This window comes from Mytilus galloprovincialis, chromosome 11 (assembly GCF_965363235.1).
Source record: "Mytilus galloprovincialis chromosome 11, xbMytGall1.hap1.1, whole genome shotgun sequence".
Classification (NCBI taxonomy): Eukaryota; Metazoa; Mollusca; class Bivalvia; order Mytilida; family Mytilidae; genus Mytilus; species Mytilus galloprovincialis.
Genome location: NC_134848.1, coordinates 51,285,577 through 51,541,079, shown reverse-complemented (window position 1 = coordinate 51,541,079; position 255,503 = coordinate 51,285,577). Strand labels below are relative to the sequence as shown.

Sequence of the window (255,503 nt, the reverse complement as noted above, 5' to 3'; positions counted from 1 at the left end):
CTAACCGATGAACAAAGTTCGAGGATACTTGAACATGTTGTACTAATTACTAATTATGAATATTTTTGAATTTTATTTAAAATGTATTAAAATTTCATGTAATGTGAAATCTGTGTACATTACAATAAACCAATTGTAAACATGTTTACTGTACATGGAGTTTGATGTGAACACGGCCTAACTCGCATGGCCGATTTTTTCGAAATATTAAAGGTTTTCTATCCCAGAAATATATTGCCTGATCTGTTTTTTTGTAAAAAAAAAACCTTTGGAATTTTAGTTCCTCAAGTTGCTCTTCAACTTCGTACTTTTTTCTTCCCTTTTTTACATTAAATGTGTACTTCGAGCGTCACAGATATGATGAGTCTTTTGTAGACGAAACGCGTGTCTTGCGTACAAAATTTTAATTAGGTACGTCATTTTATTTAGTATTATGCCGAGTTTATTATCTACACTATGCTGTTGCTTTCAGAAATATCTGATCCTTGTAAAATTTTTCAAATTCGGCGTTTAAAACTTAAAGGACTATGTGCAATTTCATTCATCGTACCTTCAAATGACGTCACATCATGATTGGTGGAATTTCTATTGTTATGGACGTTGTTTGCCAATCAAACAGTTTCTGTTAATGCTTTATTCTTTTCGTATTGTTTGGCAAATTAAAAGTCATTGAAGAGACACAATTCTTGATCTTTTTTAAACACATGTATCGATGTTGAATTCGTTTAAAAGAGTAAATATTTAAGTTATCCCATTCTCAGCTGGTTTCCGTTTAAAAGTACTCCTGGCAAATATAAAAAATCGAAAAAGTTGTCTAAAATGTAAATTTAATTGCAATATGTAAATATTGACTATGTTTATCATAATATTTTACAAAATCAAATATACAATACCAGAAATTCAGATAGACAGGTTCTGCTGACTTAAATCCTTAAAATAAAACAAAACAATGTGTGACTTTAATAATATATATATTTAATATGGTATTATTCTAGTCTAAAGATACAAGTGTTAATTAAAATAAACACTGATGTTAAAAGATATTAAAGGACAATGAAACACGTGTCAGTTCAATTCACAAGGCCACATAAGCAAACTCGACATTTGAAATCCGTTAATATAAGACATAAGAGAGCCCAGTAATGTAATTGTTCTATGCATACTTAGTTGGACGTTAAGTATCCTGGTTCCCGGTACTACGTTCCAGGTATTAGCTTTTAGCCATACTCTCTCACGTATTGTTGGTATATGTGTAACATACTTAATATTGCGATCGGAAGCCAGTCTAGACGATAAGCAACCAACATTTTTGATATCCTATTTAAAAAAAAATATATACTTCTAAACACAACTATATATATATATGACAATTGCGGTTTTAATCCAACTCAATCATATGTTTTAACGTTTTCAATATAGACTTGTTCATATTTTTTTCGTTTGGGCTTGTATTATATTTGCATTTTGGTTTATATGATCTGTTCATCCTATTTCGATTCTTTCAATGTATTCAAGAGTCTATCCTACTTTTAGGTAAATTATATGGCCCTCCAAAAACCCATATATTGTTATTCAGTCTCCCACCAGACACTACCCATACAAGTTAGTATGACTCTATGCAGAGAAGACACTACCAATACAAAGTAGTCTGACTTTAAACAGATACTACCTTCAGGTATATTGTTATTCAGATTCCAACCAGCATACACTACCCATATTGTTATTCAGCCTCCGACCAGACACTACCCATACAATTTAGTCTGACTTTAAGCAGATACTACACATATTGTTATTCAAACTCCGAGCCGAGCAGACACTACCCATACAAGTTAGTCTGACTTTAAGCAGACACTACCCATATTATTTTTCAGACTCCGATCATACACTACCCATACAAGTTGGTCTGACTCTAAACGGACACTACCCATATTGTTAGTCAGACTCTGACCAGACACTGCCCATACAAGTAAGTCTGACTTTTATCAGACGCTTTCTATATTGTTATTCAAACTCCGACCAGAAACTGCCCATATAAGTAAGTCTGACTTTCAGCAGACACTATCCATATATAGTTATCCAGACTGTCCGTATGTCAACAGTAGTAAACCAGCAATCCAAACCAGGCCCCAGTGAATTTTTCAAAGATGAGTATTTTAATTATCTTGAACTTTCACAAGACATTTTAGTAGATAATCATATTGATGGCAATTTGACCAATAATTATTTTGAATATTATTGCTAGATCAGTCTGATATTATTGTTAAAGGTAGCAAAAACATTCAATTTTGGATAGATATTGGTTCGCCTAAATTAATTATAGATACTATAAGAAATGGTTATATTTTACCTTTCTATTCAAATCCTATATCATTTTTTTTTTGTCTAATAATTTGTCAGCTTTGAATAATGCAGATTTTGTTAGATCGGTTATTACTGAATTTACTAGCTAGAGGTTTGATTGTGGAGACGTTAGATATTCCATTTGTTGTGAATCCTTTAACGGTTGCTGTTCAGCCAAACAACAATAAAGTATAAAATTTGAATGTATGCGTATTGCAAAACATTATATAAATGCACATTCATATATGTTTAAGTACGACGTACATTGTACATTATGCATATCACCACGTCGATATTTTCCCGGCTCACACTAAATATCTAGGATTTGCTTGGGAGTTTAACGGTGTTAAACAATGTTTTAAATTTCTAGTATTACCGTTTGGTCTCAGTACGGCTTGTTACATATTTAACAAACTAACTAGACGACTTATTAAAAAGGGGAAAGGAGAAGGTAAGCAGATTATTATGTACTTAGATGATGGACTTGGTGTACATGATGATAAGGAATTGTGTACTCAAATGGCCATACAGGTTTTAAAAGACATAATAAGTAGCTGACAAGTCTTTGTGGACACTTATTAAAAATCCCACTTTTTTAGGCACTACCATTTATACAGATAAAGGAGGTTTTACAATTCCTGACAATCGTATTGATAAGATTATGAGTACCATTTCAGACATTGATTTGTGTTTAACCAAAAATGGTAACGTATTTGTAAGGAAGGTACAGTGGAGATCACTTCTAACCTCTCATTAGAACTGTCAGAATATTCTGTCCTAGAACTGTTCTAACCTGTCCTAGAACAGTTCTACCTAGAACAGTTCTACCCTAGTAGAACTGTTCTAAGTAGAACTGTCAGAATCAGTTCTAGCTAGAACTGTCTAAAACTGTTCTAGGGTAGAACTGTCAGGATCAGTTCTAGCTAGAACTGTCCAAATCAGTTCTAGGTAGAACTGACCAAATCAGTTCTAGCTAGAACAGTTCTAACCTAGAACTGACTAAAAGGTGTCAGGCTGACAGTTCTACATACTGTTCTAGAACAGTTCTCCTGACAGATTCTGACAGAATTTATGGAAGGTTAGAACTGATCTCCACTGTAGCTTCCTTGGTACGACAGATTATATCTACGTCTCCCGTTATAGGCAATATATTATTTTTAATGATCAAACATTTGTCTATTGACATTAATAGTGTTCATTCATGGAACAGTTATATACATTTATCTGTAGACAGTATTGATCAAATTATTTTTTGGAGGTTTAATTTACATGAAGCAAATGTTAAACCTTTTAAGACTGATGTATCTTGGCAGACTATTGTATATAGTGATGCAAGTAATACGGGTTACGGGGGCTATATTGTGGAAAACCCATATAATATTGCTCATGGTACGTGGTTACAATCTGAAGTTTCTACTAGTTCCACATGGAAGGAGTTGACTGCTGTGAAAAATGTATTTTTGTCGCTGATAAACTTTTTAAGTGGCAAGAATGTAAAATGGTTTACTGACAACCAAACTGTTGTTAGCATTGTAAGCAAAGGGAGCACTAAATCACCACTGCAAAAGTTGGCTTTAGACATTTTTAGCACATGTATCACACACAATGTTAATATAGATATGGTATGGATCCCGCGTACTGAGAATGAAAGAGCAGATTATCTAAGTAGGATTATCGATTTAGATGATTGGGCTATTTTTGAATTTGTATTTCAGATAATTGAAACCCTCTGGGGACCCTATGAGGTTGATAGGTTTGCCTCTGACTACAATTTTAAATTGCAGACTATTGTGTATAGTGATGCAAGTAATACGGGTTACGGGGGCTATATTGTGGAAAACCCATATAATATTGCATGGTATAAGATTGGAATAAAAAATCATCAGGTGTTGATGCTTTCACGGTTGACTGGCGAGGGATCAACGGGTTGTTTGTTCCACCTGTTTCTTTGATCCCACGTGTATTGATGTATATGCGGCAGTGTAAAGCTGCTGGTACTTTAATTTTACCTTACAGTTATTGGTCAATGCTTTTTCTTTTTATTGATGGTTTCATTCTGAGGCGTTAAATTTTATAGATCTTCCTACTAACAAAATGCTACATGTATATAGCTGGCAAGAGTAAGAAGGCCATATTTGGCAATGTTGATTTAACTTTTCGTATGTAAGCATTAAGGTTGGATTTTTCATCCAGTTAGCTCATTTTGATGTGAGCTTGTATTATAAATCTCTCTTGATCTCTTCGTATAAAATGGTAGTTTTACAAGGATGTCTTGTGATTTTGTGTTGACAGTGGCGAATATTACAGTGACTATTGGATTCGTAGTATTTAGATGATTGTAATGATTTTAGATAAGTTTCATTATTAATGTTTCCTTTCAATTACACATATATTTTTGCAGGTATTCGCTGGAGAAATGCAGAATCTACCTGTCTCATTAGTTAGTAAAGTTAATTCACTTCCAGAATTACTTTCGGAATCTCGAGCAGTTTCTACAACAAAGGATATTATCAAAGATTTTTACGATGGAAAAAATAGGCTACATTGAACGGAATTGAAAACTGTGACATTCTACCAGCTAAAGCCTTTCACGTTACTATATAGTTAGCTTCTTTGACATAGTCGAGCAATACTGTTAGTCCAGTTGTTCAGGCGTTTTACTCTTTAAGGAGGTAGACCTAGGTTAAGGGAAATAACTCAAAAAATCATCAGTACGTTTGTGTCAACCATTTTCAAAAATATATTCTAAGCTTCTAGGTTACATAGATTATTTTCAATCTGTTTCAGGTAAATGCTTAAAATACATTGATGAACTTGACTTTTTACAAACGCTTAACTGATTTAAAGAGTTATCTCCCTGAACCAAGGTCTACCCCCTTAAAGTGGATACATTCTCTTATTGGATCGTCATGTTCACGGTCTGATTTGTCTTAAGAAATTAATGTGTTAGAAGGTGCGAAACGTAGCTTGGCTACTCCTACGAATAAAAAGGAACCTATTTCGGTAGAATTGCTGCATGAAATGTATGATGCCATGTTTTCTTTTCGGAACATGTATAATCAACGTATAATTTGTGCGTGTTTCACTGCATTTACTATTTTTTTAAGAGTTTCTGAGATGCTTAATATTAGAAGAAGTGATATAGTTATTTTAGAGTGTTAAATGTCAATTCTCATTCAACATAGTAACACAGATGTATATAGAGATGGCAATTCAAATAAGTGTCCAGTTAAAAACATAGAATTATATTTGCAGTGGGCTGATATTTCTTGCGATTCTGATGAGTTTATTTTTGAGTTTGACCAAATGTAAAAATGTTTATGTTTTACGTAAAGAGAATGTACCTTTGTCGTATTCAAGGATGCGTAAGCTCTTTATTGAATTTCAAGCATTAAGCGATATGGTTTGCATAGTTTGAAATTTGGGGGTGCTAGTGTTTGTGCTAATTTGGGTTTACCAGACCGCCTTTTTAAGAGAAACGGTAGATGGCGTTCCGAAACGACCAAAAATGGTTACGTTAAGGACTCCTTAGATGATTTGCTTAAAGTCTCCTAAAATTTAGGGTTATAGATTTATTGCTTTAAATTTAGATTCTTTTATTGCATGATATAAAACTCTCTTTTTAACAATTTTCCCGTTCTTTGTGTTTCGGCCATCGGCTCTGTCGTGTGGTAATGTACTATACTATTTCTTGTTATTATTATTATGAGAATAATATGAAGTTCTGATGTATGGGTATTAACGGAAGAAGAAGTAAAGTTGTTATTGCTTTTTAGATAAGTAATGTCTTAATATTACAGTCTTTACCAAAGAAATATAACTCAACATACTAAAAAAACAAATTTTGTAAGAAAATTGTTAAAAGAAATGCAGTTGTCCCGCTTTGATATAATGTCGTAAAAAAACCTACAAAATAAAGTTTTAATTCAGATTATTCTGAGATGTAATATGTATACGGTAATGCAATAGATGCATAATCATATATTAATGACAAACAGACACACAAATAAACAAACCTTTATTTGTCAATCACGGGACACAAAATGGTTAGAATAATTATACTTCAATGAAAGTAAAATGAAATAGGATAAACAAAGTATAGGAATATCAGCAGTCTTTTTCACTGACATTACAAAACTTAACAGAAATTGCTAAGAGTAGTCAGGGGCATCCTTATCTCTCTCTTAAAACTAAAATGGCGCTTGTATGTGCGTTCAAGAGAACAAACTAGGATATCATCAGTGGCGGATCCAGAACTTTTCCTAAGGGGGGGGCGCTGACTGACCTAAAAGGGGGGGGGGCCGCTCCAGTCATGCTTCAATGATTCCCTATATAATCAACCAAATTTTTCCCACGAAAGGGGGGGGGGGCCCTGGATCCGCCTATGATCATAAACGATCGTGATAAATAATGTGAAGTTTGTCAAGATATACTTGGGTCTGGATGGGAAATCCTTCATTTCTTTTTTCTTTTAATTTTGTCCTTTTTTTTCTGCACTTTTGTTCATTTTCTCTAAACTCTCGGAACTATAAACCTCCATGATAGCAACTTTTTTAAGTGTTAAGGGACGGAACTGTAAATCTCCATGATAGCAACTTTTTTTAAGTGTAAAAGGACGGAACTTTAAACCTCCATGAGAGTAGCTTTTTTTTAGTTCAAAGGGATGGAATTGTAAATATCCGTAACTGATACTGTTCAATTGGGTGTAAAGGGACGGAACTAAATATCCGTGACTGCAACTATTTATTTGCATATTTGGGCGTAAAGGGACGGAACTGCAACCCTCCTTGACTTCGACTAATCTATTTGGTGTAAAGGGATGGAACTGCAACCCTCCTTGACTTCGACTAATCTATTATGTGTAAAGGGACGGAACTGCAACCCTCCTTTACTTCGACTTATCTATTAGGTGTAAGGGGACGGAACTGCAACCCTCCTTGACTTCGACTAATCTATTGGGTGTAAAGGGACGGAACTGCAACCCTCCTTGATTTCGACTAATCTATTGGGTGTAAAGGGACGGAACTGTAAACCTCCGCGATAGCAACTTTTCATTGGGAGCAAAGGGACGGAACTGCAACCCTCCGTTACTGCAACTATTCTATTGAATTTACAGGGACTAAACTTCAACCCTCCGTAACAAAGACTTTTCCATATGATGTAAAAATACGGAACTGTATCCCTCTGTGTCTACGACTGTTGCATTGTGTGTAAAGGGATTGAACTGTTACCCTCCGTGTCTTCGACTGTTCCGTCTTATATGAGGGATTGAACTGTTACCCTGTCTGGAGAGTAACGGCATTGTAACTTCTGAATATCATCTCACAATTCAGCTCGGATCATTTGACACATTTGTAAAGTTTGTTTTTGTATTCTAAATGTGTATTGTCTTAATTTTTCAGTTTTTACCAAAGAAAAATAAATCCAACATACTCAAGAAACAAACTTTGTGTAAGAAAACTGTTATTGGAAATGCAGTTGTCCCGCTTTAATTTGATGTTGAAGAATCTACAAAATAAAGTTTTAATTCAGATTATTCTGAGATGTGATATACATGTATATGCGGAAATGCAATAGATGCATAATTATATATTAATGACAAACAAATACACAAATAAACAAATCTTTATTTGCCAGTCACGGCGCACAAAATGGTCAGAATGAATAAACTATAATTTTCCCAACATAATATATTAAAAGTTAAGTAAAATAGGATAAACAGGGTATAATATAATCAGTTTCGATTAAATTAATTTACATCTAATATTAGGTTAAATGAAATACTTAATGTGTTCAATAAAAAAATACAAAACCAAAACCTCCAACAGACTTCGGAAGTTCTACGAGTTGAATGTGAAGTCGTTATCAATTGGTATCTAATCTGCTTAAGGTTTCTGGTAACAAAAACATCTTTAGATGGGGCTTCTAAGCCTTCCGTTTTATTATAAAGCAGTCAAAAATAAGACATTAAAAAATTCATACTAAAAGCTTTTAAACAAAAACAAAACTTTTATATATATATATATATATATATATCAGCTGGAAAAGCTTTATGTTGGATGTAACATTATAATACAAAAGTTTTATTCTACAGACGTAAAAATCTAAATGAAGATAAAAGGGAACCACAATTCCGAATTATTGTGACAGAATAGTTAACATTATGACGGTGGTCACTAATCGGTAAAAGTAGAAAATTAGTTCAGCTCTACTTATACCACTGATTCCGGATAAAAGAAGCGAACAACCTGCACCAGCGTTACAGAAGCTAATAAAAATTAATGTTAAAGAAATAAAAATTTACAATATCATTGTGCAGGACACCGTGTTATTTTCAAAACATAAAAACATTAACCTAAACAATGTTTTTAGTCAAGAGATAAGTATCATATTTAAACCATACATTTAAAAATTTGAAAAAAGTACATATTGTCGTCAATTCAATTCAAATCAATGTTTTATTAAAGTCTCGTCTCTCAAAAAGTACAATCAATCTTTATACATGTACATTGTAAAATAACACTAGATAAAATGAGAGCCATTCTATACAGAATTATAAGAGACTATTAAAATGCATAGATATAATACACAATATGAAATAAAATACTATTTACAATATTTAAAATTTCTACGTCTTTTTAAAATCAAATGTCAGGTTTTGGCACACACACGTATCATATTTAGAATTGAATTGTGATAGTCAAACTATACGTATGTTAACAGCTCTTGAAAGTATGAACCAGGTAAAACTACGTCTGATCATTTTTCTCAATTCTAAAACATTATTAGTTTCATAGTGTGCTAGTGACCTAATACGGTATATATGGGGTCAGTAAATTCCATATGGGGTGAGAGCGAAGCTCGAATCCACATATGGAATTTACTGACCGCATATATACCGTATTACGTCACTAGCACACTATGTAACGAATTTATCTTACCGACTATCTTAACGTGTGAAATTAAGACTAGTGATTCTCAAAATGAGCAAGTCTGCTGTTAGCATTAAGAAAATACTTCCATTGATCCTACAAAAACAGATGCCAACAATAACGACTTGTAAGGTTCAAATGTGTTTTATGAATTTATTTCAATCTTAATCATCAACTTCGTCGTCTGTTGGAACTTTTAAGTTTTTTTTCTCAGTACGAGAATGAGATAAGCCCCGCCTCCCTACTAACCTAATATCAAATATACACGGTTTGCACGCGGACGCTTTTAACCAATCATATTCCTGGAAATGTATAGGAGGTAAGATAAAAAAAAACCTTTACATGAATAATATAAACAGATACCAATTACCATTTCTCCTATTTATAAAACCCTAGCAATCGGATATATTCATATATATATATATAATATATATTATAATAATGGTGGGAATAATTAGTTTGGATATATGAGGGTGTGGATTATGTGGATGGGACTTACAGAATAAAGGATAAAGCGGGGGAAAGTAATAAAATAAAAAGAGAATAACGGGGCTCAAGAATATAATAATATAATGATTAACTGCAACAACAAAACAAACAACAAAAAAATGGATACAAAATACCGATTACAAAAACAGAACAATGTCCCAAACACAGTTATGAAGTAATTACAGTGTAGCCATTATTTTAAAAGATAAGAACAATGAGCGAAAAATGTTTTAAAATAAAGAAACCTCATATTATTATATAAATATAATAGTGGAATTGATCAGTTTGGATATACCACTGTTCATAAAACTCTCTTTTTAACAATTTTCCCGTTCTTTGTGTTTCGGCCATCGGCTCTGTCGTGTGGTATTGTACTATACTATTTCTTGTTATTATTATTATGAGAATAATATGAAGTTCTGATGTATGGGTATTAATGGAAGAAGAAGTAAAGTTTTTATTGCTTTTTAGATAAGTAATGTCTTAATATTACAGTCTTTACCAAAGAAATATAACTCAACATACTAAAAAAACAAATTTTGTAAGAAAATTGTTAAAAGAAATGCAGTTGTCCCGCTTTGATATAATGTCGTATAAAACCCTACAAAATAAAGTGTTTTTATTTAGATTATTCTGAGATGTGACAGTATGTATGCGGTAATGCAATAGATGCAGAATCATATATTAATGACAAACAAATACACAAATAAACAAACCTTTATTTGTCAATCACGGGGCACAAAATGATTAGAATAATTATACTTCAATTTTCAATATGATATGAAAGTAAAATGAAATAGGATAAACAAAGTATAGGAATGTCAGCAGTCTTTTTCACTGACATTACAAAACTTAACAGAAATTTCTAAGAGTGGTCAAGGGCATCCTTATCTCTCTCTTAAAACTAAAATGGCGCTTGTATGTGCGTTCAAGAGAACAAACTAGGATATCATAAACGATCGTGATAAATAATGTGAAGTTTGTCAAGATAGACTAGGGTCTGGATGGGAAATCCTTCATTTCTTTTTTCTTTTAATTTTGTCCTTTTTTCTGCACTTTTGTTCATTTTCTCTAAACTCTCGGAACTATAAACCTCCATGATAGCAACTTTTTCAAGTGTTAAGGGACGGAACTGTAAATCTCCATGATAGCAACTTTTTTTAAGTGTAAAAGGACGGAACTTTAAACCTCCATGAGAGTAGCTTTTTTTTAGTTTAAAGGGATGGAATTGTAAATATCCGTAACTGATACTGTTCAATTGGGTGTAAAGGGACGGAACTGTAAATATCCGTGACTGCAACTATTTATTTGCATATTTGGGCGTAAAGGGACGGAACTGCAACCCTCCTTGACTTCGACTATAATCTATTTGGTGTAAAGGGATGGAACTGAAACCCTCCTTGACTTCGACTAATCTATTATGTGTAAAGGGACGGAACTGCAACCCTCCTTGATTTCGACTAATCTATTGGGTGTAAAGGGACGGAACTGTAAACCTCCGCGATGGCAACTTTTCATTGGGAGCAAAGGAACGGAACTGCAACCCTCCGTTACTGCAACTATTCTATTGAATTTACAGGGACTAAACTTCAACCCTCCGTAACAAAGACTTTTCCATATGTTGTAAAAATACGGAACTGTATCCCTCTGTGTCTACGACTATTGCATTGTGTGTAAAGGGACTGAACTGTTACCCTCCGTGTCTTCGACTGTTCCGTCTTATATCATCTCACAATTCAGCTCGGATCATTTGACACATTTGTAAAGTTTGTTTTTGTATTCTAAATGTGTATTGCCTTAATTTTTCAGTCTTTACCAAAGAAAAATAAATCCAACATACTCAAGAAACAAATTTTGTGTAAGAAAACTGTTATTGGAAATGCAGTTGTCCCGCTTTAATTTGATGTTGAAGTATCTACAAAATAAAGTTTTAATTCAGATTATTCTGAGATGTGATATACATGTATATGCGGAAATGCAATAGATGCATAATTATATATTAATGACAAACAAATACACAAATAAACAAATCTTTATTTGCCAGTCACGGCGCACAAAATGGTCAGAATGAATAAACTATAATTTTCCCAACATAATATATTAAAAGTTAAGTAAAATAGGATAAACAGGGTATAATATAATCAGTTTCGATTAAATTAATTTACATCTAATATTAGGTTAAATGAAATACTCAATGTGTTCAATAAAAAAATACAAAACCAAAACCTCCAACAGACTTCGGAAGTTCTACGAGTTTGAATGTGAAGTCGTTATCAATTGGTATCTAATCTGCTTAAGGTTTCTGGTAAAAAAAAAACATCTCTAAATGGGGCTTCTAAGCCTTCCATATTATTATAAAGCAGACAAAAATAAGACATTAAAAAAATTCATACTAAAATCTTTTAAACAATTTTTTTTTATATATATATATATATCAGCTGGAAAAGCTTTATGTTGGATGTAACATATAATACAAAAGTGTCATTCTACAGACGTACAAATCTAAATGAAGATAAAAGGGAATCACAATTCGCCGTTTCAGAATCTAATGCATTATTGGTAATATGTGACCAGCCACGACATATCCAGGCTTATGGAGGTAGAACGTCATTGTGAGAAAATCGCCGTTAACTATATGCCATTTCCAGGCTTAGGAGGGTACATTGTCTAAAATTTGATTTTTGTATATTTATCTAGAATATTCCGAAACAAAACTCTCTGTCATGTTAATATTATGACATATTTGAAACGAGTCAGTACTACGGAAGCGTATTAGCGTCACACATTTTTTTTTTATTTTTCTTCCTATGTTTGCGTTATATAACGCAAATCTTTGCGTTATAACGCAAACCTTTGCGTTATAACGCAAATATCTTGATTTCAATTATTCATTCAGTTTTGTATATATGTCCGTCTGTCATTCATTTCGGATGTGATTTACTAGTAGATAAAAAAAAGAAAAATAAATACAAGGCCAAATCATTATAATAAATATGCATAGGAATAATGGAATACTTGAAGTGCAATTATACATAAATTAAGACTGATTTGTGCATCAGAAAAGTATATAATTTAACAAGAAAATAGATATAGTTTAGAATATAGTCATATTTAAATTAAAAGATCAAAAATAATGTCATACAATTCTGAAACCTCCAAGTCAAATAGACAAAATGATCTTTCTGCTTTAAAATGAATTATTAATAAGGAAACATTTTTTTTAAATCTCAGAATATGATCAAGATTCTTTGATAGAAAGTCATTGAATTTTCTTTTCAATATAATGCAGTATTTTTAAGATGCTTGGGTAGCAATTTGAATAGAGATAACATAATTTTATTAATAAAACATCTTCATGCTATACATTTATTGCCAAAGGGTAGCTTGTTTGAATCTAACCTACTTTACACAGTTCTCAAACGAGAGCTTACTTTGGAAGTATATTTATATTCGGTGATAGCTATATTAGCAGGGTTGATTTTTTTCTTAGGTATATTAACCTCAATTTACTCAATTTTCTTTGTAATATATATACTAGTAGTAACATGGATATCGTTTTTGGGGACCTTTATAGTTTGTTGTTCAGTGTGAGCCAATGCTCCGTGTTGAAGACCGTAATTCGGCCTATGATGGTTTACTTTTACGAATAGTGACTTAGATGGAGAGATTTCTTATTGGCACTCATACCACATCTTCTTATATTGGACAAATGTTTGCGTTATAACGCGTTCATGGTAAACAAACTGATAGAGAAGATTGATATGGATTTATTGGTACAAGACACTACGCTATCTACAAAATTAGTGATGAAAATTGCAAATGAAAAACTCTCAGAATTGGACAATCAAGAGTGGCAAAAAGATTTATTCAATGACAAAGCCAACGAGATAAACGGCAATAAACTGCGCACATACAGACTTTTAAAAAAAAATGTGTCTGTGGAACCATATGTTCGGCAAAATTTAACTAGTTCGCAAAGAAGACTTATGGCTATGTTCCGCGCGGGTTCGTTACCGTTAGCGCTTGAAACAGGACGTTACTCCAGGCCGCCAGTACCGGTTCAAAACAGACTTTGTCAATTCTGTAATTTAAGCGAAGTTGAAACCGAAAAACATTTTCTAATGACATGTGACTTGTACAGTGATTTAAGATTTGAAACTTTTTATAAAGCTTCAAAACATATTGCTTACTTTCAAAATATTTGTATGGACGAAAAATTTATTGAAATTATGAATTGTGATACGATCCAACAACTATTATGTAAACAACTGCATAAATTTTTCACTCGAAGGAAACTGTATCTAGATATTTGATCTAAAACTTTTGTAAACAACCTTTTATCAAAGAATTAATATTTAAAAGTAAACAGCATATTTTTATTAACTAATTTATCTTGTTTAGTATTTTAAATGACAAGTCTATAAATTTAATTATGGAAATGCTCTGTCAATCACATGATTTTTAATATTTCTTTTCTCTTTTTAAATTTTTATTTTAAATCTGCAAATTTGATTTTTTTAGCCAGTATTTTAAAAAGAATATTGATGAAACATTTCAATGCAATTTTTAAATGGTTATTAGTATACATGTTTATAACTTTGTAATATATTTTTACAGTGTCTCATAAGTCAATTTGTTTGGCTGGGTGTTGATTATTTTAAATATTGTATATGTTTTACTGTACATTGTTCAGCTGTTAATCAATACGTGACACTTTAATAAAATAATTTATTATATATAACGCAAAATGCGTTATAACGCAAAGGTTTGCGTAATATCGCAATGGTTTGCGTTATATCGCAAAGGTTTGCGTTATAACGCAAAGGTTTGCGTTTAACGCAAAAGGTTTGCGTTATTTAGCAAAGGTTTGCGTTACAACGCAAACATAGGAAGAAAAAAAAATGTGTGGCGCTAATATGCTTCCGTACATTTCAAATACCGGTATGAAAATGAGACTGTTCTATGACGACTTTTATTTATTGAAGCCACTAATTTATAAAACACAAAATTATTGTATTTATTGGCTTTTAGTGATGTTCAATAGCGTATTTGAATAAAATTTCAAAGACTTAAATTTACTACAATGCAAACAATTCTTAGCTCTATTTTAGAACATGTAATTTAAACTAGTTGAAATGAAGTTAGTTTGAAATTTGTCAAAGTAAGCTTTAAGAATTCTTTTTTTTTTTAATTTAGATTTATTATGCATGTCTCTAAACATAGTATGCGACGCGTAACAGTTTATAAGTAGGTGTTCTCATATATTAATTTGATACGGTGCATTTATTTATATGGATATATTCCAGACTTCATTTATGAAAGAAAAACTTGAGGGCAGAGAATTATTTGTTTTTTTGTAGCTCTATTTTAGAACATTTAATTTAAACTTGTTGAAATGAAGTTAGTTTAAAATTTATCAAAGTAAGCTTTAGAATTCCTTTTTTTTTTAATTTAGATTTATTATGCATGTCTCTATACATAGTAAGCGACGCGTAACAGTTTATAAGTACATGTGGGTGTTCTCTTATATGCATTTGATACGGTGCATTTATTATGGATATATTTCAGACTTCATTTATGAAAGGAAATCTATAAAGCAGAAATTTGATTTTTTTTTGTATCAATTTAAAATGTAGATTCAAATATTTTTCACTTCAAACGATAAAGTAAAACTTCTTCAAAACTTGTAAAAATGTATAGTTCGGCGTCCGCAAAAAAGAAGCCAACGAAAGTGTTTATCTCTTCTTCACAAATACGTATTTCATTGAATCTCGATATTTATCATGTTTATAATTTTTCTAACAATGACGTTCTACCTCCATAAGCCTGCAAATGTCATGGCGGGTCACATATATGGAAAAGCGTACACCAAAACGTTGTGATTGGTTAAAAACGTTCTAAACAATTGAAATTCAACCAATGACGTAACATTATTTTCATTTTAGTGTACAAACAATGAGATTACCAATAGTCTTCTAGTTTCTGAAAAGGCGAATTCCGAATTATTGTGACAGAATAGTTAACATGATGACGGTGGTCACTAACCGGTAGAAGTAGAAATATTATTTCAGCCCTACTTCCACCACCACTGATTTTGGATAAAAGAAGCGAACAACCTGCACCAGCGTTACAGAAGCTAATAAAAATTAATGGTAAAGAAATAAAAATTTACAATATCATTGTGCAGGACACCGTGTTATTTTCAAAACATAAAAAAATTAACCTAAACAATGTTTTTAGTCAAGGGATAAGTAACATATTTAAACCATACATTTAAAAACTTGAAAAAAAAGTATTCATGCACTGTTAATCAAAATTTTCCGTTTTCGAACGGTTGCATCGATAATGTTCAGCAAGACAAATTCTATGTAAATTACTATTTATGGCTATGGTCAATTTTAATCCATCAGTTTTGGAAAAGTACGCTAATCATCAGAATCAGATTCATTTTTGTCACATTTAAAATCGTCTTGTTGGTATCACTTGTTAAATTTTATTATGACTTGAATCTTCAATTAAGGTGGTACCTAACACTATGGGGACATAACTCTGTAAATCAGCTAAACGTTTTAATTACGTTGTATAGTTTAAGAAATATAAAGCTTCTCGATGATCAATAAAATCAACGGTACCAATTTTGTTGCACCAGATGCGCATTTCGACAATACATGTCTCTTCAGTGATGCTCGTGGCCAAAATATTTGAAATCCAAAGCTTATATAAAAGATGAAGAGCTATAATCCAAAAGGTCCAAAAAGTATAGCCAAATTCGTGAAAGGAATCAGAGCTTTGCATGAGGGAGATACATTCCTTAATTTATAATAATTTTTAATATTGTGTAACAGCAAATTTTAATAACACAAAAAATCCGTATTTTCATGCCAGTACCGAAGTACTGGCTACTGGGCTGGTGATACCCTCGGGGACTAATAGTCCACCAGCAGAGGCATCGACCCAGTGGTAGTAATAAAATCAACGGTACCAATTTTGTTGCACCAGATGCGCATTTCGACAATACATGTCTCTTCAGTGATGCTCGTGGCCAAAATATTTGAAATCCAAAGCTTATATAAAAGATGAAGAGCTATAATCCAAAAGGTCCAAAAAGTATAGCCAAATTCGTGAAAGGAATCAGAGCTTTGCATGAGGGAGATACATTCCTTAATTTATAATAATTTTTAATATTGTGTAACAGCAAATTTTAATAACACAAAAAATCCGTATTTTCATGCCAGTACCGAAGTACTGGCTACTGGGCTGGTGATACCCTCGGGGACTAATAGTCCACCAGCAGAGGCATCGACCCAGTGGTAGTAATAAAATCAACGGTACCAATTTTGTTGCACCAGATGCGCATTTCGACAATACATGTCTCTTCAGTGATGCTCGTGTTTGTCAAACTGTTATATATCCTATTAAATTTTTCCGAGAAAGTGTGTGGTTCAAGTTTTTATATTTTTGTTCTAGGGTCAAGATAAATATTTTTTCAAAATTTTATGAAAATTAAACTTAGTAAAGACTTTAGGTACTACCTTAATAACCAGAAAATATTCTGATTATATCTTTTATTATAATTTATCATTTTAAAAGTCAACTTTTTGATTAGATATATTTCTAATGGCCCTAGTTTGGAATATAACCCATTAAAAATGCATCACCAAAACGATGTGATAGTCAAACTACACGTAATAACAGCTCTTGAAAGTATGAACCAGGTAAAACTACGTCTGATCATTTTTCTCCATTATAAAACATAAACCTTTACATGAATAATATCAACAGATACCAATTACAATTTCTCCTATTTATAAAATCCTAGCAATCGGATATATCTATATATTAATTATAATAATGGTGGGAATAATAAGTTCGGATATATGAGGTGTGGATCATGTGGATGGGGCGTACAGAATAAAGAATAATGAGGGGAAAAGTAATATAAAAAATTGAGAATCACGGGGCTCTAGAATATAATGATTATAACTGCAACAACAACAAAAATGGATACAAAATACCGATTACAAAAACAGAACAATGTCCCAAACACAATTATGAAGTAATTACAGTCTAGCCATTATTTTAAAAGATAAAGAACAATGAGCAAAAATGTTTTAAAATAAAGAAACCTCATAATATTATATAAATATAATAATGGAATTGATCAGTTTGGATATACCACTGTTCATTTGATTAAAGACAATGGACATTTGTATCCTGTTAGTTTTGCCATAACTGGATTTGGATCAAAGAAAACCTGAATGTATTTTATTTTCATATCTGACGTCACTTCCGCTACACATGACCCAACCATTTCAATGTTTTCTCCTGTTAGTTTCTGGTCTTTATATGGACCAGTCCATTTTGTCCAATGTCGCCATGTAAAGCTTACTATCGGTGGACCTACAACACATTGATTACTTATTAAAAAAAGACAGACTTGTCTAGCAACAAAGAATAATAAAATATGGCAGCTTTGAGTTGGTTGACCGTTATGGAATATCCGTTGCACAGATGGCATGAGGCCAAAATTAAAAATATGTTTGTTTCCCCTCCCCCCATCCGGGTAAAAATAAGCCCGGGTCAAAAAATTATTTTCCACAAAAAAATCAAAATTATTTTTTTCCTGAAAATAATTTGTTTCCATTTTTGGAAAGTGCTTGAAAGCAGAAGGATTGATAATCTAAATAAATACACTCAAATTGAGCACACACAACTGATAAGTGCCCTGGACTGGACAAGTCAAACCATTCATGTGACCATGCTATGACAATCACATCCAGTTAAAAAAAAAACCAGAACCTGCCTTCCTGGTCTGTTTACAAAGGGTAGACCCGGGGGAAGGGAAGCAGACATTCTTTTAAATGTGGTCTGATAAATGTTCCTTATGTGATAGCTACAATCCCGTTATCTTTTCACGAATGTGACCTACCGAATTAGCCTATTTGTAATAACATGAACATGAACATAAGACAACACGACGGGTGTCATATATGAAGCAGGTTCTGCTTACCCTTCCGGAGCACATGAGATCACACGACAAATTTTGGTGGGTTTTGTGTTGCTTAGTCTTTTTTTGTTGTTGTTGTGTTTTGTGTACTATCATTTGTCTTTAATTTGTTATTTTTTAGCCATGGCGTTGTCAGTTTTTCTTTTCGATCTATCAGTTTGACTGTCCCTCTGGTATCTTTCGCCCCTCCGTTTTATGGCATATAATACGGATAAAAAGAAAGAAACATAAAAAAAAAAACACTTCTAAGTTAAGGCAATCAGAAATTCAGAAATAAAAATTGAAAAAAAATCCAAATTAACAATGTCGACGTGTCATGATTATTGTCATCTCTAGGGGAACGATCATTTAACTATCAGATAGGGGAAAAGGGGGTTAAGCAGACGACAACAACAAAATTTGAATTAAAAGTTAAACACGTAATATAAGAACAAACGCGTGTACTAATTTCCGAATAGAGACATTGGTACACGGAAACAGGACATGGAATGTCCAGAGTAAACTATCAGTTTGCTTAAATAAATACCCGATAAAACGTCGAGAACTTCCCACGGAAACCCTTCCGGAAATGCCTTTTTAAAGAGGTCGTGTGATGAATCGTGTGTTTCCTTGGATACATCTATAAACGGCGAGTCCAACAACATCATGTTGTAATTGCCTAACTCTACATTGTCATCTCCTGTGAACTTTTTACCGCCATTTACTTGGAAATAAAAATCACCATCTTTTGATATCGTTATCCAGTCCTGTAAAATTAAGATACTTGTAAACACATGATCACTTTCAAAAAGTAAAATCACTTTGAGTTTCTTGACTCAGAAGCATAACACTGAATATCAGTACACGTGCATTTGCGAAAATGTTTACAAAAAAAAACAATCTTTCATTGGAGCCAAAAAAATAAATGAAAAGTACATTTGCGCCATTCTACTGTAATTTATATTTTCGCGTCCAGAATATTCAAGAAATGTTTGCAACTGGACTTTAAGCAACCAACAATCAATGAATCAATTAACAAATATTGATAACTATATTGATAATATCTATAATTATATTCAACTGTATAGCTTCTTTTAATAGAACGCGTACAGTTTAATTTAACATATTATCTATGATTTTGTTGTTTTTTGTTATATAAAGTTTTTTCGTGGCATTGTCAAGTTTGTTTACACTGGTATCTTTCGCCTCTCTTTTGTTTTAACTCCGCGAGTCTAGATCTGTCTAAGAAATAATTCAATTAAGAATGATCACTCCTCTGTTTACAAAAAGTAGCCTTTTAGAAGACTTATATATTTAGATAGTAATACTTTATAAAAAATGGAACATAAAGATTAGAAAAAATTACAGGTCGATGTTGGTTTTTTTTTAGACATAATCAATTGAAATTTAGGCGGGAGATTACTCTCTTTTAATTATACAATTTACATACATTTAACATTGGCAACTTTTTTACTCATAATTTTCGAAATAATAACATCTTTTTAGAAATGCTTTAAACAAAATGTAATTAAGTCATTAAGAAAATTAAGGTTTAGTGGGCACAATATTTATTGGCTTTGCATGGATAAAACTAAAGGAATCCGAATATTCGACAAAAAGTAAACATGTTTACATGAAACGAACATCCTAAATTTAGGCCGTGTTCACGTTGCATGACCTAAACTCGGTGTTGTGTTAGTGTAAGGGGACGACCATTTGATATTATGGGGGGGGGGGGGCAGGAGGATTTGTTTTTGATCAGTTATTTATTTTTGTAAACTAAGAGGACAGATTATCATTTTCTGCACTATTGAAGCGAGATTTTTCAGTTTTATTTAAGCAAGGGACTGATTATTTGTTTTCACAACTTTATTTATGATATTTGAAAACATACAATTTTTAAATGATTTGTTTATTATAAATAATACATGTATAGTCAAGTCATTATGTACCATTTAATTAGAGTTAATCCTCCTCCTCTGCAGAAATGAATCTTTTATATTCCCAACTGCATATACATGTATTGCATACATACTTAGTAATGAAGTTGGGTTGTAACTAGCCTTTTTTAAAAGTATTGGCAGACATATTTGGCCGAGCTGAGCGAGGCAAATTTTTTTTTGAAGGGTTTTGGAGCCATTGAAGGCCCAAGAAGCTATAGAACAAATGATGCAAAATCATACTTTCATACTTTCTGTGTGTTCCCAAGACCCTTTTAAAATCTGAAAATGCAAGTTTTGTTTTAATAATTTTTTGACAATATTTTGGTCTCAAAGCAAAATGTATAAATTCAGTGTAAGACTAAGTTTCTAGGGACAACATTAAAAGACCAATGAGCATGATAAAGCAAAAAATGGAATTCACATAGTTAAGTCTTTGGCTGCTGTTTTTTTTTTAAACTCATGATCAAGTTCATAACAAAATTATTAGATTACAAAAGGAATGCAACTCTTATTGAGCAGAATACAGATGGGCAATCAATGAACAAAAGACAAATAAATAATAAACATTGACCCCGAAAAAATCAGGACTACGTCTGAGGGAAAACAGAACTTTCTTCTTGCAAGGCACTCGCCATGAACACAATTTGATATGGAGACAAACGTTTGGTTTTGAAAATTTGCCTCAATGTAGTTACGGCCCTGTTAAAATAAAAGTGAGGTAAGGTTTCCTGAGACAATATATCTCTCGAGTTAAATGAAACCAATTTTCATACATTTCAAGTATTTATTTAAATAATATTTGTAATTTTATTATTAAAAAAATTGGGAAGTGTTTTCCGATTAAATTTTTTTGGGGGGATAATAGATGAATTTATGAAGAATATGGTGCCATCTCATACTTTCGATTAGACCTGCTGAGTTTTTTATTTTCAATACATTGCCAGTCAGGTAATTTATTTTCAATACATTGCAAGTCAGGTAATTTATTTTCAAACTACCACAGAACAAACCATTTATTTTTGTGATTATCAAGGCTGAGCCATTTATTTTTAAAATCCTCCTGGCCCCTCGCCCCCCCCCCCCCCCCCCCCGAATATCAAATGGTCGTCACCTAACTCACACATAAACTAAACATACCGGTATTATACTTACGATCCCATTGGTAAAACTCAATGTTTACATGTAGTTTAAATCATGTTTTGTCTACATGCAGTCGATGTAGGCCTTGTGTAGGTTAAGTGTACACAAAACTAGACATTCAGAACTTTAATTTTCCCATGTATATTTAAAAAAAGAAACGATTTTTATATAAAATTGATACATATAACACTGATTAATAAAGTTCTTTACGGAAATATTTGTCTAAACTTGATATATTTATTTGTTATAAAACACTTAACGTAGCCATAATAACCCCTTATCAAGACTCATCCATCATCATTTCCGAACACATAATTCATTTGAAAAGGTCTTCCCAAATCGACTGGACGTACACACTGATAGAAATATTTGCCACTGGTCTTTACTCAAACAACGATTCACTCATAAATGCCTTACTGAAAAATAGTGAGGTTAATTGTTTGTGTAGTATCTCAGATCCGTTAAGAGATAATTAGAAAAAAAAAACATTACCCCCTCCCTTTGCCAAAAACTCCTTGAAGAAAAAAATACCATTTGAAAAAAAACAGAAAAGATAGAAATGTAGTGATCCTTAACATCGCAATTCTTTTTCTTCGTCTGTAAGCACGCTGATGCAACCTACGTTTTTAATGCGTAATCGAGGCATCTTTTAACTACTGCAAATCATCAAAAATGACTTTCTTAAAGGAGCAACCACTTTACTTCAAAAAAGGGGGTTGTGTTCTGAGTCAGAAATTTTTCTCGCGCGAAAGTTTATATTTAGTTAATGTTTTTTTTCGATGGTACCAATTCAATATTTAACACTATAATGTATGGGGAAACTTTGGATTCAGAATATTTGTTCATTCTAATCATCTGTATGACTCGATTTTTGTTTTAATCAAATTGTGAAAAAATCTGTCCCCCCCTTTTTTTTTAATTCAAATGGTTGTTCCCTAACTGCTAGAAAAGTTGTTCGAAAATTTGAATTCGGTTCTACGTAATGAACATTTAAATGACATATAGTTTACAAGTGTGAACAAATCTTATGTACAGGTAGCTAAACAAGGTGTATAGATGTGAAGAAATGTATTGTGAAACTAGTGTACATTACATTAAACCAAATGTAAACATGTTTACTGTACACGGCGTTTGGTGTGAACACGGCCTTAGATAAAGACTATCAAATGATAAAGTAGTTTAGTCTAATGAATACAAAAAACCGTTACGTCAATATTCCATACCTACATTTGCACTTTTAAAACTAATATATTATATTAAGAACATTTATCGATGCATCATATCTTTCTAAATTAACACTTAAAAGATTGATGTATGCGACAGATATTGTTTTTTAATTGATTTCATTTTTTTAATATATGAATACTTCAATGCATTTCACATACTTAGACAAGTATAAATAAGTATTGTTGACTGGTGTTTATTACCAAGCTTACGCGTTTCAAGGCGAAAACATTTCTAACTTTGAATGAGTTATTTTAATAAAAAAAAAACAGGGAACAGTTCTTTCAAAAACCTAAAAAAAAAGTCAAATTAAACTCCCCAGAAAAATGTGAAATAGTTGCCAATAACCTCAACAGACCCTTGCACGTAGATGTTAGCCACCTAAAGTGAAGGTCACATTACAACCCTCAACAATGGTAAAAACTCATATCGTATAGTAAGATATACAAGGATCCGACATAACAATATGTAAAAGAATGCAAATAAGTAAACGGTACCCATGAATAAATAAAAGAATTAAAAAAACAATTAATAATAGACAGCAATCAATAACCACCACCGAGTTACAGACCCATGAATTGTGACAAAATACCATTCTCAGTTTTGTTTCTTCTTGTTGTAGAGATGAAAAAACCGTCAATGTTCAATCTGTTGTTTTGTTAGATGTATTTCTATTTGTATGCATCCCGATTATTTTATTTGTTCTCGAGATGTACAGTTACACCATGGCAAAGGTAGGAGGAGGTTTGACCGCACCTTAACATGTTTAACCCTGTCACAATCTGTATGAGCCTGTTGTATAGCGGTTGTCGCTTTGTTCAAATCTGTCATATTTGCTTTCGTCAACTGTTTTGGTATAAATTAGGCCGTTAGTTTTCCACAACCAACAACTGAGGACACACAGTCACAGTCTTAGAGAACTATAAGTCAAAATATCTTTCCAATCACTGTACTTTTTTGTCCAAAAATGTTTTAGTACACGATCAATTTAAAAAACGCCTTATAAAACTATAGGCTCTAAAGAGCCTGTGTCGCTCACCTTGGTCTATGTGCATATTAAAGAGGTCACAGATGGATTCATGACAAAATTGTGTTTTGGTTATGGTGATGTTTGTAGATCATACTTTACTGAACATTCTTGCTACTTACAATTTTCTCTATCTATAATAAACTTGGCCCTTTAGATACAGAGGAAAATATTTTGTAAAAATTTACAAAAATTTACTAAATTAATGAAAATTGTTAAAAATTGACTATAAAGGGCAATAACTCCATAAGAGGTCAACTGACCATTTTAATCATGTTGACTTATTTTTAGATCTTACTTTGCTGACAGAACATTATTGCTGTTTACAGTTTAGTTTATCTCTATCTATAATAATATTCAAGATAATAACCAAAAACGGCAAAAATGTTCTTAAAATTACCAATTCAGGGGCAGCAAACCAACAACCGGTTGTCCGATTCATCTGAAAATTTCAGGGCTGATAGATCTTGACCTGATAAACAATTTTACACGTGTCAGATTTGCTCTAAATGCTTTGGTTTCAGAGTTATAAGCCAAAATGTACATTTTACCCCCTATGTTCTATTTTTAGCCATGGCGGCCATCTTGGTTGGTTGGCCGGGTCACCGGACACATTTTTTAAACTAGATACCCTAGTGATGGTTGTGGTCAAGTTTGGTTAAATTTGACCTAGTAGTTTCAGAGGAGAAGATTTTTGTAAAAGTTAACGACGACGGACGACGGACGCCAAGTGTTGGGAAAAGCTCACTTGGCCCTTTGTACAACTGAAATTATAAATTCGACATTTTTTTTTCTGAATTCTGTACAGAAATAAAAATAATCTGATTATTGAAAAATTTCAGTAGTAAAACAATCATCATGCGAATTTTACAGAATGATAATTTTTTCAAAGATACAGAGAAATTAAGAACCGCAAAACAACGAATCTATGGATTTACAAAGATAAAGGAACGATTATTTAACTTTAAAAATGTGGGGATTTGAGTGGGTGGGTATGGTTGTTTTCCTTAAAATATATTCTGGTCCCCAATTTGATGAAGGAAAAGAAATTGTGGTCAAGCAGATGACAAAAAAAAAAAGATTCTGACTCCAGATTTTACCCATACTTTCTTGTGTTAAATTTTGAAAAAATAATTTGATTGAAAGCATAGAATTACTAAACAAAATGTTAGCGCTTTGTGCGAAAAACAAACTTTGTGACTTAGACCCCAACACCCCCCCCCCCTTTTTTTGAAGTTACATGGTTGCTCCCTCACTAGTAGGACATCCTACCTTAAGATCAGATTTGTGTGAACTTTCCATCTCCCAGGATTTCACTAAGTCTTCCACTGTTTTCTCCAAAGATCCAGTTTGGTGATTCTTACTTTTCTCGCGCATGAATTTGTTGTTGACCACAGTGTAGTCCGGTTTTCCATGTCGCCATTTTGTATTTGGGTCATCCATCCCAGACCTTACTGGAAATTCGTTTTGTTCCATTTCAAAAGTTTTTAACAGTCTTACTATAATAGAAAATTAGAAATTAATTAAATTGTTAACAGTGTTCTTATACTAGAGCCCTTTCCGATCTCGAGTAAACATGCACTGAAGTTTACAAGTGAACAAACGCACGTATTAGGCATCATATATAATTTTGACATATTGTTTTAAAAGTAGACAAAATTACGTAATTAAAATCTTATGTGGTTACATCATGAATAAATATGATTTAGAAACTAGTACAAAACTTTCTCATGTTCCAACTTTTCAAATTCTAGAACACCCTTTATTTAGGTAGTAAATAAAAAAACAAAACTCCTGTCATTTACTGCATCTGCGTCTTATTAAGAGGGTCTGGATGATATATTAATGGAATAGAGAATAGTACACAATACAGTTAAGAATTTTTAAAACAAATATAAAAAAAGAAAATGTGGTATGATTGCCAATGAGAAAACTCTCAACAAGAGACCAAATGACACAGAAATTAACAACTATAGGTCACCGTACGGCCTTCAACAATGCGCAAAGCCCATACCGCATAGTCAGCTACAAAATGCCCCGAAATGACAAATGTAAAATAATTTAAACGAGAAAACTAACGGTCTTATTCATGTACAAAAAAAAGAACAAAAAACAAACATGTAACACAAAGTACTTTCGATCAATGAAATAGAAGTATTTGGTGTTTCTTACTTGTGAACAATGAATGTAAATCATTATATAAGTAAGGAATTGTCTTAATATTTTAGACCTACTAACAATTCACAACGGCTCATAGAATTTCTAAAAATTAGTTACAACTGCCCGACACCATTGATCAACTTGAACAGAGCGACAACAGATTGCTTTATTTTAGAGGTAACAAGATGCTCTATCCCGCTCTCAGATATAAGGTATTTATTAAGTGATCCGCTATGACATTTCCAGGCTAATAGAGATATAACGTCACTTTGAGAAAAAAAACACCCTAAATATAAACATTATATAAATTTTCGTATGCCGGTATGGGGACATACGTTCATTTCTATACTGGATTTACGTTTTAGATGCTATTAAAATTGCATATCGAATTTATATAGTGTAAAGCTGAAAGCTGGTGTGAGCGAACTAATCATTAGATTAACACCAAAGAAAAGACTGGGCATTCTGTATATTTTACCATTCTTATAATCAATACTATCTCAACATTCATTCAATGTATCAATAATATACCATGTATATGTACGTGTAACTTAGGACAGCAAATAATAATAGCAAGGTTATACAAATTCCACACAATAAGTCATATAGTCTTACGATTTTTAAGGAATACCAGTATTGTATTTGAATATAAGATTAATTCTTTTTTCCCGAGTAGTTTATTTTAAATGGTGATATCAGTTAGACATCAGACGGGGAGTATTCTGTTTCACTTTCAATGTATACTATATGTTTTCATTATTACCCGGAATAAATCGCACTGGACCAATTTCTTACATCACCGTAGTTATTGACGGCTTTAATTCCTGTGACACTGTCCGCTTCAGTATTTCAACACATGTTAAATGAACGACACTTAACCTTCTGAGGAAAGCGAGACATACCACTGTCAAGTACGTTTGATTCATTCATAAACTGTGTTATGTTATTTATATCCGAGAAATGAACTGTAAATTCTACTTTCGTTTTTGACTCGATTAATATCTTGTATTTAACGTTCATATATCTTCGTACACGTTGTAAAATATTGTATTTTTATTTCTTTCAGTTTACCAATCTACTGACTACTATGTATACCTTTCTGGTGAAATATTATAATTACAATTTTCAAAACAAGTTGTGTTCGTTATATATTCATCGAGATTGTGGTTAAACTAGTTGAGTCCGGCTCAGCATAGTACACTTTAATTCTTTTTTATAAGTTTTTCAAATTAACTTGGATATTCATCAAAGTATGCAAGTATATTTGTAATATATTGATCTTACTGAATCCCAGGTTGTTATAAAGATTGGTGTATTGCTGTCAAATTTAAGAATTTAATTAATCTAGGTAAAAATTAACTTTGCAGTTAGGACTATATTCAGATAGTACAGTTTAAATTTTTTTATAACTGTTTCAAATCAACTTTTTGTTGTCTGTTCTATGGTCGGGTTGTTGTCTCTTTGACACATTCCCCATTTCCATTCTCAATTTTATTTGATTTTCAGCAAACTATGGAGCTATTTTAGTAAAATATTGATCTTACCGAATCATAGGTCATTATGTAGTTTAATGTATTGCTGTCAAATTTAAGAATTTAAAAAAAAACTTTTTCAAATCAAGTTGGATTTTCATCAAACTATACAGCTATCTAAGTAATACATTGATCTTACTGAATCCCATGTCAGTATGTAGTTTGGTGTATTGCTGTCAGATTATTAATGTAGGTGAAACAAGCTAGGATTTGCAATTTCGGACAAAATTAGATAGAAAGCACACTTTAATTTTTTTCTAACCTTTTCAAATCAACTTGGATTTTCATCAAACTATGCTGCTATCTTAGTAACAGAAAATATTTTTAGATTTGATTAAAAAAAAAAATACCGTCACTTTGGAACATGTTTCCCTTTTCGAAAGGTTATCAAGGATTGTTATGAAAGTTCATGATATTTAATTCTTGTTTTAACAAAAAAAAGTTTTTTTTTTTTAATTTCATAACTTTTTTCAAATCAGCTTGTTTTTTATCAAACTTTTCAGCTATCTTTATGATATATTGATCATACAATAGAAACCAGGTTGTTTTGTATATTGGTGTATTGCTGTCAAATTTAATGACCTATTAAATAGGATAAAAAAAGACTTAAATTTTTGTTTTGACAAAATTAAGATAAGCCCCAGTCCCACTAGACCACGATCGCACCACGCTCACCGCGATCTAAAATAAATTTAGATTGTGGTGAGGTCGCGGTATGAGCGGCATGAAATGTTAATTTTCGTTGCTTTCACGATGCTACTACGTCCTAATTACGCTTCTACAACGATCCCGCTACGATTAAACCACGTTCTCACGCGCTTATTCTGCGACCTCACTACGCTTATAAAGATCTTTCTATGCTCTTCACGTTCTCACTACGACCATGCCACGAGTTATCCGATTGCAACACGATCTTACTACGATTATAGCACGTTCTTACCACGATTATACTACGTTCATACCGCGATCTTACTACGTTCTCAGCAATACCGTCAATATCGTGTTTCATATCAATATAGTTCCATTACTTCTATTTCTGATTAAAACGGAGATTTCTCGGAAACTATACAGTCATGCCACCAAAATCTACTAGAACACGTGGGCGTGGTGGTAGGGGTTGATGTAGAGGCAGAGGGAGAAAAGTATGAACGCCATACTAAACTCAAAATAGTACACAAGAAACTAAAATTAAAAATAGTACAAGACTAACAAAGGCCAGAGGCTCCTGACTTGGGACAGGCGCAAAAATAGTGGGGTTAAACATGTTTGTGAGATCTCAACCCTCCCCCTATACCTCTAGCCAATGAAGAAAAGTAAACGCATAACAATACGCACATTAAAATTCAGTTCAAGACAAGTCCGAGTCTGATGTCAAAAGATGTGACTAAAGAAAAAAAAGAAAATGACAATAATACATAAATAACAACAAACTACTAGCAGTTAACTGACATGCCAGCTCCAGACTTCAATTAAACTGATACTATACACATAAGTAGTATAATACTTGCCATCAAGAGATGTCGGAGCGACCAATCAAACCTAAATTACAACCTATTGCTGGTCCATAAAGCTCAAATGACGATATTTTAGTGAACGATAGCAGAGATGACACAGATGTGTCAATATACATAGGAAGATGTGGTATGAGTGCCAATGAGACAACTCTCCATCAACGTAAAAATCTATAAAAGTAAACCATTATAGGCCAAGGTACGGCCTTCAATACGGAGCCTTAGCTCACACTGAACAGCACGCTATAACGGACCCCAAAAAATACTAATGTTTAACCATTTAAACAGGAAAACCCAACGGTATTATCTATATAAAAACGAGAAGCATGGTTGAGCCGTTAGAGCAAATGAATAAATACATTCAGACAAACAAAATCTAGGGAGTTTTTTTATATATTTTATGTGAAAATGACAATAAAAATGATGGTCGTAGTGTGAACGTAGTAAGTTCGTGAGAAGAGCTTGATGAGGACGGCAAGGGCGTGCTAGAATCGTACTATGGTCGTGAACAGCGTGGTAAAGTCGTAGTGGAAGCGTAGTTGGGTCGCGGTGAAAACGTGATGGTCGTAGTAAGGTCGTGATAACGTCGCTGTGAGATCGTAGCGTAATATCTCCGAATAGAATCACGCTTTCGCTACGCTCTCGCTACGCTCTCGCTACGATTGTACAGCGACCTTTGCGATCTTACTACGATCTTAGTGCGCTCTCACTACGCTTCTACTACGACATAATTTCGCCACGACCGCACCACGATTGTTTTGAACATGTTAAAAGTTGGCCACGCTCTTCACGATCTTGAAGACCTCACCACGACCGTGGTACGACCTTACTGCGACCTACACGATCGTACCACGATCATCAAAATTTGCATTTTTTTCACAGATCGTAGTGCGATCGTGGCCTAGTGGGACTGGGGTATTAGATGCCTACAATTTGAATATTTAAATTTGACACAATACACCAAATTACCAAATAACCTGTTTTTTGTAAGAATAATATATAATAAAGATAGCTTTAGATTTGGATGAAAATCCAAGTTGCTTTGAAATAATCTAAAGTGTACTATCTGTCTGAACTGCAAATTTTAGCTTTATTTTACCTAGATTAAATTAATTCTTAAATTTGACAGCAATACATTAAACTACATAATGACCTATGATTCGGTAAGATCAATATTTTACTAAAATAGCTCCATAGTTTGCTGAAAATCAAATAAAATTGAGAATGGAAATGGAGAATGTGTCAAAGAGACAACAACCCGACCATAGAACAGACAACAAAAAGTTGATTTGAAACAGTTATAAAAAAATTTAAAGTGTACTATCTGAATTTGTCCGAAATTGCAAATCCTAGCTTTGTTTTAACCTACATTAATTTAATTTCTTAAATTTGACAGCAATACACCAAACTACATAATGACCTGGGATTCAGTAAGGTCAATATATTACTTAGATAGCTGCATAGTTTTATGAAAATCCAAGTTGATTTAAAAAAATTAAAGATGCCTATCTGAATTTAATTTTTTTTTTACCTCTTAATTTATTTCTTTCATTTTAAAGCAATGAATCCAACTACCAAATAAACTGGAATGTAAAGACACGATCTATATTTAATTTAGTTACATGGGATGATTTACACCAGTCAAGACTAAATTTGAAGGTCCAGACTAGTCGAGACTGGTTGAGATTGAGTCGAGACAGGTCGAGACTTATTGAGACTGAGTCGAGACAAGTCGAGACAGGTCGAGACTGGTTGAGGCTTGGTCGAGACCAATTCAGACTATATCAAGATCATTTAGTACTGAATCCGACTAATTAAGTAAAGTCGAGTACAATTAAGTACAGTTAAGTATTGTAGAGACCTAGTCGACACTGGTCGAGTAAAATGTGTGCTCGACTTTACTGGTCGAGCACAAAAACTGGTCTTTTCAGACTCTTCGCAGTTTGTAGTGACAATCCTTAGTATAATGGAATAGAGAAATAAGACTTCTAAATTCAAGTGAACAACATACATACTAAATGATATACTTACGTCTATTCCAAGTTCCAGAAATTTATACAATCAGACTAACGACTAAGACGATAGAAAGCTTAATTTTCCTTAAATTTCTACCTTGAGAGAGGAGCACATATGTTTTATTGTCTTGCCGAAGACATACATGAAAGTTTGAAGTATAATGTAATCATAGTTTAGTTGCACTTGTCCAGATAAATGACCATGTATAAAATTTTATTGACCTTGTACAAATTTAGCCAGTGGGGTTTATGACGTGAATAAACACTACATTCAGATAACTGAATGACCATGTTACATAAACACCATAACACATGTTACTTTTAAGTGTATTGGGGGAGTTAAGACTTTTAATAAGGGTAATTCATCGGTCACTTCAAAGTTGCATAAGTTAAGTACCGACATTTATGACTTTATTTTAATAATGGGATAATTTCTCCGGGTACTATATAAACAAGTTTGTTCAGTTGGTGTACTATCTGTAAATACCAACTGAACAGAACTTTGTGTTTTTATTTTAAGGTTAGTAAACTTTACACATGTTTGGTAACGACTTAATCAATTTAATTGAGATATAATCTGTGGTTAAAAGTAAATTTTTAAACTGTAATCCGAAAATAGAAACAATGTACTCGTTTAACTTTATCAATTTAACGGAAAACTTAAATTATTCAATGTCATTTGATTTATTTACAACTTTATTGTATTTATTAATTATCACTATTTTTAATTTGTATTTTAATTTGATGTTTTGTATTGTATTATCAGAATTAAAACAAATCTGTTAATTCCAACCGAACAGAACTTTGTGTTTTTATTTAAAGGTACTATTTCTGAAACCCTTGTGGTATGATCAAGTCCTAAACACGAACAGCATAAAAAGTACTGGTTATCTAAATATACAAAGTTTCATCCAACCTCTTGCTAAACCAAGTTGAGTTAGTCCAACCCCAAAACAACACCAAAACCAAATATAAAAAGTGGTGGAGTCCAAATATAAAAAGTGGTGGAGGACCCGGGCAAATATAAAGTAAGTAAGACAACGTGATATGTTTTAATTTATATAAATAGTGTATGTCCGTTATGGGCAGATTTCCGATACGTGACCACAATGATTGTTTTATAGGTTGAACAATAAGACAAAATTAACCCGGAATAGGTATAACCTTCTTTTATATTTTGTAACGTAAATGGAAATAGTAAGATAAACAGAAAGGAAATTCATAATTGGCCGTTTCAGAATCTAAAGCATCATGGGTAATTTCATTGTTCGTACCCCAAAATGAAAATAACGTCACGACATTGGTTAAATTACCATTGTTTATGACATTTTTAACCAATCAGGACGTTTTGTTGTTCACTTTTGAAAATATTACCCAGGATGCATTAGATTCTGAAACGGCGAATTGGCAAGGGTTTGGGAGTCACTTATAGCTTTATTAATGTATACCTGACAACCTATAAGGAAACAAAATCAACATAGCTACCAGGTTTATAATGTTGTGCATCAGACTTTCCTTAAGTTGAATAAACTCATGCTGACTCCACACAATCATTGTTTAATCAGGAGGTTGTACCCTCAATCATTCACTGGCCACCTTTGAACTTTTCCCAAACATATAAACTAGGGATGTTAAAAGATCTGACATTGAATACTCGGATACTCGGTCATGATACTCGAGTACTCGCGAGTACTCGGATAAATCTAAAACGTCTATTGAAAAGTTTGGATTTTAGGTGGGATGCAATGTTGTTGTTATTACCTTTTATTAACATATAAACGAAAGAAAAATATCCATATATAGTGCGACAAAAGTAGACATTATACTTATCATTTGTTCCTGAGGAGTTGGTATTGTTTTTATAAAACGACTTGTCCATTAATTTGTCAACAACATAATGGACATCAAATTACTTGCGCTTTTTCGTGTAGCTCAGTCTTACTTTTTCTGGGTTTTGATGGGTTTTTTTTGCACTATCGTTTGTCTAATTTCCTATTTTTTGGACATGACGTTGTCAGTTTATTTTGACTTTTGGGTTTGAACGTCGCTCTCGTACTTTCGCCTATGTTTAGATTGTAAGTTAAACAATTATAGTCAAGTTTCAAATACAGAGTAATTAAATTAATTTACATCTCAAACCAATCACGTTTACGAAGTCTTGATTAACAAAGAAGGTACGTTTTTACGGCTTGTCATGTCAGAGTTTAGAATTCTTAATCCATGAAAGTGTTCATCCGTGTACAAACACCGTAAACATGTCTCTAATCAGTTGCGTATGGTTCACCGCAGGTCACTTTGATGTTGTTCTTGTTTAGAATTATGATCTGGTTAACAATTTCAGACGAAAGACTGTTTGACTTTCTATTTTTTGTTTTAAGTAGTGCGCATGAAAACATTCTCTCGGTAGTATATGACGTTGCTGGTACTACTCTGACAAATAGTAGCACCAGGATAAACATATTTATGTTGTTAATTGATTTTATTTAGTATTACGAAGGAGATATTTCAACGGAACTAAAGTTAGTGGAAATGTGAAGAGAAATATCTCAAGATGTATAACAGGCATACGACTATCGGAGTACTAAAACTGTACTCGAGTACTCGGCCATCCGAGCGAGTACCTGAGTACTCGATCGCGAGTACTCCTTGACATCCCTAATAGAAACCCATTGTCATATGAACAATTTATCCAATATGTGATGCTGACCATCTGACCACTACAGAGATAACATAAATTAATATCTAAAAAGTCCCCTCTTTAAAAAAATCTTAACAATATACAAAACCGAACTAATCGTCCCTGCTGTCTCAAATAAATTTATTCAGTTTTTCGTTTGCAAATACAACAGATTCAAACAAGTTTATGTTATGTAGTTTTTTCTTCAAGAATACTATTTTCCTTCTACACCATATTCTTTCATGTACAGATATATATGTGGAATATTCGACTTGTACCAAAAACCTTTTTTGAGATTATAGTAAAGAGTGAGCTTTCCAAATGCTCATTTTCAATGAACATACGTATATGAAATATAACATCACAAATTCTAATGTGACGTCGAACTAACATCACAAATACTAATGTGACGTCGAACTAACTAGATCTAGTGTAATCATTACAAAGATCCTTTAAAATAAACGGTATATCAAAGTTCAACAGGAAAACAACACGATTGCGTATCCTGTAACAATCATGTAAAGTTTGCAAAAGAGGGACAAAAGATATCAAAGGGACAGTCAAACTCATAAATCTAAAACAAACTGACAACGCCATGGCTAAAAATGAAAAGACAAACAAACAACAGCACACATGACACAACATAGAAAACTAAAGAATAAACAACACGAACCCACCAAAAATTAGGGTTGATCTCAGGTGCTCCGGAAGGGTAAGCAGATCCTGCTCCACATGTGGCACCCGTCATGTTGCTTATGTGATAACAAATCCGGTAAATAGTCTAATTCAGTAGGTCACATTCATTAAAGGGAAGGGGATTGTAGTTACGACGTAAGCAACATATTCGATATCATTTGTGAAACGGTTATTCCATAACGGTCAACCAACTCGTGATGGCGTCCGTAAAATCTACGATGATTTCAACTTCACCATTTGGAACTCTTGGTTTAATAGCTTCCTTGTGAGCAGCAACCCTCTATCAAGAAAATCATGATAGGAAACGTAAGCACGGGAATATCGTATCAATTGGGAGATATATACCCCGTATGCAGGTGCTGCCGGAATGTTGCTACTTAGAAATGGAAAGTTCACAATCTGAAAGCTGAAATCATCTTTTTTGTCGTAAAGGTTTGTTTTCAACCGACCCTCATTGTCAATTTCTAGATGTAAGTCAAGATATGAGGCCGACTAAACTGTATCTGTAGTATCTTTTATCTCTAGCTCGATGGGATAGATGCGTTCCACATAGTCACCAAATTTTGAATTATTTAGTGAAAGAACATCATGTATATAGCGGAAATTAGAGTTAACGCATATTGCTAACTTCTTATCTTTCTTCCTAAGAAGTTCCTGCATGAAGTCAGCCTCTTAATAATAAAGAAACAAGTCGGGAAGTAGAGGGGCACAGTTTCTTCCCATTGGAATGCCCACAGTCTGTTGAAAAACACGTCCTCCGAACGTAACAGATATGTTGTCAATCAAGAAATCAAGCATCTTGATAGTATCAGTTTCAGAGATTTTTTGTTTGAATCAGAGTTATCCTTTACAAAGTAAGATTTGATCCTCCCTAAGACAAGATACTTGTATTTACGTTGGTCATTCTTTTTTATGAAGCAAAGCAATACCAACTCTTTCAATTTGTCTCTTAGTTTGGAATGTGGAATACTTGTGTAAAGAGTAGAAAAGTCAAATGTTTTAATACTGTTACAAGATTAAAGAGAGTTAGATTGTATGTACTCTAAAAGATCTTAGGAATTTTTAAGTATCCACATCTGATTCACTCCCCCTCTAGAATAGACAGTTTCACAATAACTTTTAAGCCCGTCTTTGATTGCTGATAAAATAGATGTTAATCATTCAGAAAGAGGTTTCGTGGAGCACTTGGAAGACCCAGCAATATATCGTTGTTTGTAAGGACACTCATGTTGTTTAGGTATCCAATACAGTGATGGAAGATCCAGTTCTTCATCTTTTGTTAAAATTCCAAAGGAACACAGAACAGACCTATGATTATCCAAGATTTCTTCTTTGGTAAATGTCGTGAGGGTATATGTTGATTTTTCAAGTGAATTGTCAATACCTAATTCGTTTATCAAGCAGGTAATGTAATGAGTTTTACACACAAAAACGATGTTGTTTGGGGCTTTATCTGCGGTGACAACAACATATTTGTCATGGAGGTAGGATAGGTGTTTTCTCAACATTTGGGTCTTTAAAATTGACGTAGCATTGGCATTGATAAACCCATTCAGTTTCTTAATTCTGATTTGTATCAACGACCTCACTGCCTTAATCCATTCGGAAAGAGTGTCTACGTCTTCCCTCTCGCGCTTAGCCCACTGCCTGGCATAATCCTCAACTGAATCCATCAACATTTTAGAGTTGTATGTCACCAGTAATATCGTGGCCAGCAGGCTTATATGGGAATTGGGAACTAGCACAAGTGCAATCAGGAGGTTTAGACTTGAAGTCGTCAATATCGAGATCCTGCAAAACGTGTTTGTAATTGAAATTTTTAGTTGCAATAGGTTTGGTATAGGTATAAGAAATGATTGGTACAGACTGGTCATGTAAACAAGGAGGTATTTTCGATTTAACTAATTTATGATGAAGGATATTGCCTATGTTGACGCCATCGAGACCTTTGTTGGCAAAGGAAAGATTAAGGAAAGATCTTTTCTCTTGTTCATCTTTGCCAATGCGGACTGGCTTGAAGAGTGTGTGACTCGCAATATCCGAAATTATAGCTGAAATTTTGTATTGGTTTGAATGAGGGTTTGTAACAGTGGATTCCAAACATAAATTGAACAGAGAATAAAGGTTTGAAAGGGGTAATGAATAAAGTATCGTGCGAATGTGATGAATACCTAAAGGCTTTTGTATAAATGGCAGCAAGTCATTAATAGATACATCATGCAGAGAAGGTGATGTATAATAACGATGACCATAACTGCGTCTACGTCGAGGAGTCGAGTTGAAAATATTCATCACATTCACCGAGTTACACGAAGGACTAGATAGAATAACTTTACCATCAATTTTGTCATTGCAAGCATAAGGTGTCGCAGTTCCCAATAATCTAATCCAGTAGTCCTCTTTTTGTCTACGGAGAGTCGTTGAAAGATTAAGATTGTTAGAGCTATGGTATATCGTTTCGATACTGCGAACTGTCATAGAAACGATGGAATGATCGGGCTGATTGAAATGCTGGTATAGAATGCCGTTACCATTGAGGTTAATGTCTGATCTATGACCGCACATACGTGTTTTAGCCTTCCTTTCGTTTCACCGACGTATACCAATCCGCAAAGGTTGCACTCTAATCCGTAGACGACATTTATCGATTTACAATTCAGATCACCGTAACTTCTGGTAAAATATGACTTCTTGGTCAAATTGCTAGTGAATTCAACATCTGTAATTAAAATTGCACAAGTTTTGCAGCTTTTGATCTCACATTTAGAAATTTCGAAATGGGACAGTGTTGTACTGTGTCATCAAAAACCAAAATGTCTTTAAGGAGAATTGAACATGGCTGTATATGTGTAATATTGCTGTTGCCACTAGGACGATGATCTGAATGAGTGTTCATACAAAAATATTTTAATTCTGTAAACAGCCACATTAACGACACTGTAGAGACAGGAGTTGTCTCAATGCACACCTGGTGGAATAAAATTGGTATCGTAATATTATTGTTAACATCAGATGGATATGTTAAGGTACTACATTTTTATTCTATGCTGTATTTACAAATATCAAACCATTTTGTTTTGTGTTTTACAACTGCTTTAAAGGGAGACATATATTACTGGATAATGTTCGCTCTCAATTCCAACTGTTACATAAACATGTTTTACAGGTAAAATAACAAAATTATCACACTTTAAGGAAGATTCAAAATGGATAATCTTTTATCAAATGACAAAATAAAAAGCTCAAACACATCAAACGAATAGAAACAAATAGTAAACAACTGTCATATTCCTGGCCTGGTATTTACTTGTATAGAAAATGGTGGATTACACTTGTTTTTATAGCTAGGTAAACCTCTCACTTGTGTGTAAGTCCTATAATGAATTCGATTCTGTTAAATTGAATACGATATGTGATCGAAACAAACAGATATCATGGGTAAAAATGTAAAAAAAATGGGTTCAGCAGTCAACTCAGTAAAAAAATGATCAGAGTCCGATGCCAGAATAAGTAACAAAAGAAAATAAAGAAAATGACAATTATACATAAATTAACAAAGATGTCAGCTCCAGATTTCAATTAAACGAATTAAAAAATTATAACTTCATCATATGAATATGATCCCTCCCTTTAGGAGTTATCATACTATCATCCAACATATGAAAATGTAACCAACAACTGGTTTTGGGGTATGTGTGTATGTCGGATGCAAAGACCTTATAAGTGAATCAATATCAAAGCCAAAACTTGTAAACTTGTATTACGTTGGTTTTAATCATTAATTGAAATTAAGATTTCCAACTATGGGTATTTCAAATTACATTTTAAAAAAAATATAAGAATATGGTAGATAATATTGTTAAATACACGGTTGATAAAACTAATAAAATTGCATCCGAATAATTTTTAAATCACACTTTTAAATGAATAAGCTATAAATTAACATTTTTTTCGCACGTGAAAATAAGTCTTTCAGAGCATACGATGTCATTCCAACCACCGTCATAATAAATGACTACACAATGTTCCTCCCTATTAAAGTTGTCCGGTTGTTCAGGATTCCAGCGAGCATACTGGAGGGTCGTATTATCTGATGTCCATATCCACTGACCTTCGTTCTCAATATCATTAGCACCAGTCCACATTTTAAAGCCTGCCATAAAGAAGTATACACTTTTGATAATAGATATAATTACAAAGAAGTATATTCATCGACATCTTTTAGCAAAATATAAGTAAATTTAAAGTAGATGCGGCATTAGCACCAATGAAACAACTTTTCTCGAGATATCAATGGACGATTATTTAGGCAACAGCTATTGCTGTACAATTTAATAAGAGTGTCATAGAATTAAATAAAAAGTATAGAATGTAATAAGAATGTTCGATACTCTTGTTCCTGACTTTTTGATAGACGTTCTTTTTTAATCATGTTTAAAGAAAAAAGGGGGCCTATGCTAAATATGTGAGTCATTTCACGGAAATTTTTCAATTAATTATATCTAACAAAACAAGGAAAAGGACATTTCATGTTTTTTATCTGCTTTTAATCTTATTTAAAACATAGTAGCGCATGTCCTCAACATGCAGAGGAAATAAGCCATTAATGCATAAAACGTGTGCAAATGATTCTTGGCATATGCGTATGTAATTCCCTCAGTTATAGTTGGAACATTTATTCATATCAACAACATGAGTATAAAACCATAATATTACATACGTAAAAACTTGCAGAACACTTCATATTTGGTCTAGAGCTTTCTCTCCGGACGCATGGAATTTGATAACGTTTTGTTTCCACTTTTTGTAATCTTCACTTTTACAGTTCACTTTAGACAAGCTGTTGTAAATTGGTTTAATGAAATATTTGAAATGTAATGTGATTAATTCCCATTGGATTGTACCATTATGTACTGTCAGCATAAACTGCTAAAAACTATCTAAAATTAGGAATAAGGAATTTGAGCACTTTATCTGAGGTGCTTGTTGTGTGTTAGTGTTGCCGAAATTATTTGGGGAATCAGATATTAGAACTGACAATATTTGGTCATCTATTCAAAATAAGGAATCAACATCTGTTTAATTAAATTCTTTGAAGACAAAAAACAGAAAACTATTTAGCCAGTTACGAGATTATTAACTACAAGCAGATTGTATAAAACCAGACTAGAATATAGGATTTCGGTGATTCTAGTTATAGACAAGTCTGTTACTAACAGTCAAGAAATAGGTGATGGCGATGGTATTTAGTAAACATGCGTTATGCACAAACATATTATTGATACACATTAATAAAATAAGGTTAATTGTTGAACGTCAATAATACTGCACATCAACGACACAAGATATCTTAACATAGACTATCATATGGTTTGTGTTACACACTGCTTAAAGTATGTCGTACCTTTTAAAATAAATAACGATTCTTACATTGATCTCGAGATAGGTAAATCATAGCTTTGAAAATTCAGGCCTTGGCTACCGATATTATATAAATCGGGTATAAAACGAAAATCACTTTGGAGTGCAGTCCACATTCCACAAAGTTGTCAACTGTGTGCATATTTTAATATATTAATTAATGCAATGAACTGCTAAAGGTTATGACCCTAAAACTCATCCAGTCATCTTCTGAAACCACCGGCAACCACACGTTTATTTTTAGTTTTGTTTACAATGGGTTCGGAAAGGGTGAAATTGCCATATAATTAGGGGAAAGGTTAAGTTCTATAAATGATTATTCATATTTGTTTTAAGGAATAAAACAGCATTATATAACACCATGAATACAGCCAGTATATGTTTTTGACCATGGTAGTGTAAAATTACACTGCAAGTTTTTACTGTTACCTATTACAGTGTTGGATTATATCGCAATCGTTTCTTTTTACTAGCACAGCATTTCATTACACCAGAATAAAATTGAAAATGGGAATGGGAAATGTGTCAAAGAGACAACAAACCGACGAAAGAGCAAAGCACAGCCGAAGTCTACCAGTTCTTCAACACATCGAGAAAATATTTATTTGACTTTATTGTGGAATGGAACAGTTTTGAGGTCTTTTTTTTTTTAAACAAAGAGAGTAATAAAGGTACATTTGTACTGACCATTGCTTACTTCGAAGTATTTTGACTTACCAGGCATAGTTCCCATTAGCCATAATTCTTCATTCTCATCTTCAATTTTCACTAATTCACTATTTCTCTCTTTACAATTATCCTGAAATGTAAGGCAATTCAAAATTGAATGACGCAGTGATTCGTGAAATGTTCTTTGATGAAAGTTCAACTATGTCATGACTTTAAGATACAGGGTCATTATTTGTTAAGTGTAGCGCCTCTTTCAACACTATAGGCAATCATAGCACTCGTCACAGACGGACAGACGGACGCATAAAAACACATTCAGTCATAATTTATTCATATCCAAAAACCTCACTGCACTAGATGCATATTGCGACAATAAATATCTCTTCAGTGATGCTTTGATATTTGAAAATCTAAATCTTATTAAACTTTAAAAGAGTTTATAAATAAAATAGGAAAAAGTGAAGCCAATGTCACAGAGGGAATCGCTCTTTTGTATAGACGAATGAATTTCCAATTTAGGATATTTCAAAATAATTTTATTAAATTTTATTATAAAAGTAAAAGACTATTCTGATCTATGAAGGCAGCAACAAACTATTTCAGAACCTGAACAGTTAAGAGTCAAAACAATAACAACATGACGAATGATATCTCGAGAATAACTTATTTAGAAGCAGCGGTGAAATAAAAGTATTGTAAACATATTCAGTACCAGGTTACGTATGCATGATTGCTGCTGTTTCCTAAGCAAAGACTTTTAAATACAAGCATCTATTACATGTATATTTAACAGCAATTTAATAGCAGAAATCGATCAATTTAGCACACACACACATACACAAACATATATATGTATATATCACATATATATATACATAATGGTTTACTTTTTAAATTGTTATTTGTATGGAGAGTTGTCTCATTGGCACTCACACCACATCTTCCTATATCTATAAAAAGTCTCTCAAGTGTCTTTACAATATGTAAATCAACAGCTGTCTATTTTAAATGTGAATTGTATTTTGATAAAGTTAATTAACCTTTGCCTGGCTCCATGTTAACTCTTCCAATGTAAAGAAGTAACAGTGTTGGTTGTATAATATCCAGCCATCTCGACAGGAACCAGTCTCTGGTGTATAAGAATTATTTAAATATATGAGCATGTTTAGTAATTACAGTAAATTTGTATACATGATACGCAGGAAATAATATTGAGAATGGAAATTGGGAATATGTCAAAGAGACAACAACCCGACCATAGAGCAGACAACAGCCAAAACCCGACCATAGAGCAGACAACAGCCGAAGGCCACCAATGGGTCTTCAATGCAGCGAAAAACTCCCGCACCCACAGGCCTTCAGCTGGCCCCTAAACACATATGTATACTAGTTCCGTGACAATGGACGCCATACTAAACTACAAATTATATGTTTTGATACGATTTACTGTGGATTCTTTATTATTCGATGGATTTCATTGGTAGAGGTCAACCACGAATTTAAATGTTCAACGAATTACAAATAGGCAAAACCACGAAATTATACTTTCACGAAAATATAAGTTTCCATCAACAGAAATAAATGAATCCACAGTAGATAATAGAGGAGAAATTTACAATATAAAATGAATGTAAGTTGAGAAAATAAGCCTTAGTTTCGTATTTGGTACATGATTTTTTTATTCGTTGTTACTGGTTTTGAATTAGCTGCCAGAATTTCAAAACCAACAAAAACAGCAAACTCCGCGGAAAATTTTAAACGAAAAGTCTGTAATCTAATGGCAAAATTCAAAGCTCAAACACATCAAACGAATAAATAACAACTGTCATATTCCTGACATGGTGCAGGGATTTTCTTCAACCTGGTTTTTAAGCTAGCTAAATCTCTTACTTGAATGGCAGTTGCATACATTTCATCATGTTGACAACGATGTGTTAACAAAACAAACATACATAAAAGTTATCTGCCATTATTCTCAGATATGTACTTAGTCTCGTTGTGTTGGTAGGATGTAGAAGTACCCATCCTCGTCCACGCTGTGTTTTTGTTATATGTATTTCTGTTTGTAGCAATCTGATGAGTTAAGGGCATACGATACAGTTTTGAACCTGTATTTACAAGTTGATGAAAATTTGCATATAGGTTATTTTTTACCTCATTAAATCAAATATGTAATAAAAAATATACCTTCATGTGCTACTTTTTGAGTAAAATGAGTTCGAAATTTTGTATATTTGCTCAAAATTCAGATTTGTGTCCGTATTTTCTTTTTCGAAAGAAAGACATAACTTTTTGGTTTTAAACGATAAACACAAAATGTTTTTTGTTAAATAATCGGTAATTTCTGTATTTTATAAGTATCATTAAAAATTATGCAATTTTTATTCCGAAATAACTCTATATTTATCAAATGTTCATGAATAGAGGAAAAAACGTCATTTTTTGCTGCATGTTTATCAAAATTGAAAAAATTGCGCTAATTACAGTTTTATCAAATTTGGGTCACATAATCTCATTGCAAAATGAAACAAATTGCTGTTTTAAAAAATAGGGGTCCATGCACTCGTTTTCAAATTAAATCAGTTTGAATGATAAAAATCAGTCGAAAAATGCATCTTTTCCCGATATGTCAGAGTTTGACGTCGCGAAAATAACGTTTTACGTTAGCAACGTCATTACCTTCCCTGTAACTGTATCGTATGCCCTTAAGCCTTTACATACCTAATTATTATATTTTGTTCTTACGTTATTCTGTAACACCAATGTCCAAAGTAATTGGAGAGTTCGGCGACCACTAACATATTTAAGTTCGCCACATTTTGTATAAGTTTGTCCCAAGTCAGGAGCCTTTAATTCAGTGAATGTCGTTTGTTGCTGTTTTACATATTTGATTTTCATTCATTATTTTGCACATAAATTAGGACGTTAGTTTTCTCGTTTAATTTGTTTTATATTTGTCATTTATGGGTCATTTGACGCTGACTATGTGGTATTGACTTTGATCATTGTTGAAGGCCTATAGTTGTTAATTTATGTGTCATGTTGTCTCTTGTGAAGAGTTGTCTCATTGGCAATTATACCACATTTCCTTTCTTATACCAATAGAAAATATATCTCGCGTTAACAAACATGTATATACATCTTTCTTAACCGTTTACTGCAGTAGGTCGAGTAACTTTTAACAACAGCAAAGAAAAGTGCAAAAACATATTTTAGATGAAAAAAGAATAAAATAGAATCTTCTTTCCTTGTAAACACAATACATTAACATATCTTTAAACAATTGACCTTATATAAAGTTTGTATCATGGGCACTGTTATATTGACTACTATAAATCACACCTTCAGCTTCACAGAAAAAGTGAATTTCCCATTCACCCGAAGGTAGACAAATTGAATAGGGCCATCCACTGATTGTATATCCATCTTCACATTTAAATTTAACACCGGCACCAATATTCCTATGTACACCAAACCTTTCAGTACTAACTGCTTTATTTACAACTGGAACCTCTGCACAGTCTACAAGGTAAACATTTAAAAAAAAAAAAAAAAATTCGTGTAAAATATAAAAAAAAAAAACCAACACGTTATACATTTGATACGTCCAACACGCTTTTCTGGAATTTACGTTCATCGAGAACTCTCATAGCCGAAAATTTGAAAGCGAATTATATGTATAAACTGTTTGGCAATTTTGTATACTTGACTCTCGTTTTTGATAATGTGCCTTCTCTATATGTCTTTGTGTTTTTTTTTGGTTAACATATTTGCTTGTTTTATAATGATTAAGATTATCTTGATTACAGCACAATGCTGTAAATCTATTTCTGATAATTTTACCTACTATGTCTGTTTGTTTTGTTCATACACCGTTGTCAATATAATGCAGTATTCTGCGAGTGTCCTACAGTAAGACATTTATCTAGCTTTAAAACCAGGTTTTCTCCACCCTTTTATTCTTATGAAAATACCTTTACCAAGTCAGGAATATGACAATTGTTATCCATTTGTGTTAATCGTGTGTTTGAGTTCCCCATTGAGCTTTTAATTTTGCCATTTGCATAGGGGCTTTCCGTTCAGAAGTTTCCTCTGAGTTTGGAATGATTTATTTTACTTTTTGAAATTTGAGCTTGATAGACAAATGTAATAATACTACACAGCGATCACTCCAGAACAATCACAATTGCAGAGTTATTTTTCATGATACATGACTGAAAACTACGTAAAATACTCATATTCTTTTTGTAACACTGTATAATTTTTTACTAAACATGGTGCTGATCATTTAACATGTTAGTGAATATTTAACATGTTTGAATTCATATGAAAAACAAACTTGTTGGAAAACGTATGATCCTTGCTAACACTTAGAATTGGAAATCTTAAATATTTTGTACGTTTTCAATGAGGAGGTTTATAATCAGCTTTTTAAAGAAAATGATATTGTATAAAATATTATTGAACAAAAATTACATTTTCATTATAATTGTCATTTTAAGTCATCATATTCTCCGTAAAACAAAGGAAGATCAGAATAGCCGAATTCAAGAGTTATATATTACTGACGACACTATACCAATTGAAACAAACAGTATTGGTCTCTGATACATGATTTTATTTATTATTAATTGTTTTTGGCTTTTAACTACCTGTCAGTAATTGCGAGTACTCTCAAATCGTATTTTCTTGTTAATTCGACTTTATAATGCTTTTTGTTATTTTATATTTATATGGATCTTGTCTATATACCAGCTTTGATTATTTGGAATATCACTTCTTCTTACTACATTTGTATAGACTTCAAGATTTACGCGTATTTTTTTTTAAACCGTTTTTTTTTTCTTTCTAAAGTGAATATTTTTAAAGGGTTGAATATTTCGCAGTGGTGTCTTGACATGGCTTTGTTTGGACTTGTTTGTTTGCCTTTTGGCCTTGAATGTTTGTCCCTAATATTTTATTAACTGTGCATTTACATTCAGATATCGCAGATCAAATTTATTAGTTTATAGTGTATTAATGTACATGTACGTTTTTGATTGCGTTAAGCCTGCCAATTGATATTTTATCGTGTGCTTTTCTATGTTGTGATGTTATGCTATTGTTTCAGAAAAAAAGGAGAAGGTTTGGATCCATTTAAACGTTTTATCTCGCTGCAAATGTTTGCACCTGTCCTAAGTCAGGAATCTGATGTACAGCAGTTGTCGTTTGTTTATGTAATTTATACGTGTTTCTCGTTTCACGTTTTTTTTATTTTATATAGATTAGACCGTTGGTTTTCCCGTTTCAATGGTTTTACACTAGTAATTTAGGGGCCCTTTATAGCTTGTTGTTCGGTGTGAGCCAAGGCTCTGTGTTGAAGGCCGTACATTGACCTATAATGGTTTACTTTTTTTAAATTGTTATTTGGATGGAAAGTTGTCTCATTGGCACTCTTACCACATCTTCATATATCTAATTATTGTTATTTCGATATTAACAACTAATTCGATTACGTGGAGAAGACCCCACATGTATATACAAAAGAAGAAAGACCTATCTTGTCGAAGTACTCGATTTTTTTCCCTATTAGTTGAAGATATAAAGCTATTTTCTTATAATTATACTCTACTATACATATGGTTATTTACACGATTTTTCACAAAGCCGATATTGACCATTGAAGATACATCTTTCGCCGTTCTTGCAACTGTGTTGTTGGCATTCCCCCGCCATAACCTATAATATCAGAAAATGTTTTCGAATTGTAACATGGGTGACCTTTACCTTGTAGTTGGTTGTGTACATCATTGACGTATTTCATTTAAAACAAAATAAAGAAACTACTGTGAAGTACACGTTAACCGACTTCAATATCACATAACGAAAAAAATATTTAAACTACTGATATAAAAATAGAACTTAATGTTTAATAAACCCATCAAAGATATAAGTATAAAAATTGTACATCAGAAGCGAGTGTAGTCTTCTCAAGCCTCATCGTTGACGTTAAAAAAAAAGGCCAATATGAGTCCTTATTTTTACTAGATACATTGTATCTAATACGAAAAATTGATGTACTTTTTATTATATGATTAAGCCTCGATATGATTTGAAAATATTTCGATCCATATTCATTTAATTTCTTTTTTCAAAATATGTTTAATATAAAACAAGTGAGAAAAAAGTGTCTCTTATTTTGTTTATGCTTTTCCAAATTTCTAAATGGGTGTGAACAAATATTTCTCCCCGATATGGAAATATCTTTTCTTTTCTTAAATGATGACGTTACATTTTCATGATTTCTCCTGAATTTTCTGTAGTAACTTAATGAAAAATGCGACAATGTCCTATTTCGTCACATACAAAGAACACACATTTCTGGAAATCTTTGAAAATAAAGTATTAAAATCATTTGAAAAACAGATTCCACGACTATCGTCGTGTCATATGTTTTCGTATCATCTATATTTAATCAGTTTCGATTGCACATGCGTATGTTGTGACTTGTTTTCGGTTCTATATCTGGAACAACAACCACACTGCAACTTAAAAATTTTAAAACATATTTAAAATCTCTTTAAAAGACGTTGGAACAAATTTAATAAATTGACTGTTTCAACCATTTTTATTTAATGTCAAAAATATGCATCACTAGAATAGTCGTTGAGAAAAATTCAGAAGGGAAACATGAAGTACAACGATGTCGTTTGTCTGTCAAACACAGTATCTTCAAGACATGGGACTGTCATATGGTTATTTTTCTAGTTTTTATTACAAACTAGCCAGTTAAAATTAACTGAGTTTTTACATAAAATGATTGTTCAAGCTCCATTCATTCAACATTCTATTGACAATTCTTTGCATACAACCTTGATCCATAAAGAGAAATCATTCTTAGCTTTTTACATTTAATCACAAATTTTGAAAACTGCATTTTAAACCCAGTGCCAATCTAAAAATAAATCTGAAGGTTAGAATTTCAGCGCATGAAACATAAAACCAAAAACTATTTACTAGTTAGTATTAGTAATGAAAAAAATTAAATAACTTTTTTATGATTCAGGGAATAACAAAAACCACCACTTTAAAACAATACTCATTTCTGGATTTTAAAGTCATTTCCTGTCCGTGTACTAATTCAGTTTTTACTTCATACGAGAACATATGACACCATTTTTTGACATACGAAAATCGCAAAATAATCGGAAACAGTAAAAAATTGCAGTAAGCCTTGACAAAAAAATCTACATACATAAAAACATTCTACAGAACATCCGTTTTAACATTTGAGTACACACGTGAATAAAAAACTGAACAGTGAAAACCGTAGGAAAGGAAAATAAGTACGAAAAACACATCACACGATGATATAACTCATGTATTTTTCCACGCTCACAATATAAGTTTTACTTAATATATAAAAAGCTCGGCATGGTTCGCGCTTTATATATTATAGTTTAACTGTCTCTGAGTGTAGATATATGGTAACTCACTTGTTGCAGTGGTGTAATCTATATCTACAAACATAAAAGTTTGCAATATTTACTTACCTTAGGCAATGTAGCAATATTCGGTTACCTTAGGACATGTCGTTATATTTGTTTACCTTAGGCCATGTCGCAATATTTACTGACCTTAGGCCATGTCGTAATATTTTCTTACCTTAGGCAATGCAGCAATATTCGCTTATCTTAGGCCATGTCAAAATATTTACTTACCTTAGGCTATGTCAAAGTATTTACTTACCATAGGCCATGTCGAAATATTTAATTGCTTTTGCCCATGTCGTAATATTTTCTTACCTTAGGCAATGTCGCAATGTTCGCTTACCTTAGGTCATGTTGCAATATGTGCTTACCTAGGGCCATGTCGCAATATTTACTTACCTTAGGCCATGTCGCGATATCACTGAAAATACAACCAGTTTCAGATATTATATGTTTTGTATCTCTGAGAAGGTCACACATTAACCAATCATATCTATAATTAAAACCTATGCATTGGGATGTCATAATGCATTCTTTCACGCAATTAAGCATGCTAATCTGAATTAATCGCCGACGAACATTGCCCCATTTACATCTTTCAAAATGTAAACGTCCATAATGGTCAAAGTTCGGTTGCTGGCAATTATAATCATTGTTGTGACACACATCTACTAAACTGAATTCACTTGAAAAGTTTATGATGCATACAAAAAATGCGAAACGCAAATGTCTCATATTGACTGAGAACGGTGTAGAACAAATTGTTACAACAAATGAAAAACGAAGGGAACAGTTATCCGGCTTCAAAATTCTCCGGGGTTTAAATATTTATATTATACCAACATGATCAATATTGGTGACCTCTTTGATAATCAATGATAAAGGTCCTTGCATGAAATTTAAATATACACGAAAAGAAATATATATTACACATATCATTAGATTAAACATGATATTGTAAATCAATACAATATTACTAGCTGTCAAATAAGATGGATGATAACATGCTTATGAATATTTAATACACAAAACTATTTTCGATTGCTTATTTGTTTACGAAAAAGAAACGATAGCTAACAAAGGGGATATTCAAACTCATCAGACGAAACAAACTGGCTATACCATAACATGTAAAACGAATATCGATGGAAAGACCAGAAACAGTATACAAAACTCGATATAGGAAACTAAGACTGTGTAACAGGAAATTCTTCAAAACCCGTCTGAATACGCCGGGGCAAAATGATATGGGATTAATATTGACAACCGACCTATTTCGTCAACAAGAATAGATTTGAAAGCAATATTGTCAACCAGGTTTATTCGCGGATACCTTTATTTTACGATTTTTTCAGCCAATTTCACGGTTATTTATTTTATCGATTTTCTAATTTTCTTGGTGTAATTATATAAGGGGAGTTCCAATTTTTAAATGTTTGCAACCGCTTATATTTTTGTTACTATACTATTCTCTAAAGTTAAGAACATCACAAACAAATGTTGATATACAGTATCGTACATTTGGATTAATTCCTGCAAACTATATCATTTGAAATATAAAAGCCCATTACCATGTACTTATTGATCGAGGTATTTATATTGAAATTTTGATATTATGCTGATGTTGAACAAATAACTTAATCTTTGCTGCATCTTTGAAATAAAATTTTAAAACATTAGGTCATTTGTCCAAATACCGCTATTGGAAATATGCATAAGACGACGGAAAGAAAAACAAGTTCGTTTCACACATATTGTGTTATTACATTACGGTTGTATTGATTTATTTTATTGGTATGTTTCTCATTAAGATCTATTGTCAAGCTGTTGATATGTGATTAAAATTAGCTTGATCGAGTAACGTATACAGCCAACAGAAAATAAAACAACGTTTTACATGTTGGAGTGTTTTCTCTTTCTCTCAAAGTTTACTGTCAAGACATTGTTACAAAACACTTTGCCAACCTTGCTTTCAATATTACGGACACGTTTTATGACATTTCTAAATGGGTCAGATTGCTTTGCATAATCACAAACACATTAGTTTCGGTGTTGAAATTTTGAAGCCGAAATAATTTTATACATACAGGCGTTCGCCTGGTTTTTAACACCCACCCCTTTGCAAGCTAATAAATCTAATTGCAAATCCCTACCAATATATATACTTTATAGGCAAAATAAAAGACCAGCATTTAGATATTGCCTAGCTTTCAGGTCATGCAGATATACAACACACTCATCATATTCCGCGAATACACTTTTGTACGCAAGACGTGCGTTTTGTCTACGTTTGAATACAACAAAAATGACAAGGTCAAAGGCAAAATTAAGGAGCAGATAAATGTAAAGAGCTTTGAACAACTGATATCTTTTGAAATAGAATAATTACATAGTTGTCACAGACAACTTATGGTGGTACCTAACACTACAAGGAGATAACTCTGTAAAGTCAGCTAAACGTTTTAACTACGTTTAGTTGTAAAAGGAATATTAAGCTTCTCAATGATCAAAATTGGTTGTTGTCAAATTGCTATATAACCAGTGTAACTTTTCTGACAAAACGGTTGGTTAAAAAAAAAATTTATATTATGAAAATTAAACGAGCGAAATTAATTTCAGTGAAATTGTTGGGTACCACCTTAATCAAAGCTGAATATTTATTTTGATAAACCAGTGACATATGTATTTTCAACCATTAATGTTATATCTCAGGTAAATTGACCGCATTGATATATGTAATTGATGTGATTATTCTAATAATAAAAACATTTAGTCAACTTCACTGTAATTTGTATCCAACAGCAAAAATTGCGTACAACTTCACTGTAAATATACAACCTATGTAAATAAATCAGCCAACCAAAATGTAGCTGATAGTAAATATAAAATAGTATATTATGTAAACACATAATAACACATAAACACTCTTCCGATAAAGCACACATTAAATTGAATATAAATACGTGGGTACACAAAATGAAAATAGCTCTACAGAACATGCAAAAGTTCAATTCAACAACTTAGATAAGCACTAGAGGGCAATTTCATTTGCCCTAAAAACCCAAATAAAACTACATAGATTGTAGTTTTGATATATATGTAAGAAACTGTGTACAAATTCGAAGTTGTTGTAAATTGTTTATATGTCATTCTTATTACAAAAGGTTTTGATAAGACATTGAAATAAGAGACTTGAAATATAATGCTGTTGATTTTCCGTTCAAAAGTATCATTTTATATTCCTTTAATACTGATTTTGCTGCTCTCAGGTAGGTCATTATATTAACTTTACAAAATAAATGTTAACACTGTATAATACAAACATATAATTTGTGCGTTGTATCAGATCTTTTCATAGCTTATGTGTTCTGAATATATATCTGGTTGTGTATATCATTTCCAACCCCCATTGGAACATCATGTACATGTTGTGGTAGTTTAAAGCAGTAGCTCGTCCTAGTTGGTGTAATGTTGGAGAGAAAACAAATGAAAATTAAAAACCAATTGTTCAGAGAACAATTGTAGGTCTTTCCACTAGTAAAGATCTATTTTGATATTGAAATATTAAAAATCAGTTTAAAATGTTAGTTCCTATGGCTTTATGATGTATTTATATGAATTTAAAGCAAAGGTCAAAATCTAGAACGTCATATCAACCTATGACCTTGACCTCAATTTCAAGTTCACAAACCAAGGACCTTAAATCAAAAGACCCAAGGTCTTTAATATGTTTGGTTTATTAGTAATATCACTTTACGCGTAATTCTAAATGTAAGATGGGCAAAAACTCCCATTTATTGTCTGCGCAACCTTTCAATCAAAATATACAAGTAAGGACATGTCGCAACTAACAATTTATGAAAAATTATTTGTCGATATGTCATAAGGTATTTGAAAATAAATGAAAATAAGCCAAAACCAAAATTTAGAATATGACCTTGACCTTTGACCTTGACCTCATTTTTATTATTTTCGACCAAGGACCCCAAATCTAAAGACCCTATGTCTTTATCCCTTATGGTTTACCATTTAGAAATGCATATCACTTAATTAAATGGAAAAGGGGGAATAACTCTCATATGGAGTCTCCGTAAAGCTTCGGTCCAAATGAATATCCTAATCCTGAAGATGTAACGAGCAATTTGGTAAAATAAATTTGTCGTAATCTTTAACGGTTGCGAAGGAGTAGTGGCCACAAGAAAAACAGTGTTTGGGGAGATAACTCTTACAACGTAAAGTATTTTGTTACACAGTTGTAAAGTTTTAAAGCGTATAAACTATACGATACCATATTCCAAATATCTAAGCGACATCTTTTGAAACATCAATAATACGCAAGAAAAAAAATTAGGCGGAAGAAAAAAAAAAAAAAAATAATAATAATTAAAAACCAATTGTTCAAAGAACAATTGAAGGTCTTTCCACTAGTAAAGATCTATTTTGATATTGAAATATAAAAAATCAGTTTAAAATGTAAGCTCATATGGCGTTATGATACATTAATATGAATTTAAAGCAAAGGTCAAAATCTAGAACGTCCTATTTACCTATGACCTTGACCTCAATTTCAAGGTCACAAACCAAGGACCTTAAATCAAAAGACTCTAGGTCTTTAATATGTTTAGTTAATGAGTAATATCACTTTATGCGTAATTCTAAATGTAAGATGGGCAAAAACTCTTATTTATTGTCTGCGCACCCTTTCAACCAAAATATACAAGTAAGGATATGTCGCAACTAACAATTTATGAAAAATTATTTGTCGATATGTCATACCGTATTTGAAAATTAGTGAAAATAAGCCAAAATCAAAATTTAGAAGATGACCTTGACCTTTGACCTTGACCTCATTTTCGTTTTTTTGGACCAAGGACCTCAAATCTGAAGACCCTAGGTCTCTATCACTTATGGTTTACTAGTTAGAAATGCATATCACTTGAATCAAATGAAAAAGGGGGAATAACTATCATATGGGGTCACCATATAGCTTCAGTCCAAATGAATATCCTTATCCTTAAGATGTAACGAGCAATTAGGCAAAATAAATTTGTCGTAATCTTTTACGGTTGCGAAGGATTAGTGGCCACAAGAAAAACAGTGTTTGGGGAGATAACTCTTACAACGTAAAGTATTTTGTTACGCGGTTGTAAATTTTTAAAGCGTATCAACTATACAATATCATATTCAAAATATCTAAGCGACATCTTTAGAAACATCAATACTACGCAAGAAAAAAATTAGGCGGAAGAAAAAAAAAAATAATAATAATAATAATAATAATAATAATAATAATCAGAACAAAACCTATAGGTCTTTCCACGGAAAAGTGGAAAGACCTAATAATAATAATAATCAGAACAAATTCAATAGGTCTTTCCACGGAAAGGTGGAAAGACCTAATAATTTACATGTCTTGTTGTTGCTTTGTCTTTTGGCATGTCAATACTATTGTATTTATCCTTAGCAGATTTTTTTATTTTTTTTTGTGAACCTATTAAAAACAACGTTACTTAATGATATTCGTTTTTGCGATTTTGCAAATCACTTATCGTCACTTGCAAAAGATAGTAAAAATGTAAATAAACAAAGATACCAAACTCAGAGGAAAATCAAAACGTAAAGTCCTTAATTACATGGCAAAATCAAATTTTCAAAACACATAAAAAACGAATGGACAACAACATGAACAACTGTCATATTCCTGACTTTTTAAAAGTATTCTAAAATTACATTTTACATTAACGCAAGGAATTCACGTCATGAATTGGTTGGTACACAAGTTTCAGTCACTTTGCTTGCTACACAAGTATCGTATTTAATTTTTTGAGAAACTTCTCAAAATAACTCTTCAAACATATCAAACTTATAATATCGATCTCAAGATCAATATTTTATATACACATCAGTTTCTCTATTATTTACTTTTACTCAATAAGATTGGGACCAGGCCTTGTGGTCATAAAACTTTCTAGCACGTTTTTTGAACTCAGACTCGAGAATCAACAAATCAAAATGCTTGCTTTCATGTTGATCACGATTTTTGTACTCGGACTCGAGCATGATTTTTGTGCTCCGAGCACTGAGCAAAGTTTTATGACTTCAACCCCTGGGCTCAATCGTCGCTATTCTGTTTGTTCTGTGCACTTTCTTTTGTTGAATCTTAAATATGAACACATAATCTTGTAAAAAAAACCGGCATATTACTGTTAATTAGAGACGTTTTGTGTTGAACAGTTCTTAATAAATTTTAGTTTACGGTATATAAAATATCAACACACAAAAGCATACGAATATAACTTAAATTTAAAAAAAAACATGGCTATTAGAAAAGCAACTTAAACATAATGGCATTCAGATGTGTTAAAAAGAAAACTTTTATAAGTACAAATTATTTTAAATAATAAAATTCCTTTTTTAACGGATTTTTTTTTACTGCACTTTCTTTAAACAAAGCTAGCTTTGTTTACATAAATTGTCTGTTTGTAGTCTTTACAGCAACCGTGATAGCAGAGTGTCCTATGACATGGCATCATTATGAAGATTCGTGTTATCTTTTTAGTCACGAGAAACTCAACTGGTTTAATGCCCAGGTATGTATCAGCCTACCTTCTACCGGAATCTACATGCTTTCGTTGATTTGTTCAAAGGTGTGTTTAAATAAGCAAATATATAATAATTGAAAGGAAGCAAGTCGCACAGAGACATTACTTTATGAACTTAATTAATATATATTATAATTTTTAATATTAAAATCAGATGTGTTATGATTGTCAAAGCGAAGACTATCCGCAGAAGTATGACTTGAGGGTAAACAATAATAGGTTGTCGGACGGGCCAATATAAAAGGTCCCGACTAAAGATTGTTCTATGCTCAATAAAAGTTTCTCCTGCAAATCTAACAAGTTTTGGTCTCGACTTTTTATTCAACACCTGTGAGTATTAACTGTAACACGTTTGGTTTTTGAGGTTTTGAAAACAAAACCCTAATCCATTATGTATGAAAATATTTTACGAAATATACAAAACTAAAATAAGAAACGATGCTATTGTTGATGATTGATATTGTTTGGGATTAAGGGTTCATGTAGAGCACATGACGCTAGACTTGCAGAGGTGATGTCATCAAAACAACAAGAATTTCTGCGTTACACAGCAAGCTTATATGGAAATTCTTCGGGTATGTTATTACTTGTACAATAGCTTCCTTGTGAGCAGCAACACTCTATCGAGGAAATCATGATAGGAAATTCAAGCCCGGAAATATAGTATCAATTGGGAGATATGTACTCTGTATGCAGGCGCTGCTGAAATGTTGCTACATAGAACTGTAAAATTGGGACGCTGAAATCATCTCCTTTGTCGTAAAGTTTAGTTTTTTTAACCGACCCTCATTGTCAATTTCAAGATGTAAGTCAAGATATGAGGCAGACTTAATTGTATATGCCGTATCCTCTATCTCTAGTCAATGGAATAGATGCGTTCCACATAGTCACCAAATTTGAGTTATTTGGTGAAAAACATCATCTATATATCAGAAAGTAAAGTAAACAGATATTGCTAACTTCTTGTCTTTCTTCATAAGAAGTTTCTGTATGAGGTCAGCCTCATTATAATAAAGAAACAAGTCAAAAGATGATTTAATTGTTTCAACAACAAAAAAAGAAACAAGTCAACAAGAAGTGGTTCCCATTGGAATGCCGACAGTCTGTTGAAAAAAACACGTCCTCCAAACGTAACAAATATGTTGCCAATAAATCAATAGATCAATAAATCAAGCATTTTGATAATAGATATAGAAAGATGTGGTATGTCAGTTATGGAGAATTTTTCGTTTGCATCAGAGTGATTCTTTACAAAGTAGGATGTATCCCTCCCCAAGACAAGATACTTTTAACATGTATCTACGTTCGCCATTCTTTTTTTATGAAACAAAGCAATATTAACTCTTTCAATTTATCTTTTAGTTTGGAATGTGGAATACTTGTGTAAAGTGTAGAAAATTCAAATGTTTTAATATTATTACAAGATGACAGAGAGTTAGATTGTATGTACTCGAAAAGATTTGTGGTTTTTTTTTTAGTATACACATCTGATTCACTCCACCTCTAGAATAGGCAGTTTCACAATAACTATGAAGCCCGGCTTTAATTGCTGATAAAACGATGTTATTAGAAAGAGGTTTTATGGAGCACTTGGAAGACCTTGCAATAAACCGTTGTTTGTAAGGACACTTATGCAGTTTAGGTATTCAATACAAGATGAGAGTCTTAGATTGTATGTCCTCTAAAAGATTTTTGGAAAGTTTAAGTATCCACATAAAAACACATCAAAATCAAATGAATACCTCCAAAAACAGACAAAACAGTAAAATGACTATTCATAAAGACAAATAAAGGGATACTATAAAACGTTATTAAGATTGAACAATGTCAGTAGCCTGAATCTATATGTTAAACCATCGTGTCTTATTTGTGAAGTTGATACGGAATAGTTATCAACAAGGTATTGGTATCTATAATCACTGTACCACGAACAATTACTTATGACAGTAGAATAAACTAAGTGACTCGGTTAAATTTATATAAAATAAACACTTTATTAATTAAAAATACCATTTTATGAATTGAAAAAAAAACCAATATTATGAATTGAAAAAAATCAACTTAAGGAATTGAAAATAACACTTTACATGCTTTACGAGTGTAAAATGTTAGAGAGAGCTCAATTCTAACATGAGACAGTGAGAAAACAATACAAGAACAAGCCTTACTCATCAAATTTTCTATAGGTGACATCAAAAATATTCAAATTATAAAAGACGCAAAGTGTAGATATAAGGGAACATATAGTGAATGGAAGCGTGCTCAACGACTTATTTTAAATACAACATACAACATATTCCAGACTTAAACGTATATCAGTATATGTATAGATGTATATTACTATTGAAAATAAAATTAATCCGAAACCAATGATAAAAATATTAATATCTAAGATAAGAAAATGATGCAAAATCCATACCACACGTTTTTGTTTTGAAAGTATACTGTTAAGGTCTTGAGTAATAAAACGTACTATAAAAATCAACTAAAATTGAAATACATTTTATAAGGTTTTTGGCTTGGTGGTAGAGATGATATAGTAGAAGGAAAATGGCAGTGGTCATTCACGAAAACCTTTTTTGTATACACCGATTGGGCGCCACTTGAACCAGCTAACGGTTTATTCGGAAACTGCCTTCAGATGTGGAGTGCACATAATTGGCAATGGGATGATACCGATTGCTTAGCAGAAATGAGATATGTATGTGAATCTAAGTAAGTATTGCATACTAGATATCGTTGATTTTGGAAGCACTTCTTATAATTTTTATCTTCAATAATCAGTTAAGCCTATGTGTTATACAAGGATTGATGAAACTAACGTTGACTATTGGTTTACAATCCGTCTATTCTTTAATCCGTCTTATTTGTTTTAATCTTCTTTTTTTGTGATATCTGATTTAATTGAAAACGTGTTTCTTTTTGTAAGAGTACAGTCAATATTAAGAGAAATGTAATTCTTATCAGTTGTCAACATAGCTGTACTTCAGTTTGCGGATGGAAATTATTGGTTAGTTCTTGTTAAATGTATTACCATGATCATGTTAAGACATTCTGCAATTATTGGTTAGTTATTGTTTAATGTATATTACCATTATGTTAAGACATGCTGCAATTATTGGTGAGTCCTTGTTTAATGTATTGCTATCTTGTTTAAGACATGCTGCAATTATTGAAGTTTTTTTAGTAATAATACAATTTATTTCGATAATTCTACGATCCCACAAAATTGTTTTGATTGTCTATTTTCAGAATTCCAGAAACTGTTGTTGGTTAGAACAGATAGTTGATTTTATAATAACTTATAAATATCATAGATACACATGTAAGATTAAGCTGCAATATTTTGATAAAAGTATGAAGTAGACTTGTATTATCTTTATTTTTAGTCATTAATAAGTAAATAGATTTACAACTATAGATGTTTTAGTAACATTAAAAGAAAAATATGATAAAATATGATAAAAATACTGTAAACTACACGATTGACAAAAATAATAAAACTTTACCCGATTTATATATTTTATTCATACTTTTACGTGGATAAACTATAAGATGCATTTTTTTCGCATGTGAAGAAAATTTTATTAGAGCAGTGCATGTCATTCCAACCACCTTCTTTGTCAGAAAAAAATGTGTGCACAATGTTCTTCACTGTAATAGTTGTCTGGCTGTTCGGATCTCCAAGGAAAATACTGTAGGGTTGTGTTATCGGATGACCATATCCACCGACCTTCATTCTCAATGTCATTTGCACCAATCCAGATTTTTGAGTCTACCATAAAAATGATAAAATTACAAAGAAACAGATTCATCAAAATCTTTTAGCTATAAATAAGTAGGTGCTGTATTATACCTTTTCTCCAAAGATCTATGAACGACTATTCAGGCAACAAGTATATATAGTATCGTATCGTCAAGCTATATAATCTATTAAGGATGTTTTTTTGATAGATACTCGAAATCTTGAAGTTGTATCCATGTAGTGGCAATAATAATTTTCTCCTAACTTCTACTTTTCTTTTCATAATTTTATAACATATAGTTTAAAAAGCCATTTCTTAACATCTAATGAAATCTTAGTTACTTTTTTATTTTATAGGTTTTTGATAGAAAAAATGAACCAATGTTAAATATATGAAACATCTAGAGTGAATCAAATCCCTCCAAATTTTCAATTGGTTATACCTTCAATACAAGGACAATAACCTTTCATTTTTGTTCTGCTTTTAAGTTCAGTTACTCATATACTCTCAAGCCAGAACAGTCTTATGATAAGCTTGTCAATTTAAAACGGATCAGCGAACGTCCTTAACATGCGCAACATCTCCGCCATTAATACAAAACACATGTGTACAAATGCATTTTGGCAGATGCACATGTAACTCTTTCAGTTAGAGAGGGTACATTTATTTTAAACACAACAATATATTAATACAATAATAACATTCTCTACATTATAAAGGAACAGAACACTTTATGTTTGCTGTTTCAGTTCACTTTAGAAAAACTGTCATACATTGTTTTCATGAAGCGTGTGAAATATTATGTAATAAATTTCCATTGGAGGTAAAGAACTCTGTACTGTCAGCAAACTTTAGCTGTGCTTAACTGATGTAAACTGTCCGTTATAAGAAATATTGAATATTAGCACTTTATTTCAAACGCATGTTGTGTGTAAAATTTGCCTAAATAATTTGGGAATAACGTATTAGAGTTAACACTATAAGGTCATCTATTCAAAATAAGAAATTATCCACTGTTGAGTTAAGTTCTCTGAAAGACAACTAAAACTGATATGTAAATGCGAGATAATAAAACCCTAACAGAATGTCTTCACGAAAATAAACTATAATATTATATTTCGATGATAATAAATATTTTTCAATCTTCGACTTTTGAGCATAGTTTCAATTGACAAGAGTAAAACAATAGGTGCTAAATGGCGATATTCAGTAAACAATTATCGTGCACAAACATATCAGGACTAATCATATGCGAGGGGTTTTTATTTCCCCGAGGGTATCACCAGCCCAATAGTCAGCACTTCCGTGTTGACATGAATTATCATTGACATGGTCATTATCATAAATTAACTGTTTACAAAACTTAGAATTTTTGAAATAATAAGGCTTTTCTACCTCAGGAATAGATTACATTAGCTTAGTTGTATTTGGCAAAACGTTTCGGATTTGTTTGTCCTCAATGCTCTTCAAGTTCGTACTTTATTTAACCTTTTTAACTGTTTTGATTCGTGCGTCACTGATGAGTCTTTTGTAGACGAAACGCGCGTCTGAGATAAATACAAAAATTTTATCTTGGTATCTTTGATAAGTTTATTGAATGAGATGCTGGATATACGTCAATAAGATTGCTTATACACAACACAATCAACTGCAATGTAGGAAAGATCACATTAAACACACAACGCAATAAACAAGGAGAGATCAAAACAAATGCACAACAGGTATAGAACCACAATGTCAGGCCCGGTCGGAAAGAACATACAAGAAAGTAGTTCATATTTTAAACAAAATAGTTCCTACACATAGCTGTATCTTTGTCAACAGTGGGAATATTTTGGTTTTTGTATCAAATGAAAGCTTGGGGACTTGGAATCACTGTAGATCCCTTGTGGAAAGTTTTACTTGAATAATAAAGAAGTATATGAAAGTTAATTAGGAGTGCACATTTGGCCTGATATTCAGAATAGAATTTCTTGTTTTTGTACTATCAAACTTCCGGGAACCAATACGCTCTAATGTGCAATTAAAGGTATGATGATTCTTTCAGCACAAGTCAGAATAAGGTATAGTTTTGAGACTTGAAACAACTGCCACCATATTTGAATTTAAGACAAAGTACCCATAAATGATTGAAATTGAAGAATTAAACATAGAAAGCAAAGAAATAGTGGTTTTATACCAAAACAAACAACTACAATGTAGGAGAAGTCAAATCAAACACACAACACAATCAACTACAATGTAGGAGAGATCAAATCAAATACTCAACTTAATAAGCAAGAAGAGATAAAAACAAATAAACATCACAATAAACAAGGAGAGATAAAAACAAATGCACATCACAATAAACAAGGAGAGATCAAAACAAATACACATCACAATAAACAAGGAGAGATCAAAACAAATACACATCACAATAAACATGGAGAGATCAAAACAAATACACATCACAATAAACAAGGAGAGATCAAAACAAATACACATCACAATAAACAAGGAGAGATCAAAACATATACACATCACAATAAACAAGAAGAGTCAAAACGAATACACATCATAATAAACAAGGAGAGATCAAAACAAATACATATCACAATAAACAAGGAGAGATCAAAACAAATACACATCACAATAAACAAGGAGAGATCAAAACAAATACACATCACAATAAACAAGGAGAGATCAAAACAAATACACATCACAATAAACAAGGAGAGATCAAAACAAATACACATCACAATAAACAAAGAGAGATCAAAACAAATACACATCACAATAAACAAGGAGAGATCAAAACATATACACATCACAATAAACAAGGAGAGTCAAAACGAATACACATCACAATAAACAAGGAGAGATCAAATCAAATACACATCACAATAAACAAGGAGAGATCAAAACAAATACACATCACAATAAACAAGGAGAGATCAAAACAAAGTCAAAGAAAAGACCCGTGCCTATACAACATTTGTTTGTACAACATGTCAAATAAGTTTATGGAATTTCTTATCAAAGACTATAATAGGTTTATGTTGTTTGTCTGTTGGCTAAAGCTGTTACAGTGTAAAATAACCCTGCAAATATATCAGTGTATATTGTATAGTGTACAATTATGCTGCAATTATTTACTGTTGAAATACAGAGTTAAATCTTATAAGTATTTTGTTAACATGTAAGGTGTTAGATTACATCGCAAGTATTAACTGTTGACTAAAATATGTTTTTAAGTCATTTCGCAAGTAAATAGTGTTGACCAGTACACTGTTAAATTACATCGCAAGTATTAATTGTTGACTAGAACAGTTTTAAAAGAGGGACAACAGACAACAGAGGGGCAGTCAAACTCATAAATTCATTTTCATCTTCAATTTTCACTAAATCACTATTTCTCTCTTTACAATTATCCTGAAAAGTAATGCAAATCAAATTTGAAAGAATGTGCGCATACAGTCGAGAGATGTTCTTTGGAGTCTAACAAAATGACACGAAATCGAATCAAGTTATACGAATCAGATCTTCATTGCAAATGTTTGATAATCAGTTGGTACTTAAAACATAATACTGATGATTTTTAGTTAAGCGGCATTTTTAACACGCAAGGCGAAACAAATTAAAAGACTATTGGTCAATTGTTGTGATACTCTGACCAATGAAAACAATTACAAATTGATTAAGTACCTAAAAAAATTGGAATCGAAACAATCGATAACACAGATATAGTCCTACAATTGCTTATACATATGTAAATCACTATTCAACTGATGCCTTTTTGAATATGTAGTGTATTTTGAATATGTAGTGTATTTTGAATATGTAGTGTATTTTGAATATGTAGTGTATTTTGAATATGTAGTGTATTTTGAATGTGTATTGTATTTTGGTAAAGTAACTTAACCTTTGCTTGGTTCCATGTTAACTCTTCCCATGAAAAGAAGTAACAATGTTCGTTGTGAAATATCCAATATTCTGGACAGGAACCAGTCTCTGCTGTATAAGAATTATTAAAAAGTTTTAGCAATTGAGGTTAATTTGTATACAGATTATGCAGTGCATGTACAATCGATATAGAAAATGCAGGAAGAACTTCGATTAAACTGATATGTGTCCGTAGTACACTAATGCCCCAATCGCACTATCTTTTTCTATGTTCAGTGGCCGTTGAATTAGGGTACAAACAATAAGTTTATATTAAAATTAGACATATCATAGCATAGAGAACATGTGTACAAAGTTTCAAGTTGATTGGGCTTCAACTCTACCAATAAACAGCTGTGCCATTAGCGCATTTAACACCCGTCGTTTTTTTTTTTTTGCTTAAAGCACTTTTAACAAATTGTCCGAAAAAGGGCCCCTTTTTCGGAATTAAATCCCATAAACTCACAAAAATAAAATTTTAATTTTATAGAAATCGGAAGAGAGCTAACGTCAATACATTTAGATATTTCAAAAAAAATTATGAAAATTGCTGAAGACTGGATTATACCCATTTTTAAATGATAAAAACTCGGAACTCGAAAACGTAAAATATACAATTTACAAAAATCAAAAAGGAGCTCATATCACTGGTACTTAAACTTGGCCGTAATTTTTCTCGTTTGAATTATTTTACATTGATATTTCGGGATCTTTTATAGCTGACTATGCAGTACGGGCTTTGCCTTATTGTTAAAGGTCATACGGTGATCTATAATTATCAATTTCTCTGTCATTTTGATCTGTTGTGGAGAGTTGTCTAAAAATTTGTATTAAGAATTGACAAAAGATTCTTGCAGAAATAAAATAACTCCGAGACAAATTAAAAATGATAGTCCATAATCAAATGGCAATATCAAAAGCTCGAATACATCAAACGAATGGATAACAACAGTTACTGTTATATTCCTGACTTGCTACTTATGTAGGAAATTGGTGAAAGTGTTTTGGGGTTAATGACCGAACAATCTCTCTTTTTTAATTGATAAAACCCCATAACGCGGGATTTTAACCTCCAAAAGTTTTTTTCCTGAAGCAGAACAGACGAACAAACGGACGAACGAACATTCGGGTGCACAAGACCGACAAACATAATGAAAATGAATGCAATTGAGAAAGCTTTAGTTTTGTCTTAGATGCATGATTTTTCTTTATTTGATGTTATTGGCTTTGAACTAGCTGACTGTAACTACGAGAACTCTCAGATCGGTACGTGGTCTCAGTATATTGTCGGGATGTTTAAGTACACAGCCACGTCCACTCTGTGTTTTTGTTAGATATATTTCTATTTGAACCCAGCTGACGAGTTAAACCTTTTCCAACTGATAGTAATAGTGTTCTTATGTTGTACTGTTACACTACTGTCCTAGGTTAGGGGAGGGTTGAGTACCCGCTAACATGTTTACCACCCCCCCCCCCTTTTCTACATATTGTATGTGCTTGTCCCAATTCAGTGGTTGTCGTTTAAAATTGTTATACATATTTGTTTTTCGTTCATTATGTTTTATAGTTTGAATTGTTTTACATTTGTCATTTCGGGGACTTTAATAGCTGACTTTGCTCAGTGTTAAAAGCTGTTGATGATATAGATGTTGAGGTCTTTGTCAATTGGTCTCCTGTAAGGAGATGTTTCATTGGCAATCATCTTATTTTTTCTTTTCTATGCTTATAGAAAATATATCCAGCAAGATTGAAATATCTCAAATAAAAAAAAAAAGATGAATAAAAAATAAGGCATTATTCTAAGAAGCTTTAACTGTTTTTTCTTACGTAAACAAACATGTGTATACATCTTTCTTTACTGAAGTAGATTGAATAATGTGTTCATTACAGCAAAGAAAAGTACAATAAAGATATTTTTTGATGCAAAAAAGAATAAATAAAATCATCTCCCTTTATAAAAACGTTTCATTAGCCAATTTCAAACAGTTGATTTTACTTAAAGTTTGTGTAATGGACATTCGTTGACTAATTTAGAATAAAAGTCTGTTTTTATTGTATAAATCGCACCTTCATCCACACACGAAAAGTAATTTTCCCATTCACCCGAAGGTAGACAAACTGAATAGGGCCATCCTTCGAGTTTATATCCATCTTCACATTTAAATTTAACACCGGCACCAATATTCCTATGTACACCAAACCTTTCAGTACTAACTGACTTCTTTACAACTGCAACACCTATACAGTCTACAAGGTGAACATTTAGAAAAATAAATTTCAATACGAAACAAAAAACACGTTATAAACTTCATACATCCAAAACGCTTTTCTGAAAGAAGTAGGTTCAGGAAGACCCCTTTTTGGCCCCAAAATATAGCAGTTTTAGAAAATTGTGAAAATGTAATCTTTAAGCTATATTTTGGAAAGTAGAATGCTTCTGCTACATAAATATGAGCTGTTTTTTGACAATACAATGCACACATATCGCGTTCTAGCATCATTAAGTCATGCTAAATTACTGAAATCTTCAAAATTTTAGCATTTTGGTTAACTTTTAGACGGTTTCTGTCTAAAATGAAAGTCGCTGCATTCGTGTTCATTCATAATATTGAAATGTAAGTTGTATTTGATGAAAATACAAAACATATATAAAGGTTCAGGATGAACACGGATGCCACGGCCACTTTCATTTTTGACAAAAACCATCTGAAAAGTGACGTTTTTTCGCATATTTGATCGAGTTTTAATATTTAAGCTTGAATCAGAGCGTTTTTAATGACTAAATTAGTTAAAACCTTTCACATACACTAATCGAATCAATTGAAATAGACACTTAAGTGTTTAAAAAGTGTCCAAAAACTTTCGTTTGATGAACCTAAAATTTGAGGCCAAAATCGGCCCTTACCGGACCTACTCCTTTACGTTAATCGGGAAATGCTCAAAACCGAATATTTGAAAGCAAATTATTTATACTGTGGATTCATTAATATTCGTTGGATACCAATTTCGTTGATTTCGTGGGTGCAGGTTAACTACAAATTTAAATGTTCAACGAATTGTATATTTTCAATTCGCTTGTATGCAGATTTTGGGAAAACCACGAAATTAAATATCCACGAAAGTGTCAGTTTACCATAATCCACGAAAATTGGTACCCACAAAAATAAATGAATCCACAGTAAATATAATCTATATCGCATTTTTGTTCACAATTGCCGAGCTATTTATTTTGATTCATGACTTTAAACTACGTAAAACATCTATTTTTATTGGTAACACTAACCAATATTATTCAATTTATCATAGCGCTGAACATTAAACACGTTTGAATTAATCTGAAAACGTATGACTTTGCTAGATTTAATCAGAATAGACATGTTAAGTCATCATATTCTCCGTAATACAGAGGAGGATCATTATAGCCATATTAAGTCATCATATTCTACGTAATACAGAGGAGGATCATTGTAACCATGTTAAGTCATCATATTCTCAGTAATACAGAGGAGGATCATTATAGCCATATTAAGTCATCATATTCTCCGTAATACAGAGGAGGATCATTATAGCCATATTAAGTCATCATATTCTCCGTTATACAGAGGAGGATCATTATAGCCATATTAAGTCATCATATTCTCCGTTATACAGATGAAGATCATTATAACCATGTTAAGTCATCATATTCTCAGTAATACAGAGGAGGATCATTATAGGCATATTAAGTCATAATATTCTCCGTAATACAGAGGAGGATCATTATAGCCATATTAAGTCATCATATTCTCCGTAATACAGAGGAGGATCATTATAGCCATATTAAGTCAACATATTCTCCGCAATACAGAGGAGGATCATTATAGCCATATTAAGTCATCATATTCTCCGTAATACAGAGGACGATCATTATAGCCATATTAAGTCATCATATTCTCCGTAATACAGAGGACGATCATTATAGTCATATTAAGTCATCATATTCTCCGTAATACAGAGGAGGATCATTATAGCCATATTAAGTCATCATATTCTCCGTAATACAGAGGACGATCATTATAGCCATATTAAGTCATCATATTCTCCGTAATACAGAGGAGGATCATTATTGCCAAATTTAAAAGTTTTATGTATTACTAAAGACAAATTAAAACAAAAGTTATTGTTATTTCGATCTTGACAACCAATTACAATACATAGAGAAGGGTCCCGTATGTATATACAAAGGAAAAAGACCTATCTTGTCGAAGCTATCGGTCTAATTTATTTCAATGAAATTAAGACATAAGCTGCCTCTTGCTAGTTACTGACAATTATAAAAAGTAAATATCACAAAAATCACAAAAATACTGAACATCGAGGAAAATTCAACACTGAAAGTTACCAATCAAATGGCAAATTTCAATGAAAAAACACATCAAACGAATGGACAACAACTGCCTTATACCTGACTTGGTGCAGGCATTTTTAAATGTAGAAAATGGTGGATTGAACCTGGTTTTATAGCGCTAAACCTCTAACTTGTATGACAGCCGCATCAAATGCCATTATATTTACAACAATGCGCGAACAAAACAAACATAATAGGTTAAATTGTTAAAATATGAGGTACAGCTATTATCCAATTTATATAATGTATACAAGTTTTTACATGATTTTTCACAAAGCTGATTTTGACCATTGAAGATACATCTTTCGCCGTTCTTGCATCTGTGTTGTCGGCATTCACCAGCCATAACCTGTCATTTCACAAATTGTTTTCGAATTATTCCATGTGTGACCTTTACCTTGTCGTTTTTTGTATAATTCATTGACGCGTTTCATACACCGTTTTTGATTACAAATAAAAAAAAAATACTGCGAATTAACCTACTTCATTATCACATAAAGAAAAACATTCTTTTTGTAAGTTTAATATAAAACAATAGTGAAACAAAGCTTCTCTAATTTTTGTGCTATTTTCACATTTCTTGATCGTTGTGAGAAAAATATTTCTTCTCACTAGTGACACATCTGTTCTCGGCAAATGATTAGTTTTTAAATTTGATTATTACGTTAAAATGTGTTGTTTCCTTTTTAATTTTCCTATTGTAACGTCATAAAAAAGGCGACCATGCCTGATAACGTCGCATATAAAGAAATCAAGATTCTAAAAATCTTTAAAAAAGAAGGATAAAAATCATGAGAGAAACAGATTTCGACAATATAACTCGTGTATTACGATATTTCTCCACTCTCGATAACTAAATTTTAATTATTTGAAAATCTCGACAAACCTCGCGCTTTAAATAATAAAATTCAACTGTCTTGAGTGGAGAAATATTGTAATACACTGTTTGTAGTGTAGGAATCTATATTTCTCTGATTTTTGTTCTATTTTTTACTTCTTGATGTTTCTCCTCACTATTGAAGTTTCTTTTCTCAGCAAATGATTGGTCGAAATTTTATTATGGCGTCAAATTTTCGTGGTTTCTTCTGAATTTTATATTGTGACATCATGGAAAAATACCATGACCAGTGACGTGACATACAAAAACACAACTTCCTGGAAATCTTAAGAAAGAAAATATAAAAAATCATTACACAAACAGATTCCACCACTATAACTCGTGTATAAGGACATTTCTTCACTCTCGGCAAGCCTCGTGCTGTAAATAAGTAACATTTAACTGTCTCAAGAGGGAAAATATCGTAACACACTACTTGCAGTGGTGGAATCTATATCTACAAACATGACAGTTTACACTATTTACCCACATTAGGCCATGCCGTAATATTTTTTACCTCCGGTCATGTCGAAATATTTACTCACCTTAGGCCATGTAGCAATATCACTGAAAATACAACCCGTCTCAGATATTATGTGTTTTGTATCTCCTAGAAGTTCACACATTAACCAATCATATCTGTAATTAAAACTTATGCATTGTGATGTCATAATGCATTCTTTCACGCAATTAAGCATGCTTATCTGAATTAATCGCCGAAGGATATTGCCCAATTTACATCTTTCAAAGTGTAAACGTCCCGAATTTTCAAAATTCTTGTTCTGGCAATTAAAATCATTTTTGTGACACACATCTACTAAACTGGATCCACTTGAAAAGTGTATGATGCATGCAAAACATGAGAAACACAAATGTTTCATATTGACTTCAAACGTATGGAACAGTTATCCTATTTCAAGCTTCATCGAGGAATGGAATAATCAGTAGTTTACCGATATTGTTGATAATCAATAATGAAGGAATTTAGATATACATGAACAGAAATGTAGTTGACACAAAACATTTTTGAATTAACATGATATGGCAAATCGATGCAATATTTTTTAATGTCAAATAAAATGAAAGATGAAATGTTTATGAATATTTTATACACAACATTATTGTTTATATCATATTTGTTTACGACGATAGAAAACAAAGGGATATTCAAACTCACCTGTCAAAACAAACTGGCATGACAAGTGAAACGAATATCGATGGAAAAACCAGTAACATATAAAAAAGAAGATGTGATATGATTGCTAATGAGACAACTGTCCACAGGAGACCAAAATGACACAGACATTAACAACTATAGGTCACCGTACAGCCTTCAACAATGAGCAAAGCCCTTACCGTATAATCAACTAAAAAAGGCCCCGATAGGACAACAGTATACAAAACTCAATATAGAAGACTAAGACTGTGTAACACGAAATTCATCAAAGACCCATGGGAATATTTAGGGGCAAATGATATGGGATTAATATTGACAACCGAATTAATTCGTCAACAAGAATAGATTTAAAAGCAATAGTGTAATCCAGCTATTTGTCGTGGCTACTTTATTTTACTTTATTTTACGATTAACCGACTTTATGACTGCTAATTTTAACGACTTTCTAATGTTTTTGGTGTAATTATATAAGTGGAGATTGAGATTTTGAGATTGCTCTCGACTGCGTATATTCGCGTTTTTTTCCTATTCTCTATAAAGTCGAGAAAATCAAGTCCTCGCGAAAAGTGGTTGGTATACAGTATCGTACATTTTGATAATTTCCAGCTAAACTATGTTATTTGAAAAGTACAGACGTCAGACACACAAATCAATGAATGTGGTTGTAGATAGATGTTTTTGTGTTCTGTTACATTGTTCCTTTTAAAATTGTTATACGATGATGACTGATGTACCCATATTTTGACAATTTTATTTATTGTGTCTGTTTAGTTAACACATCAATGTAAATATAACGGAATTTGATGAGACTGTCATCAAAGTGAGAGGGTTAGCGCTATAAAACCAGGTTTAATACACCATTTTCTGCATTTGAAAATGCCTGTACCAAATCAGGAATATGACAGTTCTTGTCCATTTGTTTTTGATGCGTTTTTTTATTTGATTTTGTCATGTGATTATGGATTTTCCGAATTGATTTTCGTCTAAGTTCAGTATTTTCGTGATTTTACTTTTTTTTCTATATTTCCTTGTCCTTATTGATCGAGGTAATTTCATTCAAGTATGGATAAGCTGGTATAAAACCAAACTATTCAAAATTTGTCAGATCTAAGCGTCTTTCAATACACAAATTTTCAACGTGCTTGGTAGTCTGGGACTTAATATAGTTCCCGAAGAATACATATGTTCTACAACAGTGTTCGAGGACGCAAGTCTGAACAATGTCTCACTAAATAATAAAATATTTAAAGACAAACAAATTTACAAAACACAAATACATTTGTAACACTAAAGTGTTCTTGATTTGCCTACCTACTCTTCTTCAATTGTTGGCAATGGCTGCATACTCATATATTTTATTGATATGTTTCTCTTTTAAATCTCTGGTTACGCTGTGTGTATATGATTGAAATTGGCTCGAGTAACGTATACAGACAACTGTAAAATTAATCAATGTTTTACATTTGGGAGTATATTCCCATAGCTGAATGACAAGACATTGTTACAAAATACTTTGGCAACCTTGCTTTCTATATTATGGACACAGTTTTGACATTTATAGAAAGGGACAGATTGCTACGCAGTATCAAAATACATCAGTTAATTGTGTGTTTGGTGCGATTTTGAGGGAGATTTAGTCGTCCAGCTGCCGACTGGGATTTAACAAACAAACCAAAATTTATAGAATATATTGATTTATTCGGCAATCGATATCCGTACATTAACTTCATGGAAAAATCATCAGCCCAGCATTTACATATTTCCTAGCTATCAGATAAACAATAAATCCGTCATAAATACCACGATTTGAACTCCCTACGTGAGACTCGCGTTTCGGCTGCTAAAGACCTATCAGTGACGATACAAAAAAGTGTAAAAGGCCAAAAAGTTCCAAGTTGAACTTCATTAGATTAGGGGATTGAGAAATTGCAATTAACATCTTAATAAGATAATTACATAGTTTTAATCGACAACTTCACAGTATGAATGGGTTTTTATTATTAATGACACACTGACATATATATATTTATATCAATTGTTATTATATTTTGATGAAGTTGCCCGCATTTATATATGAGATACTTCAACAGAACACAATTAGTCAACATGACAGTAATCATGGTAATGTGGACCAAGCAACCAAAAGTGTGTACTTCTACATCATAAACATACAACATTGATAAATCAAATCAACCAAACAAACATGCAATTAAATCTAACAAGAAAGCTAACAAAATCATAACTGATAAGTAAAGATAAACTAACATAGTATGGTAGAACATAACCAAATATACATGTAACTCACAATAAAGTTTTAATTAAATTAAGTAAATGTATAAATTCGAGGCTACGAATGTGTACTTATTATAGAAAATGAAGAGAAACACAAATCAGGGACCGTTTTGATAGACAAATTCATACATAAGTTTGAAGTTCAGATAGATATGTAAGAAACAATGTCATAATTTAGAGTTGTTGGAAATGTTTAAATAGGTCAATCTTACTGTAGTATACAGTGATAAGATAATGTAATCATTTGAAATAAGACTTGCAGGAACCTTCTGTTGATTTTTGTTTGTTTCAAAAGAATCGCTTTTTATTTCAAATATGCTTATTTTGCTGCTCTCAGGTAGGTCATTATAATTTCGAAAATAAAGCTTAATACAGTAAAATATCAACATGTAACGCGTGCATTGCATAAAATCTCTTTTTAGTGTGTTTGTTTCAATATCACTTTTTAATTTCTGGTATGGCTTTAGTTCGTTATTTCGAATCAGCAGTGGTACTGTCTCTTGAACAAAAACACACGGATCATCTTAATATCAGACAGATTTACATTGGAATAACCAAACTAGTTTATAATACTTAAGAATTTGAGATGTATATAGCAATAATCATAAGTGTTTGAAATGCACGCATGGAATTCTCGAACACATTTTTAGCTCACCTGGCCCCAAGGGCCAAGTGAGTTTTTCTCATCACTTTGCGTCAGTCGTCCGTCGTCGTCGTTGTCGTCGTCGTCTGTTAACTTTTACAAAAATCTTCTCCTCTGAAACTCCTGTGTCAAATTTAACTAAACTTGGCCACAATCATCATTTGGGTATCTAGTTTAAAAAATGTGTCCGGTGTCTTCTACAAAAATCTTCCCCTCTAAAACTACTATGCCAAATTTGATCAAACTTAGCCACAATCAATATTAGGGTATCTTGTTCAAAAGAATAAAAGGAGTTATTGCCCTTTATAGTCAATTTTTACCAATTTTCATTAATTTGGTAAATTTTTACAAAATATTTTCCTCTGTAACGAAAGGGCCTAGTTAATTATAGATAGAGAAAATTGTAAGGAGCAAGAATTTCAGTACATAAAGATCTACAAACACATCACCATCACCAAAACACAATTCCAGTGGAAGTATCAACCAGCAGTAGCGGATAACTCGCTAAAGAAGAGAGAAGCCATAGTTTTAATCAGCGAAGTTAAAATTAGTTAAACACAATGGAGTCCACAATTCAATAAACTTTTAAGATATAAAGACTTTTCAATAACACTTACCTTCGTTTAAACAGGCACAAAGGTATGTGTTTATTCACGAACATGAGTAAAACAAGCAACGTTTATGGAACGCCAAAACTGTCTTGTTATGACCATTTTCATTATATGATGTGTATTTACCTTTATATGATGTGCACTTGTCATTGTATTATGTGCATTTACCTTTACATGATGTGCACTTGTCATTATATGATGTGCAAACACCTTTATATGACCTGCAAATATGCATATATTATGTGCAAGTATCTATATATGATGTCCAAACAACCCTATATGATGTGCAAATATACTTATATGATGTTCATTAATACTTATATGATGTTCATAAATACTTAAATGATGTGCAAATGTTCTTATATGATGTGCAAACATACTTATATGAAGTGCAAACATTCTTATATGATGTGCAAATATCCTTATATGATGTGCACATATACTTAGTTATATTATGTGCAAATGTACTTATATGATGTGCAAACATCCTTATATGATGTGCATTTTCCCTTATATTATGTGCAAACATCTTGATATGATGTGGTTGTGTCATTATATTATGTGCTTGTAATCTTATATCATGTGGTTCGGTTAACTTCATTATATTATGTCGAAACGTCATTATATGATGTGCTTTCATCGTCGTTATGGTCAATGAACATGATTACGATTAGAATGATTACTGTCTACGTCATAACTGATTCCGATCTGCTTCTGCAGAATTAATATAAACCCGGATCAAATCTGTAGCTATCGTTTGGAAAATGGTTGAGATGTCAAAAATAAAAAAAAAACCTTGATATGTTTGTTCTTCGATTTAAGATGAAAAAATCACACCAGATATTATTGGAAAATTGTGAATTGCAAAGTTTAGACAATGGGTCTACAATAATGAATATACCAGGTCTGCAATAACGGGCATACAGTTAACTAAAGTTATTAAATTAAAGAAATGATTCTTTTATGCCATGCTCTATGCTCATTGTACTAGGCTTATATTTGACAATATCTTTATATCTTGCGTTAGCGTTGTTTTTTTTTAAGAACTACATGAATTTCCAGTATGTTCATTGTTTTGTAAAGTTTGCTTTGCTGATCATTTTAGCTGTGGAAGTTTGTCTTTATATATCACTTTTCTGAAGAAAGACACAAAAATGGGTAATGACCAATATAATGGACCGATCATTTGCAACCCCCAGAAAGAGGGGATAGGAAGAAATTAAGGGAGCCTTTAATTTTGATTTTTTTTTAAAATAAAATGGTGGTATTCAATTGTTTATATTTATAGATTTGACGCAGTATAATGTTTTTGCGATGTGTTCGTTGTCCGTAAATACTTTGTTGCCAGACGAAAACTTTTTAGAAATAAGGGGCCAAAACGGCACTTAAAACAAGCAATCCTTAGGGTTCTTTGATATGTTGAATCTAGCAATATATTTAGATTTCGGATATTGGACAATATAAAAGGTAATGTGTCACAAACCTATGATGCGTCAGATATTGAATAATGAATAAATTAAAATTCAGACCTGTTTAAAGCTGGAGTGGTTATGTCCATACTTGCCTCAACTGTTTAGGGTTCGACCCTCATCGTGAAAATTAATAGTTTTGACTCGAAAGACGTCAATTTTACGCCTAGCTCCGCTAGCTTCGTCTGTTAAAATCTAAATCCTTATTTTTTCAACAAATAATTTCTTCCAGCAGAGTATGTTTAATCTGAAGCTAGTAATATTAAATGAAGGTGTGATAAATATCAATGAGACCATAACCGGCATATCCAAATTAAATTACAAGTCGCAAACAACTTCCACACTTGAAGTTTTAGATCCACTATTGACGTGCTATTTCAAACTTATATAATGCAAAAGGAATTTAATGCGTTTTTTTTTGTTATTACGAACAAATGTATTGAAAAAGGTGTGTGTAATTGTTCTCTGGGTTTTTTTTAGGGGGGAGGGGAGTGTAAAGTATGTGTCTTTGGAATTATTGTGTTTTCCCCCTATTTCACGTTAAAAAATTATTAGAGGAATTCCCATCTTTCCTATCCCGTCCCCACCACCAATGGTGAAAATTGAAAATGACAATAATTATAATTTACTTATTTTTAAATCTGTTTTTATAATATAAAAAAAGAAGATGTGATATGATTGCCAATGAGACAACTCTCCACAAGAGACCAAAATGACACAGAAATTATCTACTAGGTAACCGTAAGTCCCTCAACAATGAGCAAAGCCCATACCGCATAGTCAGTATAAAAGGCCCCATGATGACAATGTAAAACAATTCAAACGAGAAAACTATTTTGCTAAGACAAGGTTTCTCGATAAATAAGTATCAAGATAATATGCAATAAAACAATAAAACTCATAAGAGCCAAAATGGCCCAAAATTATACTTAGAAAAATTAAAAACACAACTCTCTATCTGCCAGGGACCACCAGGCCTCAGTAAACAAAAAAATAAATACAGTGTGTTTATGTTCATTCAGACACAAATCTAATTAAATTACAGATATTGTGTGTCCAAGCTATGCTTACGCGGATCTGAAAACGCTCCATTCTATTTTCTGTTTAAAGACCATTGGGATTCTCGGTTTTGTCGGATTTATGTACACCTTCAAAAATGTGAAGGCCGAATTTCATTGGCTGATGTAATATTTACTAGAACAAACTGTATCAAAGGACTGAAGTACTGAACATCAGATGACCGCAAGTTCTCGTGGATGGTCAGAAGCGCTTGTCATAAAGAAAATCACATCTCAATACCTGAAAGTGAGGTTAACTTACAGAGATATATTTTTTTTTGAGACAAGTTCGTGCTTGGATGATGAATAAACAACAGGGAATTTAACCTCACCGTATTCACAATTATATTGTAGTGATACAAATCAGTATACTCTGGTTTGTTGTTATATATTAAATTAATATTTGTATATAACAGTTACATGTATACATAATTTTGATCCAAATGCTATTCTACTATTCTAATAATAGTGCATTGCAAGTGCATAGTGAAAACTCTTCTGTAATAATTCGGATTTTCTAATAGTTTGGATTTATGTAGGCATTCATTTTCCCAGCATAAACGTTCTGGAGATATTATTTCCGCATGCGATAACACAATTGTTCTGTACGTGTGCATATATATTACTTACAAATGTATAAATACATTTCTAACGACACAACATTTTCATATTATTATATGTTCTAAAAAAAATGTTTTTATGAGTATTACTTGAAGCGACAAATAATGTTATTTTGCACTCGATTATGTCTGCGTTTTTATACGATCAATTACATGTACCAGTCAAAATCGAAAGTCAAATCTCTGTTGCGACAATACATCGGAATGCCCTCACGGTCAACGTGATGTAAACATGAAGAGTGGGCATGAGGACGTGTACTTCCTTGTTCCAGGACAAACATATTTTTAGACTTTAATGAAAAAACTCTTTTTTTAAAATAATATAGTTTTTTTCTTAATTTCATTATTGTTTTATTTTTTCTCTCATTTTCAATGGAAACAATTATTTTGATTCACCCCTGAAAAAGATAAAATATCTTTCAAGAAACTTGGAATCAAACATTTACCAAAAAAAATATGCCCCTATTTCCCCTGCAATCACCCAAAAAAAATCAATGGTCAGTATGTTAGCCCTGTTTACGCAGTTGTATATCTGAACAGCTTTCCTTTTATTTTACGGGTAACTGTCTAGTGGCGGTGCTTTCATGGTAGCATGTTAGCCTCTAGTTTTGCTGGTCGTAGGTTCGAATTCCGGCCGGTTCAAAACCAAAGAATTTAAAATTGGTATTTGCTGCTTCCCTGCTAAATCAAGGAGTAAAATCAAAGACTTGTTCGGCTCGGAATCAGAATAATCTGTCCGGGTAACACCGTAAGGTGAAATGGATTTCTGCGAAGTAGCATGTTAAAAATCCGACTCAGGGTGCCGGTCTAATACAAAACAGGGTTAATATTCATTTCACATTAATATGTTCTCGTACAAATATGCACCTGTCCCGAGTCAGGAGCCTGTAATTCAGTGGTCGTCTGTTGATGTGTTACATACCGGTAATTTCGTTCATTTTTTGTACATAAATTATGCCGTTAGTTTTCTCGTTTGAATTGTTTAACATTTGTCATTTCGGGGCCTTTTATAGCTGATTATGCGGTATGGGCTTTGCTCATTGTTGAAGGCCGTACGGGGACCTATAGTTGTTAATTTCTGTGTCATTTGGTGTCTTGTCGAGAGTTGTCTCATAGGCAATCATACCACATAGTCTTTTATTTATCAATTTTCCGCTGGACGTCAAGCATACATTCATAATCATGTAAGTGTCCAATAAATGCATGAATAAAAATAAAAAGATGCAAGCAAATGTCATGCAACGAGTTGAAGGTCATCCCATATCTCCTTTCATTCCTTTTTTTTTTTTGGGGGGGGGGGGGCTCGGTGGCCGAGGGGTCCAAGTGTCTAGCATGTCAACACTTAAATGTAGGTTGTGAGTTCGAATCCCACACGTGGCAGGTAAGCTCGACTCCAATCACAATTGAATAGAATTATTAGTTTTTCGTACCGAAAGTCGGTGTTTCTTTCCGGGGACTTCGCCTTCCTCTATCAATATAAACTCACCACCACGAATTAGCATGATAGTGTTAAAAGTGGCGTTAAAAAGCAATCAATCAACAAATTAATCAACCAATCATCCATACCGGTATAATTCTATATGCAAGAGAGGATAATATTGTAGCTCTCGTTATAAAATATTTTTGAAATTGACTTTGAGTTCATTGGTGTCTTTTGAAATGAATAGAAATAGGAAGATATGATATGAGTGCCAATGAGACAACTCTACATCTAAGTCATAATGTGTAAAAACGGTAAACAATTATAGGTTTAACTACGGCCTTCAACACGGAGCTTTTACTCAAACCGAACAGCAAGCTATAAACAAGAGCCACACAGTTTGTTTTATTTTATTTTCGCCGCTGCCGGTAAATACTTCAACTAGTTCCTGCATTAATTGATCTTTATCTTCCGCCGAAATGTTTGAAACTTTATTTTTTGTTAAAATGCACTTTGTTTAGGGGCCAGCTGAAGAACGCCTCCGGGTGCGAGAATTCTCGTTGCATTGAAGACCTGTTGGTGACCTTCTGCTGTTGTCTGCTCTATGGTCGGGTTGTAGACCCATCGATAAAAGTTCATAATTTGACAATTTTCAATCAATATTTGGTGTGATTTTTTTCATCTTGAAAATCGAGGAACAAACATGTCAAGGTTTTCCTCTTTTTAAATAACCTCAGATTTGATCCGGGTTTATATCAATTCTGCAGAAGCAGATCGGAATCAGTTATGACGTAGACAGTTATCATTCTAATCGTAATCATGTTCATTGACCATAACGACGATGAAAGCACATCATATAATGACGTTTCGACATCATATAATGAAGTTAACCGAATCACATGATATAAGATTACAAGTACATAATATAATGACACAACCACATCATATGAAGATGTTTGCACATAATATAAGGGAAAATGCACATCGTATAAGGATATTTGCACATCATATAAGGACATTTGCACATCATATAAGTACATTTGCACATCATATAAGTACATTTGCACATCGTATAAGTGCATTAGCACATCATATAAGTATGTATGCACATCATATAAGCATGTATGCACATCATATAAGTATGTATGCACATCATATAAGTGTAGTTGCACATCATATAAAGATGTTTGGACATCATATAAAGATACTTGCACATAATATAAGCATATTTGCACGTCATATAAAGGTGTTTGCACAACATATAAGTCCAAGTGCACATCATATAAAGGTAAGTGCGCATCATATAATGACAAGTGCACATCATATAAAGGTAAATGTACATCATATAATGAAAAATGGTCATAACAAGACAGTTTTGGCGTTCCATAAACGTTGCATATAAAAACAATGCAATAGTACAAAACATATTCAGAGTCAAACCTAAAAATATCAGAGGGATCTTTTTAAACGACAAAAAAAAAGCAAGTTTGAACAGTAAACACGAAATTTGATAAGAGCAGAAAATGTATACAAGTATTCTTTGTCTTTTTATATAGTGTATGCAGCGACTGTTTCAGCACAGTGTCCGTCATCATGGCGTCAATATGCAGATTCTTGTTACTTTTTCAGTCACGAGACACTTAATTGGTATAATGCGCAAGTATGTTTTTAACCTATCTAAAGTAACATGCTTTCGTTGATTTGTTTATACATATGTATCAATAAGCAAATGTATACTATACTTTTAAACACAATTAACCAACAACATCTTACCAAATATACTAGCATTAGCTTTGTTGGAGATACAAAGATTTTCTTTGGTTAAGTGGTGACCGATGGAATTTAAATCAAAAGTCTGAGACAATTCTATTTTGAAAGGGGCATTATAATTCCATTAAGCAACTGGAACCCGATGTCCCTTTTTGTTGGAAAGGTTCACACGTCTTTAGTTCACATGTTAGTTTTTATCCATTAGTTTGATGTGTTTGAGCTTTTGGTTTTGCCATTTGATTATTGAATTTCCTTTTTAAATTTTCATCAGAGTTAATATCTTTTGTTATTTGACGTTTCACACAAATTTGGCTCTATTCTTTTGAAAACATTTTGTGTTAAAAAAGAAGTTTGAGATATGTCAAACATCAAAATAGCGAGAATTCTAGTTTTCACGGAATATGATGTTTAAAGACTTGAAAAACATTGAGTCAAAATTCTGAATCATTTCAATGATTTTATTTTACATCATTTAAGGAATGACTGTATTTGATCTGTCTATTCAGAATACATGTGAAGCACAATGAATAACCAGCCTAGCATTTTATCTAAAAGTGTGCACCACATTTTTTAGGTAATTTCGAATAGACAGAAACAAATACTAGTTATTCTTTATAATTTAATGAAAGAATAAATTATGAAAAAAACTTTGATTACGTCACAGTCACATGACAAAACTATATATATATACTGATAGACTAAACCAATTTCAGTCAACCAGAAGATGTTATATCAAAAATTAAATCATACATTAAGAACAGTGGTAGTCTTTCGATAACGCATGTGTAACTATCAAAAAGAAGTCACACAGACACATGACTTAAGTATGAAAACCAATCTGCTTATCGTCAATTCCATTCGTGCGAATCGGCCCTCCTACGACTCGTTAATGACATACTCGATGGGATGGAGCATAAAGAAGTCACCGCTATGATCGCCGTTGATTTAAGTGCAGCATTCGATACTGTAGATCATAGTATTTTGATAAAAGTACTCGAATATCAGTACGGTGTAAATGGAACCGCACTTAAATGGATCGATTCCTATTTGAGACCTCGAAGCTGTCGTGTAAATGTCAGCTCTACAACATCATCAGTGCGACAACTTGAGTGTAGCGTACCACAGGGAAGTTGCTTAGGTCCCTGGCTTTATTTAGTCTACGCCGGAACTCTATTCGACATCATTCCACCATCTATTACTGTGTACGGATTTGCCGACGACCATACTGCTAATAAACGTTTCGTGCCAACATTAACGAATGAGATGGATGCAATTCGTGACTTACAGGACTGCGCTGTTCATATAAACACCTGGATGAACAGTAACAAACTAAAAATGAACAATGCGAAAACAGAGTTTATTCTCTTTGGCAGTCGACACCAACTCTCTAAATGTCAGACAAAAGAAATAATCATTTGTGGAGATGCTATAAAATCAAAAGCATGTATACGGTACTTAGGAGCTTTTCTGGATGAGACTCTCAACTTCAAAGACCATATTACTAAAAAATGTAAAACAGCAATGATGAACTACTACAAAATAAAGTGCACAAGATCTTATCTATCGAAAGAAGCAACTGAAACTTTGGTCTTATCTTTGGTTATATCACATTTAGATTATTGCAATGTTATACTTTTTGGAATTTCACAAACTGATTTATATAAATTGCAACGTATACAGAATATGTGTGCCAAACTTGTGTTAAACCGTTCTAAGTATGATAGTGCCAAGCAGGCATTGTTTGACTTACACTGGCTTCCGATCAAAGCCAGAATTACATTCAAAATCTTAACATATATGTACAACTGTCATGTAGGTAATGCACCGTCATATTTGATCAATTTGTTAAATCCTCAAGTGTCGAAACGTTCATTAAGGTCGTCAGAGTCATCTATTGGTTGTTATGCAGTCCCATATAACAAAAAGAAAACTTTTTCAGATAGAAGCTTTAGTACTATTGGGCCAAAATTGTGGAATGAACTAGGTACAAATATAAGAAACTCTGAATCTTTGGATACTTTTAAATGTCGGTTGAAAACATTGTATTTCGAAAATTATTTTGAACTTTTCTGACTTTTTTTGTGTGCATCACAGTGTATATTTTCAATTTTTGGTATAGTACATACATATTGTATTTTTGTATAGTATTTTTGTATTTTATATGTCATTTATGTACAACGCCATTGAATACATATTGTATATGTAGAAATAGGCGTTTAATTAAGTTTTCATGTTTCATGTTTCATGTTTCAAAACAGAAAGTGTGTAAAAGCGAATACAATCCGACATTAGAACAGAACACAGCCAAGGCCACCAATTGGTCTTCAATGAAGCAAATTGCAAAGTGGAAAGGGATTAATATAAGTTGCAAAACTTGTTTCCCAATCCACTATAAATAAATAAGTTTAAACTAATGAAGCAAATCATTCTCGCACCCAAAGTCGGACTTCAACTGTCTCTAAACAATAATGTATACAAATTCAACGAAATTATCGCCACACTACCCCAAACTATACAATTAAACACAAATTGTTAATAAATAATAGACTAACAAAGGCTCGAGGTTTATGATCTTGGACATATGCAAAATATTAGCGGGGTAAATCATGTTGCTTTACGATCAAAATTCTATATATAAAATAGAAGATGTGGTATGATTGCCAATGAGACAACTATCCACTAAAGACTAGTTCCCTAGTGTTGCCTTTAACAAGAATCGAAACTCATACCCCATAAATAAAGGCAACAGTAGTATACCAATGTTCAAATAATAGTCAGCTAAAAGAGACCTCGGAATATCTAATGGAAAACAATTCAAACGAGAAAATAAGTGGACTGAAGTGAACGAAAAACAGATATGGAATACAGCAGAATACGACAACCACTAAAATTTGGGTTTCTGACTTAGGACAGGCCCATATAGAATGCGGCGAGTTTAAAATAGTTTGCTAGTGCCAAACCCTTGTTATAAATATGGACGGGTGTGTAACAGTACAATATAGGAACAAGTTTTACAACAACAAAAGTTAAATAACAACATCACCCATGCATGTATTAATAATACATTTCCTAATTGATGCGATATTCATAAGCTTGATGCAGACTTTGAAACATTTATCGGTATATAAACGAAACATTAATAAGTCAGGGTTTTGTTCTTTTTTTTTCTGTAAAAGTGCATCGTAAAGTAACAAGACATTATAGTTAAATATTCAGTGTTTACTTCACATATACTAGTAATACAAAATGGTCTTGAGATATAAATCATGTGTGCTAAAGTTGTGTATCTATATTTTGTCTCTTTAGTTTTCCCTTAATTTGTGTTCCTATTGTTATCTTTCTTTCGACCGTATGACTTTTGGCGTGACTCAATATGAATGTGTTTCACTATAACGTGGATAGGGCTTTTAACTTAGGGCTTTCTTGTGCAGATTGACCATGAAGTGCGATTTGGACGATTTTTGTTTTACAGTGTTGTTTCCATTTACCATTGTATTTATATTCTTATTAGTTTGTACGTTATCCAGAAATTATAAACTACAATATGTAGTGTTGAATACAAAAAAAAATGTAGTAAAGTCTTTGTAAATTTAAGGAAGTTCGCTTCACAGTTTCAGAATAATTAGCTTTTCAAAACACTAGTTTCTATTGATAGGGGATTAATAAAGGAATCAAAAAGAGCCAAAAACATATTTATGTCAATGTGCTTGTTTTTAAGATATTAGCCAGTGACATTTTGGCGGGAAAATATTCTCTCTTGACTTTTCGTAGCTTTATCATTAAAGTTCTCAAAAAGTATTTAAAATAGTTAAAATTTTATTAGACTTTTACAGATGGTTTTTCATCATAAATGTAAAGGATTTATAAAAATAAAAATGTGGGCAATGGGTATTTTTTTAAGGGCAATAATGGATCAAACCAGAGGATTCCGAAAATCTGACAAATATCCCAAAACATTACAAGCAAACTCCCTTAATATTAACTTCAAAAATTGGTGACTTTGCCAATTTTACTAGAACAACTTTTTTAGTTGACGTCTTAAAAGATTTATTTGTATGTTTGTTTGAATGTGTCTTTACGCAAATTTGGCTCTTTGGTTCCAATAATTGTCACACTATCCTTTTGCACTGGTGTCTTTTTTTTTGGGCTGCTAATCAAGTTATGTCAATATAACGTGAATGGAACTATGCATAACTGTCATAATAATGTAAGGTTTAGGTAGCTATAACACCGGTTTCAACCTTTCTTCGGAAAATGGTTTGTACAATTCAACTATATGACAGTTTATTTTTACTTCGGTCTTGTCGCTGACAACACTTAATTTAGTCAAATTCAGGAATTTCCCTTATTGAATTTATCTTGAGATTTCGGTATTTTTTATATAATATTTAATGTTTTATCTAATAAAAGTAAACCAATTAACGAAATTTCAAATGTTTCGTGCAAAAAGTAAAATCACAAAAATACTGAACTTAGAGGAAAATCAATTCGGAAAGTCCATAATCACATGGCAAAATCAAATAACAAAACGCATCAAAAACGAATGGACAAGAACTGTCATATTGCTGACTTGTTACAGGCATTTTCAAATGTAGAAAATGGTGGATTAAACCTGGTTTTATAGCGCTAACCCTCTCATTTTGATGACAGTCTCATCAAATTCCGTTATATTTACATTGATGCGTTAACTAAACAGACAAAATAAATAAAATAGTCAAAATATGGGTAAAACTTATTATTCAATACTAATTGTGGCCACAAAACTCCGCATGCTTACTCTTGTCGTCACAAAGATAGACCATGAAGTTGTAAAGGAATACACTTTAATCTATTATCAATGATTATGGATAGAAATATTTTAAGAGATATACACATATAAGAAGCATTATAAAAGATAATTTTATTTATTATGCTTAATACTATTTATAAAAAACTTAATATTGCATTTGTAATTGGTCTGTGAATAAGGGTTCCTGCAGAGCACATGACGCCAGACTTGCAGAAGTGATGTCATCAGACCAGCAAGAATTTTTGCGTCAAACGGCCCGCTTATATGGACCTTCAACAGGTATTCCTTTACATGATTGTACAAATATATGGCATAAAATTGAAGTTTGTATAAGTAACATTTCAAAAAGCGACGTCCTGGTCTTTTTGTTAAATCATCTCGTGTTTCCATCTCTTAATATGTATGTCAATTCTTTTATCTTCGGCAGTAGTATTATGTGCGTACATGTATGCAACAAAGTTGTCGGGGCCATATAGTTGTACCCTTGTCCCACATTCCTTCATTCTGTCATTCCGTCATTCCGTCATTCCGGAAAAACCATTATACGCAATAGTTTTTCTAAATTGTTGAAAAGCAGAGTTACACGGATTTTTTTCTGCACGACTTCAGGTATTGATTTATTTATGTATGTAAGTTAACCTTTATTAGTTACGGATAAATTCATTTCTCGTTTTCGCGTTTTTGCTTTTTTGCTTTTTCGATTTCTCGATTTCCCGATTTCCCGATTTCCTGATTTCTCAATTTCTCGAGTTCTTTTTCTCGGTTTCTCGATTTCGTGTTTGTAAAGTGAAAGGAGAACACGAAAACGCGAGAACACGAAATGGCCGCATCAGGCCACCATACTATGCAGACATTTGAATGATTAATTCTTCTCTTCGAAATTATGTGCTGACTTTTGTTGAGGTTTTCTGCAAAATTAATTTGACTTTTATCTTAAATAACTTGGAATTTTCTAACTCTCGCTTTCTGTTGTTGACTAGTATATTTTTATAAAGTATTTTAGATATACATGTTACAATGTGGTAACACAGTGTATTCATTAAATTAAATCGAATGAAATACATTTTATTAGATTTTTGGCTTGGTGGTAGGGATGATGTAGAAGAGGGAAAATGGCAGTGGTCTTTCACGAAAACTTATTTTTCATACACCGATTGGGCGCAAAATGAACCAAGTGACGGGGTTGGCGGAAACTGTCTTCAAATGTGGAGTTCACATAACTGGCAATGGGATGATTTAAGTTGCTTAACAGAAAGAAGATTTGTTTGTGAATCTAAGTAAGTATTTCACACTTTGTCACGTTAAATTCGAAAGCATTTCCTATAAGGCAATTACCAGTTTAAATTATTTGTTATACAGGATCGATGAAACTACATGTAATGCAGACTATTGATTTTTACTCGATCTGTCTTTTAATCCGTCTTATAGTATTAAAAAAAGACTTTATTATCTGAATTGTACATGTTGACGGTATCGCCATCATGTTTATACATGATTGACACATTGTAAAGGGGCCTGTTTATTATTTACTACACTATGGTCAACTTGCAAAAATTTACCAAATTAATGTAAATTGTTAGAAATTGACTATAAAGGGCAATAACTCCTTAAGGGGTCAACTGACCATTTTGATCGTGTTGAATGATTTGTAGATCTTATTTTTCTGAAAATTATTGTTGTTTACAGTTTATCTCTATCTATAATAGTATCCAAGATAATAACCAAAAACGGCAAAATTTCCCTAAAAATTACCTATTGGGGGACAGCAACCCAACAACCAGTTGTCCAATTCATCATTTCAGGATAGATAGATATTGACTAGATAAACAATTTAACCCCTTGTAAGATTTGCTCTAAATGCTTTGGTTTCAGAGTGATAAGCCAAAATCTACATTTTACCCCTATGTTCTATTTTTAGACATTGTGGCCATCATGGTTGGTTTGGCAGGTCACCGCACACATTATTTTAAACTACACACCCCATTGCTGATTGTGGCCAAGTATGGTTAAATTTGGCCCAGTAGTTTCAGAGAAGAAGATTTTCGAAAAAGATTACAAAATTTATGAAAAATTGGTAAAAAATGACTATAAACGGCAATAACTCCTTAAGCAGTCAACTGACCATTTTGGTCATTGAACTTATTTGTAGATCCCACATTGCTGAACATTATTGCTGTTTACAGTTTATCTCTATCTATAATAATATTCAAGATAACAACAGAAAACGGCAAAATTTCCTTAAAATTACCAATTCAAGGGCAGCAACCAAAAAACCGGTTGCCAGATTCATCTGAAAATTTCAGATCAGATAGATTTAGACTTGATAAACAATTTTATCCCGTGTCAGATTTGCTCTAAATGCTTTGGTTTCAGAGTTATAAGCCAAAATATACATTTTACCCCTATGTTCTATTTTTAGCCATGGCGGCCATCTTGGTTGGTTTGGCGAGTCACCGGACAAATTTTTAGAACTAGATACCCCAATGATGATTGTGGCCAAGTATTGTTATATTTGGCCCAGTAGTTGCAGAAGAGAATATTTTTGTAAAAGTTAACGACGACGGACGACGACGGACGACGGACGCCAAGTGATGAGAAAAGCTCACCTGGCCTTTTGGGCCAGGTGAGCTAAAAAACGACCAATAAATATCAAAGGTACAATCAATATGGTTTATTCGAACGACCATCACAACCCTACCAACGAATAGAAAAAAAACAAATCTAGAGAAAATCATGAAATCACAAAGTACACATACAATGACTAAAAACGGCATGCACATGATAAAATATCAGCATCCTCGGTTTGATAACCTTTAAGGATTCCACCATAAATTATGCCTCGATTAAGCAGTTAATCGATCATTTTCAAAATCTGTCCATGTTTTGTATGGCTGACTTGAGAGGCAATTTCTGCTTTATCATAATTTGAATTTATGTGTCCGTCATCGTGCAACTATAGTTCTACTACTCGCAGAAGAAGAAAAAAAGAAATAGGTCCGTTGGTTTTCTTCTAGATCGTTCTCAAAAATGAACCAATTGCATGTCCAAGAATCCAAAATATCTTTTCAAAATAGACATATATCTTCAATGTTCTGTTTTAAGGTAGAAATATAAATGCAGATTGAAATCATAAAGCCTTAAGTTTATATAGTCGTTGGTGATGGTTTCAGATTTATCTTAATGTGTTATGGTGTACTTAACGAAAACGCCTTTGCTTGCTATGATATAATTTCTGACATTTCTTTTATCTAGAAAGTGCCTAAGCTTTAACTCTACATATCATTATAATAATGGAAGCATAAAAAGATAACTCAGTAAAAAGTATCAACACTTTTTGTCATTTAAATCAGAAGAAGTAGCCCTGTAGTCGTTACCTTGTCCACTTGGTAAAGGGATTTTTCAATCAAGATCACAATAGAACATTAGTCGTCAATATATATATTTATAATCAATGTTCTGTGCAGTTTTATAGAGAGAAAGGACAGAGTGTGTGATGTCGAATTATCAGTGGTATTCATAAATACCGCAAAGTGTGAATACGTCCACTACATAACGGTCAACTACATAACAATTGGCCTAATTTTGTTATGTAGTGGACATTTTTGCTATCTTGTTAACTATTTCCTTATGTAGGTGACAAAAATGAAAAAGTTAAATCGTACGTTGAACACTGTAATAAATGAAGTAAAAAGAAAGACAGTTAAATAATCTTATAATAGTTAGGAACTCATTTTGCATTTAAAATTATCATCCAAGTTTCACTTAGACTGTATATTTTGAATTGTGTTCAAGAAAATTACTATTATTTACTACCCTATGTTCAGCGTTGTTCTATTCTTAATCTTACTGGTTGATGGTCTCATTGAGCTATATCTGTTCCATATTGATTTGACGTAGTAAAATAACGACGAAAAGATACAAGTATCAAAGGTACAATCAAGATGGGAATTCGACTAATGTTTTTAAAAACCCTCAACAAAACGAAAAAAGAAGATGTAGAAACAAACAATCAAAAAAGTGAACAGAAAAACAATAATATAAAAATAGTTTGCTGTGACGCTCATAGTATAGTCTCAGATATTACAGATGCATAAAGTGTGCTCCGAAGTCTATCTAAACTCCCTCAAACAAACTTGACATTTTTGTATGTTGGAATCATACCTTTTTAATTTTCATACTATCGAACGTTTTATTATGCATAATTTCAAAAGTTTTAATCATGCACTTACTTGATGAAGATTTAACTCTGAAATCATACAATTGTTTTCCTTGATCGTATAAGTACAAATAAAAGGCATATAACGGCCCGAATTTAACAAGTTATCAGCATCCTCGGTATGATTACTTTAATGTATTCCACCATAATGTATGATTGTGTTAAGAATTCAACATGCCATTATTTTTCAATATTGAAGTACACTTGTACTATAATCGTTTGATTTGATCATACACATAAAAAAAAAATTGTCATGCATATTGCTATTATTTTGGTATACCAAGTCAAAACTAAGAACACTATTCTTTTCAGATCTGAGTCACACTTCTTACTAGCGGATTTCTACTCCATAGCAGTGTTGTAATGCAAGTGCTCACTATTGATGATCTACTTGCACCACTATATCACTGATTTTTTTTATGATCTTTTACAAAGGAAAGATCAAATAGAAGTCAGACCCTTAAAGAAATAATATCGAAAAGTGCATTGGTCCTCTTTTTGAAAACACCCAAAGGGAGACGGACGGATTAATAATTCTCTAAGATCTTATGCTTCATTTACCATATAAAAGTGATTTCTACATTTGCTATGAATTACAAGTTTTTACATGAGTCAATCCAAAAGATTATTACACATGTCTACAAGGATCTGCATACCCTTCCGGAGCACACGAGATCACCCCAAGGTTTTTGGTGGGGTTCGTGTTGTTTATTCTTTAGTTTTCTATGTTGTTTCATGTGTGCTGTTGTTTGTTTGTCTTTTTCATTTTAAGCCATGGCGTTGTCAGTTTGTTATAGATTTATGAGTTTGACTGTCCCTTTGGTATCTGTCGTCCCTCTGTTTCAATACTTTTGGAGTTGTCTTCATATTATTCATGTCAATAGAATGTAGTAAGTGTAGCGGTTATGACAAATCTTAAACATGCACAAATGTCAATAACGGTCAATGAGAAAATGGGGATATCTTTTAAAGGAAAGACATAAATGCCCCCTTTTCTACGATGGCTACATTGTGATCAATCAGTTAAAAATATGGTGGAATTAAACTCTATAACATTAGGTTATTATAATACAATTTTGTTTTGATTATTTCAAAGTATTAACACTAAGATTTTTTTTTTTGGTCTGTTTATTTTTCAGAATTCCAGAAACTGTTGTTGGATAAAACAGATTGATTATTTCATAACTTATTAAATCCATCTAAAGATTTAGCTTTTCTAGTTCTGTAAGTTACATGTTTATCGCCTTATGAGGTTTACTTCATTACAAATTTTTGTATAGTTATTGAATCGGCCTACAAAATAACACGACAAAAAAGAGCCACAGTTGTGAAATAGTTGATCCTGCAAATTGCATATTAAATAGTTATCAAAGGTACCAGGATTATAATTTAGTACACCAGATGCGCGTTTCGTCTTCATAAGACTCATCAGTGACGCTCATATATTTATAATATATTTATAAAGCCAAGCAAGTACAAAGTTGAAGAGCTTAAGTTATGTTGTGGTTTTTCTTGGGCAAATTGTTTTCCCCAATCACTAGAAAGATATTTCAAAAATTACAAACCCTTCAATTGGCAATTATGCAATGATATAAAAGTCAGTGAATTTGACACAGGTAGGCATGCATTTTTACAGTCAACATAAACAACATCAACAAAATTAGACATAGTCGGTCGTAATTCTGAAAAATGATATGGTTCTTAGGTATGCCTAACATGGACGAGTACATACCTTTCTTCGACAGGTATTATTCAATTAAGTTTCACTAGAGATTACAAATAGCATAGTTTTCTTCTTACTTAAATAAAGATAACAGTTGTGCCGCTTGTACTTGACTGCTTCATTGGTTTACATGCAAAACAGTTGATCTTTGAATTTTTCAAAAATGAAATGCTACATAGGAATCTGCATTATACATGTTATATGTAGTAAATTGAAATTGTTATTGAATCGAAAAAAATGGATCTTGCCATGAAGAATATAAAGTAAAGTAACCCTGAAAATAGAAACGGACTATTGGATAACAACTGCCATATTCCTTACATGACAGGACATTTTAAGAAAAATGAGGAGGGTGGTGGTCACCGTTTACCAACCATATCGGAAATTCAGAATTGTCTTGGGTAATAGCAATTTAATGTATTAAACAACTATAGTGGATTTTTTGTTTTATCTAATTAATATTAATTAATAATTTAATTGTTTTATATGGTGTCATCCTGGCTTGCCCACTTTAATTACATGCATTTGTAAACATTAGGGAATTGTTGTTTTAACAATTATAGTTTATTTTTTAATTATAGTCATATATTTTATCCTTTATTTTACCTGAATTTTTTTATAAAAGATACTATATTCTGCTATTACATCAAGGAAAATACTCCAAAATATTTTATATTTCATATATGAGGGGGAGGACAGGGGTAAGGGAGACAGGGAGAAAGGGGGTAGGAGAAAGGAAAGGAAGGCTGGGAGAAAGGAGAAAAAGTTGTAGAAAGGAGAAAAAATAAAATATTTCTCCTTTTAAAAAATGATCTAATATTTCAAGAAAAAATATCTCAAAAGGAGATGTTTTATTCTAATGGGAGAAAGGAGAATGGGGGTAGGAGAAAGGAGAAGAGGGGTGGGAGAAGGGAGAGGGGTACCCCCCTGTCCTCCCCCTCATATATAGTTTTTTGCAGGAAAATGTTTTGAATTTTAAAAAAAATAAACAAATATATGTACGAAAATGTTAATATCATTTTTATCAAAAAATAGTTTAAATTGTTGGTACATTCTGACAAAAAGTAAACAGTAAAATAGTGAAACAAAAATAAAAATAAATATCATTTAAATTTCTTTTCGTTTATTAAACTTACAATGTATCTTCTTTTTTTTTAAATATACTATTTCTTAAATTCAATATAAAAAATTTCCAATTAGTTCTTTCAAATAGAATATAAATGCAACTGTTCAGTGCACAGTCTATACATTTGGTACAATAAAAAGTGGGCAAACCATCTAGGTAAACCATTTTACAAATGTATATATATGTATGTTTGAAACATTGTCATCTCAATATTTCTTATTTCATCACTTCTGGAACTACGCTTGTCAACGAGGACGTATACATTCTTTCTTTTTCACTATTTAATGCGGTTGATGTAATTTGAAAAAAAAATATTAGATGCAGTCCCGTTTGTCAGTCGTACCAACTTAAAGGTAATTATTTTCACTTGCATGATCTAGTATTGCCTTCCATTCATAGTGTTTTGTTTTTCAGTAGGTTGTGATAATTCAGATATCTTAGACTTACTGAACTTTAAATAAAAAATAACTAAAAATATACTTGCAAATTTTTGTGTTGTCATTTTTGGTGTCGGAGTATATTATCTAAAGGTAGCGGAATATACATGCAGGCATTTATTTTTCTCATATCAACCAAGCATTAGACTTCAAAAATTGGCCTTATGTTGCATTTTTTTTTATCTTTCTCAAGTATATGTAACTATAGCGGAGCTGCTATACCCCTGACAAGTCTGGTCAGATATGCTTGTGACCCGTATATGATACGCTTATGACGCAATTAACTTGTTTTATCCTCCATTAACCTTTCTGCTCAACTAAAACAAGTTTACAGATCACACGATGCTATACATGTATACTATATGATTACAGCCTTCTTGTATCCTGCTTCTGCTGCGAGCAAACGGTTATTTGCAAACCACTGTGTACCCTACAGTTCAATTTCAAGTCATCGTTGCCGTCAGCTTTTATGTATTGTCGATTACATTAATGCAACGATTGTTATTGGAAACAAGTCACAAATTCAGATGTAAAATTGCAGGATGAAAACGATTTCGTACAGTATACAAACATATTAAACTTATTTAAACGCTCTTCAAAATAGGAGAAAGACTCGGCGAGCCTCGCTTTTTCAATGTTTATAAAGCCCTTTATAATAATCCTTTCGTGTACGGTTTTGTTTATATATAATTATGTGTATGGTCATAATCTGCTCTTCACAGTTCCAATGTTAAGCTGTGTAGAAGTCGAATTATACTTCCTGAAAAAGAATACAGCCAAGTTCTTAGTATATAACGATTCATCAACTGATAATTCAGCTAGAGATGAAACACGTCTTCTGATTGGTAGAAAGGTTTTTTTGTATATTAGCTCAAAGTAATAATTTTGTCAATTGCCCGTGCAACATCGACGTTTTTTCACGATTTGCGTTCTTCTCTTTCTGTCAGCCGTGCGAAATATCTTATTTCTTGCATTTTACTTACAAACATAATATGTGATCTTGAACTGGTTAAAGACAAATATCGTTGGTTTGCTCGAACTTTTTTTCAATTTTCAAATTGCGATTTTAACTCGAATTCCGAGTCAAATTCATTTCAATTCAATACATTTTCGTTACATATGATGTACACATTGTACGTGTATAATTGAGAAATATTAAGCGCAATTCTGAAATTTGGTGTCTTTTTACATACCTGATTGTTATTCCTGCTTTATCAAACATATACTGTGACGCCTTAGCCTCGTCTTTATGTCTATTTTTATCATCATAGTAAACCACGTGTTTAATACCAGATTGTATGATGATTTTTGCACAATTATTACAAGGATACAGCGTGACGTACATCTTACATCCCCGGATGTCTGCAGATATCTTGTTAACAATGGCGTTCATCTCCGCATGACACACTGTAGGCAGAAAAAAACACTTTATTATATTTAATTTAGCTAATAATCATATTTCACCAAATTGAATGATGTTCAGCACTCAAACATTAGTGCAACATCAATGTGCATTGCTGAGGCTGAGCGTATATCATGTTTAAAATATTGTATGTAAACAAAATCAATTCAATTTTGATACTGAAAAGAACGATTTTATAGTTTTGTGATTCTGCCTCAACATTGACGACATAAATTAAACTTTACGGACACAACACAAAGATTGGCAATTTATGTCAGTTACTGAATATCACAAATGAATATACGGTGAATGCAATTTGAATGCGGAAATAGAGAGTTGGCATTATCAGAAATAGCCATCCAAATTGGTGGAAACTGTCTGTGTATATAAATAGTAGTACATTTGTATTATAATTAATTAGGGAACGACCATTTAATTTAAAAAAAAAAGGTGGGGTATGGGTTTTTTTTTCTGAATAAATATTCTGATACCCAAAACGAATTTTGTGGTGAAGCAGATGACAAACAAAAATTATTCAGAATCCAAATTTTACCCATGCCTCATAATGTTAAATTTGAATAAATATAATAATGAATTGATTGATGGCGTCGAAAAACTGAAATAAAATGTTTGACTCGACAAAAACCATATCCCCGTATTTTTAGCTCACCTGGCCCAAAGGGCCAAGTGAGCTTTTCCCATCACTTTGCGTCCGTCGTCCGTCGTCTTCGTCCGTCGTCGTTAGCTTTTACAAAAATCTTCTCCTCTGAAACTACTGGGCCAAATTAAACCAAACTTGGCCACAATCATCATTGGGGTATCTAAATTAAAAAATGTGTGGCGTGACCCGGCCAACCAACCAAGATGGCCGCCATGGCTAAAAATAGAACATAGGGGTAAAATGTAGTTTTTGGCTTATAACTCTGAAACCAAAGCATTTAGAGCAAATCTGACATGGGGTAAAATTATTTATCAGGTCAAGATCTATCTGCCCTGAAATTTTCAGACTAATCGGACAACCCGTTGTTGGGTTGCTGTCCTGGAATTGGCAATTTTAAGGAAATTTTACCGTTTTTGGGTTATTATCTTGAATATTATTATAGATAGAAATAAACTGTAAACGGCAATAATGTTCAGCAAAATAAGATGTACAAATAAGTCAACATGACCGAAATGGTCAGTTGGCCCGTTTAGGAGTTATTGCCCTTTATAGTCAATTTTTAACCATTTTTCGTAAATCTTAGTAATCTATTACAAAACTCTTCTCATCTGAAACTACTGGACCAAATTAATCCAAACTTGGCCACAATCATCTTTGGGGTATCTAGTTTAAAAAATGTGTGGCGTGACCCGGCCAACCAACCAAGATGGCCGCCATGGCTAAAAATAGAACATAGGGGTGAAATGTAGATTTTGGCTTATATCTCTGAAACCAAAGCATTTAGAGCAAATCTGACAAGGGGTAAAATTGTTCATCAAGTAAAAATCTATCTGCCCTGAAACCTTCAAATGAATCGGACAACCGGTTGTTAGGTTGCTGCCCCGAAATAAGTAATTTGAAGGAAATTTTGCAGATTTTGGTTATTATCTTGAATATTATTATAGAAAGAGATAAACTGTAAACAGCAATAATGTTCAGCAAAGTGAGATCAACAAATAAGTCAATACGACCAAAATTATCAGTTGATCCCTTAAGGAGTTATTGCCCTTTATAGTCATTTTTGACCAATTTTTTTGTAAATTTTTATAATCTTTTACAAAAATCTTCTCCTCTGAAACTACTGGGCCAAATTTAACCAAACTTGGCCACAATCATTATTGGGGTATCTAGTTTAAAAAATGTGTAGCGTGACCTGGCCAACCAACCAAGATGGCCGCCATGGCTTAAAATGGAACATAGGGGTGAAATGTAGATTTTTGCTTATATCTCTGAAACCAAAGCATTTAGAGCAAATTTGACATGGGGTAAAATTGTTTATCAGGTCAAAATCTATCTGCCCTGAAATTTTCAGACAAATCAGACAACCAGTTGTTGGGTTGTTTCCCCCAAATTAGTAATTTTAAGGAAATTTTGCAGATTTTGGTTATTATCTTGAATATTATTATAGATAGAGATAAACTGTAAACAGCAATAATTTTCAGCAAAATAAGATCTACAAATAAGTCTTGCTCCCTTAGATCTACTTGTACAATTAGTATACACAAACCTGATAACATTGTAGTTTTTTTTGGTTAACTCTCGTTTTTTGTTCTCTTACCGTATAATTTTTTCGTATTAAGAATGTCTTTTGAATTTTTTCCCCAAGGCATATCATCATCACTACAACCATTAGGCATACCATTATATCCTATGCCAACTATTCTATTGTCTGCATTAACAATACAAGCACCAACCTGAAACAAACTGCATGTATAAAACACAATACCATTATATCCTATACCTACAATCCTGTTGTCTGTATTAACAATACAAGCACCAACCTGAAACAAACTGCATGTATAAAACACAATACCATTATATCCTATACCTACAATCCTGTTGTCTGCATTAACAATACAAGCACCAACCTGAAACAAACTGCATGTATAAAACACAATACCATTATATCCTATACCGACTATCCTATTTTCTGTATTAACAATACAAGCACCAACCTGAAACAAACTACATGTATAAAACACAATACCATTATATCCTATACCTACAATCCTGTTGTCTGTATTAACAATACAAGCACCAACCTGAAACAAACTACATGTATAAAACACAATACCATTATATCCTATACCTACAATCCTGTTGTCTGTATTAATAATACAAGCACCAACCTGAAACAAACTACATGTATAAAACACAATACCATTATATCCTATACCTACAATCCTGTTGTCTGTATTAATAATACAAGCACCAACCTGAAACAAACAACAAGTATAAACCACTGCAACCATCAGACATACCATTATACCCGATACCAACAATTCTATTATCTGGTTTTATAAAACAACCTCCAACCTGAAACAAACTACATGTATAAAACACTATACCATTATACCCTATACTTACAATTATATGTTCTGCATTAACAATACAAGCTCTAACCTGAAACAAACTTCAAGTATAAAACACCATACCATTATATCCTAAGGCAGCAACCATTTGATTTTCGGGGGAGGGGGTGAGGGCTATGGATTTTTTTCCGGACAAACTTGTTCTTTCGCCTGTGGCGAAAAACAATCTATTTTTTGGCGACAAGTCGAAAACAATTTTTTTCTTTCAATTTTAGCATTACATATAGTGGCAGCTGAAGGTAAAACAAACATATTTGTTTTTCTCAGGGTCAAAAACAAATTATTTTTTTCTCCAAAAACTGGAAACAAACTTTTTTTTCCAAACAAAATCCCCCCTCCCCATTATGTAAACCATCATACTCTATACCTACAATTATATTGTCTAAATTATCAAAACAGGCACCAACCTGAAACAAGCTATAGGTATAAAACACTGCATCCATTATGATCATTATGTAAACCATCATACCCTATATCTACAATTATATTGTCTGTATTACCAATACAGGCACCAACCTGAAACAAGTATAAAACACTGCGTTCATTAGACATACCATTATACCCTATACCTACAATTATAGTGTCTGTATTAACAATACAGACACCAACCTGAAATAAACTACAAGTATAAAACACTGCAACCATTAGGCATACCATTCTACCCTATACCTACAATTATATTGTCTGTATTAACAATACAGGCCTAGGCTCCAACCTGACACAAGCTATAGGTATAAAACACTGCATTTATTAGGCATACCATTATTCTCACATACCAACAATTATATTGTCTGTATTAACAATAAAAGCACCAACCTGAAAATAACTACAAGTATAAACCACTGCATCCATTAAGCATACCATTATAACCTATACCTACAATTCTATTGTTTGTATAAACAATACATGCTTCAACCTGAAAGAAAATACAGGTATAGAACACTGCATCCAATAAAGAACCTCAGTGAGCACACTCACATAACCCCACGTCCCCACATTGTCATTGGAGAAGTTAAATAAGTGTAAGAAAAAAAAATTGTATAAGAAAAAATATTGAATAATAACTTCCTGTCAATATGCATATCTACGTAGTATGTCCTTATTATCTACAAAGTTTCATAAAACTCTGTTGTGTGGTTTCAGAGGAGTTGAGATGACAAACTGTCGAAGTAATACCTTAAAGTACAGAACACTGCATTCATTAGGCATACCATTATTCTCATATACCAACAATTATATTCTCTGTATTAATGATACAGACACCAACCGGAAATACACTACAAGTATCAACCTGAAATACACTACAAGTATTAACAGTCAAATGAAAAACGATACAAAGACAAATACGTACCACACAATTTTATGAAAAAACAGCCAAACCAAATATTTCCTAAAGGGTAAGAATGTAGTTCTTACTCCACATGTGTGTTGAAAAGGTGTTATATATGAAAGTGTATATATTTGTTTTTGTCTTTTTATATATTTTGTTTTGTACGAAAAAAACAAACCGTTTGAGTTCTTGTTTGAAATGTTCTTCCTTTTTGTCAGATCGGGTTTTTTTTATACCTTAATGTTTGTAAAAAAAAATGGGATTCGATCGTTGATGAAGGTCATACAGTGACATATATTTGCTTAGATCAACGTCCTTTGCTCTCAGGTAGATAGTTATTTCCTAGGGGATTATACATTATTCTTTTTCTTCAGTTCTTTGCATTAATTTTAAGAGTGATATGATACTGGATAAATTTCAGATACCAACCTGCGTTACAGGATCTTTGCTTCTTTCTGCTGAAACCAAGGCAACAGCCATAAAATACTGGTCCCATGTTAAATATCGTTGTCTTTTTCTGTTGATATCTGAAATTAAGTGTAGATACCAGTGTATTCTACATTATCTTACCTCCAATACATTTCCAGGAATATGATTGGTTAAAAGCATCCGCGTGCAAACCGTGTATATTTGATATTAGATTAGTAGGGAGGCGGGGCTTATCTCATACACGGTTAGTAGTGGAGTTACGTCTCTTTATATTCCTTATTAGGTAAGAAGGGGCGGGGCTTATTTCATACACGGTTAGTAATGGTGTTATGTCCCTTTGTAAAAAACAAAACGGTACTGAGAAAAAATCTTAAAAGTTCCAACAGACGAAGAAAATGATGATTAAGATTGAAACAAATTCATAAAACACATTTAAACCTTACAAGTCGTTATTGTTGGCATCTGTTTTTGTATGATCAATGGAAGTATTTACTTAGCGCTAACAGTATTGAAGACTTGCTCGTTTTGAGAATCACTAGTCTTAATTTCACACGTTTAGATAGTCGGTAAGATTAATTCGTTACATAGTGTGCAAGAGACGTAATACGGTATATATGGGGTCAGTAAATTCCATATGGGGATTCGAGCTTCGCTCTCACCCCATATGGAATTTACTGACCCAATATATACCGTATTAGGTCACTAGCACACTATGTAACTAATAATATGCTTACTTCGTGATACATATAATATAAGTTTCAAATAGATGAGGGGTATACATCAATCATAAAGCAAGCAAACGAAAACACAAACAAATGTATGGAGAGGTCGACATATACACGGTGGGTATGGTTGTCCTGCGAGAGAACGTACTGTGCTGGTGATTCGGTCCTGACGGGTGCTGGTGATCAATGAAAAAATGTAAACAAAGACGAAAATGATGATTTTTGACGTTTTCACTCATAAAAAATGGTAGAAAACAGTTGAGATTTTTCAATTTCGTTTCTTATGGGTTCATATATAAACCATAACAAAAATGACCCTGTAAACTGTTTCAGAAAGCGTAACACAAAAATGCTCATTTTCAGAAAATCTCGAACTGAAAAAATAAAACAAAAATGCTCATAGAGTCCGCTTTCTATACCGCAATCTACACGACAAAACAATTTTGTGAAAAAACATTGCAATTTATTAAAATTTTGCATTTTCTCAATTTATTCATGTCCTGATACTGTGCTGGTGGGTCCTGTCATTGTGCTGGTGGGTCCTGATACGGTGCTGGTGATTTTGGATAAGAAGTTGGTCATATTTGAAACAAATGTTACAAAATCAATAAAATTAGCCAGATAATTGTTGCCAACAGGATCTATGACTCCTATTTTAGCTCTTGTGCATCCATTTGGCTGTTTAATATGTGTTTTCAAATGATCTGAACTTGTATAACATAATAACATAAAAGGGCAACATCTTTCGTCCAATATCAGATAACAATATATAGTATCTAAAATAAGTTAAAAATTCCACAATACTATATAATTCATTTTATGTGTCAATTTGTTCGAAAAAAGTCGAAAAGAAGAGACTTTTTTTAATGTCATGATTATATGTCGCTTTCTAGATCTATGCTTAGCATTTATTTCAGATGACATGGACTCCTCACCCTGATGACCCTGCTGCCTTTCATAACTTTATCCGTATACATATATTAATAGATAAACAAAAGGCTGCATGCAACACGTATTTTTGTATTTAAAATGATTCGTTGTAACGAGAATATTTGTGGTGAATGGAAACTGTGAGGGTCAAAATCTTAAACTGCTTATAAATGTTGCTGGAACCAGTTTCGTTATCTGATCTGAATTTTCTGAAATGTGCAAGGTAGATAGACATTTTGATTTTTTTACTCGGTAATGAACCATTGTGTTGATCCCATGCTAAACATAACAAAAATCTCTGTACAAAGTTCTGTGAATTTTCTACAAAAATAGTGATTTTGTTTTCACTAAAGTCTCTTTTTCTACTAAATACAATAATGAACTATAATAAATAATAATGCTTTGCAAGAAGTTTCCCCTTGATATATGTACAAAATTATATCTCTATTATTCATTTTCTGTGCTGTTTTGATACTATTGCAGTTTGCACATTTCGGAATTGACAGGCCACAGGAGGGGTCATAAACCGTACACGAAAAGATAAAATATTGATATAAGTACTTAATTTGCATCTTTGAACCACCACCCCGGCTTGCTTTTTTAGGAGCCTGGGGTGTCTAAAAATGGTCGATTACAGACAGCCGAGTACGCATTTTACTTTCCAGGCGTGTTATTGTTGATTGTTAAAGTCCTGAAAACGGATAGATGGAAACAAAAATGTTTGATATATCTGACTTTAGATTCATTTTTTTTAATATAAATTAAGGCTACATTTTAATATAATAATTCTATGAATTCACAATATAAAAAAAAGCAGAAAAAATGAATGAAGTGAAATATCTTAGTAAGGAGTAATTACTACAGATATGGTGTGTTTGACAACAAAACTTAAAAGCTTAGTGATATTACCAATATTAAAATATAAGTGTATTTTATTTGGGTATTTTTTTCATTTACTCATTTTCAATTATAATCAAGGCACATTTTATTTTTATTCATGAAAAATATTTATATATAGAAAAGAAAAGAAAGAATTCTTTATCAAAAATATTTATTTTGAAATGAAAAAAGCTAAGAAATCTTAATTTTATTAGTGTTCTCTAGGTTATCTCGTCTTTATTCTCTGACATATTCTAGCCTGCCCTTTCATAAAATAGTGATTTTTTTTAGTGTTCTACCGAACTTTCGAAAAAAAATACATGATAACCGTTTAGACAAAAAAAAAATTGTTGGAAAAATCTTACAGCAAGTGATTCTAAATAGCCATAAGATACATTTTTCTTTTACAATACAACTTTTAAATCTTACGGGAAACTATTCCAAGCTTTCACTGTAACCTCGCTCTAACTTATCCCCATCCCCCCCCCCCCAAAAAAAAACCAAACAACACCAAACAAACAAACCCGCAATACTATTGTCATTCTTATAGTCAGCACTCAATTGTTCACAAACAAATGTGTTTTAAGCTGCTAAAGACATGATTCAAACGCTCAGAAAGTCCTTTAATTGTTCTATATTTTTGCTCTCCATTTTTATGCAAAACCTTTTACATTTTTTATTTTATGGGTTATTGTTGAAGGTCGTACGATGGCGTATGGTTGTTAACACATACTTCCTTTGGTTTCTTATGGAAATTTGTCCATTTACAACAAATATACCACATCATCTACTATATATAAGTATTGTATAAATTACAACGTATTTTGGTGATCTTGCAAAATGATCGTAATCCCGAAAATCGTAAACATATTTTCTTATCTTAAAAGGGGACAAGAAGGGTTCCATTAATAGGCCAATAGATAAGATTACAGTTTATAGTTTAAAAAATAAATTAAAAAATAGGGGTATTTTTTCTCTCATAATAACAGTTAACATATTCACAACAATGTCAATTTCAAGAAAGCAGACAACAGCTAATAAGTCAATAACAGTACAGCATCAATGATCATAGGCGGATCCAGGGGGGGGCCCTGGGGGGCCCGGGCCCCCCCCTTTCGTGGGAAAAATTTGGTTGATTATATAGGGAATCACTGAAGCATGACTGGAGCGGGCCCCCCCTTAGGTCAGTCAGCGGGCCCCCCCCCCTTAGGCAAAGTTCTGGATCCGCCACTGATGATTTTGAATATATGTCACTTTTAACTAAAATATAAAAGCACAGAACCAGGACATAGGAGCACAGAACCAGGACCGTTTTTCTTATCACCAGCACAGCGTCAGGACAATTCCGTTTAACGAACTTGCACGACTTTTGCAATATAATATTGTTGTAATATACTTTGCATGGTACTTATGACACATCAGAGAAAAATTAAGCAACAAAACAGTCGTTTTATTGCTGTTTTGATACAATGTAAACAAACCCACCAGCACAGAATCAGGACCCACCAGCACCCGTCAGGACCAAATCACCAGCACAGTACGTTCTCTCGCAGGACAACCATACCCACCGTGATATAGGTTTTGATCATAAAAGGAACTTTTTATTCAATAGTATACAAATCTAAGATAAAATTTTATAGCTTGAATGTTTCTTCATCAGTTAACTAAAATTAGGTGGAGATATGTTCTTATTTCCAACAGAGGGACACTAAAACTATATCAATTAACCGGTATTTATACTTAAAACTAGAACACACCCGTGATATCGCGGGTCCGTGACTGAATTAAAGTATATAACTATGCGCAAGCCTTATTTTAGTATTATTTTTTATCTGATAAAGTCATGCCGATAATAAGATACACAGTTTTCTCTGCTTTCAAATCTTTCTGTTTGAACCCGTCGAACTGGAACTTATCAATTATTGGTAATATTAATTATTTGGATAACAAAAGGTCCTGGAATGGAGTAATTTTTAATCAACAGCATTGTCCTATGTTAGTTATAAATAAAGTTGAATTATTTGATTCACTGTTTTATGTCATGCCCGCTAACAAATTGAAAACGGTTCCTATATACACCTTATTTTTAGTCCAGATTTTTAGTATTCGTAATATTGTTATCTTAGAAAGTCTTACTGATTAAAATACTACAATAGGTAAAAATTTGACAATGATTGAATTTAGTAGTGTCAACCCTGTGATTATGAACCGTGTATATAGCATAATCCTAAATACACCGTTTGGTGGTGCACCTGTCAGATGCGGATCCGGAACGTACAGATAAGGTAATAGGTAACATGTGAATATACTGTTGGTATCGGTATCGGACTCGACCCGGAACTTCTTAATTATTGGCAATATTAATTACGTGGAAAACAAAAGGGCCTGGAGTGGTGCAATTTTTAATCTACACCTTTGTACTATATTAGTTATATATAAAGCTGAATTCTTTGATTCGTCGTTTTTACGTGATGACGGCTGACAAATTTGACCTCGTAATTTTAGTATTATAGATACAATAATAAAATTCATGTCTTTCATTTCTGGACTTCTGATCCAACCATGTATATGAAGTATGGCATGTTATTGAGATATGGTTTTGGTCGATGGATGTTTATGAAGGACCTGTATATACGTAGTACAAAGTATATCACTGGATTGAGCTCTTTGTCCAAGTGTATTATTAAAGTGCTTTGCTTTGAGCTCAGTTCATTGTTATGCAATACATTCATTGAGAAATCAAGATTTGACAGACAACTCTCATGTACAAGTAATTATCAAAGTTGTATCAATTTTATGTACAATGTAAGTAATAGGGAGATAATAGCATTTTATTTAGATTTGAATCAAACATTTTTGTCCATTAGCCAAATTTATAAAAAAAAAAAACACACAAATTTACCAAACAACGCTACTCTAGCTTCTAGCAATATGATGCCTGATTGTTATGTTACACTTTATTTTATACATCTATACTGCCTACATGACACCTTAGTCCTGAGTGTAAATGGTCATCCAGTATGTTAAAAAAATTATAAGGCCGGCCTATGTGGCCTAATTGTATTCTAAAACTATATTTCATTGTACATTTGTCATTCATTTGTTTATTTCTTAATTTTTGCAAATTAACAGAAATTAGTAATTACTACAATACACTTTCATACCACAACAAAACTGCCTTACTGTATTGGTATTACCTACAACTGTATCCATATCACAAAATGAATTGAAAAGAGAATATTTTTGCAATACCTTTTTCATATTGAATACTTTAACTTTTTAGATCTTAAGACATATTAAGTAGATGTTCATATCCACTTGAAATTTTATCAGATGACTTCTGTAGCATGAGTCTTTGAAGCATGCTTACAAAGGTTTTTTTGATGATATCATTTTCATACTGGCCATTTTTTTTTGTTTTTTTGTTTTTACCTGCTTTGGAGAAAATATTTTCAAATAATTAATATAAAATAACACAGAAGTTTACTCTCTAGCTCATCTAGCCCCAAGCAATGGCAAGCATCATGTCAGGCATTGTCATTACTAATGTCTTCTAAACTGAGTAAATTAATTCCTAAAACAATTAAATGTCTTCCAATCTGAGAAACAATTTCGACATTAAAACGAAATCGTTTACTTATGATCATGATGATCCTGTACAAAATAATATAAATAGAACCATACAAACAGTTAGCAAATACATGTTCTGAGATACCATCTCCCATATATATAAAAAAAAATCACATCATGAAAAAATGAACCTGTTATGTGTTCCTCTACTAGCTTCAAAATGTATCCAAAATCAAAGATGTGGAACATATTCTATCATAATCATATGGCAATTAATGCAATAAATGTCTTTTCCATGCCAGTTTTGAACATAAAAAACTAAATATTTAATAAACAACTCTTCTAGTGCTCAGGTTGGTTGTCATATTGTGCAACACAGTTGATAATATGGGAAAATCATACAAAACACTGTCAAACATCCAAATATACTATCCACACTGATCTGTGTCCACACTTGTATTATCTTAAATATATGGTTATAGCGAAGAACCTCATCGAAATCACGTGTACAGTTGTTTTCATCATTAAATATTCGAAACGATATACATGATTATATATATATCAAACCGCTTGAGTTTTTTATTTATTGATAATAAATTGTGTACGTACACTACATGTATTATACGATGTAGACTGACAAATAAATTATATTTAGAAGTTGGTCGATCTTATCAGATACTATTATTTTAACTTAAGTATCAGATACTATTCATGCTATTATTAAATATTATATATCATGTGACGTAGTGACGACCTTGTGTGAACCGTTACTTCAAATTTACAAATTTAGCGTCCCTGTGTTATGATCAATGTAATATAGATTATTGTATCTACATTATTATTAGACAGCAGTAAGTAAAATACATTTTACACATACAAATGTATATGTTTCGCATAATTATAACTCATAAGCTTTGATTAATCGGAGCAATAAACAGACTCTATTTTAAAAGAGTAAAATCCATTTTATTCCTTTTTATAATCTTTTTCAATGTTTACTATAAATGAATGCAGATTTCATAAAGAAATACACATTTTTTACAACATTCCATGTTTTTATTCTTATAATTGATAAAACTTACATTAAATGTTTGGGAAATTTCCCAAAATATATGAAAGTTTTAAAATATTTGTGGTAAAAATGTATATATGACAACTATTTATTCGGGAAATGTCCCGAAATCATTTTCAACATTAAATTTTATGACATATATATTGGCAAAGTGTTTGAACAAACAGATCTGAAACACATTTCGGGAAATATCCCGACAAAAATAAACTAATTACAAAATGTATAACACAGATGTCTTTAAATATTTTCGGGATTTATCCCGAAAAATCATATGTATATGCTAGGTCTCATGACTAATAATTTCTTTCAACATTTCGGGAAAAATCCCGAAATCATTTTCAACATTAAATTTTATGACATATATGTTGGCAAAGCGTTTGAACAAACAGATCTGAAACACATTTCAGGAAATATCCTGACAAAAATAAACTAATTACAAAATGCATTACACAGATGTTTTCAAATATTTTCGGGATTTATCCCGAAAAATCAAATGTATATGCTAGACCTCATGACTAATAATTTCTTTTCACATTTCGGGAAAAATCCCGAAATATAAATCTAATGTCAGGCACACACTTGGTGCATAGATTTTTTTACCCATTTCGGGAAAAATCCCGAAATAAAATCTCCAAGCAAAAATTACGCATTTTGATTTATTAAACATATTGAGAAAAATCCCGAAAAGAAAATCTTTGAGATTTTACAACACAGAATTTTGATACATAAGAAATTTTTTATGTAAACTTGTTTCTAACATTTATTGAAATATTCATAAAACATATGTCTCACTTAAAAAAATTTTTTTGGATATTATGTATAACCATACTTTTCATTACAGTTCAGAAAAAGCATTTTCTAAGAAATATAAAGGTTGCTCTATATTGCATCACATTTGCAACATGCTAAATTTGACAAAGTGCATATAACAGGTTAAACATACATAATAAAATTCCATTAGTCTGATTAGAATAACTTGTTTTAAAAATTATTTCTGAATTAAAAAGACTAAGATTGCATATATATGAAATTACTATGCTCTAGTTAACTAATAAGCTCACATATAGAACAACAATCATGACAATGTTTACTAAATAGTGGTTGCATTTAAGGAGCTAAAAGGCACCAACAAGATTTACAGGATGTATACCTATACAAATAAAATGATATTGCAATATTACATTTATACCATGTATACCAAAAGAAAAGTTTGAAAGATATCAGGAAGTCTGCAGTCCTTTAAACTATGTTTGTCATTCTTTTTCTTTCATTTATCTTCAAATCTGTGTCTTTTAAGACTCGCACCAATTTGTCCTCCAAGATTTCTTTGTATCCTACAAAGAAAAGTCAATTCAAGTTCAATATTCAAAAGACCTTCAGGCATATTAATATTCATGATTCCCCCCCCCTCCCGACATATTTTGTTCTGTCTTATAATCATGATAATAAATGAATTTGTTATCACAGGTCCTTTCATAGCTTACTGTATGTCATTTGTTTTCTTCAATAATTGAAGCCTTAATACTCTGATGATGTTTAAATTTTGTTCTTATAATTATTATGGCAGTTGTTTCCTTAGCAATCATACTGCATCTTTTTTTTCTAATCTGGTGTTTTCATTTTTTGATATATATATATGTGTGTGTGTTACTTTACCAATTCTTACCTACAAACAAATGGGGCATTAATCGGCTCTGACAACCAAAAAATTAAAAAATTGATGTTTAACAAAAAATTAAATGGGGAATGTATCAATGGATCACAGATGATGCCCACGCTTGCATATCATATAAAGTTATAAAAGGACATAACTGAAGAACAGTAAAAGTGACTCTACCGAAAACACTTAATCTGATTTAGTGGTAATAGGTATTGTGTACAAGTTTCATAAAATTTAGTTTATGCAAACTTAATTTAGAGAAAGGAAACACAAATCCAGCAATTTTTCCATTTTCAAAGGGACATAACTCTAAAAAAATTAATGACCCCCTTAACATTCAAACTTGATCTGTATTTTGTGGTAACAAGCATTGTGTGTAAGTTTAATTGCATTTAGTTGAGGCAAATCAAAGTTAGAGAACGGAAACTATAAATATAAGCATATTTTTCATTTGTAAAGGGGCATAACTACAGAACAGTTAAGTGACACCACCCCCTTAATACATACTTGATCTGTATTTTGTGGTAATAAGCATTGCTGTGTATTGATTTAATAGCATTTGGTTCAGAGGCAAACTTATAAAAGTTAGAAAATGGAAACAAAATTCAGCACTTTTGTTTGTTTGTAAAGGGGCATTACTCTAGAACAGTTAAAGTACATGGTGCCACAAAATCATCCCATTATTGCACAACTGTAGTTATTTGTGAACATGGATGCTAATAAACAATTGGCCAGCTAATGAGTGATTGCAATATGTATATAATATATATATATAAATGCAACATTCAAATGTCATATAAAAAAGATGTGGTATAATTCATTATTGCCAATGAGACATTTACTCTCCACAAGAGCCCAAATGACACATAAATTAACAACTAAGCCTGCTTTACTTATGATTGAAAATTTGTCGCTTTTTTTTTTAATAATATCACATAAACTTGATCCATGAAAATGAAGGCATGGTCAGTTTAACCAGTCAGGCAAATACAGCTTACAATCATTTCATATACCAATAAAGTGGCCTTATTGCTACATTTATAAGTGTCTAAGAGACACAGGATTTTATTTGTGAAACAGCACATTTTGTTAAAAATAACATATTTTTGCACAATTACAAACTTTCAAACTTACCGTTCACATCTTCCCATTATAATTTAGACTAAAAAAGACCTTGAACTTCACAGAGAATTCAGAATCAAAGAACTTTCTCTTCCTATTTGTCTAGGCTAACTGCATGTCCTACAGATATGTCAATCTGAAATAAGAACAGAATGGCATAAACCTTCATGCTGAAAATGTTCAATGTGGATTCATTATTATTCATGGGATACCAATTTTCGTGGTTTTCATTGATACAGCTGAGTCACGAATTTAAATGTTAAACAAATTATAAATTTGCCATCGGGTTGTATACAGACTATGAAAAAACCAAACAAAACAAATACAAAATTTCTTTAATCCACAAAAATTGATACATGTGACCACAAAATTTAAATGAATCCACAGCATTATCCTTAGCATTTTTTTTTTACACATGAACTACTTGAAGGCACATTTATTTAATTTAAAATTGTGATATGCACTAATGGATAGATAGATATTAGATTAATTTCTATGAAATTCTGTCTATGAAATCAGGACAGAGTTAGGATTTTCACCTAAATAGGTGGATATTGGATCAATTTCTTTGAATTTATGTCTAGAAAAAGAACAAAGTTGAAAATAGATAAAATATATCATTCATTACGAATAATCAATCGAATTCTTAAGCAGAAAACTTCAAACAATATTCAGGAAATACTGGAATCTTATCAAAATAGATTCTACAATAGGTGACAAATTCAATAAAAACCTATCAATAGGATTCAAAAGAAATAGAAACATTGGTGAATTAGTTAAACAGCTATAAAAGAATTTATGTGAACTAAAGAGTTCCTTCTAACATTTAACTGTGCAGAACTAATTAATGACATTAATGTAAACAACACATGTAAACTGTAATTCTGATGAAGACACTTCTTTACTATGAAAAACTTAAATTAGCAGGGGCCCAATCGCCAATGGCCCCTATAACTGGTGTGGGCTACTTAAATTTCTGCTTTTCTATATTCGACCATTGGAAGAAAAATGAAATATAATACTTCCATAAAAAAAAAAAAAAAAAAAAAAACCCGAAGAAAAAAGTATTTGGTAATATATTCTTTCAAGGGCAATAACAGCTTTGAAGGATCAATTGGCAATTTAAATAATACAAGTCTTACTTTGCTGAACATATTTATCACTTAAAAAAAAAATTAAAATTCCTTCTTTCTATTATTATCTGCAAAAAAACATAACTTTAATTTGGTAAAATAATTTCTTAAGGACAAAAAATCCTATAAAGGATCAATTAACTATTTTGGTCATGATGTAAGCTTATCTTTCAGTCAGTTTAATTGAAGTCTGGAGCTGGCATGTCAGTTAACTGCTAGTAGTCTGTTGTTATTTATGTATTATTGTCATTTTGTTTATTTTCTTTGGTTACATCTTCTGACATCAGACTCGGATTTCTCTTGAACTGAATTTTAATGTGCGTATTGTTATGCGTTTACTTTACTACATTGGTTAGAGGTATAGGGGGAGGGTTGAGATCTCACAAACATGTTTAACCCCGCCGCATTTTTGCGCCTGTCCCAAGTCAGGAGCCTCTGGCCTTTTTTAGTCTTGTATTATTTTAATTTTAGTTTCTTGTGTACAATTTGGAAATTAGTATGGCGTTCATTATCACTGGACTAGTATATATTTGTTTAGGGGCCAGCTGAAGGACGCCTCCGGGTGCGGGAATTTCTCGCTACATTGAAGACCTGTTGGTGACCCTCTGCTGTTGTTTTTTATTTGGTTGGGTTGTTGTCTCTTTGACACATTCCCCATTTCCATTCTCAATTTTATTATTCGCAGATCTTTAACTTAGCTGAACATAAATAAATGTCTCTACATCTATCATACTTCCTGCATGAAACTTGAAATTCTGCTAAAATTTTGTCTTTTAAGGGCAATAACTCATATAAGGATCCACACTAGTAGTCACTACTATTTTGTTGTTTTAAATTTATCTTTATGATATCTATAATTGTTTTCAATATGACAATCATTGTTAACAAGAACATTTATATAACATGTATAAATTGTGGGAACTTGCTATTGCAGGAGCAATAACTTCAAATAGCCAAGGGTTTTCAAGATTGGTCTTAATTTTAAAGGCAGATTAATCTTGAAATGCTACGTTAAATATTAAAGAGCCTGAATCGCTCATCTGTATTTCAGAGAAGATTTTTAAATGTTATATATAATTAGCAAACTTGATCAACAAATTGTGTAAAATTGACTTTAAAGGGCAGTAACTCCTTAAGGGGCCAATTAACAAAACTGCATTTGACCAGTATGTTCTATTTTTAGCCATGGCGTCCATGTTTGTCAATGGATCAAAACTTCGGATACAATTTATAAACTAGATACCTTTAGGAACATTTAGGTAAAGTTTGAAGGTACATGTATTTGGCCCAGTAGTTTCAGAGGAGAAGATTTTTTAAATAGTTTAAGACGACAGACGACATAGGACGCCAAGTGATGGCGTAAGCTCACATCGGGCCCTTCGGGCCTCACTGAGCTAAAAATTACAAAATATATACTAGATACCCTAAGGATCATTTAGCCAAAGTTTGGTTAAAACTAATTAATTACAGTAGTTTCAGAAGAGAAGATCTATGAAAAAGTGTACACCAGACATTAATGGATGATTCAACAATTAATGCCAAGGGATGGCAAAAGCTCACATGGCCTCTTAGGTCAGGTGAGCTAAATAGAAAATAAAACTTTTGACAAGCAAACAAAAAATCATAAGTCAGGGGCATTATTTAAACAAGTAACATTTAAAACTGCCTATATAAGTTATGTTGAAAACCAGGCTATTTTCAATACTACTTATATATATTAGGTAACTTTTCTAAATATTATTTTTATAGGTGTCCAAAAATGCAGATTTTACTAGCTTTAACAAATTTTCACAGTCATCTGGTTATTTTCCCCATGAAATATAAATTTCTTCTGAAACACTAATTAACTTGCTGATGCACTTAATTATCACTTATCTTTCATATGGATACTTCTGGGTAAATTTAGATTGGTCTCTTCAGGGACTATTAAATTATCATTTTCCTCCAAAATCTTGAAGGTAGACTGGTATAAATAGAAAGTTAACATACTTGTGAATTAATTAAGCTTTCAAGTTATTTACAACTGCTAACCCAAATCAACTACATGTGTTTCTTAAATAAGTGTTATTACTAAAAAAAAAATTAAAATGTATAAAATAACTTATTCAAGTAATGTTTTTGTCATTATAAACCTTTATCTCCATACTCCTCTCCAATCTAATAAATTCTTTATTTTATCATATAAAATTATATAAAAACTCATTCAAACTACATTTAATCTATGCTTCTATTCAAATTTAAAATAACTCTATTAACATGATTATATATATAAGTAATCTTATTATTTTCAAAAACAAAAATTACTTAATATATATATAAGTAATGTGAAAAAACTACTTGTTTAGGTAACGCCCCTGACTGTTTATAATTTTTCAATTTCAGGTTCTAAGTTTTGTATTTTATGTATGAATCATAGATATATGTCTTTCTCAGTTTTTCTCTTGATTATCAAAGTTTTTTAATTTTGTAAATTATTTGGCCTTTCATTTTTTTTTATTGGAGATCGAGTTACTTATGAGTCTTTTGCAGACAAACTCCTGTCTGACCTAATCACAATTATCAGAGTATTTGTCATTTATGTGTTTATATGGCTTGATTTATTAAGGTCTAGATAGGGGTTCTGTATACATGTATCTTTATTCTTTAAGACATGTATATTAAATTGTTTTTCTTTAATCTCTATTTTTATATTTCATTTCAGCACCCTGTTAAATTTTCTAATATTTATTTAGTTTTAGTTTTCTTTCTTTTCCCTATTATTTTTTTTTTACCTTTATTCTGTACATTTTGCCTGTTATTCTCTAATTTGTAAACCCCATCTAAACTCTCATCCATGTCAAATATACTTTCAAGTGGTACATACTTGTACAAAATTCTTGAATTTTAAATTGTAGGGAATTATCAACTGGTGAAATTCAGAAACTTATTCTTAATACTTTGCATTTAATTAAATCAATAACAATAATGTGTCCATAGTGAACAGATGGACCACTAGCACTATCATTTTTATATGTTTAGAGGACCATGAAATTGGGGCAAAACTCTAATTGGATAATAAAATAAGAAAGATCATATCATAGGGAACATGTACTAAGTTTCAAGTTGATTGGACTTCAACTTCATCAAAAACTTGAAGCCGGACAGACAGATGGAGGAACAGACTCATACTCATGACTCATTAGAAAGCATAATGCCCACAGGTGGGACATAAAACATCTATAGGCAAATATCCTTAGGTGACATGATTATTAAATTTATCACTAATGCATATATATATATATATATTTTTTAATTGATATATATTAGAATTTCTTAAAATTATAAAACATCCTTAATTTCTGTATGCCTGTGGCAAATCCAGATTTTTTTTAAAGGGACCCGTACAAATCATGCTTCAGTGATTTGATCCCTAAATAGATTAATCAAACAAAATTTTATCAAAAAGGGAATGCCCAGGCCCATTTTCCCCATCCCCCTTAATCCTCCTCAAAATAAAACTTTAAGGAGACCATACACCAAACAAAAAAAATATACAATTACATGTATCATAATTATAATTCGCAATTAAGTATGAAATTATTACTTACAATAAAATTTTCAAAATTATATTCCTGTATGTCATCATGGTCATTGTGAAATACAATACTAACATCCTTCTAATTATTTCACTTTTATTTACACTAATTATAAGACCTATTCCCATTATACTTAATTAAGTCCATTGAATCAATGACATTGAATGCGGTGAGAGTATATATATACATGATATATATGTATAACATTTACTGGTGTTTTTATATTTAAGTACAATACACCAAGGATTTGTATAGTCTTACTATACAAATCCTTGAATACACACAACATGTACAAGTAAATGTGGCCTGTTTTTATCCAAAGATCTAGGAAGACATAAAATGAATTTCTCTTTTATTTCATTGGTTACTATATGGATTCATATTGATGTCATGACCTCATTACTTGGACATCATAAAATGTGTAGAGCAAAATAAAATGTAGTTTGAAATTCATCAAGAATACACATCTTATACATGTTATAACTATCTTCAATTTATTACAATATTGTTTTTGTGGTGATTTTGTGAAGAACCATGCAGTGAAAGAAAACAGTTCAAAGAAGAAAATGGCAAGTTATTTTAAAAATTACACTTTGAAGTTTAGATACAGTAATATAATATAAAAAGATAATGTCAACAATTCTCTATCAAAAATTTCTTTAAAAGTTCAACAACAGTGGGTTTGAAGTTTAATAGTAACACATCATTCCCTAATTAATGCACATTATGACTAGTATATATACAAATGTATTTAATGTCTTGAAATAACTGGCTCAGGATAGTTTGAAGTGAATATTTTGACATATATATATATAATTGTACATGTACAAATCTAAATTAAAAACTACTTTCAAACCTATGATTGCGTTGGATTAAAACAGCAATTTATACGTGTGCATGTAAAACAAATTTCGTTGAAGAAGGGTCTAAATACAGCACAAACAACGTTTTCCAAATGCCCAAAAAAGTGAAAAAGTATATTTTAACAAAACGCATTTGACTAATAGGTCGTATATATATATATACATTCCATGTTCATGCCTTATATATCATGTACTGTATTACAACGTTAAATAAAAACTCAGGAGGAAAGGTAACAGGGAGACCCGGTCACCGAAAGCTCTATTTTTGTGAAGCCCAGGTGGTCAAGTGATGTAACCCGTCCGATAAAGTGCAGGCGATATGGTGTTACAATATCTCAGTAGCATGAGTTTGAATTTCTCTGAGAGCTAAAAAAAAACAATTTGCGAAAGCAAATTAACAGATTTAACATTGTTGGGTTGATGTTTAGAAAAGTTTATATATATACATGTGCTTGATTTATATATATATTATTAGTTACATAGTGTGCTAGTGACCTAATATAATACCTATATGGGGTCAGTAAATTCCATATGGGGTGAGAGCGAAGTTCGAATCCCCATATGAAATTTACTGACCCCATATATACCGTATTACGTCACTAGCACACTATGTAACGAATTTATCTTACCGACTATCTTAACGTGCAAAATTAAGACTAGTGATTCTCAAAACGAGCAAGTCTTCAATACTGTTAGCGCTAAGAAAATACTTCCATTGATCCTACAAAAACAGATGCCAACAATAACGACTTGAAAGGTTTAAATGTGTTTTATGAATTTGTTTCAATCTTAATCATCAATTTCTTCGTCTGTTGGAACTTTTAAGATTTTTTCTCAGTACCGTTTTGTTTTTTACAAAGGGACATAACACCACTACTAACCGTGTATGAAATAAGCCCCGCCCCCTTCTTACCTAATAAGGAATATAAAGGGACGTAACTCCACTACTAACCGTGTATGAGATAAGCCCCGCCTCCCTACTAACCTAATATCAAATATACACGGTTTGCACGCGGACGCTTTTAACCAATCATATTCCTGGAAATGTATAGGAGGTAAGATAAATACATGTGCATGATTTAAATTATATTGTGTATGTTTTTTTAATACATCGTGTTCTTTACTAAAAAAAAAATTGTATCGTACGTAACTATATTGCTGATCAATGAAGTCTGTTTAGTTTCTCTCTATCTTTATGATCTTATTTAGCTCTTGCTTCAAGTTCACACACAAAAGAGTATTTTTCTGATCATTTTTGCATTTCAAAGTTTCTCTCTATCTATTATTATAGTTTTCAAGATAATAAGCAAAATTGGACGAAAAAAAATGACCTTTATTGCCCCATGCTACTCCTTTAAATCTATTTCATATATATATTCCATGTACATGTATTTGGACCAGTAGTTTCAGATTACAAAAATTTACGAAAAATTCTTTAAATAAAATATAACTCCTTCAGGGGTCAATTGACCATTTTGGTCATGTTGCCCTACTTGTAGATCTTACTTTGCTGAACCTTATTGCTGTTTATAATTTATCTCTATCCATAATAATATTCAAGGTAATCAATGTTATTTTAGTAAATCAGCTGATTATGTGCTTACCAGCTGCACATGGTCAATCAATTAAAAGCAATAAATTTCTTCAGTTTAAGTGACCACAAATAATTACTCCCAATCACGCATTAAATTTCTCTGACCCTAAAATGTTGTGGAACAGTATCATTATATTAATCACAGCTTTATTCTGTTAAGCTCCTGTACATTTAGCATGTCAGTTAATACATCAGATTGAATTATCATCTGGCTGAAATTGAAGTTATCAGAATAAACATAATGTTGGAAGAAAATATTTTAGAATACTTAGGAACTTTTCTACAAAATCTCCACAGATTGATACATGACAAAAACTATAAAAAAAATCCCTTGAAAACCCATAGAGAAAATATAATAAAAATGTGTCAAAAACTAGTGCAAAGAATAAATAAGGTAGCTTTGTTACTCTAATAATAGTTGTTTCCAGATTATTAGGGTTGGTGATATGATATATATATATATTTCACTCCATTCATCTAATTTTCATAATATTAATTTTTATGTTTGTATATTCAATAACAGATTTTGATATATGTTTGTCAAAAATTAAACCCTAGGGTCGAAATACATATAGGGGCCAGTTAGTCCTAACTAGACTGTATTAGTATACTCATATATATATATTGGTCTGACCGTACTCATATGGTCCCACCACACGAATATAGGTGTACGGTTCAAATACTCATATGGTCTGGAACATATACAAGAGGGTTTAGATGGGGTTAAATGATTGAAAAATAATGCCCTTAAAAAATGAAGATTAGAGAATAAAGGGCAAAAAAAATGAAGATTAGAGAAAAAAGGGGTTAATTTTTTGAAGATTAGAGAAAAAAGGGGTGAAAATTAAATGTTTACAGAATAACAGACCCCCCCCCCCCCCCCCCATCCAGACCCTCATACAATATGAAGTTTTTGATATAGACTGAGGTTTTAGTAATAATAACATTATGCAACTACATGTAGACTATAATATGAAAAAATCAGGATGAAATTTGAAAAAGGCCAGGACAGGAGTTTGGAGAATTAACAAAAATGATTAAAATAGGGGATGAGACACTTTGCCAAAAAATTATATTTATATGTATGTAAAAAAGGGCAGGATAAACTAATGAACTAGACAGTTCACTAGTACACTCTTTTGGTAGGGTTGCTGTCTTTTTTACACATTCCCCATTTCCATTCTCAATTTTAATACAAAAAAGGCAGAGTGAAAAATACATAACAACTAATAGAATGCAGGACAAAATTTTTCATCCTACCCCCCCTTCCCCCCCTTAAAAACCAAATGGTAGGTCCGTTATCTATATCTTTCACCTTGCAACCAGTGTTTTTATTTTACTTTCAACATGTTTTAACTTTTTAATTTGACGTTCAGCGGTGGCGAATCACGAAATTTTCATAAGAGGGGCCCACTGTCTGCCTAAGAGGGGGGGGGGGGGTGCAATTCCGTCACGCTTTAGTGATTCCCTATATAACCAACCAAATATTTTCTGGAAAAGGGGGCACCCTGCCCACCCCTCTAAATCCGCCTCTGTTTAGTCTTACAAGACTCAGGTGCCTCGTGCAATGTATTCTACTAATTTAAATTTATGTGCATCGTGATTTTCAAATGCTTATTTTGCGTGCTCAGTATTTTTCAAATAAAATTCAAACACTTAAATTGGCAGGGATCGTCAAGAAATACTTTTTTAAAAGCTGTAAACCAATTATATCATAAATGTGTATACTAAATAGGGAATATCAAGTACACAATGTAAAACATAAAGTTAATATATACAAGAAGCAGGGGCGGATCCAGCCATTTTGTAAAGGGGGGGGGGGGGGTCCCAACCAAGGACATAGGTGGGAGGATGTTCCAACTATATGTCCCCATTCAAATGCATTGATCGGCAAACAAAAATAGGGGTTCCAACCCCTGGAATAGGATCCGCCAAAGAGAAGACTGTGACTCAGTCAGAAAAAGGTTCACAACAAAGCATTTATTTTTGTGCAACGTTCATGAAATAATGTCTTATTTCACGTTTTTTACGTGCAAGCACCCCCCTTACCACCCACTGCACACTTAGTGACCTACCCTTAGTAATAGTAAGGCGTCAAAGAAAAAAAATTATTTAGCCTTTCAAGACATCATAATTATTTGGACTAGGATAAGGGTAGGTCACTAAGTGTGCAGTGGATGGTAAGGGGGGTGCTTGCACGTAAAAAAACGTGAAGTAAGGCATTATTTACCTGAAAGGCTATCATAATTTTTTTCTTTGACGCCTTACTTAGTAAGCTAAGGCGTCAAAGAAAAAAAAAATATTTAGCCTTTCAAGACGTCATAATTATTTGGACTATCCTTATCTTATCCCATCCCATCCCATTCCCCCCCCCCCCCCCCCCAAAAAAAAAGGAAGGACAAAATGAAACACCCAGTCCTTCTTTAAACGTAAATAATGCTCTCACACTTGTTTTAACTAAATGTTTACCATATAGGACCATATATATTGAAATCACTTCAACAACAGGCTGCTGTCGTACCGACAATCAAAGCTCTGCATCTTCAAGTTCAAGGTCTTACCTGAACTGGTTCCCAGATTGCATAGCTACATTGGATAACAGACGTTCTTCTGTCTGAACTGTTGTAGAAGTTGAACCAGTTTGAAGGTGAGGATGTTTGTTCTATCCACAGACCTGTCACCCGTCACCTATTCTGTAAATTCCACCTTTTTCAGACGAACCACTTCGGTTTTGGGAATCCACAGGTTACCTGACAGTGACCGGTATGGGGAAAATCTGGATTCATCATTCAGAATATTTTTTTGTCATTTGTTTGACCACAATAATGTCAACTGGTCAATGCTTATTAGATAGAGCAATTATTTATCTTACACGGTTTAAAAAAAAAACAATTTAAAATTCAGAAATAAAGAAGAAGAAGAAGAAGAAATATATAGACCCATTCAAGTGCACCTTTGGCTTTGGGTCCAGGGTGTTCTTGACTTTTGATTGTATTCAAATTAAAGTTGTGTAGGACTCTTTGTAAACAACAAATGATTATGCTGGCATGCACATATCATACTTGTATTAGTGACTTAATCACAATGAAAATCTGTAATAGATCAAACTAAGTAAAATTCTCTATTTTTTTTTACATAAATCTAAGCTTTATACTTGCATACAATCCCTATTTTCTATTCGTCCAGATCAGGCCATGCAAAAATGATTGTTGGTTTCCCCTATCCCTGCCTGGAATGAAGATGTAAAAAAAGGAAGAATTGTTATAGGACTAAATTTAAAGAAGACATTATCTGATTATTGTTTAATAAACTGAATGTGATTTTTTTCCTTTGTAATACTGGTTATTTCAAGCATTTCTGTTAAGTTTTGTCATAACCAGAGTTCAATAGTTTGAGAAAAATCTAGCATAATGAAAGACGACATCTACAGCGATTCAAGCAAAATTTCTTCGACAAATCCAAACCAAGCTGCATCAAGATAAAATATAGTGTGGACCAATAAATGATCAAATATTTATCTTATCTGCCTACAAACAGTTGAATATGATACTTAAGATGATTTTAGGAAGATAAATACCACTTATGGACCGCATTGTCTCCTTTATAAGGTCTCTTTTGGTCAATTTATACCTCTAATTTCCTTAAAATTTTAACTTTTCAGGTCAATAAGTAAAAATAATGGGGTAACTTTCACTCATTTATGATAGAAATGTTATCAGAAATGAGTAACTGAAGTATTTAAGCAGAATGAACAATCCATATATAAGTTAACTGTCTCCAAGGAGGTTTCAATAAGTCCTTACGTCAAAATTAAATTTACGCAGCATTCCAGAGAGGGACATAAAAGGCTTCTCTTTTAAAGAATAATTTGTTGTTACAGCATTAAAAATAATTTCATTAACTTATAAACATATATTTATTTAAGTATTTCCTAGGAAAATTTTCTATTTTAGCAGAATATAAGAAATAAGGAGAAAAAGCACCCCCCTCCAGCCCCCCCCCCCCCCCCCAAAAAAAAAAAACAAACAAACAAAAAACAAAATAAATTTCAAGTAAAATAATTCTCATAAAATGTGTTTTGGAGACTCAATCCACTCAGATGTTTCATTTTTTGTTATGCTGATATCTATAATACTAAAATAATGAGGTCCAATAGACCACTTTCGAGTTCATCCGTCACCGGAAAAAAACTCGTCAATTATACACGCCTTTATGACGTCATTTACCAGATAAAGGGGATCGCCTGTATCCCTGCACTATTTACGTTCATCAAGCGTCTTAGTGATCGTCATTGTGCAGGATAAACAAGAAATAATGGTTGTTCTGTAGGTACTTAATGAAAATTCCCTTATGGCAGCAATGCTGATTGTCAATTTTGAGAATTCAATTTGCCGAATAATTCGTACAATATAGAATTATAGTTTTCCAACCACTCGCTCAACGTTGGAACAGAAGTGACGACGCCCCTAAACGCACAAACGACGTTCACTAAAACCAGAGTTTTTGACGGAAATGCACCGAACTCGAAAGTTGTCTATTTGTCAGCCGGCATGGGATAAAAACGACAAATCAAAGAATTCAACTTTATATATATAGCTAATATAGGACAATGATGTTGAAAAAAAGTTACACCACTCCAGACCTTGTTTTCCACATAATTAATATTGTAAATAATTAACAAGTTCCAATACCAATACCAATAATATATATTCACCTTTTACCTATACCTTATCTGTACGTTCTGCATCTGACAGGCACACCACCAAACGGTGTATTTAGGATTTGCTATATATACAAGGGTCACATGCATAATCACAAGGTTGACAATACTAAATTCTATCACATTGTTTCCTATTGTAGTATTTTAATCAGTATGACTCTAAAAGATGATAATATGAATACTAAAAATCTAGACTTAAAATAAGGCGTATAGGTTCAGTTTACAATTTGTTAGCCACGCATGACGCAAAACAGCAAAACCAAGAATTCGACTTTATTTATAAATAATATTGGACAATGCTGTTGATAAAAAATTACTCCATTCCAGGCTCTTTTGTTTTTCAAATAGTTAATATTACCAATAATTGATAAGTTCCAGGTCGACGGTTTCTAACAAAGATTTTGAAAGTAGAGAAAACTGTGCATCTTATAATCAGCATGACTTTATCAGATAACTAAATATCCAGGCTAAAATAACGCTTACAAATAGTTACATACTTTATTTTAGTCAGGGACCAGCGATTTCACGGGTGTGTTCTAGTCTTATGTAAAATTTAACACAAATGGACACAAAAGATACTACACTATATATTTGACCTTTGTTCTAATAAAAATAATCAAATATAAATTTTGATCTCGACTTTCTGCATTTTCGCCGATCTGCATATATCATTTTTTTTATTATTTCACATGCGTATTTGTCTTGTATTTGTGCCAATCGGCATTTCTTTTTTTATCTTTCACTTGCGTAGATTTTGTCTTTCATTTTCTCCAATTGTGTACATGTTAATTAGATAGGTGAAAGTTCTTTTTCAGCACCATTTATGAACATTATGTTTTCTGGTCTGTGCGTCCGTTCCTCCGTCTGTCCCGCTTTAGGTTGAAGTTTTTGGTCAAGGCAGTTTTTTATGAAATTGAAGTCCTATCAACTTAAAACTTAATACACAATGTTCCTTATGATATGATCCTTCTAATTTAATGTCACAATTTTCAAAAAATGAGTATTCAGATAAACAATTATTCCTAGATGTTTTGACATACTGGCAACGTATGCATGGAACTATTGTCTTGATAATTCTCGTAAAATAATGTCCGATCTTGCAATGAAGTTAAAATTTAGTTATACTGCTTATTTCACAAAATCTTGTAGTAAAAAAAAATTATGACAAAGGGTCATTGTCATTTGTCATTTGTTTCATTTCAAATTGTCTAAAGGAGAAATGACAAATATTTCCCCTGATCTCACTGAAGATAATTACCTAAGTTTTGTATATTAACACTTTGGTTAGCTTGCTTTCTTTGTTTGTATATTTTGTTTAATTATTTTTTGATAATGTCCAATTGAATTTAAATATCATATATATACAGGTTTACATACCTATATATGAAGATGTCAATCTTAATTACAAAGCTTGAATAAACATTTAAACAAACAAAGCAAGGAGGCCAACCAAAGTTTTACCCTACATGCATTAGGAAATTAGCTGTAAGGCAAAACATAATAATAATATTAATACTCAGCGACTGTGAAATAAAATCAAAATTGTCGGTGGTAAAAACTAAATATAGTTATAAATTTAACTTAAGACAAAAAGAATTACTCCAAGAATAATATCCAACATTAAATCTCTCCCTTTCATTTAGCTTCAACTATGACCGGAAAGATTGAAAACAAATTTTGATTTTTAATACCGGCAACAACCTTTGTTTAAATTTCCAAAATGAGCAATTTAGATTTATAATATTTTATCCTGTTGGAGAAATCTTACTTTGTAGTTTTCAACGGAAAATTATTTCTAAAATAATTTTTGAATTAAAAACTTTTTTGTATTTTATATTTACTGTCTCGTTTATTCAAAACACTTGAGATAGTAATAACAGGGATTGTATTTTATGATAGATTTATAACATTTTAGAATAAAAAACTTTAATTTATATATATTATACTATAATTTTAATTTCCTTATATCTTAAACAGTCAGGGGACTAAATACTGAAATAAGTGATTTTTAAATCACTTATTTGAGTAGCAAATTTGAAGTTTTGTCACAAATTGTGATTTTGAAGTTTTACCAAAATTTTAAACTGTGACATATAGGTTAAAATAATATCTTTTCATTAATAAACTTGGAAAAAATGAACTTTTTGCTTCTTTTATGTAGCAAGGTTTATGCCTTTGATGCTATCATTTATCTGCAAATTCTATTTTAGTTGAAAAAATGCTATAATAATGGCTTTACATAATGAACTGATACTTTCTTAACAGATTTTTCCCAGCAGTGGGAGTATTTTTCCTGTGAAGTTCACGGTTTCATCTTTCAGATTATGTACTAAATTCTACTGTTCGTGATAAAAATTTCACTGTTAGGGGACAGTTGAAATTAGTGGGGGTTATTAAAATAATGATACTTAACTAAGTGATTTTTGGGAAGGAAATTGAGGTATGATGATACTTAAACAAGTGATCTTAATGTCATTATCCTAGATTCAGTACAAGGTCATCACCTGAAATGACCTGGTCATCCTAGACAAAACAGATGTTGGTTCTGATAATTTTAGAAACATAATTAGTCCCTGGATCATTAGTATTCTATATTTAAAGCTATAATAAAATTAAATCACTTCTTTTAGTGATTAATTTGTACTACTTAAATAGGTGATTATTAAAGAAAGACAACTCTTACTTCCAATCTTTATGGAAATAATGTTACTTTAATCAGTGATTTAGAAAATCACTCATTTAAGTAAGTCCCCTGACTGTTAAATATTCAGAAATAATGAATCACAAACTTGATGCAATAATTAAGTTTGTCTGAGTCAGAAAAAATAATGGTATAAAGACGTTCGTTCATGATTTTGTTTGTCCGTTTGTCAACAGTAGCGAATAAGTTCATTATGGCAGACTTCTAAAATTGACACGAAAAAAAAACACACTTCTAGTCTGATATATAGTCAAATACTCTGTAAGTTAGCCAGTGCCATCTTTCATTTTTTGTATTTTCAATAATTATTCTAATGAGGGACAGAGGACAAAAACAGATTTTCATAACAAAAGCGGCGTGAAAGGTTATTTCAAACAATTTTTCATTCCAACGGATGGTGTTTCTGAAGGTAAATATTATGCGGCAACAGCATCATTAAATCTGATACTGATATATGCATTTAATCTCTTGTATTACCGGATGATAAAGTAGGTGAATATATTTGCTATTCTTGGAAATTTAAATGTGAGTTTCAAAAGTCCAATTTGCGATTTTTTTCAAATATTGGGCCAGCAAGAAAAGTTTGTACTATGACGTCAGATGCAATGTTTTAAAGAAAGACAACTCTTTTCTTCAAAACAAACGAGAAAAAAAAACATGAAAATTACTCATAACTTTTTTGAAAGGTCGGTGACACACACTTTTTTTTGCTTTATTTTGAAGATTACATACACATGGCACTTTCCTTCTTGAAATTTTGTATGGATAAATCACTGGCAGAAATTTTTTAATACTGGAAACGTTTTTCATTTTTCATTTTTATTTTTGGCGGGGATGAAATAAATCATATTTTTAAAGATCAAAACAATACGAGTTTTAAATTTTTGAACCTGTTTTGATAGATACAAATCTACTGTTTAACGTGAAACAAGAACTATGCTTGTAGGTTTGATATAAAGGATTTTTTTGAGAGTTTAGATAACAAGGAAATATTATGTTAATATTCAGGAAACGCGAAACTGAGGTTGCTATAGTGACAAAAATAAGTCGGTGACCCCCCATTTGTTTCATCACATTTTGCTCCTCAAATCATGAAATACCTTCACACAAAATTTTAAGGAAAAATCACTGGTAGAAATGAATAGGTTGTTTGGTCTTTAAGTAACAGACCTAATTTGTTTGAACTTATCAACCACCTTGACACTTTTTTTACAGAAAATGTAAATATTTTAATTTGTCAGATGCTGTGAAAAAGTGTCCTTCAATTGGACATTCTTTTATGATAAAGTTACTATTAAATTCTGTCCTACAAGGTTGACATTCAATAAGAGGACTTTTTCACAGTGAAAGCTAAGTGTCCTTTAAAGGGAGATAATAAAAAAGTCACTGATCTTTAATTCTGCTAAGTTTTTTTTTACCTATTCTGCATCAAGCAAATGAAAGATCTAGTCGATGAATCATGACTTATTGTCAACAAGCACCAAATCTAAAGAAACTTCTGACACAAGCAAAATTCAGTACACAGAACGAAGGTGGCAGAAATACAAAAATGGGGGGATCCCAGATGTGGAACATGCTAAATGCTAGAAGTAAAACTCTGAAATCAGGCACAGCAATTACACCGAAAAATATTATTTATTTTGCAACCTGTCCCACTTGTAATCAAAACTACATACAGGTCAAACCATTTGATAGAGGAAGAGTTCACAAACAGCTGTCTGGACAAAGGTCCCTTCAATTAGAAACTCTCCATGTTCTGAACACTTTGACCAATGTGGAAAGGGAAAATTTAAACTATATATCCCTTTCAGGTCAGGTGAGCTTTTCTTATCACTTGGCGTCCATCGTCCATTGTCGTGCTGCCCCTGAATTGGAAATTTTAGCGAAATTTTGCCGTTTTTGGTTATTATCTTCAATAAAAAAACAGCAATGTTCAGCAAAGTAGGATCTACAAAAAAGTCAACATGACCAAAATAGTCAGTTGACCCCTTAATGAGTTATTGCCCTTTATAGTCAATTTTTGTCAATTTCTTTTTTACAAAAATCTTCTCTAAAACTACTAAGACAAATTTAACCAAACTTGTCCTCAATTATCATTAGGGTATCTAGTTTTAAAAATGTGTTAAATGATGCCATCTGGCGAACCAAGATGGCCAACATGGCAAAAAATTGTAACTAGTGTAAAATGCAGTTTTTTGCTAAAATCTCAGAAACCAAAGCATTTTAAGCAAATCTGACGCAGTTAAATTTGTTTCGTTAGGTCTACGTCTATCTGCCCTGAAATTTCCGTAACAAACATGCAAAATGTTGTTGGGTTGCTGCCCCTGAATTGGTAATTTTAAGGAAATGTTACAGCTTTTGGTTATTATCTTGAATATTATTATAAATAGAGATAAACTGTTAACAGCAATAATGTAGAGCTAATTAGTTAGACCTACAAATAAGTCAACGTGATGAAAATGGTCAATCGACCCCCTTAAGGAGTTATTGCCCTTTATAGTCAATTTTTAACAATTTTCATAAATTTTGTAAGTCTTGTAAAATTTTACAAAATAGTTTAACTACTGGGATAGATTCATAGGTTCATTAGATAGAGATAATTGTAAGCACTAAGAATGTTCAGTAAAGTAAGATCTACAAACACATCACCAGCATCAAAACACAATTTTGTCATGAATCCATCACTCTGCTGTGTCCTTCGTTTATGATATGCACATAGACCAAGGTGAGCAACACAGGCTCTTTAGAGCCTCTAGTTTCAGATGTGGACCTAAGATAAAATTCCACTTGAAGCCAAGGAACGCTATTTTATTTAACTGTATAAGCCGACTTTTAATAGGAAGTGAAATTCGGTGTGTGAATAAGATTCCGTAATATATACAAACTACCACATGACGTTACTATTAGGTAACATCACAAGTTGTTACTAGTAACGATAACAATTCTGTCTGATGAACTGTAAGGGATGCAGTGAAAGCACTAACAGAAACAGTGTTAGATTTATAATGTGATTTTTTTTGTGTTTTTTATTTTTATGTTCTTTGAAAATTTCTTCATACATTGTTGGTCATCAAACATGTGTGTTATTAATATTTACATGTACTTGGGACCTTTTAAATGTTCAAAACTGTTCTATTTGCGTAAAAGTAATCTGAAACAATTTCTAGACAAGCTTCGATCATCAGGGTAAAAAGCCTTGTGACCTAAATATTGATTAATCAGTTAAGCTAATTCTTTTTTTTTTCATTAATAAAAAAATTCTACAGATGATTAAGTATATATAACTTATATTTATTTCAAGCAAACTATAAGAATGTTTATAAAATTTAAAAAAATCACAGAATCTTAATAAAAAAAAAATTTGCATTATTTGTTAAACATGCTAAAGGGACAGTATGGACTCAGTTCATCATTATGATTGGAGCACATGTCATGTGCATGCTGTGTATATTGTATAATAGATTTATTATGTCTTGTCTATCTTAAGTTTGGTTAAACTGCCTACTGGGAAAACATTATTACATGTTTACATTCCCAATTACTACTATAAGTCAATTAGGTGTGAAAAATTTCAATTTCATGGGTTTTAATCTGGGTTTTAATCCCCCAGGATGTGAAACATTAGAATTTGTGTATATAAATGAAGAGATATGAAAATTTTATCCTCAGTACTGTAGGTCCCAGTTACTTAATTAAAGACAACAGAAATATTAAATTAGGGTAATAAATATCCCCCCCCCCCCCAAAAAAAAAAAAATGAACATTGAGAAGTTCTCACTCTGATACATATTTCAATGATCAATTTAATCATATTTTATAAATTAGATGTGAGGACATGCATGGATAGTTTTAAAACTCTTTCTTAACTTGGAAAAAGCACCTGGTTTCCTTAAGAACACAACATTTCAGGGGGAGGATGCAGAGCCTCTATATATTTACTCTTCTCCTGGATACTGATTTGTGAACATGTAAAAATAAGGCAGATAATGCACTTATGTAACCTCAACAGCGAAAATGACAAATGTATAATTTTATTTACTTTTTTCAATTTCTCATTGATGTGTTGTAAATTTTCTGTTAAAAACTCACACAACTCTCTATCTAAACTAGTGTGACAGTAACACAAGACTGTTTTATCTTAATTTTGCATATTTTTTTTCTAGGTGTACAACTGTGCAAGTATTGAACATCAGCTTGAAATGCAATGTGACCTAAATGACAGTATAATAATGGACAGATGTAAGTAATGATAAAATAGTCAATGATATGGGAAATGTATAAAATGTAAGAAAAAGTTGACAGGCATATTGTTTTACACCTGTCCCTCCGTCGGTCAGTTAACTATATATATATATATAGGTCAAAGTACAGCCTTCAGCAATGATCATACTGCATAGTCATATATAAAAAAGGCCCTGAAATTACAATTGTAAAATAATTTCAAACTAATGACCTTAATATTAATATACAAATAAAATAACTAAAAACAAATATGCAACACAACAACAAACAACAACCACTGATTGTCCAGGTTCCTGACTTGGGACAGGCACAGAAGATAGCAGGATTAAACATGTTAGTGGGATCCAAGCCCTAATAAAATCATAGTTTAGTTATTTTCCTCAAGAAATTCTAATATAATGTAATTAACATCAACCATTGTCAACACTTTTAAATGTTGTACTTAACTTTATATATAAAGAAGATGTGGTATGATTGTCAATGAGACAACTTTCCACAAGAGACCAAATGACACAGAAATTAAAAACTAAAGGTCACTGTACCCTCTTCAACAATGAACAAAGCCCATACTGCATAGTCAGCTATAAAAGGCCCCAAAATGACAAATGTAAAACAAGAAAACTAACGGCCTAATTTATGTACATTAAAAATGAAGAAAAAAAAAATATGTAACACTTCAACAATTGACAACCACTGCATTACAGGCTCCTGACTTGGAACAGGCACATACATTACATTGTACCTTAATGTTTTAATTCGCATATTGGTATACAATCTATTGTATGTTTTTTTCTTTTTTTCTTTAAAAAGTTATATGCAAGTGGGGGCATAATCTGTGTCCAATGGACCCAATCATGACATTTATTTATTCAGGGAATTTTGAAAGGAATAAATAATGAATAATTTTTCATAATTTTTTTTCATCTTTTAGAAAAGTCATCTCTTGAAACAACTGAGACAAATCTACCTAAATTTGGCCACACTCATCATTAGGGTATGTATATATAGTTTTAAATGTGTTTGATGACCCTGCCAACCTACATGGCAGACATGGCTAAAAATAGAAAATAGGAGGAAAATGCAGTGTTTACTTATATCTCTGAAACTAAAGCAAAAGTATAACAGTTGCATTATTTCATGCATCAATTGTAAATGAGAATATCAGGTGAGCGATAAAGGCCCATTGGAGCCTCAACTTTCTATAGCCATTATTGTTATAGCTGGTCAGTGGTCATAAACCTATGAAAATAAGTCAATTATTTAACCTCAGAGCACTACCAACAGATTTTTAGCCAGTGTATTTGATCATGTTGATGTATAAATTTTATTACAACTCGTTAACAGGGCAAGATATGGAAATTTATTTTTCTTCTGGTTTTATAATATTAAGAAAAACCAAAGGAAAATGATATTTTGATAAACATTAAACATGTTGTTGTGGTTTTGTACTCTCTTGAACCATCAGATTATTACTGTGCTGCAATAAAAAAAAAACCATTAAAGAATATCAGGGATTTACGGGAATTTGAAGTAATTGAAAACTTGTTCAAATCTCAAACTGCACTTTAACTTTACTTTGCATCAACCATTAATTGTTGTGAAATGTTTACACAATGCTTGTTAACACCAAACACTGATCAAGTCACTTTTGTCATTCTCATATTATCATGAATATGTTACTTTTTTAATAGGAAAAAGGATATATATTAGAGATATATTTACAAGCAGGGACATCTGTGTCCAATGGACACATTCTTGTTTTATTTATTACATATTTTAGTGTATTAAAGTAGTTATACTGCTTCCACCTTTCAATATTCTAACAAAGCTCTATTTCATTAATGGATAAATAAATGATACTAGTCATGACCTCAACAGATAATTTTTTTTCAGGTTCTCTGGTCGTAAGAACCTGTTGGCCACACACATGAAGATTTTCATTGGTCCTGCTTTCAGCTAAATATCAGAAAAATTAAGAACAAAGGAAAATATGCTGAAACTGTACAGTCACCGGTCAGGATTATTTCAGAAGTGAAATTATAATACAATTTATTTTACTGGTTAATTCCTTTGATTTGTAATTTTAAACAACACACAAAGGCTTTGCATTATTGTTTTACAAGAGAGACACCAAAAGATGCAGTCAACATTTATCATTTTTATCAAAATACGTCCAGGACAAACCATGGATACACTTAACTTGAAATATGGTGCTTTCATACCAAAATTGCCTGGAAGTAAAAGAAATAAAGAACCATTCATGTCAGCAATCAGGGGATAAGATGAAAGAATGCAGAATAAGGTACTGTAATATTCAGTCTTAATAAGAGTCCTTCTTCTCTATATATACATATGCTTTTTGTTATGCCCCGTCGTAGCGGAGGGGGCATTAAGTTTTATCCTTGTATGTTTGTACATAATATTAGATATAAGAAGAAGTGGTATGACTTCCAATGAGACAACTCTCCATCCAAGTCACAATTTGTAAAAGAAAAACAATTATAGTACAGTCCTCAACACAGAGCCTTGGATCACACCAAACAGTAAGCTATTAATAATTTAAGGACCCAAAACATTACTATTGTGAAACCAGCTGTCAAACATGAAAACCAACGGTCTAATTTATATAAAAAAAAAGAGAAAAGACAAACACTTATAGTGCATGATTTTCTCACTGTGTTGAAGACCCATCGGTGGACTTCGGTTGTTGTCTGCACTTTGGTCAGGTTGTTGACATATTTCCCCCAATTCCATTCTCAATTTTATGAAGAAGTTATTGAACTTTATTCTTGAAAAAGAGACGGAGGTATCATGTTCACATGGCACATCTGTTTATTTGTTTTAGTTCACTATAAACTTAAGTTTGCTTAACCAAATGTACTGAAACTTAAACACAATGCTTATTACCACAAAAATCAGATCAAGTACTCATTTGGGTACTGTGTGTCACTTTTACCATTCTTGATTTATGACCCTTTAAAATGTTATATGCAAGCAGGGGCATAATCTGTGTCCCATGGACCCATTCATCATTTATTTATTCAGAAAACTCTAAAAGGAATAAATAATCCATAATGTTCATACAGATAAAACATATTGTTTTAAGGATTTTAATCTGTTTATTAAGTCACATGCAAACTCAATATTGCTCCCCTTTTAAATCTCGATCAGTGTTTGTAAAAAGAAAAAAGTAACATAAAAGAATGCAGGTTGCCAGGAACATTCAAATTGGAGAAAGGGAAAAGAACACAACTCTACGCTAAATAATTTTGAAAACTTATTGGCTATACTATCTTTATTTATAAAAATGTCAAAAACGTTATGTACATTATGATCATGTTGATTGTGTGAAACGTCACACAAGGCAATTAAAATGGTCAGGGGGGAAAAGAAGTTTTATTATAAATGTCAAATGGTTATAGTCTCAACCTATCAACATAATCAAAATTGTTGATTTCACAGTTAATATTTACTTTTAGCATGTTCAGCAGAATAGAACGTTTTTGTTATATTTTATTAGATGTAAATTTACTTTGCTCTTATAGGCAGGAGTGAAAGGAAAAGAAAGCTAGGCATCAGTAAAGAAACAGATCAATTTATAATATGTAATAATTCCATCTGAATATAACAAACATTGCACATGCTATGAAGATTTATTCACATGTATACTATGATTTGTAGTTATATTTTATTGTATGTATTTGTAATATTAAAAGTACATGTATTTTACTTTAGAACAGTATTTTAATTTTTATATTTTGCTGTGGAGAATATCAAAGAAATTTAGAAAAAACATAATTAAAGATAGTTTCTTCCATGTTTTCTGTGACAAAAAAAATGTGCAAATTAGGAAAATTAAATGAGGCTACATTATTGAATATTTTTGAGTTTGAGTTTTTTTTTCATTCCTATTTTAAAATTTCATTGGCATTTGAAATAATGAGTTGAAACTAGTTTTTATCAATTATTTTGTTTTCAAGATGTACAACAGTAGAGAAGGTTAAGGTTTTGTGTACAATAGTTTACTATGATGTAATGGTCAAATAAACTTGAAACTTTGTACTTTCAAGTGTTCATTTAAGTCAGTGTTTTTTAAACAATTACAAATAAGTTCCTGAACATGGAAATCTGATTGTGGAAGCAGAGTATAATGTGTTATGGACACATATATATATATCTCAATCCCATAGAGCATCGCCCTCCTCACCAGCCTCTCAGTAATGGCATATTGACTTTGAAAATTTCCTTTGTTTACACTGAAATATTTGTGATAAGTCCAGTTTTAGGAGAACCACTAAAAGTAGGTCAGGGATAATTTATATGCAGTTGAATAAGCTTTTGGACAATGCACGTGCTTAGGGATTTTAATAATCCTGAACGCTAAATCATGGTTTTATAACTTACAATCTTTTGCAGTTTTCTGTTTATATGTTAAAGTTTATGCTTAGGCCAGTTTAATATCGACCACTTATAAATAGGATTTAGAGGATGCATAGGCCCCCCTTTTTGTGGGACAAATTGGTTGATATTATATTTAGGAAATTACTGAAGCATGACAAAAGGGATGCAGTATAGAGTAACCTTATTATTTCTAAGAAATTACTTTTTTTTTTTTAAAGAAATGAAAAGTATGGTTATAAACATATTTTTTATGAATTAAAATTTTAACAAATGTTGGAAAATTTTTTATGTAAAAACTTTTTTTAATGCATCAAAATTATGTGTTGTAAAATCTGAATGATTTTTTTTTCTTGATTTTCCCCAATATGTTTAAAAAACCAAAATGCATAATTTTTTCTTGTAGATTTTATTTCGGGATTTTTCCCGAAATGGGTAAAAAAAATCTATGTAACAAGTGTGTGTCTGATATTAGATTTATATTTTCGGGATTTTTCCCGAAATGTGAAAAGAAATTATTAGTCATGAGGTCTAGCATATACATTTGAATTTTCGGGATAAATCCCGAAATATTTGAAGACATCTGTGTTATACATGTTGTACTTAGTTTATTTTTGTCGGGATATTTCCCGAAATGCGTTTCAGATCTGTTTGTTAAAATGCTCTGCCAACATATATGTAATAAATAATAATGTTGAGAATGATTTCGGGACATTTCCCGAATAATTTGTTGTCACATACATCTTTACTACAAAAATTTTGAAACTTTCATATATTTTGGGAAATTTCCCAAACAATAAATGTAAATTTTATCAATTATAAGAATAAAAACATGGAATGTTGTAAAAAATGTGTATTTCTTTATGAAATCTTCATTCAATTTATGGTAAACATTGAAAAAGATTATAAAAAGGAATAAAATGGATTTTACTCTTTTAAAATAGAGTCTGTTAATATTGATTTCACTTTCGAATCGTTTTTGTAAACAACATTTTGCAACCAAATCGATGTGAAAATGTAAACACTGATGTAAAAATAGAAATTGAAAACACGACATACCTGTATCCATTGCTTGTTGATCGCAAGATCGATTTTAGTCTGACATTTATTGATTGAAAATTGTACACAATAAATTAAACGTGCATAAACAAGAAGTATTGTAAATACGGCAAATACACAAAATGTATAATCGTCATGCTCAACAGGATCTGAAAGACAAATCTATGTTAATGTATTTTAAAGTTAATTCATGCATACATTTATTATATGATTTAATTTATCCGTGAGCCAATATGCAATTTGTGTGTTTGATGAAATGAATTTAGTTTAATATAATAAACTCAAATCCTGATGTTAAAAGAAATTGTTGCAAATTAACCCGGCTCTATTATTGTATAGACACTGCAATTAATAAATATAATCTTGAATTATTTTTAATAATTTAATTGTAAAAATGTTGAAAGTAAAATACTATAAGTTATTATATATCCGGCTGATTTACTGTTAAACGTCCAGTGGCAAGTACTACAAGCTTGTCAGGACGAATATGTGTATATGATATTTGAATGTGCTTCACAACGAATAAATCCACAGATTGAAGGACATATCACCATACCATAACATATCATTCTTACTCAAAGGCGACTACTTCAGAATGACGCGTGGTTAGCGCAGACACAGCTTATATCAGATTTCGAATCATTTGAACCAACATTAATTAAGCTTGTATCGAACCTATCACCTCTCGCACTCGAAGCCGAACATACGGTCTTCTTCCTATAACACTATTGCATTGAATTGTTTTGAATATCCTGAAAAAAGTTAAATGATTATGATAATTATTTCTTTATTATAGTCGCTGAGAAGATGAACATTTGGACATGCAACGTACATCAAACGTGTGACATGTAGATAGGTATGAACATGTCGTCTCCACTCAAAAAGAGTGTCGAACTTTTCTATGACGTGGTATCGCCATATTCTTGGGTAGCTTTTGAAGTACTTATTCGATACAAAACAATTTGGACTAACATGGATTTAAAACTCAAACCAGTATACCTCGGAGGTCTTATTCATGAATCGGGAAATAGATCACCGGTATATGTAGTGAATAAGGGTAAATATAATTTTAGAAAAGATATCCCACGATTAGCGAGGTACTACCAGATTCCTATCAGAATACCGAAGAATCCCTCTATTGTCATGTTTGAAAAGACCTCCCTGACCGCAATGAGGTTTTTAACAGCTATTAGCACTGAGCATCCAGAATACACAGAAAAACTTTCTAGAGAACTATGGATGAGAGCGTGGAGTCGTGATGAAGGTATCTTTGACAAAAATGATCTGATGACAGCCGCTAAAATGGCTGGCGTTGATGATGTGATATCAGAAAGCGCCTTTGCAAAAGTTACAGATGACGGTATCAAAAAGACACTTAGAGCAGTGACAACTGACGCTTTGAATCATGGTGCATTTGGTGTTCCGACTATTGTGATATACATTAACAATAAACCGGAAATAGTATTCGGTTCTGGCCGATTTCCAATACTCGCAACGTTGCTAGAGGAAGAATGGAAAGGACCACAGAACCACATGTCATTTTTTTTTAAACCAGATGAAAATTTAAATGTGTAGTATTTAACTAACACTATTGTTGATCTATCCACAAACTAATTTACACAATAACCTTTAAACTTGCAGATTGGTTAGATACTCTTCATCTAAAATCTAAAACAAGAGATATTCAAAAACCGAAAAATTGACCGGATCTCAGATGATTTAAAAAAGCAATGAGAGGCATTACTGGTTATTGATACCAGTATGATAACGACATGTACCCATTTTATCTCGTTTGAAACGTTGTCCAGTGTTTAAGATTATTTTGCATAGTAAGCTAGTATTCTTCTTTTTTTGTTTTTTGGTTAGTTGGTTCAAGTTTTCATGCGCAGTCTTGCCTTTGTTATAAGGCCCAATGCTCTCGGTTTTGTCGCAGTAGTTGCGTGTATTACAGGGAAACTGTGGGTCAAGAGATAAATTGTTTTGGCGAGTCATTCGTCGCATTTTAAAAAAGCATTGCAAATTTTTTTCACATAAAAAAAAACAAGAAACGTACATATATATAAGTTGTATAATATCAATGCGTTACTATTATAATTCCTGTTCATACAAGCAGCATAACAATCCTTTGAAAATTAAACTTTCCTACATATTTTTTCATTGATTTTGTGATGCACCTGATTGTTTGTCTTGCATTTTAACGAGACACTCTTGTCGTGTTCTAAGCTGCAATATGTAAGACAAACCATTTATCAGTCAATGGTATATTGCATGAACACTCATTCTTACATGTACGTCTAAATTTAGAAAAGAATAGTGTGACTCTCGGTTATATTTATTCAAATAGCACTGGTAATTCCATACGGTTTGTTAAGTTTATGATTAAATTTTGTTTTCTTAAGATTTTGTTTAGTTGAGTTTATTTTAAAGACAAGCCATTCCATTGGTGACTCAGTGGTATGTGTGTGTGTGTGTTTAATGTGTTTAAATTGTTGGCTAACTTTTGGGAAAACTCCTGATACTAAAGTAATCAACAATCAAAAGTTTGGTGCTTAAATGTACATTTCTTATAGACAATCTGTAGATTCTTTGAGCAATTTTGGGGTTTCACCATTTGACGAGCAGGAGATAAATTTGAATACTAAATTTAATATCTAAAATGGAGATCGATTATAGGGCTGCATATGCATTCAATGGTATTTTTAAGCACGTTGTAATAAACGATAACTCTCCTTTTTATTTCACAGCATTGGTTTTATTTCTTAAAATTATTTCTTATATGTTATTTACATTGTTTTAATGATATTATGTCGTACTTATAACTATATGTGTTGTTTTATTGTGAAAAATACACAAACTGAAATACATTGTTCTGTTTTAATTCATTCTCTTTCATAAAATAATTCGGATTACACATTTAGTTGTCTGCAGTTTTGACGTTATATAATAACGCAAATTCGTCAATTCCACTGCAAACTAACAACGTGTTATTTGTAGGATTAAAACTTGTCCACATATCTTTATTTATATAATTTTCTACTCCGTCCACTTTAACATTTTGCCTAATTCTTTGGTCAAAATTGAGAACAGCTAGATTGTTTTGACCAGTCAACAGAACATATCCATTGCCTATTGCTACGACTGAAGTAATACATAAGTTGCTATCAAATTTATACGGATGTTTTAAGGTGCCTTCTTTTCTAAAGCAATTCAAGATGTTTCGCTTTTTATCAATCAAATAAATGTTCGACTTGTCTGAACACATTTCAGTGAATAATCTATCCTTTCCTACCGGAAATGACGTAATAATTTCACCAGAAGGACGATAAACATCCACGAAAGAATTATCGGATGAACTGAACCTGAAATCGTTTTTGAAGGACATTTGTCGTAATATCCTTGATTGGACACGATCAGGCTTGGAAAAGTCCAGCACCTCGAACCAATTCCAATCAATATAACGAACGATAATCTTGTCAATACCAACAGGTATTACATCCCAAATTCTTCCATATATGGGGATAGATTGAATATAAGAACCATATTCATCGTGAATAATCAGAGACTTACTACTAGTAGATACAAAGGTTACAAGAAATACCATTTTACTATCTGGCATGAACCAACACGAAGTTATCAAAAAATAGCTGTCTCCTTTTGGTAAAATAACTTTCAATTTGAGTTCGAGCACCCATTTACCCGAGTAATTGCTTACGGGTTGAATTTTACTATAACTGCTGGAATTCACCAAACATGTGTTCTCTCTCGTCTGTATATGAAGATGGAAGTTTGTAATGAGATGTTGGCAAGTTTTCAAAAGCGATATACAACATTCGTTCTTATGAAAACACTTTTTTACATTTTGTAAAATATTGCTTAAAGTGAAAAGAAATCGGAACGTTGTAACAACGAAACAGAACTGTTCATTTGTCATTTCGCAGCCTTTTAACTCGTTCATTCTAGAGACTATTGAAATGTTAACCGAATCATATTGTTTACTACATTCCATCATGTGAGATTTGGTTTCCGAATTGTCACTTCTGGTTATGTAATTGGTTCCCGAATTGTCACTTCCGATATTGTGATTAGTTTCCGTATAGACCTTTCCAGCATTGTGATTCGTTTCCAAATTGCCCTTTCCAGCATTCTGAATGTTCTCTGAAATGATACTCATGGTATTGTGATTGACACTTTCGGTATTGTGGTTGACACTTTCGGTATTGTGAATGACACTTTCGGTATTGTGATTGACACTTTCGGTATTGTGATTTTGATTCATGTCATGAACTTTTTGTCGGATATTCTCTATGCTGGCAGTGACTGATTCTAGGCTGGCAGTGACTGATTGATGCGCCTGTTTGACAAGTGGGTTAAAGTAAGTGTTCGACAAGAGCTCATCTATATAATACAAATGACATGATCTGTGAAGGTAGTTTACTGTACACTGTGAACACAGTATATCTGTGTGTCTTGGGCAATAAAACTTGTATGACTTTAGATGTTTAGTGCACATAGTACTTGTTTCCATATTGAACCTGAAAAAAAAACAAAATAATCGTTTTAGATATAGAAAGATGTGGTGTTAGTGCCAATGAGACAACTCTCCATCTAAATATATATTTATAAAAGTAAACCATTATAGGTCAATGTACGGCCTAGGTCTGTTATAATAATTTACGAAAACATATATACTTCGAGTAACTGACCTATGACATTGGAAAAATCAGCTGGCATAGTTCCAAACACTCCTCACAAAATGGTAAGAGATACATCAACTCAGATTACTAGATACTTGTAAGAATGTTCTTAAACCCAAAGTACCCACATTCCAAACACATATACAAATATTTTATTTTAAAAACCTAATTTCTATAAAATGAAGACACGCATTTTAGAACAAATACATTGCGTTATATAATTTGCATTATATAAGTGATATAGATGACTTATATCAATAAATGTTCTTACTGCTAGTCTCTTTTACTCGAAATATTTCAGATTCGATGCCCATTGCTTTCGTGGAAAAACATAAAAGTGAGATAGTTCTTGTAAGTCACGGAAGATGTTTTTTTTCTAAAGTTGAAGCGGTTAGTGTTTTAGTTCTTTGGTCCCTTGATGACTAAACAGATCCACTTTTATTTAATTAACTACATTAATTGTTACCCGTGCAACGCGTTGCAGGGGACATGATAATACAGTACATCCGTCCATCCAACTAGTGTGGATCTAGCCGTCGATAGCAGCCGGCGTTAATATTCATGAGGCCAGCCTTCAATAATATTCATGAGCCGTCAATAATATTCATGAGATGACTTGCGTTCGAAGAAGTGTTGTTAGAAACTATGAACGATAATTATAATTAAATAACGTTCCTATTTATATTTGATATTACTTCAAATAGGCATGTCAATGGGTGTCTTCTTCGAGGTCCGCGTTTATTGAATCAACTTTGGGTCTTCTTCAAGGTCTGCGTCTTTAAACAACATTGTAAATGTAATAAAAACAATGTAAATGCCTCCATAAATATAAAACAAAGAAATGGTCTTTTAACATTCTGTGATTAGAGAAGTAATGTAAACTAAAGCAATAACAAGTTTTAAAAAAATATAATTAAATATAGAAATTAATTACAACAAACAAATAAAGTAAAGAACAGTTCTTATTAAAATTTTGTGATAATTAAATCAATGTAAGCTACAATAAATTTAAAAAATTGATTAAATATAGAAATTTAGGAATGACAGAGAATTGATGGTAATTTGTTCGTTGTCTACAAATATAGTCCAATCATGAAACTAAAACATACAATATTACGACAGTATTTTCTATTTAAACATATCAGAAAAATAGAAACATAGTTAATTGCAGAAATAAAAATAACAGAAAAATAACAACTGTCAATTACTATTTCAATGACATATGATTCTTCAAAATTATGGAGACCAATCTGAGTCATTATTAACAATTCATATTAAAATGTATTGCCTCTAAAATGGCCCATAGCACTTATGCCCTAGACCCGTACGAGTTAGTCAGGAGAGAATAAGGGGGTACCCTGGTATATCACAAATTCGAAAATGAACTATTGCCAGCTGGCCAAACGAAGAGATTCTCCACGTGGGCAATGGTATCAGACGAAGAGGTACTTATTGCCTTTAAAAAGGCCCATAGCACTTATACTCTAGACCCGTACGGGTTTGTTAGTAGAGGGTTCAAAGGGGGGACATGGTATCCGGTTTACAACGAATTCTTACTGAACTATTGCCGGCTGGCCAAACTAAGAGATTCTCCACATTGACCATCATACCAGAGGTAGAAGTTGGTATTGCCTCTAACATGGCCTATAGCACTTATGCCCTAGACCCGTACGAGTTTGTCAGTAGAGGGTTCAAAGGGGGAAGATATGGAATCCAAGATACAACGAATTCGATCTGAAATATTGCCGGCTGGCCAAACTAAGAGATTCTCCACACCGACCATTATACCAGAGGTAGAGGTTGGTATTGCCTCTAAAATGGTCCATAGCACTTATGCCCTAGACCCGTACGAGTTAGTCAGAAAAGGATAAGGGGGGGGGGGTACCCTGGTATATCACAAATTCGAAAATGAACTATTGCCGGCTGGCCAAAACGAAGAGATTCTCCACGTGGGCAATGATACCAGAGGAAGAGGTACTTATTGCCTTTAAAATGGCCCATAGCACTTATACCCTAGACCCGTACGAGTTTGTAAGTAGAGAGTTCAAAGGGGGGATATGGAATCCGAGATACAACGAATTCGAACTGAACTATTGCCGGCTGGCCAAACTAAGAGATTCTCCACACCGACCATTATACCAGAGGTAGAGGTTGGTATTGCCTCTAAAATGGTCCAAAGCACTTATGCCCTAGACCCGTACGAGTTAGTCAGAAAAGGATAAGGGGGGGTACCCTGGTATATCACAAATTCGAAAATGAACTATTGCCGGCTGGCCAAACGAAGAGATTCTCCACGTGGGCAATGATACCAGAGGAAGAGGTACTTATTGCCTTTAAAATGGCCCATAGCACTTATACTCTAGACCCGTACGGGTTTGTTAGTAGAGGGTTCAAAGGGGGGACATGGTATCCGGTTTACAACGAATTCTTACTGAACTATTGCCGGCTGGCCAAACTAAGAGATTCTCCACATTGACCATCATACCAGAGGTAGAAGTTGGTATTGCCTCTAACATGGCCTATAGCACTTATGCCCTAGACCCGTACGAGTTTGTCAGTAGAGGGTTCAAAGGGGGGGGATATGGAATCCAAGATACAACGAATTCGATCTGAAATATTGCCGGCTGGCCAAACTAAGAGATTCTCCACACCGACCATTATACCAGAGGTAGAGGTTGGTATTGTCTCTAAAATGGCCCATAGCACTTATGCCCTAGACCCGTACGAGTTAGTCAGAAAAGGATAAGGGGGGGGGGGGGTACCCTGGTATATCACAAATTCGAAAATGAACTATTGCCGGCTGGCCAAAACGAAGAGATTCTCCACACCGACCATTATACCAGAGGTAGAGGTTGGTATTGCCTCTAAAATGGCCCAAGGCACTTATGCCCTAGACCCGTACGAGTTAGTCAGAAAAGGATGAGGGGGGGTACCCTGGTATATCACAAATTCGAAAATGAACTATTGCCGGCTGGCCAAACGAAGAGATTCTCCACGTGGGCAATGATACCAGAGGAAGAGGTACTTATTGCCTTTAAAATGGCTCATAGCACTTATACCCTAGACCCGTACGAGTTTGTCAGTAGAGGGTTCAAAGGGGGGATATGGAATCCAAGATACAACAAATTCGAACTGAACTATTGCCGGCTGGCCAAACTTAGAGATTCTCCACACCGACCATTATACCAGAGGTAGAGGTTGGTATTGCCTCTAAAATGGCCCATAAAACTTATGCCCTAGACCCGTAAGAGATAGTATGAAAAGGATAAGGGGGTTACCCTGGTATATCACAAATTCGAAAATGAACTATTGCCGGCTGGCCAAACGAAGAGATTCTCCACGTGGGCAATGATACCAGCGGAAGAGGTACTTATTGCCTTTAAAATGGCCGATAGCACTTATACCCTAGACCCGTACGAGTTTGTCAGTAGAGGGTTCAAAGGGGCGATATGGAATCCAAGATACAACGAATTCGAACTGAACTATATCCGGCTGGCCAAACTAAGAGATTCTCCACACCGACCATTATACCAGAGGTAGAGGTTGGTATTGCCTCTAAAATGGCCTATAGCACTTATGCCCTAGACCCGTACGAGTTAGTCAGAAAAGGATAAGGGGGGGTACCCTGGTATATCACAAATTAGAAAATGAACTATTGCCGGCTGGCCAAACGAAGAGATTCTCCACGTGGGCAATGATACCAGCGGAAGAGGTACTTATTGCCTTTAAAATGGCCCATAGCACTTATACCCTAGACCCGTACGAGTTTGTCAGTAGAGGGTTCAAAGGGGGGATATGGAATCCAAGATACAACAAATTCGAACTGAACTATTGCCGGCTGGCCAAACTTAGAGATTCTCCACAACGACCATTATACCAGAGGTAGAGGTTGGTATTGCCTTTAAAATGGCCCATAACACTTATGCCCTAGACCCGTAAGAGATAGTCAGAAAAGGATAAGGTGGTACCCTGGTATATCACAAATTCGAAAATGAACTATTGCCGGCTGGCCAAACGAAGAGAGATTCTCCACGTGGGCAATGACACCAGAGGAAGAGGTATGTTTTGCCTTTTAAAATGGCCTATAGCACTTACACCCTAGACCCGTACGAGTTTGTCAGTAGAGGGTTCAAAGGGGGGATATGGAATCCAAGATACAACGAATTCGAACTTAACTATTGCTGGCTGGCCAAACTAAGAGATTCTTCACACCGAACATTATACCAGAGGTAGAGGTTGGTATTGCCTCTAAAATGGCCCATAGCACTTATGCCCTAGACCCGTACGAGTTAGTCAGAAAAGGATAAAGGGGGGGGTACCCTGGTATATCACAAATTCGAAAATGAACTATTGCCGGCTGGCCAAACGAAGAGATTCTCCACGTGGGCAATGATACCAGCGGAAGACGTACTTATTGCCTTTAAAATGGCCCATAGCACTAATACCCTAGACCCGTACGAGTTTGTCAGTAGAGGGTTCAAAAGGGGGATATGGAATCCAAGATACAACAAATTCGAACTGAACTATTGCCGGCTGGCCAAACTTAGAGATTCTCCACAACGACCATTATACCAGAGGTAGAGGTTGGTATTGCCTTTAAAATGGCCCATAACACTTATGCCCTAGACCCGTAAGAGATAGTCAGAAAAGGATAAGGTGGTACCCTGGTATATCACAAATTCGAAAATGAACTATTGCCGGCTGGCCAAACGAAGAGATTCTCCACGTGGGCAATGACACCAGAGGAAGAGGTATGTTTTGCCTTTTAAAATGGCCCATAGCACTTATACCTTAGACCCGTACGAGTTTGTCAGTAGAGGGTTCAAAGGGGGATATGGAATCCAAGATACAACGAATTCGAACTTAACTATTGCCGGCTGGCCAAACTAAGAGATTCTTCACACCGAACATTATACCAGAGGTAGAGGTTGGTATTGCCTCTAAAATGGCCTATAGCACTTATGCCCTAGACCCGTACGAGTTAGTCAGAAAAGGATAAGGGGGGGGAGGGGGGGGGGGTACCCTGGTATATCACAAATTCGAAAATGAACTATTGCCGGCTGGCCAAACGAAGAGATTCTCCACACCGACCATTATACCAGAGGTAGAGGTTGGTATTGCCTCTAAAATGGCCCATAACACTTATGCCCTAGACCCGTAAGAGATAGTATGAAAAGGATAAGGGGGTTACCCTAGTATATCACAAATTCGAAAATGAACTATTGCCGGCTGGACAAACGAAGAGATTCTCCACGTGGGCAATGATACCAGCGGAAGAGGTACTTATTGCCTTTAAAATGGCCTATAGCACTTATACCCTAGACCCGTACGAGTTTGTCAGTGGAGGGTTCAAAGGGGGGATATGGAATCCAAGATATAACGAATTCGAACTGAACTATTGCCGGCTGGCCAAACTAAGAGATTCTCCACACCGACCATTCTACCAGAGGTAGAGGTTGGTATTGCCTCTAAAATGGCCTATAGCACTTATGCCCTAGACCCGTACGAGCTAGTCAGAAAAGGATAAGGGGGGGTACACTGGTATATCACAAATTCGAAAATGAACTATTGCCGGCTGGCCAAACGAAGAGATTCTCCACGTGGGCAATGATACCAGCGGAAGAGGTACTTATTGCCTTTAAAATGGCCCATACAAATTATACCCTAGACCCGTACGAGTTTGTCAGTAGAGGGTTCAAAGGGGGGATATGGTATCCCGGATACAACGAATTCGAACTGAACTATTGCCGGCTGGCCAAACTAAGAGATTCTCCACATCGACCATTATACCAGAGGTAGAGGTTGGTATTGCCTTTAAAATGGCCCATAACACTTATGCCCTAGACCCGTAAGAGATAGTCAGAAAAGGATAAGGTGGTACCCTGGTATATCACAAATTTGAAAATGAACTATTGCCGGCTGGCCAAACGAAGAGATTCTCCACGTGGGCAATGATGCCAGCGGAAGACGTACTTATTGCCTTTAAAATGGCCCATAGCACTTATACCCTAGACCCGTACGAGTTTGTCAGTAGAGGGTTCAAAGGGGGATATGGAATCCAAGATACAACAAATTCGAACTGAACTATTGCCGGCTGGCCAAACTTAGAGATTCTCCACAACGACCATTATACCAGAGGTAGAGGTTGGTATTGCCTTTAAAATGGCCCATAACACTTATGCCCTAGACCCGTAAGAGATAGTCAGAAAAGGATAAGGTGGTACCCTGGTATATCACAAATTCGAAAATGAACTATTGCCGGCTGGCCAAACGAAGAGATTCTCCACGTGGGCAATGACACCAGAGGAAGAGGTATGTTTTGCCTTTTAAAATGGTCATAGCACTTATACCCTAGACCCGTAAGAGTTTGTCAGTAGAGGGTTCAAAGGGGGGATATGGAATCCAAGATACAACGAATTCGAACTTAACTATTGCCGGCTGGCCAAACTAAGAGATTCTTCACACCGAACATTATACCAGAGGTAGAGGTTGGTATTGCCTCTAAAATGGCCTATAGCACTTATGCCCTAGACCCGTACGAGTTAGTCAGAAAAGGATAAGGGGGGGAGGGGGGTACCCTGGTATATCACAAATTCGAAAATGAACTATTGCCGGCTGGCCAAACGAACAGATTCTCTACACTGACCATTATACCAGAGGTAGAGGTTGGTATTGCCTCTAAAATGGCCCATAACACTTATGCCCTAGACCCGTAAGAGATAGTATGAAAAGGATAAGGGGGTTACCCTAGTATATCACAAATTCGAAAATGAACTATTGCCGGCTGGACAAACGAAGAGATTCTCCACGTGGGCAATGATACCAGCGGAAGAGGTACTTATTGCCTTTAAAATGGCCTATAGCACTTATACCCTAGACCCGTACGAGTTTGTCAGTAGAGGGTTCAAAGGGGGGATATGGAATCCAAGATATAACGAATTCGAACTGAACTATTGCCGGCTGGCCAAACTAAGAGATTCTCCACACCGACCATTCTACCAGAGGTAGAGGTTGGTATTGCCTCTAAAATGGCCTATAGCACTTATGCCCTAGACCCGTACGAGCTAGTCAGAAAAGGATAAGGGGGGGTACACTGGTATATCACAAATTCGAAAATGAACTATTGCCGGCTGGCCAAACGAAGAGATTCTCCACGTGGGCAATGATACCAGAGGAAGAGGTATTTATTGCCTTTAAAATGGCCCATACAAATTATACCCTAGACCCGTACGAGTTTGTCAGTAGAGGGTTCAAAGGGGGGATATGGTATCCCGGATACAACGAATTCGAACTGAACTATTGCCGGCTGGCCAAACTAAGAGATTCTCCACATCGACCATTATACCAGAGGTAGAGGTTGGTACTGGCCCTAAAATGGCCCATAGCACTTATGCCCTAGACCCGTACGAGTTAGTCAGAAAAGGATAAGGGGGGGGGGGGTACCCTGGTATATCACAAATTCGAAAATGAACTATTGCCGGCTGGCCAAACGAAGAGATTCTCCACGTGGGCAATGATACCAGAGGAAGAGGTACTTATTGCCTTTAAAATGGCCCATAGCACTTATACCCTAGACCCGTACGAGTTTGTCAGTAGAGGGTTCAAAGGGGGGATATGGTATCCCGGATACAACGAATTCGAATTGAACTATTGCCGGCTGGCCAAACTAAGAGATTCTCCACATCGACCATTATACCAGAGGTAGAGGTTGGTATTGCCTCTAAAATGGCCCATAGCACTTATGCCCTAGACCCGTACGAGTTAGTCAGAAAAGGATAAGGGGGGTACCCTGGTATATCACAAATTCGAAAATGAACTATTGCCGGCTGGCCAAACGAAGAGATTCTCCACCTGGGCAATGATACCAGAGGAAGAGGTACTTATTGCCTTTAAAATGGCCCATAGCACTTATATTCTAGACCCGTACGAGTTTGTCAGTAGAGGGTTCAAAGGGGGGATATGGTATCCCGGATACAACGAATTCGAATTGAACTATTGCCGGCTGGCCAAACAAAGAGATTCTCCACATCGACCATTATACCAGAGGTAGAGGTTGGTATTGCCTCTAAAATGGCCCATAGCACTTATGCCCTAGACCCGTACGAGTTAGTCAGAAAAGGATAAGGGGGGGGGGGGGTACCCTGGTATATCACAAATTCGAAAATGAACTATTGCCGGCTGGCCAAACGAAGAGATTCTCCACGTGGGCAATGATACTAGAGGAAGAGGTACTTATTGCCTTTAAAATGGCCCATAGCACTTATACCCTAGACCCGTACGAGTTTGTCAGTAGAGAGTTCAAAGGGGGGATATGGAATCCAAGATATAACGAATTCGAACTGAACTATTGCCGGCTGGCCAAACTAAGAGATTCTCCACATCGACCATTATACCAGAGGTAGAGGTTGGTATTGCCTCTAAAATGGCCCATAGCACTTATGCCCTAGACCGGTACGAGTTAGTCAGAAAAGGATAAGGGGGGGGGGGGTACCCTGGTATATCACAAATTCGAAAATGAACTATTGCCGGCTGGCCAAACGAAGAGATTCTCCACGTGGGCAATGATACTAGAGGAAGAGGTACTTATTGCCTTTAAAATGGCCCATAGCACTTATATTCTAGACCCGTACGAGTTTGTCAGTAGAGGGTTCAAAGGGGGGATATGGTATCCCGGATACAACGAATTCGAATTGAACTATTGCCGGCTGGCCAAACAAAGAGATTCTCCACATCGACCATTATACCAGAGGTAGAGGTTGGTATTGCCTCTAAAATGGCCCATAGCACTTATGCCCTAGACCCGTACGAGTTAGTCAGAAAAGGATAAGGGGGGGGGTACCCTGGTATATCACAAATTCGAAAATGAACTATTGCCGGCTGGCCAAACGAAGAGATTCTCCACGTGGGCAATGATACTAGAGGAAGAGGTACTTATTGCCTTTAAAATGGCCCATAGCACTTATACCCTAGACCCGTACGAGTTTGTCAGTAGAGAGTTCAAAGGGGGGATATGGAATCCAAGATATAACGAATTCGAACTGAACTATTGCCGGCTGGCCAAACTAAGAGATTCTCCACATCGACCATTATACCAGAGGTAGAGGTTGGTATTGCCTCTAAAATGGCCCATAGCACTTATGCCCTAGACCGGTACGAGTTAGTCAGAAAAGGATAAGGGGGGGGGGGGGTACCCTGGTATATCACAAATTCGAAAATGAACTATTGCCGGCTGGCCAAACGAAGAGATTCTCTACGTGGGCAATGATACTAGAGGAAGAGGTACTTATTGCCTTTAAAATGGCCCATAGCACTTATACCCTAGACCTGTACGAGTTTGTCAGTAGAGGGTTCAAAGGGGGGATATGGAATCCAAGATATAACGAATTCGAACTGAACTATTGCCGGCTGGCCAAACTAAGAGATTCTCCACATCGACCATTATACCAGAGGTAGAGGTTGGTATTGCCTCTAAAATGGCCCATAGCACTTATGCCCTAGACCCGTACGAGTTAGTCAGAAAAGGATAAGGGGGGGGGGGTACCCTGGTATATCACAAATTCGAAAATGAACTATTGCCGGCTGGCCAAACGAAGAGATTCTCCACGTGGGCAATGATACTAGAGGAAGAGGTACTTATTGCCTTTAAAATGGCCTATAGCACTTATACCCTAGACCCGTACGAGTTTGTCAGTAGAGAGTTCAAAGGGGGGATATGGAATCCGAGATACAACGAATTCGAACTGAACTATTGCCGGCTGGCCAAACTAAGAGATTCTCCACATCGACCATTATACCAGAGGTAGAGGTTGGTATTGCCTCTAAAATGGCCCATAGCACTTATGCCCTAGACCCGTACGAGTTAGTCAGAAAAGGATAAAGGGGGGGGGGGGTACCCTGGTATATCACAAATTCGAAAATGAACTATTGCCGGCTGGCCAAACGAAGAGATTCTCCACGTGGGCAATCATACTAGAGGAAGAGGTACTTATTGCCTTTAAAATGGCCTATAGCACTTATACCCTAGACCCGTACGAGTTTGTCAGTAGAGAGTTCAAAGGGGGGATATGGAATCCGAGATACAACGAATTCGAACTGAACTATTGCCGGCTGGCCAAACTAAGAGATTCTCCACATCGACCATTATACCAGAGGTAGAGGTTGGTATTGCCTTTAAAATGGCCCATAACACTTATGCCCTAGACCCGTAAGAGATAGTCAGAAAAGGATAAGGTGGTACCCTGGTATATCACAAATTTGAAAATGAACTATTGCCGGCTGGCCAAACGAAGAGATTCTCCACGTGGGCAATGATACCAGCGGAAGACGTACTTATTGCCTTTAAAATGGCCCATAGCACTTATACCCTAGACCCGTACGAGTTTGTCAGTAGAGGGTTCAAAGGGGGGATATGGAATCCAAGATACAACAAATTCGAACTGAACTATTGCCGGCTGGCCAAACTTAGAGATTCTCCACAACGACCATTATACCAGAGGTAGAGGTTGGTATTGCCTTTAAAATGGCCCATAACACTTATGCCCTAGACCCGTAAGAGATAGTCAGAAAAGGATAAGGTGGTACCCTGGTATATCACAAATTCGAAAATGAACTATTGCCGGCTGGCCAAACGAAGAGATTCTCCACGTGGGCAATGACACCAGAGGAAGAGGTATGTTTTGCCTTTTAAAATGGTCATAGCACTTATACCCTAGACCCGTACGAGTTTGTCAGTAGAGGGTTCAAAGGGGGGATATGGAATCCAAGATACAACGAATTCGAACTTAACTATTGCCGGCTGGCCAAACTAAGAGATTCTTCACACCGAACATTATACCAGAGGTAGAGGTTGGTATTGCCTCTAAAATGGCCTATAGCACTTATGCCCTAGACCCGTACGAGTTAGTCAGAAAAGGATAAGGGGGGGAGGGGGGTACCCTGGTATATCACAAATTCGAAAATGAACTATTGCCGGCTGGCCAAACGAACAGATTCTCCACACCGACCATTATACCAGAGGTAGAGGTTGGTATTGCCTCTAAAATGGCCCATAACACTTATGCCCTAGACCCGTAAGAGATAGTATGAAAAGGATAAGGGGGTTACCCTAGTATATCACAAATTCGAAAATGAACTATTGCCGGCTGGACAAACGAAGAGATTCTCCACGTGGGCAATGATACCAGCGGAAGAGGTACTTATTGCCTTTAAAATGGCCTATAGCACTTATACCCTAGACCCGTACGAGTTTGTCAGTAGAGGGTTCAAAGGGGGGATATGGAATCCAAGATATAACGAATTCGAACTGAACTATTGCCGGCTGGCCAAACTAAGAGATTCTCCACACCGACCATTCTACCAGAGGTAGAGGTTGGTATTGCCTCTAAAATGGCCTATAGCACTTATGCCCTAGACCCGTACGAGCTAGTCAGAAAAGGATAAGGGGGGGTACACTGGTATATCACAAATTCGAAAATGAACTATTGCCGGCTGGCCAAACGAAGAGATTCTCCACGTGGGCAATGATACCAGAGGAAGAGGTATTTATTGCCTTTAAAATGGCCCATACAAATTATACCCTAGACCCGTACGAGTTTGTCAGTAGAGGGTTCAAAGGGGGGATATGGTATCCCGGATACAACGAATTCGAACTGAACTATTGCCGGCTGGCCAAACTAAGAGATTCTCCACATCGACCATTATACCAGAGGTAGAGGTTGGTACTGGCCCTAAAATGGCCCATAGCACTTATGCCCTAGACCCGTACGAGTTAGTCAGAAAAGGATAAGGGGGGGGGGTACCCTGGTATATCACAAATTCGAAAATGAACTATTGCCGGCTGGCCAAACGGAGAGATTCTCCACGTGGGCAATGATACCAGAGGAAGAGGTACTTATTGCCTTTAAAATGGCCCATAGCACTTATACCCTAGACCCGTACGAGTTTGTCAGTAGAGGGTTCAAAGGGGGGATATGGTATCCCGGATACAACGAATTCGAATTGAACTATTGCCGGCTGGCCAAACTAAGAGATTCTCCACATCGACCATTATACCAGAGGTAGAGGTTGGTATTGCCTCTAAAATGGCCCATAGCACTTATGCCCTAGACCCGTACGAGTTAGTCAGAAAAGGATAAGGGGGGTACCCTGGTATATCACAAATTCGAAAATGAACTATTGCCGGCTGGCCAAACGAAGAGATTCTCCACGTGGGCAATGATACCAGAGGAAGAGGTACTTATTGCCTTTAAAATGGCCCATAGCACTTATATTCTAGACCCGTACGAGTTTGTCAGTAGAGGGTTCAAAGGGGGGATATGGTATCCCGGATACAACGAATTCGAATTGAACTATTGCCGGCTGGCCAAACAAAGAGATTCTCCACATCGACCATTATACAAGAGGTAGAGGTTGGTATTGCCTCTAAAATGGCCCATAGCACTTATGCCCTAGACCCGTACGAGTTAGTCAGAAAAGGATAAGGGGGGGGGGTACCCTGGTATATCACAAATTCGAAAATGAACTATTGCCGGCTGGCCAAACGAAGAGATTCTCCACGTGGGCAATGATACTAGAGGAAGAGGTACTTATTGCCTTTAAAATGGCCCATAGCACTTATACCCTAGACCCGTACGAGTTTGTCAGTAGAGAGTTCAAAGGGGGGATATGGAATCCAAGATATAACGAATTCGAACTGAACTATTGCCGGCTGGCCAAACTAAGAGATTCTCCACATCGACCATTATACCAGAGGTAGAGGTTGGTATTGCCTCTAAAATGGCCCATAGCACTTATGCCCTAGACCGGTACGAGTTAGTCAGAAAAGGATAAGGGGGGGGGGGGTACCCTGGTATATCACAAATTCGAAAATGAACTATTGCCGGCTGGCCAAACGAAGAGATTCTCCACGTGGGCAATGATACTAGAGGAAGAGGTACTTATTGCCTTTAAAATTTGCCCATAGCACTTATACCCTAGACCTGTACGAGTTTGTCAGTAGAGGGTTCAAAGGGGGGATATGGAATCCAAGATATAACGAATTCGAACTGAACTATTGCCGGCTGGCCAAACTAAGAGATTCTCCACATCGACCATTATACCAGAGGTAGAGGTTGGTATTGCCTCTAAAATGGCCCATAGCACTTATGCCCTAGACCCGTACGAGTTAGTCAGAAAAGGATAAGGGGGGGGGTACCCTGGTATATCACAAATTCGAAAATGAACTATTGCCGGCTGGCCAAACGAAGAGATTCTCCACGTGGGCAATGATACTAGAGGAAGAGGTACTTATTGCCTTTAAAATGGCCTATAGCACTTATACCCTAGACCCGTACGAGTTTGTCAGTAGAGAGTTCAAAGGGGGGATATGGAATCCGAGATACAACGAATTCGAACTGAACTATTGCCGGCTGGCCAAACTAAGAGATTCTCCACATCGACCATTATACCAGAGGTAGAGGTTGGTATTGCCTCTAAAATGGCCCATAGCACTTATGCCCTAGACCCGTACGAGTTAGTCAGAAAAGGATAAAGGGGGGGGGGTACCCTGGTATATCACAAATTCGAAAATGAACTATTGCCGGCTGGCCAAACGAAGAGATTCTCCACGTGGGCAATCATACTAGAGGAAGAGGTACTTATTGCCTTTAAAATGGCCTATAGCACTTATACCCTAGACCCGTACGAGTTTGTCAGTAGAGAGTTCAAAGGGGGGATATGGAATCCGAGATACAACGAATTCGAACTGAACTATTGCCGGCTGGCCAAACTAAGAGACTCTCCACACCGACCATTATACCAGAGGTAGAGGTTGGTATTGCCTCTAAAATGGCCCATAATACTTATGCCCTAGACCCGTAAGAGATAGTATGAAAAGGATAAGGGGGTTACCCTGGTATATCACAAATTCGAAAATGAACTATTGCCGGCTGGCCAAACGAAGATATTCTCCACGTGGGCAATGATACCAGCGGAAGAGGTACTTATTGCCTTTAAAATGGCCTATAGCACTTATACCCTAGACCCGTACGAGTTTGTCAGTAGAGGGTTCACAGGGGGAAATGGAATCCAAGATACAACGAATTCGAACTGAACTATATCCGGCTGGCCAAACTAAGAGATTCTCCACACCGACCATTATACCAGAGGTAGAGGTTGGTATTGCCTCTAAAATGGCCTATAGCACTTATGCCCTAGACCCGTACGAGTTAGTCAGAAAAGGATAAGGGGGGGGGGGGGTAACCTGGTATATCACAAATTCGAAAATGAACTATTGCCGGCTGGCCAAACGAAGAGATTCTCCACGTGGGCAATGATACCAGCGGAAGAGGTACTTATTGCATTTAAAATGGCCCATAGCACTTATACCCTAGACCCGTACGAGTTTGTCAGTAGAGGGTTCAAAGGGGGGATATGGAATCCAAGATACAACGAATTCGAACTTAACTATTGCCGGCTGGCCAAACTAAGAGATTCTTCACACCGAACATTATACCAGAGGTAGAGGTTGGTATTGCCTCTAAAATGGCCCATAGCACTTATGCCCTAGACCCGTACGAGTTAGTCAGAAAAGGATAAGGGGGGGGGGTACCCTGGTATATCACAAATTCGAAAATGAACTATTGCCGGCTGGCCAAACGAAGAGATTCTCCACGTGGGCAATGATACCAGCGGAAGACGTACTTATTGCCTTTAAAATGGCCCATAGCACTTATACCCTAGACCCGTACGAGTTTGTCAGTAGAGGGTTCAAAGGGGGGATATGGAATCCAAGATACAACAAATTCGAACTGAACTATTGCCGGCTGGCCAAACTTAGAAATTCTCCACAACGACCATTATACCAGAGGTAGAGGTTGGTATTGCCTTTAAAATGGCACAGAACACTTATGCCCTAGACCCGTAAGAGATAGTCAGAAAAGGATAAGGTGGTACCCTGGTATATCACAAATTCGAAAATGAACTATTGCCGGCTGGCCAAACGAAGAGATTCTCCACGTGGGCAATGACACCAGAGGAAGAGGTATGTTTTGCCTTTTAAAATGGCCCATAGCACTTATACCCTAGACCCGTACGAGTTTGTCAGTAGAGGGTTCAAAGGGGGGATATGGAATCCAAGATACAACGAATTCGAACTTAACTATTGCCGGCTGGCCAAAGTAAGAGATTCTTCACACCGAACATTATACCAGAGGTAGAGGTTGGTATTGCCTCTAAAATGGCCTATAGCACTTATGCCCTAGACCCGTACGAGTTAGTCAGAAAAGGATAAGGGGGGGGGGGTACCCTGGTATATCACAAATTCGAAAATGAACTATTGCCGGCTGGCCAAACGAAGAGATTCTCCACACCGACCATTATACCAGAGGTAGAGGTTGGTATTGCCTCTAAAATGGCCCATAACACTTATGCCCTAGACCCGTAAGAGATAGTATGAAAAGGATAAGGGGGTTACCCTAGTATATCACAAATTCGAAAATGAACTATTGCCGGCTGGACAAACGAAGAGATTCTCCACGTGGGCAATGATACCAGCGGAAGAGGTACTTATTGCCTTTAAAATGGCCTATAGCACTTATACCCTAGACCCGTACGAGTTTGTCAGTAGAGGGTTCAAAGGGGGGATATGGAATCCAAGATACAACGAATTCGAACTGAACTATTGCCGGCTGGCCAAACTAAGATATTCTCCACACCGACCATTCTACCAGAGGTAGAGGTTGGTATTGCCTCTAAAATGGCCTATAGCACTTATGCCCTAGACCCGTACGAGTTAGTCAGAAAAGGATAAGGGGGGGTACACTGGTATATCACAAATTCGAAAATGAACTATTGCCGGCTGGCCAAACGAAGAGATTCTCCACGTGGGCAATGATACCAGAGGAAGAGGTACTTATTGCCTTTAAAATGGCCCATACAAATTATACCCTAGACCCGTACGAGTTTGTCAGTAGAGGGTTCAAAGGGGGGATATGGTATCCCGGATACAACGAATTCGAACTGAACTATTGCCGGCTGGCCAAACTAAGAGATTCTCCACATCGACCATTATACCAGAGGTAGAGGTTGGTATTGGCCCTAAAATGGCCCATAGCACTTATGCCCTAGACCCGTACGAGTTAGTCAGAAAAGGATAAAGGGTGTACCCTGGTATATCACAAATTCGAAAATAAACTATTGCCGGCTGGCCAAACGAAGAGATTCTCCACATCGACCATTATACCAGAGGTAGAGGTTGGTATTGCCTCTAAAATGGCCCATAGCACTTATGCCCTAGACCCGTCCGAGTTAGTCAGAAAAGGATAAGGGGGGGGGGTACCCTGGTATATCACAAATTCGAAAATGAACTATTGCCGGCTGGCCAAACGAAAAGATTCTCCACGTGGGCAATGATACCAGAGGAAGAGGTACTTATTGCCTTTAAAATGGCTCATAGCATTTATACCCTAGACCCGTACGATTTTGTCAGTAAAGGGTTAATAGGGGGAATATGGTGTCACGGTATACAACGAATTCAATCTGAATTATTGCCGGCTGGCCAAACTATGAGATTCTCCACGTAGGCCATTATACCAGTGGTAGAGGTAGAAATTTCCTCTAAAATGGCCCATAACAATCATGCCCTAGACTTGTGCAAATTTGTCAGCAGACGGTTTAAAGGGGGATATAGTATCCCGGTGTACAACGAAGTCAAAATGAAATATTGCCAGCTGACCGACTAAGATAATCTAAACGTGGACCATATTAGCAGAGGTAGAGGTAGCCATTGCCTTTAAGATGGGCCATAGCACTAACCCTGATTGCGTTGTCAAACATATCAGATGTATGGAATAATGTTGCCTCGAAAATTACCCATGGTTCTTATGTCCTAGACCCGTACCTGTTGAACAGCAAAGGGAAGTACTCTTGTATATCACAAAGACCAAACTAAGAGTTTCTCCTTGTGGGCTAACAAAAAGATTAGCGTAGGTGTTTTCTCTAAAAAGGCCCATGTATCGTATATCATAGATCCGTACGTATTGGTAGGAAAAGGGTAAGGGAAGTACTCTTGTATATCAAAATATTCAAACATACTTTTACTTGCTGGTCATTTTAAAGGTAATTAGTACCTTAACCTCTGTATCATGGTCCACGAGGAGAATCTTTTGGTTTGACAAGTCGTCAATAGTTCAATTCGACTTTGAGATATATAAAGGTGCCCATCTTTCTCTTTGCTGACTAGATCGTCCGGTCTAGGGTATAGTAGTATGGGTCATTTTAGAGGCAATTCCTATTTCTTCCTCTGATATAATGACCCACGTGGAGAATTTCTTAATTTGGCCATCCGGCAATAGTTTTTTTCGACTTCGTGATGAATCGGAGTACCACAACCCTTGTTATCCCCTCCTGACAAACTCGTACGGGTCTAGGACATACGTACTATGGGCCATTATACAACTACTACATATACCTCTTGTGTCATGACCCATGTGGAAAATGTCTTGGTTTGGCCAGCTGGCAATAGTTCATTTCGACTTTGTGATATATAAAGGTACCAACCTTATCCTTTCCTGGCTAAGTCGTACGAGTCTAGGGCATTAAAGATTTTTGTCATTTTTGAGGCAATGGATACCTCTCCCTCTGATATAATGACTCGTGTAAATAATTCTTTCTATTCAAGCTCTAATGTCAACATGTCACACATGTTGCAATGAATATGGGCAGCGAGAACGTTGCGTTTGTGATTTTGCTCTTAACATACTTGGGCCGCACATGAATTACTTTAAAATAAATGAAAGTGATCACAACATTAATTATTAAAGTTCTAATAAAATAAATTACTAGTAAAATTTTAAAGTTTATATGTAAAATATTTAACAGCCCACGGTTTAAATTAATTTTAATGTCCATATGCTAATCACACGTTATCATTTTACTTTTCACGATTTATATTTAACACATGTTAGTCTATGTTTTTATTTTCGTCTTTTCCTCACTCTGAGCTGCTATATTTTCAAGTTCCAAAGAATTCAAGTTTGATGATTGATCTAGATACCAAACCAGTTTTTGTTCGAATTATGGCTGATCGTGTAAGTCCATCTTTGCCGTAAAATAATTTGTCAATGATCGCCAAAGTCCAATTTACTCTAGATACATAGTCCTGAATCTATACTACATATTTCCGACGTTAATGTTCTATGTGTTTCGATCTGTGTATCGGTAATATTTCCTAAGCGAATTTATGTATTCCTGCTTCCATCTTTTTATGTAGTGTTTAAGAATTAATGAAAGAAACTTCGATTGTCTAGCCAGTTACTGGTTCATGCGTAGTGTCTTTGGTTCCTGGTTGTAAACTACAGTCTTTAAGGCCGTTAGACGGTAGCGTCTTGGTCCGTTTTCAATATAATAAATGTGACGGAGTAAGGGGTTCGTCGTCCGCGTTTGATCCGATGAAACGTATGTTAGTGGGCGATCACTGAGTAAACGTTCTACTTCAGTCCTTCAGTCATTATCGTGTTGAATGTTTTATTGTCCATATGTGCTCGTTTAATGCAGTTTTTCGTTATTCCTCTCAATCTCTCCCACCATCCACCGAACAAAATTGTTCCATAAGGATTAAGCTTCTCGGTTACATGATGATTTTGATAAATGTTCAATTTCTTATGCTCTCGCATCATACAAATAATAAACGTGATGCATGGAAGAAGTCTAACAAAGCTCTTTGTTAATTAAAGCTCGATATAATATTGTCAACATAAAAGTATTTCTTTAACATTGCTGTCCAGTCTTTTGAATTGCAGTCAAATGTTTACGTATAACAGCATTTAGGATAAACGGAGAGAAAGTTGCTCCAAATTATACTGACTTGAATCTGTTTGCGGTTAGTTGATTATTTGGGTCATCCGGGTTACTACGCATAAGAGAATCTGGTAACATCACGATCCTCTTCCTCCGGCCCATAATAAGCAAGGCTTTTTTTCTATACCTGTCGAGACGGCGTATTTGTGCATTCTAAATCGGAGAAAAATTCCGGTTAAATCATTAAAGTTTGGCCAAAGATCCATCAAACAATCATTTAAGCTTAGATTAATAGGTGAAGGTTTGCAGCTACAGTCAAATACAATTCTGATTGGCGTGGTTGACGACTTTTTACGGAAATGATGGTGCGGTATGGAATGAACAATTGTTTTGGCTGATCGTTCATCAACTCTCTCGATAAATCTACGTTTTTCTTGTTCATTAATAATTTTTCCGTTTTTCTGTAAAAGTGTAAGTTCACGATTAAGACGATTAATGACATTTTCTGTTCTCCGTTATTCAATACTTCTGTTTTCTAGTAAGGTGTGGTGTTCCTCCTTACAAGGTAACTTATCAACATATCTTTATGTTTCCATATGGTAACCTCTACCACTTGATTTATATAAATCTTGGAATTGTCTGTTTTCAGATTTGTTGTCACTATTATTTATACTAGCAGCTACAACTTCCATAAATTTCTCCATTATAAAAGTTCTACTCTTCAACTTTGTGACCTACTAATATGTTCATCATTGACGTAAGTGTGTGATCTGGATTTGCAGGTATTCAATTGATTGTGCCGGACAGAAGGTTACGGATTTCCGACTTGACGGTAGTAGGTCCTGTTCCTCATACTATTCTATCATCGACAATTGACCAGTAATAATCGAATTAGATATAATTCAATAGAGAATCTTCAACCATTGGGTCATGTGAGACCGGATGGTCTAATTTCAAGCCAAACAAATACTTTAAATTTGTTATATTACGTACATAAGTCTTCATTGGTACAGCTATTTCTGGTACAATCAAAACGTTGATAGGTAATTTGCCGTTGTCTGTGCCATCACTTGTGTCACAAAATCCTGACAAGTTTATGGTCTTCTGTCTGGTAATTGTCAAATCAAGCTCTGTAGCTTATTTTTCTGTGATGAGGGCATCTGTGCGCCCTTGTCAAGTAATGTGTTTGTGTAAGTACATTGAATGCCCGAACTTACTTGCGCTACGACAGTTTTTAGTCTGTGTCTGTGAGTGAAGAACTGTACCCGTTTTCTTCGCGTTGTGTTGTGTTTACTGAATTGTGTTACTAGTAATATATTCATTAGTGTTACTCTGTTTTTCATCTTTTTAACCTCGTCTTTGCATAAACTAGTATGCTGCTTTATTTTACATTTCCTGCAACTTTTGTGTGATTTGCAATCAGCTATATTGGGGGTCAAAGACAGTTAAAACATAAACGATGCTGTTTAACAACAGAAATATTTGCTGTTTGATCAATTATCTTAGTGCAATTAACGGGAACATGTGATTCGTTACAAAAGTACACATGATTTTACGTTTATTTGTGTTGATTTATTTTGTACGTACCTTTGCATTGGTGTGAAATGCTGCTGTAGTGGTTTAAGTTTCCGTATGATCAGAGGAATTGCCTCTCCCCATAATGTTGAGTTCTTGAGATAGTATATGTAGTAGTTCATTTAATTGCCAACTATTTGATTCATGGTGTCTTGTAAGATTTATGCGTACGTCCCCGGTAACTTTTTCAATATGATAGGGACCAATAATGGGTCATATGTATTCTCTGTCTGACCAAGGGATTCTAAACCACGTACATATGTTTCAATTTTGTCGTACAAAATAACGCAAGCTCTTGTATGAAGGTATGTAAAATTATGCATTCATGTACGTTTGCGTGATGTTGCGAACTTGTGGCATGTGTGTTTAGCGTTGATGTTTGTACTTAGATAAATTTTGCTATTGGCTGTATTTTTTTTCTAAATTAAATAAATAATCATCAGAGTTAACGATTTCTGTTTCGAAGGTTATTGGAATCAACAAGTTTTGTGCCGCTCTCCCCATTTTTCGTCGAATTTCTGGAATATTCCGGAGACGGCACTACTATGTCCTGCTAGTATCGATTTCAGCTGTAAATTCATCCTGGTCACTTGACACCAATATCGTTAAGAGGTTAACTTGACACCAATATCGTTAAGAGGTTACATCGGACAACTATATAGCTAACAATAGCAAAAGCGAATAGAATGTATGTATATCTATTTTGACTATAATGTCAACACGTGACACTTACGTAACATTACAATGATTAACAACAGCGAAAACTTGATCAATTACTCCTTAACATAGTGTCTAAGTATCGGTACCCAATACGATTGTAATACGTAAGTAAGCGTAGCATTGAGTCCGAATTAAGTGAACGCTCGTGTGCGTCTGTCACTATCAGTTTGGTAAGTAAATGATTCGCAGGTAATAAATACGGAAATTTGGTATTCTCTAAAATGATTCCGCTGTGAATCCTTCCATTGCATCTCAAAAAGCTACCGTCATCTATGAAGAGTCACAATTGTCTAGTGCTAGGATATTGCCTTGTGTTTTTATCTCAGATGTTTGGTATATCGGTATATTGGTAGTTAAATATGAACCGCTGAACGTAAGCAGTTACTCAAATCACTTTCCTGAAAATTTCAATATTTCCAATTGTCTATAACGTTACTGATATCATAGTGATCAGTATGAACTTCATTGTTTAGAAATTCCTCGTCTTCGTTTTTTTTCTGTAATTGTCAATACTGTTAACTAATTCTGTCTTTTTTTAAAGGACACTATCGATGTATTGATCGACGTCAATTCCTCGTGTTAAGAGATTGGTTGGGTTGCATTCTTTTGGGCAATATCTCCATTAATGTTGATTTTGTAGATTTTGTTATTCCTCGCGCTCGATTCACAATAAATCGTTTAAACAGTTTCGATGATTTAACCAGTGCAATACTATACAGCTATCCGACCAGAAAGCCACGTTTTTACATTAGAAGGTCGATTTTACATGAAAAGCTAGTCTAGTTCCAATAACTGCGGCCATAAGTTCTAGTTGCGGTTATGTAAGGGTTTTCACTTGCGCTAATCTGCTTTTCGCAATCACTAACGTAATTTCGGTTCTGTTGTTCAGATAGTCAGTCGCAAAATACGTGTAGTTCAAGGTATACCGAAGATTAGATGAAACAAAGGAGAATACAAAATACGATCAAGTAGAAGTCATTACAACACTAGGAAAACTTGTGCAAACACAAACATTGTTTTAGGACTTGAATGAACAAATTCTAAAGTTAACGGAACCGGAAGATGTGGTAAATTAGATTATTTCATTCAGATGAATTTTCGGTTAATATGATAACCTTGATTTGACACGTACGCAAGTTCATACAAATGTCCAAAATCCTGCAGTCCCGTCACATTGAATCAAATACTAAAGTACTAGAACGCACACTTTAAATCCAAAAACTATACCGTTTGTTTCAACGCAAAACATAGCAAACCTACACAACGCACTGTCGTTTGAAAACCAGTTTGCCCAAGCCATTCTCATAATCAACACGCAATAAAGTACATTTCCTGCAACTTTTAATCAGAGTAACGGACCAAAACTTACGCTTCCAACTTTCGAAGGCACGATTTCAGAATGGCAAACCTTCTGGGACTCATGTGAGTCGTCCGTACATCTTAACTAGTTACTTACAAATATACAAAAGTGTAACTGCTTGAAAGCTCATGAAGTAGAACACGAAGCACTAGATTTAGAAATTCCTTCGCCTATAAATCAGTAAACAAGCTTACGAAGTTTTTTACGATCAAATTGGAGGTAGCGTCAAGGTCTAGAAACTTTGGGTAAGACACATGAAACATACGGCACACTACTTCTTCCCATTATTGTCTACAAATTACCCGTTGAAGTCAGAAAATATCTCGCGCGAGGACATAGAACAAAAACGTTGGTATAACGGACCTCCCTGAAAGCATATTAGATGATATCGTTATACCGGACACAGGACAAAAGAGTCGACATCCGAAATTGGTGAAATCTAAATCTTACAAGAATATTGAGACTAGACCTAGCGTTTAATGTCACGAAATACATCCACCAACTCATTGCAGTAAAACAGCCGACACATAATGCCGTATGAACAAATTTGTTATCTTTAACTACCTTGGTATACACAGACTAAACGAATGTAAATCTAAACGCACATTGTAATGAGAAACACCACACAAACTAATGTAATGCACGTTAAACCCACTATCTTCGAATTCGCCCAACGTTCAACTCGTGAATGACATTGATGATACGGAACATAATACTACTATTTTGTATTCTCAACGGACAGAATTGCAATCGAATGTACTTTTGAAAACTGCCGTGGCACAAATAGGCTCAAATCAGTTCTTTATCGATACGGATATTCTTTTTGACGAAGGAGGGCAAACATCTTTTGAAACGCAAAACTTAACTAAATTTACAGATAGCGGGAACATAAATAATATATTAATTGGCATTTGAAGGTGCAGAGAAAAACGTGAGACACATAGAAAAGTCAACAATCTATCTGAAAACCGATGTAGGACACGTATTGTCAATCAAAGTACTGATAGTACAGATGATCGGCATGCCTATACAGAATCACATATGTAATATTGATACACAGAACGGTTATTTGCGTGGTTTAAAGATAGCGAACACGGTGACAAAGCACGATTCATTCGAGATATCGTTGCTGGTAGGCTCATATCACTACGGAGACATTGTTAAAGATTATATAGTCCGTGTAAACGATCCGACCGCCGTGAAATCCAATATCGGATAAATGCTTTCGGTACTTACATACGGTAAGAAAACAAACACGTCGAAGACTAGTATGTGTAATGTTCTAGTATCACACAAAGTTAAAGAATTCAATCTGGAGAGATTTTTGAATTTAGATTCAATAGGAATAAATAGTAGGGAGGTAGACGAAGACGACAATGCATATATTTAAGTCTATCAGGACAGATGAATTGAGTTCTGAGAAAACAAATATTCCGCCATGTTACCTTGAAAACGTGATGAATTGCCTATAAATTAAGCAGTCACGAACAGAAGGACAGAAAACGTCCTTCAAAGACTTACTCAAAACTCAGATATGTTAAAGAAGTACGGGAGCATTATACAAGAACAGGAACGAAGAGGATTCATAGAGAAGGTAGATGAAACAGATGAACTTAAGAAAAGTATCACTACATTCCTTATCATCCTGTACAGAAGGAATCAAGCACTATGCCTATCAAAATTGTTTACGACTGCATTTGTCGACATCGCATAATTCGCAAAGTTTGAATGACTGATTTGTATGTGGACAACATTCTGTTAAGTTTACAGAACGAGGGTGGGCTGACTATAAGGAAGGGAGATCAATGATGGAGGAAACTGGATTCTATCTACGATCCTGGACTTCAAACCGTGTGGATATACGTAAGCTAGCTAAAACGGAAAAAGTACTACTATATGCGGACAAAACACAAAAGTACTTGGTATGTTATGGAATAGCTGATTCGATGATCTGATGTACCAGAAATTAATACGGCCGCTTTGTGAAAAATTGTGCAAATCATGCTACAGGAATGAAATTTGGCATAGACTCAGCTCAGCTGTTACTCTTTTATTCAAGATAAGGAGGCATTTGAAAAAAATGTCTCACATCCGGTAAAAATCTTAAATGGCCGACATCATACTTAAATCATCCAAATATCAGAGGCTAGTGTAAGTGTGTGAAAAGCGGTTTTTATCATGCTGATATAATAATATTTGGAACAAACCTTTGTTATGTACTACTTTTGGATATTTTATATAGATTAGATGTCTTTTAAAACCCTACTTTCGGTAAAATCCGACATGGCGGACATTGTACTAAAATAAGCTTATTTTTAAAGGAGGGTATTGCTACTATCATTAAATTGTTCAGGAACCTTTCTTTGATGCTGCTAATGGATACAATACATAAGACATATGTCTTTAAAAGCATTACTTCCGGTTATAGTCAAACTGGCGGACATGAAACATCATTATTTTACTTCAATATTCAACTTTATTTCAAAATGTAAAGAAACTGTTTTTTTTTGTGCTGGTCAGTTACCATTTGGTTTTGGCTTTAAGTTATCTTCTAAACCACCTATTGTATTCTATAGATAATGATTAAATACAAAGCTAACACTTCCGGTATATAAAACCAATTTGGAGTAAATTTCAAAGATGAGTCCTCAGTCCATATCTTCGAAATAGAGCTTTTATTTGGATAGATTGATGAAAATAAGATAAAAACACTGTAGTACTAAAACATCTTTAAAAGTACAGATCATTTATGGCCGCAAATATTCACAATCGGAAAGCTGATTTTCCTCATTTACTAAGACAGCGGCGGTATTGGTTTTTACATCAATAATGTACAAGCTCCTGAAAAGGTGAAGAGGCCTCACAAAGAGTTGTCCAAAGGGGTTCCAATGTTTCATATTTTCCCCGCCATTATAAGCGTCTGGAATAGTAAGCATAGAAACCAAATCTCAAGCTTGTTACTCATCCACACCCGCCATGGTATATTGCACGTTTTACATGATGAAAAACATTAGACCGAGTCGTTCAAATATCATCAATAAGTCTTTCCACTTTCAAAAACATGTTTTCTTGCTTCGTAAACCCCATCTGATAAGTTTGTTCGATCTTACTACAAAACCACGTATCGTTTTATCAATGGCATTATCAAATCCATATCTGGTGATGTGGGCTGATCAATCATCATTCTAAATCATTTAGTCACATCTTCAAACGCCATCCATGTCAACAACGAAGTTCCCTTTCAAGTAAACGTGCACTTGAAAGGTCACGGATAGATTATATCTAAGGCTTTTTCCACTTCCAAATACAAGCCAAAGTTCATCTGCCCCCATGTCACTGAATAATGACACAGCAATGACAGCAGCATCAGTATCGACTGTTCAAGTCATGAGTCAGTTAAGTCTGTGAATCAATGCATCAGACACATGTTTTTTTTGTATATTGATTCTATAGTATAAGCCTATTCATTTTAACATGGGGCTAAACTTGAAACACCATCATGTGGTGAATAACACAAAACATCCTGAGCATTTGTTGCTACAACTAACTCTTCCTCAAAATCTATTGAGCAAGCGCCTGTGAATAAAAACTAAAAAATTCTTTCTTAATGTCGCCATCTCTCAGAAAACTTTACCAATTTTGAGATTTGTTTCGACTCTGGATTCCCTAAGTGTATTTCTTTTTTCTTGTGGCAGCATTCAAACTACCGGTATTGTCTATATATGCATTCATCCACTGTTACAGTTTCAAGTTGTTTCATAACGAGTATGCTGATAGGGTATTATGCCCTTATCTTAAAAAGCATGAAACTATTATGATAAAGTCTTGGATGCATATGACAGTTGTAGCAACACATGTTCAGGATATTCTATCTTTACCGCCGTGACGCGGTTCAAGTTAAACACCATATTAATACATATGTATTAAAAGGCTGACACTAGAATCATGGTGCATGTGTCTGATGCAGTGAAACACGAAATTAAACAAGTCATTATTCGAACAGTCGTTACTGATGATGCTGTCATTACTGTTTCGCTATTCCGTGACATAGGGGTAGACGAACTATGGATTGTGTTTAAGAGGAAAAGCTTTGGATAAATATATATAAATGACCTTCCAACTGCATTCGCGATTAGGGATCACACCCAAATATTATGATCCATTTTCCGGTTGTTATACGGTTCTCTGTTTTCTTGAAAAGGGGGAAAAAGACTGTTTTGGAGACATTGATAGCATTTGAAGATGTGACTTTAACTTAAAGAATGATAATTGATCCGCCTAAATCACCGGTGTTTACTGTAAGATAGCAAAAAATAATCATATGGGGTTAGCATGGTTAACAAAGCAAGAAATATCTATTTACGTAAAAGAGTAGGTTAATTGAGGTTATCAACTTAGTCTAGTCTTTTCCAGCATGCAAAATGTACAATATACTAAGACACGTGTTTAGGGGACGAGCCTGAAATTGGCTCGTATGCTACCAAGTCCAGGTGCTAATGGATGACGACGGGACAAAGAGGATCACTTTTAAAAAACTCTTTCTGAGGGCTCATCATGTTGTCAGAAGCTTGCACATTGTGGATGTAAGAAAGGTTGTCGCGGTTGTTTTTATGAGGAAAATCAAGTCTCCCGTGCCCTGCGTCGTGTGCATGTGGTGGTGACTGGGAATTTACAAGTTTTTTTTGCCAAATAGGGGTAATTTTTAAAAGGTTTAGTACTTAAGTGATTTTATTTTGATTAAATCAATCTATCCAAAGCTCTACATCGAACATATGGAGTGATGACTCATCTTTGACATTTACGCCATATTGGGTTTTTTTTACCGGAAGTTTTAACTTTGTATTTAAATATTAACTACAGAATATGATAAGTGGTTTAGAGGATAAATTAAAGCCTAAAGTTGATGACCACCACAAAAAAAACCCCACTTTCTTCACATTTTGAAAAAAAGATAAATATCAAAATAAAAAAATGACATATTTATGTCCTCCATTTTGAATATTACCGGAAGAAAGGATTTTTAAGACATATATCTTATACATTGTATCCCTTGGAAGCATCAAAGAAATGTTCCTGTACAATTTAATGATAGTAACAATACGTTAAAACACATTTCAATCCCCCTCCCTAAAAAATAAGCTTATTTTAGTCAATGTCCGCCATATTGGATTCTACCGAAAGTAGGGTTTTTAGAGACATTTTATCTATATAATATATCCAAAAGTATTACATAACAAAGGTTTGTACCAAATATTATTATAGCAGCATGCTGATAGATCCTTTTCACATACTGTGGATTCATTATTATTCGTGGGATACCAATTTTTCGTGGATTTCATTGGTACAGGCAAACCACGAAATTTGATGTTCAACGAATGACAAATTTTACAAAGGCTTGTACTAGTATGCAGACTTCGATAAAACCACGAAATTAAATATCCACGAATATGTAAGTTTCCCTGAATCCACGAAAATTGGTATCCACGAAAATAAATGAATCCACAGTACTAGCCTTCTATATTGGGCCGATTAAAGTATGATGTCCGCCCTTTTTTATTTAACCGGCAGTGAGACATTTTTTTCAAATGCCTTCTTATCTGAAATAAAAGAGCAATATTTCAGGAAGGTCTATGCCAATGTTCATGCTTATATCAGGATGTGCACAACTCGTCTGAAATATACTTGTGGCCGCCGGACTAAATGTGATATTCCAATACTAGACATTGTAACAAAAAGTGAGATTTTGAAAATTCTTCGAAAAAATACGATCCACTTAGAATACTTAGCCCGGTCACAATACGAACAAAGAAGCTCATACAGGATCTATGGAAAAGTGGATTGAATTGGGATAAACACGTTTCGGAAAACTCTAAGGATTACTGTAGCAAGCGACTTTGAGAAAGCGACACACAACGTATTTCCGAGATACTATTTCTCCGGTAATTCTATTTCGGAATAGTCTGGTAACAGCGCTTTTGTCTTCTGTTCTCCGATCTGACTGATTTCATTTTTTCGAGATCCGGGTCACGGTATCATAAATAAAGATGATAGTTAAGGCAATATGTACTACAACAACTGTTCAGCCAGTACATTAAATATACATATTCGTATTCCAAGGCGAAGTCACTGACAGTACGACGTCGACAATGGACAAGTACAATAAATCGGACGTTATGCTCCCGCGATAGGTTAACCAATAATGGCTAACGTGGAGAATCTCTTAGTATGGCCAGTCAACAATAGTTAATTTCCATTTTTAACCCTCTTCTGAAAAATCTTACGGGTCTAAGGCATCAGTGCTTTTATCCATTTTAAAGGTAATCACTACCTTTGTACCTGTTATCGTGACCCTAGTGGAGCATCTTTTAGTTTTGCTAGTCGGCAACAGTTCAATAAACCCCTTTCCCTTTGCTGACTGACTCGTACGGGTCTAAAGCATAAGTGTTATGGGTCATTTTAGAGTCAATATCAACTTCTACCTCTGGAATAATTGTCGATGTGGAGAATCTCTTAGCTTGGCCAGCCGGCAATAGTTCAGTTCTAATTTGTTGTAAACCGGTATCCCATATCCCCACTTTTAACCCTCTACTTACTTACTCATACGGGTCTAGGGTATAAGTGCTATGGGTCATTTTAAAGTCAATAAGTACCTCTTCCTCTGGTATCATTGCCTACGGGTACAATCTCTTCGTTTGGCCAGCCGGCAATAATTCATTACGAATTTGTGATATACTTGGGTACCCCCTCCTTATCCTTTCCTGACTAACTCGTACGGGTCTAGGGCATAAGTGTTATCGGCCATTTTAGAGGCAGTACCAACCTCTACCTCTGGTATAATGGTCGATGTGGATAATCTTTTAGTTTGGCCAGCCGGCAATAGTTCAGTTCGAATTCGTTGTTAACCGGAATACCATATCCCCCCTTTTAACCTTCTACTAACAAACTCGTACGGGTCTAAGGTACAAGTGCTATGGGCCATTTTAAAGGCAATAAGTACCTCTTCCTCTGGTATCATTGCCCACGTGGAGAATCTCTTCGTTTGGCCAGCCGGCAATAGTTCATTTTAGAATTTGTGATATACCAGGGTACCTCCCTTATCCTTTCCAGACTAACTCGTACGGGTCTAGGGCATAAGTGCTATGAGCCATTTTATAGGCAATACCAACTTCTACCTCTGGTATGATGGTTGATTTGGAGAATCTCTTAGTTTGGCCAGCCGGCAATAGTTCAGTTCGAATTCGTGGTAAACCGGAATACCATATCCCCCCTTTTAACCCTCTACTGACAAACTCGTACGGGTCTAGGGTACAAGTGGTATGAGCCATTTTAAAGGCAATAAGTACTTCTTCCTCTGGTATCATTGCCCACGTGGAGAATCTCTTCGTTTGGCCAGCCGGCAATAGTTCATTTTAGAATTTGTGATATACCAGGGTACCCCCCTTATCCTTTCCAGACTAACTCGTACGGGTCTGGGGCATAAGTGCTCTGGGCCATTTTATAGGCCATACCAACCTCTACCTCTGGTATGATGATCGATGTGGAGAATCTCTTAGTTTGGCCAGCCGGCAATAGTTCAGTTCGAATTCGTTGTAAACCGGAATACCATATTGCCCCTTTTAACCCTCTACTGACAGACTCATACGGGTCTAGGGTACAAGTGCTAAGAGCCATTTTAAAGGCAATAAGTACATCTTCCTCTGGTATCATTGCCCACGTGGAGAATCTCTTCGTTTGGCCAGCCGGCAATAGTTTAGTTCGAATTCGTTGTATCCGGGATACCATATCCCCCCTTTGAACCCTCTACTGACAAACTCGTACGGGTCTAGGGTATAAGTGCTATGGGCCATTTTAAAGGCAATAAGTACCTCTTCCTGTGGTATCATTGCCCACGTGGAGAATCTCTTCGTTTGGCCAGCCGGCAATAGTTCATTTTCGAATTTGTGGTATACCAGGGTACCCCCCACCCCCTTATCCTTTTCTGACTAACTCGTACGGGTCTAGGGCATAAGTGCTATGGGCCATTTTAGAGGCAATACCAACTTCTACCTCTGGTATAATGGTCGATGTGGAGAATCTCTTAGTTTGGCCAGCCGGCAATAGTTCAATTCGAATTCGTTGTATCCGGAATACCATATCCCCCCTTTGAACCCTCTACTGACAAACTCGTACGGGTCTAGGGTATAAGTGCTATGGGCCATTTTAAAGGCAATAAGTACCTCTTCCTCTGGTATCATTGCCCACGTGGAGAATCTCTTCGTTTGGCCAGCCGGCAATAGTTCATTTTCGAATTTGTGATATACCAGGGTACCCCCCACCCCCTTATCCTTTTCTGACTAACTCGTACGGGTCTAGGGCATAAGTGCTATGGGCCATTTTAGAGGCAATACCAACCTCTACCTCTGGTATAATGGTCGATGTGGAGAATCTCTTAGTTTGGCCAGCCGGCAATAGTTCAATTCGAATTCGTTGTATCCGGAAAACCATATCCCCCCTTTGAACCCTCTACTGACAAACTCGTACGGGTCTAGGGTATAAGTGCTATGGGCCATTTTAAAGGCAATTAGTACCTCTTCCTCTGGTATCATTGCCCACGTGGAGAATCTCTTCGTTTGGCCAGCCGGCAATAGTTCATTTTCGAATTTGTGATATACCAGGGTACCCCCCCTTATCCTTTTCTGACTAACTCGTACGGGTCTAGGGCATAAGTGCTATGGGCCATTTTAGAGGCAATACCAACCTCTACCTCTGGTATAATGGTCGATGTGGAGAATCTCTTAGTTTGGCCAGCCGGCAATAGTTCAATTCGAATTCGTTGTATCCGGAATACCATATCCCCCCTTTGAACCCTCTACTGACAAACTCGTACGGGTCTAGGGTATAAGTGCTATGGGCCATTTTAAAGGCAATAAGTACCTCTTCCTCTGGTATCATTGCCCACGTGGAGAATCTCTTCGTTTGGCCAGCCGGCAATAGTTCATTTTCGAATTTGTGATATACCAGGGTACCCCCCACCCCCTTATCCTTTTCTGACTAACTCGTACGGGTCTAGGGCATAAGTGCTATGGGCCATTTTAGAGGCAATACCAACCTCTACCTCTGGTATAATGGTCGATGTGGAGAATCTCTTAGTTTGGCCAGCCGGCAATAGTTCAATTCGAATTCGTTGTATCCGGAAAACCATATCCCCCCTTTGAACCCTCTACTGACAAACTCGTACGGGTCTAGGGTATAAGTGCTATGGGCCATTTTAAAGGCAATTAGTACCTCTTCCTCTGGTATCATTGCCCACGTGGAGAATCTCTTCGTTTGGCCAGCCGGCAATAGTTCATTTTCGAATTTGTGATATACCAGGGTACCCCCCCTTATCCTTTTCTGACTAACTCGTACGGGTCTAGGGCATAAGTGCTATGGGCCATTTTAGAGGCAATACCAACCTCTACCTCTGGTATAATGGTCGATGTGGAGAATCTCTTAGTTTGGCCAGCCGGCAATAGTTCAATTCGAATTCGTTGTATCCGGAATACCATATCCCCCCTTTGAACCCTCTACTGACAAACTCGTACGGGTCTAGGGTATAAGTGCTATGGGCCATTTTAAAGGCAATAAGTACCTCTTCCTCTGGTATCATTGCCCACGTGGAGAATCTCTTCGTTTGGCCAGCCGGCAATAGTTCATTTTCGAATTTGTGATATACCAGGGTACCCCCCCCCCCCTTATCCTTTTCTGACTAACTCGTACGGGTCTAGGGCATAAGTGCTATGGGCCATTTTAGAGGCAATACCAACCTCTACCTCTGGTATAATGGTCGATGTGGAGAATCTCTTAGTTTGGCCAGCCGGCAATAGTTCAATTCGAATTCGTTGTATCCGGGATACCATATCCCCCCTTTGAACCCTCTACTGACAAACTCGTACGGGTCTAGGGTATAAGTGCTATGGGCCATTTTAAAGGCAATAAGTACCTCTTCCTCTGGTATCATTGCCCACGTGGAGAATCTCTTCGTTTGGCCAGCCGGCAATAGTTTATTTTCGAATTTGTGATATACCAGGGTACCCCCCCCCCCCTTATCCTTTTCTGACTAACTCGTACGGGTCTAGGGCATAAGTGCTATGGGCCATTTTAGAGGCAATACCAACCTCTACCTCTGGTATAATGGTCGATGTGGAGAATCTCTTAGTTTGGCCAGCCGGCAATAGTTCAATTCGAATTCGTTGTATCCGGGATACCATATCCCCCCTTTGAACCCTCTACTGACAAACTCGTACGGGTCTAGGGTATAAGTGCTATAGGCCATTTTAAAGGCAATAAGTACCTCTTCCTCTGGTATCATTGCCCACGTGGAGAATCTCTTCGTTTGGCCAGCCGGCAATAGTTCATTTTCGAATTTGTGATATACCAGGGTACCCCCCCTTATCCTTTTCTGACTAACTCGTACGGGTCTAGGGCATAAGTGCTATGAGCCATTTTAGAGGCAATACCAACCTCTACCTCTGGTATAATGGTCGATGTGGAGAATCTCTAAGTTTGGCCAGCCGGCAATAGTTCAGTTCGAATTCGTTGTATCCGGGATACCATATCCCCCCTTTGAACCCTCTACTGACAAACTTGTACGGGTCTAGGGTATAAGTGCTATGGGCCATTTTAAAGGCAATAAGTACCTCTTCCTCTGGTATCATTGCCCACGTGGAGAATCTCTTCGTTTGGCCAGCCGGCAATAGTTCATTTTCGAATTTGTGATATACCAGGGTACCCCCCTTATCCTTTTCTGACTAACTCGTACGGGTCTAGGGCATAAGTGCTATGGGCCATTTTAGAGGCAATACCAACCTCTACCTCTGGTATAATGGTCGATGTGGAGAATCTCTTAGTTTGGCCAGCCGGCAATAGTTCAGTTCGAATTCGTTGTATCCGGGATACCATATCCCCCCTTTGAACCCTCTACTGACAAACTCGTACGGGTCTAGGGTATAAGTGCTATGGGCCATTTTAAAGGCAATAAGTACCTCTTCCTCTGGTATCATTGCCCACGTGGAGAATCTCTTCGTTTGGCCAGCCGGCAATAGTTCATTTTCGAATTTGTGATATACCAGGGTACCCCCCCTTATCCTTTTCTGACTAACTCGTACGGGTCTAGGGCATAAGTGCTATGGGCCATTTTAGAGGCAATACCAACCTCTACCTCTGGTATAATGGTCGATGTGGAGAATCTCTTAGTTTGGCCAGCCGGCAATAGTTCAATTCGAATTCGTTGTATCCGGAAAACCATATCCCCCCTTTGAACCCTCTACTGACAAACTCGTACGGGTCTAGGGTATAAGTGCTATGGGCCATTTTAAAGGCAATAAGTACCTCTTCCTCTGGTATCATTGCCCACGTGGAGAATCTCTTCGTTTGGCCAGCCGGCAATAGTTCATTTTCGAATTTGTGATATACCAGGGTACCCCCCCCCCTTATCCTTTTCTGACTAACTCGTACGGGTCTAGGGCATAAGTGCTATGGGCCATTTTAGAGGCAATACCAACCTCTACCTCTGGTATAATGGTCGATGTGGAGAATCTCTTAGTTTGGCCAGCCGGCAATAGTTCAATTCGAATTCGTTGTATCCGGGATACCATATCCCCCCTTTGAACCCTCTACTGACAAACTCGTACGGGTCTAGGGTATAAGTGCTATGGGCCATTTTAAAGGCAATAAGTACCTCTTCCTCTGGTATCATTGCCCACGTGGAGAATCTCTTCGTTTGGCCAGCCGGCAATAGTTTATTTTCGAATTTGTGATATACCAGGGTACCCCCCCCCCCCCCCTTATCCTTTTCTGACTAACTCGTACGGGTCTAGGGCATAAGTGCTATGGGCCATTTTAGAGGCAATACCAACCTCTACCTCTGGTATAATGGTCGATGTGGAGAATCTCTTAGTTTGGCCAGCCGGCAATAGTTCAATTCGAATTCGTTGTATCCGGGATACCATATCCCCCCTTTGAACCCTCTACTGACAAACTGGTACGGGTCTAGGGTATAAGTGATATAGGCCATTTTAAAGGCAATAAGTACCTCTTCCTCTGGTATCATTGCCCACGTGGAGAATCTCTTTGTTTGGCCAGCCGACAATAGTTCATTTTCGAATTTGTGATATACCAGGGTACCCCCCCTTATCCTTTTCTGACTAACTCGTACGGGTCTAGGGCATAAGTGCTATGAGTCATTTTAGAGGCAATACCAACCTCTACCTCTGGTATAATGGTCGATGTGGAGAATCTCTTAGTTTGGCCAGCCGGCAATAGTTCAGTTCGAATTCGTTGTATCCGGGATACCATATCCCCCCTTTGAACCCTCTACTGACAAACTCGTACGGGTCTAGGGTATAAGTGCTATGGGCCATTTTAAAGGCAATAAGTACCTCTTCCTCTGGTATCATTGCCTACGTGGAGAATCTCTTCGTTTGGCCAGCCGGCAATAGTTCATTTTCGAATTTGTGATATACCAGGGTACCCCCCCCCCCTTTATCCTTTTCTGACTAACTCGTACGGGTCTAGGGCATAAGTGTTATGGGCCATTTTAGAGGCAATACCAACCTCTACCTCTGGTATAATGGTCGATGTGGAGAATCTCTTAGTTTGGCCAGCCGGCAATAGTTCAATTCGAATTCGTTGTATCCGGGATACCATATCCCCCCTTTGAACCCTCTACTGACAAACTCGTACGGGTCTAGGGTATAAGTGCTATGGGCCATTTTAAAGGCAATAAGTACCTCTTCCTCTGGTATCATTGCCCACGTGGAGAATCTCTTCGTTTGGCCAGCCGGCAATAGTTCATTTTCGAATTTGTGATATACCAGGGTACCCCCCCTTATCCTTTTCTGACTAACTCATACGGGTCTAGGGCATAAGTGCTATGGGCCATTTTAGAGGCAATACCAACCTCTACCTCTGGTATAATGGTCGATGTGGAGAATCTCTTAGTTTGGCCAGCCGGCAATAGTTTAGTTCGAATTCGTTGTATCCGGGATACCATATCCCCCCTTTGAACCCTCTACTGACAAACTCGTACGGGTCTAGGGTATAAGTGCTATGGGCCATTTTAAAGGCAATAAGTACCTCTTCCTCTGGTATGATTGCCCACGTGGAGAATCTCTTCGTTTGGCCAGCCGGCAATAGTTCATTTTCGAATTTGTGATATACCAGGGTACCCCCCCCCCCCTTATCCTTTTCTGACTAACTCGTACGGGTCTAGGGCATAAGTGCTATGGGCCATTTTAGAGGCAATACCAACCTCTACCTCTGGTATAATGGTCGATGTGGAGAATCTCTTAGTTTGGCCAGCCGGCAATAGTTCAATTCGAATTCGTTGTATCCGGGATACCATATCCCCCCTTTGAACCCTCTACTGACAAACTCGTACGGGTCTAGGGTATAAGTGCTATGGGCCATTTTAAAGGCAATAAGTACCTCTTCCTCTGGTATCATTGCCCACGTGGAGAATCTCTTCGTTTGGCCAGCCGGCAATAGTTCATTTTCGAATTTGTGATATACCAGGGTACCCCCCCTTATCCTTTTCTGACTAACTCGTACGGGTCTAGGGCATAAGTGCTATGGGCCATTTTAGAGGCAATACCAACCTCTACCTCTGGTATAATGGTCGATGTGGAGAATCTCTTAGTTTGGCCAGCCGGCAATAGTTCAGTTCGAATTCGTTGTATCCGGGATACCATATCCCCCCTTTGAACCCTCTACTGACAAACTCGTACGGGTCTAGGGTATAAGTGCTATGGGCCATTTTAAAGGCAATAAGTACCTCTTCCTCTGGTATCATTGCCTACGTGGAGAATCTCTTCGTTTGGCCAGCCGGCAATAGTTCATTTTCGAATTTGTGATATACCAGGGTACCCCCCCCCCTTTATCCTTTTCTGACTAACTCGTACGGGTCTAGGGCATAAGTGCTATGGGCCATTTTAGAGGCAATACCAACCTCTACCTCTGGTATAATGGTCGATGTGGAGAATCTCTTAGTTTGGCCAGCCGGCAATAGTTCAATTCGAATTCGTTGTATCCGGGATACCATATCCCCCCTTTGAACCCTCTACTGACAAACTCGTACGGGTCTAGGGTATAAGTGCTATGGGCCATTTTAAAGGCAATAAGTACCTCTTCCTCTGGTATCATTGCCCACGTGGAGAATCTCTTCGTTTGGCAAGCCGGCAATAGTTCATTTTCGAATTTGTGATATACCAGGGTACCCCCCCTTATCCTTTTCTGACTAACTCGTACGGGTCTAGGGCATAAGTGCTATGGACCATTTTAGAGGCAATACCAACCTCTACCTCTGGTATAATGGTCGATGTGGAGAATCTCTTAGTTTGGCCAGCCGGCAATAGTTTAGTTCGAATTCGTTGTATCCGGGATACCATATCCCCCCTTTGAACCCTCTACTGACAAACTCGTACGGGTCTAGGGTATAAGTGCTATGGGCCATTTTAAAGGCAATAAGTACCTCTTCCTCTGGTATGATTGCCCACGTGGAGAATCTCTTCGTTTGGCCAGCCGGCAATAGTTCACTTTCTAATTTGTGATATACCAGGGTACCCCCCCCTTATCCTTTTCTGACTAACTCGTACGGGTCTAGGGCATAAGTGCTATGGGCCATTTTAGAGGCAATACCAACCTCTACCTCTGGTATAATGGTCGATGTGGAGAATCTCTTAGTTTGGCCAGCCGGCAATAGTTCAATTCGAATTCGTTGTATCCGGGATACCATATCCCCCCTTTGAACCCTCTACTGACAAACTCGTACGGGTCTAGGGTATAAGTGCTATGGGCCATTTTAAAGGCAATAAGTACCTCTTCCTCTGGTATCATTGCCCACGTGGAGAATCTCTTCGTTTGGCCAGCCGGCAATAGTTCATTTTCGAATTTGTGATATACCAGGGTACCCCCCCTTATCCTTTTCTGACTAACTCGTACGGGTCTAGGGCATAAGTGCTATGGGCCATTTTAGAGGCAATACCAACCTCTACCTCTGGTATAATGGTCGATGTGGAGAATCTCTTAGTTTGGCCAGCCGGCAATAGTTTAGTTCGAATTCGTTGTATCCGGGATACCATATCCCCCCTTTGAACCCTCTACTGACAAACTCGTACGGGTCTAGGGTATAAGTGCTATGGGCCATTTTAAAGGCAATAAGTACCTCTTCCTCTGGCATGATTGCCCACGTGGAGAATCTCTTTGTTTGGCCAGCCGGCAATAGTTCACTTTCGAATTTGTGATATACCAGGGTACCCCCCCCCCCTTATCCTTTTCTGACTAACTCGTACGGGTCTAGGGCATAAGTGCTATGGGCCATTTTAGAGGCAATACCAACCTCTACCTCTGGTATAATGGTCGATGTGGAGAATCTCTTAGTTTGGCCAGCCGGCAATAGTTCAATTCGAATTCGTTGTATCCGGGATACCATATCCCCCCCTTTGAACCCTCTACTGACAAACTCGTACGGGTCTAGGGTATAAGTGCTATGGGCCATTTTAAAGGTAATAAGTACCTCTTCCTCTGGTATCATTGCCCACGTGGAGAATCTCTTCGTTTGGCCAGCCGGCAATAGTTCATTTTCGAATTTGTGATATACCAGGGTACCCCCCTTATCCTTTTCTGACTAACTCGTACGGGTCTAGGGCATAAGTGCTATGGACCATTTTAGAGGCAATACCAACCTCTACCTCTGGTATAATGGTCGATGTGGAGAATCTCTTAGTTTGGCCAGCCGGCAATAGTTTAGTTCGAATTCGTTGTATCCGGGATACCATATCCCCCCTTTGAACCCTCTACTGACAAACTCGTACGGGTCTAGGGTATAAGTGCTATGGGCCATTTTAAAGGCAATAAGTACCTCTTCCTCTGGTATGATTGCCCACGTGGAGAATCTCTTCGTTTGGCCAGCCGGCAATAGTTCACTTTCTAATTTGTGATATACCAGGGTACCCCCCCCTTATCCTTTTCTGACTAACTCGTACGGGTCTAGGGCATAAGTGCTATGGGCCATTTTAGAGGCAATACCAACCTCTACCTCTGGTATAATGGTCGATGTGGAGAATCTCTTAGTTTGGCCAGCCGGCAATAGTTCAATTCGAATTCGTTGTATCCGGGATACCATATCCCCCCTTTGAACCCTCTACTGACAAACTCGTACGGGTCTAGGGTATAAGTGCTATGGGCCATTTTAAAGGCAATAAGTACCTCTTCCTCTGGTATCATTGCCCACGTGGAGAATCTCTTCGTTTGGCCAGCCGGCAATAGTTCATTTTCGAATTTGTGATATACCAGGGTACCCCCCCTTATCCTTTTCTGACTAACTCGTACGGGTCTAGGGCATAAGTGCTATGGGCCATTTTAGAGGCAATACCAACCTCTACCTCTGGTATAATGGTCGATGTGGAGAATCTCTTAGTTTGGCCAGCCGGCAATAGTTTAGTTCGAATTCGTTGTATCCGGGATACCATATCCCCCCTTTGAACCCTCTACTGACAAACTCGTACGGGTCTAGGGTATAAGTGCTATGGGCCATTTTAAAGGCAATAAGTACCTCTTCCTCTGGTATGATTGCCCACGTGGAGAATCTCTTTGTTTGGCCAGCCGGCAATAGTTCACTTTCGAATTTGTGATATACCAGGGTACCCCCCCCCCCCTTATCCTTTTCTGACTAACTCGTACGGGTCTAGGGCATAAGTGCTATGGGCCATTTTAGAGGCAATACCAACCTCTACCTCTGGTATAATGGTCGATGTGGAGAATCTCTTAGTTTGGCCAGCCGGCAATAGTTCAATTCGAATTCGTTGTATCCGGGATACCATATCCCCCCCTTTGAACCCTCTACTGACAAACTCGTACGGGTCTAGGGTATAAGTGCTATGGGCCATTTTAAAGGTAATAAGTACCTCTTCCTCTGGTATCATTGCCCACGTGGAGAATCTCTTCGTTTGGCCAGCCGGCAATAGTTCATTTTCGAATTTGTGATATACCAGGGTACCCCCCCTTATCCTTTTCTGACTAACTCGTACGGGTCTAGGGCATAAGTGCTATGGGCCATTTTAGAGGCAATACCAACCTCTACCTCTGGTATAATGGTCGATGTGGAGAATCTCTTAGTTTGGCCAGCCGGCAATAGTTTAGTTCGAATTCGTTGTATCCGGGATACCATATCCCCCCTTTGAACCCTCTACTGACAAACTCGTACGGGTCTAGGGTATAAGTGCTATGGGCCATTTTAAAGGCAATAAGTACCTCTTCCTCTGGTATGATTGCCCACGTGGAGAATCTCTTCGTTTGGCCAGCCGGCAATAGTTCACTTTCGAATTTGTGATATACCAGGGTACCCCCCCCCCTTATCCTTTTCTGACTAACTCGTACGGGTCTAGGGCATAAGTGCTATGGGCCATTTTAGAGGCAATATCAACCTCTACCTCTGGTATAATGGTCGATGTGGAGAATCTCTTAGTTTGGCCAGCCGGCAATAGTTCAATTCGAATTCGTTGTATCCGGGATACCATATCCCCCCCTTTGAACCCTCTACTGACAAACTCGTACGGGTCTAGGGTATAAGTGCTATGGGCCATTTTAAAGGTAATAAGTACCTCTTCCTCTGGTATCATTGCCCACGTGGAGAATCTCTTCGTTTGGCCAGCCGGCAATAGTTCATTTTCGAATTTGTGATATACCAGGGTACCCCCCCTTATCCTTTTCTGACTAACTCGTACGGGTCTAGGGCATAAGTGCTATGGGCCATTTTAGAGGCAATACCAACCTCTACCTCTGGTATAATGGTCGATGTGGAGAATCTCTTAGTTTGGCCAGCCGGCAATAGTTTAGTTCGAATTCGTTGTATCCGGGATACCATATCCCCCCTTTGAACCCTCTACTGACAAACTCGTACGGGTCTAGGGTATAAGTGCTATGGGCCATTTTAAAGGCAATAAGTACCTCTTCCTCTGGTATGATTGCCCACGTGGAGAATCTCTTCGTTTGGCCAGCCGGCAATAGTTCACTTTCGAATTTGTGATATACCAGGGTACCCCCCCCCCCTTATCCTTTTCTGACTAACTCGTACGGGTCTAGGGCATAAGTGCTATGGGCCATTTTAGAGGCAATACCAACCTCTACCTCTGGTATAATGGTCGATGTGGAGAATCTCTTAGTTTGGCCAGCCGGCAATAGTTCAATTCGAATTCGTTGTATCCGGGATACCATATCCCCCCCTTTGAACCCTCTACTGACAAACTCGTACGGGTCTAGGGTATAAGTGCTATGGGCCATTTTAAAGGTAATAAGTACCTCTTCCTCTGGTATCATTGCCCACGTGGAGAATCTCTTCGTTTGGCCAGCCGGCAATAGTTCATTTTCGAATTTGTGATATACCAGGGTACCCCCCCTTATCCTTTTCTGACTAACTCGTACGGGTCTAGGGCATAAGTGCTATGGGCCATTTTAGAGGCAATACCAACCTCTACCTCTGGTATAATGGTCGATGTGGAGAATCTCTTAGTTTGGCCAGCCGGCAATAGTTTAGTTCGAATTCGTTGTATCCGGGATACCATATCATCCCTTTGAACCCTCTACTGACAAACTCGTACGGGTCTAGGGTATAAGTGCTATGGGCCATTTTAAAGGCAATAAGTACCTCTTCCTCTGGTATGATTGCCCACGTGGAGAATCTCTTCGTTTGGCCAGCCGGCAATAGTTCACTTTCGAATTTGTGATATACCAGGGTACCCCCCCCCCCTTATCCTTTTCTGACTAACTCGTACGGGTCTAGGGCATAAGTGCTATGGGCCATTTTAGAGGCAATACCAACCTCTACCTCTGGTATAATGGTCGATGTGGAGAATCTCTTAGTTTGGCCAGCCGGCAATAGTTCAATTCGAATTCGTTGTATCCGGGATACCATATCCCCCCCTTTGAACCCTCTACTGACAAACTCGTACGGGTCTAGGGTATAAGTGCTATGGGCCATTTTAAAGGTAATAAGTACCTCTTCCTCTGGTATCATTGCCCACGTGGAGAATCTCTTCGTTTGGCCAGCCGGCAATAGTTCATTTTCGAATTTGTGATATACCAGGGTACCCCCCCTTATCCTTTTCTGACTAACTCGTACGGGTCTAGGGCATAAGTGCTATGGGCCATTTTAGAGGCAATACCAACCTCTACCTCTGGTATAATGGTCGATGTGGAGAATCTCTTAGTTTGGCCAGCCGGCAATAGTTTAGTTCGAATTCGTTGTATCCGGGATACCATATCCCCCCTTTGAACCCTCTACTGACAAACTCGTACGGGTCTAGGGTATAAGTGCTATGGGCCATTTTAAAGGCAATAAGTACCTCTTCCTCTGGTATGATTGCCCACGTGGAGAATCTCTTCGTTTGGCCAGCCGGCAATAGTTCACTTTCGAATTTGTGATATACCAGGGTACCCCCCCCCCCTTATCCTTTTCTGACTAACTCGTACGGGTCTAGGGCATAAGTGATATGGGCCATTTTAGAGGCAATACCAACCTCTACCTCTGGTATAATGGTCGATGTGGAGAATCTCTTAGTTTGGCCAGCCGGCAATAGTTCAATTCGAATTCGTTGTATCCGGGATACCATATCCCCCCCTTTGAACCCTCTACTGACAAACTCGTACGGGTCTAGGGTATAAGTGCTATGGGCCATTTTAAAGGTAATAAGTACCTCTTCCTCTGGTATCATTGCCCACGTGGAGAATCTCTTCGTTTGGCCAGCCGGCAATAGTTCATTTTCGAATTTGTGATATACCAGGGTACCCCCCCTTATCCTTTTCTGACTAACTCGTACGGGTCTAGGGCATAAGTGCTATGGGCCATTTTAGAGGCAATACCAACCTCTACCTCTGGTATAATGGTCGATGTGGAGAATCTCTTAGTTTGGCCAGCCGGCAATAGTTTAGTTCGAATTCGTTGTATCCGGGATACCATATCCCCCCTTTGAACCCTCTACTGACAAACTCGTACGGGTCTAGGGTATAAGTGCTATGGGCCATTTTAAAGGCAATAAGTACCTCTTCCTCTGGTATGATTGCCCACGTGGAGAATCTCTTCGTTTGGCCAGCCGGCAATAGTTCACTTTCGAATTTGTGATATACCAGGGTACCCCCCCCCCTTATCCTTTTCTGACTAACTCGTACGGGTCTAGGGCATAAGTGCTATGGGCCATTTTAGAGGCAATACCAACCTCTACCTCTGGTATAATGGTCGATGTGGAGAATCTCTTAGTTTGGCCAGCCGGCAATAGTTCAATTCGAATTCGTTGTATCCGGGATACCATATCCCCCCCTTTGAACCCTCTACTGACAAACTCGTACGGGTCTAGGGTATAAGTGCTATGGGCCATTTTAAAGGTAATAAGTACCTCTTCCTCTGGTATCATTGCCCACGTGGAGAATCTCTTCGTTTGGCCAGCCGGCAATAGTTCATTTTCGAATTTGTGATATACCAGGGTACCCCCCCTTATCCTTTTCTGACTAACTCGTACGGGTCTAGGGCATAAGTGCTATGGGCCATTTTAGAGGCAATACCAACCTCTACCTCTGGTATAATGGTCGATGTGGAGAATCTCTTAGTTTGGCCAGCCGGCAATAGTTTAGTTCGAATTCGTTGTATCCGGGATACCATATCCCCCCTTTGAACCCTCTACTGACAAACTCGTACGGGTCTAGGGTATAAGTGCTATGGGCCATTTTAAAGGCAATAAGTACCTCTTCCTCTGGTATGATTGCCCACGTGGAGAATCTCTTCGTTTGGCCAGCCGGCAATAGTTCACTTTCGAATTTGTGATATACCAGGGTACCCCCCCCCCCCCTTATCCTTTTCTGACTAACTCGTACGGGTCTAGGGCATAAGTGCTATGGGCCATTTTAGAGGCAATACCAACCTCTACCTCTGGTATAATGGTCGATGTGGAGAATCTCTTAGTTTGGCCAGCCGGCAATAGTTCAATTCGAATTCGTTGTATCCGGGATACCATATCCCCCCCTTTGAACCCTCTACTGACAAACTCGTACGGGTCTAGGGTATAAGTGCTATGGGCCATTTTAAAGGTAATAAGTACCTCTTCCTCTGGTATCATTGCCCACGTGGAGAATCTCTTCGTTTGGCCAGCCGGCAATAGTTCATTTTCGAATTTGTGATATACCAGGGTACCCCCCCCCTTATCCTTTTCTGACTAACTCGTACGGGTCTAGGGCATAAGTGCTATGGGCCATTTTAGAGGCAATACCAACCTCTACCTCTGGTATAATGGTCGATGTGGAGAATCTCTTAGTTTGGCCAGCCGGCAATAGTTTAGTTCGAATTCGTTGTATCCGGGATACCATATCCCCCCTTTGAACCCTCTACTGACAAACTCGTACGGGTCTAGGGTATAAGTGCTATGGGCCATTTTAAAGGCAATAAGTACCTCTTCCTCTGGTATGATTGCCCACGTGGAGAATCTCTTCGTTTGGCCAGCCGGCAATAGTTCACTTTCGAATTTGTGATATACCAGGGTACCCCCCCCCCTTATCCTTTTCTGACTAACTCGTACGGGTCTAGGGCATAAGTGCTATGGGCCATTTTAGAGGCAATACCAACCTCTACCTCTGGTATAATGGTCGATGTGGAGAATCTCTTAGTTTGGCCAGCCGGCAATAGTTCAATTCGAATTCGTTGTATCCGGGATACCATATCCCCCCCTTTGAACCCTCTACTGACAAACTCGTACGGGTCTAGGGTATAAGTGCTATGGGCCATTTTAAAGGTAATAAGTACCTCTTCCTCTGGTATCATTGCCCACGTGGAGAATCTCTTCGTTTGGCCAGCCGGCAATAGTTCATTTTCGAATTTGTGATATACCAGGGTACCCCCCCTTATCCTTTTCTGACTAACTCGTACGGGTCTAGGGCATAAGTGCTATGAGCCATTTTAGAGGCAATACCAACCTCTACCTCTGGTATAATGGTCGATGTGGAGAATCTCTTAGTTTGGCCAGCCGGCAATAGTTTAGTTCGAATTCGTTGTATCCGGGATACCATATCCCCCCTTTGAACCCTCTACTGACAAACTCGTACGGGTCTAGGGTATAAGTGCTATGGGCCATTTTAAAGGCAATAAGTACCTCTTCCTCTGGTATGATTGCCCACGTGGAGAATCTCTTCGTTTGGCCAGCCGGCAATAGTTCACTTTCGAATTTGTGATATACCAGGGTACCCCCCCCCCTTATCCTTTTCTGACTAACTCGTACGGGTCTAGGGCATAAGTGCTATGGGCCATTTTAGAGGCAATACCAACCTCTACCTCTGGTATAATGGTCGATGTGGAGAATCTCTTAGTTTGGCCAGCCGGCAATAGTTCAATTCGAATTCGTTGTATCCGGGATACCATATCCCCCCCTTTGAACCCTCTACTGACAAACTCGTACGGGTCTAGGGTATAAGTGCTATGGGCCATTTTAAAGGTAATAAGTACCTCTTCCTCTGGTATCATTGCCCACGTGGAGAATCTCTTCGTTTGGCCAGCCGGCAATAGTTCATTTTCGAATTTGTGATATACCAGGGTACCCCCCCTTATCCTTTTCTGACTAACTCGTACGGGTCTAGGGCATAAGTGCTATGGGCCATTTTAGAGGCAATACCAACCTCTACCTCTGGTATAATGGTCGATGTGGAGAATCTCTTAGTTTGGCCAGCCGGCAATAGTTTAGTTCGAATTCGTTGTATCCGGGATACCATATCCCCCCTTTGAACCCTCTACTGACAAACTCGTACGGGTCTAGGGTATAAGTGCTATGGGCCATTTTAAAGGCAATAAGTACCTCTTCCTCTGGTATGATTGCCCACGTGGAGAATCTCTTCGTTTGGCCAGCCGGCAATAGTTCACTTTCGAATTTGTGATATACCAGGGTACCCCCCCCCTTATCCTTTTCTGACTAACTCGTACGGGTCTAGGGCATAAGTGCTATGGGCCATTTTAGAGGCAATACCAACCTCTACCTCTGGTATAATGGTCGATGTGGAGAATCTCTTAGTTTGGCCAGCCGGCAATAGTTCAATTCGAATTCGTTGTATCCGGGATACCATATCCCCCCCTTTGAACCCTCTACTGACAAACTCGTACGGGTCTAGGGTATAAGTGCTATGGGCCATTTTAAAGGTAATAAGTACCTCTTCCTCTGGTATCATTGCCCACGTGGAGAATCTCTTCGTTTGGCCAGCCGGCAATAGTTCATTTTCGAATTTGTGATATACCAGGGTACCCCCCCTTATCCTTTTCTGACTAACTCGTACGGGTCTAGGGCATAAGTGCTATGGGCCATTTTAGAGGCAATACCAACCTCTACCTCTGGTATAATGGTCGATGTGGAGAATCTCTTAGTTTGGCCAGCCGGCAATAGTTTAGTTCGAATTCGTTGTATCCGGGATACCATATCCCCCCTTTGAACCCTCTACTGACAAACTCGTACGGGTCTAGGGTATAAGTGCTATGGGCCATTTTAAAGGCAATAAGTACCTCTTCCTCTGGTATGATTGCCCACGTGGAGAATCTCTTCGTTTGGCCAGCCGGCAATAGTTCACTTTCGAATTTGTGATATACCAGGGTACCCCCCCCCCCCCCCCCTTATCCTTTTCTGACTAACTCGTACGGGTCTAGGGCATAAGTGCTATGGGCCATTTTAGAGGCAATACCAACCTCTACCTCTGGTATAATGGTCGATGTGGAGAATCTCTTAGTTTGGCCAGCCGGCAATAGTTCAATTCGAATTCGTTGTATCCGGGATACCATATCCCCCCTTTGAACCCTCTACTGACAAACTCGTACGGGTCTAGGGTATAAGTGCTATGGGCCATTTTAAAGGTAATAAGTACCTCTTCCTCTGGTATCATTGCCCACGTGGAGAATCTCTTCGTTTGGCCAGCCGGCAATAGTTCATTTTCGAATTTGTGATATACCAGGGTACCCCCCCCCCTTATCCTTTTCTGACTAACTCGTACGGGTCTAGGGCATAAGTGCTATGGGCCATTTTAGAGGCAATACCAACCTCTACCTCTGGTATAATGGTCGATGTGGAGAATCTCTTAGTTTGGCCAGCCGGCAATAGTTTAGTTCGAATTCGTTGTATCCGGGATACCATATCCCCCCTTTGAACCCTCTACTGACAAACTCGTACGGGTCTAGGGTATAAGTGCTATGGGCCATTTTAAAGGCAATAAGTACCTCTTCCTCTGGTATGATTGCCCACGTGGAGAATCTCTTCGTTTGGCCAGCCGGCAATAGTTCACTTTCGAATTTGTGATATACCAGGGTACCCCCCCCCCCTTATCCTTTTCTGACTAACTCGTACGGGTCTAGGGCATAAGTGCTATGGGCCATTTTAGAGGCAATACCAACCTCTACCTCTGGTATAATGGTCGATGTGGAGAATCTCTTAGTTTGGCCAGCCGGCAATAGTTCAATTCGAATTCGTTGTATCCGGGATACCATATCCCCCCCTTTGAACCCTCTACTGACAAACTCGTACGGGTCTAGGGTATAAGTGCTATGGGCCATTTTAAAGGTAATAAGTACCTCTTCCTCTGGTATCATTGCCCACGTGGAGAATCTCTTCGTTTGGCCAGCCGGCAATAGTTCATTTTCGAATTTGTGATATACCAGGGTACCCCCCCTTATCCTTTTCTGACTAACTCGTACGGGTCTAGGGCATAAGTGCTATGGGCCATTTTAGAGGCAATACCAACCTCTACCTCTGGTATAATGGTCGATGTGGAGAATCTCTTAGTTTGGCCAGCCGGCAATAGTTTAGTTCGAATTCGTTGTATCCGGGATACCATATCCCCCCTTTGAACCCTCTACTGACAAACTCGTACGGGTCTAGGGTATAAGTGCTATGGGCCATTTTAAAGGCAATAAGTACCTCTTCCTCTGGTATGATTGCCCACGTGGAGAATCTCTTCGTTTGGCCAGCCGGCAATAGTTCACTTTCGAATTTGTGATATACCAGGGTACCCCCCCCCCCCTTATCCTTTTCTGACTAACTCGTACGGGTCTAGGGCATAAGTGCTATGGGCCATTTTAGAGGCAATACCAACCTCTACCTCTGGTATAATGGTCGATGTGGAGAATCTCTTAGTTTGGCCAGCCGGCAATAGTTCAATTCGAATTCGTTGTATCCGGGATACCATATCCCCCCTTTTGAACCCTCTACTGACAAACTCGTACGGGTCTAGGGTATAAGTGCTATGGGCCATTTTAAAGGTAATAAGTACCTCTTCCTCTGGTATCATTGCCCACGTGGAGAATCTCTTCGTTTGGCCAGCCGGCAATAGTTCATTTTCGAATTTGTGATATACCAGGGTACCCCCCCCCTTATCCTTTTCTGACTAACTCGTACGGGTCTAGGGCATAAGTGCTATGGGCCATTTTAGAGGCAATACCAACCTCTACCTCTGGTATAATGGTCGATGTGGAGAATCTCTTAGTTTGGCCAGCCGGCAATAGTTTAGTTCGAATTCGTTGTATCCGGGATACCATATCCCCCCTTTGAACCCTCTACTGACAAACTCGTACGGGTCTAGGGTATAAGTGCTATGGGCCATTTTAAAGGCAATAAGTACCTCTTCCTCTGGTATGATTGCCCACGTGGAGAATCTCTTCGTTTGGCCAGCCGGCAATAGTTCACTTTCGAATTTGTGATATACCAGGGTACCCCCCCCCCCTTATCCTTTTCTGACTAACTCGTACGGGTCTAGGGCATAAGTGCTATGGGCCATTTTAGAGGCAATACCAACCTCTACCTCTGGTATAATGGTCGATGTGGAGAATCTCTTAGTTTGGCCAGCCGGCAATAGTTCAATTCGAATTCGTTGTATCCGGGATACCATATCCCCCCCTTTGAACCCTCTACTGACAAACTCGTACGGGTCTAGGGTATAAGTGCTATGGGCCATTTTAAAGGTAATAAGTACCTCTTCCTCTGGTATCATTGCCCACGTGGAGAATCTCTTCGTTTGGCCAGCCGGCAATAGTTCATTTTCGAATTTGTGATATACCAGGGTACCCCCCCTTATCCTTTTCTGACTAACTCGTACGGGTCTAGGGCATAAGTGCTATGGGCCATTTTAGAGGCAATTAAATGGACTGGTAATGTTGAGATTAAAGACACTGATTGATTTCCGTAATTTTGAAGAATTATGTCATTGAAATAGTAATTGACAGTTTCTATTTTTCTGTTTATTATATTCCTTCAATAAACTATGTTTCTTGTTTTTCTGATCTTTTTAATTGTGTGATACTATCGTATGTATTGTATATTTTAGTTTTAGAATTGGATTATATTTGTAGACAACGAACAGATTATGGAATGCCCATATGACAATTAATTCCATTTAATTAATTCCATTTAATTACCCTATATTTAATCATCTTGTTTTAATTACTATAGTTTACATTGATTCAATAATAACAACATTTTAATGTTCATAATTGTTTTGTGTTGTGTGAGGCAATGCAATTAAACTTTTCATTTACTTTCATTTTAAATGACGCGGACCTTGCAGAAGACACCTATTGGCTTACTATTTCCTAATTACTTTATATTGCTATAAATAGCATAACCATAATGGATATTAACAGCAAAAGTTATTCTATTGTCACAATCTAATAACTACCCAAAACATTTCATCGAACGCGGTTTTGATCTCATGAATATTATTGACGGCTAGCCTCATGAATATTAACGCCGGCTAGATCCACACTAGTGTCCATCCATCGTGATAACAATCTCACGTGTATATAGTGTTGGCCATATTTTTATAAAACTTGTGTTTATATTATCAGTAATGTCTAGGACGAGCCCAACATTCACCCCGGTACTGTTCGATTATTTCAAAGTAGTTATGCCCATAGGAAACATTAGTTATTTAGGAAATAGCACCGTTAGCGCTCTCATTGATGCACGATTATTACCAGATTTGTTTTTATAAAACTTATACTTTGGTTATATCAGCAGTTTCTTTGACACTTTCGAAAAATTAATACAAACCACTGTATTGATATATTGAATTCGAATTAAGTGCTGATCAAATATATTAAACAGTTAAATACTGTAAGCTCCTTGGAAAAATCAATAATAACAGATACATGTACTACATTGATTTTGAAGACTTCATTTCTCTAATTAATATATATATTGATTTGTTTTAAAGAACACAAAGTTGTAGCCCTTGAACCTCAGATGTATAAAATATATGAACCGCGGAGAACATTGGAACTCTATTTCTTTTTTTTTTCACATTAATTTTTTAATAGTTTGCCAAATTACATGTATTGGGCGGTAAAGCCATTTTATTCTTTTTTCGTTAACATATGCGAATTTCGCTCATTACAGCAGATTTCAGTGAGTATGTAGCTAAATGTAATATCTTTGGTTAGCTTGCTTGTTACCTAAACCGTGAAGTCATTGTCCGGTAAGGTATACTACCCTCCTTTAGAAGTAGCCTAGTCCTACATACAGATACATTGGTAATCTGTCGATCGGACTAGTCAGCTATTCTTAAAGGAGGGTAGTTTACCTTACCTAACAATGACTTCACAGTTCAGCTAGCAAGCAATCTAACCAAAGATATTATCTTTAGCTACATACTCATTGAAATCCGCTGTAATAAACAAAATTCGCATACGTTAACGAAAAGTGAATAAAATGGCTTTACCGCCCAATATACAGCTACATGCTCACTGAAATCCACTGTAATTGTTTACGAGGATTTCATTTATATATGAAAGAGATAGTTCTAATATTTTCAAAGGATTGGTCAACTAGAAGTAATTAAACCATTTAACGACATCAAAGTCATACCATGATATTATGATATGACTTTAATTCATTTGGTGTCGACATAATACTCGAACCCCAATGTATTCAATCGGCAATCCTCGGATGACTCCGCTACTCTCCGTAGATGAGGTACGGAATCGGCCGAGTTGTGACGAATGCCAATGTATTCAGACAGACACTAGCGAGATAGTAGAAGGATTCCCTAGAATAAATGAGAACCTTGTCTTAAAAAAAAACCGAAATAAATACCATTCTAGTGAGTGGCAGATCCAGTGGAGGGTTCCGGGGGTTGGAACCCCCTTTTACGATCAATACATTTGAATGGGGACATATTATATATGGTTGGCACGGCCTCCCCCTTTTTATTCTTTGTTTGGAAACCCCTTTAAAAAATTATGACTGAATTCGCCCCTGCCTTTAATCTTACCTGCATGCAAATTGTAAAAAAAAAAGCAAATGATCATGGAAATAAAAATTATAACTAGATAATCAAGCTGAACTGCTTTACGTGTTAATTTAACTGTCACAATTACATACATCTATCTCAACCCTACCTCTCAAACAAACCTGAAACAAACAAACAAAATGATCCCAGGGATATTCAAAGACTTGTGTATTTTTTTCTTTTAGTTCATTTATTCATTTCTACATCTAAACAAAAATGAAGTTCACCCAGTGTTAAGCTTTAAACATGTTAAATACATAGTTAATAATAGTAGTCATGCCATATAGTCATGCCATACAATTATGTAGTTAAGTAAATAATAGACAAACTTAGTGTGCGAATTTTTAGTTATATTTACCTGAATAACATCAGAAGTTCCAACAAAATACGTACAATATCTTAATGTAACATTATATATCTAGCTATTTACAAATATTGCACAATCTCCTGATCATGTGTATATGTCGTTTCTACTAGTTGCATCATATATTCTTCTAGAGTTGTCTTTCTTGTATTGATTGAAGTATTTAAAGCTCGATATTTATTAATAACTATTTCAATATATCAATACAGTGTTTTGTATTAATCAATCATGCGTAAACCAAGGAACAGATATATACTGAATTTAAACCTAGATATATGAATGAAACAATTATATGCTACGTACGTATGTTCTATGTAAAAAAGAGGACAATAAATATTTTTTATTGGGAATTGGTTTTACAATGTATTCAAGAACGTGGATAAGAAAAAAAGTCTATCGATCTTTTACGAGGGCCCTCATGGGGTTTTTGATTATGTGATTACTAGGACCCCCCCCCCCCATGAGGGGCCTCTTTTACGCAAAGGGTCGTTTTTAAATCATTTGTTTATTTTTCAACTTATGTAAAAAGTTGTTATTTTCTCGAAATTATGTGGGGTTTTTTTTTCTCAAAAAGTAATATAGTAAACTAGTTTAATTATCATTAATACAATAACACGGAGTTTGACGAGTCAAATGTTTGTTACCTTTGGAAAGGAATGAAAGGCGACAAGGAAACTTTGTAGAACAGTTGCATCCAGTGGCGGATCCAGAAATTTTCATAAGTGGGAGCCCACTGACTGACCTAAGAGGGGGCCCGCTCCAGTCACGCTTCAGGGATTCCCTATATAAGCAACCAAATTTTTTCCCAAAAAGGGGGAGGGCCGGGCCCCCTGCCCCCCCCCCCCACCCCCACCCTAAATCCGCCTCTGGCATCTTATTTATGTATGTGTAATACCTAAAGGAAATAACAATAATATTGTGTTATTTATTAAGCAGTTACAGAAAAGTATGATATATCAACCTTAAAATGAAGTCGCACACACAACAAACAGCCTATCAAATAAAATAAACAATAAACCAAGCGTAATACAGAAAAATCAAGGCTGATAACCATACACTATACTGAAATATATGAAGCTCTGGATGGGTAATCAGATCCTGCTCCGTGATTGGCACCTTGACTTTTGCATTTCCTTAAATGATTTATAGGTAATGTTGATAATTCAATTATGAATAAGAGGATCAACAAATTATGCCTTTAATAAATCGTCACATGTTTAAATCGATGAAAAGTAGGGTTGTTCAAAGATTTGCAAAGTAGTGAAACGTAGCCGTGTTCGTGGGGGATACAAATATTCCAAAAAATATCAATCATTCCTTGTAAAATCTCGAATATTTGACCTCTACGCAAGCTCCGGAATATCATGTCAACTTTCAGATATCAATCCCTTAAAATGTGTACGCAGCAATGTAGGAGTATATTTACAGATACGTTGACTTTAGACCTGTATCTTATCAATTTCAAATTCATTTCACCTGTTGTTGACCTGAAATAACTTTTCGTCTTTCTGTGTAGATGGAACTGAGATCGACCTTATTCTAATATAATAGGATAAACAGCAATCGTCTCACTAAATATGTTGGTTTTTCGATGTTTCGTTTTATATTGTATCACTGTTGTCGGTGAGTATAATTTTTATAAAAAAAAATATTTTTATTTTATTAGAGAAAAGGGTCAAACAGGTTAACTTTCGGAAAAAATTGGCTTGACTTTTAGGTGTTTTCCTTGACGCCATAGGTCTCTCGTATCCTATCCTATTTTTGTATGAAGTTGTGATATCTGCATATATCGTAATGTAAGTTTTATATCATTTCCCCTTTTTCTTTTGCTGTTTCTTTTTTATAACATTGTCAAGCTTCATATGGCCTAGACATAAAGGAATACAGGATGAATGAACCCTTTGCTCTTTTATGATTTATGTCAATTTATAACTTGAAGTTGTTTATTTCGGGAGGAAAGCAAATCACGTAGGGAAATTGTATACTAGCATATATAGTTATAAGTTAACTTGTAAGGTATTACACAGTCATATATATCGGGAGGAAACTATGATAGATTGTTCTAATAAGATTTTCGTTCATATTCACGACAACACTGAGAAATAGATCGTCACGGTAGAAATAGAGATGACCCTACAAACATGAATGAGGTATAAAGAAAAGTTCAAGGTGAATAATTATGTGTTCTTGCTTAATGTCCAGTGACAAATATTTAATACGAATTCAGGGAATTTTTATTGTGTATTTCATAATAACATATTAAATTGGCATACACCCCATATCTCCATTTTATTTTGGATAAAAACAAAACTGAATGCACTTTAAAATGATAGTTGTTACCCTTCGTTTTTATTCAAGGGTTGTTATTAAACCTCTTCTGCTAGGATGGACGCGATTGTAGAAAATGTTCTTGTCTTTATATATATTCAATAGTGATTTGATAATTTACTTATTTTCTGATGAATTTTAAATTAAAAATGATGACCAATTTAAATAACAAAAATAAGTTGTTAGGTGTGAATTAAATGCACCGAGGTTCTGAACTATTGATAAGAGTGCAAGATTGTTTGTATCAATCTAATCAAAAACAGTATTTCAGGTGCACAAACGAATAGTTTCGGCAGTTTCCATCCAGGTGGTTTCGTTGGAAATATGGAATATCTAAATCATAATCTAATTCCTCAGTCTGGATCTCAACAATCATCCGGGACACAGCAATCTAGAACACAGTCTCCAAGTGCGTCACAACAGTCAGGTATTTAATTACAGCCGATTTCATTGAGTGTGTCGGGAAAGGTAGAATCTTTGGGTAGCTTGCTTGTTAGCTGAACCGTGAAGTCATTATTAGGTAAGGTAATCTATCCTTCTTTAAGAATAGACTAATCCGACAGATAACCAATTCATTTGTCTGTAAGACTAGACTACTTCAAAATAAGGTTAGTATACCTTACCTTATAATGACTTCATGGTTCAGCTAACAAGCAAGCAAACAAAGGATTTCACCTTTCCCTACACTTTCAATAAAATCGGCTGTAATACTGAATTCATATACATCAAGCAAAATCAAATGCACATAATGCCAGGCTCAATTAAGTAACTGGTAGTTTTGATATTTATAGTATTCATTCATTTACCGATAAAGTCCAATCGAAACCATTCAGCTTTATTATGTAAAGATTCAAAGAAGCTGTCAGGCGTAAATTTCGAACACTGTGGATAATTCTGTCCTTTTGAAATGTAAGTAATAATAAGATAGAAACTTATATTTAAGTCTTAAATTGATCAGAACAAAATGCAAACCATAATAATATTTCAGGTGGACAGATGCAACCGAATAGTTTCGTCCCTGGTGGTTTCGTTGGAAATATGGAATATCTAAATCAGAATAAAATTCCTCAGACTGGTCCCCAACAACCATCAGGAACACAGTCACCAATAGCTACACAACAGCCAGGTACACAGTCCCAAAGTGCTACACAACAGCCTGGAACACAGTCACCAAGTGCTACGCAGCAAGCAGTCACACCAAAAACATCAGGTTCCAAAACCAGTGTGCCTCAACCATCTTCTTCAGGGGAACGTATGTTTTTATTTTATTGGTCATGACATTAAATACTAATTGTCAATGATATTATTCAGAATACTAGTACATGGCTGTAATATTGAATTAAAAGTATTAAAAATGCACTAATTAAAGACAAATAACAGCGATACTTGTATTAATATTTGTAAAAATGTTATTTACCATAGAGTTACACATTGTTACTAACAGACTTTTCAACAATATAATTTGAAAAATACCTCAATATTTTGATAATAATAAGAGGAGTAAAAAATATAGTAATACGAATGTCCACCAATACGTATTAATGAATTCAATCTGTATTTTGCTTCAACAGTATGTAATCCAGCTCCTGTCAACTGTATGACCGGAATAAAAATTGATTCCCAGGGATGTCCTGTGTGCAATCCGAACGGAAATGGTCAAAACGCTCGTAAGTTTAGTTGAAATTGTTTTGTCTTCAACGAAACGTTGGACTTACGTCAATGCAAAAAAACCTCAACCACACACTAAACAAAACAAACTCTATGGTCGAGTTGTTGTCGCTTTGACACATTTTAAACTTGTTAGCACGAAGTTTTATCGAACTCTGATGAAAATCAAAACAGAAAGGTCATAATCAAATCGGCGTTTTGCATTTGCGCCGATTTTTTCTTTCATTTGCGCCGATTTTTCTTTTTATTTGCGCCGATTTTTTTTACAGGTAAATTATAGGTGAATGTTATTTTTCATTTATCATTATTGACCTTTTCCGTTAGCCAGTTGTATAAATGATATGAATTGTAAATCATGATATTTATATGACTGTTGTCCTCTGCTCACCACGAGGAGGTGGAAGTAGGATGTCGAGCAGGTTAAGTCAATTTAAATGCACTATGTTCAGACACCTTAAAAATCAAGAAGTAAAAACCCAAGATAAATACACTCTTTTAATACTAAAATCACGATGTAAAAATCTATTTACAACATTAAAATCCATAAAAACGGAATACATTAAAATCATAAATCTGTTCTTGCCGAGTACTTATGGGCAACACATGTAATACATTTCTTTTTTGTGATAACGTCTCTTGTATATATATTTGTCGTTATTGTCAATAACGAAGTCCATCTGTTCTTTCTCTGGCTTACGTATTGATGTGGGCATTTCTAGAGTTCGCATTTTAACATACGTAACTTAAACATAAGTAAACAAAGTTTATAACCAAATTTTACCGATATACCTTCCGAGGTATAGTACATGTAGAAGCATTTACTCACCTGTGTTAAACTGAAAATACAATTAGGAACAAATATCAAATCGGCGCAAATGCAAAAATGAAATCGGCGCAAATGAAAGAATTACAATTTTAAAAATCGGCGCAAATGTCATACGCCAAATCAAATGGCACAATGAAAAGCTCATTAAACACATTTAATGAAAGGATAACAACTGTCATATTCCCGACTTGGCATACCATATGACACGCTCTCAGTTGCCTCTATTATCATGATAATAGAAAGGGAAACCACTGTAGATGCGTATTTTCATCTCTCGACTTTTTATGTGACAGTGTGACTTAATATAGCATGATATTCACTGAATGGTGAAGTCCTTAATTGTCTTGTCTATAATAGTTAAAATGATATAGATTCTACGACTGCATAAAGTGTGTTACGATATTTCTCAACTTGAGATAGTTTGATATTTAAAGCGCGAGACTTGTCGAGGTTTTTAAATAACTAAAATTTAACTGTTGAGATTGGAGTAGTGACGAAATATTGTTAAACACGAGTTATGCTTAAAGTGATGGATTCTGTTTCTATAAATGAATTTTTGAAAATATTTAAACGAGGTCTTTCATTTCCTATCAAAGATTTGCAGAAATTAGTTCTTTATATGTTTGCGAATTCTTTATTGCTCATTCTATAATGCATATCCAATTAATAGTATGGGTTTTGTTACTTAAAGGCTAACGATGTTTCTGTTTTAATTAAAAGCTTATACAGGAACTGGTCAAGGTGGAACTAACTGTCCCAAGCTTGATATGTCGAAGTGTCCAAATAATATGTGTGTGGATCCAACCAGTGGCTGTCTAACATGTGACTGTAATAAAGGTAAACATCAAGTAAAATACTAGTTGTTTGTGTATAGTCTTTTGTGCTTTCAAAAATGCTTGATGATTTCAGTTTGAGTGTTTTGGTCGCACGGCATCTATAATTTATCATTTTCATCATAATTGCTGATTATTCTAATACACTGTATTTGCTGTATAGTAAAATTAAAAACGCATTTGTTTTAACTTCCTTCGTGTCAAAGGTAAAACAACATCTTAAGCACTACATCTAAGTTTTCATCTCTTCTTTTTTTGTAGCTAAGGTCCCATCCACACAGGCTCCAACTACTACGACAAAGGCTCCAACTACTACAACAAAATCTCCAACTACTACCTCACAGATTCCAACAACTACAACAAAAGCTCCAACTACTACCTCACAGATTCCAACTACTACCTCAAAGATTTCAACTACTACAACAAGAGTTCCAACTACTACCTCACAGATTCCAACTACTACGACAACAAGAGCTCCAACTACTACCTCACAGATTCCAACTACTACAACACAAGCTCCAACTACTACAACACAAGTTCCAACTACAACAACACAAGCTCTGACTACTACAGTACAAGCTTCAACTACTACAACACAAGCTCCGACTACTACAACACAAGCTCCAACTACTACAACACGAGCTCCAACTACTACAACGCAAGCTCTGACTACTACAACACAAGCTCCAACTACTTCAACAGAAGCTTCAACTACTACAACACAAGCTCCGACTACAACAACACAAGCTCCAACTACTACAACACAAGCTCAGACTACTACAACACAAGCTCCAACTACTACAACACAAGCTCTAACCACTACAACAAAGGCTCAAACTACTACAACAAAGGCTCCAACTACTACGACAAAAGCACCAACTACTACAACACAAGCTCCAACTACTACAACAAAAGCTTCAACTACTACAACACAAGCTCCGACTACAACAACACAAGCTCTAACTACTACAACACAAGCTCCAACTACTACAACACAAGTAACTACTACAACAAAGGCTCCAACTACTACGACGAAAGCACCAACTACAATCACACAAGCTCCAACTACAACCACACAGATTACAACAGCAAAGATTATAGTATCAACTCCTAGTACTGTAGTACCGACTCAAAAGAAAACTACAATTATGCAAAAGAAAGTCACCAGTATTAAGCCAATAACAAAAGGGGCATCCTTACCTTCGTCTACTACTACAATCACTACACAAAATGTTACATCCACTACACCATTAAGTGTCGAAACAACAATAGAAAATGCAACAACAAGTTCAATGACTGCAACTACTATTACAACAACAACACCAACTACAATAGTGACAACTACAACAGCTCTAGGTGGTAAGATTACAGTATGAAATACTGTGGATTCATTTATCATCGTTGATACCAATTTTCGTGAATGAAGGAAAACTTGCATGTTCTTGGACATCTAATTTCGTGATTTTGTCGACGTCATTATACAATTTTTTAGAAATTTGTCATTCGTTGAACAATTAATTTCGTGGTTCACCTGTACCCACAAAATCCACTAAAATTGGTGTCCAACGAATAATAATGAGTCCACAGTACTGTACTACTATTAACAACACAAGATTTTGGTCACTTCTAACTTGTATATATTGGTTTTATGCTAAAACACTAATCTTGCAAAGACTCTTTTTAACACCAGGCTATATAAAAAAAAAACTCACCAGTGACACTTATTCAAAAGGAAGAACTGCTATATTCATGATATAAAAAAATCCCCTTATATACATGACATAGGTGGATCCAAGGGGGGGGGGGCTGGGGCGGTTGGGAAAAATTGATTATATAGGGAATCATTGAAGCATGACTGGAGCCCCCCCCCCCCCTTAGGTCTGTCAGCAGGCCCCCACTTTGGAAAAGTCTGGATCCGCCACTGATGGATTAAAATTGTGTACTCCAAACGTCCGTTTCGTCTACGAAACATATATCAGCGACGCTCGAATTAAAATTTTAAAAAAGGCCAAAATAATGTTAGAATTTGAAGAGCAAAAAGTTCGGCCAGTTACAGCTAAGTTTATCATATTTCAATGGAAGGAAATAATAAGTATTTCAAAATCAAATGTTTTGTCGAACATTGACTAATAATCAAGACCATATCCAAGACTTTTTACTTTTATTTTAGGCTGTCCACCATACCCAGCTGATTGTCCTAACGAGTGTAGTACATATGATTTTAATTTCTGTTTGGTTTGTGATTATTCTACTTGTTCTGGTAAGTCATTCTCATAGGTTAAAGTTGAAAGGTGTATTATCTGGTACATTCTTCACATCTGAAACAAATGTCTTGAAAATGGTAAGCCAATCAAACGAAATAAAGTTTCCAAAAGCTGTCATATTAATATATTTCAAGTTTGACATATACACTTTATTACCATGCGGTGACTCATAGCTGTTAATGTCTTTGTCATTTGGTCATCTCATTGGCAATCATACCATATGTTTTAATTTTATATCCATTTCGGGATAGTAAGTGTTTGTTCAGTGTTCCCGTTCGTCAGTCTGTCCCGCTTCAGGTTAAAAATGTTGGTTAAAGTTTTTGGTCAAGGTATTCTAATGATGAAATTGAAGTTGAATCAACTTGAAACTTAGTACACATGTTCCCTAATATATAATTTTTCTAAGTGTTATGCCGAATTAGATTTTTGTTCTCAATTTCACGATCCACTGAACATAGAAAATGATAGTGCAAGTATGTCTTGTTATATGATATTTTAATTTATCCATTCCGGTGAAAAAGTTACTTAGCCTTTATAAGCTATAAACAAAGTCTTGCATTCGAAAATAAAAAAGTTTACATTTGGGAACACGTCAAACTGTTGAACCTGGTCATATTAAATTGGGTTTCCACGTCACTTCCTTTGCGAAATGTTAATGCTGCCGAATCTTAGTTATAACTTTAAAAATAAAATTGAAAAAAAAATCTACATTTATTGCGTCTAAATCTCTTTTCTTGCTCTAAACCAAATGTATAAAAGCTAAGGATGTATACAAGTACTGAAACAAATGAGAAGCCCTATGACCAAAAGAGACCTAAAATAATGATCAATTCCATCTTAGGGAGCTACCATTTGATTTTTATGGGGGGCTAGGATGAAATTTGAAAAAAATAGGCAGGACAGGAGTTTTGAGTAAAAAAAAAAGGCAGGATGAGACACTTACAAAAAAAAGTCAGGACGACAATTTAGGTAAAAAAAGTCAGGATAAACTAAAAAAAACAAAAAGGCAGGACCGAACAGAGTGAAAAATAAAAAGGCAGGACAGAGATTACAGGTAAAAAAAATGCAGGACAAAATTTTGCATCCTAACCCCCCATAAAAATCAAATGGTAGCTCCCTTAGGTCAACTTTGCCCGAGGGAGTCATTCGTCATCCATTTTATCCATATTTTGGTCGGAAGTGCTGGAAATCATTTAAAATCGAAAAACATATCATTTGTAATCAATTCATATATAAAGGCGTCACATGACTGCAATGAGGTGTATACAGAACGAATCACACTTATTCACTCATCCATATATATTCGCTAGCCAAGGGTTACGATCCACTCCCCTCCTCGCAAGTGGATTGTAACCCTTGGCTAGTGGAGAGGAGGGGAGTGGATCGTAACCCTAAGCTAGCAAAGATGACTCAGTTCGTTAGTTCCCATAGCTACACGACCAACACGTCCTAATATGATCTGTTTATTTCAGCAACAGCTCCGGAAGCTACAGGGCCGACATGCCCTAATATGTTTTGTATACTATTTTTTAGTAACACCACCTCCTAGAGCTATAGGACCAACATGTCCTATATGTTTTGTATGTTTGTGCAACACCACCTCCTAGAGCTACAGGATCAACATGTCCTATATGTTTTGTTTGTTTGTGCAACACCACCTCCTAGAGCTACAGGGTCGACATGTCCTAATAAGTGTTGTACATATCAGCGACACCAGCTCAGAGGGCTACAGGGCCAACATGTTCTAATATGTTTTGTATACTATTTTTCAGTTACACCACCTCCTAGAGCTACCGGACCGACATGTCCTAATATGTTTTGTATATTACCCTGTGGTGGACATTATAAGAAAGATGCAAATGGATGCGATCGATGTGAATGTGCTAGTTAAAATATGATTGAAAATAAAATTTTATTCCCAAAGATAATTTTTATTGCGATGAGGATGCCATGTGGGGAGCAGGATCTGCTTCCCTTCTGGAGCAAAGATCCCCCATGCAGTTTGTAATGGAACTCGTGTTGCTCATTGTTTGGTTTTCCACACAACTAATTATACAACATCTGCAAATAGTACAGTAATATAATTTACTTTTGCGGACCCTGAAAATATCTTCATTTTTTCTGTTCTCAGGAAAATGCACACGGTAAATTACACCGCCATGTGATACTTGCATATGCTTTTTTTTTAATTCCCAAGAGGTTTAGCTACAAAGTAACAGCACTTGGTCAGCACCTCAAAAGAAACATTTGTACCATGTTTGATTTCAATCCATTCAGTTATTCTCTAAAAGTATCCATTTGTATGTATTGTCCTTATAGATTTCTTGTATTAAACTAAGTCCGCCGCTGGCGGCCATCTTGGATGAGAGTCACATCAAATTCCATTATATTGACAACAAAGTGTGAACAATACAAACAGACATAATTAGTAAAAATGACAAAAATAGGGGTACAGCAGTCAACATTGTGTTATAATCTTAATCTCTATAAAAACAAGACAAATATATGTAACAAAGGTACAAAATGGCATATAAACGAAGCATATAAGCAAAAATTAAAGACAAGAATACACATATTTAGTATTATTTGCCATAGTACAATAACACAATGAAGGGGTGTATAAGTACAGAGCTACGTCATATATGTACCAAAGAAACATACAAAGACATATAGACAAAGCACATTAGCAAAAATGAAAGACAAGAATACGAGAATTATCATAGATCACTAACATAATGACGGAATATACACAAACCAGACTTAACAGTAAAAGTAATATTAAAAAAGGCAAATAAAAAAAGATGATAAACAATGTCAGTACCCAGAATCTAAATTTCAAGACAATCTTGTATTATTTGTGATCATTTGTGAAGTTGACACGGAAAATTTATCATTAAGGTGTTAGTACCTTTTGATGAACTGTTTTTGTAGAAAATGACGAGAGGTTCTTTGACATACCCCTGACCCATCAACTTTCTGCTCAGACACTGGTGGCATTTTACAAAGTCTGATTAGGAGCCGCAAGCTCTCGTTTACCAAATAAGTTGTGAAATGTATACTCTATATGCAGGTGAAGTTGGTATATTGCTACTGAGGTGGGGGAAATTGATAATTTTAAAAGTAAAATCGTCTCGTTTGTCATAGATACCGGTACTGAAATTTCAAATTCGACATAAGGTCTAAAAATAAGGCGGAGAAAGCCGTGTCTGTTTTTTCTTTAATTTCAAGTTCTGGGTATATAACAATTGAATCCAATCAGAAAAGTTTGGATTGTTAATGGAAAGAACATTATTAATATATCTGAAAGAGAAATCAAATTACCTGGCTTCTTTGATCATCTTGTTTTTGGCAAGTGACTAAAGAAACTCCGATTCGTATTAAAATAAGAAGAGGTCGGCAAGGAGAGGCGCACCATTCGTTCCCATAGCACGTACTAGTATTTTACTAAAAGTAATTGCTGACATTGTTTTCAAAGTAGAAAACCGTCTTTTTTTCCCTTTTATGCTGTAATCAGCTGTTGATGTATAAAAACAAGATGTGGAATGATTGCATATGATACAACTCTCCACAAGAGACCCAATGACACAGAAATAACTAGTCAATACATTTTGTAGGTCAATGTACATCCGTCAACAATTAGTAAATATTATACCGCCTAGTCAGGCTATAAAAGTCCCCAAAATGAAAAATGATAAACAATTCAATCGAGAAAACTAATGGCCTGATTTATAGGCATATTTGAAAATATCTACACGTTTTACCAACTTATGCACTAACAATACTAGGGTGGTAAACACCCAATCTTATCAAAATTCGATGTCTCATTGCTAGCGTTTCCCCACGAGATATTTCAGAAATCGGGAGTGATGAGATATCGGTGTTTAATTAGATTGATAAAGATCATACTTTTACACTAGTAATTTTGGGGCCCTTTATAGCTTGTTGTTCGGTGTGAGCCAAGGCTCCGTGTTGAAGGCCGTACTTTAACCTATAATGGTTTACTTTTTAAATTGTTATTTGTATGGAGAGTTGTCTCATTGGCACTCACACCACATCTTCCTATATCTAATTAATCAGTTAATATAAATGTGCATTAATTTCAATGTCTATACATATACCAGTTAGCCCAGTTCTACAAGTGAACAAATATAAATGTTTAGGTGATTATACATGTACCTCGGAAGATTATATATAACTATTTATATTTAGTAAATTACAATATCCTTGTCCTAATATACTATGATTCAAATTAACTAACATTTATCCATCAATTGCTATCCATAATAATATGTATCCGCATGCGTAATATATGTATCCGAGTTAAAAAAACAAAATGAAGCAAGATCAATTTCATTAAAAACGTTTTCCTGTTAGAAACTAAGTATCGTGCCCTACATCACAACCGATCCCTATTACAAGACCTTCCTAATGTTTTAATTGATAATGTATTCTTGTCCTAAACATGCTTGAAGTATTTGCCACTGGACGTAATATAAATAGACATGAATCCCAATGCTTGGTAACGAAGCAATTTCAAATGTTAGGTAGAAGTTATCTATGTTTAATAGTTCAAATTGAAATAGATGATAGGTAAAAATATAATAAATGTTTGATAAAAAGATGATTTTACTAAGAAAAAACATTTTTATACATAAAAATATCATTAGCAGTAATTGCACGCATATTAGTTTACTAAAAGGTAATATTGATTTATTCTGAGTTGGATTTCTCGTTACCATTAACATATTCTAATGTTCCTCGTTCACATCCAGAACATGTAGTCAGTGGCAGATCCAGGGGGGTTCCGGGGTTGGAACCCTCTTTTTTGGCCGATCAATGCATTTGAATGGGAGCATATATTTGGACCCCCCCCCCTTTTACTCTGGGTTGGAAACCCCCCTTTTTAATATGGCTGGATCCGAGCATGTGTAGTAGTGATTACAAACTTAACAGTGGAGTAGGATTTAACTGAAGGGAGGGGACAAACGTGCGAAATTGAAAAGCCAATCAAAACTAAATCTTGTCTGTAGTCTCATAGTTGAGGAAAAGGTAAGTGTCCTTTATCGTTTATTTTTCAAAATTTAGAGACACCTTTTCTTCCAGTCAAATTGTTCTCTCGGCTGCTTCTAAATAGGAAAATTTTACCAGGTTCATACTTTCCGCTTCGTGAATTTATAATGCAATGTGTATGATAGCTACTATCGAACTAACCGGACGTCATACCTGGATATCTATTCTCTACTATCAGAGCTAACTGAACATGACATCCTTGTGATAAAACAACAGGTGATTTTAAATGTTTGTCTTATTCCGTTATTCAATATGTTGCAATTTCATGTTTGTAAAAAAAAGTAAACAACATTTACGCTCTATTACACCAAGGGTCTGAGTTTCGCATTTTTATCATCTTTTTAAGAATTGTGATTAAATGGAATATTTTCTTTTATCGGTTTTACCTTTTGTGACGGGAACTGTTGGTAAGTTTTATATTTGCTTTGAAACATATCATTTGTTGCGCAATTACAAAAACGTATGCAGTGATAAGAATATACGTTAAAGGAAGCGAAATAGTCCCTCCCCGGCTGACAGTTAATATATATTGTATGTACAAAGCTAAACATCACGTCTCCTGTTTGTTTTTTCTTTAAAAAAATGCGATGTTACAATGGCCATCCATCGATCTCGAAAACCGTTATTTACCAAGAAATGTTTTATAGTTTTACATTTATTAAAAGATAGGGACATTGAGTTAAAATATTCGGCTTTTGTCATTTATATTTTTTCTTGTAAGAATATTTATATTATTCGTGTTCTTGCCGCAGGTAAATAAAGACAAGTCCTTTTGACGCACCAAATTTATAGATTGTTATCCGTTTCATTTAAGCGACTTTGTAGAGTATTGGATACTACATTCACTTAAACAATTTCACAGAATAAGCAATACTATAGCTACCAGACATAGAAAAATGAATGCAGTAATACGCAAAATCAAAGATAGCATTTCCCCTATCAAGACCTTTCTGTTCTTTTGCAATTTCATACATTTATCTGATATTCTTCTTATTTCAGGTTATTATCACGAGAGTTCATTTTCCACGAGAGATATCTCCAAATGTAAAACTATTTACATGTGTCCAACCTTTTGCTATAAACTAGTAAAGGGTTGTTTCACATGTAAATGTGATGGTAAGGAATTGTATGTCTCTTTGATTTAAATTTACATTACATTACAAATTGTGTTGTTTTTACGTTACGTTACATACAAAAGGGATTTTTTCGCCTTTTCAGACAGATTCCTGCAATATTTTAGCTGATTTCATTAAGATTTTGAAGGAACAAAAGGTTATTTGACTACCAATGCTTCATTTCCTAGTGGTACTAAACTAATAGTGTGATAATATTTCGTCCGCCTATCGGCACACAATGAAAAGCGTTTGTTATATTTACAGTGCACTAAAAACCGGAGTGAACGTATATGATCCGGGAGGCTTAGCAGACCCGTCGTGTTGCCCTTTAAAGTAAAACCTAGTGATAATTCTAATTCAGGAAGATTTAAGGAGCTGTGGTATGAGTGCCAATGAGACAACCCTCCATACATGTCACTATTTGTAAAAGTAAATCATTGTAGGTCAAAGAACGGTCTTCAACACGGAATCTTGGTTCACATCGAACAGCAAGATATAAAAGGCCCCAAAAATGACTAGCGTAAAGCCATTCAAACGGGAGAACCAACGGTCTAATTTATATATAAAAAAAACTAGAAATGAGAAACACTTATGAACTAAATCAACAAATGACAACAACTGAAATATATATCGTATAGAGGGTTATTTTCGTGAGTGTAAAATTTCGCGGTTTTTCATTGAATAAAGTATACGAAATATTTTGGCGATTATTATTTTGGCGTATTCAAAACTTTTCTCAAGACCTTTGCATGATCACTTTGTAATTGGCGGTATTCATTTTGGCGATTTTGTTCTATCCGCGTAAATAGGCGTAAATTTACAACCCACGAAAATAACCCGCTATACGGTAGTATGTATAAATGAAAAATTACAATATGTTTAAATAGAATCGACAACCGAGTACATGGTAGGGGCTATGGCTAAGATGAAGGATGATTACAAACCCATAAAGCAGACCGGAGGTGAATACTCACTGAAACCGATGACCAATGGCGGGACAGCATCAGGCACGTGGTCTTCTATGTCTAACAATAATATGATTACTGGAATGGGAAGCTTATCGGGGTTTTATTCTTTTGGTGGCAGAGGTGGCATGAAATCGCCCTCTCCAATGCTTCAAAACGGTGGTATGAACAATGCGAAGACGATGTCAAGTTTTAACGGCATCAGCCAACCTCAGCATTCTTGTAAGTAGCCAAGAAAAAGTCGACTCGTACCAGCATCTCCTCCCCCCAAAAAAAAGGTTTTATATTAAATTTCAAGGAAGGTAACAATCAATGGGTTCAAATAAATTGCAACCCTGCCACTAGAAAAGAAACGAAAAGAGGCATTTTTAAAATTTATTTAGATAATTTGCTTTGAATACACGTTGTGAATGAGTTTATATTAAATTTATAATTGTCTTGCTTAAACCTCCCTAGCTTTTCAAACGCAAAAAATTCCAGCAAATAATTGGGTAATACATTCTACATAAGCATACTCTATGACATTCTTAACTTTCTATATGGGTTATTACTAAGATGGAACACGGGTAGAGAATCAGCACTGTGTGTTGAGCACATTTTCATATATTTTTTCTTTTTTTAAAGCCTTTTTCCAGCCATCACAGCAAATGTTGCCCGGTCAGTGCCCACTGATGGACTATTCGTGCCCGTCGGTGTGTTGGTTCACAGACACATCGTCTGGATGCATTACATGTGCATGCAAAGGTAAAATATAAGTCAGAAATGATCACAAATGACTACTTAATTGCTTAATACATATATACCCAGTGCATTAAGTTTGTGCGAATTATCATTTCATTTGCGCAAAATCATTACTTTTGTGCGCAGCTTTTGATTACAATTGCGCGCATTTATTTTGACAGGTAAACGCAGGTAAAATACAGGTAACAATATTAACATTTGCGCACAGTTTTTTGACAGGTAAACTCTGGTAAAAATACAGGTAATAATACTAATTTATTTATCCATTTGTTCAATTTTTTTTTCCATGGTCGGGTTGTTGTCTCTGACACATGCCCCATTTCCATTCTCAATATTATATAAGTACCCCATCCGTTAATATAGGTCCCCTGCTAACCAACGAGGAGGTGAAAGTGTGATTTCGAGCAGGATGCACATGATTACAGGAAAAGTCTAATACTTGATGTTAACATTCGTTTTACATACAATATCGCGTGCATATTAACTTTAAGAAAATACGTGTGTGTAATAGACAAGAATAAGGGGCTGTTATTACTACTAGAAAAGACGGTTATACGAAATAGGAATAGACATTTATCCTTGCAACCGGCCACATATGGGTCCCTCGATGTTGTTGTAAGTGCTTTAACGTATAGAGAGCGTGACATTGACTCACCATACACATGGCTTCGGATTAAACATCCCTAACTAAATATAACTGAATGCATGCTATACAAATTAGTACACAATCGTGATAATTATTTTAAAAAATCGTTGTTTAAAATTGTTCTGATTAAACACATACTCTTCATTCAAAGTTGGACCACTGAAAGTTACAGAAAAACTAAAAAGTTTACCAACGACAAATGAACCAACAACGTTACCAACGACAAATGAACTAACAACGTTACCAACGACAAATTTAAATGGCAACCATGCCAACAAACAACATCAACAAACACCCAATAAATGGCTACTACCTACTGCTACTCAACAGACATCGATAGAGACAACAGAACACCATACAACGTTAGCTGTGAACAGTAAAGCTACAGAACAAAATGGAATAATATCAAAAGGTCAAAATCGGAGAGGTATGTATCAAAATAAACCAGTCATTTTCAAGGCCTTTGCTGTTCGTTGTGAGCCAAGGCTAAGTGTTGAAGGCAGTACTTTGACCTCTAATTAAATATAATGGTTTACTTTTACATATATTGTAACTTGGATGGTGAGTTGTCTCATTGGCACTACACATCTTATATCTATCGATACTTATACGATATTCTGAATTCATAAGTTTACATACTGACAACACAATGACAGACAACAAACATCGACTAAAAGACAGAAAACAAAAGACGGAGGAACATATAACCACGAAGCAAAGACGATTCTTGGCAAAGTGTCCTCTGAATTTCCATTTTAAAATATCAAAATATTAACCTAAAATGTAGTCATATGCTGGACAGTGTTTTAAGTTTGTGTTTGGTTTTATTTTCATTATATCAGTATTGATCTTGAGGAGCTTATTTTAATAACTTGGTGTACTGAGAAAACATTACACTGTTCTATGATATTCGTTGGTGTCAATGAAAAACGTCAGGGGTGGTTTGAGTCTCTGCAAGCTGTTAATATAGAAAATTGTTTCTTAATAAGAAGAAAAAAAACGATATTTAATCACACGTATCACTTACTAGTTTTACACATCTCATGATTATTTTCATTTCAAATATGGGTGACACAGTGACACTGACATTGAAATGTATGCCGACGAATCTTCGTCTTGAAAGTGGAACGAGCTAGATTGATAACTTCTCTATATTTATCATTTTATCTTGAATAGTGTGTCTACCAATCGAAGATAGCTGTCCCCTACATTGTCTGAACTTTGACCGTCAAACATTTTGTGCTTTGTGTGAATGTCCACAGACAACAACACCAACAACAACAGTAGCAACAACATCGGCAACAACAGCAGAAACAATACAATTGACAACAATATCGACAACAACTCATCCATCAACAACTGATTCGTCACAAAATAAGGCTCCCAGTAAGGAACTAGTTTATGATTTGTTTTAAGAGTGAATAGTTATTAATGAAACAACCGATTGAAACACATTGAAACACAAAGCCTTCATTTCTGGAATTTAATATCTTCTGGGTTTTTAGTTTATGATTATTGTTTCGACAAGTTGTTAATTATGCATTTTATGCAATTATTTAAATCTTGATAATATTGACAATTTGTCAATTTGATCAACATTTTAATCGTTTTCAAAGACACGCATCCGTGTCATTTTTTCACTAACCTGTTACCGCCAAGAAGATAAAGGATAATTTTTCAGCAAACTTACATTTATAAGCATTCAGATAATATTACAAAATACTGATCTTCATCCATGCTTGTTCCAAAACTATTAATTTTAGAGAAAAAATACGTACTGCAGTTCATTCAGTGCGTCACTGACAAAGATCTTTGCTAGTGCCGATTATTGCAGAAAAAGAAAAAAAAGACATAACACCGCAGTATTCTCAGAAAAGTGAAATGCGTATGAAAGAACAGTACAAATAACTATTGTTATAACCATCAAAATGTGTTTTATCTTATTTTTCAGCATGTCAACCACTGCACAAGTCTTGTCCCACCGAGTGTAGAACATACGATACACAAACGTACTGTCCAGTCTGTAGATGTCAGATGACAACACCACCACCGGTACCAACAACTGACAGTAGGTACATATAATTCTTTGCATATGCATGACGGGTGATACATGCAAAGCAACAGACGCTTACCATGTCGACGAACTCCGTTTCGATGCGTTTGGACTTCATGTCATGCCCTCGTTATTTGTTTGTTTGATCTAAACATCGGTGACATATTGTTGCTATTTTTTGGTACTTTTGTTCTGTCGTCATTAACTATTATATATTATCTATAAGTAAATAAGATAAGAGGTCCTTGAATATGCAGTCATGAATATGTCACGTATCTCTAAGTGTGATACAAAGATATATGTTACACAAATGTAGCAGCAACCAAAAGACAGAAATAACCAAAACTTAAACACAGCTATCACAGTTGTCCCTATTAAGCTGACATTTTCTGCAATGAATTTAATAAAAAATCCAAGGTATTGAAGTGTCAAGAAATATTGCTGGACGTGATCTTCCGAACAGAAAATTTAGGGAATGATATTAAGTTTGGTATATGATAATAATTGTTGGTCACCTCAACGTGGGTGATTTTCTCGCTAGTACAGCGAAAGTGAGAGAAGCAATCGAATTGAGATGACCAATGATAATCTGTTTATCGCTGTTTTACCTATGACAACGTTGTCAATTTCATGTCAATTTCATTAGCAACGCCACGTGCCACATTAGTTTCTAGCGATAATGTTCATATCACTCGACTAACTGAGAAAGAAAATTATCTGTCAGCAAGATCAAAAGAAAATTTCGTAAAATAGCGATAATTATAAACTAAGTCTCTGAAAACATTTCTGTGTAGTTCAATGATTATAGATTATCGTTGAGATGACCAATGATAATCTGTTTACCGCCATTTTACCTATGACGACGTTGTCAATTTCCTTAGCAACGCCACGCGCCTCCTTAGTTTCTAGCGATAATTTTTCCATCTCACGCGAGAAGCATTATATGAAAATTATCACAAAAAAAGATCAAAAGAAAAATGCGCAAAATAACGATAATTATAGATTATCGTTGAGATGACCAATGATAATCTGTTTATCGCCATTTTACCAATGACGACGATGTCAATGTCATATCAATTTCCTTAGCAACGCCACGTGCCTCTTCAGTTTCTAGCGATAATTTTCCATTGCAAGCGAGTAGCATGATATGGAAAATTATCACCAAAAAGATCAAAGTAAAAATGCACAAAAAAGCGATAATTTTTTATATCACTCAACAGTCATGCTGAGAAAGGAAATCATCAGTCAGTAAGATAAAAGAAAAATTTTGTAAACTAGCGAAACCATAATCTATACTACAAAACAGTAGTAGTTTTGTTTAACCATATTTATTTATAGTGGATTAGGAAACAAGTTTTTCAACTTATATTAATCCCTTTCCACAAAACAGAAGTAGTCTTAAGGAGGCTCGAGGGTATAAAAATTTCCGAAAAAAATAAACATTTGTTTTTCATTACAAATTTTATTTATTACCTTTTGTAGTTGTTACTTTATCATATGGTACAAAAATCATTCAAAACAATTAATTTGTGTTGCCCCCAGATGACTTTTAAAATGTAAACATCATTGAAAAAGTTCCAAATTATCTCCCTTTGGTGGAAAAAATGCCATTTTTTGGCTATAAAATTGAAATATCTCTTTTAACTCATCGGTGACCTATATTTTTAAATATAATTTCGATATATGCTGTACTTAAACTAAATAATTGTAAAATTTGAGCGATTTCTGTAATAAATTTCTTTTTTTATTTCGATGTTACCTTTATTTCTCCTATTAGTTCAACAGAAAAAAAAACACTTATACAAAGATGTATGCCTCTTTCGAAGGCAGATTGTGAGCGCAAATGAACGGTGACCCCATTTTTTTATTTTATTTTTCTATTAACTATAAGATAAAGTTCATTTATAGAAAAATATAGAGAAATCCTTAATAAATGATTTAGACCCGCGAACCCCCTTAAATATAAGATTTTTAATACTATAACAATTACTATCAAATTTACAGGATGTGTTTCTCTGCCAGTTGATTGTAGAACACAATGTGTGAAGCTAGGAGTAAATGGTTGTCCTGTTTGTCAGTGTCCTAACGTTACGGTAGACTCAAACACTTCTGATATTAACACAACAGGTATGAGTGTATCACAAACTTGATTTCTCATATTGTTAGATTTTCAATCATCCGGCAAAATTCAAGATTTAAAAAAGAAATTACCGCAACTTTCTACACTATTTGTTGTTTCGTGACTGCTAGTGTTTATCTTGCGGATTAAACCCGAGTGTGCAAATTTACAAGACTTTTATGGAATTAGTAGTTACAGTTTGTGTTTTTGTAAAATGGTTTAGTGTTATTAAAGGAAAATAATTGCCCTTAGATCAGCATCCTTAGTATCAATGTGTACTTTAATGACCATAGTAATGTGATGAATTGTTTTTTTTTTTTTACAGATTTGACTTGTCCACCTATAAACCGTAATTGTCATAAGGAATGCATTACGTATGACCCGAATTCGTTCTGTCCATTTTGCCAATGCAACACTGAAGAGGTAAAGTTAATATAGTTCAAAAAACGTTTTATTGTTTGTATTGTGGTGTGTTCACTTTTTATTATACCGTGTTAGGCATAGTGTGAAATGAGTAATGGTTTTCAAAAAGAACTCGCGGGATGCAAATCCAGAGACCAATTTAGTATAGTTTAAATTGATTTATGTGTGTGTACGTTTCGATGTTCTACTGATCTAGGTTAGAAGGGGCGGGTTGTTATATAAAAGCTTGTTTAACGTTATGACATATATGATTACACATTTATCTGTCCTTATTATTCAGTAGCTGCTTATGACAAATAAATGTTGTTATACCCCACCTACAAATGTACGATAGTAGAGGGGCATTCTCTTTTCTGGTCTGTGCGTCCGTTCGTCCGTTCGTTCGTCTGTTCACCCGTTCGTCCCATTTCAACCTGGTTTTAGAGCTAGCTTAACCTCCCTCACCTCTCACTCAATATATTTTCTAGTATTTTTTTCTCTCTATATGCTTTCAGGAGGACAAAACGCAGAACTGAATGTTTTGATCTAGTACAACCATATACTTCAAGAACTAGATATCTCTGGTTATGTCAAATTGTACGGACACTGTAGAGAGAAAACAGAAAAACAATAATATCATCAAATCTCCGTATACAGTGAAATATAGTAATAATAAAAGATATAGAATTGATAGTTTTATTTTCAATAAAATAAATATGGGTTAATAGTTATTATGTGTATACACATGTATGTGCAACATATGCAATAAATGACAGTCCTTATATGGATGCTGTTTAAAGAATAAATATAATACAGTTGGTTTCTGTGTATCTTATTTTGTTTATCGATCATTATTTTGTGCATAAATTAAGCCGTTAGTTTTCTCGTTTTGATTGTTTTACATTTGTCATATCTTAGCCTTTCATAACTGACTATGGGATATGGGTGTTGCTCATTGTTGAAGGCCATACGGTAACATATAGTTGCTAATTTTTGTGTCATTTAGTCTTATCTCTTGTGGAGAGTTTTATTGGCAATTATACTATATCGTCTCACTTTTATATTATTCTTCCTATTGTCTCTGTTGTTATCTGATATTGCTTCTTAAACCAGCTTAAAATAATTTTTTTAAACTTTCGCATAAGATTGATTTAAAGATTGATACTTGAGGAATTCCAAATCTATGGTATGAAATAAATTGTTCTGTTTTCGAACTTCAGCAGATATTTATTATGTATTGCTACCGGAAAAGGAGCAGGTTTAGAAAAGACATTATTCATTCATGTAAGAAATTTAGTTTGCTCAATTTCGAACGAATGCATGGAAACGATAACCCTGTCGAGAGAATAGTTCTTTCATCGTATCCAACTCGATGTGACTTGAACAGAAATTCCTATCACCTGATCATTACTGATTTTTTTTAAAAGAGATGCGAAAGATCTAAAAGAGGCACTCAATCATATTAGTTGAAAATAAACTGACAAAGCCATGGCAAAAAAAAATAGTATGCAACAACATAGAATAACGAAAGACCGAGCAACACGAGCCCTACTAAAAACCGGCCGGGGTGATTTTGTGTGCTCCATACCGTGATGTCGTCCGTAAACATTTTTAAGGATGATTTCAACTTCCCAATTCTTGGTTAAATATCTTTCTATTGAGTAGCAATCCGAACGGATGAGAGAAAATGCAATCTCTGGTATGTCGAAGAAACTAGGGCTGGACATATACTCCATATGCTGGTGCTGCTGGAATGTTGCTTCATAGAAATGGAAAGTTCACGTTAATGAAACCGAAATCATCTCTTTTGTCACAATGCTCTCAACCGACCCTCATTGTCAATTTCTATTTCTCAAGTTATTTCTATATTTTAAGTTCCGCGTTGGATATATATTTTTCAATATACTGAATATAGCAATACTATACAAATCCTTGAATATAGTCACCAAACTTGGATTTATTTATTGATAGAACACCATCGATATATCTGTATAGCTGAAAGTAAAGTTAAAGGATAATAATAGCTTCTTTTCATTCGTGTGACTTACTATGAAGCTCCTGTAGCAAATCAGACTCGATGATATGAATAAAGGAACAATGAAGTCGACAAAGAGAGAGATATCTTTTCTTTCTTTTATTTTAGATATTTTCTCCAAACGTAACAACTATGTTGTCTCTCAAAAAAATCAAGCTTCTTTATAAAGTCAGTTTCGGGATTTGTTTGTTTGAATTTATACGAAGTGTGAGTTATTCATCCTTAAGATAAAAAGTTTTGATCTAGGTTGACCATTCTTTTTTTTATCCTAGGAACTTAGCAGAACCAAAAGTCATATATATTTTAATGCTATTGCATGATAATAAAGTCTTAGATTTTATGTACTCTTACATATATTTGAAATTTGTTGGTCAATCTCACCTTCTCTACAATGGATAGTTTCACAATTACTTTATAAACTCTATCTTTAGAACATTTACTTTCCAATCATATGCAAAATAAATCATTAAAATAATATGCATCAAAAAGAAGATGTGAAAAACGATGCATCTTTTAAATTAATTTCCCCCAAAAAAACAATACTAGAAAATGATCATTCATCATCTTTGTGAAGCAACTTTGGTAAAACAGAGTGGGGTGAGAAGGTGGAAAGTGGGGCGAGTTGGTGATAAAGTGGGGCGATTTGTTTAGGGCGAATTGGTATTTTGGCGAGAAAATACTATATTATTCACTTTGTAATACTATTCCGTGAAGGAAAGCAAGTTTTGCACATGAGCTGTTATTTTCTTTGTTTTACGATTCAACTCTTTCAATCGCATTCTGTTTTGCTGAGTTTTGTAACTGTAAATTAATTACAGTTAAATTATACGCAGACGGATCCGCTCTCTTTATTTTAGGGCTTTGGGTTTTTATTACATACAAAATTTTGAGAATTATGAAATTTTACGTGGACGTTCTGGTTTTAATAGGAAATTATCATTTGAAAAAAGAGTTTAGTAGAGCATTTATTCCACCATCAGATGTTATTTTTCCAAAAAGAATTGTAAGTCCTGATGAAGTTATTGAATATTTAAAAAACGACAGGCCACTTTTTCAGTCTAATTCTTTCCAATCTGACACTGATCCTTTAGGCAATTTAAATTCACAGGAAATCATAAAACAAACAAACTCTGATGAGAACAGTAGTATTAATCAGGTCAAATTAGAAAATAATGAGGTAATAGTTAATCAACAACCTGTCATACAATACGCGACTGATAGCAGTCAACAAAGTTTGGCACGGTTTATTGTTGACAATCATTTAATTACTTTGGTTCCACAACAAGGTGCGTTTATTGTAAATGGCAGGAAAGGAAAATACTGTGTAACTCTTTTTCCAAAAGAAACATGTCAATGTGAATCATCATCTACTTGTTTTCATATTTTGGCTGCAAAAATGAGTATAGGGTTACAGTCAACACAAACAAATAACGTCGTTAGTTTAAGGGCACTTTCAAAAAATAGCAAGAAAAAAATTGACAAAAAATCAGGAAGAAAACAACCAAGAACAAATGATTCTGAAATTGAATTCGAACCTGCGCCAGATTCACAATTTTCTATAAATACTCCTTTAAAGCAAAAATTGATGACAACACCTTCAACGAATGGTAGCATAAAACCTAATAAAACGCCTAAAATATCAACCGAATTTTCAACTCCTAAATCGAAAAAAAAAACTTGGTTCCAGGAAACAACTTTATCGCCTGTTAAGGTAAATGGGTAAGTGAAACAGGTTTTCAATCACAAGAGTCACCAAGTGTACAAATACACCATAATGGTAATGCTCATTGGGTTTTGTCTCTTCAAACTAGAGATGGAAACATATATCTTCTAGACAGCTTATCATTAAATTTAACAACTTCATTAGAATATCAGTTAACGCAAATCTACGGTAAAGACAAGAAAAAATTAATAATAAGAATACCCGATGTCCAAAAACAACAAAACAGCATAGATTGTGGACTTTTTGCAATTGCAAAGGATATGGTAGGATGTAAAGGAAAAACCGGGCGTAAAATGTGTGATGTCTGGACACATCGGTCTTGTGCTAAAAAAAATATGAGAGGAAACAGCTGGTTCTGCGAAGTACATAGATAGTTTAACTGAAATTTTATAGCAATTTAAAACCCCGATTTACAGTTTTGATAAATCTGAAATAAATCTTAAAAATGTTAACAATACCTATTCTTTAAATTAATTTAAAAAATATTTATCCTACATAAATAGATAATAAATAATGCCACTGAGTGTAGTGTATCAATAAATAATTAAGCAAAATAAGGAGAGAAAAAAACAAAAACAAAAACAAAACAGTAACTCTGCCAACGCCGGTCCCAAGCCCGGGTGAAAAAGGAGATGGGTTGTTAATATCTAAATGGAGCATATGAAATATCAGAAATGATAAGTATGTTGATACTATTGAAATAAAATTAAATGTAATAGAAATAGCAAGTTCAAAGTTGAAAATTTCACTTCAATATTTGTATACAAGGATGAGTTCCGGTCAACTTTTTGCCCTTTTATAGTAAAATATTTATTTTTGTCTTTATATCATATTATTTGCCATTTAAATGTCTTTAAGAGTCAATTGACAGACTTTGACCGGGCTTTTTATATTTTTGTGAATTTTAATTCAAAGTTGAAAATTTCACTTCAATATTTGTGTACAAGGGGTTCTTCCGGTCAACTTTTTGCCCTTTTATAGTAATACATTTATTTTTTTCTTTATATCATATTATTTGTCATTAAAATGTCTATAATAGTCAATTGACAGACTTTGACCGGGCTTTTTATATTTTTGTGAATTTTAATTCAAAGTTGAAAATTTCATTTCAATATTTGTGTACAAGGGGTTCTTCCGGTCAACTTTTTGTCCTTTTATAGTAATATGTTTTTTTTTCTTTATATCATATTATTTGTCATTTAAATATCTTTAAGGGTCAATTTACAGACTTTGACCGGGTTATATGGTTTTTCGTGAATTTAAGTTTTAATGTTCAAAAATGGGTTGCCAGAGTCGCACTAAGAAAGCCTTCCGGTCAACTTTTCGGTAAAAAAGCATATTCAAATATATATTTTTCTAATTTTATCTTATAGACTATTATATTAGCTTTCAAAATCAGTTTTATTTATTAATTTAGCTTTAGCGGTTCCAAAGATATTAGTTATAATATACTCATTTTTCATTTCCGCGTTTTCCATTTCCGCGTTTTAGACCTTCCCTGAATAACCATTATCTCCCCTTAAATTGCCGCCAAAGTCAAGATCGGTGACAAGTCAAAACTGAAAACAAGAATGGTTTTGGTTTGTTTTTCTGTTAATGTGATGCTTATCTTTTAAAATTGAAACTTTTTTCCATCTATATTTTGTTTTTAAGTTGTAGGTGGTCCCCGTTTCAGTACCAAAATGAAATGAGCGTCCGTGGCAACCAAATTGTCCACATTTTGAAATACCTGTTTAAAGTCATATTTAAAGTTGGAACAGGGTATTTCCACAGGCGCTTGGGTATATGATACAATTTTTTTTATTTTTTGTTGTTGATTAAAATATTTCAATTTTCTATATTTATAATGCATATCTATCACTTCTGAGCATGTCTCACCTAGTTTCGAGTGATTTATTAAAACGACTTAGTGAAAATACCAAATTTTACTATCCATACTAAGAAACAAAAAGGCAACTAACTCAATATGCGCTATAGGCGCAGGGCGCACGTCCTTCCCGATCACTGTAGCAGAAAAATGGCATCGAGTTAGTTGCCTTTTTGTTTCTTAGTATGGATAGTAAAATTTGGTATTTTCACTAAGTCGTTTAAATCACTCGAAACTAGGTGAGACATGTACAGAAGTGATAGATATGCATTATGACAGTGATCGGGAAGGACGTGCGCCCTGCGCCTATAGCGCATATTGACAAGAAATGGCACATACAGTGACAAATGTTAGCGCCCACATGGCGCACGATATTTTTCACTTCGTTTCGAAACGTTTAGATATCGTCAAATGAATTTCCGATCATGTTCCGTGCTGCCATGTGTGTGTACAAAACTGTGTATTGTTCCTCCAATAATAGGAGCTCCTATATATTTTGGACATCTCGGGTGTTTCCTTATTATAATGGAACCATGCGATTTAACGTCTCAGTGTTTTCCTATTGTAATGATAGAACCTTGCGGTCTAACTGATAACCCGAAAAATGTAATTAACCATCATTCATGATATATTTGTTTATAAACAACTTTAAATTTGTGAAATTTGGCTAGTTCAGACGAGATTTAACTCTAATAATGATCTCATTTAGTTTAGCTTGCTATTAATTCAATTGAAGAACCCCAAGACTTTTTAGGAATATAGTTTTTGTCTCAATAAAAGACGCTTAACTGTCCTTCTCATTTTTTTGGTCTTTGGCTTGTTTTCACATTTTATAAACATGACTTCAGCGATTTGTTGTTATGTTCTATGAATTAATGGTACTCTATACTGTTATTCTTGTCACCGTGATGAAGTTATAATAATACAAGAAGTGCAGAGAAAATGCCTGAAATGTCCTCTGATACGGAACGTCTAGAATAAGTATGGTATCGACGAAAGGTGTTCGATAGGTGTAGCCTTGCATCCTAGCTCACTGCTTGACAGTTGAGCCAGGCAGAATACACAACAACATGGTTTTGTCTAGTCCAAATAATTATGACAAGGCTATTTTAATTTTTTTTCTGGGACGCCTTCCTACAACATCATAACACTGAAGCTATTTTTTACATCTGGAGTTTGAGAGCAGATTTTGGGGGGAACTTTGACACCTAATTTTGACATGAAATTTTCATTGCGGGTTAGAAATTTTTACGTAGTTACTAAGTCCTACCTTTTTGTTGAGCCTTTGACTTTAGTCGAAAAAGCGAGACTAAGCGATCCTACATTCCGTCGTCGGCGGCGTCGTCCACAAATATTCACTCTGTGGTTAAAGGTTTTGAGATTTTAATAACTTTCTTAAAATATCCTCGGTTGGTACCAAACTTGGACAGAAGCTTGTTTATGATCATAAGATAGTCATGATAGTATCCAGAAGTAAATTTTGTAAAAATAAAATTCCATTTTTTCCGTATTTTACTTATAAATGGACTTAGTTTTTCTACCAGAAAATATTACATTCACTCTGTGGTTAAGGTTTTTAAAATTTTAATAACTTTCTTAAACTATCCTCGGTTGGTACCAAACTTGGACAAAAGCTTGTTTATGATCATAAGATAGTATCCAGAAGTAAATTTTGTAAAACAAATAAATCCATTTTTCCGAATTTAACTTTTAAATGGACTTAGATTTTCTGCCAGGAAACAACACACTCACTCTGTGGTTTAAGTTTTTAAAATTTTAATAACTTTCTTATACTATTCTGGATTTGTACCAAACTTGGACAGAAGCTTGTTTATGATCAAAAGCTAGTATCAGGAAGGAAATTTTGTAGATGACTAAATCTATATTTTCATATTTTACTTTTAAATGGACTTAGATTTGCTGCCAGGAAACAACACACTCACTCTGTGGTTTAACTTTTTAAAATTTTAATAACTTTCTTATACTATTTTGGATTTGTACCAAACTTGGACAGAAGCTTGTTTATGATCAAAAGCTAGTATCAGGAAGGAAATTTTGTAGATGACTAAATCTATATTTTCATATTTTACTTTTAAATGGACTTGGATTTGCTGCCAGGAAACAACACATTCACTCTGTGGTTAAACTTTTTAAAATTTTAATAACTTTCTTATACTATTTTGGATTTGTTCTTAACTTGGACAGACAGAAGCTTGTTTATGATCAAAAGCTAGTATCTAGAAGGAAATTTTGTTTTCTTCCAGTTAACATTACATTCAGTCTGCAGTTAAAGTTTTTAAACATTTATTAGAAAAAAAAAGATTAATTATATATGCAATCAATTATTTAATAAATAAATATAGATATACATCAATAAGTCTTTATTATTTTTTACGTAACCTATGACTCAATTTAGTATTATATATTGATATAAGTTTACAAAACGTCTGAGGTTCATAACGACCTAGTAAGTTATGAATCGACCAGGTTACGAAACGACCCGCACCCAGAAAAGATAAAATAAAGTACGATTCTATTTGAGGTGGGCAAATATTTATTTTGTTCCAAAATGTTTTCCCACAATTGCCAAAGAAACGTCACTTCCGATGAATATAAAATTTTTAAATCGGTAATATTTGACAGACCCAAATTTCTGGATAATGTAAATCGAACATTCCGGAAATTCGGGTCCATTAAATTTTACAGTTTTTAATATTTTAAATTGAAAGGCCTGGTCACCACCTCATTTAATATAATATAATTGATTGATTCATGTTTAAGAAAATAAATAAATAATCTTTATAATCTTTAGTTCAAGTGGATTTTTATCCCATTAGTTAAAAATCATGTGAGAGTCATCGAAATATGATAATGACATTTTCATAAAGAACATGAAATGATTTAAACACAATATACCTACACTGGAAAAAAACCAGTTAGAGATATAACTCTATAGGGTTATTCCAGAAAATAACTTGCGTGTGTTATTACAGATACTTTCATGAGTTGTCTACTCTTTATTCCTTAAATTTTCTAAATCTGTAATAACATATGCTTGTTATTTGTAAAATTATTTCATTTATAGTGGGCTCTAGGGAACTCTTGAGACTTTGCGCAGAAACTAAATGCATAGCCTTGATAAATAATTTTTTAATTAAACTAATACATTTCTGATTTACCATGGTAAATCAATGAGTCGAGGCTATTAGGGATAAACTTAGCTGTGATAACAGGGCTCAGTTATTAAAGAAATGTAACTTATTATATAAGACACTTGGGAATTACTGAGAAACTTGCACAGAACCTCATTACATGCTCTGGTCATTATATCTTACAATAAATCAAACTACATTGTAATTAAGCATGATGTATGTCTGAGCAAATGCTTTGAAGTGATATAGAGAAGCTGTGATAACACCCTTTAGTTATTACAGGCATATTTTTTCTGTAATAACATATAGGTGTACTATGCAAAATTGGCAAACTATGAACTGTAATATCTTTAAATAGTTAAGTATACATATAGAAAAAAGTAATATCAATAGAACTTTTATACATTTTAACTAAACTAATGATGTATATTGTCCCTTTGAAATATGTAACATACATATGTTATCACAGTTCTTTGATTTTTTAGTCCACAATAACAATTGTATGTTGTTTTCCTGTAATAACCCTATAGAGTTATATCCCTGTCTGAAGACAGGGGTAACCCTTAATATATATGCATAATTCAGGTCTCAAACAGGGTACATGCAGGCATGATTCCACTATATAGTTTAGGGCCGCTTAGCGGCCCTTAAATCGGCCAGCGGCCCCCAAAAAATGTACATTAAAATGAATTCCCAATTCAGGAAAATAAAATAAAAATCGATATTTCCCGAAAAATTTCTGTCACCGATTAAGGCAACTATAATTTTTCATAGTTTGTTGTCAAAATGTTTTAAAATCCGGATAAGAATGCTGTTTACGATTGCATTTTATTAACAATTCAATTCAAATCTTTATTGTCATAAAACTACATATTTATAGTTGTGACATAAACAACGATTTTATTATGTCAAAATGTGGCAAACAATTTTATCAGCCGAATTCAATTGATTAATATGTTATAGGAGTATTCGATCTTGTAAAAGCAAATCGCCCAGCAGGTTGATAAAAATGGGTGTCAAAGCAGACCTCAAATTTTGATATAACATTGATGAATAAAGTTTAAAGGGCGCGGATCTCGTAAAAGCAGATTGCCCAGCAGAGCCGGTTATATAATATGATGAAAACTTGTTTTGTAAAAGAAATTATTTCCTCAAAAGACAAAAGTTTGAGCGTTTTTTGAAAATAATATTGATGATAGACTATTCATGAAATACGATGTCATCATATATATGGGACTATTTCAAAAGTTTTGAAGATGATTCAAATAATGTTAAAGAACACTGGTTTAATTCTTTAAATATCATATCAATTAAGTCTATGAACTATAGCTGAGATGATAGACTAGTGCATCATGTTCAATGATATTCATGTCATAACAGTAGCCCATCCAGAATTATTCAAAATGTTACAACTTACATGAACATCACTGTACAGGTTAAACTTAATAATATACTTTTGCCGTTTTTACAGGAAAATAATGTTATTTCGTCTTAGATTTTATGCTTAAAAAATTCCCAATTTGATGTTCAAGGGACCCATTTGAAAACACCTGGAATCATCCCTGACATGTACATGCATAAACTGACATTCCCCTTCGGCTCAGGAGGTACAAACTCTAAGCTGGGAATGTCACAGTATATACCTTGTCTGAGAACGGAATAACAAATAACGTGTATAATATTCCTTTAAAATATTTTCATGAAATTCAGTTGTAGGGCACAAAACACAATAAATTGTATACGAAATGAAATTATAATTTTATTTTAGTTATAGACATAAGTTTACTTCATGGGTTCCAGTGGAAGTAAGACTAAACCTGGACCAAATTCAAGTAACAATGCTGGCCCCGAGTCCACCAATAAAGAAAATAAATCTGAAGGTTCCACAAGTTTGCCACCTCTAAATCCACCACAGAGTACTGAGGATAAAAAGATGACCACTCCGTCCAGTAGTGTTACAAAACTGCCTGAAGTTTCAAGCTCAACAAGTCAAAATCAGAATGAACAAAGTAAAAACAAGGGAAGTAACTCATCAAATTCTAAGGAGGAACCAAAGGGAGATAAGTCTCAAACAGAAGATGATTTTATTGAACCAGAGGACCAAAGGAAGTTTGATGAAGCACTGGGTTGTGCATGTGTTCTTGTTAAACCGGAAAGTTTAATGAAAAAAGTGACAAAAAATATAACAAAACTACAAATGTTCAGAGCTTTACCAATGAATTATAATTTTTACGATTTTTTATCCAAGTTGGCAAATTTACAGGTAAGAATTCAATTGATTACAAAAGGGGTACTTTTTTATCATTTGAATTTACCCAACCCATTGGAATTGCCTATAAGAACTGCTCTCTAATGTCTGTGTCTTAAAACATGTAAACTGTTAATTAAAACATGTAAACTGTTAATGAAATAAACAGATCTAAACACATCAAAGATTTACCTGTTAGGCTGTTACACCTGTCCAATTTATCAAAATTACAGAAAACACTACATTGTAATATATTTTACAATATGACAGATAAGTTAAAGTCAAAGACACAGAAACATACAGTTTATGAGTTATAAAAAAATGTTAATTTTTACAACACAGAATCAATTGAAAAACTTGAAAATCTGCATACAATGCAGCTCTTACAGTTATCAGAACATGTACATTTTTACTGCACAATTTTACACAGCATCAATTGAACGACAGGAAAATCTGTCGATGTAAGAGAATCAGAAATGATAAATTTAAATTACTTTCCATATAATTGCACTCATCGCACATATACAAAATGTTTGTAATTCAAAGTAATTATTTTATGCAGAAAGATTTTATTTATTGCAGGAAATTGACATATCTAATAATAACATAGGACCACATTCATTCAGGAGTATTTGTTTAGCAATGTGTAACAATGTGACAGTGTCCAGTCTAAATATAGCAGATAATATGGCCGACACTGACAGTGCTGTAAGTATATATAGTAAAGGGATTTAATGTAGGGAAGTCGGGGGCAGCAGTGCATGTGTTGATACCTAATGGTTTGATAAAGGGAGGATCAGAGGTCAAAACCTTTGTCAGGAAAGTTGGAAATAGGAAAGATATTTATATTGAAACAACATTCCTAAAACATACATTTGATATAAAAAAAACATTTTTATGTTGTTGATCACATCAGTCTCTGGTTAACCTTTAAAAAAAACAACATTTTTAACATTAAATCCACAGCAAATATTTAATGAACATCAGATTATTATAAACAAAATGGAGGTCAAGTTAAAAACAATTAACTTTATTATACATGTAATACTTTCTTTTATGGTTACTGATCTGTTGCCTTAAAAAATAATGAAAGCTTTAACTTAAATGTTTTCTGTTTTTCAGGAATGTTTGGGTAAAATGATAACACAGAATAAGACATTGGTATACCTGAATGTGTCCAGCAATTCCCTTGGTAAAGATTACTTCTCCAGATGTGTGGGACCTGCTCTTAAAGTCAATACAACACTCAAGACTCTTAGGTAAATGTAAGAACACTCCCCATCTGCATTTATACAAATATCCACTGAGAACATAGAAAAAAACCCAGACTCACACCAAAAATGTCAAGGGAAATCTACATCATAAATAAAAACCATCTGTTAATGAAAGTACATGTATTATTTGGGGCCCTTTAGTCTGTTGAAGTTAAATTATGTATATTATACATTAGTCCAGTCAATCTAGCATAAAGTTGACCCTAACCTGAAAGTTATTGCAACAGAAGATTTTTAAGTTTTAATCTTTAGCATTATAACCCAAATAAACACAGAAAAAAGTCCCATAAAATCTTACTTGAGGAAGACTAAAAAAATCACCATTTAAAATTCCTATGAAGATCTGCATTGAAAAGGGAGATAACTCTTGCAAAAAAGGCAGAAATATCAATAAACATTGATACAAAATTATAACTTTACCGCTTCTATTCATCAGAATGTATTGATTCTTGATTTTTTAGCAGTCTTTAGAGTATAACAAACAACTGTAAAGGTGTTTTCACATCTTGTATCAAGCTATAATCTAGATTTCGTAATTCTTCTTTTTGTGGTTTAAAGTTTCTTTAGACAAGTAAGATGCTGAAAAAATATGATATACAGATATAAACAATACCAGAATTTCACATTATTTTTTCAAAATGGTCACTAAGCTACAAGTTTGCAATTTCTTTATTGAAAAATGCACACAAAAAAATAATCTACCAATAACACTTCGGTTTTGTACATTTCATGAGCAGAAGATTATATAATTTAGTCAAATACAAACTTATAACCACATCAAAGTATCATACTTTACATACATTTCAAGAATATCAACCAAAAACTGACCCAAAAAAGACTAATTTTTGCAGAGTTATCTCCCCTTCCAATGTTAATTTCCATAGGAAATTAGAAATGCTGATTTTGAGTTTTCCTCAAGTTAGATTTAATGGGACTTTTTCCTGTGTATATTAAAGGTTTAATGCTATAGATTAGAACTAAAACATTTTCTGTTGCAATTAGTTTGAGGTTTTAATCTTAGTTTGACTGGACTACATTTATACTCTTAACCAACTTATTTTTCGCATATACTTTTTTTCACCTTTTCTTGTCCATTTTGTGGCTGTTTAATTTTTCGGTTTCCTAATTTACTTGACATATTTTTATAAGAAGAAATCCAGGTTTTACATTTTTTTGAGATGATATATGTGGAACGCATCTATCCAATCGAGCTAGAGATAAAGGATACTACAGATACAGTTAAGTCGGCCTCATATCTTGACTTACATCTAGAAATTGACAATGAGGGTCGGTTGAAAACAAAACTTTACGACAAAAGAGATGATTTCAGCTTTCCAATTGTGAACTTTCCATTTCTAAGTAGCAACATTCCAGCAGCACCTGCATACAGGGTATATATCTCCCAATTGATACGATATTCCCGTGCTTGCATTTCCTATCATGATTTTCTTGATAGAGGGTTGCTGCTCACAAGGAAGCTATTAAACCAAGAGTTCCAAATGGTGAAGTTGAAATCATCCCTTCGTAAATTTTACGGACGCCATCACGAGTTGGTTGACCGTTATGGAATAACCGTATCACAAATGATATCGGATATGTTCATTACGTCGTAACTACAATCCCCTTCCCTTTCCTGAATGTGATCTACCGAATTAGACTATTTACCGGATTTGTTATCACATAAGCAACACGACGGGTGCCACATGTGGAGCAGGATCTGCTTACCCTTCCGGAGCACCTGAGATCACCCCTAGTTTTTTGGTGGGGTTCGTGTTGTTTATTCTTTAGTTTTCTATGTTGTGTCGTGTGTGCTGTTGTTTGTTTGTCTTTTTCATTTTTAGCCATGGCGTTGTCAGTTTGTTTTAGATTTATGAGTTTGACTGTCCCTTTGGTATCTTTCGTCCCTCTTTTATATTCATGTTATTTTTCTACTAGCAAAAGTCCTAAAAATAAATCAATCATGAAAGTAAATTAGTTTAAAGTTTTAAATACTATATTTAGAATGTGCATTGTTTATCATTCATCTTTATCTTCTAATCAGAGCCCAGAATTTAGGATCATCAGACATGAAGGTGTTTATGGAAGGTTTGATGGAAAATACAGCATTAACAGATATTGATCTTAGTAACAACGCCTTGTCTGACAGGATGATTTTAGGAAAGGGATTTGGTGAGAAATTAAAGGTAAAATTTAGGCATTATACATTTTTGGGAACTTATTAAATCATTAGTTCAATATGATTAACTGTATTCAGCCATCTTGGATTGTAAAAAGCAGTTCACTATCAGTCTAGTTCTTTGCTTAAATCTAAAAATTTTGAAACAGATTAGCAAAATGAGTAAGACAGTTTCTTTAAATAAAAAAAAAAAAAAATTATTGCATTATTCAGATTCTTTTGACAAATACCAGAAATTTGTTTTTGTTCAAATCAACTTTTCAATTTAGCTTTTTAAGGGGAGATAACTCTAATATGGAGATTTCTATAAAGGAATGCCAAAGAACTTGTTTTTTTTGTTACAAGAAAACTAATTTAGTGACACATTTTTTTTAATTTTAATAATGCAATAATCAGTAATGTTAAAAAATATATTTATAACTAAATTATCTGTATCTTCGGAATCCTAGCTGTAACCTACACTATTTGAATGAAATAGATTTTTTTCAGAATCCTAGCTGTATCCTGAAGAGTATTGCCTTGGCTAACTGTGAGATAAATACTGCAGGGATTGATGCCTTTATACAAGGCTTTGAATCTAACACAACTCTAGAGGAGCTTAATCTCAATGGTAATCAGGTAAATAGCGTTAAATATTCACCAAATAACTTGCAGTTTTTGAGTTGTTAAGTTTCTGACATATGGGAATTGTATGAAATAGCATTACAATTCTGTACAAACTTGTGAATTTAAGTCATTGGTTATTTTTAATTAACAAAGGGATCAATGCATTTATTTTTCCGAACTCAGAATGGAAATTGGAATGTGTCACGTGACCAAAGAGCACAAAACAGCTGAGGACCACAAATGTGTTTTCAACACTAATAGTAAATCAAACACCTTGAGTGGTGATTCAGCTGGCCCCTTAACTAAATGTGTTCATTGAAAATGGACGTCACACTAAAACTCCAAAACGTATATAAAAATAAACTTAAATCGAAAAGCTTAAAAAACCAACAAAGGCCAGGCCCAATAATGCAACTAAATGAACTAAAATTGAAAAACATAACAATATATATTATTATTACATCAACTTCTATTGTTTACATTATTGCACATGTCCTGAATTGAAGTCCTGTTTAGCTTACTATGAAAAAGTTTCACATGATTTTTTTTTATGTCTGACCCTACTGATGCAAGGCAAAGATGGTGCCAGGATACAAGACTACAAATCACTCTACAACCATAAAACTTTGGAAGACTCAACAAGTGAAGTGAAGAGAGCTACAAAAAGTTTTCAGAGGAAAATTGAAAATAGAACATATTACTGAAATATTTACTATATTTTCATGAATTGTGAGCTTTCCAAAAATAAATACTAAAATATAATGTACCTTGAAAACTACTTTAATTTTCATCATCTTCATTTTATAGTTTGACTCATTGAAGAGACTTGGAAAACTTGTAGTTTTTGCAATGAATTCATCCACCATGAGAAATCTTAGCTTGGATATTGTCAGAGTAAAAGACACAAATGTGTCTGCAGCAGGTTAGTTTAAAAAATGTTTGTAGTACAATACCTTTTAAGTACTTATTAACCCATGTATCTACCTGGTGCAGTTGTTCAGCTCTTTTGATATCACTACTTTGCTCCCATAAAACAAAACTTTTCACTTTACAGTAGAACAGAAATTATTTCTATCATGAAGGTAACTAGACCATGATAACTTATTAAAACACATTTTTTTATTCCCCTGTTTATACATATTGATAGATTAGGGACGACATCAAAAGTTCAATGAAGGATAAAAAACTTAATTCACATAGTTTTTTCTCCGACCCCCCCCCACCCCCTCTGAACTTCGTTTGGGAAAAAATTAATTGACCCATATTGATATGTAAAAATCAATGTTGTATAACCACATCTTGCAGCAGTTCAACCCCACACCCAAACTATTTGAATTAATTATTTTTATCTTACATTGATCTTTTGTTGTCGTCCCTTAATCAATATCTGATTGATTGAGACTATCCCACATGTCATTGAAAATATCTTCATATTCCATTCCGAGCATCATATTCCCCTCTGAAATGTCGGGATTACATCGTGTGAAGTTACACACGGTTAATGTACATAACGTTCTGAACTTCTTATTTTTCTTAAAAAATAGTGATAGCAATAATCTTTTTATCATGTTCAAATTTATTTCGAAAGATAAAACAAAAAGACTTATAATTAAATTTTGATCCGTACTGTTTATCAATGGGTATATAAAAAAGAAGATGTGGTATGATTGCCAATGAGACAACTATCCACAAAAGACCAAAATGACACAGACATTAACAACTTAGGTCACCGTACAGCCTTCAACAATGAGAAAAGCCCATACGGCATAGTCAGCTATAAAAGGCCCCAATAAGACAATGTAAAACAATTCAAACGAGAAAACTAATGTCGTTTTAAGTTTAACTTATAATAAACAAGGGGATAAGAAAACAAAATTATAATCAACTTATTGATAGTAAACAAAGCATAGGCAGTGGAATAAAACATTCATTTCCCTTTGCTTGGGAGATGTGAAGAATTGCTCAACCTTGAAAAATCATATTTCCCTTGGGCAGAGCCCTTGTGAAATATGAATATTCTTGGGTGAACATATCTTCATATCTCCCTTGGGCACAGGAAATAAAAGTATTGTGTCCAATAGTGTAAATTTGTTCACAATTGGGTGGCTTCACTTTTGCCGTTGATGAATTATGTCTCTTTATAAAGATAAAAATTGCTGAATTATTCATTCCTGTTTTTTTAACCTTTTTGTTTGTTTTAAAGCTTATTACAGATCAAGTTTGAAATTGGGAGTCATCACTTTAACTTTTCATGAGAAATGCCCCTTTATAAATAGAAATTTAAAAAGCTAAGCCTGTCATTTCATTCTTTAACTTTACCTAAATGAAATGTTATGAAACTTGTACACAATGCTTATAATCACAAAAAATCTGTCTTAACAATGTGAATCCTGTATATGTATTTGGGAGGAGACTTCTGCTTATTTACAAGCTGGGGCATCTGTGGCCCATAGACACCTTCTCCATTTATTATTCTCTATTTCAGATTTAAAGGTAGATTTGAAAGAAGATCACACATCACAGCTACAGATTATCAGTTTGAATGATGGTAGCCTGACTGACAACTTCTGGGCATGTGTTGAAGAGGTTTTCCAAGGGAGACAAATCCCTGTGTTTGACATCAACATTGGCTCTAATTCAGATTTATCACCAAATTGTTTTGACTCAATCCTAAAGCTAACATCAGGTATGAATGTTTTTTTGCCTAATTTTGAGAGTATAAACACTATGGAAAAAATACATACACAAAATGGTGGATATGTTACTGAAATATAATATAAACCTTCCTCCTCCTTCCCAAGGAAATCAAAATCATGCAACAAGTGTGTTTTTACACATTGCATTGGAAAAGTATCATAAGTGGATGCCAATAGTTCTAATTTAATTTTCCTGAATTTAAAATACATTTGATACAATTTTACCACTTAATTTTTAGAGATTACTTCAGACTTGTTGATATATGAACATGCACCTTTTAAGAATCTGAAAACTGGATTTTAATCAAACAAATGGTATTCCAGTGTTTGTACTTAAAAAAAGGAAAAAATACACTTGATTAATAAATTTGTTATTGATGTTTAATAGTAGTATTTTACCATTTTGAAAATATTACCCAGACTGCATTAGGTTCTGAAACAGTAAATAAGTGTATACTATTTTTAGATGGAGAAGGTATAAGTACTTTAAGAAGAATAAACTACAGTTTAAACAATCAGTGCAATGGTCTGTCAGAGAAGTTAGAAAAGTTTCAAGATCTGCAGTATGTCAACATTAGACGATGTAGGATCAAAGATCTCCACCAGATGGCAGCTGTGTACACAACAGGGAACCTGACTACATTGGTTCTAGATGGTATCAAGCTGGCTTCTACTGATACATTGCAGGCTTTAATGGGTATATTGTATTTTTATTACATTTTCTTTTGCTGTTATGCAAAATAACTTGACCGTCTGCAGTTGACTGAGTACCTATGATCATGCATTACACCAATTCATCTCTTATTTTATTATTTGATCATTCTAGATTTTGGTTTTAATCAATTGAATGAAATTAATTGAAATTTTTTACCATTAAAGACGGGTTTGTTTTGATTTTCTTTGATTTCACTTTTATATATTTAGACTAATACTTGATTGTTGGAAAATTTTTAAATGTTTATCTATAGCCCTGCTTAATCTTTTTGGCCACCAAAAAATAATTGTGATCTCTTACTTACTATACTAAACATAATACATAACATATTTAATGCAATTTGTAAATAGATTAGTTAGTTTATTTATCTTAAAAGGGAATGTTGTTGGATCTTCATTAAGAACTCTCAGTTTTGGAGGATGTTCCCTGTCTGCATCTGACATCGCTCCTTTGTGCCAGGCAATAAAGAAAGGGTTCCAGTTACATATGTTAAAACTGTCAGCCAATCGTTTAGAAGATGAGGGTGTGATTGACTTGTCTCAAGCTGTTGTTAGCTGTAAGACACACCCTTTAGCTGTCTTAGATTTATCAAGCAATACAGTGAGTTATAATTGACATTTGCAATGTTTTCCATTGAGCTAGCATAAATAGAAATTCCCCTCCTACTTTTTTGATTGACATGCGTTGATGTTGTTATTTATGTAATTAATAAACATTTTGGTGGAATACTCTTTATTACTGTGATTTTATGGGTGCAGAATGGCATGGACTCGGTGAAACATTTATTTTCTTAGAAACTGACGATTTCATGGTTTTCAAAACTTCAGAATACAATCTAGCTGGTCTATTGGAAATTTGTACATAGTTTTAGTTTCACCAATATTTCCCCCAAAAGTTATTCTGAATCTTCAATAATGGGGTTTGTTTACTAAATTGAGTAATAATTTTATAATAGTTATGACCAGTCCAATACAATAGGGCTCTTCACGGTTAGTTCTGCCATATTGGATAGGGGGCAGATTTTCATAATGGAGGTAAAAATAGTGTGAAAAAAAAATACAGGAAAACATCATTAAGACAAAGCAGTTGCTTGGAAACACACATAGGATTTCCTATACTTTCATACTATTTATACCCCCGCTTTAAAAAAGGGGGGGGGGGGGTATACTGTTTTACCTCTGTCTGTCAGTCCGTCCGTCAGTCCGTCCGTCCATCAGTCCGTCCGTCCATCAGTCCGTCCGTCCATCAGTCCGTCAGTCAGTCCGTCCCACGAAACTTCGTCACATTTTTCTCAGGAACTACACATCCACCCTTTCTGTAATTTGGTATCAACATTTATATATGTCAGCCATACCGTGTGATGCATTTTCAGATTCATCACTTGACAACTTCCTGTTTACCGAACACTTGTATGATTTTACACATGATAGCCAAGTTGAAAATTTTCGTCACATTTTTCTCAGGAACTACAATACAAGGATTTCTGTAATTTGGTTTCAGGATTTATATAAGTCAGCTATACCGTGTGATGCGTTTTCAGATTCATCACTCGACAACTTCCTGTTTACCGAACACTTGTATGATTTTACACATGATAGCCAAGTTGAAAATTTTCGTCACATTTTTCTCTGGAACTACAATACAAGGATTTCTGAAATTTGGTTTCAGGATTAATATAAGTCAGCTATACCGTGTGATACGTTTTCAGATTCATCACTCAACAACTTCCTGTTTATCAAACACTTGTATGATTTTACACATGATAGCCAAGTTGAAAATTTTTGTCACATTTTTCTCAGGAACTACAATACAAGGATTTCTGAAATTTGGTTTCAGGATTTATATAAGTCAGCTATACCGTGTGATGCGTTTTCAGATTCATCACTCGACAACTTCCTGTTTACCGAACACTTGCATATTTTTACACTATTAATATTATCCACTTGCGGCGGGGGTATCATCAGTGAGCAGTAGCTCGCAGTTTCTTTTGTTTCACCTCTTTCCAAAAAATCTGCCCCTTATTCAATATGGCCGAACTAATCGTGAAGAGCCCTATTGGATGCATCAGATGATAAATGATACCTCACCTAAACTATCTCATAGTGGATAAATATAGTAATCAATGGGACATATGCTACAAATATCTTTGAATTCAAATTTTGAAAAGTGCAAAATAAACTCATCATAGACTTGGATTGAAATTTTCCATTTGCGTCAGACACGTTTTTTGTCCACAAAAAAAATCATCAGTCACATACAAGACTATAGAACTTTTTAGTTCTGACCAGTTCAGCATAGAAACAAATCTTACAAATTTACCTGTCCTGAATGATAACAATTTTTATCAACTTTCAAAAGCAAAATTTTCAAGTTTAAATTGCTGCTGTAAATTTTCCAGTAAAAATTTAACTATCTCCAGTAAATAAATATAGTAATTAATGGGACCTTTTTTACTTCATATGTTTCAAATTATCATTCTGTTTTAGTTTACAGACACTGGTGCTTTAAGTTTGTCAAAGATCTTTTCCACAAAAAGTCACAAATCTCAGTTACACAGTCTCAATGTCAGCTCAAACAATATTGGTAAGATTATTATGTTTACTTATCCTCAAAATTAAACGAAGGTAATAAAGGGGTTTCTAATCTTTGTATTTATTTTACTGTTAATTTTGAATAATTTAATTTTGAATGTAACACGTCTTCTGATTGGCTGACATTATTTTGTTATGAGCCCATAGACATAATTTCGTTATGTGACCGTGACGTCATCAACGTTTTTTCATGGTTTTCTACGGTTTAAAATGGAATTTAGAATTAAATTATAATCTAAAACTGATGTAAAACTGATTCAAAATAACATAAAAAATGTGGTGCACACTGTTAAATAACCCGCTACGTTATTCAGTGTGCACCAAATTTTTTATGTTATTTCTTCATAGACAGAAAAAATATTACAGTCAATCCTTAATTAATTTTTAGAGGTTGAACATCTTTTAAAAAAAGACATCAGGGGGAGATTTAGTATTTAGGGAGACTTCAGATGATATCTTGTGGTTGACACTTATGATATAGAAAAAGGGATTACCAATATTAAATAGCACAACAGTTGACACCAACCTAAACACTTGGCACTAAAAAAAAGGCATATTTTCAGAAAAAAAAGCAACACATGGACCTGCTATATAAAAAAGATGTGGTATGATTGCCAATGAGACAACTATCCACAAAAGACCAAAATGACACAGACATTAACAACTATAGGTCACCGTACAGCCTTCAACAATGAGCAAAGCCCATACCGCATAGTCAGCTATAAAAGGCCCCGATAAGACAATGTAAAACAATTCAAACGAGAAAACTAACGGCCTTATTTATGTAAAAAAAATGAACGAAAAACAAATATGTAACACATAAACAAACGACAACCACTGAGTTACAGGCTCCTGACTTGAGACAGACACATACATAAATAATGCTAGCCTGGCTTGTTACAACCACACATTATGACCAGTTTTGATGTGCTAAAAGTCCATGCTTGTCTACACAACGGTATGTCATATGATGTGAAAATAAAACACACAACATAAAACCAGCAATATTTTATGTATATAATGGATTTTATTGTTACATTTTGAGAGATTTATTAACAGTATTTCTATAACATTTAATTTTCTGTATTTTAACCATTTAGTAAGTTTATAAACATTTATTTATAGATATTTCTTAATAGGTAAAGAAGGACTGATGATTTTGGTATCAATGGTTGGTGGGAAGTCTCCTTTACATTCTCTTCATGCACAAAATCAAACTGAAGGTTTGAAAGAGTTGGAAATGACAGAATTATTTATAAAACTCGCAACAGTAATAGGTAATGCTATCTTTAAGACATGTAAGAGTAATACAATTTTTAATTATTTTTTTTAACTGTGGGGCTAATTTCTAATATGATACTTTTTCAGGAAAGTTAATCTCAAATTTAACCAATTTTTATAAAGTTTTGGATTTTAAAGCTGTAACAGAACAAAATGTAGAAAACAAAAATTCAGAGCGTTTTTTCATATTATAGTTTGCTTAAAATAAATTATTAGATTAATTAATATGAGACATTATAATAACTGGCACAGTTTTTAGTCTCTGTTTGTAGTTTTGTAAATGTGTAATTGTTGATCGTCATGTATTTCTACTTCAAAAATGTACTAATTGAATGAATTTTATGACAGGATTTAATATAAAGAAGATAGGAGCCAGTGTGTCTGATCTACCAAATTTACCTGAAGGATTACTGGTCAACTTATCTTCAATGGGAGGAAATCCAGGTAATGGGAGATAACTTAGTTATATTTGTACAAAATTTCTGAACTTTTATATCTATATGATATGGAAGAGAAAGTTTCTATACTTTTAGAAAAAAATAAAGATTATAACTACTTAATTTTTGAATTTCAAATTTGTAGAAAAAGAAAATGAAAGGTTAGTTTAGTCCTTAGGACACTTATACAAATTATGCAGTTCTATCGAAATAACAAAATAGAGATATATTATTGCAATTTCAGCAAATGCTGCATAGAAATAATGCAACAAAAACTAAAAATGTATTTTTAAAATTTTTGCAACATATATATATATCTAACCTGACGGTACCCAAATTGCACATATTTTGACAGTTTTTTCACCTACGTTTTTTTATGATAAGGACAAAAATGTCCATTCTGTGTTTATTTTGTAGCCGTATCCTTCTTTATTATATAGGTACACCAATTTGATTTTTAATCTATATGGAATCATAGAAAAATTGGTCTAAACTGACCTCCAAACCATCAATGATTCTGAAATAAGGAGTACCCAAATTGCATCCATGCTTAAATTCGCATCATCAAAAGTCTACTTACAGCGCTTTTGTTTAATTTCTTCAAATATTTTGAACAATTGGATATTAGTCCATGATTACTCTTCATTTTTTTTAAAATGGATACTCGTAACATATTGTATTTGATCATTTTAAAAAGATGACGTTTTGATGATGTCACATGGCGACGTTTCAGGACATTTCGCTTTTTCAGTTAACACTTCATCTATTGATAAATACTGTGAATGTTTTGTGCATATCTGAATATTTTTACATATCTTGAAAGATGTGTGTAGTATCAAATCATAAAAATACAAATTGTTTAGTCTCTAGGAAATCTTGTAAGATGTCCACTGCTATTTTTGCTAAATAGGTGCAATTTGGGTACTCAGTGCAATTTGGGTACCGTTACGTTATATATCCAGTTGCACTTTTTACAATATTGTAATACAACATAGCTAAAATTTCTGCATTTTCAGTAGTCGAAAGAAATAATTAAGAAGTTATAAACAGATAGGAAGATGAAAGTTGCCAAATAAAAACCACAACTGTTATTATTTTGTAAAATTAAAAATTATTTTTATACCCTTTACTGACACACATTTTTCAGGAGAGACAGGAGCCATGCTTGATAGTCAAAGAATATTAACAGATTATCCTAATGATAAAATACCAACCATGACTTTTGGACATATACAAGAACTATGTGCCTGGTTAAAAAATACAGGTAAACTTAGTGCTCTAATGTTAGGCTAATAATTTTTAATATTAGATTAAACGTCCTACACCTTAACTCATTCTAGTACATAGTCAGATGTCAAATGTTTTTCAAATCAATATTATTAAGTACATGTAATTTTCTTTATATACCTTGCCTTGGGATAATGGTTGGGTTCTGGATATATCACTGTTGACAACTTCAAAAGTTAGTACACAATTTCATTATCATGTTAACATTTAAAATGCAAAGTAAGAACTTCTAGACAGATTTTATAGCTTGGAGAACCTTGAAATTTCAATTGTTAGAATAAGATTTATGTGGTTGAGGGTTGTTTCATTGGCAATCATACCACATCTTCTTATTTTTTATAATCTCAGTTTATTTGTAAATTGTATTAGGTTTCATTCACGCTCAAGACCAAACAGCCTAACGTTTATGCACAACAACTAGCACAACTTGGTAGTGACATAAAAGCTCCATAACAGTGTTTCTAGCAATGAAAAAACCGTCAAATTATAATGGCCTATTTTCCTGTTTTTCACGGAACCCAACATAATGTACGCTTAAAAATACGTCTTCCAAGAAAAGAGGAATTAAGCGTTGTGTTGATATCTAGTGGAAAAAACTTTAGATCACTGTTGACAACTACAAAAGTTAGTAAACAGTCACATTATGATGTTAACTTTTAAACTATATGCAAAGTAAGGGTTTATAGACAGATTTTACACCTTAGTGAATCAGGAAATTCCTATTGGAAAAGGAAGATATACATGGTTCAGGTGTTGTTTTAATCATACCACATCTTCTTAATTTTATTGTCTCAGTTTATTTGTAAATTGTATTAGGTTTCATTCACAATAAAGTATTTGTCTGCTTATTTAACCCTATTATATTTTGTAGGAAATAATATATGTGTTTGGTCCAGCGAAGAGTGGGGACTGATAACTGGATCAGGTCGACCTACTACTGATGCACCATCATGGCTGCAGGTATTGAATATTTTTTACTTTTGTTATTTGTCAAATAAAAGAAAGGATAGTCAATGAACAGAGAGGATTATTTATATTGCTATGCTATTCTTTACATTGTCAATAACTAAGGAAAAAAAACTACAATGAGTACCTATAAGAAGCAAGATGTTACAAACAAATCAATTTGAGTTTGAATCAGTAATAAGAAATATTAATTATATGACTAGCAAAATTACATATTGTCTATCAAAAAAATGTTCAATATAAAAATAAGTAGGTGTGGTATGATTTGCCAATGCAACTACGCTCCTCAAGAGACCATATGAAACAGAAATTAATTACTTTAAGCTTCTGCTCAGCCTTCAACAATGAGCAAATGCATAGTCAGCTATAAAAGGCCTCAAAATGACAAGTTCAAACCAATTAAAATGAGAAACAAATATGTTACACAACAACAAATGACAACCACTGAATTACAGGCTCCTGACTTGGAACAGCAACATACAGAATGTGGTGGGGTTAAACTAGTTTGTTGGTGACAAATACTAGTTAGTATATAGATAAAAACAAAATCGATATTTACAATGGTATAAAACATTTGATGATAAATAGTGCACAAAATCTATAGCAAGTACCTCACAGTGTACCTTATTAATATATTTGTAAATTGAGAACTGGGTTAAAGTCCATTTAATATTTTATTTCAGCTCGAGGCAAAGAGATCCAAAGCTTTGTATCTAAGTAACTTGCCTGGCAACACAACACAGCAGAAAATGGATGCTATGTTTGAAATGGAGGCTGATTGTAACTTGGATGAAGTTTGTCTGATGAAGGTAAGATATAAGAACAGTACAAAATGACCAAAGTTTTGGTGATAAAATCTTGTTATTAATTTAAAGATACCAGGACTAGAATTGTGTATGACAAACTTGCCGTTTGGACTACAAATGACTCATCAGGGACAATTAATTATTAAAAAGTCAAAATAAAGTACAAAATTGAAGAGCATTGATGAATATTTTGAAAATATAACTTAAGATTTTCTTTTCCTAGGGTAAAAATTTAAATTGAACAATAAAAAAAAAGAAAGTAAATTTTTACATATGACCTTATCAATTTCTCACATATTTTGGTATTCAGTAATGTGTAAAAGTGTTCATTATTCAATCAGAGTAGGTTGGTGTAAATTTGTAATGTAGTATGCAGGGCTTTCCCTTGAAATTGAAGTAGAAGGCTCAATTAAAATAATAGGCGGCTGTAACATGCGTTCGGCGAAGCCGGACGCCCACCAAGCTATAAGCTTGGTGCCTTATGGCAGGGGGTTTGGGGGCCGCTCAAGGCCCCCTGAAGCTCTGGCATAGATAGAGCAAAATCTTGCATTCTCGCAATCTCCTGGCACCTAATTTCATCTTTCAAATGACCATTTTTTATGAATGATATTAAAGAAAGAACAAAAAAATCTCAAAGAAATTGAATATTTTTTTTTTGTTATATTTTTTTATTTTATGACAACTTATGATTAAAATTCATTTACTTTTAAAGGAGTTTTATTTATATAATAATCCAGTTTGTTAGAAATCTTCATCGAGTTATTTTGCATAACTACATGCATTTGTAAACAAATGACCCCTCTTTTCTCTCTAAAGACTGTTACGCGTATTTGTATCATACAATTATTTCTCAAGCATTGACAGAAAATTGATATATCCTCTGATTTTCTCTTTTTTTGTAAACTGTTCAATAAGTCGGATACATAAATCATTTGGAAATGTTATTTATTTGAGGTCGAGTCAATATTCTACTTTCGTTTTTTACCTTGATTCTCTGAACACCATGTGGGCTTTGAAAAATGAACTTCAAAAGATACAGTTTTCCAGATTCTGAACAATATGATCTTCTACACTTTCTTTAGTTTGTTTAATATTATTCCATAGCATAAGATTGTCATCCTATCTAATTGTCTTCACGTTTTAAAAGCCAAAAGAAAAGAAAATGACCATTGGAACGACTATTGTTATCGTTCAATGACCACAGGAACGTCTCTCTTGTTATCTTTGAAAAGAAACGATGCATTCTGACTTTAAATAGACAACCAATCAGTGACCTTAATTCATATGAACTATATTTAGCCAAAGGTAAACACTGACTTTTCATCCTTGTTTATTGTGACTGCGACCGTGACCGTAAACATTTATAAAAGATATTTTTTTCTTTTTGAATTTATATTTTTGTCAGTGAAGTAGCCGCCACTTGAAGCGACCATAAATGGCGGATTTTGGCTACTGGCTTCAATGGAAGCCCTGAGTATGATTAATGTACTAAACATTTATAATTAGTTAGATACCAATTTTCAGGCGTTGAGGGCACATGTGAACTAATTATAAAATTCAAATAATCAAGGATATATAAATTATTTAAAGATTATATGCATATATTGTCAAAACAAAAATATCCACAAAAAAATCAAATTTCTCTCAACCAATGAAATTATTCCAGGCACTCCAGCTTCTTCCATCAATAAAAAATGACACCCTTAAAATAGCTACTAGTGTTGAAAGTGGGATTACACATACACAAATAAACTTAGTTTTCTTGTTTGAATTGTTTTACATTGTCTTATTGGGGCCTTTTATAGCTGACTATGCTGTATGGGCTTTGCTCATCTGAAGGCCGTACGGTGACCTATAGTTGTTAATGTCTGTGTCATTTTGGTCTTTTGTGTATAGTTGTCTCATTGGCAATCATACCACATCTTCTTTTTTATACTATCAGAAAATTATATGTTTTCTGTTTGTAGGACCCTGTAACTAGAAGTATAAATGGTACAGGTTGGGTTACAATGTTAGATGATCAGTCTATACAGAAAGCTATAGACTTTTTTAATTCTGGAGAGGTGAGTTCATTTGATTTGTATAGATTCTTTTACAATTTGAATCTTTTTGAAAAAGTTTTAAATTACCCCTACTTTAAACCGAAATCATAGGAAACCATAATAAAGTATAAAGTTTTATATTTCAGATTGAAAAGACTTAGATACTTTATACCTTGCATGCAGATGCCCTATGATTTTAGTTTCTGTCTGTCTGTCCATTGCCCTTGACCTAGATTTCACTGATAGAAAAAAAGATACTATTTTATTTACTTTTGAAACTCTTGCTTACTAAGAGTAATAAGATAACTATATTTGGTATATAGATTCTTTACAAGGTCTTCATGTCTGCCAGGCAGGATTCACCTAAATTTGACCTTGTTCCATGTATATGGATTAGCGAAAATGAGATTTTTGTTGTTGTCAAGTCTGTATATCATATAAGCAATAAGCAATAGGTAAACTATTTTTGGTGTATGGAATGCTTGTAAAGTGTACATGTCCAACTGACAGGTTTCATCTGACAGTGACATTATCTTTATGGTTCTCTGATCAATGTTAGTTTAATTTAGTTTGGTCAATTTGTCATTAATGATCCAATACGCAATAAGGACCACTTTATTTGGTGTATGGAATGGTTTTAAGGTGTAAATGTCTGTCCAACAGGTTTCATCTGAAATTAAACTCATTTTTGTAGACAAAACCGGCGTCTGGCGTATATACAAAATTTAGTCCTGGTAGCTATGATGAGTTTATTTTCATACTTTGTTCATCAATGTTTAGCTTTCTTGGTTATGTAAAATGTTTGTTCCTCAGATGCTATAAATAATAGGTTAACTTTGTTTGGTGTATGGAATGATTACATGGTAAGCATGTCGTCTGGTAGGTTTTCATCTGTTTTATACTGTGGATTCATTATTATTCGTTGGATACCAAATTTAAATGTTCAAAGAATGACACATTTTCTATAGGCTAGTATGTAGACTTTTGCAAAAACACGAAATAAAATATCCACAAAAATGCAAGTTTTCCTTAATCCACGAAAATTGGTACCCACGAAAATAAATGATATATAATTCATCAGTGACTGTTAAGATATTTTGTGGTTTTGTCTTTAATCTTTTATGTATACTAAGCAATAGGTCAACTATATGTATTGTATGAAATGATTGTAAGGTGTACAATTTTTGCCTGGAAGGGTTCACCTGACCTTAATCTCATTATTATTATTAATTAATAATCTAAAGTTTACAATCTACACGTGATACTTGTAGTTAACCCTTAATGTTTTGTTGGTCAATGTTATTTGTCATGGTTTTGTCCATTTATCAGATACTATATATTTTGTATTTGGATTTTAAGGTAAACATATCTGTCTGGATTGGTTGATCTGACCTTAATCTCATTTACATTGTTCATTAATAATATTTTAGTTTGTGCAATACTTGCATTTAAACTATCATACAGCTCACTTTTGACATAAAGTCAAGTAAAGCAGGGCCATAAAAAATAATAGGTTTGTTTGCCCAAACCCTACCTACCCAGAAAAAAACTGCCTACTCAAATTCTTTTATTGTCCTGATTTGAAGAAGGTTTTTTTTAATCAAATAGGCATGAAGACTAATAAACATCCAATACGTAAATTTCTTTAAAAAAAAAAGAAAATGCCTACCTACATGTACCTACCCACTGTCTCAACCTTGGGTAAGGTTTGAGCAAACCAAAATATTATTAATTGTGGCCCAGGTGAGACATTTCAGTACATTTGTATTTACACTCTTGTTATAATAATGATTTATCTCTTTCCAGGCGAAAGTATTTGGTCAGCCTTTCAAGATCTCCAAAATAAACATTAAAGTAGATGATGAGGCAAACTCACTAGCAGAAGCTCAAGCATTGTAAGTTTTTTTATGATATATGTAGCTTTTTATTACGGTCCTACAGATGGTCAACACAATTCAGATTGTCCAGAAGTAGTTTGAAAAATTGTAAGCTGCTTATAGTTAACTGTGTTTTGTAAACCAGAGGCGATTTTAAGTAAAACTTTTTGAAAAATTTATACAATATTGGGATACATTCTAATTTTAATTCTTTTTTTTTAAATTCAAAAAGTTTGAATAAAAAATATGTATAACATATATACATGTATCATTGTGTATCATACAAATAAAAACATCTGTTGAGAATTGAGGTATTTTTGTAATATGGCCTTTTTAAAACAAAGTTTTAAGTAATTTATAAGACATTTTAAGATTTGTTAATATTATATGTCTATTCTCCTCGTAAAAAAACTCATTTATTAAAACAGGAACTTCAGTCATTTCTTTCTTAAACTTCCAGCCCTAATTAACTAGGATATGAATAAGTAAGGAGAGGTAAAGTTTCCTTGAAAACATAAGACTTCAAAATCTCAAGTACATATATTTTTATGGTAATTAGGTTTTAGATCTAATTAAATTGAACATTGCATTGCATTGCTGTTTGAAAAAAATATAGAATATTGCATTTATTTGTTCAAAGTCTATTGAAAGTGATCCCTCTGATGTTAAGCATATACAAACAACATAGATGTATTTGTCAATGAAAATTTGGGATTTAAGGAGATTTTTATTTTTACTATCTCAATGGTAAAAGATGCATAAACAATAATTGTGTCCTTTACAACAGTTTTATAGATGTTATTAGACTATCTTGACAGGGGATCTTTGTTTTTCCCCTTTTAGCTCACCTGGCCCGAAGGGCCAAGTGAGCTTTTCCCATCACTTTGCGTCTGTCGTCCGTCGTCGTCTGTTGTTGTTAACTTTTACAAAAAATCTTCTCCTCTGAAACAACTGGGCCAAATTAAACCAAACTTTGCCACAATCATTATTGGGGTATCTAGTTTTAAAAATGTGTCCGGTGACCCAGCCAACCAACCAAGATGGCCACCATGGCTAAAAATAAAACAAAGGGGTAAAATGCAGTTTTTGGCTTAAAACTCAAAAAACAAAGCATTTAAAGCAAATCTGACAGAGTAAAATTGTTTATCAGGTCAAGATCTATCTGCCCTGAAATTTTCAGATGAATCCATTGTTGGGTTGCTGCCCCTGAATTGGTAATTCTAAGGAAATTTTGCTGTTTTTGGTTATTATCTTGAATATTATTATAGATAGAGATAAACTGTAAACAGCAATAATGTTCAGCAAAGTAAGATTTACAAATAAGTTAAGTGACTGAAATGGTCAGTTGACCCCTTTAGGAGTTATTGCCCTTTATAGTAAATTTTTAACCATTTTTCGTAAATCTTAGTTATCTTTTACTAAAATCTTCATTTCTGAAACTACTGGGGCAAATTAATACAAACTGTGCCACAATCATCTTTGGGGTATCCAGTTTAAAAATTGTGTCCAGTCACCCAGCCATAAAATCAAGATGGCTGACACAGCTAAAAATAGAACATAGGGGTAAAATGCAGTTTTTCGCTTAAAACTAAAAAACCAAAGCATTTAGAGGAAATCTGACATGGGTTAAATTGTTTATCAGGTCAAGATCTATCTGCCCTGAAATTTTCAGATAAATCGAACAACCTGTTGTTGGGTTGCTTCCCCTGAATCGCTATTTTTAAGGAAAGTTTTTGGTTATTATCTTGAATATTAGTATAGATAGAGATAAATGTAAACAGCAATAATGTTCAGCAAAGTAAGATTTATAAATAAGTCAACATGACCGAAATGGTCAATTGACCCCTTAAGGAATTATTGTCCTTTATATTCAATTTTTAACAATTTTCATAAAATTTGTAAATTTTTATTAACATTTTCCACTGAAACTACTGGGCCAAGTTCATTATAGATAGACATATTGTAAGCAACAAGTACAAACAAATTACCATCACCAAAACACAATTTTGTCAATGAATCCATCTGCTTCCTTTGTTTAATATTCACATAGACCAAGGTGAGCGACACAGGCTCTTTAGAGCCTCTAGTTTAGTCATCACAATCTGATATACAGAAACAAAAGGTTATGATTTATTTACTGTATTACAGAGAGGACTTTGAATTAAGACAGAAACAAAAACAACAAGAGGCTAAAGAATACAGATCTCTGATTCAGAGAACAACAGAAGAATCATGGAAACGTCATGCCTATAGACTAGCTCATCCTGCTTACGCAGATGGAAGAATATGGTGACAACCTGCATTGATGCATACTTTATATACTAATAAATTAAAACATATGTAAAATACTGTAATCTTATACAGTTGTGATATTGTTGATATTTACATTACAGAACATATAGATATGTTTTAGACTTGAATTTTAGTTTATTGAAGGACCTTATGTCTGATTTTAGAAATATACTGTAAATTGTTAAAATATTTGAAATAGCTTTCAACGCGATTTAGCCTTTTAATGCGTGTGTGGCATAAAGTAAACAACAGTCATACAAATCAATCAATCAATCAATCAATCAATCATTACAGGTCAAAATAATTTTCCCATTATAACAAATCTATGGATGAGTCGTAGCACTTTTATACATCTCCTGTTTTAAGTGGACATGTTATTTCTTTTTTTTATGACCTTGCTGCAGCAGTGGGTTTGTCACCAGATAGTTTTCTTTGTTTTTTCTTGAAGTTGCCTTGACTAAATGTCATGCAACTTATGCACAATGCTTATGTTCAGATCAGTATCAAGATCAAATTAAAGTTTCACCTGCTCTAACAATTGAACACTTTACAAAATAGAAAATGGCTGAATTCTTTGGTTTTCCTCAACCAAATGTTATGATACACAATATTAATTACCACATAGCCCAGATCAATTTGGAATTTGGATGTCATTACTTTTATTGTTCTTGAGTTATGTCCATTGTTAATGTTATAATCCAGTGGGGTCATCATCTGTCCAATTGACACATTGTCCACTGTTTTCTTAATCATTGATAATACATTACCTTACAAAAGTATGAATATTTAAGCTATTGTATTATATATTTTGACTGAATCTTATGTTATATTTGAGTGGACAAAGTAAAAACCATCTCAGTTGTATAGTGTACATTTATACAGTGCCCATTGTCATGTATTTTTTTTATTTAGATGGTTAATGATGTCTTTACACTAAATCCATTGGATGTGTACTGATTGAGATAGCTTTCAGTATCTGCGAGTAATCTTAGATTAGTACTTTGTTTCATTAGTCTTTTTGTTTGTTTCGTGGACCTTTCCAAATGATATTTATTGATTGCTCTTATGTTGTGTTACACTACTATCCTGTAGTTATGGAGGGTTGAGCACTCAAAAACATGTTAAACCATGTCACATTTTTGTATGTGCTTGTCCTAAGTCAGGATCCTGTAATTAATTGTCATTAGTCACTGTCTATTTAATTGAATTTTGTTTGAACAAATTCAAGCCATATTACTTGGTCAAAAGAAATAAAATTGACAAAACCTTTTTTACTGTAAGTCCAGGTTGCCTTAAAGTTATAGTATTATTGCTTTACTTTTTTTTTATTATTTGTGCTTGCTGAAATGTTTCTAGATGTTAATTTTCAAAGTATTTTATAAATGTTACAAATTACATTATATTTTATTGTTAAATTATCTGTGATATTATGTATTTAAATGTTGCCAAATAAATATAGAACTCCTACTACACTCTGAGTTATACTCTAGTAATGAGGTCTATTTCTCAAATCACCGTGTGGTCGATTTTTATCACACTTTTCTTAGGTACCGGTACTAGTGGATGGAATGACTTCATCTCCAATCTTAAGTTTGACACCAATTTGTTTAAAAAGAGGGGCGAAAGATACCAGAGGGACAGTCAAACTCTTAGATTGAAAATAAATTGATAGCAATGCCCTGGCTAAAAAATAAAAAGACAAACAGAAAAATAATATTAACCAGCCATGGGTGCACTATTTAATGGTTTCAAACACTATCCTGCATTTTGTCCTATACTTTTATGCCCCACCTATGATAGTAGAGGGCCATTATTACAATTTTCCAGAAAACCTCGATCCCAGCAAATTACGACTCTTTACAGATGAAAGCATTATGAACCGTTAAATAACATGTCAACAAGATAGCACCAAACTACAAACAGATCTTAATGCAGCTGTTGAATGAAAGAGGCACATTACTTTCAATCACGGAAAATGGACAACTTTAACAATAACACTGAACTACAAACAAATCAAACACAACTACATTCTGCATAACCATACTTATAGAACCAATAAAATCAGCAAAATATTTCGGCGTAACCTTGCAGTCAAATGTAAAATGGAACAATCACTATGGCAGCATCATCTGGATGATATAAAATGCAAGCAAATCAATTAAGCTTGGCTTCCTGAAGAGAAACCTTAAAGTATCAAACACCAAACTCAAATCCCGTGCATACCAATCCATAGTAAGACCAAAACTTGTGTATTTGTCATGGGGTGTTAGTTGGCTTAGATTTGTCTTAGTGTTATTTTAGATAAAACACATGTTTTATCTTAAGAAAGAAAAAAATATGTTTTTTGTAAAAAAAAATATTAGTTTGTTAATTTGTTTAATTAATTTTACCTATGCTGTGGCATTAGTACTCGAAATGTCACAGTTTAAGGGCATATCCAACAGTTTATTTCTGACGGTGAGAATTTTTTCCCTTTAAGATATTTTATTCTTCAATTGACAGAGAATCAAATTTTGCCAAAAAAAATATATGTTGTCGATTTCGTTTTTGCAAAAAATGCTGCTGAAAATTGAACATTTTTGCAATTTTGGAGTAAAAAACGTTTTTTATTTAAAAAAATTAAATATAATTTTTTAATCAATATATACTTAAATAATTGGGCTCAATTTGAAGCAAAATAATTCAAGATGGTAAGAAAAATCTAACTTTACCATTTAAAGCATTAATTCTTACTCAAATAAAGCCAAAAACGTTATGGTGGACCCAAACAACGGCAAGAAATGAACATTTGAAATGCACATTTTTGATTTTTTAAAATATTTCTAACGGTGTCGATTTGGCCAAAGTAAGATATGTTATTCTTTGAAAAAAATGAAACGTCATAACGTTTTGAAAAATATTTGTCACCATACTTGTTTTTGAGAAAAATTGAGAAATATAATATTGTTTACTCAATTCCTCCCGTGAGCCTCACAAATTGCGCCAAAAATTAAGACGTTTCCGAAAATAACGTTATATTTCCCCGCTAATTTCCAAAAGCAGTGCGACGGTGTGGCAGACAAATGTATTTACAGTGTGACCTTGTTGGATAGTTGTCTCGATAGCACTCATATCGCATCTTCTTATTTATATTGAACCAGTATCTGGACGAGAAAACAATTCAGTTAGTTGTATTATTGTGTTCGTCAAAATTGTGAAACCCGGGTGTGAAACATACAAACCGTGGAATTACAGACTATTAAAATAGTCCCTCTGGTATCTTTCATCCCTCTTTTAAAATAAGAGTATTACACGTTCGAAATCCATTTCTGTGTCTCGGTCTATAGTACAAAGCAGGGTTAATTTTTTATGTTATATTTCCATTTGATGTTTTTGTTCTGAATATTCATTTAGTATGCCATTTGACGTCCGTCATCAATAATCATTATTCATTTTACCGTTACTTTACAATGAAGCGTTTTGCTTATACTGATTTATATTACACCGTCTATAATTTTACATCTCGAAATTAACAAAGAGCACGTAAAATTTTGCAACCAAACTCTTGTCTAAAAACTCACTGACTCCGTATTATTTATTCATTTTGCAGTTTCGGGCTTTTTATTCTTTATAGACTTCTAGCTATAACAAAAATGTATGTTGACTCTAGGTGTTTTGAATTATATAATCGTTGGTTTGCTGTCGTATTAATGTATACCTTTTAAATCTTTTTCAAAACAAAAGGATTGATTTGGGTATGGAAATATTCACATCTCTAGACTTCTCCCGTCCGACAGTATATCTTTGCTAAAATTGGGTGCGGCCGTTTAGCTGCTCGGATGTATAAATTTGCAGCCTTGTTTAGTCGAAATAAAAATGTCGTATATCCGATGCATAGTGCAGTGAGAGTTTCGCGCTATCTATACGTTAAAAAACCATCTAAATAAATGGTTGAAGGGATATATACGAACTTCGAATAAAACATCTAAACAACAACAAAGGTCACATGAATCTTCAAATAAGTCACATTGCTGATTTTAACACATCTGTTGCGCCTTTTGCAGTTGTAGATGAAAAAAATAAATTTATTTAACAAAAGAGATCAGTAAGACAATACATTGAGAATAAACGAAAGGGCCGTTGTTTTACGCTTCAATATATGAGTTATTGCATATGATATGTACACAATGGAGATTGCTTTCTGTTCTACTGCCTTCCACCTAGTTTGACTGCATACAATGTAACCACTGACGTAGACTACTATATTATTATTGATTATTCAAACAGATGAATTCAAAGAAAAAATGCGGAAAGAAAGTAAAATTTTCGTTTAAAAAAAAAAATAAAAAAAATAATAAAATACCAAAACTGAAAAACTGTTTGAGACAATTATCAGTTGAGACCTAACGATTATGCATCACTATATGAAACTAATAAATTGATTGCTCCCGTGCTCCAGTGGCAAATATATCACGCATATTTACGACGAGGCGAAAGTGGATCTGAAGTAAAGCATTGATACATTATTAAGATAAAGAGTTTGCTAGCGGTAAAACGTATGCCGTACTAGAATAAAGTTGAATAAGATCAAAATCTTGAGGTAAGCTATTAGCCTCCCCTTCCCAATTTTGAAATATAGTATTTCGATAACTGTTTTTTTTCCCTATCCTATTATGTACCCGCTTATTTTATGAGGGCGTGTCTAATAAATCAAGACCTACATCAACTCTACACCGGTTTTTTTTTTTTTGCTAAATTATATTTGTGTCCTCATACATAAGTATACACCAAAATTGTCAGATATTTTCTACTTGTATGTCAGTGTATATATGACAATGTTTTCCTATTTCATGATTTTTTTTTCAGTGTCATCTTTTGTTTTACATTGTTTTTTACTAGTTAAAGGTCATATTCATTTAAAGAGCTATTGTACATTAATAGCACTTCAACGCAAAGCTATATGCATGATAAATGTTAGTTTACGCCTTATTTTATTTTTCTCAAGAAACCTTTTTTTTCATCTTTCTCAAGTAAAACCAAACTTTGAGTTTTCTATTCTGAATGACAAATTCTCGGAAAAGTTTGTTAAAGAATTAATTACAATTTGCATTCTAATGCAATAATAAATCATTACGCATTTGTTCTCGTTGTTCCCTACTACGGAAACTTAAGTGAGTGTGGTCTATAATGATCAAGATAATTGCAGTTCTTTAATGATAGAACAAGAGGACAAAAATATCTTTACGATTTAATTCTATTTCTGTTAATATTCTGTATGAGTTTTTTTGCCGATTTCCGCCGTGCCCTTTCCTTTGATGAAAGAACCCTCCCTTTCCAGCAATTCCAATGGTGATTTCGTTATGACGTCGTTGACTCAACGTTAAATTACGGGAAACAATAGACGACGTTTACGTTTGTTATTACCTCCCCTGAAACTATTGGATATGCCCTTAATCAAAGCACTTTATTATGCCCCACCTACGATAGTAGAGGGGCTTTATGTTTTCTGGTCTGTGCCTCCGTTCGTTCGTCCGTCCGTTCGTCCGTGCCTTCGTTCGTCCCGCTTCAGGTTAAAGTGTTTGGTCAAGGTAGTTTTTGATGAAGTTGATCTTTCTAATTTTACTGCCAAATTAAAGTATTGACTCCAATTTTACGGTCAACTAAACATGTAAAATGATATTGCAAGTGGGGCATCCGTGTACTATGGACACATTCTTGTTTTGAAATATTAATTGTAATTAGCATATGTCACCTGGAAAGTTTAAGATTTAATCAAAACATTATAGGATAAGGCTAAATTTAAATCAATTTTTACTAATACGAGTACTATATATTAACATGTCGAGACGTATTTATCTATTTTTGGATTTAGTATAAATATCGTTGGGAAATTTTGAATTGATTGATTGATTGTTGGTTGCTTAACGTCCAGTGGCAAATATTGCATGCAAATTCAGAACGAGAACAAGTTCACAATAAATACAATAGGTAGGTTGATATAATAGAGGCCATGTGGGATGATGGTCGGAATTTTGGAAAGGCAGTCACCGTTTCGAAGGCGTAACATCACACTACTCATGCCATTATACTGGACCTATAAGACTGTCTACCAGTTGACTGTGTAGAGTTGGGACACAATTTATCTCTGACTCACAATCTTACTTTAGAAAATACTTTTTGAGAATCTTTTATTTTGAGACTTTACATTTTGAAATTGAGATTAAGCACATTTTATATTTCAGTAGTTTTGGCATTTATTTTATATCTCACATTTTCACAGAAATAGTTTTTACTTTGGATCGATTGATTGTTGGTTGCTTAACGTCCAGTGGCAAATATTTCATGCATATTCAGGACGAGAACAAGTTAACAACAAACACAATAGGTAGCTATAGGTTGTTATAATAGAGGATGATGGTCGGGGAAATTTGGACTGCCACTGGAAAATGAGGGTATATTGGATAGAGACAGAAATTTTGCCTTGCAACAGGCCACCTACGGACCCCTCAGAGAGTTTTTGCAAGGGTTCTTAACGTATAGGTAGGTTGATACAATAGAGGCCATCTGGGATATTGGTCAGGGAAATTTGGACAGCCACTGGAAAATGAGGGTATATTGGATAGGGACAGAAATTTTGCCAATGGTAGTGCTGCTCATGTTACTATAGCGACCTTCAAGGACAAAAGTGCAGTGATAGCATTAGAAGAAACTGTACCAGTTAAAATTTCAAAATTATATATAGGAACTACAGTTATTTTAGAAACGTGCAATACACTTCAATCTGGCTTCTCTATAGCTGGTGGAACTATTGATGATAATAACCCATGTATTTGAACTCTAAATTACAAATTGCAGTTGCAAAACTAGTTCACTCAAGAAATATTCATGCTTTTAATGAACAAGATCAATAATTTGTGTGCAGTTTTTTTAGACAGTAAGAAATATTCGAATCGTAACTGTGAAGATGTATTAACAGACGTAGAATTAATTTAGAGGATACAGATGTAAATGTGATGAAGCAGCAACAATTTTATAAATGTTTAAGACAAAATAGGGACATATTTACCAAGAATTTATCTGAACTCGGTATGAACTACGATACTGTTCATACGAAACGTGATAAAGTGGTTAGTTTAGCACCTTATCGTCAATCACGACAGATGCATGCAGAAATCGAGATATGATTAGACGAGATGGAGAGACATTGAAGAGTCTACATCACCTTTCCACAGCTCAGTTGTCCTAGTGAAGAAACAAAATTTTTTCTGGGTTTCGTGTGCTTAACAAGATATCTGAGCCCTTTTCATTTGGGATTCAACACTTGTCTTATATATTAGATACTTTAGAGCTGATGCCAAGCTTGAGCTGTATTCAACAATCGACCTTCGTTCAGGATTCTGGCAGGTACCATTAGACCCTGTCACAAAATACAAGAGTGCATTCATCACACACAAAGGAGTATACGAATTCAACAGACTAGCATTTGGTAAAACACATGATAAAAAAATTGTGTTTGATTTGAATGGTATTTCTATATCATGTGAGGATGAGGTTAAACTACTTGGAGTTACAATTGATTTTAAATTAAACTTTTTACATATTTCAAATATTTGTAAAAAGGCTGCAAGGCAATTAAATGTTTTGAAAATAATTGGGAAACATCTATACAAAGTGAATAAACTTACAATTTATTACTCTTTTATTATGTCTAATTTTAGTAACTGCCCTTTGACTTGGTACTTCTGTGGGGAACAAAATACCAGAGAAATAGAAAAAATACAAGAACGAGTGCTTCGATTTATTTACGAAGACAATCAGAGCTCATACGAAACACTCCTGCATATTTCAAACCTTCCATCATTAAAAACTCGTAGAATGCGCTCAATTGCCTTGGAGACCTTCAAAATAATTAATAAAAAAATGTCCTTCTTTATTCAAGATTTAGTTGTAATAAAAAATAATTCTTATAATTTCAGGTATGTAAACACTGTTGAGGTACCTAGACCTAGAACCTCAAGTTATGGTAAAAAGACCCTTTAGATTTGAGGCAGCACAAGTATGGAACTCACTTCCTAATGAGGCTAGACTCATGACTTCTTTTGACCAGTTTAGGAATTATATAAATTCCTGGTGTGGGGGTCAAAAATGCTACTGCAGTTCATGTAATTTCCACCCAGTGCTGTCTCAAAGCTGAAATTTCTTCCTTTCTTATAATGGCCTTTTGCTCTGCTGTTTATGCATCTGTTGAATATACCTGCCATTAAATGCTAGTGCTTATATTTATTTATTTATTGTTTTTATGCTTTTAGTCTGTTATATTTTATGGTCTTCAAGTGATTTGCTGATTCCCCCGTTTCAATGCACATAGAGGCGCTTGCCACATGAACTCTGGAGGCTCACAAATCAAATGGATTTGATTTGATGTGCTTTCATTATATTGCATGTTATTTTTCATTTTTATTTGGTAGTATTTGCATGATGCTGCATGATTTTTTATGTGATAGTCGGTTAAAGAGCTCACTAGAGCTCATGTTTTGCTTTGTTATTATGTATATATATGCCGACTCTAAATAAAATTTACTTACTTACTTACTTATTGGTATGATGAATTCACCAATGCCATTCCAATGTTTAATGCCCAAATGCTGAAAAATCTAAATTTTAAGATTGCGTTAGTCTACATAGATGATTTTTCAATTTTTTCCAAGAATTTTGAGGAACATTCACAACATTTGAATTGAGTGTTTACCAATTTACGCAGTGCTAATTTAAAATTTCATCCGGCAAATTCGCGAAGAAAGAAGTTAAATATTTAGGACATATTATTTCGAAAAGTGGCATTAAAATTAATCCAGAAAACACAGAAAAAGTGAACTATTTCATTACTCCGAAAAATGCAAAACAAGTTAAAAGATTCTAGGGACGGCACATATAGAAAATTTGTAAAGGACGTGTATTGCTTCACCGTTAAAGGGGTTCGCTTCTCAGTTTCAAAATAATATACTTTTCAAAACACTCGTTTATATTGATAGGGAATTAATACAGGAATCAAAAGGGCAAACAAAAAATCATCATTGACAAGTTAAAGTTCTCAAAAACTATAATAAAAATAATTAAAACTTTTACAGATGGCTTACATTATACAGGTAACAATTTTATATCAAGAAATATTGGGGGTCAATAGGCAAATTTTGTTAAGGCATTTAAATGGATAAGAATAATAATTCCAACAAATGCAGTGCGCTTATTCCATGCAGACAGAACTATGAGCAGGAAAAAGAGAAAAAGACCTCTCAATAAAAGTAAACATAAATTCTTTAATAGATCCGACATACAAGGAAATGATGTAAACAAGGAAACTAGTGCCAATTCACAAAATAAGTCTGTAAATGTGCTTTCAACCAATAACAACCCTTCTTTAGAATATATACAATCTGAAAAAATAAAAGCAGTGCGTTTAATAATTAGAAAGACTTACTCATTCAATCAGGAATTTTTCAAAAGTGAAATTCAGTAACATCCGTTCGAAACCATACTCACATGTTATCAATTTCTTCACGACAAAAATTTGAGGAGAGATTGCTGCAACAGAAATTGAACTTTTTACAGAAAAGACAACCAGGAACATTGAAATAAGAATTCAGTATCTGTGGTGAAGTTTATAAATTGAATTAGGCAAGAGTCGCCAATAGTGGAAAAATGAAGTTGGATGAACCCAAATATGCCTCCAGAATGGCAGACTTTTGATGAAGTGCCGAATGGGTGCATTGCCATTTTCCTTAATTTAAGAGTTTGAAAGAGAAATAAATCCAATTAGAACATGGTGATTTGTTCTAAATAGTTTGTGACTCATCAGAACAGTATTTGAAACTTGATAAATTGTATTTTAGTAATATGTAAATCTATTCATTTTTTTCACTTTTTTTCGGGGTAGGTGGTTCTAGGAATTAGTGTTACTGCACGCATACTATTTCTTATTACTACATCTTTGGATTTGAGATTAAAGTGTCTTGATTTTTTTAGAGAGATTTACACAAACCTATTTAGGTTAAGAGAAGCGAGCTAGCTACCAATTATTGTACATATATTCTTCTTACTGGTGCCAGGTTATATATAGTTTGTATAGAGTGTATTAAGATTATTGAAGGTGTGAATAGGTTAATGTATAAATCATGTTGGGGACAAACTTATAAAAGTAAGGGGGATATGTCATGGTGTGTTATTTAGCTTACTTTTGACTTAATGATATTTTATAGAAAAAATATATTTTATTTTAGGAAAGAAAATTTTATATTTGTATTTTGTATTTTTTTTTTTTTATTAATTTGTTTAATTAATTTGACCTATGCTGTGTCATTAGTACTCGAAATGTCACAGTTTACTCAAAGCACTTTATTTTGAAATAGTAATAGTAATAAGCATATGGAAAGTTTAAGGTTTCATCAAAATATTATAGGATTAGGCTTTTACTAGTAAGAGTACTATTAACATGTCGAGACATATTTATCTATTTTTGGATTTAATATAAATATCGTAGGGAAATTTTGAAAAGACTGTCAGAGTTTCGAAGGCGTAACCTCACACTACTCATGTCATTATACCGGACCTATTAGACTGTTTACCAGTCTACAAGTTGACTGTGTAAAGTTGAGACAAATTTTTTCTCTGACTCACAATCTAACATTAAAAAATATTTTTTGAGAATCTTTTTATTTTGAGACTTTACATTTTGAAATTGAGATTAAGCACATTTTATATTTTAGTAGTTTTGACATTTATTCTATATCTTACATTTGCCGAGAAATAGTTTTTACTTTGGATTTGTTACTTAAGATTTGATAAACTAGAAATGGTACACAGACATGCGGCTCGTTATATATGTTAAACTTCCACATACAAGTAGTGTTGCATCCATTTTGACCCTCACTTGCTTAGCGCCGCCTCAAAACCAGACAAATTATGTGCTTCAAGTCACCCATGAACTCATTGCAATTCCATCGCTAGTCCTAGCAGGTACTAACATGTAGAACGCCACATGAGGGGTGTCGGCTATGCTTGACAACGGAGTGGCGGTTTTGAAGCGGAGATGCCAAATTCGATACCCCGAGCGACACATTATATTTTGATGAAAAAGTAGTTTTTGAACCAATAATCATGAAAATTGTCTACTAAGAAGTTGACATTTGGTTAAATACCATGATATGAATTTATTTTTATATAAATTATATAGAAGAAAATCGTCAAAAGTAGTATTTTATCAATGAAAACGTCTTTTTCTGCTTGCAGGAAACAGATTATGGTTCGATTCCTTTCGTGAAATATATTATTTGGTTCTTACAATTCTTAAAAAAGAATTTGATTCTTAAACTAGCCCTGATCGTTTTTCTCCGCTCCAAAACCGCCATCCCGCATATGGCGTTCTACTAGGTGGATACTAGGACAAGAAAATTACACAATCAAACATTTCGGCAAATTTCCCCCTCAAAAGACTATATAACAATATAAACAATATCTATAAACAATAATCCAATGGAACATGTTACCACATTTTGTGGTAGCAATTCAAACAATTTAAACCTTTAGAGATCAATTGACACCAACTAAATAACCTTACAGTCAAAACGCGTCAACCGGAAATTAAAGAAACAAGGGGTTACACTAATGACTGGACCAAATGACAAGACAATCACAGGACCAAAATGGAAAATGCAAATAACTTTTTATTTTTATTTTTCATGGATTGATCGCAAATTTGAAAATTAATATCATCATTTAATAAAAGAATTAAAAAAAATCAAAAGCATGAGAAAACGTGACCTGACCAACGCTGACAACGAAAGGACCAAATGAAAATGCTAATTATTTATTTTATTTCTTGGAGGATTTGACACACCAGAAAACAGGTAGTCGACATTTTAATATAATTTTTTATATTTAAATATGTCTTTTTTTTTCATTGAAACTTTAATCAGCGTTAGTTAAGTTTTTTAATGAACATTGTGTTTTGTCGTTTGTTTATTTTTCCAAAATCTATTTAGTTTGCAGCGAATCATCGATTAAATATATTTAATTTGAGCATTTCGTCGTTTCTTCATTTTTAATAAAATCTTGTCGTCGTCGTTGAAATTTATACAGTTTTTGTTACTTTTGTCTAGTATTTCCGTAAATTATGGATCGTCCTGAACTTTAAAAAATGATTGAACAGGAAATACAGTATTTTGTCACACCTAAATTACCCATTTTAGCAAGTATTCCTCTATAGCTGGTGGAACTATTGATGATAATAACCCATTTATTTGAACTCTAAATTACAAATTGCAGTTGCAAAACTAGTTCACTCAAGAAATATTCATGCTTTTAATGAACAAGAATACAAGTATTACGTGGTAAACAATCACTTAATCCTACACTACAGTCCAGTATATAAAGCCTACATATATCACATTTGTTATACCTTAGCATATATAATAACTTTTTTACAAAAAAAATAATTTTAAAAATCATTGTACAACGAACCTTACCCTATTGGTGCATTGCACTTTAGTGTGATATACCATCGTACTTTAGCAAACAAACCATCGAACTTTAGCGTGAAACACCATCGTACTTTAGCAAACAAATAACCGTCATACTTTAGCTAACAAACAACCATCGCACTTTAGCGTAGACCATTGCACTTTAGCGTGCCCGTCGCACTTTAGAGTACCATCGCACTTTAGAGTCCTACATATCTTTTATAAATTATTTAGTTGATTTTGCTGGTGCTGAAATGAGTGAAAAAAACAGATATATCATATCATATTAAAATGGAAATGGGTTTTAGATAGCTGTGGTTTGGAAGAATCTGTAGAGAAAGCTAGTAGTCCTTCTCACAGAATGAGCTTTTTATGTGTTTGGTTTGATACTGAGAAAATGACAATGGAATTCACTCTTAATAGATTGATGGAGATTATTGACTTGGTTTCGTTTTGGTTAAATAAAGACACTGCATCAGTAAATGAAAAAAAGTATAATCCTTAGTAGGAAAACTACCATATGAAATCGGCAACATCCTATACATCATATATACCATTGACAGATAATGATTTGTACGAGTATCAGGGCACCTACGTAATCAACTCTGAAAAGTGCAAACGTATGAATAGGATATTTGAATGAAAACGATCATTCATATTATACTAAGAAATTTCATAATGGAATTTTTTGCAAACTAATTTATCTTTTATATTTTTAACTTACAGATATTGGTAAGCGACAGAAGAGACACTACCCATATATAGGCAGACAAGGTCAAGTGGTACGGACACTTTTAGAACCTAAAACTCAACTATCCGATGTGATTTCTATGCATCGCTACAAAACAGTATTGAAATCAAATAGTGCGTTAAAGAAACACGTTTCCCGGTTGTAACTTTTAAAAAATATATTCAGATGGATCTAACATCCAGAAAACAACACACATGCACATATACAAAGTGTCAACAGAAATATGATGAAAATTGGAAAATGAATAGACATCTCATAATAGTACACAAGTATAGTGCAGATTGGTTTCTGCCATTGATATTCCGTCTCCTAAAGAGGAAAACATGCATTACGTAAGTCCAGGAACTGTATTGTATAGAAAGGTATCTAAGGTCAACACTGAAGCTAGGGACGCAACCAGAAAGGCAAGACAAGACTATGGCAAGGAACAAAATATACCGGTTCGCGACCAACCGTCCTGAGATCTTCAAGTTTGCAGAGGACATTATGTAGATTTCAACAACAATTTAACAGAAGGCAAAGTTGTTAAAAGGTGGTGAAGTTTTGTTTATCTTTAATGAACTTTTCAGGACAGTGAAAAGGGGTGGTGCATTTATGCAAGTTTATTCTATTTTGTTTTATATATATTTATTTGATAAGTTGTTTTACATACATTGCAATATTTTGATACTGTTTTTTATATACGTTGTTATACTTTGATACTATTTGTCTACATACATTACTATATTTTTGACCCGTGTTACATTTGTTACTAGTGCTTTTATATTTCTAAATTAATGCATTTAGAACAAATTATAATCAAAAATCTAATTTCTTCTGAGGGGGAAGGAATGTGGCAGATGTGGTTATTTTGATCATTTTGATCGAAATTTGAAAATTAATATCATCATTTAATAAAAGAATTAAAAAAAACCAAAAGCATGAGAAAACGTGACCTGACCAACGCTGACAACGAAAGGACCAAATGAAAATGCTAATTATTTATTTTATTTCTTGGAGGATTTGAAACACCAGAAAACAGGTAGTCGACATTTTAATATAATTTTTTATATTTAAATATGTTTTTTTTTTCATTGAAACTTTAATCAGCGTTAGTTAAGTTTTTTAATGAACATTGTGTTTTGTCGTTTGTTTATTTTTCCAAAATCTATTTAGTTTGCAGCGAATCATCGATTAAATATATTTAATTTGAGCATTTCGTCGTTTCTTCATTTTTAATAAAAGCTTGTCGTCGTCGTTGAAATTTATACAGTTTTTGTTACTTTTGTCTAGTATTTCCGTAAATTATGGATTGTCCTAAGACGAGAGTCGCGACAGTAGATTATAATAGATTGTATAATTTTGAAACTATTGGAATAGATATTTTAGTGCTTAATTTTACCTGTTTTCGCTCGTAATTCTTTAGATCGTTTTGATATAAAATTCCCATGCTTCTTTGTTGACATTTGCCTTTCACTATAGCAGTTAAATATACGAAGTTTTTCATTGGTTATTTGTTGGGGTAGATTTTCAATTATTATGAATTACAAAGTATTACTTTCCCTTATTATGCCGGATTTACAAGGTAATTAATAATTCTGTGTGTTGTGTATAAATTTCTAAATAAAGCATGTCATTTAGTTAAATAAGTTGTTTATGCAAGAAATTTTAGTAGTATTTATATCTTTATTAAAGATTTTGATGATATTTTGTAGATTGAAATACGGTTTTATACCGCATATGGAAAATATTACGTTTACCTTCTTATAGTTAATCTGTCTCTTAATCAATTTAT

The 255,503-nt window shown here is 34.3% G+C and overlaps 6 protein-coding genes, 3 long non-coding RNA genes and 1 pseudogene across 13 annotated transcripts; 7 read left to right on the top strand and 3 right to left on the bottom strand.

The window, feature by feature from the left end:
• Nucleotides 1-17,624: 17,624 nt before the first annotated feature.
• LOC143051220 (uncharacterized) lies at nt 17,625-25,659 on the bottom strand. The gene is made up of 3 exons (XM_076224196.1): nt 25,354-25,659; nt 19,295-19,514; nt 17,625-18,161 (listed from the first exon to the last, which is right to left on the bottom strand). The coding sequence occupies exons 1-3, from the start codon at nt 25,555-25,557 to the stop codon at nt 17,944-17,946; spliced, it is 642 nt and encodes a 213-aa protein (XP_076080311.1). The 5' UTR covers nt 25,558-25,659; the 3' UTR covers nt 17,625-17,943.
• A 25,740-nt stretch (nt 25,660-51,399) lies between these two features.
• LOC143051219 (perlucin-like) lies at nt 51,400-58,222 on the top strand. The gene is made up of 5 exons (XM_076224194.1): nt 51,400-51,500; nt 54,718-54,821; nt 55,309-55,408; nt 57,344-57,548; nt 58,086-58,222. Exons 1-5 carry the CDS (start codon nt 51,434-51,436, stop codon nt 58,108-58,110), a joined length of 501 nt encoding a protein of 166 aa, XP_076080309.1. The 5' UTR covers nt 51,400-51,433; the 3' UTR covers nt 58,111-58,222.
• A 13,235-nt stretch (nt 58,223-71,457) lies between these two features.
• Nucleotides 71,458-89,039, top strand: LOC143051218 (uncharacterized). The gene is made up of 5 exons (XR_012970656.1): nt 71,458-71,570; nt 78,611-78,714; nt 83,793-83,892; nt 84,686-84,890; nt 88,969-89,039. It is a non-coding gene; the product is annotated as an uncharacterized LOC143051218 (long non-coding RNA).
• Nucleotides 89,040-91,774: 2,735 nt separating this feature from the next.
• Nucleotides 91,775-131,756, bottom strand: LOC143052352 (deoxycytidylate deaminase-like). 2 transcript variants are annotated; one of them, XM_076225357.1, is made up of 6 exons: nt 131,592-131,730; nt 97,349-97,446; nt 95,218-95,259; nt 94,776-94,869; nt 92,309-92,522; nt 91,775-91,875 (listed from the first exon to the last, which is right to left on the bottom strand). In XM_076225357.1, the coding sequence occupies exons 1-6, from the start codon at nt 131,599-131,601 to the stop codon at nt 91,818-91,820; spliced, it is 516 nt and encodes a 171-aa protein (XP_076081472.1). In that variant the 5' UTR covers nt 131,602-131,730; the 3' UTR covers nt 91,775-91,817. The 2 variants fall into 2 exon arrangements, with proteins under 2 accessions (XP_076081472.1, XP_076081473.1); XM_076225358.1 differs by lacking the exon at nt 95,218-95,259 and having other exon boundaries at nt 94,776-94,911; nt 131,592-131,756.
• Nucleotides 104,199-134,469, top strand: LOC143052351 (glutathione S-transferase kappa 1 pseudogene; annotated as a pseudogene).
• Nucleotides 104,393-117,038, bottom strand: LOC143051217 (uncharacterized). The gene is made up of 3 exons (XR_012970655.1): nt 116,941-117,038; nt 107,319-107,442; nt 104,393-105,858 (listed from the first exon to the last, which is right to left on the bottom strand). It is a non-coding gene; the product is annotated as an uncharacterized LOC143051217 (long non-coding RNA).
• On the top strand, nt 127,066-131,382 carry LOC143052349 (uncharacterized). Its single transcript, XR_012971093.1, has 3 exons — nt 127,066-127,128; nt 128,028-128,436; nt 129,680-131,382. It is a non-coding gene; the product is annotated as an uncharacterized LOC143052349 (long non-coding RNA).
• Nucleotide 134,470: 1 nt separating the features above from the next.
• LOC143052350 (uncharacterized) lies at nt 134,471-197,219 on the top strand. Of its 2 annotated transcripts, none has more exons than XM_076225356.1 (8): nt 134,471-135,963; nt 189,983-190,138; nt 190,700-190,963; nt 191,283-191,378; nt 192,926-193,042; nt 193,300-194,397; nt 195,209-195,298; nt 197,075-197,219. In XM_076225356.1, exons 2-8 carry the CDS (start codon nt 190,036-190,038, stop codon nt 197,191-197,193), a joined length of 1,887 nt encoding a protein of 628 aa, XP_076081471.1. In that variant the 5' UTR covers nt 134,471-135,963; nt 189,983-190,035; the 3' UTR covers nt 197,194-197,219. The 2 variants fall into 2 exon arrangements, with proteins under 2 accessions (XP_076081471.1, XP_076081470.1); XM_076225355.1 differs by lacking the exon at nt 134,471-135,963 and adding an exon at nt 188,858-189,006.
• A 3,393-nt stretch (nt 197,220-200,612) lies between these two features.
• On the top strand, nt 200,613-209,233 carry LOC143051215 (uncharacterized). 2 transcript variants are annotated; one of them, XM_076224192.1, is made up of 10 exons: nt 200,616-200,779; nt 201,372-201,488; nt 202,375-202,674; nt 203,077-203,196; nt 203,991-204,266; nt 205,016-205,225; nt 205,791-205,907; nt 207,897-208,019; nt 208,337-208,434; nt 208,929-209,233. In XM_076224192.1, the coding sequence occupies exons 1-10, from the start codon at nt 200,731-200,733 to the stop codon at nt 208,947-208,949; spliced, it is 1,431 nt and encodes a 476-aa protein (XP_076080307.1). In that variant the 5' UTR covers nt 200,616-200,730; the 3' UTR covers nt 208,950-209,233. The 2 variants fall into 2 exon arrangements, with proteins under 2 accessions (XP_076080308.1, XP_076080307.1); XM_076224193.1 differs by lacking the exon at nt 205,016-205,225 and having other exon boundaries at nt 200,613-200,779.
• Nucleotides 209,234-213,671: 4,438 nt separating this feature from the next.
• On the top strand, nt 213,672-241,951 carry LOC143052348 (uncharacterized). Of its 2 annotated transcripts, none has more exons than XM_076225352.1 (19): nt 213,672-213,751; nt 218,959-219,453; nt 220,021-220,146; nt 220,561-220,697; nt 222,754-222,895; nt 223,378-223,506; nt 224,302-224,416; nt 225,980-226,180; nt 226,657-226,887; nt 227,282-227,505; nt 229,392-229,488; nt 230,636-230,773; nt 231,126-231,221; nt 232,362-232,478; nt 233,373-233,461; nt 234,151-234,276; nt 236,241-236,336; nt 238,122-238,210; nt 240,341-241,951. In XM_076225352.1, exons 2-19 carry the CDS (start codon nt 218,980-218,982, stop codon nt 240,483-240,485), a joined length of 2,772 nt encoding a protein of 923 aa, XP_076081467.1. In that variant the 5' UTR covers nt 213,672-213,751; nt 218,959-218,979; the 3' UTR covers nt 240,486-241,951. The 2 variants fall into 2 exon arrangements, with proteins under 2 accessions (XP_076081467.1, XP_076081469.1); XM_076225354.1 differs by having other exon boundaries at nt 213,714-213,763.
• Nucleotides 241,952-255,503: the final 13,552 nt, after the last annotated feature.

Excerpts from the sequence above, each read along its gene's own strand:
- LOC143051215 (XM_076224192.1), top strand. The coding sequence starts at position 200,731 with ATGGAATATTTTCTTTTATCGGTTTTACCTTTTGTGACGGGAACTGTT. Across the intron at positions 201,489-202,374 it reads TTTCACATGTAAATGTGATG|AATCGACAACCGAGTACATG; the intron begins GTAAGGAATTGT and ends ATGTTTAAATAG. Across the intron at positions 205,226-205,790 it reads GTCACAAAATAAGGCTCCCA|CATGTCAACCACTGCACAAG; the intron begins GTAAGGAACTAG and ends CTTATTTTTCAG.
- LOC143052348 (XM_076225352.1), top strand. The coding sequence starts at position 218,980 with ATGGGTTCCAGTGGAAGTAAGACTAAACCTGGACCAAATTCAAGTAAC. Across the intron at positions 226,181-226,656 it reads AATCCTAAAGCTAACATCAG|ATGGAGAAGGTATAAGTACT; the intron begins GTATGAATGTTT and ends TACTATTTTTAG. Across the intron at positions 229,489-230,635 it reads TGTCAGCTCAAACAATATTG|GTAAAGAAGGACTGATGATT; the intron begins GTAAGATTATTA and ends ATTTCTTAATAG.
- LOC143051220 (XM_076224196.1), bottom strand. The coding sequence starts at position 25,557 with ATGGAACAAAACGAATTTCCAGTAAGGTCTGGGATGGATGACCCAAAT. Across the intron at positions 19,515-25,353 it reads CACACAAATCTGATCTTAAG|GACTGGATAACGATATCAAA; the intron begins GTAGGATGTCCT and ends TTAATTTTACAG. Across the intron at positions 18,162-19,294 it reads AGTTCTCGACGTTTTATCGG|GTCCACCGATAGTAAGCTTT; the intron begins GTATTTATTTAA and ends AATGTGTTGTAG.
- LOC143051219 (XM_076224194.1), top strand. The coding sequence starts at position 51,434 with ATGCTGTTGATTTTCCGTTCAAAAGTATCATTTTATATTCCTTTAATA. Across the intron at positions 54,822-55,308 it reads TCAACTGGTTTAATGCCCAG|GGTTCATGTAGAGCACATGA; the intron begins GTATGTATCAGC and ends TTTGGGATTAAG. Across the intron at positions 57,549-58,085 it reads AGATATGTATGTGAATCTAA|AATTCCAGAAACTGTTGTTG; the intron begins GTAAGTATTGCA and ends GTCTATTTTCAG.
- LOC143052352 (XM_076225358.1), bottom strand. Across the intron at positions 92,523-94,775 it reads TAATACGAAAAAATTATACG|TGTGTCATGCGGAGATGAAC; the intron begins GTAAGAGAACAA and ends TTCTGCCTACAG. Across the intron at positions 91,876-92,308 it reads AAAGCAGGAATAACAATCAG|GAAGTATAATTCGACTTCTA; the intron begins GTATGTAAAAAG and ends ATTCTTTTTCAG.
- LOC143052350 (XM_076225355.1), top strand. The coding sequence starts at position 188,961 with ATGTTGGTTTTTCGATGTTTCGTTTTATATTGTATCACTGTTGTCG. Across the intron at positions 190,139-190,699 it reads AAGTGCGTCACAACAGTCAG|GTGGACAGATGCAACCGAAT; the intron begins GTATTTAATTAC and ends ATAATATTTCAG. Across the intron at positions 190,964-191,282 it reads ACCATCTTCTTCAGGGGAAC|TATGTAATCCAGCTCCTGTC; the intron begins GTATGTTTTTAT and ends TTGCTTCAACAG.